The 288,358-nt window shown below is 36.6% G+C and overlaps 11 protein-coding genes across 19 annotated transcripts; 5 read left to right on the top strand and 6 right to left on the bottom strand.

Annotated features, from left to right (window-relative positions):
- The first annotated feature begins 33,306 nt into the window (after positions 1-33,306).
- On the top strand, positions 33,307-37,237 carry trh (thyrotropin-releasing hormone). Its single transcript, XM_015347319.2, has 3 exons — positions 33,307-33,537; positions 33,961-34,172; positions 35,165-37,237. The coding sequence occupies exons 2-3, from the start codon at positions 33,983-33,985 to the stop codon at positions 35,815-35,817; spliced, it is 843 nt and encodes a 280-aa protein (XP_015202805.1). The 5' UTR covers positions 33,307-33,537; positions 33,961-33,982; the 3' UTR covers positions 35,818-37,237.
- Positions 37,238-50,250: 13,013 nt separating this feature from the next.
- On the top strand, positions 50,251-62,801 carry LOC102683585 (rabenosyn-5). The gene is made up of 12 exons (XM_006630721.3): positions 50,251-50,356; positions 52,616-52,941; positions 54,164-54,298; positions 55,602-55,702; positions 56,289-56,334; positions 56,421-56,582; positions 57,707-57,951; positions 58,421-58,491; positions 58,643-58,729; positions 59,119-59,221; positions 59,632-59,736; positions 59,981-62,801. The coding sequence occupies exons 2-12, from the start codon at positions 52,779-52,781 to the stop codon at positions 61,109-61,111; spliced, it is 2,349 nt and encodes a 782-aa protein (XP_006630784.2). The 5' UTR covers positions 50,251-50,356; positions 52,616-52,778; the 3' UTR covers positions 61,112-62,801.
- A 140-nt stretch (positions 62,802-62,941) lies between these two features.
- mrps25 (mitochondrial ribosomal protein S25) lies at positions 62,942-67,011 on the bottom strand. Its single transcript, XM_006630695.3, has 4 exons — positions 66,778-67,011; positions 66,464-66,570; positions 65,457-65,544; positions 62,942-63,528 (listed from the first exon to the last, which is right to left on the bottom strand). Exons 1-4 carry the CDS (start codon positions 66,909-66,911, stop codon positions 63,339-63,341), a joined length of 519 nt encoding a protein of 172 aa, XP_006630758.1. The 5' UTR covers positions 66,912-67,011; the 3' UTR covers positions 62,942-63,338.
- A 2,087-nt stretch (positions 67,012-69,098) lies between these two features.
- Positions 69,099-92,745, bottom strand: nr2c2 (nuclear receptor subfamily 2, group C, member 2). Of its 5 annotated transcripts, none has more exons than XM_015347372.2 (15): positions 92,541-92,745; positions 89,696-89,780; positions 81,468-81,578; positions 80,872-81,072; positions 79,799-79,901; positions 79,357-79,536; positions 76,745-76,892; positions 76,293-76,383; positions 75,846-75,979; positions 74,740-74,905; positions 73,700-73,821; positions 73,370-73,509; positions 72,861-72,998; positions 71,872-71,977; positions 69,099-71,659 (listed from the first exon to the last, which is right to left on the bottom strand). In XM_015347372.2, exons 2-15 carry the CDS (start codon positions 89,753-89,755, stop codon positions 71,485-71,487), a joined length of 1,875 nt encoding a protein of 624 aa, XP_015202858.1. In that variant the 5' UTR covers positions 89,756-89,780; positions 92,541-92,745; the 3' UTR covers positions 69,099-71,484. The 5 variants fall into 5 exon arrangements, with proteins under 5 accessions (XP_015202858.1, XP_006630783.1, XP_015202856.1 ...); XM_006630720.3 differs by having other exon boundaries at positions 74,728-74,905; positions 92,541-92,743; XM_015347370.2 differs by lacking the exon at positions 92,541-92,745 and adding an exon at positions 91,407-92,419 and having other exon boundaries at positions 74,728-74,905.
- A 7,699-nt stretch (positions 92,746-100,444) lies between these two features.
- On the bottom strand, positions 100,445-171,239 carry fgd5b (FYVE, RhoGEF and PH domain containing 5b). Its single transcript, XM_015347376.2, has 21 exons — positions 170,836-171,239; positions 162,926-165,845; positions 141,496-141,625; positions 139,587-139,645; positions 138,469-138,499; positions 126,009-126,160; positions 125,133-125,289; positions 118,582-118,669; positions 117,800-117,850; positions 117,402-117,460; positions 116,747-116,818; positions 115,649-115,717; positions 110,950-111,033; positions 110,072-110,151; positions 108,982-109,081; positions 108,675-108,812; positions 106,338-106,440; positions 105,424-105,563; positions 103,810-103,938; positions 102,596-102,750; positions 100,445-102,210 (listed from the first exon to the last, which is right to left on the bottom strand). Exons 1-21 carry the CDS (start codon positions 170,843-170,845, stop codon positions 102,174-102,176), a joined length of 4,764 nt encoding a protein of 1,587 aa, XP_015202862.1. The 5' UTR covers positions 170,846-171,239; the 3' UTR covers positions 100,445-102,173.
- Positions 171,240-232,561: 61,322 nt separating this feature from the next.
- ccdc174 (coiled-coil domain containing 174) lies at positions 232,562-241,113 on the bottom strand. Its single transcript, XM_006630718.3, has 11 exons — positions 240,994-241,113; positions 240,455-240,559; positions 239,831-239,931; positions 239,371-239,429; positions 239,075-239,252; positions 238,621-238,716; positions 237,748-237,884; positions 236,557-236,651; positions 235,818-235,965; positions 234,988-235,143; positions 232,562-234,639 (listed from the first exon to the last, which is right to left on the bottom strand). The coding sequence occupies exons 1-11, from the start codon at positions 241,033-241,035 to the stop codon at positions 234,359-234,361; spliced, it is 1,398 nt and encodes a 465-aa protein (XP_006630781.2). The 5' UTR covers positions 241,036-241,113; the 3' UTR covers positions 232,562-234,358.
- Positions 241,114-241,217: 104 nt separating this feature from the next.
- ghrl (ghrelin/obestatin prepropeptide) lies at positions 241,218-249,442 on the top strand. Of its 2 annotated transcripts, none has more exons than XM_015347380.2 (5): positions 241,218-241,384; positions 245,021-245,153; positions 246,294-246,407; positions 246,966-247,074; positions 249,309-249,442. In XM_015347380.2, the coding sequence occupies exons 2-5, from the start codon at positions 245,043-245,045 to the stop codon at positions 249,311-249,313; spliced, it is 339 nt and encodes a 112-aa protein (XP_015202866.1). In that variant the 5' UTR covers positions 241,218-241,384; positions 245,021-245,042; the 3' UTR covers positions 249,314-249,442. The 2 variants fall into 2 exon arrangements, with proteins under 2 accessions (XP_015202866.1, XP_015202865.1); XM_015347379.2 differs by having other exon boundaries at positions 241,218-241,843.
- Positions 249,443-251,499: 2,057 nt separating this feature from the next.
- tatdn2 (TatD DNase domain containing 2) lies at positions 251,500-262,649 on the bottom strand. Of its 4 annotated transcripts, XR_001478424.2 has the most exons (9): positions 261,177-261,393; positions 260,588-260,698; positions 258,812-259,167; positions 257,850-258,245; positions 255,882-256,763; positions 255,306-255,433; positions 254,131-254,314; positions 253,343-253,567; positions 251,500-252,201 (listed from the first exon to the last, which is right to left on the bottom strand). XR_001478424.2 is itself a non-coding variant. In XM_015347309.2 (8 exons), exons 2-8 carry the CDS (start codon positions 260,631-260,633, stop codon positions 253,427-253,429), a joined length of 2,133 nt encoding a protein of 710 aa, XP_015202795.2. In that variant the 5' UTR covers positions 260,634-260,698; positions 261,411-262,649; the 3' UTR covers positions 252,816-253,426. The 4 variants fall into 4 exon arrangements, 3 of the variants coding, with proteins under 3 accessions (XP_015202795.2, XP_015202794.2, XP_015202799.2); XM_015347309.2 differs by lacking the exons at positions 251,500-252,201; positions 261,177-261,393 and adding an exon at positions 261,411-262,649 and having other exon boundaries at positions 252,816-253,567; XM_015347308.2 differs by lacking the exon at positions 251,500-252,201 and having other exon boundaries at positions 252,816-253,567.
- A 9,156-nt stretch (positions 262,650-271,805) lies between these two features.
- Positions 271,806-274,898, bottom strand: vhl (von Hippel-Lindau tumor suppressor). Its single transcript, XM_006630715.3, has 3 exons — positions 274,315-274,898; positions 273,846-273,968; positions 271,806-273,575 (listed from the first exon to the last, which is right to left on the bottom strand). The coding sequence occupies exons 1-3, from the start codon at positions 274,511-274,513 to the stop codon at positions 273,382-273,384; spliced, it is 516 nt and encodes a 171-aa protein (XP_006630778.1). The 5' UTR covers positions 274,514-274,898; the 3' UTR covers positions 271,806-273,381.
- Positions 274,899-275,035: 137 nt separating this feature from the next.
- trnt1 (tRNA nucleotidyl transferase, CCA-adding, 1) lies at positions 275,036-282,617 on the top strand. The gene is made up of 8 exons (XM_006630694.3): positions 275,036-275,120; positions 276,641-276,779; positions 277,291-277,484; positions 278,154-278,292; positions 279,325-279,451; positions 279,733-279,926; positions 280,991-281,235; positions 281,922-282,617. The coding sequence occupies exons 2-8, from the start codon at positions 276,641-276,643 to the stop codon at positions 282,168-282,170; spliced, it is 1,287 nt and encodes a 428-aa protein (XP_006630757.2). The 5' UTR covers positions 275,036-275,120; the 3' UTR covers positions 282,171-282,617.
- A 2,227-nt stretch (positions 282,618-284,844) lies between these two features.
- avpr2b.1 (arginine vasopressin receptor 2b, tandem duplicate, 1) lies at positions 284,845-287,539 on the top strand. The gene is made up of 3 exons (XM_006630714.3): positions 284,845-284,941; positions 285,352-286,250; positions 286,654-287,539. Exons 2-3 carry the CDS (start codon positions 285,383-285,385, stop codon positions 286,860-286,862), a joined length of 1,077 nt encoding a protein of 358 aa, XP_006630777.1. The 5' UTR covers positions 284,845-284,941; positions 285,352-285,382; the 3' UTR covers positions 286,863-287,539.
- Positions 287,540-288,358: the final 819 nt, after the last annotated feature.

The raw sequence follows: 288,358 nt of genomic DNA, 5'->3' as shown, positions 1-288,358 counted from the left end.
TAGTTGATTATGTTTTCACAATATACTAGTCTGTGACAATGACAATGTTTTTTTGTTTCAAGTAAGTGTTAGATCTGAGATGCACTGCAAGAGTTTTCTTCTGATGAAACTGAGAATAGAATGGATTAACATTGCTGAATGTGTGACCTCCTTCTCTGACTGTTTATTATACGGTTAGGAAGCAGCCTGGATTTCTATTATGTACTCCTGTTTGCCTGGGTATCTTTGTGTGCCTGTTGCTTTCTCAGGCTTATTATACCACAGAAATCTTAGGGGTGAAGGAAAATGTCACCTCCCTTTTACGTCAGCCAGTTTCAAAAGCAATGAGGCAGTTTCTTTTGCTAATAGTACCAATATGCTAAAGGTGAATTTAACATTTTCAAAGGGGCACTTCAACCATGAATTTGCGAGCAAATATTGTATCCAAACATTTTGTCCATTTTCACCTCCAAGAAATTCAGTTTGCTTTTGATGAAAGATACTTCAGTTAGACATGCTCGTGGAAAATATTTGCCGTATTCCATGAGAACAGAATTATGGGTTTGCTATTGCACACATTGAACTAGCACTGCTATCATCATTTTATAAGTGGGACAGCATTAAATGTGTAATAAGAAAAGTATTAGGTGTTTATGTACACACATTGTTCTTGTGGTGTGTTTCAGTGAAGTATCAGGCAAACACTACAGACTAAAGACATACACTATGAATACACCAAGGCTTCTAAACAAGAGATTAATAATGGGAGATAAAACAACTCCTGACTATGACCGGACTCAGTTTTCAACATGATTAACTGCTCATTTCAACTTACTGTATAACAATGTAGTTATCGGGACTGTCTCAACTATGTATATATTTAAGCATACAATTGAGCCTGGGAACATTTATCCATTTCTTTCTATTCTTGATTTTGTTCTCCAAACTGAGAAAGGGCAGAAAGAACTGGTGAGAGCTAGAGAATCATTGTATTGATTTTGGTAATTGGGAAGCAAACACAGTTCTAACTACACAGGAGTAATTCCTAGAAAACTCACTCTGGGAAAGTAATTTAGCATCTGTGTCTCCTTCTTGGGAAACAGATCTCAGTAACATGTTCCTTTTTCCCTTGTTGTAAAAAAGAAATTAATAAACAAGTTTGATGTCATGTAAAAAACAACTTTAAGACAAACCGAGTAACAGCCTTGGATTCTGTATTTTTTGTTCTGCATCTATACTGATCACATTTATGCTTACATTATTTAAGATACTGTATATTTATTATTTTAAAAGGCTCAGCTATTGGAAATAAATGAGAAGGTATTGTTTTGTGACAGGACATATATTCTTTTGTGCTGTGATGCAGGGTTTGAAGATATAGTGACTTTATATAATTGTTCCAGATATTATTTTACTCACTTAGTCTATTTTTAAAAAATTGGCTTGTATTAAGTATTTAAGATTTCAAAGAGCTTCTTAAAACTTCTTAAAAATATATATTAGGAACTTTAAAAGCACTAATGATTCCCTTTAACTGTTTACGTGGTTACCCAACTACTTGAAATGTATTCTTGGACTAGAACTGGTCAGAGAAAATTAAAAGAAAAAAGTACATATTTTTAATTATAAAACAGGTTACTTTCTATATGCAAACACAAACATGTCCTCATATTATTAGCCTTCTTTGCATTTCATTAAGGCTATTTTTTTCTTCTTTGAGAGAGGACCAATTTTGAAAATCACAAAGTTCCAATGGCTTGAGAAATTATATGACATTTATGTACTTGCAGAAAACCCACTAATTAAGCAGGTCAGAAATCCACACAGATTTAAAACCTGTAGATGACAGGTCAAGTATAATTATGAATAATAAATCCCAGTCAAATACCTACAGTAACAAGGCAACTGTCTTTTGCTATGTTATGAAAGCACCACTGTCAGAATATCCAAAAGAGATTTACACAAAGTTAAGAACAAATCAAAATAAAACAATGAGTGAAAATCTAAAATCTATAAAAAATATACAATCGAGAGTAAGATAAATAGCATGTAGAAAATGACTAATAAAAATGAAAGAATAAAGGCAATAATTACAAAAAACAGAAACAATTAAAAACCAAAGTTATGAAAACATAAAAGTCACGGAAGGAGAGCTTGACTTCCAAAGAAGTGAGGTCTGCATGCTAAATCCACTTCTCCCTTTCTCTTTGATACTCACTTGATACCTGATACACCCGGAATTAGGAGTCGCGCATCACTGGCTGATATTAAGGAACACGGTGGCTCATATCGGAACATCATCTCTGTATTAAAACTGAAGTTATCACATTAAGTGCTTCGTGTGAAATCAATAAAATATTAAAATCAATGGTGTATTTTACTGGCAGCCATTGCACAGATGTCAGCACTGGAGTAATATGCAACTTTTTTTTGTAATAATAAGCACTCTGAAAGCTGCATTCTACTCCAGCTGTAACATGGACCAATAAAAAGACCAGTATGAATCCAGTCAGGAAGAGATGAACGAAGTATTTGCTCAGCATTAACCAGAAGAAAGAAATATTTAAGCAACAGTGATGATAGAATATTTTGAATTATTCTTAATGTGCAAGACAAAACTTTCCAAGTTTAAATTTCAAATTGAGAGTCAAGGTCACTAAACCTACTCTTAACAAGTCAGTCTTGGTTTGAACTAGAACTCAGAAGACTACAAATTACTTTTTTGAAGCTGTATTTTCCAGCTATTGGATATGAAGTTGTAGAGACCTGCATATTAATAGATTACTAAGCAAACACTGAACAAGCAGGGGGATATACTGTAGTAATTAATTTATATTGGAAGCTTGTGACCAGGTTTCATTACTTGTTAGTCCTGCCTAAACCCTGAGTTTCAAGACTTTCCCTCAGTACTCAGCGAGCAACATTTGAACTTCAAACTCAACACAACAAAACTACAATATCAACAGCATGCCTGCATTTGGGTTGACCTTACTGAATATCAAACCTGGTCTTTTGTTTGTATGGTGGAAATACATCCAAAGTAAGGTGATTGTTTGGGTTTTTTTTCATGGAAAGAGCAGTTGTACAAATATTTAAGGGTTTAAGGGTTTCATTAAATCATAAGGTGTATCATTAAATGAGTTGCTGTACTGTATATAAAATAGAGATCATTGTAGGTATTCTAACTTTAATACATTTTGCTTTAGAGCAAAATGTTTCATAAGAACTGAGAGCTAAAAACAGCATTAAACTAAAAACTTTATTCATTGCTGAAATCTAATCCACTTAACTTCAAACCGAGGAGTACATCAGAGTCTGTCTGCTTTTAATGTGCAGTTGATGACTTTTATACTATAGACTGTAGTGCCACTGCTGACTCTTATATCAATGAGATCATTTCAAGGCAACATTAAATGTAATCAACTCATTAAACATAGGTATACTATTTTGTCTTCAGTATGTCTGTCACAACATTGCCAACCCATTCAACTTTAAAAGAAAATCCCAGTCATCCAAAGTAGTGAGAAATAGTCTTGAAGCTTTCCTATAGATGCTTTGCCATTTCTACTATGTGGTTAAGCAAAACACAGTTAGAAATAGTGTACAAAGTCTGCTATAAGCATGAAGATATGTTTATCCCATGTGGTCTCCAACTCCCTTGAGAGCCCAGCTGCATGAATAGATGCATTTGGCATCCTCAGTACTGTGAACTCTGGGGCAGATGAATGAACAAGAATGGCAGCCCATTGCTATAGTAACAAAAGGAGATCAAATTAAAAATGCTTGCTCAATCGGCTCCAAGCTCAAATTGGGTAAATAAATGAGAGGTTGGAAAATTTTAAAAAATACTGATGTTGTGCTGCATGAAATCAAAAGTTAATTGCAGATGATTGCTAAATGGTTCTTTTAATGATGTGTTACTAATTAACCACCAACCGACCTTGCTTATTTATAAGACCAGTTTGGTTATTACTGTCAGCATGTAACACCTGAATTGTGGATATGTGGATTATATTTTCCCTAATAAAGACATGTCATGTTGAGCTACTGTAGTTGATCTGAGTTAGGGCTCTGTATAGTGTTCTTTTCTTGGATTTTATATAAACGTAATTTAATAAAGACAAGAGAAGGGCACCAATCATCTTAGCACAAGAATCTATAAAGAACTCCAGAAACATTTAAAAAAGTATAGAAGAGGGAAAAAGCCAAAGAAAATGTAAAAGGAGGATAAAAACTAAAGTCAGAGAGAAAATAAAGAAAAGGCCAGGTAATTAAATTCTTATCAAAAAGAGTATTCAGGATCAAGAATTAAGCCTAGAGAAATCATGGGTCTAAGAATCTCATTGGGTCAGACTCATAGAAAAACATTCTTAAGCCAGAATGTCATGACTATGCTATAGTCATGTTAATGCAGGTATTAAGTATAATTCATAACTTTAAAATTAAATTAAGAATGTGTGTGCAAAAGAAGTGGGCTTTATGGAGCACATCAATTTTCCACTTAGCATGGCAAAAACCTAAAAGAAATTCAGCAGCAAAATATATTGATACACTTGAAGCTGTATTAACACAAAAAAAATCTTTGGCCAGTACCACCACCTGAAAGTTTGATCCAGTGATTCCTAATCATCCCAGTGAGCCCCGTATCTACTATTTTTTGTTCCAACTGAGGTGTAAAATCAGTTTAAAAAACAGATAACTTAATCTGAACAACAGGGGTTGGTTAGACTTGTACTTACTTGTTTCTGCACTCAGTTCTTGGTTTTCAAAGTACCCTATTTGGTTGTATTTTTTCAGCAGCATTACTGTCTATCCTCAACTTTCTTAAGAGATTGTTCACTTCCGTTTGTCTAAAGACCTCATAATAGGTCATTTAAGTCAGCAAACAAGCAGGAAAGAATGCAGCAAACACACCAGCAATGAGAGATTTTTTTTTTACCTTTTAAGATATTTGATCTGAATGAGAAAAGTTATTGAAGCCTGAAAATGATGCTAGGGTGATACCAATTACAAATCCCAATCAACGTGTAAACCAGCATTCTCCCAAATGTGAAGTCCTTCCTTTTAGCAACCAGAAATGTAAAGGTCACGAATCAAGAAATAGCCAGCAGCTACTGTATAGTACATCACCCTGCTGACATACACACAACTCACAACTGGCAACCCACTGCTAAGCACGTTTGAGCCTGAAACAGTACTTAGATGGGAGACCTACAGGGAAAAGCTAAAGTTGCTGTTGGAAGAGGTGTTAGTAAAACCAGTAGGAGTTGCTCACCCTGAGGTCTGTGTGGGTCCTAATGCCAAGGTATGGGACACTATACTATAAAAAAAGGCAGCATCCTTCTAATGAAATGTAAAACAGAGGTCCTGACTCTCCGTGATCACTACAAATTAACTGGGTGTTCCCCAGAAAGAGTAGGGTGTCCTGGCCAAATTTCCCTCTGGACTTTACCAATCAGGGCCTCCTAATAATCTCCACATATGAATTGGCTTTATTAGTCTGTTCTCCTCCCCACTGATAGTATATGTATGTTGAGCATACCGGCACACTTTGGCTGCAGTCACAAGGTGCTACACATTTTTAGTGGTGAAGGGGAGTTCGCATTACCTGAAAAATATTTTGAATGAAGTGTCCAGAAAAGCACTACAAAAATATTATTATAAATAATATGAGAGAACACTTGCACAGGTTTAGCACCTAACCCATCAGAAAGGGGAGATCTCTGTCAGTGTATCGAATGACAGATCATCACTGAACCTCCACTGAAACCTCTCAAAGCTTTATTAAACACACATTTGATGTGACTCACAGATCGCGTTCAGCTCCCGTCTGGTAATATGAATAAGAAGTGTTTCTTTGATTACATTTTAATGCAGCAGGCTTCCATGCAACTACTGAGGAGCTTGCAGAATGGAAACTTAATAACTTCTCAGTGTGAATAAAGATGAGCACATCTTTGTGTTGGAGAAGCAGCTGTTCAGAGGCAGATGGAGAAACATTAGACCTGGTTCAATTGTATGTGTGCCAGTACATGAATATTTAGTTGTAACCTTTATGGCTATTTCTTGCTTTTCAGTGGTCACATTTACAGTACAAAAAAAACTTTTTTTGCTGTAGTTCTGCAAGACAGAACAACAGAAAAAAAACTTGTGAATCCCAAGTTTTACAATTATTACTGTGACATTAACTACAGTAATAATAAAATTTTAGATTTAAAGTCGGGTGGCATGTTGGTGCTGTGGTTAGCATTACCGCCTCACAGCACTAGAGCCCTGGATTCATTCTGCACCTGGGGCATTAGCTTCATAGAGTTTTATTGGTCTCCTGGTGTTTGTATGGGTTTCCTCTGGGTGCTCCAGTTTCCTCCCACAGTCCAATGACATACTGGAATGTTAATGCAAGGAAAATTGGCCCTGGTGTAAATGTGTGTTTGTTTGTGTCTGTCTTCCCTGAAATGGACTAGCATCCTATCCAGGGTGTGTCTTGCCTTGCATCTGTTGCTTGCCAGGATAGGCTCCTCCACAACCCTGAACTGGATGAAGCAGTTAGAAAATGGTATGGTTCTGTATAAAAGTATAATTTCCGAAAATGCAGCATAATTAGAACAGTATGGTCCTATAAATGAATTGTGAATGCATGTTTAAGGTCCTTTAATCACATTTTTTTAAGTAAAAGTCAATTTTTCTTAAAGTTAAGAAAACCACAAGTGCTTACATTGCTGTATCTGTAATCTCATTGGGCTTTTGGGTTGCTCAAATGGTACAAACACTTTATAAGTGAAGGTTAAGATATGTGATCTGGAGATTCTAGCACATTGTTAGGCACCTTCAGGACTGTGGTCTTGCCAGCGATGGGCACACAGTACCAGTACCTCCTAAATGTGAATCTGTCTCCTTATACCCATCTGCCTGCCCTTCCTCATTCTCCCAGTATGGGTGCAGGGGTCTCAAATGTCAGTTGAAATGTAACAAATTACTATTTGGATGGATATACAGTATAATAAAAAAGTAACTTATGGTTCCACATAAACAATCCTCTCTTTAAACAAAAATCTGAAACTGCAGAGTAAAGGGCTGTTGAGGAGACCTGTTTCAAGATCCAAGGCCAATTCCACCTGCTATATATTTCCTGTGGGCTTTACAGAATGCAGATGTGACAAAAGGAAGGGTACATAAAGGAATTTGGGCACAATTATTGTTCTTCCATTCACTTCACTAACTTGGCAATCAAAAATGTTTTGTTTTTCTTCCTGCCTACACAGAATAGTGGAGAGGTAGGTTGCAAATCTCTCTACAGTTTGTTTGATTCTCACATTAATAAAGGTTCTCAGGGGTATATCCCCTTCTTCTTTATTACCTGCTTGTGAAGCTTCCATTGTACAGTCTGTGACAGCTTTACATTGTATGTTCACTTCTATCATGCACTGGTAGGTTTCTAGAATCATCTTTGAAAATAATTCAATTGTGTGACTTTCATGGTTACTGGTCACAGTAGGGCTGTTTTAAGCTAATACATTGTGTGAAACGGACTTTTCACACAATGAGTAGGCTTTTAACCCTGGTGCAGGGGAGGTTAATGCACTGATGTGATTTGATCCTTTTTTTGTAGGTAGAACACACTCATGAGTAAAGAAAGCGAAACGGGGAAAAAAAACATGTATTGAACTTTACCCGTCTCTGTTGTGTACAGTATGTTCACTCGCTGTGGGCAGTTCAGGCTTCGCCTTCCTGAGGAAAAACACTTTCTGCTCTCTAAATTTCTTGTCTCTTTCTTGCTTACTGTCTCTTTCAGTGGCAGAGGTTTGGAAGAACTTCCTCCACTGAACCTCGGACTGAACCTTTTTTACCATTCAGCTGCTAAGGGCCATCTCCAACATTTTAATACTTACATTTTATTTATTATTTTTACTCTTTCCATGACCTTTCTCTCCTGGGGTGACTGATTATAATTCAAGAAGATGCAGTATTCTCACTTTTCACTAAACTGTAAACAATAAAGGAGCTGCCACCAGCTCTTGCTATACATGTAGTATAACATATACAGTAGTTGTTTTTGGAATACTGCACATCCACATACACACAAAAGTAAATTGCATTATGTTGAAATTCTACCTTGTTTCTCCCATGCCATGTTGAATAACTACTCTCTGTCCACATTTGCAGACTTATAAATATGCCATAATGGAGAACACTGAAAAAGGCTAAAAACAAAAGTGCTCAAACACCTAAACTACCTGAAAGTCTGCATGCTTCAGGCAGTTTTACTTAGTTAAAACGTGTGTACTTCTGAAATATTGTTGAAATGATGACCAACACATGATGCATTCTTGGATTTGGACGTAAAAAAAAACATTTGTCACAACCTTTTAGTATGTAGAAGACACCAAGTCTCTTAATAGAAAAGGCTCAATTTGCCTCCACGGTTCGATTACCTGAGAATTCTGTGAGCTAGTTTTATGGATATGCTACAGTATATTAACAATGAAAAACAACAATCTTGCAAACTGTAGATGGATATGTTATATTTGCAATGAACAACAATCTTTTACAGTATTAAAATTAAGCAATTTTAAATGTTCTGTGACTGAGCTATTTCTGTAACAAACCTAGCAATACAATCATGTAACATTTTACATGATTATGCATTATTTCTCTGGTCACATACTGTATACAATCTAATATGTCTTTAATAACCTTAATACTGTCTTATCATTAAAAGCAGGTAGTGCACAGCCGGATGTGTAAATGTGTTTTATGTTGACGGGTTTGTATTGCCCACAGACATGAAAAAGGGGCTCATAATATATATTCCCTTAAGAGATTATGCATTTCCTAATTTCTTGTAAGGCAGTTTTCATCATGAACTCAATCATAGTGTTTTTATGGAGCTAGAAGAATCTCAAATCTTCATTAGTATAAGTAAAATCTTTTTATTAAAGTGTTTGAAATATTGAAGTTATTACATATTATGTGAACATGAAAATACAAATTACATTTACTGAACATGACAGTCTTATATAGCATTTTCTGTGACTGTTTATAATTACAAAGAATTATCAGGTAAGCTTTAGCATTTTTTTTTTACTTAGCCGTGTTTGAGTAAATTACTTCACATACTTTCACAAACTTTCCATGCACTAGCCTTCTGGGCTATTACAAATTACAAATGAGAAAAACAGTGAAGGCACATCCCTGTCATTATTAACACTGATTTAATCTGAAAGATTTGTCAGGAAACTCTAGCACATTGGGAAATGAATTTTGACAGATCAGTGCCATAATCATAAGAGGAAATTAAATTACTGGCTTTCCAGTAAGTTATGTGTATATAATCAAAACACAGACAATTTTGTTCAAGTAAAGAGTCAAACATTCAGAGTACTACTGTATTTTCTATCACTTCATTCTGGCTTTGCCCGAGTTCAGCCTTTAGAAGAACAAGTAGATGAAAAACTTTATCATCCTAAGCGAAATGAGCATGTTATGAGAATATCAGCAAACATCCACTTTTGTTATTCAATTAACCAAAACATCTTTAGCTGTCAGTAGTTAGAATATTGTGCAAGAAAGGACGTTCTCTACAAAAAGTGCTTCTCAACATCATTTGGTTTGGTGCTCTATCAATGTGTTTTCATTTCTGAAGCTCCTCAGTGTTAAAGAGAAACATCTAGGAAACATCAAACAGGTCTTTACTATGTTCACTATGGCATTTTTATTTCTCCACACGGTCAAAGCATCCTATTTTCCAAGAAAGGGTCACATCAGACAGGTTTCATAACTTTCACAATGAAAAGCATGTGAAGTGAAGGACGATACACTTGGTGCTCTGAAAGGTGAGACTGTCTGTAATTAATTCCCAAGGCAACCACCTGGCCACACTTCCAAGGAACATATGACTTTCAACAATGGTCATTTTCAATGGAAGAACATTTCTTTTCACTTGTAGAAAATGGCAAAGAAAGCCAAAGTAAAAAGCAAATAAATTTAACATCACTCTATCCTGAAAAAGTCTGTTGTTTGGCCTTTTATATCAGAAGACTGAATCAGTTTCATGCTGTGCATCACAGACAGTTGTGAAGAATCCAAAAGATTAACTTCACTGATTTAATATCAATTTTTACATGTTGAATATTATACAGAAAAGGGCCAGAAAAGCTGTGTAACTTCAACAAAGAAGGCTAACAGTCCAGCATGACTCATCTCAACCCAATTACTTTCTGCATATTATTGCTGTGATTATTGGAATAATTTAACAATCACTACGCCACAGGACATTAGACTTTGTCAGTTAACACCACAAGAGCTAAATTTACATTCGATTGAAACCAAATGAAGAACAGCATGTTTACTTGAAAATGATTATCCCATCATTCACATTTTTACTTCTTGTGGCTTAAATTGTCATGTATGTACCCAAGGACGTTTCTCTGAAGTTTCAGAATAATACCTAATAATGACAATAATTATTGATGACAACAAATATTGTGCACTGCTTTTATCCTGAGTGGAAGGAGATTGCAATCAGAAAGAGGTCACAAACAAACATTATGTGATAATAGATGAAGATCACTGACCAGTGGTTAAACTTTAAAATGGAAACTGAAGGTTTGGTTCTTGAATTCTCAATCCTGGTGACACACACTTGGGTTTTGTTCCAGGCAAGATCTCAGTTAAACAATCAAATCAATCTTCATTTATTTAAATAATATGAAAGCTTCATTTGAGCTGCTTGTTCTTAAACATGTTGGAGCTTTAAACATTTAAAACATTGTATTCTGTAAGTGTAAGTAAATCAGTTAACAAAAAATTAAGGAAACTGTGCACTTACCTGTTAGAATTATTGTATTGTTTATAGCAGGAAAGGAAAAGAAACTTGCAAAAAAATTGTTAATATGTTTGGCTGTGTTTGGTGGCAGTAATTAGTCTTACTCACCTGTATTCAAAGGCCAAACCACACCCAGAGTCAGGGCAGAAGATCAAGTCTGGAAAAGACTTACCAGATGGTGACCAGCATGATTCCACAGCGCCCTCTTGTGAATTGGAGGGGAGCTGGTCTCCCCATACACTTCACACACTGATGTGTAATGGTGACTGCTATAAAAACATGTGAACACACAGAAGCCACTTGAGATTGGAATCAAGGTCACTAGATTAAAGAAAAGTGACTTACAAAGAATTGTAAGTTTGTTTGGTTATTTGTGTTTTCTAGCAGAAAATAGTCTTAATTACCTTTATTCAGAGGCCATACAATGGAAGTTGTACTAATCTCCAGCACAAACATTACCTGAAACACATTCTGTAAAGTTGTATAAGTGGGATCAATAAGATATGGAAAACAGTCAATCTAAAATACTGGAGCAACATGTAATATTAATAATAATAATTCCTTACACTTATGCAGTGCTTTTCTGAACATCCCACTCAAGGAACACACCTAAATACGCTCACCACACACCAGCTGTCAGTAGGGAGGAGAACAGAGTGATGAAGCCAATTCATAGATGTGGATGATTAGGGGGCCATGATTTGTAGAGGCCAATGGGAAATTTGCCCAGGCTGCCAGGGTAACACCCCTTCTCTTTTCAAGAAACGCTGTGGGAATTTTAAGGACCACAGTTTAGAACTCGGTTTTACACCTCCTTTGAAGGCCGGTGCCTTTTTACAGTAAAGTGATCCTGTCACTATAGTGGGGCTTTAGGAAACACACAGACCCCACTAACACCTCTTCCAGCAGCAACCTTAATATGACAATTTACAGTATATTATGATCCATTGGTAACCAGGGCTTGGTAACAAGCACTACCTTTTTTTACCGCAGGTTGTTTATTATTAAACCCATTGCGAGGCAGTAATATTAACCACTGCACCATCGTGCTACCCTCTTGTTTTTTTCAAATCCAAAACTTCTTGGATAAAACAACAAGTAGAACTTAATTAATTTCCGATTTACTAAGTGCTTTCTTCTCATATGTTACCTTCTTGTCAATGAATATTTTGACAAAATCAACTATTTAATGAAAATCAGAAATGGAAGACAACTATAGCTACAATAATTATTATTGTTAACGTTCTTTGCAGAACGTTTATCCAGGTTAACATACCATATATTTACTATACTGTATATGATATTTTCATTATGATAAGAAAGAGATTGCCTTCCATGGTACCACTTACTGTACATATTGCTCACATTCTTTTGAAAGCAATAGATTACTTACTTGCAGCACCGTGTATAAGCTGAGTTGCGTCACTTCAATTCTCACTTCTTACACATCCTGTTCTCTGCCTTTTGATTGATTCTCTGTTGCTGCTTCCTTTCAGATGGCAAACTACATTGTCACTTATTCCCACAGAAAAAGAAAGCAAGAGGACCTTCTGAGAAGACGTCTCTAAATGGAATGAGAGAGATTGGGCTTTGTCCAAACGAAGCGCCCTCTTCAGAACTGCTGTTTGAGAAATCCTTAAAGAAAAATTATAATGTAATGATTTGATTTATGCAATTATTAAGGTAAATGACTCTTTTTTATATGTGTGCACAAATCAGAGTGTTTTACTACAAACAAATCAGAATCAATACAAATTGTATTTATTAGTATGGACTGAAGAACAACACGTAGAAAATGTACTGGATACATTTAGCATCTCATTCCCCATAGGCAGCATATTACCCCAGTTTATTCCCACTGCAGTAGGATGAGTTTGTGGAGTCCAGAGCTTTGCAGTCCCTCTGCTGTCCTGGTACAGTGTCTCCCTTATTCCGAACAACAGGTAGGTGGTCTCTCTTGACCTGAGCAATAGTGTTATTTACATATAAAATGTAGGAACAAGAGTGTCTTCATGTGTCTATATCTACATCACAGTCTTGCCAAATTTAGTGAGAAGATGAAATCAAGTTAACCATATGCAGAACTGTGTCCATGAACACAGACCTACCGAAAATGGGGACATTGCCTGACCAAAACCATTCAAAAAGAATTCAGTATATGTAAAGTTACATAACACCCCTGGGTGTCCATGTGTGACAGATATCATATGGCAACCGATATTACATAATGTCAGAAAATTCCTTATTAATTCCTCATTAATCCACCCAACACTTTTCTAACCATTTCTTTCAATTCAGAGTCTAGGAGAGCCAGAGCCTATCAAGTCAAGCAACAGACACAAGGCAGAGTACACCCTGAACTGGACACCCGTCCATCGCATGATTTATACTGTGTATGATTAATATACAAGTATGAATTGGAATGTACAGTAATACAAGCTAAAGATAACATTGTAAAGAAAGAAAACAAATGTAGAAGCATTGACCTGTAAATTCTGGAAGACACAACACTGGTACAAGACTGCACTGTATGTGAATATGTACACTTTCAGCAAAGGATAGGTTCAGATTGAAACAGTCCGAATGAGAGACAGACAGATACTCTAATAAGGCTAAAATACCAGGTGCTATTAAATCTAACAGATGTAATCTGGGTGGATTCCTATTGAATGAGGAGGAATATAGGCAAAACTTTGTTATAAAAATGCTATAATCCTATTAGTTAAAAATACAAAGAAGTATTAAAGTGCCAAATATTGCAAAATAGAAAAAAATACCAACAATGCTTGATGTGTTTTTAATGCCTTGCAGTATACAGTATGTCTTAGAGTAGCACAACAGTTCACAGTGTTTTGAATACTGCAATTAGGCAATTATGAGCAATTATAATGAGGTACCAGAGCGCAGAACCTAAGATACGCAATGTGATCATGTATTTTATTAACAAAAATGCAGTTATAATATAAAAACACAGAAATTAATCCAGAACACAGAATTGCTTTTATAAATATGACCTAATTTAACTAAAGTTTAATTTCATACAGTGCTGAAAATCTATCCGATCATCCTTTTTATATCAACTAAATATGAAGTACAAGCACCAAGATTTAAATAAAATAACTTAAGTCATAAAAATGTTAAATGAGGTCTTAAAATCCCCAATTCAGCCTGAATTACTATCTTATTCAGAAGCCTAAGAAAGGATTTAGTACTAGATGCTCCTTCATTTGAAACTGACGAACTTCGTCAGAGCAGTGCGTCAATTTCATTTCTCGATGGTCCCGAAACACCACTGGCTGATTGAGTTGGTGAGCCTTAGTGCACTCTTCATTCAAACAGCAGAAGCTGATGAAAAACCTATTATCTTCCGTCGTCTAGCAAAAACTTTTATTTTCCAATACAAGTGACTCTGTGAGACACCAGGAAAAATTGATTTGGGGTCTTTAAAGAGATTGATTTGCGCTGGTGAGTAAACTATATTGTCTACACATTTATAAAATGGACTAAGTCCATTTAATGTGTTATGGTCTTTGCCTTTCTCATCTCTTGAAACAAAGACAAAGAGGCCTTTGATAGGTGGTTTGAAATTGACCCTGTTTTCATCTTTTTAGTACAATTTTGAAAAGGTGGGACTGTTTATGTCATTCTGTTTTACCTGTTATGCTCCTTAAAAAGTCTCATTTCATTTTCCCCACAAACAAGACTGCTCTATTCTTTATAAAGTTAAATGCTAATATCTTGGGTCAACAAGATTCTTTTATGTAATAAAACTACATCTTTATTTAATATGTGTCCTTTATGCTGGAGACAGGAACACATATCATCATATCCACTAAAGCATTAGAAGCATAAGGGATCTAAGAGACATAATGAAGAAGGAAACAAAGCAAGATGAAAGGAATTACTTGCAGACCTCTGCTTGCAACTTAATACTGAACATGGTGCTTATTAGTCCTTGACATGAGACAAATTGTGATCTTCACCTCATGGGAAACAGATTAGTAATTTTACATGAAAAAACAGGCCTGGCAGGTAAATTCAGAAGCGTTACAAACAGAACAGCTGAATAAAATACACCATACGTTGTTTTTTTTTCAACCACATGATCAACAAGAACTACGTGCTTTTTCAGGCTAATTTCCTTTACTACATTATACCACATTTTCACAATTTTATTTCATGTTCTTATGAAATCTGAAATGTCTTCACTTTTCTTTTACTCATTCACTGGATATGTGCTTTCTCTAATCTTATTTTTTCATTAAATATGTATTGCAGTTTCAGCAAAGACTGAAAGGTTTTGACTTGCACAACCAAGAGCATGATGAAACTCACAGTAACTGAGGCTTGTTCAGTAGCAGCCTATCTGAATAGGCTATCTTAGAGGATAAGCAGCCAAAACCCCTTTTTACTATGTTGAGGACTGAGCTAGGGAGCTGCTGCAGGGGTGTAGATGGGGAGGCAGAGAGGATGCAGAAGAGGTTCTTGAAAGGAAGGAAGACCTGACTGTGAGACTTCCCCCCTGCATGCAGGTCCCCACTTATACATCTTGTTTGATGAGCAACTGGGGGTTAAATACAGTATGTCACTAAACTGCAACTGGGGTGCAACTACTGTACCCATAATCTGTCATTCACAAGCCCAAAGACTTTCCCACTATACCTCGCCTACTGTAAGTAGGGCACTCACACACATATGAGAGACAAGTCAGTAGATGCCAGTCAACCTCGATACATGATAGAAAATGTGATGGAACTTAACTGATAGAAATATCAATGAGCCTGAATTAATCTTTTGAAATTCAGTGAATCAGTGTGCAACACTGATCTCAGGATAACAACTAATGATACACAAAGCAAACTGTCCATGTACATTCAATTTAAGAAAGTAAAAAATACACTAACACCCCAAATTATCGAGTGTTTTCTAAACACAAATGTGAAGAATATACTTTTTTTAAACCTATGTATAAACATGTGCTCATTCATTTGACATTCCACTAAAATATATACAGTATACAGATATTTCAATATACTGTAGTGTCAATTTTAATAGACTGAAAAATTAGATTTCTATATGATGTACTATAAGTAATCCAACAAACAATTATAAACAATCACAAACTAAGATTCTTCAGAATTTTTAAGTTCCTTCTTGCATTGGAAATGAATGGACAATAAAAGAAAAGATGCAGCTAAGAGTTTTATCAAAAAAGGTGACAAACACTAAAAACAACAATGGTCATAATTTAGTCCTTTGGTAATAGTTGATTACCTTATGCACTTCATTGGCTTAATTTTAGATAATTCTCTTTGCCTTTTCGAGCACTCAAAAGATGCAACTAACATACTGTACAGTACATGCAAACCACTTTAATTGCACGATTTAGTCAAAACACCTTGAAGAACACAGTCTAATGTGTTAGCATCTGTTCAACTTTTCTTTTTCCTAAACAACAATAAAAAAAAAAACATTTAGTTTCACCACTTTCAAAAAAGTATGTCATTCTGCCTTATTTTCATGTAAGGTTGTAATTTCCAGATACAAAATTTACTTCAGGTCGAGCCTCAATAATGACACCAATTTGTGTCAAATTAACTGTCTTCAGCAGAGGAAACGGTAGCTGAATCACCATTGGAAGCACACCGACTTTGTGTGAATAGGAAAGTCCCATGCTTGATTGGGCAGTGTATTTTAATTGGAGCCTGGTATCAGGCGATAATGACTGTCATTGTAAATGAATCTGAACATGCAGATGTCTGCTGTGTTTTTCAGACTTTACAAAACTTTATGACCATAAACTGAAAAACTGCATCCTCCAGCCTTTCATTCTTACACAACAAAAGATAAACGGAATAGCATACCCAGTGACTCTAGAATGTGCTTGAGCCCTAGGAGTTCAGGAACGGTGATAGAGTAAGGGTTCTTAGATGTTTGTTCGAGTAAGGGATCTGATGCTCTTCTTTTGTATGACTCTGACTCTTCTCCAGAACAACCAATAAAAAAAATAACATTAAGGTAAAAATGTTAAATGTTAAGGCGTAGATTATCATTGTCCACATCCCTTAACAAAGCACATTACATAATTTTAAAGCATTTTTCTTAGTAGCTTCAAAGGGCAACTCAGAAGTGAGCATCACACCTCTTTACAGACAACACATTAGGTATTATGAAACAGGGGCTGCACGTCAAAGGTTCTCTATAAAACAGTGATTATAGGATGTTAAGTAGAGAAATAATAAAACAGGTATAAGGTTTAAAAAGGAAAAAAGGCTTCAGAGCCATGCATCAGGAGAATCTCTGTAACACAGAAGTACCTTTATAAACCTTCAGTACAGCATACGAAAAAATAGGCAGTGCCTCCACATAAAATCTCATTTCTCAACATGGCTTTAACCTAGACATTTCCAAATTACTAAAAACTTCAAAGTTAAAAAAAAACGAAACACTCCACAGCAGAGACAATATATGAGTTATATGTATGCCAAAGTCTATGTAAAGGATCACATGCCTCTGTACAATAATTAAAAACCATCTTATTAATCCACTTCACTCTGGTTGACATTTTGGCATGGGAGTCAATGCATTATAAATGGAGTTCTTAATCAGAGGGGCAAAAGGGCGCAAGGCTTGCTCTTGGCTCAATAAGATGCACTGAGATAAAGGGAATAAAGAAGACAAATCAGGACCCTTTGAGCAAATGATTTCGGATTCAAGGCATCACTAGAAATATTTTAAAAAGAAGAAATCTAAATAAGTGAAAACATTTGTTTAGGCAAACATTTTGGCCATTACAGAATTTCAAAGGTGTAGCTTGTTCTTCACATGCAGCTAATAAAATTTTGCCACCTACCTATAGTCAGTGATTTCAAAATAATTGTACTCATTCTGACCATGGTTACTAGCTTAATAGCTACAGTAGAGATGTTTTAGAAGTTTTACAAATACAAAAAAAAATTATAGTACCAGATATATACATTTTACATATACTGTACACTATACAGTACAAGCATACTGTATGATGATTTGAATGAATGTTGATCACAATAGGTTTTCCATTTAACCTTTCAACATGACATTTAAAATAAAATATGAAATAAAAACAAAAGCAAGACTTTGCCATCCATTTTCATTTCATTCTTTCCAAAATCAGTTTTAGTTGATAAAAAATGCAATTTTGATCTGTTAACTATGACTAATGGTAATTGGAGTAGATGTGTTTTTTAGGGTAGAAAGGGCAAGCAGGCTGGTTTCTTTGGAACAATACGAATCAGGATGGTTAATTGTTTCAGGGAGGTCTCATTAGGATGTAAATAATGGAAATCAATCATTGCACAGGTACTTGGGACATTACAGGGCTAAAGAAAATGTATTAAAGCTGATTATGCCAGCAGCTAATTTAATTAAAACTATCCTTGTCCTTGTCTGAAAACCTGAGTTTAAGGAATTACAATGAAAGGACTGTGACCTCTCAGGATACAAAGCCATAGAGAAGCAATCTGGTCTACAGGGAATGGAGGTTTTCAAGGAGAATCAGCAGCTTGCTTTTAAATACAGCCTGCAATCTTGGCTTAATTGATCCAATGAAAAGGCTAAGTGGTTACTTTCAAAGCAAAAGGTCCTACAGGTTACTGGTTAATTATTATCGTTGTATTACACTGCAGTTTGGTTCAACATATGACAAGATTATAACTGAAAAGCGAGCAGTATTTGCCAGGTGGATTTCTCTCACCATCCAACCCTCAGTCAGTGTGCCACATCCCCCTTCTGTTCACAGCACAAAAACCTCATCACCTTTCAAACAAAGGTGTTGCTAAATGACAAGAAGCTTTTTTTTCCCTAAAGTTAGACTGGGTTTGCTCTTGTGCAAAATGTGTTCTACTAAGACAAAACAAACCCCCACTCATTTGCATACCATCTCATCAGCGTACCTGCAACTGAAGAAATATGTTACATTATTTCTTGTGAGATGGAAAAGCTATTTACACATCTGTGCTGAAAAAGACTTCACCTGATCTGTTGTAGAACACTGGCAATGCACTGCCTACCCACAGTTCCTATGGTCCTTAATAAGGCGCTCCATGATTGGACCATGCTTTTCATTCCTGTACTGCAATACTGTACCACTTTTATCAAAAAGCACGTGTGACTGGGAGATAACATACTGTAATATGTCACATTTGGTTAGGTCAGTGGTGTCCAGTCCTGGTGCTGGTGACCCACAAACCTGTTAATTTTTCTTCCAGCTTAGCCAACAGTTAAACAATCAAACCTTTTAATCTAATGAATAATAAAATTTATTTGAACTGCTTGTTCCCAGCTCTTCAATCATTGTTTTTTTTTGTAAATGGAATAATATCCCAAACTTGTGACTAAGTAAGACTTCAATTATCTAGTGAAGGTGGGATGGAATGAAAACCAGCAGACGTGTGGGTCACCAGGACCAGGATTGGGAACCACTGGGTTAGGTAAAGGAGACCAGAAAGCGAGCCCTAGGATGAGTCAAGCACAGACACTCAAGCCTAGCTTGCAATGGGGACACAAGGAGAACACAAAGACTCCATGCAGACTTATGCCTGAGGCTGGGAACCCAGTATCCTGGGGCTGCAAGGCAGCAGTGCCAACCACTACCCCACCCCTGAAAACCACAGAGAAAAGCTAACCATGATATTAGCCCAGGTTTTAAGTGATTGTGTCACATTAATAAATCAAAACTCCCATAGGTGGGCTAAAACATATTTTTTCTTGGCACAAAAATTAATTGTGTGACTAAAGGTTTAGATGGTTGTTAGTTCTTGTTCTTATCTTCTATAGATGCAGCATTAAATAAAAATATAACATGGGGCACAACTGACCAATTAATGATGACTAATGCTCATTAAGTCTATTGTAAATAAGGTTGCGAGGTCACTGCCTGAGACTGCACTGATGCTTGCTGTATTGCACTACTTGTAGTAGTGAGCTTCAGGGACAGACAAAACACATTGGAATTCTATCTTTGGGTATGAGTCTATGATTCACCTACAGTATACATCACCCAAGCCCTTTGGGCAAGAACATGTTATCACAAAACTTAATTCTTTCACTTTTCAAGCAGGAGTGGGTGATAAAAAAGATATTCCTAAATATATGACACATGAGAAACAGATGGATTTTCCCCCCTGGCTACCTTTGATGGTCATATGATTGGGCAGTTTTTGGTCTGAATTGTAAATTCAGGTCTTCTTTTCTAATGCCACATTAAAAAACTCAGCAAGAAATGAAAAACATTTCACCCATCACTTGTGTTTCTGTCAGTTTCCCTTTAATACTCAAGCTACAGCAGCAGCTCCAAATGAAAACCCTTACTGTTGTGCATTTTGGAATTTGTTGATAAATTTGTATTAATTTGTATTCTTTCTACATTATTACTATTATTTATGATCTGCCAAATTCAATTAAACCTTGTTCTGAAAACAGCACAGTAAAACGTTTTGGACCTTCTTCTATATGTACATCATGTAAAAATAAATGTTATTTTTTAACAGTATTTTAACAAAGGGGAATGAAATGTCCAGTTTTGCCCAGTGCATTATTTTTGTTTGCAAGATTCCTGTCAAAACAGCAGTGTCTTCTTCTTCTACTGTCATACATTATTCTGCTTCATCTCGTAAACTAATTTCCCCCCAAAAAATAGATACAGTTGTGATGTAAAGTTAAAAACACAATTTTTCCACAGTTCCCCTTCCTTTGACATTTCTAGTTCTAATCAAATTCTGGCACAAACCAGACGAGTCTTGACTCACCGAATTGATGTGCTGTTTTACCAATGAAATCTAAACTTTTCCTCCTTTGAAAGACGTTACAGACCACAGAAGTCCAGGGAGGCAGGTTGGGGTTGGGGAGGTGCAGCCTGTTTGAAGCAAAGATTATTTTTTTGTATCTACAGAACGAAAAATGACAAGATGAACAAGATGGTTTCTGAGGGAACAGTCAAGATGCCAGAGTCGTCCCCAGGAGGGTCATCTCCATTGACAAGATGCTACCTATATTTGTGTGTGTCAGCTTCCCTGACAGGCCAGTAAAAATGATTAACCCACAGGCTTTTCCCGACTCTGTGGAAGTAAAGGAACACTGTTTTTTCATTTGAGGATGTCACTTGTGTCATTTCCTAAGATATGTTACATGCCAGTATGGCAAAAAAATAAACAAGGATTTTCAGTATCATTGGTTTGTGAAGTTAATTTAATTTGGCACTGTGCTACAGTCCTCCTAACCAAATGGGGCTCCTCTTTAGACCGTTTTTGCACTTTAGCTCCTTTGCTTTAAATCTACTGCCCGATATACTGTTCTGCATTACCTTGCTTCCATTTTGACAAGCTCATTGCCATTGGTGCACCACTGACTCTTTGCCATCTCTTAAACTGCACAATGTTATTAGTGTACATTGCAAGGATCGACAATATTTACTCCATAACATAAATGGATCATTTAAAAAATGTAAGCCACATTCGATAAAGACATCAGGTAAATGAAAAGGAAATTAATGAAAGGACTGATAGACTATTAACTAAATCCTTTTTCAATTCAATCACAAATACTGTTCGAAGAATGAGAACACACTGTGGAGAGTTGTCCAGCTGCATTTGAAGTTCTGGAGGATAGATGACGCCTCAGTCATACTGTACCACTGCTTTATGTTAAAGAATGGAAAGTCTAAAAAGCATTATATCTTATGCAGCCAAGGGTTATATAAACTGTTCTTTGGTGTCATCCTGTTCTACTGGGGCAGGGTGTGCCTGAGTCTCATGGCCTCATTTAATATTTATTAATCAAAAAGCACTGTTTCAAAACAGTCCTGATCGGAACACTAACTTTCAGGCTCCTCTGATACCACATGATCAAAGAAATGAACCCATCTTTTACGACCCATGGCTAAACTCATTTGTTTTGCTTGAATAAAAAAACGTAAATCCTTTTCAGAATTAATTGAAACAAATTATTTTTTTTTCCAGGAATTCATCAATCACTAGGAGAAGGAAAGTCTTTTCTTTCACAGGTTTCTCATGCTGGTTATCTTTACACGCTCACATCTGAGAAAGAAAGGTTTAATTTTGATGGCTTATGCACAAAGAAGACAAAGACATAGTAACTCTAAAATTAAATTCATTTTTCTTCACTGCAGTTCGCCCATAAAATCAAAGACTTATCTTTGCTGATTTGATGACTGAAATGTTTTGTGGGAAACCTATGCTTGAGTCACAGCAATTTTCACATTAATAAAAATATTCATAGCCTCACATCATGAGGACTTGAAAAGCATTAAACCCTAATTCCATTTGAAGGAAGACAGCCATCTCTTAAGTTATTAGAAGATAATGGGTTTTACAGATTATAAATTTGAACATAGCCACACGTCTGATGTGAAGCTTGCAGAATGTCCAACGTGCCACACCATTCTATTAGCATTGAACTAAAGCTAAACCCCAGCAAACGGCTCCACTTATTTCAGCTCCACATAGCTTTCCAATAGAGTACAAAACTAGGGTGGTCAGTATGCCTTCAGCAGTATAAGATTATCTTCTTCGTTATCAGAATACTCCTGGAACCTGGAAGAAAACTGCAGTTTTTCTTGCAGTGACACATCAGGGCCTAATGACTCTAACCTCAGTTGTGCCAGGAAATTAGCAGGTGGTTTACAGTGTGTAAATCCTTGACACAAACCCACTTGAATCATATATGGAAAAGTCCTCTGGGTAACACAGAGCAAGAGTCACTCTCCTTCATCTTATGGATGTTCAGTAAAGAATGAGCAGTGTCAGCCCCATTTGTTTTTCATTAATGTGACAAAAGGATGCTAGGTTCAGTGCAGTGGGAATGCTTTCAAACCGGTGGACCCTTACTGACATCTTGTCATATCTTTTAGTAGCTGACTTCACATAGTCTTGCTTTTCCAAAAATGCTAAGAGTGTCTAAAAAAGTCTTATCTTAGTCCAAAGACTAAAGACTCCAGCTGCCACATGGAGAACAATGATTGCTGTTCATCGGGTTCCTTTAAAAATGGAGTTTGTAATGGTTCTATGTGTGTTGTGTGTACAGAAAAAAACAATTGCATCTCTAACAACAAAAATCTATACAGCAGGTGTTAGCCTAATATAATGTAAATTATATGAGTTACAGCTCTCAACTTCAGCATTATTCAAATAATTTCTTTCAGCACTAAAAGTGCTTATTTCTTTATTAGTTAAAGCAATATTTTAGTTTCTTGTTAATGAAGAATTTGTATTCTACAAAATGCATTACAAAACTGTAAATAATAGGTTATACTATAGTTTTTCATACTTTAACAGGCAGTGTAAGTGAATTTGGACATGGTAAATGTCGGTTTTACATTTTCTGTTCTCAGTTTTCAGCTGTTGAATGCTGCAGTACTCTGAGGTTTTTTTCCTTCCAAAGTCAACCCTAAAAGATGATATATAACAATGTGTACTTCTTCAATCATTTGGGAACTTATTACGAATTCATAATTGGATTATCTATTATGAATATGTTCAGTTTTAATTGTAGAACAACAATGCCCTATTAATTCTTAAACTTGTGTACATTCTTCTGTACAGAACTAGCAGTCCTACTTATCCACTGAATTAAGACTGATTCTACCTTAGTATCCACAAGATTAAAAAACAAATTGATTTTTATCTACTGTGGAGAGACTGCAAGTACCTTGCTAATCAGAATCAATACAAACAAATCATTGAGCACAATGGAAGTTGTCTGCACTACACAATTTTGATAATTTGTGCATCTAGAAAGTAATGCAAAAGTAATAAATCTGATAAACTTATTTTAAAACAAAAGAACATTATTTTTTAGTAGCAAATTAAAAAGTACCAGAGTGTAATTCATCCTCTCTAGCTTAACAATAATGAGATAAGCATGCCTTATATAAAGAGACTTTATTAAAACTGTTTGTTTGTGTCCAGTTATTATCTTAAAATGTATTATTTTCTTTCCAAAAGCTGTGAATTTATATCTTTAATCTCTGATCAAGAATGAATCACCAAAATCCTATAAGGATCTGGAAATATACCACAGCAGTGGAAAACCACACAACATATGGTGCAAAATGTTAAAGACTTTAAGCAGTGACAGTTTTATTTGCACACCAGTTATCTGATGGATAAATAAAAAGGATAAACATCTAAAAAAAAAGTTTTGTTTTTGCTAAGGGTGCAGGAAACATGAATATTAACACCAGAATCTTTCAGGTATTTGATGCTAATTTCTTAATTTCATACTCTGCATGATGCTAACCTATAGTGGTGGAACAAAAGACAAACAACTCTCCCTCAGCCATATTGATCACTTTGCTCAAATGTCCTCCCTGGAATTAACTCAGATTGTTTCTGAGTCCATAGAGTTCTAGCTCACAGTGTGGAGTTTGATTACACAAGCTTTGCAGGTTCCTCCACATATTGATACCCCAGATGTGCTCCCAGATGAGCTCCAGGGGTTGCTGCTGTGAATGTATCCAAACTTGGAAACTTGTCTGGAGATGCAGGGCACTCTGCTCAATCGGAGCAGTCAAAAATGCTTCTGATCTTTCTGAAGCTAGCAGATCAATATACTATAACTGGCATAGGTTTTGGAGCTGCAGGGGGATTGAAGGGTATTTATTTCAATCTGTTTTAACACATCCTCCTCCTGCATTTGCTATTGAGTGTGTTAAAGTTGGTTTAAAGGTAAAACAAATACCAGAAGGGGAAAAATAGTTATGAACTGTTTATGTATTTAATCATTTCTTTGGCATCACCAATTGTGTCTTTACAACTTAGCTCACAGCTGAACCCACACATAGAGAATTAGGCAAACAGGTTACTTGTATCACAAGCAAGTGAATCAAGTATTGAGTTCCCATACTTAGGCTGAAGTTTCCTGAAATATGCATTTTAATGCTGATAGTCTAACTGTGAAGGAGACAGAATAAAGTGTCACCAAATGCAATCGCTCTTTTAAAAGAGCCTACTGGAGAAAAAGCTGCACAACCATACAGAGATAAGATATTGTAGTGGATTATCACTTAGTACAGTATCTTGGTGTTCAAGGTTCTTCGATTAAACATCATTCTGTAAATCACACAATTCTTTTATTACAAAACCTGCAGAGGTTGGAACACAGACAATAAGACTAAACACAAAAACAAATTGATGATGCAGCTACATAAAGAATGGTGACAAAAATTATTTCCCAACATTTGCAAATTAAAATATAGTGATTTTTTAATATTCTGTTTTGACTTCATATATGAAAAAACAAAGGTTTTTAGGAATCTGGAACAACTGGCAAATAATCAGAGCCAATATTCTGGCTTCTGTCAAAAAATGTCTGATGAATTAACCACTAATTACCAGCAGACAAGAGGGAGCGAATGGCCTCCTCTCATTGGTGACTGTTCTTATGTTTAAAATGTTTTTTTTTAATACTGTAACTAAAGACTTCAAGAATTGACAATTAGAGTCACAATATCTTAACCGTGTTCCTCACAGGCGGATGTAGGCTTTTTGTTTTCAATTTTTTCACAGACAACACTTAAAAGAGGGTTATAAGAGGGTTATAAGCCTTATAGACAGTGCAATGGGAAAGTGAGTGATGTCTCTCTGGGCAAACCCAGTGTCCTATCTAGAGTGTTCTAGTTTGAGTGCTGAACATATTATCAGATTAAACCTCTTTCTTTTAAGCTTATTCATCATGTCAACTCAGAATCACTCAGAACAATATTTCCATTATCTATATTTGGGTTTGCTGTGACTCATAGTGGTGTAGTGGCATGGGGTTGGAACAGCTTCTGCACCAGAATAAAACAAACTTATAGAGAGAAAGATGAAACTTAATAGAAATCACTCCAGACGTAAGAGCTCTCTGGAGTGTGGATCCAGGATATCACACCGAGGAAAGACAGAGCTGAAAATTGCCAATGGCTGCACTGCAACATACCTGTGCAGCCAAGCTGCACAGCCAAGCTGAAATATTACAGCCAAGGTGAAATATTACAATTATGCTGTTAATTTAGTAGGTAATTAAGTAAAAACCAAGGATTGCGTTTGACACTCTTGATATAGTGGATCCCAGGTCTATAATCTTTAAAAGGATAACAAATCCTAGTCACTGATATCAGGTGATGAGAATGATTTGGATTAGCTTCAACTGGAAAAATCCATCAATCTAATGAATATTTGGAAGGGCTCTTCATGGCACTCTTAATAATTGCAGTGAAATGTCTTATTTTCTGTCTGTTTTATCTCTTTATCTTTTGTTGGTCTGATATGAAATGCCATTTAAGACTAAAACACTGGGAGTAATAAAGAACATGAATTGATCTGTTTTCAAAATCTTTGTTAGTACAATAAGAAAGTTTGACTTTAGATCAATCTTATATTGTTATACCACCCTGGCTTTTTTACATAATGGCCCACTAGAGAAATATTTTGTTCATGAAGCATTTTAACTTTTCAGTGCATCTGTTGCACGTTGAATGATTCATAATGCATAAATCAGTCTTTTCTGGAACAAAGATAAGGTTTTGGATGTCATCCTTATCCCCCGAGCAAGCTTCAAAAAGGGAAACCTACACACTAATTCCGTTTTTTTTAAAAAACATTGTGGCCTTTTTAATATTTCTGTATAGCCTCCTAACCTTTTCTTTGTGAAGTGTCTTGTGGTAAAAAATAAAGAAACAAAAAAAAGAGCAAACTAAAGCTTAGAGAAAATGACAAATTGCTGTCTGCTTGATAAGGTTAAATTTAAATTATCCTTTTTATGAACATGGTAACCCTCTAATTGTTTTAATTGTCATTGTTAAAAAGACCTGTTTATCGTTATGTGATTTCTGTTTTGTTTTTTCTTTTCATTGGTGGTGTTCAATGATTAACAGTAAGCTATTTAATTACACCTCTTCTGTCAGAACCCACGATGAACAATTGACTTTAAACTGCAAGAACTTTTCTACATGCCTGGAAAATAATGTGGGTGCAGTTTAAAAGGCATGTTATCCTTGAACATCTTCAAAGATTTCCTAGAGAAATCAAATCTTCCTTTTAAGAAATAGTTATTCACTAGATTTGTATTTAAATATTTAACTTTTATTCTTGCATAACATATTTAACATACTGTATTAGAAATTTATCATATTTCTTGCTCCATGTCCCTTTATTGTTTTTATGGCTGTTTGAAGTACTAATCACCATTTAAAAAAACACATACTGTAATTAGATAGCTCACAAATCAAATCCTGCACCTTTTACTCTATTTCTTACAGTTTTCCCTCTTCCTTTCTTTCTACCCAAAATGAACCAGAAGTGTTCTTGAACAGTACTTCAATATCAAATGTTAAATTCTGTAACTATAAGGAAGAGTTTGATACCAAGATAATTCATACTATTCATACTATTTAAGTGTCTGCTACACTTCTGCCTCACACTGGGGGGTTCAAACCATTAGGCGCAAACTCGGAAATGGCATAAGCAGCACACATTTTTTTGACTGGTCCATTCACCACCAAACCACTACCTGCTACTCACAGTGAGCTAGTATGAATCATTTAAAAGACTGTTTTGGAGAATAATATGGATAACAAATAACGCTTTAAGCCTAAACACAAAAAAAACAGAACACATGCTAAGAATTGTGATGAGGACTGCAATGAAATGCGTTGTCAACCACTCTGTTTCATGACTTCCCACGTGTGACTCAAAGAAAATGTTTTATCAACACAAGCAACTGCTCTTGGTGTACATCAAGAGTGAAGCCAGATCTCAAGCAGGAAGAGTAGTCAATTCTATTTTTTTTAAAAAGAGTTCTTTCTGTTCCACATGCAATTCTTTGTCATGCATTTAAATATGTGCCAATAGAAATGACCTCTGCAGCTTCACAAGTGAGAGCTGGTCATCTTCCTCTAGAAGTTCCATCTGCAGCTTCCAGTGCCACATAACAGAATTTATTTATTGTGCCTGACCTTTTGTCTGTGTCGTGATGCCTCAGCAATCATGCAGCTCACCACAACATCTACTACATTTCTGTCACTATCATTAAATTGTGGGGGGAAAAATCCACCTTTGAGTCAACATATTCTATAGTGCAGAATGAGACCATAGTAATTGTTAATTCATTAACAAGGGCATTTTCCTGGTCCCCCTAAAACACAAATATTCAAAGGATCTGTGGTTATTATGGGGAAAAAATCACTATATAGCCTTCCTGTGTAACAACATTTTCAGAAAGATTTTGTCTGCAACAAAGTGTCAAAAAACACTGCAAATGAAGTTGAGTTGCAGCTTTCACCATCTAAGTTTATTAGCTTGTATAACCTCTAATATTCTGTAAAAACCAATCAGAAATGAGTAATAATAGTACAGATAAGTACAGTAATGTAAGACAGTGTGGTATATCTCGTTTTGCAACAAATATCTTACCATCACAACTGGCAAGCCAAACTCTGGCAATGGGTAATAATTTAATTGGTCCCTTAGAGTTCCTCTTAAAGTGGGTTAATTATCATTTTTTTAACATTGACCTTGGCTTTTAACAGGCCAGCCACATCTCTCTTCCAGGCTGTTTACAACATTAACAAGGTTAATTGTATCTCTGGCTTCTGAAATAACTTTTTTATTTGTGAAGTCTTCAGTAAGCTGCTCAGTACAAACTGTGTGGTCCCACTCTAAGAGTCCGTGACAGTATCTAGATCACATTTATTCCCACATTTATTAAAGCTAACACTAACCTTGCTGGCAGGAAGTGTGATTAAAAAAGTCAACTTGTAAAAATAGTCAGTTCATTTATATGTGAAACTGAAATCACTTTAAAGTGTTTTATAGTGTGTATTGGGCAACGAATAGTTTAATATCAATGTCACTGTAGGAGAAATTCAGGAAACAGTTCCAAAATATTTGTTTTTATTCTTCTCTTGACAACAAATATTAAAGTTTTTACAGCTAAATGAGCACCACATTAAGCATACCCACATTTAAGGCACTGAAAGCCCTGTATTACTTCAGACATTTCAAGTGGAGATTGGTCACTGGTCGGACCGCAATCCAGTATATTGGTAACACATCTGCCCGGTTTAGAGTAAGAGGAGAGGTCTTCACAGTGAGACATTTCCAAATACAGTATTCAGGCTTGTGAACCTCTGTGTCATCTGTAGATTGCCTTTCAGGGAGCTGTCATGATCTGACCCCCCCCAATAAAAAACCTATATGAAGAAATAAAAAAATGCGCCTCACAGAATGTTATGAGTAATGCATGACACGGACTCTGCAGGAGAAGATTTGTCAGGCGGGCCAACACAAATCAAGGCAACTCCAGAAGAGGAGCTGAATTCCTAATATCTTAATGCAATTCTAGACTTTGATGTTTTGGCACTTTTCCTCTGGAGGGAATATTTAGAGAGATGACTATTTTTCAGGTGGTGCCTACCCGAGTGACCATTGAATCATGCTGTGAAGATTATGTTGTCTCCGTTTATACAAAATGGTAATGTTGCCGCATCATGAGATTTAAGCAAATAACAAAAAGTTACATGTAATCCTTTATAAAAACCTGAAACAGAGCTTGTGAGTGACCTCTCTACTCATCTTGTAGATTTTAATGTCTTTTTGGGAGAAAATTGTGTTACTTAACTGCAGAATGTTCAAAAGGCTATAGTTAGGCTTCCTTTTCACTTGTGTTGCTTATGTCAAATGTTTTGTTTTCAATTTTGATAGTCGTAAAAGTTTGTCATCTTCTACACATTCTTCACAATTATATTTCTAAGTACTAATTTCTAGCTAATGTGTAATATTTCTAAGGTCTCTGATCCTTAATTTGGTCTTAAAAACCTCATTGAATCAAAATCTCAGGAAACTAAGTCAGAAACCTTTTATTTGCTTTCAGGAAATATGTATTAAAACATTTATTATTTACATTTTAATGAAAATTGACAGTAGATTTGGACCAATCCTGTGTGGAATGTGTTATTGTTTAAAGTGGATCTGAAACATTAATTTACACCTAGTCTGTGACTGGCCCCAAGGATAATGTTTCATCCTCTTAAATGTGGTTAATATCGTCCAATAAAAAAATAACAGAAACACTGGAGATTTCTGAAACATTGTTTCTCCTGTGTTTGTGCTATAATAAATCAAACCGTTTATCAGTCATTTATTAGATATAAATAGCCTAATTTCCAGAAAGTGATTTTAGGTCAATGCATCTTTATTTTTTATCATTGTTTTAAAAATGTAATTTAAATGTATCAGTTGCATTTTCACAGTGTTAAAAGTTGGGTAAACTATATGAGAAATAGCATTCCATTAGTAATTGCACAGTATGTCTGATTAGATAGACTGGTGTTTTTCCTTAAATTCGCTTTTTATTCTGACATTACACCAAAATCCATACCCATTTTTAAAAAAATGCATTAATTCCTTATTTTTTGCAGTTCTCCATGGCATCCTACAATTTAGTTTGCAAATAAGGATTTGTTTGGAATTATTTGTCAATGATATAATTAAATAGAGGATTTAAATTTTCAAACCCATTACACCACAAAAGAGGTCAAGTTTGCAATAGAATGGAAGGACAAGCTAGCGTTCCCTGCTTTTGTGTTATATTAATGTAAAATTAACCTGCATTGCTTGGTTCATCATTGAATTATAATACAAACTGTAATCACACATCTTAATTTGTTACACATTAACAATGTGTGAAAGCTTCCTGTGGCAATTTGTTTTTATCAAATTAAAATTGAATGTCTATTAACTCCTCTATATTATCGCTTGTGAGCCAATATAATAATTACAATTATAGTTATATAAAAGTTTGCTCTGCCAGTACTGCTATATGACATTTATGTCGCTAATGTTTTCTTTTTAAATTAGCTACAGCTAAACAAAGGAGGGAAAGGGTTAAATTGGTTGTAATTTTAACCCTTCTTTCACATTGCCTGATGCCCATATTAGTCAAAAAGATGATCATTTAAAGAGTCAAAAATAATGTTAAATTGTGGTTTATTCAATCACCAAACTTAGGCACACCTCTTTTATAATCTGTAGACAGCCGTAACAATGAAGGCGATTCAGTGAATTCAAGGTTCTTTTTTTTTCATCTCCAAGATTTCTTTTTTCCAGCAGCAATTACTGCATCTAATAAATACTTCTTTTGGAATCATTATACATTTTTGTGGAATATAATATTAATCTGTTTGAAGTTAATTTTTATCTTGAATACTTTACAGTTACTACTGTTAAAGACTACAAAATATGCCAAACCAAACCTAAGTACTAAGTACTAAGCAAATCAGTGCTAAGCCTTATATTTGGTGCTAATTTGCAACTCTAGAATATTGTGTAAAAATACTTTAATATATATAATTAACATAATTTCCTATAGTTAATATCACATCACACAGTTCTATTATGAGCAATATGTTCATTAATTAAAAAAAATCTTTAAAAAGGGTTAAGAGATTTCAGTCATAAAATGCACTTAATTGGTTAAATATACAGTAGTCATAAATATACAGTAGTTGATTTGTGTAATACTGGCAAAACACACACCACAGTTTAAACTCTTAAAGTTCAACTTTATTGTGTCATATACAGTAGAGAACTACAGTATGTGCTAACCTTCTCCATTCAGACCCTAATAGAATAAAGTGAGGCGGTCCACAGCAACAGAATTTTCAAAAGAAAACGTATTTTGCTCAAATCAATGTAAAAGACAAAGTCAAGGGTGACAACACCCAATAGAAACATAAAATAATAAAACCTGTTTAAACTTCACAAAAATGTACCATTTAAAACTAAACTTCCATGGATAAATGGAGATAAATCTCTTGCCTTCCAAAGTCCAGTGGAGTTTCTGTTCTTGAGCATTTAAACACAGTGACTCCAGGAATTTAAGAGGTACATGTAGGTGTTTTACATGAATCGAGATGAGTATTGGCAGCTTACTGTATTAGATATGACAGCACATTTATAAAGCTATGAATTATTTCATTACACGTCTATGAGAAGGGGACTTCAAATGGCTGAATGAAATGTAAAAGGGTATCTCACTGAAATGAAATGATCTGCACTTACCAATGAAAGAAGCTTCAAAATGTGTTTAAAATGTGATCTGCAAACGTTACACTTAAGAATCAATAAACTATTTTTATAGCTTAAGATTTCTGTAACTTAAACCTTTTCTTCATTTACGACAACTGTACTTTGACCCTTGTTCAACATTTTCAATAGTAATTCAAATGTACAAACTTGGTATGTACATAGATCTTATAAATTAAAATTAGGATTAAAAATACAAAAAATCCATTATTTATGACCAGAGATTAGATATTAATATAAACAAAGTAATTAAGGTAGAAGAGCAAAATTATCCTCTGCACTGTAAGCATAAAGAAATAGGCAACAGTATGTTAAAACATTGAATGGCAGTTTAGAAGATTTTCAAGGAAAAGCGTGTCTTTCAATTATATTTGTGTGATATTTACTATGTATGAATATCAAGAAGTTACATAAAACAAAAATGACATTTTCATGTATCTTTTACGCAAATTAATTTAAAGTACTCTTGCCATTCACAAACTCACTCATCTACTTTGGCAGATTTATTTATAGGTTGTTGATGTTAGAAACGTACTTTATATAGCCGGAACAATGAATCCCTGTTTAAATATTTTCATGAATAAGAAATGTATTTGAAAAGGACTTTAGAAAGTGTGTGCTACGTTGCTTGTCTATTATACTATGCTTTCTTCATGCTTTGATTAATAAATGTTACAATTCTTTAAAAACATATTTTTAATTTTGGGGTTGCTATGACAATTAACAAAGTTATTTTGAGCGCCCAATTTTGCTAAATGAAGTCTTTTAGCGATACATGGGTTTCAGAACCTCGGACAGCGCCTCCTGCATATACAGTACCTCCTGTATACTGTAGCTTTACCCTTACCTCCAATGGTTGTTTCTTAGTATTAGTGGATATAGCATTTGACCAGCACTCACTTTATGTATTTCGTTTTCTTAAAACTTTTTTCCAACAATCATTTTAATCCTGCATGAAAGGTAGTGAATCATCATTTTAAACTTTTTGTTTAACTTATCTTCAAATGTATTCTGCATTTATCGCTGTGCACGTATGCAGACAGATCAAACTAAAACGGGAAAAAACTCGTAAAAACTTTTAATTAGGCACATATAAGGACAATTTTGAGTTTACATGATATATTATCACTGAGGGCAACTCCACTTTGGGTATTAATTTTGTTGACTTAATTTACACTTCAGATCCAATTCTACTGTTTTCTTTTTTTGCGGATACTTGTAAGTAGGATTTGACCGAAGTTGGTGAATAGCCTGACATTTGAAACCAAGGTAGAACAGCGACCTCTACAGTTAAACATAAAACTGTGCCTGCTGACAGGCACGCTTAGAAATCATTACTGGTGACATCAATGAAACAACCGATACCACCCAAATTACTACAAAATCGTTAGCATGTTGGGGGTGTACGAGAACTATAAATGAGGAGCCTCAACATATCGGACACACAACTTCGAAAGCTGCGTGGATACGTTAGTGTGCCTCTCCAATCAAACCTCTGTAAGAACGTCCTCAGCACTATTGTCATGTATTAAAAGTACGTGCAGAGGAAGTGCATAGGAAGAACAGAAAGACTTTCTTGTAAAGAAAAGTTAGCCTGCAATATTTTAACAGCAGGTAAGTTATGGTGGTTTTTTTTTTTCCAGGCATTTGGTTTGACGCTGTTGTGCCCACATCTTTGTCTTCAAGTTTCGATATGTAATGGTGATTACAATCAACAAACTAAGAGTGTTAAACTTTTAATATTATCGACGAGATTTTACATGTGCATGTCTGCTTATGAGTTTTTACGTCTTTAGATGTCAGTAGGTTTCTTTACAGTCGGGAAACAGAAGTATGTACAGTAGTACAAACGGGACCTCCTTACATTAGTTTCGCGTTCTCTGAACCTGCAGTTCTCATGCAACTCTGATTTCTTTATTTCGTGCAATTTTGAACTTTATTTAGCAATATTATTAATTTATTATTTAATAAACAGCGGCACGTCTTTCCATCTGCTTAGTGAGTTCTGCTTTAATAAAATCTTAATCTTTGTTTTAGGTCCAAGGAAACCAGCATCACTATGAGGTCTGCCTGCTTGATTCTTCTAGTGTCTCTCACTGTTTGCAATCTCACTGTCAATCTGGGACAAAATATCCCTGATGAAAGCGACAAGGAAGAACGAGTGCCCTTAGATGATATACTACAGAGAGCACAGAACATCATCTTCAGATCTCTACTGAAAAAGATCGAAGATGAGGACAAACTTAATGGTATGTAGCTCGTTATTTCGCAGCTCTATTCACAAACTTCATCGAAAGCTAAAGCCACAAGCAGATAATTGTGCCATTGTACAGCACGCTTTCATTTCGTAGAAAAGGAAACTTTTTAATGACTCTTTTCATTTACTTTGTTGCAGTTTTCATTGCTTTACACATAACCATTTCAATTTATGGCAGATTAAATATCTGGGATTCACGATACGGTTGTCATGTATTTATTCCGCGATACTTATGCGTTTTGTTACGCATTTTGACCATACACAGATATGGTATACATACACAGTATATTAAATAAATAAATAATACAACATACACCGACAGCTGTGAACACGAACACATTCTATTTATATAATGAATACAGGTCATTCATCTGGTTGTCCTGTTCTATTAACTCAATTCTGTTTCACTTAAGCCGTTCTAAGATTGTTTTAAACAAGTCTTATATTAATTTATTAAAAGTCGAGGCACACACGTTTCTATATCAAATGCCATATTATACTTCAGCTCCTGTAAACTATTTTCGACCAGAAATAGAAATCGACACAAAGCAGGCCAGTTTTTCAACAGAACGAAAATAAAACGCAATTCAATCAAATTCTTTCACTACATGTAGTATACGAGATTTGCTTTTGAAACGTGGTTTATTTAATTCGATTGCACAACGGAGAGTCGAGTCGTTGAACTATGTTAGATATAATGGCCCAAAACGCACAAATGATAATCGCTGATTTATGCCACCATGAGTATAATGTTCAGATAATAGCTCTAAAAATTAAAAACCTCAAGATGTGTCATCTTTTAGAAGTTCGCGCTTACTGTGGTTGGTAAAGTAATTGGGTTACAATTATACTGTTGAAAACTAATTTCAGGTTCCACTCGGTGTATTGCACAAACTCTAATGCTGTCTGTAGGTTTTTTTTAAAAAAAAATAACTCTTATCTTCTTTTTCTTTTCTTTTTTTCTCGTACTTCTTTCACTTACAGATCAGGTCTCTTCGCAACAGGAGTGGCTTTCTAAGAGGCAGCATCCTGGCAAAAGGTACCAAGAAGACATTGAGAAAAGGCAACACCCGGGCAGGCGCGAGGAGGACGAAGATTTAAGATACCCCGACTTCGAGAAAAGGCAGCATCCCGGCAGACGGGAGGAGGACGATGACTACTTCGAGGAGCAAAAGCGACAGCATCCTGGAAAACGAGAGGACGAAACAGACGATTATGTGGAACTGCAAAGGCGTCAACATCCGGGTAAGCGGTCCCTGATGGACCAGTATTCCGACGCCACAGATTCTCAGATGGGTTACCAAAGTGACATGTCCAAAAGACAGCACCCAGGTAAACGCTACCTGTCGTACAATAAACGACAGCACCCGGGCAGGAGAGAACTGGAGAATGAACTCGATGCTGGGGACCTACAGGACTTGGAGAAACGGCAGCATCCCGGGAAGAGATATTGGGACATCAAAAGCCCAGATTATATCAACAACCTTCCCTGCGATATCAAAGACCCCGTAAAGTGCAACAAGGCTAGTCTGTTGCTAGAGCTGCTTGATAACGTCAACAAGAGCAGAGCTGAAGAGAAGAGACAACACCCAGGCAGGAGGTTCGCTTTTGACGACGATTTGACGGATCAAGAGTAAAAAGGCAGAGGCAAAAGAGGGAGAGTACTGTAATGTAAAGAAAATACATGCATTCCTATAATAAAGATTATTTGGTATTTGTTTAATTTAATGATTGATTTACCCTTTTTCTCAGACCACCTGATTCAGTTTCTCTGGCAATCCGATTAATCACTAGAAAGTACAGTAATTAGGGTGAGCGGTAAGAAGCTTTAAAAAGTTAAATTGAAAGATTAGTTTTTGTAACCATATTGCCATGAATTGAGACTATTACAGATAACCACTCAGACATACCCTGTAAATGACAGAAAATGTAGTTCTGCACAGACGTTTTTTCAGTGAGTATAGAACAAATATTTTACAACACAGCTTTCGTACAGAGCAGTTCTCATACATAGTACGTATTCTCGCGTCAAACATCATAATAATATAAACGGAAGTTAAAGGATATTGCGACGACAGGAGGGCGTTTGTGCAAAAACCTGGTCAGTAATACGGAATTTATGCCATCCATTGGTTAACTGGATTGATTACGCAGATCAGAAATTTTGGATTTGAATATTTGAATTGAGTAGGGTGTTGCGCAACACAATACTGCTGCCATTTCTTTTTCACTTTGATTTCAATTGCCAGTAAAACTTTATCATCACATGTGGCCTACCTATGAAATAAAGTGTTTCGGAAAGTAATACATAGACCTAGTTTTCGTATCTGTGTATCTGATTTTCTCACTTAGCTTTGACCGGTGTTAAATGAAATTTCAACCGCATAAAATACAAATTTGCAATGTTCCTGGCAAAACAAAATGGGTCCCCAAATTATTTTTCTACACAAAAGCTCCTGTATGATTTGAGACAAATGTTTATTCTGTAAAGAATTATTTTAGTAAAGCTAGAGCTTGCTTTGTAAATGACTGAACTATAGTGACATTATGTACAATAAAATGAAATGCACACATACTGTACTGACAGATGTGACATTCAAAGGATTGAATAACCAGCCTCATGTGTTTCATTGTTTGCTTTACCCATTTTAGTTAGAAATTACAGAGAATTAATTTATTCTTAAAATACACTGAAAGTGTAAAAAAAGCACAGTCAAATTGATCAGCTGTCCATGAGGTGACACAATGATTTTACGAGATAATTATCATTCTGTTAATCTGATGACCTTTCTCAAAAGCATTAAAGCAAAACAAAGAGACATGCATACTGGGATTTGGTGAATCCACCCCTCTGTGCTGGTATGGTGATATTAGAATCTTTCTCTATTGCTTCACATCAGCAAATCACCAGTAATATGTTGTAAGCATTCATCCAAGCTTCACCAACAGGGTACCTACAATGTTATAACTTGCTTCTACCTCTGTGAGATGTGTTCCTTAATTGTCTGCATCTTTTAATCTCTGTATCTTTCTGATTAAATAATAAGCACATCTGCATCAAGCCTTAAATTTATATGGAGCTCCTTCAGTTCAATTAAAGAGAGACCAAATCAGAAAAAAAAGGATTTCAGGGCAAAACCAATGAATTTGAAGAAAACCAAAGTAAACATTTCTAAAAGTCATTACAGCATCAACAAGCAGTAGAGGAAGACTGAACTGCTTGTATAGGATGCTGAGGCTTTATTTTCAGGCATAATTCCTGTGATTAATACTTTTCTGCAATAGTTTAGCTATTACATCTGCACTTTAACACAATAAATAACAGCAACAACACTAGAACTACAAAAACATGTGTCTGCTAATATGGTTTAATCTGCGTAATTCTCACAGTTCCATAGAACTTTTTTGTGACCAAGATAATATGATGCATTTTTCTCTGCAGTCCAAGATCTACTGTATATAGCAGAGTGAAAATTAGAGGAAGCTAGACTGAACACTTCTTATAACTCTTATTACTATATGCCAACACAGCAAATGTAAAACTCAGTCATCATGAAAATCTGGAATTGTGCTTGAGACACTGGGCACTAGGGAATAGTCAGGAACCATAAATACTTCTAGCGGCAATGCAAGCTGCTGGTGGGAGCATCCTATTTTTACCTAGTGTAGAACCCAGAAAATACTTCAATCATTTAGTACTGTAGTAGTAATTCAGCACCCTTTTGTACAAAAAGAAAAACAAGCTATTAGTTCATTAAACTAGCAAGAAACATATCAGTGTCAACTGGGCCGTTGCTATCAAGAATGTATTAAGCATAACCATGCTGGTGCCTTTACTCTCTACGAAATACACAAACTACTTAATTATTAATAGCATCAGAAGTTACAAATAGGTGTCTACTTAATGGCTGATCTACACTTTGTTTTCAATGAGTAGTCAAATACACACTCACCTATTCAACATATATCTTCCAAATCATCCAAAATTAAGAAGGGTGACAAAAATCTTTTGTAATACTAAGTTCTCACAGCATCTATAGCAAGATTAATGAAAAATAAATGAGAACAAGGACAGGTACAAAAAGAAGAGTTTAAAAAATGACAAATCCAGTTCAAGAGGTCCATGACTAAACCACAGGAAAGACTGACTTTGCATGTGGGATGATTCCCTGTTCAGAAATGCAAAGGCTATTGATTGTTGCTCCTTAGCAAAGGCAATTGGGCTGTAATCAGGCTTAGCATGCTAATGGAAATGTATGCTGTTTAGCTGTCCATTCTTTAATAGAGCTCAATAAATTAATGGTTCCATGCAGATCCACTGGAGCTCTATTTTGCATCAAAGCAGATAACTGAATTTATAAATAGGTGTGAACCTTAACACTTCCCCAGGTCTTCAGAGAAAACAAATTGTTCACTCAATTAAACCTGACAGTCAATCACTTAGTTAGAACACATCAACATTAATCTAGTGGGTTCCTGATAAGTGTGTGCATATATACATACATAATTTGTACATTTGCAATTCCAAAAAGTTATATATTGACACACCAATATCAATACTACAACTAATCAAAGTGAGCAATATTGGACCTAGGATATATGTGATATAGCACAGCTATAATTATGTCAGTAAACAGGATGAAAAATACCTTACAATTGCTTATCACCTTCAGGAAGAGACCAAATTGTTTTACCTTTTGTTTCAGGTAAAACCAGGCATCAACACATCCAGGATTAACACCAATGCATTATTACAAGACATTAGCTTTGTGGCATTACCAAGATAGAAACACTACAGTATAATGAGAACATTTTTTTAAATGTCCAAGTTGTCCAGTCATATCAATAGCAGGATCAAGCAAACTCAATATTTCATATATAGTAACTCATTATTCAAGGAAGGCATCCTTCATACTGTAGCACACTGTAGTGCAGTGTTACAAAACATTGTATATATGTATTAATCAAGTATTCACCTTGTACATATATTGAGTATATAACCAGCATGTATCCAGTGAAATATATAAATATAATTTATATATAAAATAAGTTAAATATTCTGAAACTATGTTTATTTACCTCTTTTTACCTTTTAAGGTGACACACATCACATCTATAAAATTCTTCTTTTTTGTAGGGGTTTGTTATTTTACAGTTATTTTACATTTTACCTTCTGAACAGTAAAGTAAAACAAAATTGTCTTCATTTAGTTACCTTGAGTAATAGATCAAAAGGAATAATCTCAGTCTTTTACAAGGGAGGTAAAATACTAAAGAAATGAAACATACAACTAAAGCCAGTATTTGGTACACAAAAACTACAGAAATAATAATAATAATAATAATAATAATAATAATAATTATAATAATTGCTTACACTTATATAGCGCTTTTCTGAACACTCCACTCAAAGCACTTTACAGGTAATTGGGACTCCCCTCCACCACCACCAATGTGCAGCATCCACCTGGATGATGCGACGGCAGCCATAATGCGCCAGAACGCTTACCACACATCAGCTATCAGTGGGGAGGAGAGCAGAGTAATGAAGCCAATTCATAGTTGGGGATTATTAGGAGGCCATGATTGATAAGGGCCAATGGGAAATTTGGCCATGACGCCGGGGTTACACCCCTACTCTTTTCGAGAAACACCCTGGGATTTTAAATGACCACAGAGAGTCAGGACCTCAGTTTTATGTCTCATCCGAAGGACGGCGCCTGTTTACAGTATAGTTTCCCCGTCACTATACTGGGGCATTAGGACCCACATGGACTGCAGGGTGAGCGCCCCCTGCTGGCCCCACTAACACCACTTCCAGCAGCAACCTTAGTTTTTCCCAGGAGGTCTCTCATCCAGGTACTGACCAGGCTCACACCTGCTTAGCTTCAGTGGGTTGCCAGAATTGCCAGGATTGTAAATAGATCATTACAATCATATATTTGTATGCAAATATTAAAAAAATGTCGTCTAGACAAGATATGGGAAGGAATAACAGGAGTGGTGGAATTTCCAATAGTTTTAAATAAGATCTTATATTTGGTCATAGAACAGGTTATGTTGAACAGAATATAATCATATTTTCATATAACATTCAATAGATTCAATAGATTTATTTGAGTGCATATAGCAATAAGTTGTTGTTAAGTTATGTTAACATTAAAAATGTAAGTGCTTAGTAAATGGGACAGTACCACCATTAAATTTTATTAACATAATCAGATTTTGCTTTTTCCTTATTACTTTCTCTAACAGTCACAGGCTTAAATTCTTTTTGAAGTTTACTGTAAAAAGGACACATAGGTCTTGGCGTTTCTACAGTATGTCTTATACTATGTGAGCACTATCAAAGAGTGGCTGGTGCTTTGATGAGTTTACCGTACCTCTCTAATTACTCTGTCAGCGAACAAGGTGTTCTGTATGTAAAGAAAAAACAAATTCAGGTCAGCCCAACTGAATAAGTTCATTCATTCATTTGTACAAAAGCTGGAGTTAATGGATGTTTCTTTGTGGCTGTAAAAGCAGTACCTGCGAATGCTGAAGAGCTTCTGAACGGAACAAAATGCTTAGAAACAGAACTGGTGCACTCCATCTGTTTTTTTAACAAGGAGGAAGGGGGCAGAGGTTGTGACCAATGTCATATATAAAATCACTTTACTGATAGTGCTTAGTGTGGATTAGCCCAGCACAGGCTCATATGAATGTAATATCCAGCTGCAAAAGGGCACAAATGAAGTTTTCTACCATGGACTTCAAATAAGAGCATTATCTCTTAAGATCTTAATTTATACATATTGGTCAGGTGCATAAAACACACAGGTGTTTTTCTTCGTCTAATACATCCTGCCTCTGCGAACAGGATATGATGCTCTAGGTTGATCTATAAGCCCAGCAGAAATGGTACTGTACCTGCTGAGTATGCTTTTGAAGTCCAAAATGATGGTTGAAGATTATCCCCCAATGCTCAGTTTTCAGTCAAAAAGATACATAAACAAGGCTGAAAATGAGACCTTCAAAACTACTCCTGTTCCACAATGATTTGGAAGAAAAAAATGCATTTTTCTAAATCTGGGTGTCATAAATCCAAACTGATTTCTACTACAGAAATCTACTACTACTTCTACTACAGTGCACACACATACAGTTCTTAAGCAATTGAGAAACATTTAATGAAGATTCTTAGTATTTTATGAATAACTGGTATTTTAAAAAGACGACTTTTTCCTCACTCTATCACACCAACACATTTTCTTTCTTGTTCCTGTGTCATCACTTCATTCATTCAAAACAAATAAAATATCATTCAGATGTTTTTTTTTGTATGGCCAATTCTGTATAGTCACATTTTCAAAGGGTTTATTTTAAATTATCTTTCAATTTTCCCTCTATTAAACACCTAAATCAAGGTATAAAGGCTTGTTACGTTGCTAACAATCTGAAAATTGAGGTGTATTGTACTTATTTTAAATTGCTTTATTTTATAGACAGGTTTATTACAAGATCCTGCACAATTGTCTAGAATTCCATGTAATGCTCAAAGTACAGTATAAGGATTAATGTGGCACATTAACAAGAGACAGAGACTGGAAGGATTAGTGGGGGGAAAAGTCACAACCTTTACTTAGCATGGCTCAAATATTGCCAAGTTTGACCTCAAGTCAAGGTATAGATCAGCTGCACTAAGAGAAGAGTGATGGTGGTACTAAGGCAAATGTGAGGCCAAGGAATCAATTTTAAAAGCTTCTAGCAGCCCTTATTATTCTACTAAGCACATGTCCAGTAGAATAATAAGACAGTCTCAAAGGTTTATGTGCAGCATGTGGAGTAGTGAAATCACAAGTCCCTCTACGACAGGAAGACCACTCCAGAAACACACTCCCCCGGAAGGGAAGGTACTTCAGGGACTGAAATAAGACTTCTGTCCTACCGAATCTTGATTTATTTCTGAACATATAAGCCATTCAAAATAATTGATATGGAGGAGGCAAAAAAGCAAAGATGGAACTTGAATTTCTCCAGTGTCTTTGTAAATGTAATCAAAATGTAATGCTAAGAACTATAGGATTTCCAAGTGTGGCGAGTGGTGCTGCGTTATTTACAGGATCTTAAATGTAAGGCGAGTCAATTGCACCAAACAAAGCGAGTATCATTCTATTCATTCAAACATGTTTTAATGTAACTTAATGATGGACAGTGTAAATAATAATGTACTGTGCTGTTTCACAGAGTTCTGCAAAATGAACGTTTGGATTCCAGCTGGTCTATCCTACTATTTGTTCTGGTAACAATACTTAATACATAAAGAATGAGCTTGAAAGGGGTTGTAGTCAATCTTTAATTACAATTAAATGGTGGTGCAAAATATAATTCAGATGAATTAGTATGCTTGGGATTGTACAATAGCACCAACGGGCAAGGATTGTACTTAAAATATTTAACACAAGCAGTTTGCGTATCCCACAATTTCTAGTAAGGTAGTAGGAGGCAGGGTGCTAGTAAGATGTTAACTGTGATGTGCTGTCAGTGCATAGGAGATCTCTTATCTGCCACCCAAGCTCTTTACAATGATTGTCAGGTAAGGTAAGCAAACAGTGAGGTTTGCAAAACATTGTAAATAATTATTAGTAAATAATATCCTATTGCTTTTTGTAGTTTACAAACCACTGAACCATTAAATATACAAATTCAGTGTCAAGCACTTAATTCATCTACCAAACCACAGACTAATCAAGCTGCAGATCAGTTTCCACGCCAACAGAAAAAGAAACAACACCGCACTTCTCATCTACAGTCTGTTTCTCTTACCTGCTTCTAACTTAGCTATTGAGATACACTTATTTGTTCTTTTGTACTTGTGTTTTGCCACAAAATTGCACCAGAAATGGAAGTCTTTAGTCTTTTATTTCTGTCATGTTAGCGTTCTCAGCTGTGTATGAGAAGCATCAAAGGCAGACAGCTGACAACTTATTAAGCAAGTCTGCAGAATATAAGCAAGTCAATTACAGGATATGAGGATAACATGTAATAACCAAATAGACTTAGGGATTTTCACTGTACTGTATTTATCGATTGAGTCCTGGTTTCAGGGAACAATTTCTCTCATACTAAAATAATGTTCTGGAACTGGAGATTTCTAGTGTTCAATGTACTTTTAATTAGCTACAGTATTGTATCCCAGTATTCCAAAATATTAGAATTAGGGGTCACCCATCCTGTCCAAATAAGTGGGAATGGCCCACCATATAGTACATCCCACGAATCTTACAAAAGTAGCAGAAGACCATGCCTTTACTTCAGTGGGATAAGGAAAGAAGGCTGATGTATGTCACTTCACAACAGGCATATCTGCTGGTACAGATACTGTATCTCTGATGTAGTGCTAAAGATAGCAGCAGACCTGGCTAACATGTCAATCTATACGTCCTCAAGGGCTCTTGGGTAGTGGTGGGCAAATCTAAGAAAACATTAACAGTACGGACACTTTAGGCTCCCTGAAGGTACTGAACTACTACCCTCATCTCTTTCAAAGCTGTGTGATCTGCTGCTGGTTGAAGGGTCCTACAGTATATCTCCACATACAGCTCAGTGAATTAGGCAGTGCATTGCTTCTCAGACATTGTTCCTGGAGTACCTCTGTGACTTCTGGACCAGTTCTACTAGATCAGATGTTCTTAGAATTGATGCTATTACATGTTGCAGCTGTAACACTGCTAGAGATGGACCAACCCCTTATAAGGCATTTTTTTCTATTTTTCATAGGATACTATAAATACTGTACATGTCTTTATGGAATTGACAAAGAACTTGAACGGACTTGCAGATTATGTAGAGATGAAAACCTGACATTTCAAAAGGTGACATTTCAGGGAAAAATAAAAGATGGTAAATCTATTAAAACGATTAGGAAGTCTAATATGGACATTAATTCAAAGTATTTACAGCAGAAAGTCCTACAACTTCCAGTTCATATCCCTGGAACACCTCACCATATGGGTCCATACATGATTTATTTATATGTATATAAGAGCACTTCCATAAAGGAAGGCTGGAACATTAGAGCCAGCTTTTGCAAATACGATTTCTCCAGGAAGGTTGCTAAGATATCAACATTTATGAAAGTACATTATTCCTTCTATTTGTTATGATACACAGTAAAAACCTACTACCCGATTGAGCCTATCATTATCCCTTCACAAGAGCACACAACCACAAAGATTTAAACACAATGAACTGTTCTGGATTTTGAATTCATAAACCATGCTTTACAATGGGACAGAAAAATTCAAAGTAACTTATCTGAGACAATCCTTGAGTACCTTATAAATAAACTACTCCTGAAGCCTACCTTACGCAGTACTTTGGAGTTTAACTTATTTTCCGGATCTCTTTTCAAGATCCAGAGACCAAGAATACTATACTTCTTTCCTTGGAGCATACAGTATGTCTGTGCTGGACATAAAGCAGCTTTCTAATGAACAACAGGCAATTTTGACAGACTCTATATACTATGAAGGAACTCTTAGAGTCCACCAAAGAGTAAACTGTAAATCTCCTAGACACAATTTCAGTATTCCGAATGGATATTTTGTCATTTTGCTTTCTTAGTGAATTTCTTAAATGGATATTTAAAAGCAACAAAATAAATAATAAACTGAACTACAAACTCACTCACATTGTGGTGGAAGGCTGAAAATTACCACCTCCCAATATTATATGAAAGGTCTGCAGCTAAATCAGATGAGCAACTACTGCACCTCTCTGTCTATGTAAATCAAAACTAATTGCATGTTATTAGGCATACAGTGCTCTCCTTCCAATTTAATACTGCAAAGCAGTGTATAGAAAACACGAAGCATCTGTACTAGACACACCAATCAGGACATTGTAGTCTCCACTCCTGACATACTGAAGGATTATAATTAAAGCAAAGGTACTGGTTAAACAGGAGGTAATTTTCTTGTCTTATAGCCTGAAGGTGGACAATGTATTGAAGGTGGTTATTAACCATTCACTGCCAGCATCTTTATTCCATTCCAAGTTTTGGACTTTTGGAAAATGACGTTTGATTAACTTAAAACTAATCCATAGCCTTAGGCAATCGCAGTACTTGTTAGATGTTAACCAAAACATGATATATTACAAATTGTTTGGAATATCAGTCTTTATTCTACTCTCATGTATATACATAAGCTTTGTACTGTAGGTAAGCCTTTAGCAAACTGGATAAAGTTTTCCTCAGCCTATGCCTCATCCACTGAAAATTTAGAGTATCATACCTTCCACAATATCTCTGAGGAGAGAATGAAAGACAAACCACTTAGAATTTATCATTTCTTCAGGGAGATGCCTGAAGTGTGGGCAGGTGCATACATTTACAAGCTACTCACCCCTGCCTCCAAATCCTCAGGAGAGAGAGACTTTTCTATGCTAATTTCCAACTACCCTTTTCTAAATGAGCATTGCAAATAGCATCCAATTAATTTTAATTTCACATTTACTTGTTGGCGTTTTTTTAATCGCACCTTCCAGAATATGGAAACCATGCTCTGAAGATACTTAAACAATCAGGATCAAAGATTAAAGTAAAAAACATTCCATTAACTTCAGAAAATAAAATCTGAAAATTGAATGAGAACCATGTGAAAAAACAGATAGTAAAACGTATATTGCACTATTAATAATTATGTTCCATATCTATGGAATTAATTCAATTTTGCTACCATTCACCTTTTGCATACTATTTGTTTTTTACTACTATTCATTTTGCTAATCTAGGTACAACTAAGGACTAGACAGTTGTTAATGCACAATGTTCAAGCTCCCAAACAAACATTCTATTCCCCCTAAAATTCATAGAACACTATTTCATATAAACATAGTAGCAACAAAGATGTTGTATTGAAAGCACTTTAACAGAATTCAACTCAATGCAAGCTTCAATCAGGATCATATATGAAAGCACTAAATAGGAGATTTACAAATATTGTCTAGTTACTGTGTATTCGAAGATGTTGCAGATAAATCATATCTCTGTTCTTGTCTTTCTAACCATTTCATCAAAGACAAATAACATGACTGAGTGTTGAAAATATTTATTGCCATTCTGAATGTACAGAACAAATGTTTCTCCTAACAAAACCAGTCAGCGTTTATCCATCCACCCATTTTCTAACTGCTTCATCCAATTCAGGGTTGCCTATCCTGTAAGCAATGGGCACAAGGCAGGATACACCCTGGATGGGACACCAGCCCATTGCTGGGCACACGCAGACATGCACATACTCACACTAAGAGCAATATTCCCAGAAGCCAATTAACCTACCAGTATGTCTTTGGACACTGGGAGGAAACATGCAAACACTGGGAGAACATACAAACTTGACACAGATAGCACCCCAGGTCATTAATCAAACCAGCACTGTGAGGCAGCAATGCTAATGACTGTACTACTATGCTTCCTGGCAGCAATTATTATGATATGATATTTAAGACAAAAAGAATGATGACATCTTGTACATCAGATACATGGTATCTGAAAAGCTCTATCTTCAGTTAACAAAAGTTCCAACAGTTTCTTCTTAGTACAAAGCCACAAATGATAGCATTCAGTAGTTTAACATTATTCCTTACAAGCTCAATGCAATTTCAGAAGCATAGTTTTGAATTCTGTTGCTTTGCTGTCTTATCCTAAGCACGCAGATCAAATACCATGAAAACTCTAAAAATGCCAAGTATCATTTGCCTTGCCAAACAAAAATTATATTATTACCACCTATTGCTGGTCTTCAGGACAGAAAAGCGGAAATTGGTCTGGGGTCTAAAATGATTGATGGGGCTTTTTAAATTCCACCAGCTCACGTATATACACCTCAGTGGTGCTTCACAGTGGCAGCCTTTTGCAACTTGAACCAATGCTGCCACCCAGTGGTTGAAGAAGAGTTTATATAGGTTATATAGACAGAGATCAAGTTCAAGTTTGTCATTCCAGCCATATATAAGTATACAGTGTATACAGTATACAAAATATCATTCCTCCTGGTCCACGGTGCAATTACAGATAAGACACTGACATGGACAATGTAGACAGGACTAGCAATGCTAATATTAATACATACGATTGTGCAAACTAAGACAGTGGCCATGTACACAGGTTATATACATGGTGTAATTTAACTGTTGCAGAATAGTATAAAACAATACATCACACAATATACACTAAACACTGGGGGGATTTTAAACCTTGTTTCTGGAATTGGAGTGGGTGCAAGTAAGTACCCAGGTGTTGAGAAGCCTAACAGCCTGTGGGAAAAAGCTGTTACAGAATCTGGTGGAGCGAGCCCGTATACTGCAATATCTTCTTCCAGATGGTAGGAGAGCAAAGAATTTATGGGAGGGGTGGGGGTGGGGGGGGTCATCTACTATACTGGAAGCCTTGTGCATACAGTGTTTGTGAAAGATGACATGAATGGAAGAAAGGGATGCTCCAATAATGTTTCCAGCTGCTCATATTTTCTCAGCCACAGACCATTTCAACAAGTCTCCTTTGGATTTCCAGTTTTTAAAAGGCGCATTTATAAAGTGTAAACTAGTTAAAGTGTATCTCCTCAAGAAGCCTTTGGAAAGCAGCCATTTTCAGTTAAGACCAAAATGTATCGTTCCTTTCTAACCATAATTGTATTTCCAAATCCAAACAATGAGTGCAGGTTAGATAGAGGATTTATTCTTAGATTACAACTCTAAACTTTTCAGGACAAACCCAGTCAAATTCAGAATCTTGGGTCTGTGTAAGTGTATAAAAATAAATGGAGAAAGTATCATGCAGAACCCACAAGATCAGCACGTACTGTATGACGGAATACTGTTCAATTCATCAGGAGTTTTATTGATTTGTTCCAGCTCGGCTAACACAGTGGTTAGTACCACTGCCACAGCTCCAGGATCCTTAACTTCATTCCATTTGAAATCCAGTTGGAGGCTCTTGCCTGCGTGAAGTTTGTTTTGTTCTCCCCACCTTCACAGAGGGTTTCATCAACAACCTCTTACCCTCCCAACCACATATAGAGTAAACCCAGCATTATCCATTTCATTAACAAAACGCTCTCTTCATTACTCTGCCCTGTCAGAATTGCTGTGGACTTGTTCCGTGGAAAACTTAGGTTCTGAGTGTCAGTGAGACATGACGCCTCTCTTGGTTGTACTTCTGTGGAAAGAAATTTCCACAATGCATCATGCTGCACAAAGCGATAAGTTTGCTTAATACGAACAGTGCAAAATACAAATCCTTTTATATTCCGTGAAGAACTCACATTGTTATGATTTTGCACTCCTCATTAGTAGAGATTTGCAGGCTGACTTCAGCAGGAACCGTCTTCGACAAGAAGGCAGTGTTTCAGGTGTGAGACGAGAAAACAACACTCACAATAGAAAATCAATTTTAATGCTCAATAAACACAAAATTTCATTTAAAGAAGAAATAAAGGGTTTTTAATTGGAATAAGACTTCCAATTAAATTGGACAGACAGAGACGCAGTTGTCAAGTCAACCTTCATTATGAGTATAACAAAATGTGTATAATGCAAGGTTGTATAAGACCAGCTGCAATCAACACTTAACAAAAACTATAACACAGGCCAACTTTTGATTTCCCATATTATCGGTGGCACTCTGGCTAAGGATCTGCACCTGTGGCTGGAAGGTTGCTGGTTTAAATTCCTAAAGAGGGAGACTCCAGATGGCAGCACTGATGAGCACAAAGGAGGAAGAAGTTTTTAACCTGGACCAAATGAAGCATCTCCCAGAAGCCTTAGCTGGAAAAAACAGGAAAGGATGACTCAGCATGAGATGAGCCAAGGTTCCAACTAAATAAAGTACAAAACAAGATTTAAAGACACTGGATTAAGCAGGACTTTCATTTAAAAAAAAGGAAGAGTAGCAGCTTCTGGTCCACAGTCTCCACATTTTAGCATAATCTTAAACAACTCAAGTCCCTGCCCTTAGCTGCTTGCAAGAAATGGCTAGATGAGATTCTCAAACAACCAGACAAAGCTAGATGTACTGAATAGTCTCCTCTTGGTTGCAACCTTTCTTATGCTCTTAAAGTGGAAAAGAAAAAAAACAATAAAAAAGGCTAACAGGGGTTTTTAAAAAATTGAAAAAAGTCAAAAGACAAAACACACACTGGTGAGTTCTATCTGCAGTGATAAATTTTAGGATAACCAAAATAACAATAATACAAGAAAAAAGGAGGAGTGATAACAAACAATAATAACAAATGTGATATCTGTTCAGGCACGTGTTGTGTAGTAGATTTTTTGTTTCCCTCTAGTTTTGCCAATGTGTCTAGACCAGGGTTCTTTAATCCTGGTTCTGCAGGCTGACAAATGAAGAGCTGGGACAAGCTGGTAATGAATGAACTGGTCACATCAAATATTCATCCATCAATTGTCTCACTGCTGTATCCAATACAGGGTTTCTGGACACTATCTGGAAAACAAGGGGTGTAAGTCAGGATGCCCCCTGAGCGGGATGCAAGTCCATCTCAAGGTACACACAGACCCATGTGCACGTTCACACTCACACCAGGGCCAGTTTTCCCAGAATCCGGTTAGTCTATCAGTATGTCTTTGGTCTGTGGGAGGAAAATGGAGCACCCCAGAGGAAATTCACATGAACCTGGCGAGAACATACAGTACAAATTCCACACAGATAGCTCCCCAAGTCTGGAATTGAACCCAGGGTCCCAACACTGTGAGGCAGCAATACAAACCACTGTGCCACTGAGCCACACAGCAATTGATGATGAATTTTTCAGACTAAAATAAAAAATAAATATATAAAAAAAATGCCATGTATAATTTGCTTACCAACAAGAATTGTTGGTAAGCAGATGTATTCTAATGCAAACATTCCTTCTGAAAGAAGTCATACATGATATGTAGATCAACTGTTAATCCACATGCAACAGAAGACCCCAGAAAATATGTTTTAGTGCTGTATGTCCTCTTTGCCTTCCTATCCGCTACACTGCGCTGCACTGTAATCACGTGGCACGTCATGTGACTGGCAGGGCCGTGGGTAACCTTTCACCTGTGGAGAGTGTATTCTATGTAGCCAGCGATCGGCACCTGTCAAAATATACTGTACTATCAGTAAAAAAGATCTACACAGCGTGATTTGTGAGTATTAGCGCCTCGATTACTTGATCCGTTTTGTATGTACGACGGATGATTGCTTTTCTCGCCTGGATCGGGTTATTTTCTGTTGTGTGATTTCTGCATTGTGTAGTAACAGATCCAGTTCAGCGAAAGAACACTAAGGTTTTCCTTATCGGTTTGATTAATTTTTCAGGTATTCTGATGCTGAAACTAGACCGATTATGTCTCTTTAATTACTGCGTTTGCAACACAGTGTTTGTTTCTGTTACACGATTAACCAATAACATTTTGTAAATGAAACTTGATTAAATCCCATCAAGAGTTTGTCTTTGTCATATATATTTAATGTTACTATAGACCCAAAACATTAATGATTATATGCTTTTAAACATGCCACGCGAAATGCTTCGTGAGGGTTGATAATAGATCTTTAGATTGTTTTTGTGGTTTTAGTGAGTGAGTATAAAATCATCTAAAAGTATAGTGATTAAAACAAAACGCTTAAGAAACAGCGGATCCCAAGACATCCGTGAACACGTCCTTATTGTAATCGACAGTCAAGGACTACTTACTTGTCTTGTTCGTCTCCATTTTTTAAGCCTTCAAGCCTTATTTCACACAGAGAATAACCATGTTGTGTTGAGGGTTACAGAAGATTTGCACGACTCTTTAAGGAGGCGATATTGTGAAGTATTCACCAAGTGAAACAAATCCAATCGGCCACCCCATGCCTCTCGGTAACTGACCGAAGAGTACGAATCAAGCCTCCTGCTACCTCCTTCAAATTGTGCTCGTTTGGAGCAGCCGTCCTGGCCTTTCGTGATTATAACGGTTTTGTGTAGCGCTTTTCGCTAAATGGTTTTTCTTTTTGCATTTTCAAATTTTAAAACAGTATTGACATGCTGTTTTGAGTTAAAACACTGAACACTTCAGCTGATAGAATAAACATTAAATTGTTTTAATTTCTTTGGGTGTGCCTACACGCCTGCGTTTCCCGTCAAAAGAAGGCCATTAAGAAGCCATTGAGAGGTGTGGACCTTACAAGCGTTTCATTATGAGAAACTCAGCTGAGGCTTTTAACATCTGTACGACCTTTTCTGTTCTAGTATACTGTTCCCCGCTGCTGTTAGTGAATTTAGTATATTGCACCCTTTTAATATGTGCTGAAGCCTGCAGCTCTGATTTCTGATTGCAGGCCCAAGGGATTAAATATAACAGGGACAATGTTAAATTAAGAGCAGCTGTCTCTTTTTTCTAGTCTGTGATGAAGATAAGGAAGACTTTATAGTGCTATTAAATCAAGCAGATTAGGAGAAAACAGACCAAGAGTTGTGTGGTGTATTTCTAAACCATTGCCTTGATTTGTTTTTAATCTGGAATTGCCAATTAGTGTTTATAATACAACATCCCAATTTTTAATTACCAATTAAAAAAAAACTTGGCTATTGGCAACAAATCCTTTACCAATCCTTACTCATTAATTGAGTGAACTTCAGGCTCCACAGTGCCTGACACAGTCAGAATTAGTTTTTTTCAGGTATCCATAGAACTTCTCAAACTTCTGTGTCCTGTATGTTTAAACTATTTTAATACTCTATATTAAAGAGTTCTTGTTGTCATTTATTTTCATGGTAAACAGCTCAGTGAAATGTTACTTTTGTGTATAAACCATTTCTGTATCATGTTTTAAGAGTTTCACATTTTTGCTAAAACAATTATTTACTTCGATCTCATTATTTACTTTTAGTTGGATACAGCAGTACTGAAAAAATATTAATACTGAATTATTGCAGTGGTAGTGAAATGTCTGTGATTCTAGTTACATCATAGTCACAAGCTGAAAACTAACTATTTGTATTTACTGTTAAAAACATGCTTTCTTGACTGGTTTATCCATTTAAGGTTTCCTGATATAATTCCATAATGGAAGTGCAATGCAGGAAGTAAATGACTCACACTCCCACTTGGAGAACAATTGGAAAACTCCCAATTGGAAAATGTAATGCATAGAAGCATTTGTTTCTGTTTTAATACTTAATGTTGCAAAAATGAAACTGCTGTCTAAGCAGGACAGTGCTGTCTGATTGTTGAATGCCTTATTGAATTCTGATTTTAAAGCATTTTTACACTGTCCCAACACAAGTTCTTCATTCGACCTGTCCTGTGCTTATCACCCACACTGTAAAATATTGAATATTTTAAAAGTAAGAAAATCATGAATGCAGTAGCTCATAAAGAAAATGTAGGTTATTTTTACTGAATGTTTTGATGTTTTTTTAGGTTCTATGTGGGTGGCTTATGGCCATGGAAGACCTAAAGGCTAAAGTTTTCCTCCGGCTTGGAGCACTATGAGGCAGCCATATTGCTCTGGGAGAGCCTCTCTCTGGCACCAGCAGTTCCGTTTCTCCACAGCTTTTGTCTACCAGCAGCCCGCATTTCAAAAATGGCATCCAGCTACCCACCTCCGTTCGAGGAACAGGGGGAGGTGAGGGAAGGCTTTCTCTGTCCGCTGTGCCTGAAGGACCTGCAGTCCTTCTACCAGCTCCAGGCACACTATGAGGACGAGCACTCTGGGGAAGACAGGGACGTCAAGGGACAGATAAAAAGTAAGAGCTAGCTTTAAAACCTTATGTTAGGTTAGGCTAGGAGCTCTATCACCCTGCAACTCATAACTGACAACTCACTGAAGCTGAGCAGGTGTAAGTCTGGCCAGTACCTGGATGGGAGACCTCCTGGGAAAAACTAAGGTTGCTGCTGGAAGTGGTGTAAGTGGGACCAGTAAGGGGTGCTTACCCTACAGTGTGTGTGGCTCCTAATTCCCCATTATAGTGATGGGGACACTGTAAAAAAATAAATAAAAAAGGCACTGTCCTTTGGATGAGATGTAAAACCATGTTCCCGACACTCTGTGTGATTAAAAATCTCAGGATGTACACTTGTGTCTTGGGCAAATATCCTTGGTCTTTACCATTCATGGCCTCATAATCCCCATCTATGGGGCTTCATCACTCTATTCTCCTCCCCACTGATAGCTGATGTGTGGTGAGTGTACCAGCACACTTTGGCTGCTGTTGCATCATCCAGGTGGGGGCTACATATTGGTGGTAATGGAGTCCCTATTATCTGTCAAGCACTATGTAAGTGTAAGGAATTTTTATTAATTAATCCTCAACATTTGTTTTTTCTTCTCCAGCTGAGGTTGCAGTTGATCTTTTTTCTTTTTGTGAGAGAGGAGCTAATGTCAAACTTTTATAAGCAGGTGTCCTGCTCAAACAAGCTAATGCCAGACTTTTTTTAGCGTGTGTCCTGATCAAACATTACTTATTACTTTTTTGGGTCTGTTGTGCGTTCAGACAGAAGAAAATAATTTGCAGTAGTTTGGGCTGTTTAAAGACTAGTCGATCCATTTCATTTCGGATCTGGTTTAAGCCCTGCCTTCTGGTTCTTCAGCATATGCAAGTTCAGGGTTTCTGGAAGCAGGACGTAGGTCTGGATGTTGCCATGTTGAGACAGGGGTGAAGTGAAGGCGTGGCTTCATGACTATTTTAAACATAATAAGAGAGACATCCTTGGATGACAACAGCCTCCATGCATTTCAGGCTTATTTGCTGCCTGGGTTTCCCTATTTTATTCAATTCTCACACTGTTTTCTCACTCAGCCATTTATACCTTCATTCATGGCATTTCTGCTACTTTCTCTTATCTAATGAAGGACTCCTGACTGAAATGTCGATTGAACAAAGCTCAGTAAAATCAGCTGGGGTCAGCCATCTCGTCAAGGTGTGTAACAACAAAGCAATCCTCCGGGTGTCTCTCCTCTCCTGTAAGGTCTGGTGCAGAAAGCCAAGAAAGCCAAAGACAAGCTCCTGAAGCGGGATGGGGAAGACCGAGCTGAATCTGGGAGCTATGAGTCTTTCTACTATGGAGGAGTTGATCCATATATGTGGGAACCCCAAGAACTGGGTAAGACTGAAACACTGGTAACTAAGGCCCTGCGGTCAGTATCTGTATAGCTGACCTGTTCAAAATATGTATTAAAACGGGAAAATATACAAATCATATGAAGCACTTGCCAGTGCAACTAAAATGCATGCCTCCATATAGCACTAATAGTGGGTGAGGAATTTTGCAAAAAGAAATATCGCTGCAAAAAGGAGAGTGACGGTTTGAATCGATTAACTCAGTTTGATGATGCTTCAAAATAAGTCAATGAGGTTGTTAGTCGAAATGAATTTTTAAAAGGAAAAATGCTTGAACCATTCGATCACTGTATTTAATGACTATTTAACCACCGGGCACAGGTGGACTACAGAGATAAATTCAGTATTTTTACTTGTAGAATTTAGGTTCTTTTATAAACACTTTATGTGTTTTAATACTTGTGGGTGATGGTTACATTACATATAGTTTAATAAAAAATTAGGCTGCAAATACAGATTTCACTATTGTGTTTGCGGTTGTTGTGAATTACTTGCCAAGCAGATAACCTTATGATGGTTCACAAGTGTAAAAGTAGAAGTCTTTCATTTGCTGGAGCCCTGCACATTTCGTTGTTACTTTTTCATTAGTAATTCATACAAAACAAGCTGTTTTTATCTAAATAATCAGATAGTTGTGTAGGTAAGACCAGAGAACCCTGTAGCCCTAGATCAGTGGTTCTCAGTGGTCCTGGAGGAACACTGTGTCATTTTTTGCTCTGTTTTAATTGTCCTTAAAACACTAGCTAATGGAGTTCAGTTTTCTATTTGCGGCATGTTTATAACTTTGCTTTCGGATCATTAAAGATCAAATGGGATCTACAATTGGTGTCAACCCTCTACCTGTATTTTCCCACTGAATATAACCAATTGGACTTCACTCCTGATACAGAGTATGTCTTATACATTGTCATTCCCACCTGTGTCTTTTCATCATCAAGTGACGAACAAGTAAAAGAGCTGTTTAGTCAGAAATAACAGCAAGCCCGTTGAGGAGGGACTCTAAACTCTGCATGCTGAAGTTGGAAACAGCACCCTTTGCAGTAGAGAATTCTTGACACTCAGGATTGACAGGAGAAACAAATCTGATAAAAGTCTAAACAAGCAAGCTGATCAATTAAGTCATTACCTGGCAGTGAAAACCAGCTGAGAGGTCAACTGGCATGGAAACCAGCAGACTGTGTTTCCTCAGTACCAGGGTTAGGGTTATCCTAGAGGAATGGATCTGTCCATTTATACCATATAAAGTGCATTATAATTCAGCCAACATACTTTTTCCCCATGTCTAGGTGCAACCAGATGTCACCTAGAAAGCTTCAAGAAACACAGAGCTGCACGAATTGACCACTACGTTATTGAAGTAAATAAATTAATAATCAGATTGGAAAAGGTGAGTGGTATTTCACTCATTGTAAAGGGGTTTGCTGACATTCCTGAGATAAAATACTGAAAGTTGTTGTAGAGATTCTCTGATGTGTAGCTCAAACGAAAACAAGTTCTGTACTTAATTTGTTTCATGCCTATTGTTAGACTAACAAACTTTCAATTTCATGGGTCATCAGATAAACTAGGTAGATAAAATACAACATTTCATCAACACACTTTTATAGCACAGAGACATTTTTAACTTTCAATCTCTGTGTTGTGAATAATGAATTATATCTAGATGCTACAAATTAAAATATTTTAAAAAGTATGTTTATACTGTATGTAAACCATTATGTCTTTGACGGCTCATCCAGGTGTAGATTTTAATTCTTGGTGTTTCAGTGTAGCCGATACAGTACACTATGTGATACAATACACTAAAGGATGAACTATCACAGTCACAGTTTTACATGTACTTATCTAGTTTGTACAGATCTGCTTTCTTCCCTAAGAATTACATTTATGATATCAATATAATGAGAAGTGACAAATGTGAAAATGTGTTCGTTAAGCAATACATAAGTCTTGTATTTCCTTCTCACTATTAGTTAACATCATTCGATAGGACCAATGCAGATGCTGCCACAATTAGAGGTGAGTAGAAGACTCGTCAGTCTTTTAAATTATATATTCAGTCGCCCTGTTTTTTAACTGTTGGTTATTATAATTCTCTTCTTTAGCAATTGAAAAGTCTGTTGTTTCGTGGGTAAATGATCAAGATGTGCCATTCTGCCCTGACTGTGGCAACAAGTTCAACATTCGAAACAGACGCCACCACTGCCGTCTCTGTGGATCCATCATGTGCAAGAAGTGCATGGAGTTTGTAACCCTACCCCTGGCACGTGAGTGACCACCTTTTCTGGAAGCCCCTACCTGTGGCCTGGCTGTGGGCATCTGCTCACATTGTATGCTGTGTTGTCTGCACATAGCAAAGAGAGATATGAGAAGAGATATGCTGGTCCATTGAGGTTGCTTAGATTGTATTTAATTCTGCTTTTGAAAATCCTTACAGGATATTTTAGGATCAGACTGCACAAAATGTGTGGATCTGTACTAAACCCCCACAGTTCTTTGAAGAAAGATATTGTACTGTTTGTTCTAACTAATATTAAGTATCAGGTATATTTTGGATGTGTACGCCACTTTTCCCTCATCTTGGGTGACTGCATTGATTATTTAAGTGCTCTGATGGTGGGTTAAATCAGAATTGCTGGATAGAGCAGGAAAATATCTGTCAGAGCGCTTTTGCAGAAATGAAGTAGTATAATCCCATTTGAGTGGAGAGCACAAGGATGTTTTGTAGAGCTGGCCTGCCAGATCATACAACAAAGACCGTACTTACAAGACCAGTACAACTAAGAACAAAAGACTTTAAAAGAAAGAAAAAGTAGGAGAAAGAGATATTGGAATAAGTTTATTCTTCAATGATGAACTGAAATCTGTAATGTATTAGGAACTGATGGAACTCAGAATTAATGATCAGAGAATTCAAGGAAAATAAATATTTAATGAATCTATAAACCCCCAATTTGCTACTGTTTTTGTATTGGAGCACATGCATGTAGTTATCTCCTTTTTGCTTTGGTTTAGAATGCCGGCTCATCAGGGGAGGATTATTTAATGAAAATAGGTATGCATACTGTATATAAAAGGTCCATTTCTGAGTACATTAGGGTTTGTTAGTGTTAGTATTTAAGTGTGCACAGGCTTTGGAACCACCTGGATACAATCATATAAACATTAGTTTGTGTCTCATTTTAGTTCTTTTTTTTAAACAAATACTTTGCTTAATTATTTCTCAACCACCAAACAGATCAGAGAAAATTAGAGAAGGCACATGCTGTTTGGTTTTCTCTGAATGATGGGGGGGGTTATTATTTTACCAGATGCTTGTATTCAAGCTGATGAAGGCTGAGGTGGAAGTTGTTGGTTGTTGGTTAGAGCTGTGGTGCTTTTCCCATGTCAGACAAGCTAACAAGCGGCACCAGGGAGGCCCTGTGTGCCCCAGGTAGCCCCGGCCAGTCATCCAGTGTCAGCGTGCAGAGCTCCCGCCGTGGAAGCATCAGCAGCCTGAGTAGCGTGAGCTCGGTGCTGGAGGAGAAGGACGAAGACCGTATCCGTTGCTGTCGCCACTGCATGGACGTGCTTCTGAAGCGCCAGCAGAAGCTGGAAGAGAAGGACCACGTGCCCGATATCGTCAAGCTCTATGAGGTACAATAGCGGTCTGGTCTCTCTTTGTTCTGTGACGTACTGTACACAAGTGGTCTGGTCTTTTTTTTGGAGGCATGGGTTCAAATCCCACTGATAACACCATATGACGTCTGTGACCACCCCTGAATTTGCTTCCGGGTGGTTTTGCGGGTCACACTGTGAGCCTTTTCTCAGTGATCGCACTTCCAAGGTTTGAATGCAGAACAAACAGAAGACTTAGCTCGTGCTGTGCTTCCAGCTTCCATTTCCTGTCACTGTGAAAGATCTGTGAAGACTGAAATAACTTTAGCTTGAGCTAATATCACTCCTTATCCAGTTATTACGAGTGGTATTATTTGTTAACCATATCATTATTCACTGCCAGATGCATTTCTGAAATCAATGTAATGAGAAGTGACAGCATATTTTCAGAACGATCGTGAGAATGATTTCTATCTACTGCTAAATTTTTTCCTCCTCTTTTTTCTAGAAACTGAGAATTTGCATTGAGAAAGTGGATCAGAAGGCTCCTGAGTATATAAAAATGGCAGAATCATTAAAGTAAGTAATATCTGGATGATTTATAACACAATCCAAAGTATAGTAGCCGGTGCTTTGAAGAACAATATTGGTTTTCAAGCACTTAAGCCACAATAATCATTTTTACTAATGATTTTTCTTTTTGCCAATTTATCCCTTTATTTACTTTCAGTGCTGGGGAGACAACCTACAATTTAGAGCATGCCAATGGCCTCAGGCTGGAGGTCCAGAAGTACTATGAGCTGATAGATGCACTAAGGTATAACCCACAAGAAAATACTTTTCGGATGACTGGATATTAACTAACTTTATTATTCAGGCATTATGATTGAAGTGCAGCAACACGGGTAGCAATGTTTTTTTCACCTGTAAATATATAGTCCTGTTATTGTTAATCTGTTGAAGGGAGCCGTTAAGAAGAGAATGGTTGTGTACTTTTTTCTGTTTAATAAAATCAATACAGTTGTGCTCTCTGTTGAATACTTTGCAGTTTTAAAAAATAACAACTTTATAGCCTGCTGGTCCCTGATACTGTCAGGAGATTCTACATTTATAAAATGCAACAGCAAGCGCAACAACCATTATTTTTTCCTTGTATGAATTTGTCATAATGTCAGTAATTTAGATATACTACTTTTCTTAATGCAGTAAGAAAATTCTCACACTAGGCATGAATGAGGAGCCAAAGCCACATCCGAAGACCCAGCAGCTACAGCGGATGATTAGATACTCAGCCACACTCTTTGTACAGGTAGGACTGGAATGGGGTTGAGAAGGGAAGGTTGTATGCATTTTTAATTATTGTTTTACTCTCTACTCCAGATACTCCCTTTTTATAAAACCTTCTGTTTGTTATCTGAAGGACATTTGACACGGAGAGTGCAAACTGTAATGTAAAATCTTTGTTTTTTTGTCTTTTTAAAAGTAGCAAAGACAACTAAAATGAGAGAAAGGCGGGTCAGAAATATTGTTTATCTCAATACCCAATACACAGATCCAGATGATGCAAATGTATAAATTAAGGGATTTCAGACCCTGTTTTGAATTTCTGTACTGGTTGTTTTCAAGTGTTTTCTTAAGATTTCTTCTTTCTGAATCTGCAGGGCCAAAAAAAAAGCCTCTTTCAATACCATCTCTGAAAACTGCTGCTGTATTTTTTAGGAAAAATTGCTGGGGCTGATGTCCCTGCCTACAAAAGAAAAATACGACGAGCTGAAGGAGAAACGGAAACTGGAGATGGAGAGGAAGTTGCAGCTGGAGAGACAGGTGAGAAGGTTTCACCAAACTGTAACTCATATATTTCTGTTATCCCTTTCAGATCTGTTTCTACATCTTTTTATAAGTGGAAAAATATTGAAAAATTGCATAAATCATGCTTTGAAAGCATTTCCTTATTATTGAAACAGATGGTCATCTGAGATATGAGACACTGTACACTGGCTCTGCTGTTAAGAGTGAATTTTAGGATAGCACATCTAGCTACGTAAAACCACATTTGTTTTTGTTCTAGGCTGCGCTCGAGACACAAAAAAGGAGAGCCGAAGAAAAGCCCCGAGATCAGTTCCGTCTGGCTGCCAGCACCAACGGAGAAGCCACGCCATTGCCCAAGCCCTCCATGACCAAAGCGAGTGGATGGCTGCCCAACTCCAGCATGCTGCACACCCAGGAGATCAAGGATCCTCTCCTCCAGCAAATAGACAACATCAAATCCTTCATCCGCCAGGCCAAAGCGGCTAATAAGGTAGACGAAGTCAACATGCTGGAGGAGAACCTCCGTCAGCTGCAGGACGAGTACGACCAGCAGCAGACCATGCTGGCGATCAGGCTGTCTAAGCAGATGGCCGAAGAGGAGGCCCTGCAGCAGAAGCAGCTCCAGGTCCTGGAAGAGAAGGAATGGGAGCGAGAGCACTGTAAGGCATCGCAACACATGCGAACACGCTCTTTAGATTTTCGGGAGGCCTCGCCCTTTCAGGGAGAGGATTCTGGGAAACATGCCACAGACAGTGAAGGCTTAGGTGCCGCCACGACAAAGATCAGCCCCTTATCCAAAACGCAGTCCATGAAAGCTTTCCATCACCTTCCTAGCCGGGAAAAGACTCCTCCTCTGCCGCAGCAGGATGAACTGAGATACCGTTCAAAACCAGAACAGAACAAGGCTGCTACCTCTTTAAACCCGTTCGAAGATGAAGACTCCACGCCCATTGAAGATGACCCCTCGAACCCTTTCGCCGAAGAAATTTCAAAAGAACAGTCCGCCTCAGTAAGGAAGCTTCCGAACGGTGAAAAGGAATACAACCCATTTGAAGACGAGGAGGAGGAGGTGGGACCCAGTGGCCACAGTGAGATCAAGGGGTACCTGAACCCATTCGACGAGGAGGACAACGGCAATCCTTTCAGCGAAGCAAGAAACAGTGCGCCCGCACCAGTCGCCGAGAGCGCATCCACCAATCCCTTTGACACCGATGAAGCTATTGATGAAAACGTCATTGAGGAAGAGCTGCTGATCCAGCAGATTGATAATATCAGAGCGTACATTTTTGATGCCAAGCAGAGTGGCCGGGCCGACGAAGTGGAATTGCTGTCGGAGAACCTACGAGAACTACAGCGCACTCTGCAAGAGCAGAAAAGAAAAACGCACTGATTTGTTTTGTGTGTGTATACGTCTGGAAGGGTGGGGGATCAGTCCTATACTGTTTTTTGTCTCATACACCGATGTACTTGAGTGTATTATCATCTGCAGACCTTTCTGTTGACGTTTGCCACAAAAAGCACAATATTGGAAAAAGTACTCCAAATTCTTTCTTCAATTAGTAAAATTAGTTAAATTTGAACACTGATTATTATTCTGTTTACGGCTTTATACTTTGATTTCCTTCACATTCAGTGACTTAAATTTCATTCTTGAGAAGTGGGCACACACCATAAGAATGGTCATTTAGGCAGGGGAGTGTTTTATACTAAATATCGCATTTCAGAACTGAAAAACGACTATGTGAATGATTGTTTTATAATTTTAGGAATGTCTTAATAGCATACACAGAAAATGTCTTGCGGAATACTTGGAAACTCCATTTAAAAAAATCAAATCAAGCCAGAAGCTAGCCAAAACTATTGTATATTTAAAGATGTAAATGTTGCCGGATGATTGGCAAAATATTAAAAACTCTGTACCACTGCTTCTATTGCTGTGAAGTATTAGCTACCTTTTATTTACAATGATGCCATCAGTAATATTTTGGTTTCACTACCTATAGGTTTAGCTCCATCTTAAAACAATCTGTTTCACTTTAGCGAAGCATTTATTTTCTTCTAGTGCCGTCTATTCTGCTTTGTCCCTTTTCATTAATCTACATTAGGTTAGCTGTATGGATGAAATTCAAGAAGGCAACTGTCCAGTCTGCCACAATCTGTATGTAGTGAAAACTGAATTATTAAGATGGTTCTCTGTAATCAGGTGCCTTGACTGTTACCTGCTAGCAGTGTGACGGCCCTCTGAGTGATGTTTTGTCAGTTTTTGTCAAAATCATTTTAAACCAAACATGGCCCAGTATGGCTCCCTTCATTCACCTCAATAAATCAGTAATTTGTCCATAAAAATACATAATTTCTCTGGCTTCTTTAGCTTTGTCCTTTAGTTTTTAATTACAAAGAATTCACTCATTCATGGGTAGATTCCTTAATCTGTAGAGACAAATTCCATTAAAAAAAGGGAGTACTTTTCCCAGGACTTCATATTGCCACCTGCTTTGTCATTTCCATTGTATTGGAATCAGATTAGCTCACCTTCTGTACTAAAATTTCCCAATACCTCCACTGGAAGCACAAGTTTGTGTTATAGAAGAAGTGTTGGAAAAATGGAGCCGCAGAATTATGGAACTAGTAAACGGTTAATTTTTTTTAATATATATAAGATCTTTCTCTTCAGCCTAACTTTTTAAAACATATGTAGTAAAACTGACTTTTTTCTTGTTTTAAAACTGTAACACTAACCAAAAAAGTATTATGGATATCAGTGATACATCTTGAAAACATTCTTTAGACATTAGAATTTGTTAATAAGGCTTTGTTTTTAGACCGCTATTATGCAGTTTAGCTTTTTGAGACCTTGTTTAAACCAAGCTGACATGAATCATATCCAGTACAGTACTGTATGTACACTATCAACAATTACCACTAAAGAAAAGCTATAGACTATAAACAGTACACATTGTAAACGCTTGTGTTAAATGTTGAAGATTAATAATGTAGCTTTGAATATATTGCCTGTGCTCCTTTCATGATTGGGAGTTGATGTCATTCTGCACTAATAAAACTGGCTTCTGCTCAAGAAAGTGTAAAACTTATTTTTTCCTTAAGTGATGTTATCATCTGTTATCACCACCAGTATTGGCATTACAGCCATTAAATTGGTTGATCATCGAAAGATCAATGATGAAATTTGTTATCTTATTAAGGTACACAAATAAAATAATTTAGAACTTTCAGTGCTTTTTATTTTTTGACAAAAAGATTTTTTAAGTTATGCTTTTTGTAATGTTTACCGAATATGATCTTCTCCTTTTCTAGAAATGTAAAGGCTTTCTAGACATATCACATATCACGATAAACCCATGTGACAGTAAGACTTCTTTCAGGGACCCAAAAGGCTCAGGAGATGGCTTTGTGCTCCCTCAACATGTCAGATGGTACAAAAAATACTCGGGGATCAGCACTGCCAGTGGTAGTAAATGAACTAAAGCAGCTTAAACTTATTTGTAGAAAAAAAAATCAGCAGTTTCAGATCTCCTTTAAACAGACACAAAATTCCAGATAAATCTCCATCAACTGAAGAGCCACAACATATATACAAGAGTCCCAGGCATCTGTGATCAGTCCTCAGCTGACTTCATCTGTGCCTTATATTTGCCCGTCATTTCCTTGGGCAGGGGTACCAGGCCAGGACAGGGCACCTGGCCCTCCATCTCACACATGCACTCCTTCAGACAGTACTTCTTGGGACCGAAATGGGCAGGGTTGGACGCCACCATCCGAGCCATTTCCTCAGCCTGCAAAACCTCCCTGCGTGAGGGGAGGAGAGGGAGAAGGAGGTGACGAGAAGAACAGGAGAAAAAAACCTTTCTGTCCAGTGCAGCAGGTACTGAGAATAGATGCAATTTTGAACGTCAATAAAGCTTTAAATTAAAAAAGTAATTTTAAGCTGTACCAAGGGTGTTTTTGTATATCTCCCATGACTAACAAACATACAGCAAACTGTTTAAGAATGTTAGGATTTAAAATATATAAATATAAATGGGCAAAAAATAAAAAGCAGAATGTGTACAACATTCAGTGCTGAGATCTATTAAATATTTTTAAAAAAATGCAGCTACTGACACTGTAGTTGCTTAGTAAACAAGCAAATGCAGTTGTTTTTCTTTTATGTACAGCAATTGAAGAAGGTGTGAATTTTAGCAGCAAAACTTCTCATTGGGAAGATGTAAGCTGTGGTGTAGAATAGGGATCTTTTTCAGGCACATTGCTGTTCCTGATCTCTCTAATTTGCAAAAACAGGGGGATTGGTTTCTGAAACATTGTAATTTCTTTGCTGCTAAGACTTAAAACAAAATCACAGATTGGACAGACACTAGACAAATGAAGTTTAACACTTGTGAGTCCAACTCAATCCAGCCAGAAACTGGGAACATATACAGCACAAGTGCAAATGTGACTGAACTTCACAAAACCATAAAAGGATGTGACTCACAAAACTAGCACTCACACCACCTTAAATCTATTAAAGCATTTATTTAGACTCAATCTCTTCCACCCAGTCTGAATCTACATTCAATAACAAACTCAACTCTTTGCTCTTGTTCTTTAGCAAAGATCAGGTCTTCACTAATTAGCACTAACTTTTCTTCTCATTAACTATCCCAGCTGATCCTGTTCGTCCAGTGAAGCTTTTTGTAACAATGCTTGCTTCCCTGACACAGCAGGAGCTAGTTTGATCATTTTCCCTCTCTTGCTTCAGCCCCATTGAATCTGGCAGACAACTATGGAGTCTGCCTGTCTCACAACTGTATTTCCCTCAAGCACCTCTAACTCATTGAGTCCCTCATGCCTGTAAGCCAACTCAACTCAACTCATTACTAATGAGGACTTTCCCCCTTTGGGGCTCTCACTCTCTATCATTCCACACCAGAGCTTAGGTACGAAATGAAACATTTTCCCTCCTGGCTGTTCTTATAAAGATTCTTCTTTAACCCAGAGGAGTGGCTAATTCCACAATGAGCCTATCCTGACACCTCTCTCTCCCTCGTGAGGAATTTCACTCCTCCTGAATGCTAGTTGGTCAATTGGACCAGGTATGCCTCATTATACAGGTTTTTCCAATTAACAGATGGCTCACAAAGCCACTCTCTCAAACTCACTAAGGGATGCTGGCATTTATTATTCATGGTGGTAGGAATAAAAAAAGTAAAAAAAAATGCTTGAGGATATTGATAAATGTGTGAATTTAAGTTGTGGCAAGTTATACTTAAGCTTTACAATGCACTAGCAAGACCCCACTTAGAATTTTTGAGTTCAGTTTTGGTCACCTGACCACAAAAAGATGACAGCCTTAAGAGTAAAATCAGGAATTTCCAACAAGTACCAACAATGATTACAGATCTCAGGGGCCAGGTGTATAAACCAAAAGGGAATTCATCTGGGAGAACAGGAAACACTTCTTTAAAAGAAATCTTGGTGTTGTCTAAAATAGGTTTCACTATCGGGAGGTTGAGTCCCAGTATCTGACTTATTATTAACAAACATCTAAATGAAATTTTAGATTCACTTGGCTACGTAACTATCAAAAAGTAAAATGGGTCAAATAGCCTCCTCTCACCTGCAACCTTTCTTATATTTTTAAACATTTGTGAGGGATAAACTTATTTCTTGACAAAGTGTAGACTTCACTGGCATAAACCTTGTTTGAGAAACTCTTCAAGTTTGCCGTTACTCACTGAGATTTGCCCATAATCTTCTTGACATGATGTGTTATCTGTATGTGATCCTTTCCTTCTACATCCACCAAAACCTGTTCGCCGTCATCTGCACAGGCAGGAAAAACAGTGAGGAAAGCAGAGAGCACCATGTCTAAACACATTCCGTTGCGTCTTACAATTGTATTGATTTTTTCTCTTTATTACAATGTTTTAACTAATCCTGTATGGTTATTTTCCATATTGTGTATTCTATATTTATTTACCATTCATAACTGTTAAGCTTTGTATCCAGATGTGGACCTAAATGCATTTTAAATCCCGTTTAATTAAAAGCTAGAAATAAACACGAATTACAGTGCTGTCTTCCCTTCACATGACTTTATTGAGATTGACACAGCAGAACTGCATCAGCATTTTAGGAGGACTAACTTAAGAAAGAGAGCAGGTCCAAGGGCTTTTAAATGGATCGATAGCAATTTACAACAGAATAAAATATACACATTTAAAAAAGACTGGAAAAAATATGAAAATCTGTCAAATTTGAAGATTTTGAAGTTCTTCTCTCTATAGAAGAAATCTACTGTATTACACCACCACCCAAAAAAAGCCAGTCCAAGGAAACTTAACTATAAGCCAGCGGTTCTTATACATTTCTCTTGAAAAAGTCTTGAGAGAATAGGTTGCATATAGGGAAACAGGCAGGTTTTGTTAAACATGGTCTATAAACATCCTCACCAAGCAAAGTCATGTGCTAGACTTTTGTCGATAAGATTCTCATTGAACAGCACCTCAACACCTTTGAGAGTGCTTTTGCCGTTTTTTAATATTATATATGTCCTATATACAACATCGTTTTTATTGTATATTTATTGCTGTGACCACTTTGGATAAATGTAATGATTTTCAGCAGCTAGTGCTTACAAAAAAACGCCCGTTATATAACAGAATAGTAAGTTAAATGCAGCTTATGCAGTTCAAAACCATGCCGAATCCAGACTAATTTCATTCTGAAGAAAAATACTTACCAAGATAAAACTTCACAAATGGGGACGGAGTTAGATTTTTATACATCACGATCTGGACCCAAGGATTTTTATACTGGATTTGAGGAATTTTAAAAAATACAAACTTTCTGGAAGAAGAAATAAAATATGTTTAGTGACACAAAACTTATTTTAATTCATTATAGTGGCACACTTTCTAAAAGCTTTAAGACAACGATTAATAAATGGACATTAAATTAATTCTTATCCGACTGAAAAACACCCTTAATAACGTACAGATACTTTTTGTGTTTTGTACAGAATCTCATTATAGATGCAGTCTTCTCCGCACTGACCTTGCGCCATCGCTCAGCTCTCCATGCGTGTTGTAATTCACAGTCATTATTTTCACAGAGTTTTTAAATACTACATCTCCTTTCTGAAGATATTCCAGTGTTCTCCTAATGGGAAACCTTCCTTTCATAGGCATTGTTAATAGCTAATTTTACATGCAGAAACACAAAACAAAAAAACACACTCCCTACTTACAATACATGTCTCACTACCTTTGACCCTGCGGGTAAAACATCAATCAAACTGCATTATTGTCATTGTAGTTCAATGGCTTTCGGGACATCTTTCGGGATATCACAAATTTGTATCTTGATGAAAATCCTTTTTCGCTTAAACGTTTTTTCCATCTTATGTTATAAAAATTAAAATAGATCGTAAACAAGCAGCATTATATTTTCATTTCACGAATCATTATGCTTTCACTGAACTACATTAACCACAATGCCTGAATTTCACCAGTTTCCGGTTTCCGAATGTGTGCATTAAAATAATGTTGCGTGTATTTTCTTTGGCAAAAGGCTGGATAAGAAGGTGTGCCTGACGGTGGTTCTATTCTTCGTTCTTTTAAATTACATATTCAATTAATATCAAATTTCAAGAAAGATGTAGATATTCTCTCGTATGGTAACCCAGTAACTCAGAACCAGGAATTTACTAAGAGGCATTTAAAACACAATGAATGGAACCAATATCATTTGTTGCATTTTAAATGTCTCAGTATATATATATACCTGCATACATAAATTTGAAAGCCAGACAGGTTTTGTAATTCAGTGGCTTTACTGCAGAATGTATTTGATCAAGATTTAGTTATTTAAAACTAAAGACTCAATAGCAATGAAGAAAAACTTTTATTAGCCAGGCCTGCCTGACACCAGTTAACTCTTCAAACATTTTTTTAGTCCTGAAAGCCTTGACTGAGGTTTTCTGGGAACTCCCGGGCTCTGTACTCCTGTTGGTGTTGGCTATTAAGAAGGTTTCCATGTTAACCATCATCTCTGCCTACAATAGAGATGAGTTTCAGATGTTGGTGTGTTATTGGTCAGGGCCAAACTTCAATTGCTCTAGATCTGACCCAAACGAGTCTCCCTGCCCAAGATTGACTCTGCCTTCCTCTTAACAGGCCAGAATGCATAGTTTTACTGTTTGTGGTGTTTTATTAACTACCTACATAAGAACATACAAATCTTCAAAATTAAATCTAAACACATTCTACACCTCGACCTATTCTACATTAGTATAGTAGTTTTTTATCTAAAAAATACATTGTAAAAACAAAACTTGGCATAATTACAACATATTATTTAATATTATCTCAAACTTCAAAGATCAAGACAGAATCACGCACTTACTTGTCAGATTTGCATTCCATATTTGGTTAGATCTGCACAATAAAAAATATATTGTTATAATATTGGTGTGTAATATTGTGAATACTGGTATTCCCAAAAGTATCTTAAAAGCGAAAGCATTTTAAGCTAAATGAAATGAAAATTTCGAGCAAAGGCTGGCCTCCTTGAGCAGGACAGAGATCTCCTTGTCTAGGACATGGTCCTGGAAAACCAAAATCCAGATGCTTTTATTGGTCACCTTTATATCACTAGTATCTGTACACTTGGAACGATTTCATTTTTGACCTCTGAAGTGGCTGAATAATGCTTTAAGTAGCTGAGACTTGAAATTAGTATACCAACACCAAGTAGCACTCACGGGCTATAATTGGTCATTCCCAATTTTCTCAGTAAACAAAATAACTTTCAAAAAATATCACAACAGACAGATGCCTTTAGAAATTGTTTTGACAGTGACTCATAAGACATACAGTACTGAACTGCATGGACCACAGTTGGCTAGCCTTGTCTATTATACTTTTTCAAACAGCAGGTGATTAAGATCTAAAAAACAACAGGTTACCTGACTTCTAAGCAAACAGCTTTTTCAATTCAGTAATTAGTACCTAAAGTTAAATGAAAAACAATGGACCGTACAGCCCTTGAGAACTGGAATTGCCTACTCTTGCTCTGTAGACTGAATATCCAGGTGTTGTGCACAAAAGGTGAGACGAGTGTGACTTCTATGTTGTGCATGCATTAGCCTTGGACACACAGCAGGGGGCCATAGTTAACAACAGATCATGTGGGTAACATTAGCATACCATATGTTAGATATATGATACATAGATCATGTTTTTAAGATTCTTGCAACTACCTTTGCATATAAATTAAACCACACACTTAGGGCAATGTAGATTGAAGAACACAATTATGTATCCAAGTCATACAAAACCAATTAAAACCACACAGGAAACAAGGCATCACAAAACTGCATTAAGTACTTTTAATTGTATAAACTGCTCTTTCAGGTAGTAGTATCTTTTTAGCCACAATGTTGTAACTCCACATTTTTACAGCATTTAATAAAATGCATAAGCTAATCCATGCACTGCAATGCTCTATATACAAAAACAACAATGCAACTTTTCTTCAGGATTGAAGACACAGATCAGATTATAAAAGATTCTGATTAAAAAAGAACATGCACTCATTTTCAATGAAATTACATGTACAGTACAAAGCCAAATTCACATAAAAGAAAAGAGATAAACAACAGTCTTGGCAGGTTTTAAAAACCTAAAGATCAGATTATTAACATACATACACTTCAGGTTAAATTCAGTTATACATCAATTCTGCTGTACCAAATACTGTGGATTTTATGGATGGACATGGCTTTATGGGCATCATTACATGTTGATTTGCAGTTACACATTTCTATGCACAGATTTACTTTGGAAAGGCAAAACAAGTTACCATTTCTTCATATACAGCGTGCATCTTTAACATCAGATTTGCAACCAATAACAATTTTGAAGGTAACAGCTACTAATTGTTAATATGAAATCATTTGCTATGCAAAAAAAAACATCAGAAAGCTGACAAATACCAACATACAACACTATAATTTAGAGACTATCTTTGAGATCTTGTTTGCAATATATAGGAATATAGGATTATAAAAAAAAGCATGTCTTCACATAAGACCCACAGTGTTTGTCACTCTTATAGAGCCTTGAAACACTGCACCTAGCTGTTGTAGAAAGGCTTACTAGTGTGCAAATCCTTTACTTTTATATTGTTTCTTCTGTGAAGAAACTAGCCTTTAACTGTCTAAAAATGAAACAAAAATAACAAACGAGAAACTGCAAATCTTTCACAAAATAGCGAGCATCTCATACAGCATTTGATTGTCATGGCAGCAAATGAAAAGTTAGCTGTGAACATGTCATGCAAACAAAAAGGCCATTGTATAAAATTAGGATACTTACATTTCCCATCTGGGAAATAAGGTGATCATTTGATGGACATGTGAATCAAAACGTATATGGAACAAACGTACAGTTGGCAATTAAAAATTCCACATCCAATTATGTAATTGTCTACATTTATTCTTAAATGTGTACTTATAGGTGAATATATTCATAGAAACACACTACTTATGTGTCTTTGTTGAGCCTTATAATGAAGTATACATCAACTAAGTTATTCACCTTTTTTGATAATTACCTATAGAAATGCAATGTTTTTTTTCAGTATTTAAATGGAACTCCACGTATATTTCTGTGGTTACTTCCAGAGAAAGCTGTTGATGTTATCTGTTAAAAACATGAAATAAATGACCCTGTATTGGACAAACGGTTAGAAAATGAATGGCTGTTAGGAAAATACAAAGATCACTAGACAATCTCATAATGAACAAGAACAGATTCATTTCAAGGCTGTTGTCAATTTTAACATTCTTACTTTAAACAAGAACTCACTGTATTGTATACCAAGGCTGAGGTGAATTTCAACACAAATCTACTCCACACATAATTTCCAACACTAGTCAGCCTGCTAGTTGCTGCATAGGCCGTGCCCTGCATATGATTAACCTAACGGAAAACAGCAATAAAATCACACAAAAGGGCTTAAATGATTAGAATATTCCTATACAGTATATTGAATATAGTTCAATATTCCTTTTTTTTATTATTTTAGAGTAAACAATCCTTATTTTAGAGTAAACAATCCTTATTTGGATCTCTGTTTACAAAGTTCAATACTAAAACATTTACATCTTGTCATTTTGTCACTTTTCATTGAGTTTGGTAAATGGCATTGAAATGTTTATCTACTCTATGGCTGCTATATGTGTTTGCATTTTGTTGCTATTGTTAGCAGAATTAAAATGTGGACTGTTAGTATTATTTATAAAAAAAGTTAAGAAAAACTTTTAAAAAGGCTTAACAAACTGAAGTTTCATTATTAATTTTGTTGCTGCCAATAGTCGCTATAGAATTATTAAAAAATGAACAAAAAGGCAATAGCATCACTTGATGAGATTAATTCCTTTTTTGATACAAAGTATAAACTCAAAATCTGGTCCATCCATGGAATTTTAAGTAAAGGTGCAGAAAGAATCTTCTATCTCCATTATTTTATCTTATTTTATAACATATTTTATAACATAGTATTCACAACAGGAAAACATGTTTCCACTTTACAATAGTTTGGACACTGTAAGAGTGTACATGTCGAAAAAATGACTTGTTGATTCTAGCCCTGATACATATTTTTCTCCTTTGCCTCAAGCAAAAAGAACCGAAGACATTTTAAAAAATAAATAGAAATGCCATCTTTAAACAGTGGCTAATTGTTAAAAGTTACAGATTATGCAGATGTCCCTGTGATCTGGCTGTTGTATTCTGCAGTTTCCATTTTCAGAATGTAGGGGATTATACTGTCAATAGGAACATTTCCTATGAGACCGGTGAAGAACAACTCTTCTGTTATGCCAGAGCTCATGAGCCGCAGTGCTGGGAGGCGCATCAGTATACGTGCTAATCTAGAAATGAAGAAATAAGAATTAGAACGATCAAAAATCCAGGTTGTAGTTTTTCTACATTTTTCTAATTTTACTTGTAAATTTATGGTAAACCCACTATATTCTGCCAACTACCCTAGAAGAACTAGAGCCTTGATTATACTCATATACTGTATATCTTGGGAAAAGTGTATGATCCTCACAGTACTTTAAAATATTGCATATGGCCATACCTGTATGTGTCATCTGGATATGTCTTCTGCACATAATCCTGTAACTCCATCTGTGCCTTTTCTTGAAATTTTTCAATCTGGCTTGTACTGCTTAGACCTGGGTGATCTGAAGAAATGCAATTATTTACCATGATTAAAGAACCATTCCACAGTCTTTAAGATTTTTATTTTTGCTGTTATTTTTAGAAGCAGATGGAAACAATTCAGTTTAATTCTCACTGATGTTGCTCACGTGAAGTTGAAAATCTAAAATGATTTTCATAGAGAGAATACAAGTAGAAAGCTGATTTGGAAGGTAATAGAGAAGTGAAGCAATGATACTCAGATTTCCTTCAGGGAAAAAAAAGTATTTTATACAGTTGATTATAAAAAAGACTATAGACACTGTACCACATCTAAGAGGACACCACAACAGGGTCAAAACAAGGCAAGCGCAAAACAAGAACAAATTATCAATTTTGCCCATGGATGTACTCAAGAGAAAACTTTGAAACTGAATTACAGTTTACTTTTTGTATTCAAAAACATGTTCAGAATGACATTATTAACCTTTACTATTTAATTTTGTACACAATATAAGTGATTTATAAAAGAGCAGGGGTGTAACCCTGGCGTCCTGGCCAAATTTCCCATTGGCCCTTACCAATCATGGCCTCCTAATAATCCCCATCTAGGAATTGAATTAATTGCTCTTCTCTCCTCCCCATTGATAGCTGATGTGCAGTGAGCGTTCTGGCACACTACGGCTGCCGTCACATCATCCAGTTGGATGCTGCACATTGGTGGTGGTGGAGGCTAGTCCCCATTACCTGTAAAGCGCTTTGAGTGGAGTGTCCAGAAAAGCGCTATACAAGTGTAAGCAATTATTATTATAATTATGTTTTATTATAAGACATAAAATAGAAACAAATAGTTGGAAATAAGATTAAAACATTTAAACAAAATTAGAAATATTTATCTAGGTTCATATTTGGAAGTGAATTACTTACCAGGACTGAACAATACAATAGCCTTAAGATATGCATACTCATATCCATCTATTTCCAATTTAGCCATGCTGTTACAAAACTCTTGTAGCTTCCAGATATGCTCCATCACCAGTTTTATCCTATCCCCTGACAACTTATCTAGAATAAAACAAAATATAGCACATAAACATACCCAGGTCAAAAGGTTTAAGCTATTGAGTAAGCACCCCAGGGTGTACAGTGAAGTGTGGAAAAATGTACATTTAAAAGAAGCTGTGCATGAACAAGAGAGTATGTGTACATATTTACACAAAATCTTTAGTCTTTTCCAATATTCTAATGCAATGTCTCGCTATAATGCTATGTGTAGTAGCTCATTTGCTCAAGCATCCACAAAATCATTCTTAAACAGATTTCAGAGCTACTACATACAACATTGTGTTAAATTGTAATGAAAACAGGTTTACAGCTGTTATAAAGGGTAAAACAATTTTCAGCTCTGTGCTTACGAAGTAAAAACTGCAACATACCATCTTGAATGCTATTTTGTAGGTGGTTGACAATAGCTGCAAGGATTGTAGAAAGACTCATAACCTGTGCACACTGTGCCAAGCCTAGTGTAAACAGTTCATTCCAGCAGGCACGGACAAGACTGGTATTGCAATCCTGGCTGTTGAGAAAACATTTGGAGAGTCACATCTCTCAATTTCTGCAGATTCATAATGTATAATGTCACAACTACATCAAAAGTACTCCAAAAACCAAAGTGCAGAGTGCAGTTAAAATAACTCCATTAGAACAAACAGGAACTATTTAGTACTACTTTGCTTCATTTACTATTGTAACCATACAATTCCTACCCCAGGGCTTGGAATGCAGGAATGGACCTGGCCCAGTGCATGGAAAGAAACAGCAATCGCGAGGCAGATTCACAGATATAATGTACATTCAGATATTCTGGCATGGGACTTGGCATTGTCAGCTACAACAGAAAAAAAAAACTTACGTTAGTCTGACAAGTCATTAAATTATTATACATAATTATAGATAATCATAAGACGCTATTAGAGCTACAATTAAAACCCTATCAATTTTGCAGCTGTGTAAAATGTGGCATTTGCCGTGAAATCTCGTCTCCACGGTGGAATCTGTTCTCTACTGTTTACAACACTGACATCCGGTGAAATAACTTGTTTGTTGAAGGCAAGGCTTTATGTTTTAATGCAGAAATCCATTTGAATTGAAAAATGCTTATTGTGAACATTGCTAAAGGGTCTTTTACCACTTGACTACAATGAATCCCCACACAAACCTCTACTCAGTAATTGGTAAATACTGGCATATTTTGGTGTGTTTCTTCCAATAACGTGTGGGGATCTGAACCAGTGTGAGAGTGAGCGAAACTGATTTAAAAGTGTGGATCCAAAAGAAAAAGATATATCAATAACTGCATTGGACTACACAGAAGAATATATGTGTTTCATTACAACACTTTGAAATTAAAGATTTAAATGTTAGAAAATGTAAAATTCAGACATTTCACAAAGAACAATATTCACTCATTTCTTCCTTTGAGGTTAATGTGACAGGGGATTTCTAGTGATTTGAACCATTCCCCTTTGAACCAAACTTCCCCTTTAAACAAGATAGTTAAACTCAATGGTCTTTTGTCAGTGTAACTTCACCAGAAGAAGACTTCACAAAAATCTGAAATATAACCATAATTTTGAAAAAGTGAAATAACTGCTTTAACTAGAAATCTGACACCTTAATGTGTTTGAAGACAGTATTAAAAAGGTGTCCAATTCAAGCAGTTTAACAATCTATTTCCTGTTGTTGCACACAGTTACAAAACACAGCACAATGCTCTCATCATAGGAATACAAACCTTAAAACTAACATGAGTGTCAGTGAGGAGAGGTCCTTCCACTTCAATGATGGGAGTGGACTGGTCTCTGCTGATCACCTGGATGCTGGCGCCCCCTCCTGTGTCAGTCCCCTCTGTGAGGTTCTGCACCGCAGTGGTGTCTGTGGGATTCAGTGCTTTTGCCAAAGTGTCAAAGGCACTGCAAATAGGGAGAAAAAAAAATCACAACATAAACGAGAAACGGGCCTCTTCCTCTTCATTTCCACAGCCGAAGCCCAGGTGGTGCAAAGTTAGTGACAATCAATTTACTACATAGACACAAACACACACAAATACTCACACCAGGTCCGGTTTTACACAAGCCAGTTAACCTACCACTGAGGGTGGAAACTGGAGCACCTGGAGTAAACACATATGAACATGGAGAGAACGTACAAACTCCACGCATATAGCTCCCCAAGTTTACAGACCCAATGTTACCCCCCAATCAGAAATCTAGACCCTGCAGAATTCTGTGGCAGCAGGGGACTGGTCTTTTGGTGTAGTGCAGTTATCTGCTGCCTATTGTGTGTGCTCAGAGCTCGCAAGTAACTGGGATAGAATTCTGGCAAGCACAGGCAGAGCTACATTTGTCATACTGGGACCATGACTCAGGTTGTCTATCAGTCTATGAGGAGAAGGACATTTTGATGGGAAGAGTCCAACTCAGGGCAGAGTGCAGGGTTCCATACAATGGGTGACATTACCCCTCTCTGAAATGTACAGTTGAGTACTCTGTCCGGGCAGAGACTTTTGGCATGGTGGAGATGTTCACTGTCTGGGAAGCAGAGCTGTGCATGCTTGGAGCCCCATGACTGACTGGGATTCTATCCACGCAGGAGAAGGGAGAGCCACACTCAGCACAAGCACATCTATGAGTTTGAATTTTCACAAAATTTTGCAGAGCCTTCTAAGTATCTACAAACATTGGTATATTATCTTACTTTGTTTAAGCAACTTATATTTTCACTCATTCATACAGCTGGGCGCTTTACAAGGGTAATCTTGATGCAGTACCCTGCGTTAGGGCATAACAGCAGTGTCCCACCCAGAATGTGAACCCCATGGAAAATGTCAAACATATTTAGGATAGTAAATACCGTGTTATCTCACTGGCAGATTGGTCCTCCTGCTGCATTTCTGAGGCATCTCCATTGTTAAGCGATTCGTTAAGGTTGGCAAGTGAAGTGACCACATTTGCTAAAGTACCCAAATCCCCTTGACTCGATTCAGCCTTAGACAAAAACAAATTATTTAGATTTCTATGTACAATACAACTGTAACAACATTATAATGGAAATTATACTATAGAAATTAAATTATATATAAATTATGATAAAAAAGTTACTAGAAAACATGCACTTTAAAATTGCAAGATTACAAAAGAGTATGGATGTTTGCCCATTATGCCTTCCGGCATGTAGGGACAGCAACATCCGGTTGCTATTTCTGCAACATTAATTTTTTACGGGACAGGGTTGTTAGCCGTGTTCAAAAGAGGGATCCGGAATAAATTAAACAAGAGTGGCTTAAGATATTTTGCTTACCTTTGAGTCTGTAGCTAAAAGCAATGTTCCATCTGCTTGTATTAATGGCTGTTGAATGTTCACCAACATACCAGGATCCAAGAGGCTGGACCTAAAATGAATTAAAACAAGATTCCTTTCAGTCAACAATACAACAATGAGAATCTCCTTAAGGATCGCTTTTGCAAGTTTAAGATCACAAATACTGAATTACCAGCAAAAACAATATGCCTTGTTATAACATTTAAATTGACACTGCAATATACATCTACAGTATATTGGCATCAATGCAGATAACATCTGAAATTCAAACTCTTATTTCCTGAAGGCATAGCTGTAAGTGGCTCTGGGACAGTGCCGACAGTCCTGTACAAGGGCTGAAAAGGTAAGTTTGAACTGCTTTGACAGGAACACCCCCAAAGCTTTCATATTAAAACAAATATATGTGAAACAATACACCAGGACTTTATTACCTTGAACCATCTTTCTCTGTGATGAATGTAGGGGTTGCAATGAGGGGACTCCGCAGGTCCTTCCTTATGTAGATTTTCTCCGTTGAGGCTGCACAGTTAGCTGGCTTTTCTCTTGGCAAGTCTATTGGCTTTCTCTCACTTTGCACAGCTACAAAAAAGGAGAAAAAAATACTGTCAATGGGACCTTATCAAACACTAACATGTATGTTAACATGTAGATGTATGATAAAGGAATAACTGAACATTGATCCAGTTACTTCTTTTCATTCATCACATAATCTGATTAGACTAATGTTAATTTTCTACGTAATGCTTCAGAAAAAAGGAATGTGAAAACTATATGCTACTGTAGATGTTATATACTGTACTGTAATATTCAAATCTTCTCTCCTGGTTTGGTTGCATTGGTGTTTATGATGTTTTCCTTAATAGCTAGTCAAATAAATAAGTTCAACTTTACACTTGATGACTCAATAATTATTTCTCCCATTAGCTATGTGTTTCTGCAAGGGGATGCATTGTCTGCATTTTTACCTGGTTGAGCATGGGTCAGGTAACAGTATCATACTTTAAAAACCTGCAAGGAACATAAATTCAACACCACCAGCAGTTTTTAATTTGGTGCTCATAAAAAGGTTCTTATTTTCTGTTACCTAATTTTAGGGATTACATTTAAAAAGGTTAAGGCAAATATGTTTGCATTCAGTTGTGTTGTTATACAGAGAAATGCTGAACACAATTTACAAATAGTCTACTAAATACTATATGTAGCAAGGAGCATGGCTTAATTTTTTATAGTAATTAACAGATAAAAGATTAATCTGCTAATTGCCTTTCACGTGAAATCTTTCAAATCCAGCAACAAGGGCAGTCAGAATAGAGGTTCATAATGACAAGCTCACCACCAGCTTCACCCAACTTTACAGCATATCCATGGAAAAGAAGCATATTTGTACACTTTTGTATATGGCTCTAGCATGCCACCTGACAGCATAAGAAAATAAATTGTTCTAATAAAAAACCTGATACTAAAACACAAACTCCACTCAGATTTGTTTCAGCAGCTCCAATTCCACCCTTCTGGTTGTCATTCTCTCCCTGTACCTAAATCCACATAATTTCTTATATGTCAGGTGGGTAGCTGCGTCAGCATGCGTAGGCTGCAAAGGAACAAGTAATAGGTTTATTCCATGCTGAAAAAAAGAAGAAAGAGAACACAACGTTTCGGCCGTGGAGCCTTCTTCAGGTGTGAGAGAGACAGGGCAGTAGGCAAAGGTAAAGTAGCGGGAGAACAAAGGTTGGGAGGGAAGTCATATAATTTCTTATATGACTTCATTCTCCTTTCTCCTTATAATAATCTGTGTGGTGTCCTATGTAAATCCCTAAAATTCACCTTAACTCTTCATTGTTTCAGTGGGGTTCCAGTGGGTCACCACAACAGCCTTGAACACCAATGTGATTCTGCCCTGAACTACAAAAATCAGTGGTATGAAATCGTATCAAATGATTTCTACATAATCTAATTGGGTATATGCCTCTCTGCACCTTTTATAACGTGATCTGAGCATCATATTTTGCTGCTAAAACCTAATTTCAGATAGTTTAGAGGAGTAGGATGGCATGCTTGTGAGTGCATCTGGGCACTTTTTTTAAGCAGTAATTAGTATTTACCACTGCAAAGCTCATGTTACGCGTAGGCTGATAAGATCCCTATGACTCTGACTGGTTTTAAGTAGTCAATGAGAATTAGTACTTGCAAGTATGTTGTACATAAGTCAGGTAAAAATGCACATATAAGCGCAGTACAACACTTAATCATGTAACTGCAGAACCTAAAGAAATCTTACATTCATATATTCAGTTAATATGACTTTTATCCTTTTTATAATTTTAAGAAGATTCTTTTAATTAATTGTGAAGATGTGCAATTTCCTGATGGCCACTCACCAGGACGTGTCTACAAAGTCCCATACAGTGCTTCATAATACAGTTCTATCATTGTCTACTAAATTATTGTGCAATTGTTAATTTGAAACTATTTTACATTACGTTAATGTACACTCACAATAAAGCCATAATTATTTAAACTATTTAACACTGACATTAGTGCTAAAACATTAACAGGGTGACAGTGAGTGTCAAGTAAAACATTAAGTTAAAGAAGGAAGCTGTAACTATACTGCAAACTAAACATCAAAAATACCAAACTTAAGCATCAGAAATACTAATACAAATAGTAACAGATAGTATTGTTATGACCTAAGTTCATCTATATAACACCATTATATAATTATACATCAATAACCTTCATAATCCCATAACTGCCTCTGTTTAATGGAAAAAAATGAATTTATTACAAAAATAAGTTAAGCCAACTTTCAGAAGGGAACAGCTGGTGGATGTCAGTCTTCATAGCCCTCAAGATGATATAATTAAATGGATTGACAAAATAAAAATAACACTTTGATATATATATATTCAAATGTCCTTCTTAAACAATGATCAAATAGAAATGAGCCACGGGTCTGATTAGTCTGCTTGGTGTCTTCATGAAACTTCATGAACACTGTTTGTTATTAGATGCCAGCTTGTAGTGCCGCGACAGAACTCACATTCCATTTTCATGCCCATTTCTAAGCACTTTTTCAGCCTACAGAACTGGCAGCGGTTGCGGTGGTGCTTATTGACAATGCAGTCTTGGTTGCTACGGCAACTGTAGGTTAGGTTCTTCCTCACGCTTCTCTTAAAGAAGCCCTTGCACCCCTCACAGCTCACTGCACCGTAATGGCGACCTATCAACAAAAGAGACAACAACAAAAAAAAAATCAGCTGTATGCCTCTTCACTACAAGATGACACCGCCATACAGATTTTATAACGCCCCAAGGGAACCAGGATTCTTGCACTGCGTTTCTGGAAAGCAAGCTCCTCCACAAAACAAAATGCCATCCATCCTGCTTACCTGTCACTGCCCTTAACTGACTGTGAATTAAACTGCGGTAAGCAAGGTGCTTCTGTCGTGCCCATCCTGGCGTGGACAGGGCTGCCTTCTTACCTGACGCCTTGTCTCCACAGACGACGCAGTACTCCACAGGCTGTGACCGGCCCACATCTGCTTTCCCCAGCAAACGCTCCACTGAAGCCGCATCGGTCACAATCTGAAACAACACAACTTCCTATCAACTGGGAGAAAAACGCTAATCTAGCATCTCTAAAATACAAACATCCTGCTACAGTATCTATTAATCTGTTTGTAAGTGATACACACATTCATATACACTGTTAAATATTATTCTTGTAAAGCAGGGAATTCTGTGAAAGCTGTTATCCTTGAAGCTTATTTTGCATCTTAAATAGTGTCAAAAATACAATTTATGGACTTTCAACCAAAATCAAAAGAGAACTTGTCAGGTTTTTTTCACGACAATTACTGGCGGCTGACACTTACAAGATGAACTTCAACTATTTTTATATTTCGGGATTAGAAAGAATTAGCATTGATTGAGTGTATTTCAAACCACAATAAAAGTAAAATGTATAAGCACAGCACCATATTCTGTGGTTCAGAATGAGGCAACCAATCTTATGCATGGTGAGGTGAAGCAGCCCTATTACTTTGTAAAGAAGCAGTCTTGTGAATAATGCCCTTTTAATCCAACAGAAATATTGCTGTTGACTTCAAGACGGTTTTCCCGATAAATAGAACTTCCTTGTTAACTCTGCGTGCAGATTACTTTGGAAACTTTCTGCAATTAAATATCTGCTGCACAACCTGTACTTAATTTGCTCGTATATCACGTTACATTATTACAGTGACTAGCGAGCAGGAAGGGCTACATAATGTCCCACTAAATGGGAACTCATGCTCTCGCCCACGGCAAGACCAGGGGTTTGAGACAACATGGCGACTTACAGTCCTTTCACAAAGCTCACAATATTGTGCTTAATTCAAAAATTGTTTTTTTTCCTATACCATCAATGAACTTTTGTAACCGAGATTCGATAACTGGTCTGAGAAATTGGGACTGCAGTTCCCCTTAAGACAAGTGCTTTTCTTTAGTTGTTTTGATTAGCGTGGCAGTCAAATCCTTCATGTTGTTTTTTAAATGAAGCTGGAGTTTGACTTACCTGTATTCTACCTGGCACAATGTTATCGGTGGTAGTGAAAATGAGCTGTTTTGTGTTTGAGGTCTCTGGGGAGGCCAGGATCACCTTTCCCGCACCAGCTCCATCTGGAGTGGCCAATATAAACTGCTGTTTGGAAGTGCTTGACGGATCCACTGCTGTGACGATCTGTATCTTCTGGCCTGTTTGCTGGTCAGTTACAATCTGGAAGGCAAAACAATTAAACTATTTGTCACTCATAAGACAGTGTGGAGTAGTGGTTAGGACTCTCAACTGGAATGTTGCAGGCAGGTTCAAATACTAGATAGAGTACTGTACCACTGTTGTAACTTTGAGCAATATACATTACTCACATTGCTTCAGTAAAATGCATAGGATTTCATATACATGGGTAGAAATGTAGGTCTCTGTGAATAAAAACATCAATCAAATTAATCTTAATAGGCTTTTAAAAAAAATAAGATGGAACAGTGAATGTAAATAATACCAATAAGCAAAGAAAAAAACTGATTTTTGTTCATTTAGAACATATATTATACATTTTATACATGTTGTCCAAAAATTGATTAATGGGTCTTCGGCCAGTAGCCCTGTCACACCTGTATCCGCTGTGGAGAGGTGACTGCAGAGTCAGCTGAAATGATCTGAATTCTCTGAGGGGAGCTGCTCATCACTGAGGAGTCTGGAGTGGAGGTCTGCACAGTCTGGACCTGCACATGAGCACACAAGAGAGACAGGTCAATCTCACATTATTTAAACTCTTTTTTTTTTCCCAGTAAGGGCCATGTGTTCCTTTTAAAGACACAAACGTAAAACTTTATATATGTAACAAGTGACAATATACACATTGCAATTCTGTAATTTTATGTCTCGTCTATGATGTCTTCATCTCTCAACAAGAAGTTCACTCTTCCTTTCCTGGTAAGATCTGTGACAAACAGGGAGCGGTGTTCAGTAATCTACCCCACTGCTAGCACTGACCCAAACAACTGGAATTGAGCATGAACTGCAGGAAAAAACAACACTGGTAAAGGAGCTTGCCCAAAAGCAAGCTAGGCACTATAATCACAGGACTGAGCCTGGGTCATGTCACTAGCCAAATGTCATCCAGTAACCTCCTGATGTTGCCAGGGTCATGGCTCTCGTCCAGACAGTGCTGAGCCTCCACTATGGGGCTGTGTTGCCTCTGACACATTAAAAGCTGACTTTGTCAAAGGTAGGCGGGTCAGAGGAATTCTCCCCATTTGGTCGAATCATGTCTTCCACTTCAGGATTTAATTTATACGAGATATCCCATTTGATGCTGTAGATTTTGTCTTGGTCCTCTCATTAACTTAATTCCAATTTTAGTGTTTAGTAGAAAGATTCACAAAATTCACAAAATGTGGCTTATTTCTTTAGACCTTATAGGCTTCCCTGATCAGACTGGAGAAACAAAGGGATTCAAATTCTAGCGAATATGTTAATTGGCATAGGCTCTTTCCTGAACTTGCAAATTTCAGCAGGACCTTCCCAGCTCTTCCTTCTTTTTTCACTTACAGTACCCTTAGGTCAGCAGCTATATCACAACTGGTAACCTACTGAAGCGCAGCAGGTGTGAGCCTGCCCAGTACCTGGATGGGAGATCTCCTGGGAAAACTAAGGCTGCTGTTGGAAGAGGTTTTAGTGGGGGCAGCAGGGGGAGTTCAACCTGTGGTCTGTGTGAGTCCTAATCCCCCAGTATAGTGATGTGGACACTAAATTGTAAAAGAAATGGCACAGTCCTCAGGTGAGGTGTAAAACTGTGATCATGACTCTCTCTTGCATTAAAAACCTTAGTTTATTTCTTAAAAACAGTAGATGTGTTATCCCCAGTGTCCTGTCCAAACCTCCCCTTGGCCTTTACCAGTCACAGACTCCTAATAATACCCATGTACTAACTGGCTTTATTACTCTGTTCTTCTGTCGACTGATACCTGACGTGTAATAAACGTCACTTTGGCTGTGATGATCGCATCAATATACTACACATAGGTGGTGGTGGAGAGGAGTCCCTATATTAACTGCAAAATAAGCTTTGAGTGCCCCATGCATAATCTGCATACCTTAAGGACTGCAAGAGTTTAACTTCCTTCATGGTTATTTAGACTGTTTTGCTAAAGGTTCCAGACAAAAAAAAAGATAAGTTGGAAATGAACGGTTGCTGGGGAGTTTTAGAAAGGACAATAGTTCTGTCAAAGTTGTAAAATCAAAAAGTACAAAAAGTTGCTCTTCTGCTGGAACAGCTAACTGGACTGGACTGAGATGTATTACAGGTCAAACACCTTAACAACAGCGTACCAGCTATGAATTAGCGAACAATTTATGACTTCAGTTTTTGGAGACTATTTTAATTTACTTTAAAACATAACTTCCTTAATATACCACTTCCATCCTGCTGTGGTTCTCAAACTAATTTTTTCAATTTAATGAAAAGCATTCTTCAACTTCTGCTGATATTAACAATGCAAAAAAAGCCTTAAAACACATATCACCAATTACCAAGCTGCCAAACCCAGATGTCTCAATCTTTTATATCAGGTTTATCCTATGGTGGTGTTAATTACAGTTTTTTTCAAAAGCAACAGGTTTTCATGTGGCAAACAATAGTTATCAAGAATGCATTTTCCATTACTGCTTTATACGTAACATGCGTTATTGAGTATTACTCTCTGAAGGTCTTCTTCTTTTATTTGCAAAGAAACACATGGAAATTACTAAAAGTGCTGGCACGTTTTAGCACTTATGTTCAGTAGAAGAATATGATCATCACTGCAAAGGTGTACATTGTTTGCATTAAAAACTGTGAGGTTCTTATTCTGGCAAAGATACCTCTTTAAAATCCTCTCCATCATTGGAAAGACATGACATTTCCCTGTTCATAAAAGCTAATGTATTCATTTTGCAACAAAACCACATAATTGTTTTTTTTTTAATCAATCCTCCCCACTCTACCACTTTTAATAAAAAATGGATGAATGGAGCTACCGTTACCTTTTTTGAGACATCATTTTCATCAATGTCTTAGTGTACTTTCAAAGCAAAGGCAGTTGTGTATTCAGGGCTGCCAATATATAAGCCTGTCAAGCATTATGGTAAATAAGAGAAGGCAATATTACCCTTCCCACAGCCCCTCTATGACTCACCAGTTATTTCTAAACTTTTCCCCAGTAGTGTGTGAGAGTATGCCTCGTTTTGTGTGACGTAGGTAAGAAAAGTATTTTATTACCATGTAAGCCTGCAGTACCAAGAGAAAAAAGAATATTAATTGGACACAGCTGTGGGAGTGGAACCAGCCAAAGATGCAAGATGTTCTCAGGGGGACAAGCACAGCAGCAGGCTGTAGCACACTGAAGAGCGTAGCAGTGCTAAGAGCTTCAAAAGTTTTCCTTGGTTGATTGGGTCCGTGGTGTTGCCTTAATCCCAAATGGAAGTATAGGATTAGATCATGTGCAGAATGGTTCTAACAGTGGTGGGATGTTAGCATCCATTTTAGCTGAGTGACTCAGGTAAGAACCGGGACTGAATCTGGTGAAGTTAGAGGAAATCCTGTTAACTTAAATTTGACTCTTTTCAAATTTGACTCTTTTATTGCTAATGTCATTATTATTTTTTAAGTAAAAGTTGAAGAACTGCTCTTACTTTTTAAAAGGCAGAGAATTTGTTTTTATTGACTCAACAGACGGTACTCTACTTCAATTCTATGTAACTTAAATAATGTTGCTAATATGCTGGTGAAGAAAGTAAAAAACGCCAGGGTCCCAGAACTTATCTAGGAATGCACTTATGCTTTCGTACCAACTTTATGATACAAAACTAACAGCTGGTGTATACACGGACCACACTGGGACGATAAAAAAAAATCATTGTTTGGAGATGGATACAAGATTGGTAAATAAATATAGACAAATCTCATGTAAAGTGCTAAGCATGTTAATATGGAATATCTACATCTATTGCCAGATTGTATACAGTATATACATCTGAACACAGGTCAACCGTTACAAATTACAAATCATTACGAATTGTTCAGGTCCAGAAAAGCAGCAATCATATACATATACAATGTCTATTTTTGAGAGCTCTTATAGGTTTCATCAAAGCTAAATGGCAAGTATCATTAACACTTGTGTGGTACAAACTCCAAACTAAAATGATAATGCAAACATCTCAATTTTAAAATTGAACAACAATTAATCAAAAGATGGATGTGGTCAAGTACATGTACGTTTGCTGAATTCTAACCAAACCTGCTTAGTGTCAAAAGTGCCTTCCTAACCCATTGACTGTTTTTTAGAATTTCAGTAATGGTTACTGTACCCCAAATGACAAATTTTAAATACCTTGAAATAAGGACACCTGCATGTGATTTTCAAAAAACACCAGTTACATCAAAGTGTGCAAAAAAAGTAACATAAAAAGACACTTCCCTTCTGTACACGATTTACTATAAACATGAATATATTTCTCTATTCTTAAATAAAACGTCTAAGCCAGGTAAAAAGCAATTGGCAGTGAAATATTTAGAAAGTGCTGCCGTCAGCCCAGAAGATAGTTGTGTCTGAACAAATAAGCCTCAGAGTTATGCAGAGGTCTTCCGAGAATTCTGATCTCTGTTCAGATGTGTCACAATCTCTCAATACGTGCTTCTTAATTAAACTGTTGTTATTACCAAATTTTTTCTCCATGGTAACATTATGCATACTGTATATCTGTTGACACTGCTATACGAAAACATGGAAAGAATCTTTTGTTTAACCCACTGACAGAAAATTCTAATACCAAGGAGACAGCAGATATTTTATGCATTACCCTGTATGAGCAGTGCACACACAAAAATACAATATCTACAGGGATATTATGTATCCCTATTACAATCTTTAAGCTGAAATTACAAACTCTACCTAAAATATTTTTGTTCTATCATAAAGATTGATTTTTTTTCTTGAAATGTCTTATACTAGTGGTAATACATTCTCAAATTCATTATTGCCTACATACTACAGAATCCTTCTATTGTTGTTCTGTTCACTTACAATAAAAAACAATTTTGCCCACAAAACTAAGCTACAATGACCATACTAGTCATGTCATCGTATGTGCCCCTTAATTAAGCATGTACTAAATAGCTTGCCTTGTGCAGGGTTTGCACTGCAGAATGAACAGTTAAGCTTCCTACAGACTCCTCTATTGTGCTTCCAGGAACTGAAAGGCTGCGTAGAGGTTACAGTACTTACAGCGTCAGAAGCCTTCTGCAGGACGGCATATATTTCTCAGTGAAATGTTTCAAGATGAAAAAGCCAGATGTCCAAATAAATGCTTTATCAGCTGGGTTGCAATAATAATCCTTGTTTTGGCTGTCCATATGCTTAAAGTACAGAGCCCAGAAAAGCAGACAGAATTGTTCAAATATGCCCTCTCTGTGACCCTGTTCCTCTGAAGGTCAAGTGCACTATCAGTCCCTGGTAACCAAGGAAGCAGAATCGACGTGTTCCTCCTATTTTGCCAGCTGCTGAGGCAATTTGTCTAATAATGTGATTAATTTCATCTGGGGAGATTCAGCTCAGGTCACCGTGGCTCTGGATATTTTCACCTGCAGGATTTCCAGGGGAGGTTATTCATACAGTGGGGTCTTTTACAGGGAACAAAAAGGGTTCGATTTTCTGTTCCATCTTAAACTCATACGGCAATCAACGTTATTTTAATAAGGTAAAGAAATAATGCAATGAAAGCAAGAAACATGGCATATTTACCTATAAATTCCCAGCTGAATTTAGCTCATTTTATTTTCCCTTTTGGACTTATTTGCTAATGGAAACTGTAAATAGTCAAAATTAACTCCTGACAGGTTTCCTGGTAATAAATCCATTAAAACAGCATTCAAATTACAAGTCCATTGAAACTGTGAAAATTAAAACAGGCTAAGGAATTGATTTTGAAGGGAAATTTCATGCAGCAGGAGAGCAAAATCATGCTGCTGTTCCTGCTCAAAGACAAATCATAGCATCTCTGCTGCTCATAGCTGCTCCCCAGAGACAGGTATTAAATGCAAGCTTATTATACCAGACAAAGAATGGCTAATCCATGGCTGATAACTCATTTGTATACATGGAAATATTCCAATTTTCATGAAGTAGTAGCGTCATTTATTGCATACATCATTATAATTATCTGGAATAGCACTGTCCAGAAGCACATACTTCAAAAATACTAACTTCTAGACACCGAAAACTTACATAATGAATCTAATTTCAAAGACCTGAAGCCTTGACTTTAAAATGCTTATAAATATATATGTAACAGAAATCCGAAGTCACATTCCCTACATGCAGGCAAAAGTCTATTATTCAAATTCAGTTTATTCAAGCATTTTAAATTCAATCCTCTTTGCTTGTTTTGAAACTAATTCCACTAACACACAGCCTTTGAGTATTGAACACTGATACAAAAAACAAAAACAGCTGAAGAAAAGTAACAAAACATTTAGGCATTCTCTGCTACAATCCATTCCAGACTAAGACAAATAAATGAACATCTTCTGCACCTGCTTGCTATAGCAAAGGCAAAGCACTACTATTTCTCCACATTCTACTTCCATGAGTCTTAACTCATTATTGTCACACCACACACCACATTACACACATCTGTTAAACCCGTATACTTAGGATAAATGCTCCATGATGCATTACCTTGATCATATGCAGATCCTTGGGAGTACAAAGCAACATTAGACAAGAAACAAATATAATTCATCAAATATAAAAAACGAAATTATGTTCTCAGCCATGCTGGAATTCATTTCAAAGCAAATCTATCAGGCTTGATTAATTCAGAATATTTAATACATAGCACATCTCAGGACTATTCACAGAAATGAACAGGGTGCCTTCTCTATGGGGTCACAATATAAATGTTAACATTCAAAGACAAACAAAACATTTACAATTTACTATAAACCATTTCGCTATCAAAAATAAAACAACCATGTGGTCAAGCAGTAATCACATAATATATGGCAGGCTTCATTCTGTTGTTTTTTTTCCTAAACAAAACCTTTTGTTTTCTTAATATATATGTTCAGAAAAATGGAAACAACACAGGTCAATGTAATTACTCTTACAAACCCAATCATAATCAGAAAGCTACTAATTTCATATGAGGATAATATTCCAGATGCTTTAAAGAGCAAAACAGAACCTTGAACCTTGAACCTTGGGCAGGGAGTCGATCCATCAAAGGCACACACATGTACCTCTTACACACAGAGGAGAAACAAAAGTGTTTCTGCTCAATTAGACCTTAACGGAAGTTATCAGCTTATTGTTTCCAATTGAAACACATTTAATTTCTTCACTAAGCGAAATTGTATTAGCAATCTGAAAAATATTTTTTTCTCTGTAGCGCAGCACTGCATCAAATAAAATTATGTATTTACATGCAAGGTCTTCCATCCAGCTTTGGGTACTGGATCGAGAAAGTGTATCCCGTGTCTGTCTTATGAGTCAAACATATATGATCTGTAGGTTAATTTAATCATCAGGCTCCTCCGTAAGACAGAAACGTGATCTTTCCAAACCACCCCTCTTTTTTTTCTATTCCTTGTTAAGTTGATGAGACAGCACAAAAGCAACAGGAAGCAAAACAAAACAGCATGGTGACAGTTAGGAAGTCACTATGTCCTACAAAGCTAATGAAGCCTATAATAGTCTTGTCAGATGAGTCTCACCTTGTTGGTAATAATAGAAAGCACTGCAGTAAAATTACTGTCTAACAAAATGGTACCTCAAACAAGGCAGGGCATTAAAGGCCATTAAAGTTCCATGTTATTCTGCATATACTCTATACTGAGCAGTTAATTCCCATTTAACTGTAGCTTGCTTGGAATCAGATTAATGTAAGACTGCACTCTTCCCATCGGCACGTTTCCTTCTTTTAAGTAGCAATTTCCTTATAGGAAACCTAAAAGAATTATAATCCTACACATGAAAGTTTCGAGAGCTAAGTAAGCTTTCAAACACCACACAGCATTTGCAGTTAACAATCCTCTCGGAGGGACAACCAAATGCATGCAGAACCTCCCCTAAGAAATTCACGCTTAATTTCATATCGTTACTGACTTTTTTTTGTTCTACATTATCTGTCTCTTCTGGCTTGCCCCCTTCATGAATTCCCCTATTTTATTCTGGAGACAAAAAATAAAGGTTTGTATGGAATGATGCTGCCAGTCTTAGGATTGCATGCCAAGGTCTATTTGGTTCACGTTTCAAGTCGGAAGAAAAGTTTCACCAGACCCCATCAACAAGTTGTATTCAAACACCAGATTCAAGATAAGAAACACGGGTTTGCTGTCACTGTCACTCCTGATGCAGCATGTAGATCAGCGCATTCCTAATCTACCATCACAATATGACTTAGACGTCTGGGCAAATTTAAAATTTCACAACCTGGACAACATGGAAGAGACAATGCAACAGTATCTAATTCAAGTGATGTGCTTAAAATATATGTATTGCTTGTGAAATCTGGTAACTAAACATTAACTGATGCGTTAATGTTGTGCTTTGCGTGACTCCACAAAACAACTTTGCAGGAGCCGTAATATCTAGCTTAACTGTAGTAAGCTCATCTGCCCACATAGATCATACCAAGACATGATTCAGATTTGGCAGCGGTGTTGTATTGGTAGACAGTTTTTAATAAGATGTATGGGAGACCTAAACAAAATGCCACAGCACCACTATGCATTGTGAATATCCATCCTAATGAAGCCCAAGGTGTTTCAACTTGTACTGTATCATCTGTCACTCACCTCAGCCACCTGCTCTGTGTCCACTATCTGCTGAGCTAGCACCTCCATATTGGTTGCCATGGCGATGCAAGATCATTAGCGAAACCTGTTTGGAAAGAAGCCAGCAGCTTCTATCAGCCAAAGCAAAATTATGCTGGTATGGTTCTTCTTTACAGTATCCTACAACACTTTCATTGGTCAAAAGTAAGAATTAACCACAGTATTTAGAAACCCTAGATGGAAGATCTAAATGCAGGAATTAAAGTCTACGGACCTTCTTTAAACTCTCTAATCGATTCCTCCACTGTGCTACACTGAAGAACTTTAAAGTTATTTTTATTATTAATTTGGCTGATTCTTGTATCAGTTTTTAACCAAATTTTGGTACCATGTATACAGATGAGTGGTTTTGTTGAAATCATGTGGGTAAAGCTCAAGGATTAAGTGGCAGTGCCCTCCCCACCTGTTATTTGAATTCATGGCTTGACCACAAAACGTTGTTCATTTCACTGTATAGTCACTAGCATTCACAACAGCAAGAAATCATTGCAATGCATTTTAATAATGAATGCAATGATGTATTATGCATATGAGGCCTTGGATTATGCAAAGTCATTTTCATTTGGCTGCTTTCTGTATGGTATTCCTCCATCACAGCCTTCTATCCAGCTTTGTACTTCTGCTGCCAAAGCTTAGTGTCTGTACCCAGTTCTGCAACTGTCTACTAGTTGTCTATAGTATTTTCCATTACTTCTCGCACTACTTCAGTAATTCCTGTGGATCGACCTTGTCCTTCCGTTTGTCAGCTCTGATTTCTTTTCACAACGTCGTATAGTATTCCCCCATCTGTACTATTCTGCACACTGCTAATTTCATTAACATCTCTTCTGACGGCTGTCTTCTTCACAGAATCCTCTTATAGAGGGTTCAGTCAATAAAATGTAATTTGCATATGAAATTCGGATCTGACCTCACGCAAGGCTGACAGATTTCTTGATTAGTGGTTAAAAAAAAAAGACCAGAGGAAAAAATTAATTATCAGCTCCTCTCACGAATAAAACATCTTTAGTATCACTAAAGGCATTAGATCTGTCAGGAGGTGTGGCAGCTTATTATGCCATATCCACAATTTGACACAAGCTTGTTCTGGTTAAGCTCATGATACTTTTGCATAGTTTTTATCTTAAAAATAGGATTCAGTCCTGTTTTTTTTGCTCCCTCACTATAGCTGTGTGATTGTACTGTCTGTATAGCTCTAAATCAATAGCAGATGAGTGTATGTTAATTCACAGATACAGACCTATATATTTACAGTGAACAATAGTATAGTGATGTGTTATATGACTTATCATAGACTGCAGGGTCAAAAGAACCATAAACCAGTCTCTGCTCTGCTTTGATATTACACATTTTACAATGAAAATATATGAAGTGTTTAAACATATATAACGGGCTATATCCTGTTAGACTGCAAAGAAAACAGAAAGTCTTGATATAACGAAGTGCAAAACGAATTATATCATAGGGCAAGAGTTTCACACTTCAGTGCTGCAAATAAACCAAGCAGCCTCTCACCTTACAGTTGATCAAGATGGCAACATATGTAAGATGCCACAGCTTTCATTAATACATTATTCTAGGGGGAAACTGAAAAAGAAATAGGCCAAATGGTTCTCGTGGGTCTTAAACATCAAGTTCTTTTGCTCATCAAAATAAAAATACATCTACTCACCGAGATGCGTGACAATAAATTACTGTAAATTGTTTTCTCGTTCTCTTTAATGCACACTCATTTGTAACAGACTGGACATAGTACATGTAATAGAAAAGAGCATCGGCAGTCAAACGGGTCGATTTCTTTTGTTTCCCAAAAGAGGGATGATTTTACTTCATCACACACAATTGTGTTGTTTCTAATTCAAGAGCATTTTTTTTTTATCTGTACACATCAAACCTAACGATTTCGCTAACGGGGATCAGAATCATAATTCAAACTTGGCGTACAACTTTGCCCTGTCAGATTACTCCACCGATTCACTTAATAACTGCTCGAGTCTCTCTTCTGAAAAACAAAATGCGGTTTCAATTGCAGCACAAGTGACATGCAATAGAATCTGATAAATTATTCGTCAAAACGAATTCTTCTGCACGGGAGCAGCAAAATACATATTTTCGAAAATTGGGAGGGGTCAATACAGCCACACTCGGTCCTACACTGCGTTATTACGGCCTCTGTCATTGGTGTTTTAAGCTTTCATAGCCACCATACAAGCGTTATGCGATTGGTGGGATGCATGGACTGCTTCAACAATCTGTCCCTGCCGAGTTTAAATCGCATGCAAAGACAAAAAAAAAAAAGAACAAAATGGAGAATCTGGCACAACGCCAAGTCGCGCCGAGCAGCCATTGAAGTGTGCATTTTAAAAATGCGTGTAAAAATCACAAGACGCCCGTGGTCCTACGTGTCGTTTTTCGTGAGAAAAGCCTGGCAGACAGTGGCTTGCGTCCGCCTCTGTTTATGCATACAACCTCTGCAAACCAGCCCCCCTGTCCCCGGGATGGCAAAGGTAAAAGGGTCGGGTTCAGATGCGTCTTAAACCAAACGCAGCCCGACTCTCCCGCCTGCCTTCGTTTCGCGTACTAAAACGCGTTTTCGTGGGTTTGTCCCATGAACTCCTTCCCAAATCTCCAATTTAAGTGTTTCAACTAAAATCTGACCGGACAGCAGTTTATAAAACCTTAACGACCGGACCTGGCGCAGAGCTTCCCGGAGCTGGGGGACTACTAAAAGTGAAATTAACCACCTTTCGCCGCGACGCGTTTCAATATACCATTAAACGGGCATGAAAGTGATGAGAAGTCTTACCTCCTGGGGGGAAACAGCGTTGTTTTTAGTTCTCAGGTTTTTAAAAAATTATTTGTTATTGTTTTTCTTCTGTGAAAGGTCATAGTTCGTGACCCCGTTCCGCCAGCGTGCCGGGAGTTTTTTCTTCTTCCTCCTCCAGCGCTCTTCTCCTTCCTCGCTCACCGAGCAGCGAGAGCCAGACAGCGCTGACGTCAGCCTGTCTGCCACGGGTGGGCCGCCTCTGATTGGCCGCGACCTATTCGTCTATGTCTTTCTTTTCATTCTTTATGATGCAAGTTTTTTTTTTTCCTATGTGTGTGTGGAAGGACGCGAGAGTCAGTGGATATTGTCTTTGCGTTTGGGAGTTCTAGAAGGACCTAGTGAGAGTAAAAAAAAAAACAGGCGTTGACTAGCAAAAATATCAAGGTCAAGAGAGAGCCCACAACGAGAAGGAGGATCTGGAAAAGCGGTTGTGTGATGTGCATAGAGGACACATCTATTTTTCGCAGTACTTCTCCATGACAGAACTGATGACAAAACGGGGGGAAAAAGCAGAAGCATCCCAAGGCAAAGAATTCCCCAAATCCCACAGCCTCGTGGTATTTTTTTTTACCATGTCAGATTAAAACTCACTTAACCATGAAGGAATTTTACATTTCTTTTTTAGAGATCATTTTTATAAAATAAATTGTCACACTTCACGATGTAATTAAATGAGATTTTAAGATCTCAATAAGATGTCTTATTATTTCAGTAGTTTTTGCTGTTTGTGATTGTAAACTATTTTGATCTTACCCTGGTGCCCCCCAAAAATAACTATGCACAACAAATGAACATCACTATTAAAATAATTTAATTTGCTAGTGGTAGCTAGAAAAGTGGAAAGGTTAACACACACATGAGCATGTTAGCAACCCTTTTTGATTAACTCCTAAATACTGTACATTACACCGATAGAAAATGTCACTGAAAGTGGAGAGAATGTGATACAAACATTAACTTGGAGTGAAACATGTAACAGCTTGAATTAAAAATAAGTTTAGAGGGAACATTAAATGGAACAGCAATTAAATGTTCAATAATTGCTCAGTCACATAGTGGGTTGCAGTAACCCAGAGCCTACTCCATCAAATGTGGGCTCAAGGCAGGATACACCCTAGACAGTGTGCCAATCCATTGAAGGCAACAGCCACAGATGGGCACAATTTAGAGATGTCAGTTAACCTAGCCACTAAATCTCTGAATTGTGGGAGGAAACCAGAAATAAATCCACACAGCCATGAGGAGAATGTGCAAATGCCATACAGAAAGGGACAGAATCGAACCCGGGGCTTAACATATGTGAGGTAGGTTTGCGACTGTACCTGTATTGCAGCTTGTCCAGGGATGACCCTCCCAGACAAAAGATAATGAGCTCTGCCCTTAGCAAGGAGTGGGTCATATCAATTTCAGGGAGGAAATGGTTAAGGAGGATGATTCTTTTTACTTAGCACAAAAGTGTGAAAGTGAATATACAGAGGAAGTAAATGCACAGCAAAAACATCTATTGAAGACATCACTGGGAGGTTTAATTTAATAACTTACAAAAAGTAATTATGTTCCTGGGAAGTGAGGAATCAGTGTGTTATTTTCTCAGTCAGAAATAAATGTCTTGTTTTTAGCCCTGAGCATTAAAACTTAGTTTTCAGTTTCTTTCTTTCCTCTTGTGAAGCTGGGTGTTAATGAAGCAAGATCTGTGTGTTACAAAGAGCAGTTTCATACAGTACCTTCATAATTGCCTCATTGCAAAATGGATTGTAGGATCCTACCAGAGAAATATGCTAGGAATATCTCAGATAAGAGACATAGAAAGATTCATTAGTTACAGAATAATAATAATAACAATAATAATAATAATAATAATAATAATAAGGATTGCAAGAAAAAAAAAGTAACGGCCTTTAATAGTGTAGTACTTCAGTCAACCAACCATTTAATTAGTGATTTCTGTTCAAAAGCCAGAAAGTGCATCGCAGTATATTTTGAGTCCAAGTAATACATGTGCCCTTTTCATTACACAGACACCAAATTATAAAGAAAGGAGGTGTAACATTGATAGAAAAATCCTCTGCTGTTCCATTTAAGTGTATTTTCCTATTAATGCTGCAGTAAAATCCTGGGTAGGCCAATTAGCGTCTCAATATTGTCCCTGTGTTCTTGGGAGTCTGTGTCCTTTGATGGACTGGCATCCCGTCAAGGATGTAGTCCCGCCCAGTACTCTGTGCTTCTGGGATAGGCTCCAGGTTGCCATGACACTTACCAGCAATAAGCGGCTTTATGATAATGGATGGGTGGATGAGTAGATGAAGCTATTCATCCATCACAATGTATACTATGGAAATACAAAATGAGATCTAGATAAGATTTTAATGTATGTTATGTTGGAGTGAAATGGATACCCCTTTTCAACTGCACTAAAGTGACCTAAGCAAAAAAGATGTTGGGCTCTCATTTTTATCTGCAAGGATTTATCTGGACATGAAAAAAATGGTGGACATCAATCATTCACGTGCTATTGCATCATTCTGCTATTCACAACTGAGAGTTGTTTTTCTGAAAAAAAAAGACAGTATACATTATTTTATTTTCTTTTACTTTACTACCCCCCCCCCCCCCCCACACACACAGACAATTTTAGACAAAACTCCATTATTTAATTATTTTTACAACAAAATATTTTCATGTTTCTCTGTAATACTCATTGATTCTTTACCAGATCTCAGTACATTAGCATTGACTGAAACAAGGGTTCAGAAAATCTGCACAAAATTAATAATTACATTCCTTGTTTTCATATCTGTCTTTGTCAATGCAAATAAAGCAAAATTATTATTTTTTTTAGTTTAAAACTCAATATATGCAAGGCCATTTTAAAAGTTAAGTACATAACACTAAAGAGACAACATCACAAATACAGAAAAACTGCATTTGTCTGTATTCTCCAAGCATACATCCTGTGCTTTATCATTTCTTAAATAAACATTCCCATACTGGCTGAGATCAGAGATTTACATGCCTGACCTGTTTTGGCACTTGGTTTATATCATAAAAATATAAATCTTAATATAGTCTTCAAATCTGCTTATGCTAAATGGTGCACTTGTCTTCAAAAGGAATCATGATAGCATTACAAAGTCACCAACAGAATTCCTTCAGAGCGAATTGAATATATTAGTTGGAGAAAACTCTTCTGTTAACAACAGAATTCAATGGCTTCCTATATTTCTGTACTACAGCTTTGCTTTTAGGTGGCTAAAGATGGTTTTTCCTAGCTATTTCTAAAATAAGTTTCTATTAATAAAAAAATCAACTGTGGAAGGTAGGTCAGTTATCTCTTTTCTATTTAGAACACACATTTTGAAAAAAGCTTTTGAGGGTATGGAATTTTGTACAAGCACAGGACAGCATTATGATGAGAAGAACAAAAAATGTACAGCGTTCTGCTTCACTTTTTGTGAATTTGTAACACCCCTTGTAATCAGATGAAATCAATATTTAAAAAAGCCTTAAACCTAGTACAAGATAGTGGGACTGAGGGTTGCCAATAAATGAAAGGAAGAAGCCTCTAGCAAACTAAACCCAAGATGAATAGAATACATTTGATTTAATATGACCCTTAGTCTGAATTAACACTTTATCACCTTACATCTTTCTTTTAGCCATTTTCCAAGAGAGAAACATTAGTCCATTGCTTTAATATCATGTTAACAAGTAAATGTGATAACAATGAATGGGCAACACTTCACTTCTCAGACTTATTTACTCCCCACTTCAGCTAATATACTATACATTCCAGCATCAGGCAGGCAAGTAGCAGTGAGGTCTTATAAGGTAACCAAATCAAATCACTTCTGCGCAACAGCTATTGCACTTCTTTTTGAAAATAGGTAGATTTACTGAATGACAGCAACACACGGAGTGAGCAAATTAAATTTACATTTGTAAGGCATTTTCTCCACTTGCTAAGTAATACATGGCAAATTTTGCACAGTGAGTCTCCTTGGCAACCAGTCTTATGGAGTCGCATTTATGTTGGATGTGACGGCTCTTTTGTGCCAATAAATGAAACTGTCTTGATTGGCAGGCTGGTAAATGTTTTTTATTGTCCAACGCCTCCAGCAGGTGTAGCCTACTGTTAGTGAATGTACACTAGATACAGACATCAGCCTTTACATTTTTTTTTCATATATATCAAGAATCAGCTCTGTTGTCTTCAAAGTGCATGGCACAAAACTACATGGCATGCAAAGATATAGAAGTATTTTATAACTCTGTGTATCGAGTCTTGCCCACAGATTAAGCTTAAAAGGGTACTTTTCATTACACTATCCAAATGCTTTCTCTGTTGTGTGAGCTTCTTTCCCTCATTGGGATAATGCATCTTTATATGTGGAAAACACGGTTTAAGAAGGATGTTGAGATTTGGGGAAAAAAAAGATATTATAATATGGAATTTGGGGATTTTTTTCTTACTAAACAAAATAGTAGCACTCACACCTCTTCTTGTTACACCAGCAAAAGACAAAAAAACTACAACTAATTTCATCAGAGGTTGGATTGTGCCTAATATTCATTTAATCCACCTATGACCTGTTAGAAATATCATCTTAACTATCAGGAATAGGGGTTTAAATAAGCAATAATTATCAATAAATGATTTAGTTTTATTTTAGTTTAATATATTGTCTTGCATGTTTGTTTGCAGGTGTGGGACAAGAATGCAGTTTCACCATCATGAAATGAAGTCAAAATTACATGCTGCTTGAAAATAAATATGGTAATAAAACAATGCTTTTGAAATGAGCAAACTGGGCAAAATAGCTCTTTGCAAGAACAGTCTGCTTCCTATCACTCTTTTTATGTACTAAATTCAATCATCAGTTCCTTCTTCAAAAACAAAATACAAGAGTTCTGTTTTGGAATATAACATGATAGTAGCATGTGGACATCAAAATGGAAAAACATCTTTAGGAAAATAAGGATTTTGCTTCTGACAGATTAATAAAGGAAAGTACAATGTATTTTCACAGCAGTTACAATTATTCACTCTAACTTCACCATGTATATTAAAATGTTGTTATTTTACCTAGTAAGGACTTAAACTGACAGAACAATTTCCAAAGTATTCCACTCCTGAGCAAAATGTGTGCCAGTTTCTTTCACCAAACTCTTTTTCTCCCTCCACCTTGACAGGCATCTCGTTGACCTTTTGCAAATTAAGATCAAGTTTATCTTTGTAATGAAAAGTTCTGAAAGTAGGCAGTATCCAAATACATTGAGCGCAAAATTACTTTTGTAATTGCACAGCTATCTGACCTCACAAAGCATATTTCAAATAATCATGAGCTGGAACATCTACAGCTCCAGATGTAGAAGGATATTTCTGTTACACATATGTGTGAGAATAGACAGAGTACATAATTAATAAGTAATAGATGAAGTATATACAAAAAGAACAGTACCTAACAGCAATACTGCATGGAAATATAGGGACAAAAATATTTTTTATGGCAAAACAGAGGGGGAAAATAAGAGAATAGAGAGCAAGGTGGGTGGAGACAATATTGTAAGAGTTGTGCTCAGTTAAAAATAGGAGAGGAAGTGAGAGCCCTGAGTCAGGCTTTTTTGTTTTGATATGATGAAGAAGAACACAGTCTCTTTGCATGAAAATGCAAAAGTTCAATTTAAATGAGCACTTGTGGTGGCTGAAGAAACTAGAACATTCTTGGGTTGATTTGTTGTTGTTATTTATTTTACAGAAATATGGAAACTTTAATCTGTCATAAAAATCAAAACATACAGTATATACAATACATTAAGTTGGAGAAAATTAAAATATATATACCGTATATTTTTCACCACAATGACAAAATGGAACAGACAGAACAAAAGAAATTGAGAAAAAAAGATGTTCACTTTAACAATAAAAATAAGGGGACGTTTTTCAAAGTGTTTTACAAAATGCCTTTCAATTACTAAAGAACTCACTAAAATTCTTAGTGTTATGACACAAAAAATATTTTTCATTAATGGGAAAAATAATATAAACATTGATTTAAATGTTTTAGAAATAATTCTAATTATTGTCTTTCTTGTGTTATTATAAGAAGACCTGAACAACACACCTGAAAGATTTATTAAATAAGGCAACTGGTTGTATTACTTCAAAACTATATATGATAATGTCTGTTTTTTAAGTTTGTACCTATAACAACTATAGAATATATTCAGTATACTGTACAACCAAGAGTTAATTGGTTAAGAAGTACTGATCTTTCACGTGATATTTATACACATTGAAAGGCCACAATATATTGGCTCAAATAGCTAAGCTTGTGATTATATAAAAACAACCCAGAAGACTCCATATTGATTGTACTCAATGGAGAGGAAAAATATATTATCTGAGCATCTCAGGGGAAACTGTTCTTAATACTGACAAGTGTAGTTTGACCTTTTATCACAGAGATCTTGAGAATTTTCTAAAAAAGTTCTTCCTGATAAAGACAGAATTAGAACTTAAGCTCTGTAACTAACGGCCCAAGCTGAGGCCTTAAATGCTCTTTTAATAATAAAAATCACATATTAATATCATATATCATTTATATTAATACAACCATGCTTTAATTTGTTAACGTTCTAAGGAAAGATTAATTTGAATGTGTTGCATTAAAGTCTTGCATAGTAAAACATAGTAAAATAAAGAACTGGCCCAGCTAAAAGTGTGATTAAGGTAGTGGCACTTCTTTAATACCTATTAATAAACCTTTAAGCTTTGAATGTAGCTGCTGATAAAATGAAAATAAAATGGATAATCCGGAGCACAGATGCATCTGACGATAAAAAGGTTTTTGTTCATGAGGCAAAACAAAGGAAGGCACTGATCGTAAAGCTCAAAGAGAGCCATTGTTGATTTTTGCTTCTGAAATGAAAGTCCACAGGTCTCCAGCCTGACAATACCATTTCCTGCTTTTACCACTTCACTGCAGTGCAGTTTATTCATTGCTAAAGGCATCAGAAACACTAACGTGCGATTCATAATGTGTCATATAAGCTCTGTAAGGTCTATTTCATTCAAAATTAAAGCTTTGTGTTACGTCACTCACTTGCTAAAACAGACATCCTGCAACATAAAAAAAAGCTTAAAACGAGACGAAAATAAGATGTACTGTATGATGAATAAGCAAAGGAGAAATTGAAAAAGATGGGACATGCATGGATGAAAGGACAAAATCTACAGATATGACCAGTGGAAAATAAATGACATAATGTGAATATAAAGCCTGAGGTGGGAAGAAAATCTGTAAGCAAGCAAATATTGTGATCCTGTAGGGTAAAAAGATGGGGGGATGGACTGAAAATGTTGCAATAAAAAAGATGGAGCTTGTGATGAAAAACAACTAAGTGGAGATGGGTGGAGATATGGATCAGGGCTGTGCTCGAATGCATTTAAATCGCAAGACATATCTCCAGATCATACAAATGCAAATGTGTTTGCTTTAGAAATACAATGGTGCTTGCAACTGAAGCTTAAAGTGTAAAGACAAATGCATTTGAGGACTTTCACACATTTCTGATTTAGCTCGAGCCCTGGTTTGCATTCCTGTATAAACCTTAAAGGACTTGAGTCAGCCCTGATGTATTGTACCGGGACTGCCAAAATGCATTGGTCAAGATTTTAAGACCACTCAACAGCATCCTGTTTAAGACAATTATACACAACCAATTGCCAATTCAAATTCTTATTTGCCATATATCTTCTTATCACATGCATTCAAACCCAACTCTGAACAGATAGTTTTGAACCAACACCTAAAATATCATAGGACGTATTTTAAATATAGAATACATGAATGAAACGAATGAATGAATGAATGTGATACATACAGTATCACATCCCAGAGAACACCAAATGCCTTATGGGACTGAAAAAGCAGAATATTTTAAATGATGTATTCCTATATATTTTAGAAACACAAATTTAATGGACATGTGAGGCTTGATCTTTGATATGGGGGACTGTAGGTAATTAACAACGTAGAAGCAGCAGAATTGGAAGTGTTTACAAGAAGTTATTGTGAAACATCTGTAGCTTTAGAACTCTAACTCTACATAAATGATACGTATTAGGTAAATATCAATTGGTCAATCAAACCATTTAACCCATAGGAAGCCATGGAATTTAAATTGTGCTCTTTTCTAAAACACATTTTCCTTTTGGTGCTTATTCATGTTTGTGTTTGAACCTTAGATTAGGATGAAAACAATTCACTTACAGTACATAAAGAGTGTTATACTCAGATAACTGAAAAAAGCAGTCACAGATACATCAGAAGCATCACTCACTAATATTTGTTCACATGTGTGGATGTGTACTGTACTGTATGTGTGTATCACATATTAATAAGTATGCTCATAAGAAATATATTAATTTTGTGTTGCATATTTATATTGTCCATTCCTTTACTTTCTTTTGCTTAAAAAATGTACCCTTTTACATTTGTGCAAGAGCCTGGGAACTGAAACAGTAAATTTGTTTGTGTACATAAATAGAATGTGCCCTACATTATCTCCCAATTTGTTCGTGCAGTGCAGCTGGGAGTGTTTTTAGATCGAAGCGAGAAAAAACTGTATAAATTTTTCCAGAAATAATGTAAAGGTTTTGAAAGGAATAGAAAATGATCTTCTAGCCATTTTGAACAGATGCCTGCAGTCTTGTTTAAAGATCTTTCAGATTCCAGTCAGAATCCTTACTCTCTGAAGTTAAAGCAGGCAGTGCACAGACTTCTTTTTTTAGCAGACAAGTTGATTATAAAAAAAGAACTTAATTACATCTATACTTAGAATTAAGATTGACTTATTGACATTTCTTTCTGTATATTTCTAGATATATTTACAATCCAATATAGCATTTATCATAAAACTGTTCATGAAAATGTGTACGACAACCCCAAGTTCAAAATACACTCTCTTAGAAAATGACATGGAGGGGAGATGTAAGTATTAAGATGTGAAATAAGGCATGTTGATTAAGTCTAAAAGATCCCAAAATGTTGAAGGCAGTGACTTTTCTATACAGTATAATGTCTACTTCTCTGTACTGAATATGCCTTATTTGCAGAGGACATTAGAAGAAGGCTCAACAGCAGAAACGTTTATTCTTTCTACTTTTAAGCATGGGATTGACTTTTACTTGTTCCTTATTTGTGGTGCCAGCATGGTTTACTTAAGCTTCTTGAGTCCGGATCAGAGCCATCGTAAGTCATCATTTAGGCCATTTTGCCTCCTGGGACAAAGACACATACTGTAACGTACTGGCTGAGCCACTGAACACAGAATGGGCTCTGCATAACACAGAGAATGGACAAGTCAGTTGAGTGTTTTCACTGACAATAAAACCAAATACAGTTATACTCCATTTGAGTCAGGCTTCTTTAAGTGAGTAGTGATTCAAGGCAAATGAAACTTTGTTTTCTTCACATTCATTGTTGGGGTGCTGGTTTTCTTACAAATGTTAAATAACAGCCCAAGGTTGTACAACCACATTTGCACCATGAGGAATGTATAATGAAGAATAACATTAACCATGAACCAAGGCTGTTTAGATACCCAGTGCTATAATACAGTAGCTTCCTCCATTGCGTTAATCCATCTGCAAGACATGTTTAAAATAAAACATTTTAGTTGACGTATGTAATACAGAGTGAACAGGGAATATTTTCTTACGTAGTTATATTTGCAGTTAAGAATACATAAGACAGCCATGCAATCTGTTTCGGGAACTAAGTTATAACCACACTAAGAGATAAGATGTAAAGACACAAATTGCTCCCATTCTTACTAGGAGAAATATGTTCATATTCCAAGAAAAAAAAGTGTTACATTTAGAATCCTATTTTTATAATACGACATGAACACAACTTGCTGTTCAAAAAGACTTGTATTAAAAGGCATTTAGAATTTATATTTAATTAAAGAAAAGATTAAGGGAGCTAGATAAAATAATAAATAATAAAATAAACAAATGCTGAGCTGACCTCTGTGCTGTGTATGAGTCCTCTGCTTTAAATGTGTAATACAAGGTTTTCTTGTGGTACAGCTGAAACATCATGGTTGCCTCAGCTCCTTCAGCTTTCTCTGGCTGTTTCACTGTGAAGCCCAGAAGAGGCAGACTTTCAGATGCCACTTTATCCTGTAGAGTAGAGAGAGGTGTTAATCTCTGAACACCTTCCCCACCTTTTGACCTGGAAGGGAAATTGTAAGTCTCTGTGGAAAATATCCTTGGAGGGTCCAGAACTAATCAACACTTTCACCCACCTGACCCACCTCACTTGGCTGACAAATCATGACTGGAAGGTGGGTCAAAATTTGAGGTTCATTCAGGCCTACCTCTTGGAGGCTGTAGCAACCACAATGACTGCTTATTTCAATTCCAGTCCAGTGGGACCACTCTTGTTTTTTTTTCAATAATAAAAAGAAATCAGAGATGAAGTGACTGATATTCGGTTTTACAAAATGAAAGTTAAAGGGAACTGCAATGCTATTCTTATATTTCGGTTAGAAAGAATCAGCATTGATGACTGATTTTCAAATCGCTAAAAGTAAAATGTACATGGTAAATTGTAAAACATCAAATTTACATTACAAAATAGACAGTGTATGTACAGAGCCATGTTCTGTGATTCACAGCAAGGCAACATCCGGTGATGTACTGTATTGTGGCCTAATTACATTGTAAAGAAGCAAGCTTGTGCATACATACAGTATATTTTAATCCAATAGAAATATTGCTTTAGATTTTGAGACAGTTTTGCCGACAAATACATCTTACTTGTTAACTCTGCACACAGATCACGTTGGAACAGGTGAAATGTCTGCTGCACAATGTGCACTAATTCACTCGTACATTGCATTACATTAGACATTACGGTGACTACTGAACAGGAAAGGCCGCATCATGTTGCAATTCTTCATGGGAACTCTAATGCCAAGTTTGCAACAGCATGGCAACTTAACAGTACTTTCACAAAATTTATGATTTTATTTTAAATAATTTATTTTGATACCGAGATTTGATAACCGGTCTGAGAACCTGGGACTGCAGTTCCCCCCTAATGAATTGCTCTTCTGTTAATCTCTTAGAACATAGTGGGCAAATGCATTTCCTTCAACAATCATCAGGATTGTGACTTCCAGGGTCAGATTGTTGATCGAACTCCATGTGAGGAAAGATGAGAGACCGCCCCCTCACCTCACTGGCTGAGAATGTGTAGAGCACTTTATCTTTGATGAGGAAAAACAGCTTCTTCCAGGTCCGCCTGCTTCTCTTGCAGCGATGCAGAGAGCCACTCATCGATGATCCCTCTGCTGAAGCTGCCACCTGCAAACACAGAGGAGACCCCACATGTGAAACACAATCTTATGAAGGTAAGTGCAAACATAAGAAGAAACTAGAAATAACTAAACACAGAAGTACAAAGCATACACAGAACATAAGACAGAACATAGGTGTGAACATAAGGAGGAGCACTAGAAATAACATGAGAAAGAACATAAGATGATAGCTGGAAGGAACAAAAGTGTGGATATAAGAAGAAGCATTAGAAATCATGTTAAAATATAAGAAGAACATAGAAAAGCCCTCTAGAAAGAATTGCAAATGAAAGACATTTGAAAGATATGGTTTTGCTAACTAATTGAGCTGAAGATCCCATTTTGTGAAAGATGTGATCCAACTGGCTGCGATACATGGCTGGGAAGCTAGATCCAGATTCCCACAATTTGTTATGTAAAGGGAAAAAAACAGTATTGTACTCCATCCCTCTCCTTCCAGCTAAGGGAAATCTTTCAAAACTCATCTTAACTGCTATAAATTACATGTACAAGAAATGTAATATAGGACAGGGATATACAGTATTATTCTGGTATCAGCAAAGGCTCCATGTCCATTGTAACTTATCTGAATAAAAGTATTTAAAGCTGAAGACGTGTGTATATACAGTATATGATGTACAGAACAAACAAAAGCTTATTTGATGGCTGTAAAATTGCCAGTAAAGCAACATCTGAAATAAGCCTTTGAATTTGTCACCCTCTTGTGATGGAAGGCAGCATGGCCATAATTATTCATGTTAATGTTTTTTTGGTCTTAGTATTTGGAATGATGGAGTCATATTATTCACCATTTTAAAATCAGTAAAAACAGGGCTGTTTAAAAAATCCAAGAAACATAACTTAAGAAAGAAAATAATGAATGAAAACATGCTAACTGCTAACATCAATCATTGGGTCTAATGAATATAACATATGAAAAGGAAAAAAAGACAGCATTTAACCATCTAACTCATTTAGTAATTAGTAGCAAATCGATCCTAAGATCTAATTTTTCCGTTTCTTTAAAGAAACCAGAGTATCGTCTTTAATCGGGTCCATGGATAGCATAGTGATACTATTATTCAAACTGGGCTTTGAATCGGTGTGAAAGGTAGAGGTTATTTTGTGACTTCTACAATGTATCACCATTTAATTAACCCTTATATGGCATTTCACCTGAGTGATAGCAGAGATGCTATTATTCGATCAATTTACAGCTTTGAGGGGGCTGACTAAAAGCCCAAACTCCTTTGCAAAATGGATGGATGATGTTTTAGGATTTTGTAGCTTCTAAAAGAGCCAATGCGAGCAAGGTAGGTTGGAGGAATGGATGAATACACAAAGATGATGTACAAGAACAATACTGTATATTATTTCCCTCTTGTAGACTCCGCTGTACTATTGTTTTATCTGGAGGGGAACAGTGTGGCTTGCATCTGTACTTCTAAAACTCAGAGGGAGTTTATCCACTTGATAACGGTGTGGTTTTTACCTGAGTAAGGGCAGAGGAAGATTTTCTGTTCTTCCACAGAATCGGGGGGTGGATATTTTGAAAGACAGCTGAGAGCGGTCGTCCAGACAATCTGTTTGACTGGTGACTGGAGTTCTCTCCTGCTCCGGGACAGACTCCACCTGTCAATGGGAGAAGCTGTTTTACAGCCTGCACACAATCTAACAGTTTCACTCTGCTTTCAGCCAATTCATAAAACTGGCAGATTTTCTTGACTGAACAAGTCCTTTGAAGCAGATGATTCAGAACTATTTCAGGTTAAATTATTATTTTGAAAAAAAGCTTAGAAAATATGACCTGGATTTCTAACAGTTTTGCTTGACATTGCACCTCTTAAAAACTTTAAAAGAGATTCTCACAGAATATTGGCAGAAGTCCGCAATTTGAGTTTGAGTTAAATACATATTTAGAAATACAATTACTATTTCTGAATTAGATGTAATTAAAAGAAACCTGTATTAGAAAAATTCAAAGGCAAACTGGTATCGATTGCTTTTAAGTTTTATGGTGTGATATACTATGTATAGGAAAACAAGATAACAAGTACTGTACGTACTGTATATAGGAAAACAAGATCCAAAAACTGAAAGGTCTTCTTTGAGAAAGAAGATCAGAGTTAAACAACATTGTTCTTGAGCTACAATCTTCAGTGGGTATCTTCAAAGGTCAACTTTATTCTGAGCAAATTCAGTGCATAAATCATTTGGAACCAAAATAAAATACAGTACATGCTTGATGACAAGTTGGTTCATATTTATATGTGCAAATTCACAAGATCAGAGGTAAGGAGGAAGCAGTCCTATGGCATCCCTTTTATATTTTTTGTGTATAGATCACATTGAGTGCATTCAGGTTCTCGTGCTGATGAATATCAAGTTGAATGGGTGACACTGTACCTCGTTTCTTCAGCTCAGCATAGCAGCGGTCACACACTTTGGCAACTCTGTCTTTGAGGTACTTGAGAGGGTACTTGTTTCTGGAGCAGGCTCGACACACAATCTGCACCAACCAGCCAGGGCGCCACAGCAGAAAAAGACAGGGGAAAAAAAGATAAAACGAAATAGGAGAATGTAAACATACTTTAATTTTGCAGGCAAAATCACAGTTTCTGGTCTACTGCAGTCATTCTAAATTTGATCTATTCTTTCTTGGTTACCAAGCAACAGGAATGTGTAAATCTGTAAAAACAGGAATGGACAAATGAAAAAGATATGAAAAGTTTAGCCTAAATCATATAGGGGAAAAACACATTTTTTTCAGAACTAATTGAAGATCTGAGCTATTTCCCTAATCAGACTTAGCAAATGAAATGTACTCCAATGCTTTTGATACTATTATTATTTAAATTTATGTTTTCAAACCCATAATTTCATTCTGAATATGGAATTGAAGGGTGTCACACTGATGTATTGATACACTGTTACATCAGTTACATTGACACTGAGAACCAATTTAATTAGCATATTTTTTTCCCTCCTGATATAATAATGCTCTTTTTGTTTCTACATCAGTAAAGTCTTCCTATCATTATCAACATCATCCCTTTCAATAATCGCTTATCCAGTTTAGGGTCATGGTGGCCTGGAGCCTAACTGAGGAATACATAGATGACTTCCTATCATTTTCATGTGGAAAATCTCTTTAGAGTGGACATGATGCTTTCCTTGAGGAGTGATAATTAAAGGTGATTTCTGTGCAGAAGATAGCGTCCTGAAAATTTCTTTCCTTATCTTTCCATGCAGCATGCCAGCCTGCCTCCTCCCTCTGCAGTCCTGCAGCTGTAGGACTTGCTCACAGGTTTCAAACCCATGTTTCAAATCCATGTCTCACACCACAGGTCTGCGGTGTCATTTAAATGCTATGCAGGAACTGAGATGGATTTCCCATACTGCCACATAAGCCTGCTTTATAAAAAGTCCATGAGTCAACAACATCTATGTCATTTTCTCCCATTCCGGCCACCTGAACTCAGGATGGCATTCCTAATCAGCTGCCTGGCTCAGTGTAGAGGGACGATCTGATCTAGGTAGTGTCTAGAAAGGGCCTGGAGTTTCTGGGTTTTGTTCCAGCAATTAACCAATTAGATATACATTAAACATATACATTATGGAATGTATATATACTGTATATAAAACATTTTTTATAGTAGAATTCCTATAATGATTTAAGAATGAATAATTTAATTATCTGATTTATATAATTAATATAAATCAGATAATTAAATTATCATATATAACATAACATAACATATATATACTGTATAAGGATTTAAAGTTTTTAAATAATTGATTATACTAGACATTCACTAGACATTCATTAAAGTTACTGTTACCTATAATTCTCCTCAGTGCCTGATTAGAAGTATAACAATTATGCAGCTGATAAAAATATTTAGACTAACTATGTAACTCTGAACAGGGGTGAAATCAAATCCAGAAAACACTAGGCTGTTCAGGAATTGAGACTGAGACTCTTGCACAAGCAGCTTTTGGCCTTTCATGCCTTTTATTTAGTGCTGGGCTCAATGTTATTTAACCAAGGACTGGATGCAGGAGAGCCCCAGATGTACTGTCCTGTTTGGAGACTGAATTTAGTTTTATTGTTTAGTGCCAGTCAGCTCTTACTAATTTCTTCTGAACTAGAGAATCTCAAACAAATAACAAACAATCAGAAATATTTGAAATGCCTTGTTTTAATAGATGATATTATCAGCTAGCAAAACATTTTATCCAATTGCTCACTGAAGCCATTAAATTTCAAAGTTTGCAAGGTACTGTGTAAATCCAAAACACTTCTCCAGTTTTCAACACTGTATCAACTCTACCACCCAAGGAGGGAATAGCGATGCTTTTGATCCTGTAAAATCTAGGTACGTCAACGCCATGAGGTATGATGGAAAATGTACAGCAGATGGGTAATCTCTGTGTTGACTTTGAGAACAACTCCTAATGCTAATCCTTTGTTATAGCATGCCAGTAGATCATACCCAAAGAAGGAGACTTAACAAACACTGCAGGAGTAGTACAGAGTAGCACAAAAAAAAACTTAGACAAAAGTTCACATCTAGGCTAACACCTGGCACATGACACTTAGTGTAGATCATGGCAGAGTGCTAAATGCTCAAAGCAAATGTGAGATGAAAAACTGAGGTATGAAAAAGCCTGAGGATATAGGTTTTGTTTCTCTGAAGTTACAATGGCACCAGGCTCCCCATGTCTGAGGTGGACACTGACCTTTCCACAGGCATGGCAGTGATGTCGCCGCAGTGTGAGGGAGAAATCAGAGGCACAATTCATGCACATCATCACATGCGACACAGGCACCAGGGTGGGAGCTTTCTCACCTAAAGACATCCATAGCTTCTCTCTGGCCTGGAAAGAAATCTTGTCTCAGAGGGACAATGACACTGAACACCATGCAACACTGTATGCTTTTAACTCAAGTCAAATCAATGTGCTGACACTACGAGCAAATGTAAGACTAAATGTCACAGATTTAACAGGCAGGTTATCTCTTGAGTGCATAAGAACACATACTCACCTCGCAGCTGTTTGAGCTTGAGAAAGTGCCCTGACCTTTGGAGTGGTCTGAAATCGCTCGGCTCAAAGCATGGTACCAGTCTTCTCTTTCACCACAAGAACTGTAATGCAGCATACACAGACATCGGAATTAAAGGACTTTAAATATGATGACTGTTTTTCCTGCTAAATTGGGATTATATAAGATTAAATAAGTACAAAACTAAGACTCAAATTAGCATGAGAAAGGCCAAAATGTTAAACATTAGGAGTATGACTTTTCATGGTTATAACATCATTTTAGATAGACGTATTTTAGCATGGGAAAAATATGGTAGCAGTCATACAAATAATCTATTGGAGCCTGCCGGCCTGAGTCTACAGTCTCGGAAAAAAAACTGTTTGTAGCTTTCAGGCATAAAAGGTAATGATCCCCTAAATTGTAAAAAGAATCAGCAAATGCACAAGCATTTAGAAGCATTTAAACTCAGTCTTGTGTGCGTATTGAAGTGAGGCAAAGACTAACGGATTTTACTATTAACACATCACTCCATAGCCAAATTTTCTTCTGTGCTGTTTCTTCTAAAAGCAGTCCCTGTTTTGGGATTGAGGATGGAGGCATTTTCATAATGCTTGAACCCAGTTTTGCTCATACATATTCATACTGCTGGGTGGACTGGCGCTAGAACAGTATGGCACCTTGCTCAAGGGTACATACAGTACATCAGCATAAACAGAAGGGACTCAATCACATGGCTATCCCATTAGGATTATGAATCCTCATGTCACTACTATGCTGTGCCTTCATTAGCTCTGCTGGCATTGCTTGTTTTAGGACAAACAATATTCCGTAGAATATACATAAATATCATTTGAAAATCAAAATTTTAATAATGGAAGTGAAGCTGATATACAGTATATAAGCTACACCTGAAAATAGCTCTTTTCTTTTCAAGCCTAGATACAGTATAAAGTATTTCAGTTGGAAACCAAAGTACAGTAGGCCCAGAGCTTTAAATCCCTTTAGATTTGTGAATTTCTCAGATCTGTACCAGAGGAAATCATTTCCATTGACCATGTAGTGTCTCAGAGAAAGTATTGTGAGAACCTACCTTGCTGACAATGTGATAGAACAATTGTTGTTTTCAATCTTCAGGGCGTTGTGCACATTCTCTATTATGGGTTTGCTGACCTGAAACGCAAAATGGCATTCTGAGTCCACAGCTCTTTTGTAGGTCCAGGTTTTACATACAGTATGTTTTAATTAAAGACAATAAACACTAATCACTTGTCTGAAACAAAATGTCCACCAAAACTCTTCCATTGAAATATTGGTTAAATATTGTGATGCAATTACAGTATAAAAGAACAATTTAGTCATAGAGAGAGATATATTAGAGAGGTCATTTTGCTCAGTGATACAGGAAACCGCTCATAAAACAGCACAAGGAGCTGAGTGAGACGTGAGATACATAAAATAGTAAAATCCATGCACCAAAATCCAAAGTCCCATGCACAGCTTGTTGTCATCACATATAAGTATATGAACATTACTTGTAGACAAGGGTAGAAAGGTAAAGGGGCAGAAAACCCAACAGTTAGAAAAAAAGTATTAGAAATACATGGAAGCTTGTGAATTCTTGGTTGAATGCTAAACAAGTTGTTGACTTTCTTAGTCCAGCGAGTTTGGAATGACTGGACAGTACTGAACCTGAGAGACAGTCCTACCCTTTGCAGCAGAAAATAAATGATCCTAGAGTTTAAATGGTCTTAATAAAGTCTACTCAATTGGCAGCTATGAAGCCTAAGCCCCTGGATTCAAATATATTGTAAAAGACCTCTATGGAAAAGCTTGATAATATAAAAATAATATTACAGTTAGGTACAGCAAAACTACCAAATAAAAGCTATAAGTTTTATACTCTCCTATCATAAATTTTTCTATATCTCTGATTGAAAGCTCATTTTGCTTTATATTTTATCAGCTCACCTTCATTTCAGTCAAAGAAAGGGTGTTTTTCAGCCTGTACTTCCCATCCTGCTGTGGGTAGGTATACAGCATAACATCATTCATCTATTAAAACAAAAAATACAAAAAGCAATTTTTTTTACAAACACGCTTGCAAGAATAAAGTACAGGAGAGGAAAAGAATCTTACCTAAGTAAAGAATCGGTTTGTGATTAATGAAGGTATTCTGCCACTAGATGTCAGTAAAAGTTTGGAAAACACACCGAGGGGGGGAAACATTTTCCAATTTCAATTATAAAGTACAGTAAGCATCAGTAATTTCCATCTGAACAGGCAGACTAAGAAATGGGTTAAAGAAATAATGGGCTCTGTCATTGCTGGTTCTTCACAAAGTTCGAAAGTCTATTTCTCTACAATAACACCCCCAATATTTGTTTACATTTTATTGTTAAAGTGGGAGTGAATACATTTTAACTTTGTGTTTGTTTGGGAGATTGCCATTGAATTTTGCTTACACAATGCGAACTAATAATAACTATTATGTCTTGCCTTGGACTCAGTAGCCAACATATCTGACAGCTTATTATAATTATGTTGTTTTATCACTTAATGACTTATCAGTGGATCAGAAGTAACTTACATATGGTCTATATATTTCCAAAGGGGATAAATGTATATCTTGGAGTACTAGAACACTTTCTTTTTAACAAGTTCTTACTCTTAATGAAGCCTTCATTAATAGTAAGAAATACTTTATTTTTATTTCAAGGGACAGAGGGATAGATACATGCATTTGTTAAAATCAAACTTCAAGGAAAAGTAGGGTAAAATCGCTGAAAAGGTGGAAAATGGCATGATAAATCCATTAGGGTAAACCTCCACAAGGCAAGTAAATCAATTGTGTGATGATGAAATCTTTAGCAAGGGAAAGGGAACATGTATTGAATATATGACCCAGATATTTGTCAAGAAGCAAATTCTCGTGAAGGCCTATTTTTTTCCTAACATTTAAAATACTGTACTTTATATTTTCTTTCTGTAAAATGTTATTGGAAAAGGCTCTGTTGTCTACAGACTTAGGGGTAAAATGTCCACCCAAACGTACCTAATTGAGTCTTTATTCAATCTAAGAGAGGTACCTCCCAATTCCTCAATATCTCTCAATTCCAAGAAAGGCACGAGAGTCAAACTTGAAAGGATGGAATAATGAGATGACAGTAGGGATGGTGTGCCTAGCTCCTTTCCTTATGAGGAAAAGGTTTTGATCCCTGAGATGGACATTTTAAAAGATGGCACACCTGCCCTGCATGTCTATGGGAAATAGGAAGAAACCAGATAATGAAAACTCAAGCAAATAAAGGGGAAAACGCTCTTTTGTAAACTCCAAACAGATAGGTGGCTGGACTTGAACCCCAAGTGAATGGTCTCACAGTGAGAGCAGTGCTAACCTCTTCAGCACCATGTTTCTCATAGAGGAGTGAAGGATTGATAAAACTTGCTATCACAGAAAACAGAGATAAAAATAAAATTGTTATTCTCTGCCTCTTTCCCTACTCCCTTTTTCAGGTTATCCTTTCCGTTCTCAAACAAGACAGATTGTTAAAAGGTATGTTGAAAACAGCAAAGAAAGGACTTTCAATGCCAGCAAATGACAAACGACTTGTCAAGTGTCTTTACTCAGTTTACTTATTGCTTCATAAATTACCCTGCCCTCTAATGCATTAATCTGAAAAGAACACTGGCCATCCTGCCACCCCTATAACATTAGAATTCACAACTCCATCACATCACTCATATCTTTGCCGATGGGTACATCCATCAAAGCCCATTTAGACACCCAAGAAATACAGACGAATCTATCACAGACATTTTTAGGGAAGGTTTTAAGGCAGGTTAGTGCGCCATCTTTATTTGTTTTGCAGTGTGATAAATGCAAACTCTGCAGCTCCCTGCTGTTCACATCATGTAGACAACACAGCAGGGCGAATCTTGGAGACAAAATGCTAACCAGTATAGTATGTTCATGGACTGTGGCACTATTAGATATTAGAGTATTTAAGTCTGGTTATCGATTTGCAGTTCACATCATTTGGAGGCCGCACTGACAGTTGACAGTATACCTTAATGTCTACATAATTGCACTGCTAAACCGTCACATCTTCCTGATGTCACAACAGAAATTCAGTTTTGTTGGTGTGATACCATGGTGTTGAATAGTAATGTCACCATCTGGTAGTATGAAAGTCTTGTCAGAATTAATTTATATAAATTTCGTAGGAATGATGTACTACAAAATGTTTAGTGACAACACTGCAAAACTTCATATATTATATTTTTACAACATTTCATCACAAATGTTGTCACAAGTTAAATTGTGAGGACAAGATTGTCAGCTTTGGATGTAGTTAAATTATTTAAACACTGAGGTACTGAAAATGCCTACAAACATTCTCAGATCATATTTTCCAGCACCATGTAGAAATTTAAATAAAACAAAAAAAGAATTCTTAAACAGGCTTTAGAAATGTTAGTATGTTATGTCAAACTACTTTTTCCGGCAACAATGTTGAAAACTGTGTTGAAAACTTTCTTACATGCTATGTCTACAATAACCAAAACACAACCTCCCAGCAACACCAGGAAATGTAAAAAAAAAAGACAAAGTCATCCTCTTCTTTCCTAAACTGATTTTCCATGCATTTATGAGCTGTCATGGGCAGTCATGTGATGCCAGCTAAGTAAAAGATTTACCCTGGCATAATTAACAGAACATCTTACCTTCTAACGCTTGAGTCTAGACAACTTCAGAACAGGTGTCAGTGGGCAAAATATGGTATGCAATACACTGATTAATATACAGCAATAAAAAACATACACAAATAAATTACTTTTTTAAATCTTAGATGGGGAATTTCAACCATTTGTGATCAAGAATGAAAAATAACAAGCTATTTGGCCTCTGACATAAACTGTTCTACGAAATATCTTAAGAGAATTAAAAAGGTAGGATTTGTTTTGAAAATATTCCCTCTTTTTTTGGCTGGGACTTATTGTCTATATTTCTGTCCATTACACTGCTTTATACATGCATGTAATAATAAATATTAGCAACATTAACAAAATGAGGTTAATAATTTTGAACTAGTAACAGTTTGAATCTTAATATTTAACTTAGTTAAACCTATCTCAATTTGAGATTTATTAATTGTGAGGAGGAAAAAAAAATGTTGTCTTTAATAATAGGTACTGTATATAAGTTTGGAAAAACAGAAATACACATCACCTTCAAGTGGTATTTCCCCACCCCCCAAACAGGGTTTGCTGCTTTTCCAGGCCTTTAAACACTATTCTAGAAAGTCTGGCTCTCACATTCTTGTCAATAAGGTCCCTGGACAGGAAACCGGCATTCAGTAACCCACACCAAACATCCTGTCAGGAAACGCAGCTCTCAATAACACCATTGGTCAGAAGAGCCCTGTTTGGGGTGGAGAGACCTGATGTCCTTGCTTTCCTTTAAAGATAATGACACAGTTTCTATCCCTGTTATTTCACTCCATTTATTGTTGCAGAGTTCCAGGGAACAGACTTGTAAAGGAAATAATATGCTCCACCTTCAGCAGTACTGTAGATGTTAAGAGTTGGAACCCAAGGAACACTTACAATTAATACAGAATTAACATAACTGTATAGTTAGGGTGGGGGTGGTGTATAAAGGTAGTGTGGTATTGTATAAAAGATGTGTTTTGATGGATGACAACAGCACCAGCTCTATTTACTTAGCTTACCTACCATTAAACTGGCTATATTGCAGTTCTTTTTATATTCTTTACGCCCAATGTGTTATGTGCATCCTAAATGCATGCCAGAAAAACCCAGAGGGAAAACAGGCCAGCCTGCCTCATTATATCAGCTCAAGCTATAATATAACAACATTAGCCAGAAGAGAAGATGAAATTTAATTCAGTGGTTTAGACATTTATATGTGAAGGCATGTGTTAGAGTGATAGTCACAGCTTTCCAGATTTAGGAAAGTGAGGAAGGAGTTTTTGGAGAACAGCAAATAATTAAGGTGTAGGCTTACTTAATTTTTTTACTGCACAGTTTTGGTATGTGAGGAACAAATATTCCTTTAAGCAACACTAAGAAAGAAATTCAGAATTCTCCCAAGATATTCAATTCTCTTCTCCCCAACCCAACTAAATCAGATGCACTACTGTTGTTGTCATAAACATTCATATTATCATTATGAGTCATAATAATATCATTCCATTTTCTAACAGCATTATCCAATTCAGGGTAATGGGGAGCCCAGAGCTTATCTTGGCAAGCTCCAAGCGCAAGGCTGGGAACGCTCTGGAGAGGACACCAGTCAATCGCCGGGCAAACACACAGACAAACAAACACTTAAACCAGGGCCTATTAACCTACAAGTATGGACTGTGGGAGAAAACCAGAGCAACCAAAGGAAACCCATGACAATATGGGAAAAACACACAAACTCCACAGGAGAACAGACAGCACCCCAGGAACTGATCCCACGGCCCCAGGACCGTACCACCCCTCGGATCCAACAATTTCTACTACTGTTGCCATCGTTATCCATATTAGCAATATGATTCCTTATAATAATATAACAATACACATTCATTGAATAGCATAGTTAACACCTTTCACCAATCTGTTGCGTACAGTAATTTCAGTTCCAATGAAAACAACTTACCAAGAACAGGTGACGAGGCTGTCTGTTTCTTCTGGAAACCTTCATCAAGGTCCCTTCTTTGACAAAAACCTAAAGATCCCATCAACAAATGTACATGAGGATATGAGAGAATATGTGAACATACAAGCAATTACACCTAACAGAGTCTAAATGCAGGGATACAACCAACTGGTTTCGAAATGTTTGTGATATGTATTTGGTGGTAACTGTTGATAATTATTAGAATATGTTATTTGTCACTCTAGGTGTTTCACACATATTTTCTGGGAAAAGAACTCCATAAAAGTTCCATTGTTCCATAAAATTATTTTTATTTCATTTATTTCTATCAAGCATGTATTGTGTAACTGTTACTTATATACTAATGAAAAACATGGAACTGAATTTCTGAAATGACTTCCCCAGTAGCTCAACAGAACCCTTCATTCTCAAACAAGCCTTCCTAAGCTTGTGCTACATTTTGCTGAGCTTGTTTTGAAAAAAACGAAAGAGAGAGCAGGGTAAACCAAGATTAGGTACACATTCATGTGTTGTTCTTCATTGATTTACATGATGGATTTTTAATTGGAACATCTTGTTAGTCACATTTTCTAATTATGTTCACCTCTAAAATCACTACTCTAAAAAGGTAATCAGGGCTTTGAAGATCTGCTTAAAAACGCTCTCCAAGATTCATGAGGAAAAGTATTTGTTTTAAAAAGAAGTTTTGATTGCTTCCTGATCATTATTTATAGAGTATTCTGTGAGCTTACCACCTGAAGAAGCCAACAAAGTGTGTTAACTGTATTTTCTCAAAACACATCGAACTCTCAGAAAACCTCTGTGTAGGATTTCTGTGAGATAATGTGTTGGACAGCAATATTGGATTGATGAAACTGTGAGCACAGTACATTCTTGTCAGCAATTTCCAATATTAGCACCTGCAGGCAGTCGACGAACTGAGGATTCCAGGTGGTCTTTCTGCCTCTTTAAAAGAAAGTCTGTTGATACCCAGGAGGGGCATGGAGTATTTTAATTACATAAAATGTGACGGCCCTGGAATGTTTACAGCAAAAACTGCTCAAAAACAATGTCCTTATCAGTTAGTGCAGTGCTCACCCTTCCCGGTTGAAGCAAGTCCTTTTGGCCTCTAACACTGTATTCAATGTGGACCAGGCGTAGCAAGTTCTCCTGAGAGAGAGAAAAGAGAGCAACATTATTTGTGTGAGTAAGAGACCAGGAAAGAAAGGGAAAGCTTCTGGGAATTGAGTGCAAATTTGTGTGAGAAAGACAGAGGGAGTTGGTGTGCATGTGGGAGTAAGAGATAGTAAGGGGAATGAGGGGGGATGTGGGAGACTGTGGAAAAATATTGTCTCCTCACACTACAGTCTTTGTTATTAAGCACCTGGGGATTCTTAATTACATCATTCCGTTCTGCCTACGGCACTTATCAACATGTGGCATGTTAAAGAAGTGAAGCTTATTATAGGCCACATACACAACAGTAAAGCAATTATAAACCCAGGAAAGATATTCTCTCCAAGAGACTTCTTAATTCTATTTTTTTAGATACGCTGTGTTAAAAGACAATAACTGTCTAAAATCATTAAATCTAGAAGACAGCTGGGAAATTTAATTACATAGTAGCCACTTCCATCACACTTTGACAACCACTCCGAGCTTAGCAGGACACTGATTGTTGAACGGGGAACAATCGCTAGTTTCTTCACTGCAGGGTAACATGGAAACAAATGACAGAACAGTGGAGACTCACCCCTTTCCTCATGCTGTCATTGGCTCTGTCTGCAACTTCTGAGACAATAACCAAGGCAGCTGGTAAAGAAAACGGGGGATAAAAGCAGGGCATGTTAATAATATACATGTATCCAAGAGGATCTTCGAAATAACAGAGACACGCCCTCACTGTATTGGGACCTATTCCTAATACACGCACAAAGATGGGTTTAAATGTTGACAAACTTCATGTAACAAATCTAATATTACTTCTTAAAAAAAGTACCCATGTCTGTTTATTACCTAAACAATTGAACAGTCAGTGATTGAAAACAGTCAGCTGGCACCAATGGCAAAAGAAGACACTGGTGCTGTGCCTGTGGGGAGAAAACTGAAAGATTTCATGCAGGCCCTTTAGTGATAAGGAGGCACAAGTACCTTGTGTGTCTTCGTACTCGGCCGAATCTGGAGACAGGTTGTTTAAGTAATCTGAAAAAAAAAGACATGGGTTAAAACCTCAACTCCAGAAGACAATGAGAAATTCAGGGTTACAGGGGAGCCAGAGCCTATCCTGGCAAGCAATGGATGCAAGGGAGACAATACACCCTGGTTGGGATGTCAGTAATTCACGGGGAAGACGCACAGACACAAACATGCACACACTCACAGCAGGGCCAATTTTTCCAGAGCCAATTCATTTACCAGCGTGTCTTTGGACTGTGTGGGGAAACCGGAGCACATGAAGGAAACCCATGGGAACACTGAGAGAACATACAGACTCCAGATAGCAGATAGCACCCCAGGTCCCAGATGAACCCAGGGCCCCGGTGCTGAAAGGCAGCACTGCTAAACACTGTGCCTTCATGTTGCCTTCTCCATAAACGAACAATGGTAAATACTAAATATTTGCCAATTCATCCACCTTTTTCCACAGCACCCTCTCACTGCAGGCACAGAGGCCACTGCTGCTCAGAGAACGATGTGCACCCTAGCCCATTCAAACCCATCCCAAGTCTGGTGTCACTGACTTTTCGTGATCCCTGGTCTAGTTAATCCTTTTCAAAGCTGGCTACTGACACAGCCCAATTCTCTGCTCTGTGATGCCGGACATGTAGCCACATCTATTCAAACCAAATCTGGATTTTTTACAGCTGCAGTAGGAACACAACATTTCCATAAGTCTCACTGCACAGGACACAAGAGAACAACCGCATACTGACCCGTGAGGAGCATCCGATACTGCAGGATCCGTACGATGACTTTCAACAGCTGGTGTTGCAGGCTGACATTGCCACATGCTGGGCTTTGCTGCTCCGGAGCAGAGAGGAATGAAGGGAATAAGTCATTTCACTGCTGTATTACAAAAAAACAACTAAATCCTAAGGGCAGAAAATCACTTTTGTGAGATTTGTTTCAAATGCTGTGATGCAAAGCAAGACAATTAACCAAATTAAAGGAGAACGATGTTTCATAGCACTACACAATCCACCTTCACACAGAACAAAATCAGAACATATAAATAATCACACTCCTTTTTATTCTATGTATTGAACACCCATTTTGTAATGCATTCAGCATGAATGAGTGCTGTTACCAAGATATTCCAATTTTGTCCAGCATGTGATTTTTTTGTGCTCAGGTATCCACCTTAGATGAACAGTTTTAAAATGTTGTGGAATCTTGCTTATAGTTCTTCTTTTTTATTAAATCAAACTCAAGAAACCTCTCTAGCAGTGTTGTACTGTAAAATGCAATCAAAACCTAAATTGATTCTGACATGCCTTCATAAATATTGTCATCCCCGAGCCCACAGCAATAATTTCTGCGCCAATCTGCAATTGTGATTAAAAGATTATTGAATTAACACATGAAGCAGTTTCCCACAATCTAGCCAGTCTCACAATCCAATTAGGCTGCTCCTCACAGTAACCACAAGTTTATAAAGTAAAAATTGCTACCTCTAGAAACACTCTTTTTATACTTCAAAAAGACATTGATCTCAATTTAATGCTTGGGGGGGTCTGAAGATCTGACACTAATGTAGAAGAATGTATAGATAACAAGAAAATTGTAAAAAGGACATTTACATGTGTCAAAACAAGTATAAGCAGACATTTGGATATCTTTATGATAATGTATTTTATTACTAAATGAACGAAATAGTGCTTTGGTTGTCACCAGCAGAAGCAGATTAAAAATGGAGGGAAGGATGACTGCAAAATAGTGTAAAAATGATTTACAGTTTATGTTTTAGTGGGCATACATCATAAGATAGTTTCACAAAGTGGACTATATATTTAAAAAACACACAGTAACAGTCTTATTGTTACAAACATTAATATGACTAACGACGCATGAGAAATCTATGGACAAGACCAAACATAAATGAGCTGTGGACAATAGTGAATTCCACCAATCCATCATTCTTCATTCCACAATTGTCTCTGCTGCCTCCTGTTTACATTTGATATCCCTGATACACCCTGTATTGACAGTATGATTCGTCATCCAGAATAATCTTATTGACGCATCCCTATTTATTGATACAACAGCTTTCTTGTGTGTACAGTGCGAAGTGCAATACAAGTGACATTTATATCAATACATGTGCCAGATATTTCAAAAGCAGACTAAGTAGTATTATAAGTATGTACGTAGCATGTAGCAGTATTGTATGTACTGGAGTATATAGCATTATTATGCAGTATATATGTAGTAGTACTGTATAAACCGGGGAATGTAGTGTTATTATTATGTAGTATATATGTGTATGTGCTAAAGTATGTAACATTATTAATATGCAGTATATACAGTATGCAGTATTGTACATACTGGAGTATGTAGTATAGCAGTGTTGTGGGGAGTCCAGGATAAGGTGAAAGATAAGTGTTAGTGTATAAGAAGAAACAAGCTGGTGGTGACTAAAGCGTTGCAAATCAATGCAACATTGAGCAAGAAGTTAAACACAAGCATATGCAATATTTTGATTAAATGAATCATAAGGCCGCAACATCTCTAACCAGGAGAGCAGAGGCTCTCCTTCGCTGTCCTCAGGACGACACTTGCAATATGTGGTCAGATGTGTTCCCAGCTAATCATATTGCAGGCGCTTCCCTATTGCCTTTTCTACAGCTCTGTCACCCTGGCAGGGCCACGACAACTGCTCTTAACACAATCAGAGGCAGCCGGGGTGCACAAATAGAAAATGCAATGTAAACACAACTGTACATAAACCGGCTTTAATTCCATCAAGGGCTTCTGGTGATAAGATAAATCAAACTGAAGGTGTATCAATGTCACCAGCTCCTCCAAAATAGAATTAGAGTCCATTACCATCCTGCTTTATTCTTCCTGTTATAAAGAAATAACAATGGGGAGCACAGATGGATTTCCAAATGAATTGATGGCAGTTTTTCTTTCACAGTGACCTTGCTTTGAAAGAAGCACATTTCATGTCATTCTTACACATCTTTTCTCTTCTGGTCCTGGTTTCAATAACAAATGTTCAATATCGTCTGTTTGGTCACTTGGTTTTCACAGATAAATGCTAAAATACACTGCAGGAATTATTTTATTGGTTAATTGCAATTGTTTGTTTTTTTTTCCTGTGTCACTGGCTATGTTAGATTTTCCTAAAAGAGACAAATGTGGTGGCCGGGAAACATTAAAACTTACATAATAAAACTTGTCTTTAAGGTGTATGCTTCAGTGCATTGACAAACAGAGTTATAATGAGCTCCCATGATTAGCACAGACCTTTTGCTTCAAATGGCTTCCATAGACTAATCTATTCTTTCCATGTCTTCTAGATAGCTGGAAGTACTACAGTATAACAAGTACAAATGGCACTGCTGTACATACAGCACTGATTACATAAATCACAGGCCTCATCTGACAGTGATATATAGAAATCCCTTGCTTCCTGTATCTTATCAGGGCCTACTACTGTTCTACACAGCAAAGCCTAATGCCAGAATTACTAAGGAATATTTTTTCTAGCAAAAATACAACTCTGTATTTGTGTGTCTGTTTTATATTTGTGTCTGTTTTATATTTACTGTATAATGAGTCTAACATGAAAACACATGTAAGTAATTAAATTAAAATCCACTTGTTTTATAGAAGAGTATGGTACTGTACAGTATGTAGTGCTTTGGATAAATATTTTATTATTCATGCTCGAATTATACACTTTATACACTAAAATCTAAAATATCAAAACTATAATTTTTTTTTAAATTCTCCTCAAATACCTTTGATCAGGAGCTGTTTTCATGCCATGTTTTTCAAAATGTTTTTTGATCAACTGAAAGTTTAAAAATAAACATAGCTATATTTTAGAAGCATACTTTACAAATCATAGGTTGTTGAAGAAGCCTGCCAAGGTTCAATTCAACTTGTACAGCAGTAAACAAAAAGAAGATTTTGAAATAGCTCTCAAATACAGTGCCTTGCGAAAGTATTCGGCCCCCTTGAACTTTTCAACCTTTTGCCACATTTCAGGCTTCAAACATAAAGATATAAATTTTTTATTTTATGTGAAGAATCACCAACAAGTGGGACACAATTGTGAAGTGGAACGAAATCTATTGGATTTTTGAAACTTTTTTAACTAATAAAAAAATGAAAAGTGGGGCGTGCAAAATTATTCGGCCCCCTTGCGTTAATACTTTGTAGAGCCACCTTTTGCTGCGATTACAGCTGCAAGTCGCTTGGGGTATGTCTCTATCAGTTTTGCACATCGAGAGACTGAAATTCTTGCCCATTCTTCCTTGCAAAACAGCTCGAGCTCAGTGAGGTTGGATGGAGAGCGTTTGTGAACAGCAGTTTTCAGCTCTTTCCACAGATTCTCGATTGGATTCAGGTCTGGACTTTGACTTGGCCATTCAAACACCTGGATACGTTTATTTGTGAACCATTCCTTTGTAGATTTTGCTGTATGTTTGGGATCATTGTCTTGTTGGAAGATAAATCTCCGTCCCAGTTTCAGGTCTTTTGCAGACTCCAACAGGTTTTCATCCAGAATGGTCCTGTATTTGGCTGCATCCATCTTCCCCTCAATTTTAACCATCTTCCCTGTCCCTGCTGAAGAAAAGCAGGCCCAAACCATGATGCTGCCACCACCATGTTTGACAGTGGGGATGGTGTGTTGAGGGTGATGAACTGTGTTGCTTTTACGCCAAACATATCGTTTTGCATTGTGGCCAAAAAGTTCGATTTTGGTTTCATCTGACCAGAGCACCTTCTTCCACATGTTTGGGGTGTCTCCCAGGTGGCTTGTGGCAAACTTTAGACGAGACTTTTTATGGATATCTTTGAGAAATGGCTTTCTTCTTGCCACTCTTCCATAAAGGCCAGATTTGTGCAGTGTAAGACTGATTGTTGTCCTATGGACAGACTCTCCCACCTCAGCTGTAGTTCTCTGCAGTTCATCCAGAGTGATCATGGGCCTCTTGGCTGCATCTCTGATCAGTCTTCTCCTTGTCTGAGCTGAAAGTTTAGAGGGACGGCCAGGTCTTGGTAGATTTGCAGTGGTCTGATACTCCTTCCATTTCAAGATGATCGCTTGCACAGTGCTCCTTGGGATGTTTGAAGCTTGGGAAATCTTTTTGTATCCAAATCCGGCTTTAAACTTCTCCACAACAGTATTACGGACCTGCCTGGTGTGTTCCTTGGTCTTCATGATGCTCTCTGCGCTTTCAACAGAACCTTGAGACTATCACAGAGCAGGTGCATTTATACAGAGACTTGATTACACACAGGTGGATTCTATTTATCACCATCAGTCATTTAGGACAACATTGGATCATTCAGAGATCCTCGCTGAACTTCTGGAGTGAGTTTGCTGCACTGAAAGTAAAGGGGCCGAATAATTTTGCACGCCCCACTTTTCATTTTTTATTAGTTAAAAAAGTTTCAAAAATCCAATAGATTTCGTTCCACTTCAAAATTGTGTCCCACTTGTTGGTGATTCTTCACCTAAAATAAAAAATTTATATCTTTATGTTTGAAGCCTGAAATGTGGCAAAAGGTTGAAAAGTTCAAGGGGGCCGAATACTTTCGCAAGGCACTGTAATTCAGTCAGACCACCATCTAAGGTAATACAGGGCCTGAATTTTTATCACAAAGATCGTAGGTTATCTGTCCCCATTAAATCTTCAAGTAAGAAGGTTAAAGTCTTTGAATATAAGCAAAAGAAAAATGAAGAATGCTCCCAAATTTCTTAGATATCTCATCAAAGTTATCAAATTTCAACTAGGACCAGTAAAGAACTCATAAGCAATGCCAGCGAAATTGAGGCAGGCAGGCTGGCCAAAGAAAAATCACCAGTTTCCTTACACTAAGGATCCAGACTGACTGGATTTTGTGCTTCCAATGACACTCAGAGAGTGAAACATACTGTAGTTGTTTTCAGAAACCTGCATTCTTGCATTCTACCATGAACCATGTTCTGCAATTCTCTCAGCTTTCACTTTCGAATGCTGAACTGCCATTCAATGTATTAAGAACAAGCCTGTCACCTAGTTTACTGAATGAGCACAAGGAAATATACAAACTCCTCAGTCCATTGATCAAATAATGAGTGGAAGGTCAGCCATGCCCTACAATGCATGAAGAGGAGTGCTATCAGTTACTGTTGCTGGGCTGGAGGAAGCCTGCATAAAACAGGACAGATTGAAGGCACTAAATGATGTCCAGGACTGCTGTTGTCAAGCTGACCACAAACAAGAAAACGACACAGAAAGCAAAGAGAATGTGTGGTCCTCAGGGACCTGAGTCTGACACCAACCAGTGATGGGAAGACTGAGAAAAGGAATCAGATACTGAGCAACATAGGAAAAGAAAGGGACACCAGTGAAGACTGTTCTGCACCTGAACTTTTACTTTAAAAAAATAATGTTTGTTTAGCTCAAAGCTAGGGCAAAGAAGCAGGATCGCTGCTCAGGTTCTGTCACTAAAAGGTAAATTCATTTGAAAAAGTACTGGTGATATTCTGTAAATGTTCGAAAGAGAACCGCTTGTTTCAGTTTACTCCTGTTTCTGAGTGTACCTAGCCTCAGCCTGTACGAACCATAGTACCACAATCCCCAGTGATGCTACAACACTTACATCCTAATCAATCAGAGCTTCTAGAGTTTCACCAGACCATGGTGCAGCATGGGGTCATGAAACCAACCCAAACCACCACAAAACAGCATTTACTGGGAAATGGCAAGAATCAGATAATGCCTGTGGGAAAAGTTCTTAAATGTCTCCTTTTTTTAGAAGTTAACACTTTTTGATTCTTTCTTTAGCTAACAGAAGCACTGCATCCACCTTTGGGAAATAACCATTGTTCGGTGGCCTTTTTCGATCTTTTTATTCTTGAAGTTCAAGTTCTGCAGTCTGACCTTTCAGACTTGAATCAAGCCAGTCTCGATTCACCTCAATAATCAATACAAGCACAATACACTCTGAAGATATGGATCTTTTCTTCTTTGCATACATAAGCTTAAAATGTCAGTCTTTATTAAGGCGCATCATCATAGCGTGTCGCAATACGGTGGATTTAGACCTCTCATTTTGCCTGTTTATCTTGCAATTGAGCTGGGTTGCTATATATTCCTCAGTCTAAATTGATCTTTTACAATATGTGAAGTGATCAACAAAGGTTTAAATGATCAAGTTAATAAACCCAGGCTTTACAACTCTTCATTCAAGTAGTTCATACTGTATGTTACTTTTCCACCTCATTTATTTAAAAGCCTACATTCCAGCCTGACAAACGTACCTCAAATTGTTTGACAACAAGAGAGAAAGCCAGAGATTTCTGACAGCACTCCTCCAGCAGGGCCATGTTCCTGTCATACTGGGTGATGTATGGGGTGAAGATGTTGAACTGCAGCCTCCGGGAAAGCAGGACATCAGCAATCCTCTGATATTCCTCCCTGAAGGGAGATAAACCAAATGATGGCAACTGAATAGAGCACCAATGACAAGGTATTCACAAAAGATTGCTTTCTAACTGTGTCATACATAGTGGGATGTCAATAATCGTCATGAAAATATGACATTTTCCAATATTTAAGCCTTTAAAGTTTAATTTAATCTCTTATCACTCTTGTTCAACATTAGGGCCATTTCCATCATTGTCAAAGGATGCTACTTTTTACAATTTAAGATATTGTCTTTATAGAATCGAACAATTATACATATAAATCATTTTACATTCATTAATATTACATTCATATAATTGATTTCATTTTTCACAGTTGAAATGGCATAGGCATGTCCTGGAAATTTAAAAAACAAACCTTTCTATATAGTTGAAGAAGACTCTGAAGAATAAGACTCCCATGTAGCATAGAATTAATATTTAAATCTGACAACCTTAAATTATTAATTAAAGTTTTTACACCGCAGAACTGTGGTAGAGATAGTCATGAAGGCTTTGGCACTTCAAGCTACAGAACGTTTTCACTACGAGTGACGAAAGACCCAGTTCTGTGGGATCTCCAACGAAAAGAACTAAAACTAAACTAAAACTAAAAGATGTATCTGAAATATAGATTTGGGGGCAAAACGGCATATTACACATGCACAACCTACAACTAGATGCTACTAGATGCTACTAGAAAAGACTGGGTGGGAGTGGGGCCTCACTGACCAGTTTGCGATTCGGGACTCCAGATCTGAGAGGATGTCCTGATGGAACTGGTAGATCTGTGGCAGTTCGCTGAGGATCTCGCACAGCTTGTCCTCCTCCAGCACCGGGTCTCCAGCCTCAGTCACTGCGCTCATGACTGCATTTCTGAAATCCTGTGAAAACAACCAACCCAAGCTGATGTTCCCATGTGTCCAGGGCCATCGAAAGAACTATATTCCAATGTATGCAATACATTTGTGAAGGTTTTGGTGAGCAAAAACAAAACTAGTTCATTTTAACAGACCTTTTTTTTATGAACCTTCTCAAGTTTATTTCCAGTCCCACCATGGATTAAGAAAGGAATGTCTATATCAGAAACTTTTCTTATGAGTTGTCTAAAGAATGTTTATTTTTCTAATTAAGATATATTCATAAGAGTATTGACATCTTCAAGAATAAATGGGTTGCTTACTAAAAAATAAATTAAAAAAAACAATTCTCAAAAAAAAGACTGGACAGACATTTCCAAAGTGTTATTTTGAAGAAATCAGTGTAACTTAAAAGCTTCAAAATCCATATAAATTGAAAGTAACTTCACTTCCTGTAATCTTTATTGTCAACACATAAAGGATATTTTCAACACTTTGGAAACCTCTTAACATGAATAGAGCTGCAGAATAATTGAAGATGCTGGCATTCAGTTATAGGAGGCCGTGATCATCAAATATTATCCTCAAAGGCATTAACCAATTTAGTCCCACAGATTTATTCAGAGTAAACCATGAAACAAAAAAAACAGACAGCACAAAGAGAGACTGTGTGGAAGTGAGTTTAAAAATGTGGCATTTTTTATGTACAGAGATATGAGATTATGAAACAAACTATACAGCCATATTGTAGAAACCTACTGTATACCCTGGTTTCTTTCAAGAATTAATTGGATAAGATCCTTGGATCAAATGCAGTAATAACTACTAAATAGCTTACATGCAGTAGGTCGAATGGTCTCCTCTCGTTTGTAACTGGTCATGTACACTTATTTATTATGTAGGTAGGACTGATCTTTCAATGAGTAACATTAACCTACCCTTAAATTCAGTTTTTGGTTTAAAGTTTAAAATCCCTTAAAAATGAACACTTTAACCATTAGGAAACTACAACAGAGAAATCCACAACCAATACATAATATATAAGAATATATATATTTGAAAATTAATGAGGAAAAACTCTGTTCTGTTTAGTGACTAGTCAGTACAATTTACAACCAGTATGGTCCACTATCACACTGCAGTTGAGGTGTAGACACACAAAACAGAAACTACAAACATGTCCTACAACATCAAGGAAGAGAAAGGTAGTGTAACGTTTGCTCTTCAGATAAAAAACAATATAACTTTGTATTGGCCGAAAGCGGGAAAGTGATTGACCAATTTAGATTGAAATATTAAACCAGTGATGGTAGAAACCCCTCTAACATAGTGCTTTATCTTTTTTATCCTCTGTGGCGGAATGGTGATCCTCCAATGACATTCTTCCAAATTACCTTTTGACCCCTATGAAATCAGTCATAGAGGAAACTGGTCTCACATTCTCATATCGTGTGGTGAACTATCAGGATGCACAAACTCAAATACTATGGAGGGAAAGGCAGACATAACCGGCCCAAGCTGTGATGAAAACCTCACCCACAGCCCCTTATCTCTCTGCCCCAGCCCCCGTCAGAGTGCCTGTCCTGCTCAGAGAGAGGTATGAAGAGACTACAGCACTTCAGAAGAAAAGGGTCTTGTGCAGATCTTCCAAATTTAAGATTAAATAAAGTATTCCTAATGTTACACTGAATTAATTTGAGTATTTATATGTTAATAATTTGTAAAATGACAAATATAATAAAACATACATTTAAGAAAAATAATAATTGTAATAGTTGTTCTAATCTTGACATTTAAATGAAAAATGTTGGGTAGTTTCTGTCAAAATTATAACCTACATAATATAATGCAACACATTTGCAGTTGATATTGTATTTACATTTCAAATTCTGGGACAAAATGGATGGTCTTGTTATAACCTTTCAACAAACGTCTTTGTCTTAAACTGTCAATAAACAATCTATTAACATATTATTAACAAAGTTACAAAGAACTCTAACAAACACAAATGGAACTGCACAGAAGCCTGATGGTTAGAAGACATTAAACACTACTAGAATTCAGAAAATACCAAAATGTAAGGACATAATTTATTCAAATAATCCTAATACGTTGTTATATTATCGAGAGGGTACACTTAATAATTAACACCTACAGTACTTCACTGTACTTGTCTCCACATTCTGTAAACATCAGATCTCTATTCAGTGTGTTTTTGAGAAACACCCACTCAAAACCAGAACTTCACTTCCCAATTGGGAATGGGTGGAAAGTCTTTGTATTTTGTTATTTCATATTAAACAATAGAACAATGGCAAGCATGTTTGCTTCAAAATATCTCCAATGGTGGTCTTTTGCTGCCATGTGAGAGTAATGTTTTAAATTATCGACGGTCTGTTTCCCTTGAATCAAGTATACCCTTAAGATGTCTATTTGTGAGAGCTCCACATGATGGACAATTTACTCTGAATCAGGAAGTGCTACATGTGGTTGTTTAATTTGCTACAGAGTGAGTGAAAGTGGAGCAACTCAGAAGAAGGATGGTGAGACAAAATTGTATGCGACATTGGACATGCTTGACTCTGAAATGGAGACATCTTCACCCCTGAAAATGTTATAGAGTGCTTAGGCAGGCCAAGGTTCACCGTGTGAGTCGAATGGAACTGAGTAAGGGATTCTCCCTGTGTGAGGGCCAGCCTTCCTCAATGTTAGAATCCTTCCTGCGTGGTTCCTGCCCAAGAGGCAGCCAGTGTTTGCACAGCAGTGGAGCTGATGTGAAAGTCAGCAATAACCAACAGGTTTAATCAGCCCAGATGAGCAGCGGGAATGATTGCATCATGTCTTTCAGCAGATGTGCACTTTCTTTGACTTCCTTTTGTTTTCATTCTCTCACAGATGGTCTCTCCTGACCTGTGCCTAGCCTTGCTACAAAGCCCTCCCAGACACAGCCAGATGCATATAATGTAGAACACAGTTCCAAAAGCATCATCTGATTTTACAGCTTTCCTCAAAGTCTCTTCCACAATGAAGAACTGTACAGATATTTATGACATTAAAGACATTTATGAATCAAGGTCTTTTCCTTCTTTCTTGTTCTGTGAATCCTTTGCTGTGATTGCTCAGATTGCTCTGTGTTTTGCCTAGTGGATTTCATTCAAAGATCTTCATAATCCACACTATAATATTGTCATGTTTCTAAACATTAAATTCACTGTTCCTGTGAACTCTGTACTACTGTCAGCTATAATAATAATCATAATAATAATAATTGCTTACACTTATATAGCCCTTTTCTGGACACTCCACTCAAAGCGCTTTACAGGTAATTGAGACTCCCCTCCACCGCCACCAATGTGCAGCATCCACCTGGATGATGCAACGCCAGCCATACTGCGCCAGAACGCTCACCACACATCAGCTATCGGTGGGGAGGAGAGCAGAGTAATGGAGCCAATACATAGAGGGGGATTATTAGGAGGCCATGATTGGTAAGGGCCAATGGGAAATTTGGCCAGGATGCCGGGGTTACACCCCTACTCTTTTCTTTTAATGACCACAAAGAGTCAGGACCTCGGTTTTACGTCTCATCCGAAGAACGGCACCTGTTTACAGTAAAGTGTCCCCGTCACTATACTGGGTCATTATGACCCTCATTGACCACAGGGTGAGCGCCCCCTGCTGGCCCCACTAACACCTCTTCCAGCAGCAACCTTAGTTTTTCCCAGGAGGTCTCCCATCCAGGTACTGACCAGGCTCACACCTGCCTAGCTTCAGTGGGTTGCCAGTTGTGAGTTGCAGGGTGATATGGCTGCTGACAATCAGATAATCAGATTTACTACATTTAAACAGAAGTTTCTGGCAGAAAACGTTGCATTGGCTTAATGCTAGAGATTCTCTAAACTAGGTACAGAAACTGTGATGGAACAGCTAATTTATTTTCTTAGTAGTTAGTTTTCTTAGTACTTTTTTTAAGGATGGGATTCCACCTATCAAAAACATTATTCGTTGTAATCACTTGCCATTCCATGCCAATTAAAATTAAAATGTGAAGAAGTTGTGATACAGAAGAGAATGTTAAAAGAAATGTCAGTAAAATGATTTTCAATGTTTTTGTGACTGAACGTGTCCTAAAAATGGTTAAATCATACTACTTCTAAACAATTATAAAAAGAGAACTTTAGTATTTTTTCTCAGTGTGAGGATCACACAGTAGTTAAATATGATCTATTGGCAAGAATACTATCAATGTTTTGATACCAATGAAATTAGCATCTACTTCCCAAATTTCCTATAAGAAATGGCATAATCTGTAAACTGTTTTGTATTGTCTGATTGTTTTGTTGTCTCAGTCGCTATGACATTTTTCCTTTGTCCTTCATTTCCTTCTCTTGTCTTTTCTGTAACATCTGGGTGTTACCTATGTCAGCTACTGTATGTGAATCTAAAAGACAAACAGCCATCAAACTACATAAACATTTACCACATCTTTATATTGTTTATAAAGTTTATATTTCACTTTGCTCTTGTGGGAAGAGATGTGGGTAAACATCAAGGTTCACTAGGATAAAAGGATTTTAGTTCTCTAGTTACAAGCCATTTTTATAACCTTAATTTTAAGTCCAGTCATTATGAGAATAAAATTTTGGTGTTATGTGAATACTTTTTGACATACATACTATACAGAATACTGTAAAATAAGACTGGAATTGGCTTTGAGCTTTGTTTTAAAAAAGGGCTACTTTAGTGCAATGGAAATTATGTAGGTGTTGAAATGTGTTAGCAATATTTGGATTTAAAAATATTTGTCACCACAGTAGTTTTAAATGAAGGTATGATTTACAGACATGTGGAATGTCGTTACTATAAACATGAACAGGGTGGATAAGGGCTTTATTGAATTTGATGTCCATGTGTTCATTTGGGGTCATTATTTAGACAGGGTTAGAAAAAATGCCTAATTTTAAATTTAGGGATTTTTTTTAACAAAAAGAAAGTGTATAAAACATTTGATATACTGTAATATCAAGAATTTCTTTTGAAATTTCAACATTTGATATTTGAATATGTTTTCTGAGACATTAAAAGACATATTGTGACTACATGATAATTAAAACATATGGTACCTTACGTTGCTGTTCAAACTGTGCTTGTGTTTTGTATATCTGTATAACCTGTCTTTTTCCCAGTCGAGTATTAGACGTATAACACTATAAAATGCATGTGAAAACACGTACTGTGTCTTATGATAACACTGTTTGCCACTGCTTTATTAGTGAGTGAGAAAAACGCAAAACAGTTAATGTTTCCAAAAACAGAGTTAAAGCTTCAATAGGAAATGTTGTTGAGCTCAAAATCCAGATTTTTGTATAAAGACAAAAGGTGCTACTGCAGGTCTATGTACGCATACATACAGTACAGACTTGTAGATTCAATTCAATACAATTAATAGCCTTCAATTCTCTCGTGATAAGAAACTGTCCTTCTGACATTGCAGAATTGACTGTTGTCTGGTTTGCAGCTAGGATGTTCCTAAACAGGGGTTCTCCAGACTAGTCCTGGAGGGACACAGTTTTGCAGGTTTTCATCTCAGCAAAATGCTAATTATTGACCTAAAGGGATAATTTCCATTCTTTACTTTCTGCATTTTTTTGCTCTAACACAGATAGTAATGCCACACATTCATACATACTACAAACGTCATGCTACTACAAACCAAATGTTATCTATGTGACCGACCTGACTGACACGTTATTAATATCATTAAATTGTGAGTTGACTTGACCGTGTAAATAATGCCTACTAAATGGTACTGTAAAGGTTTCTTTCATTTTAGAATTCTAGCATGTTATTTCTGTTCGCAGACATCATCTTTTGGAGTTGATGAACTAGTAATTGAGAATGTGAATGGAACATTTAACATCTAGAGATTTAAAAGCCTAAGACAGTGAAAGGACTAATGCAACCAGACAATTCTTTTCGTATCTATAACAAGCTGAATGAGATCCACAGATCACTCACATACTAGTAACCAGTTATGATCCAGATGGTCTCTTCTCACTTATATCCTTTTTTGAATTCTTAAATTCCTATGAAATGAATATTATTATTCCAATTCCCTAATTAAGTGTAATTATACTGTTCAGCAAGTATACCAAGTAGCACCAAGGCATTTTTCATGAAAGCTGTTGTTGATAAAAACAGGCTAATCCATTTCAAGTAATTATTAATTCAAAGTACACCACAGTATCTAGACACAATGCAAAAATGTAAAACTTAAAAACAATACACAAGAAAGTAGACATATGAAAACATTTGATATTATAATTCATTTCCATTAAGTAAGTAAAAGGACTAAATACTACAATCCTTAAATCAAGCAATATGCTTTAAAAAAAATTAAGCATCCCAGCATAATAAATGTAAGACCTTATGCATTATAAAATACATAATCCTGCAAAAAGCAATCAAATTCAAGCATATTTATGACCTCTGTAACCAGAATAACGATGCTCAAGGTTAATTCTCAATGTTACATTTTTTATCTTATGTACAAGATATTAAAAAGAGCTTTAAAGAGGACAAAGCACATGGTTTAATCCTCATCAGATTTACAAATGTTGCCTTGTAAATTCAGGACACTTGAAAGAAAAAAGTCAATTCTAAAAGTAACAACTAGAAAGACACCAACTTCCTTTCACTAGGATTAGCCTTTCACAGGGTGATGTTACTCTGTGTACTTCTAGGTTTGCAAATAATATTGATGAGAATTAAGATTTAAACAGCTAAAAAGAAACAATTCAACATTATTTAACCTTTGCAAAACCATTCATTAAGTAATTTATAAAATGTTGCACCTTCATTTGTGTAATTAAAATAATAATCAGGATTAAAAGTAATAAGTTAGACATCTTAAAAAACGTGAAACTTCAAAATGAGAAAAATCAAGTCAGGCTGATGCAGAGATGATATGTGTCTTTATTAGTGCTTGGACTAGATAAATCGGAGGTTATTGAACAAGATCTTTTGACATCTTATCGGTCTGCCTGATACATTTACAGACCATGTTTGGAGCCCCTGTCTTATTGAGCAGAAACACAGTATATTAAACTATCACTCTGGGTATAGCTTATCTTTCATCCTGTCAGCCACTAGGTTGAGATACATAGACCTTTTGGCACTCATCTAATGAAAACTAATATGGGTCTCTTTCTGTCATGAAGGGTCATCCCAGGCTAAGGCTAACACCTCACAGCCAGACAACAAGCATTTCAGACCATATGACTCTTGTACCAATGTCCTTCCTGGCAGACTTTTTTCTTGCATTTCAACTAAATGATCCTGTATTCTTTGGAATATTCTCACTTCCTAACATGTTCACGACACCTCATATGGTCTTGAACAAATTAAAATAATGTTTCCCTTACAAATGCTTATGCTTACTGTATATAAAGTAACTATTAAAATTTCAACTTGCAAGTTTGTAATGTTCGATTGTTCAACCACATGCTGATTGCAAAGGTGTCACAAAAGTAATTATTCTGCACTGTCCAGCTACCCAACTGGGAAGATTTAAACAATACAGAAAGAGTGAATTTCATAATATGAAATTCAAAATCTGACTTCAAAACTAAGCATTAACGTTACATATATGCGAACACAAAGTGTTTGAAGCACAAGCTCACAGAATCACAGATCCTCAGAGCCTTTCAGTTGTATCACTAATGATTTTGAAAAGCAAGCCTTTTTCTTTTCATCAGACATGTAGAAAAAAAACATTTAAATAAATGAGCCTCAACATGTTTATACCATAGATCATGATTGAATTAGGAATAATTACTAAATGAAAGAAAAAAAAACATTTTAGAATGTTCTTTGGTGAGACTACATACCAATACATGGAAAAAAGCTTTCCTATATTCTACAATCCTATATTATGTTCTGATAAAAAAAGCCTCAATGTGTCTATTTGTTGTAACACATTTTATACTGTAAAGTATCTTGTTTCATTCAAATTCACACTTACACCCAATTTATTGGTAATTCATTTATGAAAATTATCTTGAGAAAACACAGGCTGTTTGTATTTTACCTGGGCTAGATAGCTCAACTCTTGTCTCATTGGTTTTCTGTGAAGAATGACTTGACCTTTTCTTTATACAATTGCTAGGCGTCATAATCAGATCTGTGGGCATACCAGTCATCACACTACAAGGAACTTTGACGCGGACTCATAAAGGTTAAACAAACATAAGGCATTACATATGTTGTATACGACTAACTCACTGCTTACAGCCCACTTCATCACAGCAAGGAAATTCGTTCTGCTGAAAAAACACTGATAAAGCTCACTCGTACCATGGGCTGGCCTCTACAGGCTAGGAGAGAAACATTTCTTGAAAGAATCTCCAGATCTACTAGGGGCTAAATAATTCTGCACGGTACATTACACTACTGGTAACACTGCACAGCTCAAGTTGACTATTTTTGTGTCACTGAGTTTTCGACAATACTGCCTGTAATTTTAACTTCATTCAATGGCTATGTGGGAGTTCAAGCATATCTGATGGCCCACCTTTGAAGGTTATACAGTAATTCAGGAAATCATTATACTTGCTTTTATTTTGCAAGTTGTGTTTTCATGATGAGAACCATTTCAGAGGCATTTCACAATCTGAAGAAATTGCAACCAGAACAATTAAGAGGTATAGAATTTTAGGAAAATACATTATTATTAAAAATTATACAAAGAAAGTAAAATCAAGTAATGAATGAATTTTTTTAAGTAAATATCTATAGGTCCAGAGCTAAATATGTCTCTATTTGAAGTTCAAGCAAATAATGGGAAGTGTATGTATTTACAACTGGCTTATGAGAATGGTTGCAATTAAAGAAAAAACTACAATGGGAAAGTTTCATGGTATTTTCCTCAGTCATACCTGGTAGGGGAACACAGATCTGTATTCACTGAAAACAAATACTTCTATATCATGCTTGAGTTTCTGGATAAGAATAACATCAATGAAGAAATTTTACCCCATCAACAGAAATTTTGTACAAACCCAACTTTTGTACTGAGATCATTCTGTCTTACAGAATAAAAAAAGAGACCAAGACTATTAGGAATATGAGATGATTGGTTTTGGATCGTGAACAGTACAAACTAAGATTTGTAATACAATTATCTGTTTGAAAGATCCAAAATACCCCAGCAAACAAATTTAGGCATTGGTGCTCTTAGATACATGAGTACAGTACTGTACGTACAGTATGCTGATTCTAAAAACAGTAAGATCTCCTAACAAATGGAGTTTGTAAGTAAAATGTGACAGCAGATACCTAACATTGACCAAACTAAGAAAAATGTGGGGAACAAACATCGTTTTTCCAGTTACTAATTTGTATCTCTCCCTCCACCCTGTTATTGTCCATTGTTCCCTCAGTCAGGCAGGTTCATGCCAGTTGTCTCTCAGATCGTTATGGCTTTCAGTCATTCAATATTACACTTAGTTCTAAGTTGTTTAAATACTTTCATTAACCCTTTATTAACCCACACATGAGATAAGTAGATCTTAAAAAATAGATAATAAAATATTTAAAAAACAATGTGATAATATTTCTAAGGTGTACTGATCAGTTTATTTTCAAATCAAGCTGTGTTTACAAGCTGTCCTTTTCACAAAATATATGCTGTAAAAAGTTATCATTAATGTATTCCAATGTTATCTTAAAACATGCAGCTTTAAAATAAAGTACACATCCTGTACACATTGGCCACAAGGACTCTAGCTCATAAGCTCAAGTTTCATTTGAGAATTATGACGTGTGTGTTTCAGCCATTTCTTTACCTTTAAGAACCTTTACCTTTAAGAAATCTAGATAGTGTGTCATTGTAGTTATTGCACAAACATGTTTAAAATGTGTTTGGTTGTAATATGTGTGGAATAATACTGGAAGTGAAGAAGGATTTCTGTCTATAGATAAGACAAATGTTTGCCAGCTTTCCCTGCACCTGAGGATGTATGCCTGTGAACAGCATTAGTAGGAGAAAGTCACCTGACAGTACATCAGATGCCTCTCTGTGTGCAGGTCATGACCTTTTCTGTCCTGCATGGACCCAGTCCCTCCTGACACACAGCAGAAGGAATAAGAGACAATGGAGGATTTGTCACCCAGCAGAGCAGAAAACCCCTAAAGACTTGTCACACAGCTCTTAGATGACAGTCGTATAATTGCTTTAAATTGTGCCCTGTGGTTGTTTTTAATGCTATGGCTCAGACGAAATAGAATATAACAATTACTTTGCAGGTTAAAAAGAGCGCAATGATGGCTATAATTGCCAGAGATATCGCTTTAGAAAGCTCCTATCAATCAATATAATTAAACTCTCCATTGCTGAATGACCTGTTAGACAGGTGAGTCTATTACACTGCTACGTATTGGCTCTTTTACCAATCCTATTAACCTCGTGGTACAATAACTTAGCAAATATATTCCATCCATCTATCTGTTTTATAACGGCCTCTATCAATTCAGGGTCATGGGGGAGCTGGAGCCCATCCCGGCAAGTAATAACAGATGCAAGGCAGTGTACACCTTGGATGGAATGCCAGTCTACTGCAGGGCAGACAGCCCGAAATTCACACATTCACACCTAAACCCAATATTCCTGGAAGTCAATTAACCTAACGGTATGTTTTTGGACTGTGGAAGGAGCCCGGAGTGCCAGGAGGAAATCCATACAAAGAAAGGGAGAACATACAAACTCCACCCAGATAGCTTCCCAGGCCCATAATTTAACTCAGAGCCCAGCACTGAGTGGCAGTAATGCCAACCACTGTGCCATGGTGCTGCCCAGCAAATTTACTGAAAAAACGAAATCAAACAAGATCACATTGACATCAGTCAACATCAGTGGCATCAGCCTGGAGTGAAGCTGTTAGATTCAGTTACTTCTCTCAACAGATAGTAGTTGATATTGCTTTACCTTAAAACTAGGGTACAGTGATTATTGTACTCTTGTGGCATCCCTTCAAACATGTCTTTGGCTGATTCAGTTTCCCAGTTAAAAACAATAAAATTCTGCTAAAGACTGTACAACACAAGCCCTGGACTGCTTTTCACATCACACCCACTTCTGCCTCATCAATCCCTCAAGCAGAATTTACATTACAACAAGGAGGTGTTATTGATCACTAACCCCAGAGCCTATTTACTGTACTGTATATTTCAGTCCTGCAGTTTAGCCATTAGTATACGCTAAATTTGCACATTTACTTTCACCAGTTGCTGGATAACATGTCTTGACAATATTATTTTCCAAAGAACGGAGATGTATATTGGGTGCAACCATGAATTTAAAATAATTATGGTTAATAAACATCATGATCAAGCATCATGTTTTACTAAACTGGGATCATGTGAAGAATAACTCCTAGGAGATTTGTCACTGTAAAATAAACACAGAAAACGTGGAACACCAATTTTAACATTCTCTTATTTTTTCTTCAAATATGACTCCCTAAAGACTACTAAAGAAATTTATGAAAACTGCCCACAGATTTCAGGGGCAAAATAAGGGTGTTTTAGGAGGATAACACACATGCATTGAAACACCTCCCTTCTAATACAGCAGGTGACCCAATATGTATTATTAACTATATCATCATCCACTATGAATGCTTATCCAAATTGAAGCTTGCACATTTCTCCCCTTAAATGGGAAACGTGTCTGCTATTATTTCAAAACTAGACAAGGAGGTCAGCAGGCCATATTAAACATTCGAAGCACAAAAGACTCTCAATCATCTAACCCAGTATTACACGACAGACACTGCACTCTGCTGACCTCAGTGCTCTTGGGAATTCTAAGCCATTTCTTTATTATTTCTTTGAAATTGTTAATGTTTAAGACCTAAGAAGAGAAAATATCAGTTGTGTTGTAAACGAACACAAAATCTGTTGAGGCAAATACTCTCCTGGGATTTAAAGATTATATGATTATATGACCCAGTTTTGACTGACAAGTGAAAAGAATGAATTGAATTACAGTAAAATATCTTCAAGCTTTTGCAGGCTGTATATTATTGCTCTCGTCTTAGTGTGACTATAGTGCTGTATGGCACAATCAGTGTAAGTCTACCCTTGACATCCTTCAAGGCTGATATCAAAGGATACTTAAACATAAGTTGCTTTAGTTGCTTTTTTCTATGTTTCTGTTGGGAAAATAAATTTGGTGCTATTGAAAGTTGAAATGAAACATACTGTAGCTGTCATCCACAAATTATGGGAACAGGTTAAAAACTGCAAAGTACTGTAAGTGAATATGTTCTTACCTCATGCAGTAACTTCAGAGCCTTTACATGTCTGAATAAAAAGCAGAAATGAAAAAAAATGTCAAGGCCAAAATGAATTCACAGAGGCATGAATGCATACAAGCACCAGCCCTGTGCAACTGATGTCCTTAAGATATAACAATTGTGTGTGAAATTAGAAATGAAGATCTCAGAAGCCATGTCCTACACTGTCAACACTACAATGGATATGGTGCTAGAAGGCGTTAAGAATAATAACACAAGATCAATTGTTTTTTTTATTCAATTCTATATGTATATATATCCCTGTATTTTCATTTTTGCGATATGAAGAAATTATCTGGGAAAGTGGCTCCCAAAAATCTGGATGAACACCTGCAAGTGATATCATATTAAACAAACAGTTACATATAAAAAGTTTGCTCTTAGGCTTGTTTTAGTGGCAGTTTGAAAAGACATACTGTATGTTCACTCCACTTCCTCAAGTGAAGAGATTAGGCCTCCAATTTCACTGCTATGCCTAAACGTGATTGTCGTTACCTCACTTTAATGGGATTTGTTCAGCAAGTGCCTTGCATACAAGCAGATGTTTCCATTTAAAGACTGCTTATTGACTCTGTTTTGTTTTTACTGTGGGTTTATGATTTGCCAAAATGTTTGCATTATATATTATTTCTTTGAAAAGTAAGAATTAGCTTCTTGCATAGCATTTTTGTGGTTTTATTAAATGAAGTGAAAAGGTGATTGTGATGTCAAATTTGTTTTTAAAGACAAAGGATCATTCCAACACTGTCATTCTTTTCTCAGATACAGGTCCAACAGAAGCACAAGAATGAACAGTTGTATTACACGTGGGAATTTGAGAAATATAATCTGTGGATTCAAGGTATGGATAATCACAGACAATCACAGAAAAATAAGAGATAAAGTTCTTTCCCAAATAAGGGATGAGAGTTCTGCAAGGATTGCAAAATACTCCTATCCTTATGCGTTTTTGTGCAGAATATCTGGACTAGAGCTAATTTGTCTTTAAACAGACACTTTTACACATTATGATGCTCACATTTTATGATGCAGCTATAAATCACTTGGGCTCTAGAGATTATCTGGAAATATCTGAATTGAGTGGGATAACTCACGTGTTCTCTGAATCCATAAGATCTTTTGCAATGTAGAAAGCTCTTGATTGCCCATCAATCTGTAAAAAACATTTTATCACAACGTATAAAGGCAATACATTATTTTCCATCATTTGAATATTCTGGTATTGTTATTTCTGCGACAAACGTAACTCTATTGAGCAAGTGCTGCATATGTAAATTTCTTTTATCATAAGACGGAGTCGAGATCATAGAAAATAAGAAAGTCACAATCACAAAGGTAAAATTGTTTGTGAGTTAGGATGTTTTAAATTTAGAAACATTGAACTATGCAACTTCCTCAGAATTCAAAGGCATTGAACAAATGGGCAGCCATTGTTTTCTCAAAGAAAAGGCATGTACATAAATCAACTGCGCATACATACTTCTGTGAAATGTATGAAATTTAAATAAAAGAAAATGTAATACAATAATCATTAGCAACAGTATTTAGTCCTGTTGTTAACATATATATAAAATATATTATTTCAGAACTCTTATACAAAAGGGTTTTTGTGATGGCTTCAGGAATTTATACTCTTTTCTATTTTCTCATAAACAAAAGAGAGAGCTCCTGTCACATGACTTGAGTCTGTCTGCCTGATATTCTTGAGACACTATGCTGGGCGTTGGTCCCTCTGTTATTAAACAGCTGTTTGTATAACCAGAGAATGAACCCAGAGTCTGACAACAATATGCAGAGACCACAAACTTGGAAAATAAAGTTATTTGGCTATACGTATTCTAAGACAGCAGGAGCTCTGGAATTGTCAGTTCAACATTGTCATTTACTATTCCACATAACATGGCCAAAAAACAGTTCTGATGATTAGGGCATTAACCTACATTGTCAATTTATTTTTCTTGGACATCTTCACATCAAAACCAGTAATCATAGGAAATCAAATACTTCCCTGTACATTACACTATTGGTTTGATCCGTTAAAAGTCGTGTATTACTACTGTTCTTTAAATGTTAGCATTTAAAGTTGACATTTCAAGTTGACATGTTGACATTTCAATACCATGACTTTGTGAGACTAGTCAAATTTGTTTCATATTCCGTTACTTCAAATTTCATGTTCAGTCTGCACCTGCAGTGCATATCCATAGTTTTTTTTTAAAGGGACTTTAAAACGCTTTGGTATTTTGGTAAGCGTTTATTTGGTGTTACTTACATTAAATTAAATACGCAAATGCATATTAAATTTACAGTAGTCATTCCATGTTACTTTCAGTTAGCATTTAACCAATAAGATCTACAGTATATGATCACAATGAACAGTGAAAAGAAAATACCGTACTATACTAATTATCCTATAATTTTGTGTCAGAGAAAATCTGTTAAGCTTTTAAACTGCATGTACTATAATTAAATACTGTAAATACAACTACGTGGTTTAAGATATTGTTTACATGTTCTTATTGAGAATTAAGTTTATTCCAGTTAAACATTAACTATCATTAGGTATTATTTAATATAAATTTAATATGCACCTCCATATGAATATAATAGTAATATATGCCATGAATAATACACTGTTACTTTTTTTTCTTTTAGAAACAACAGACACCAATAGCACAAATGCACATAATGAGATGCATACAGTACTCTGCTCTTACCATAAGGTGCACCTTAAGTAGCACATTATGTAACTTTGATGCAAGCCGGTTATAAGCTGTGATCCTTAAATAAAGTGCCAACAGAGGAAGGCATTATTACCAAAGCAGAGGTGTCCTGATAAGAGGCATTCATAGTGGCAATGCCGCCTTACTTATTGTTCTAAGATGTATATCTTGGGGTAGTGTTAACACACATCTTACACTTGAGATACTGTTTGAGATACTGACTTGGTCATTAAAACCAGAATTCACCATCCTCTAAAAATGGCTTTTTGAATGGACTCACCTGTCTCTCTTGGCTGGACTCTACTAGGCTGTCCTCTTCTCCAGAGCTCTTGCCTTGGTCTTCCTCTGATGCCAGGCCACTAACTGGCACTGTAGACACTGGGCACACATTATAAGGCTCTGTATAGGCACTGCAACAGAAGAAGACATGAAACTCAAAATCACAGTAAATCATTCAGGTTTAATGATCTCCATCACTGGTGTGAGTCATTGCAGAATTTTCACCATGTTAGAAATAGTCCTATTAAGGAGAAAATGCTCTGTGTGTGACTACTTCAAAAAGATGAAAGATGTCTAGCATCGCAAAGTGTTAGGACAATGAAGTAGAGACATTAAAAATCGTGTCAATCACTATAATGATAATTATTGTCACTGTTCTAGTACATCATGTGTGCTAATTCTCCCATGTTGGGAATGTCAAGTGCCATAGTTAACATAGTATGTCTTTCTACTATAGTATGTTTTAGTACTAAACATAGTATGTTTTTCTTTTACTTAAACAAATAAAAGTAGAATGCGTGTAAGTTTTAGTAAAAATATTTTTCTTTTTTGAATCACAACTCAGTCAAGAATACTGTAAGAATAAGTCAAGAATAAGTAACATTCTGATAATGGATGCCAATTTGGTTAAAGTGATCTATATGTTAGAGTATATGTATCTAACATGGAAATATAATACCACTTAAATATATTTTTCCTTGACACTGCATGTGATTACTGTATATGTAAAGCACTGCAACATTAAATCTAACACTCTGAACACATGGATGTGTGTTCAATGTCTTTAGCACAAATACAGTATCAGCCTTACATGACACATTATATATATATTTTTCTTCTCTGTGTTGTATTGTTCATACACTGCATAAGAATGACCATTTTCATAACTGTTCTCCATATACTGAAGAAAAACTCTATGCTTTAGCTGAAAAGTACTGAAGCTTTCCTTGAATTTGACAATAGCAAATCATTCTCCACAAACACCAGAGAAAAGGCAGAGCATTAAAGAGATGGAGTATTAACAACTCGATCTGTCTGGATCACTGGAAAAGAATCCACCAATTACCGTGAACAGAAGTACCCCAGTAAAGCTAGCAGATATTGTGTAATCCCTGAGCATTTGCTAAAAAACAGAGCTAAATAAACACCACAAAGCCTTCAAAGGTCCAAGCAACCTCAGCGTGTTTCCTATAATCCAAGCCTCATTTTCTTTTATTCTCCTGCAGCGGTAATACGGATGACTGAGACCAGATTGTGGAGACATTAGGAGCACAAGCACAAGCGCCAGTTCTGCAGCCACACAGCGAGCCACTTCAGAGCAGTAAAAGAAGAGCCCACAGAGACTGACTCACTTTTAATTGACTGAATCCACAGCCATACAAACTACACATACAACAAAGAAGACAGTAGCTTACTGCAACAAAAGCAGCTCTGTTTGAAATAACTGACATCCTGATGGCTTTAGCAGATTTCTTTAGCCAAGACATATGAGTGAAGTAGTGTAACCCTCTACTCTTGTAGCTGCTACATACAAAATGCAGGAAGCATATTTAAACAAACTAAGTTCAGCATACAAGACAATCCTTCACACAGGCATCTTCCAGCAAGTGGTGTCCCACTGGGGAGAGCTGAATAGTTTTAACATTTCATTTGACACACTGGGATGGTGGATGGCACAGTTTTACAGTAATGAGCAATTGCTGCTTTGCAGGGCTCGGGCCCCGAGTTCAATTCCTGGAGTGCTAGAGCTTGTACGGTATGTTCCCCCGGTTTTCATGTGGGGTTTCCTCCAGGTGCTCCAGTTTCCTCCCACAGTCCGAAGACAGACTGGTTAGTTAATTGGCTTCTGGGAAGACTGCCCTTCATGTGAGTGTGAGCGTGTTTGTGCCTGTGTGTGCCCTGAGATGGACTTGTGTCCCATCCAGGGTGTTACCTGCCTTGAGCCCCTTGCTTGCCAGGTTAGGCTCCAGCTCTCTTGCAACTGTGCACTGGATAAAGCCATTAGAAAATGGATGCATGGACATTGGGATAGGGTGCCGCCTTATTGAGCTGTAAATATTACAGAAACAGGTTCAAACAAACAAATAAACTCAAGTGTAGCCATATCTTTTTAGTCTATGTAAAATTTGACCTGCAATGCTTCCTAAAACAAAAGGATGCATTTTCAAAACTAGAATCTTGAACAATGGAGTCTTTGATCAATGTCTGGCTAAAATATAAAATATAAAGTTTTTACCTCACGATAGCTCTGCCTTGATTGCAAAGGCTAACAAGCTACTCTATTGCGAAATCTTTGAGAGGTACATTGGCATCCCTAAAACGATAAATGAACAACTCTGTTTGTTTCCTGATTCCAAATTGTTCCATAGGGCTTTAATACTTTAAATTTAGCAATAATATGTACATACACAAAAACATTTGAGGGCAGAATGTATACTTTTATTGGAAGCTATCCAAATGTTTAAAGACAGAGCATGCACTCGTGCTGCCATTTTAAATTTGGGAGATTTCAATCCGTCACATCTCTGAAATACAATAAGAAGTACATTACTGTTATCAGTGTTATCTATCCCTTGGTGCTGAATCTCATTATAGGTACAATTTTAAACAGGATCCATAAATTACACAGCTTTCTGCTAACACCTTTGCAAAGAGTCCACATATTAATCAAACACAAGATAATTTCTCAGCTCTGAATCTGAAGTCAGTCAGGTACTGAGATGATAAATGTATAATAAAATCTCAGCCCTTTTGAAAATAAAAGAAAATATCTCTTGTAAGACCTGTGACAGTTAAAGTATAATTTTTCAATACCGAATGTAAATATTTGAGCATTGCTTGAAAAATTACAACCCTCCCTTCAGTACTTATTTTGTTTCTTACATATAGTATTTTTCAGAAACAAATCTTAAAATGTACGGTAAATCTGTTTTACTTTTTTATATACAGTACACCCTCGGTTTAACAGACTAATTGGGTGTCCATTATTACTGAATGTCCATTAAAATAAGAATTACATTTTTTCAGGTCCAAAATATATTACATGAGAAAAAAAAACACATACTGTATATACAGTATGCTTTCTGGATCTTCTAACAAATTTTGACAACTGTAATAAACACAGTCAATGTAATTTCTTTCTATGCCTTTTTTTACAATATACTGTACAATATCATACATAATATCAAATATACAAGCTCTTTTTAGAAATTTAGAATATAAAATTCAGTGAAGCATATGAAATAAACAACACTCGTTTTTAGCAATTGATCTACCCCTACTGGATATCACTGATATTCCTGAATTTAAACCTAAGCAGCATTTATTTTTATTATATGTTAATAAATAATTAACTTTAATAATGAAGTCCCAAGTCTGTTAAAGTAAAGTCTGAGAAACTGAGGGTTTACTGTATTGCTAGCTTATATGGTTATGAGAAACACAAAAGGAACATACTGGACTTGAAGAACCAAGCATAGCCTAAGATAGACACCTGTAGTGTATTTAAATTGTACCTCAGGGTATATATGTGATTGTGGTGGAGTGAAGCAAGGTCTCTGTGGCTGGGGAAATCATTTTGAGAGGTGGAGCCCTGATTACAGTATGTTAAACACCTGTGATGAGTTTGGGAGAGACCATTCTCAATGTAGATGACAAGCTTAACGGAGCCCAGCTATGGTGACTTTTGGGTGACTCAGCTTCCCTGACTGTCACAAGACTGTCTTTGATTAAGTACTGTACTAACTTCAGACATCAAACTAAAGGACTGTAGTAACACAAGCAGTAATTAAGTAATGGTGTTACCATGAAAAACATGTTGCTATGTATTTATTAATGAGGTTAGTACTTAAACCAAATACATAGATCATCTTCTGTTTGCTGGAATTGGTCTGAAAATGTGGATGGACTTGAAGGTTAAAATTAAATGGGCTATTATTGCAATAATTAATCACAGTTTAAGGCGGGACAACTGACAAAAATTTGAGAATGGGCATGGAATATCACTGGGCTGTAATTGAAAATCATTACATGGGAGACATCTGACTGCAACAAGCTGCTCCTCTTTATAAAGAGCACTTGCTGTTTATTTTGATATTGTGAGCACACAAATTCAAAGTAGTTCAGTTACCACAAGAGCTTTAAAAGCAAGGCGAGTACTGTCTTGTTGAAAAATATCCAGGTGGTATTGTCCAGCTTTGTAAGAGCATTGCTTTCTTCTATTTTTGTCTACTTTTAAAAACTTTTTTTTTAATTGGCTGCCGTTTCTGGCTGCCTCTCAGGAAAAGACACATTAATTGTGCTAGCAAGAATGGCTCATGACTGCTGCAGTCTAATCTGTTCAACCATCATACACATTCTGAATATTGTTATACCTTCGGCATACAGTATACAGTAAAACGTCTTTTGTTTCAATGCATCATTTTGAGCATGGTTGCTCAAATACAGTTGCTCATACAAACAACTATATATATTTCTAAGTTCTAAGTTAAGTATGATCAACTTTTTCATTTAATATAAATTTGCATCTTCATTGTTTGAAATGAATATTTAACAGTGATGATGTTTCCTTGTGACAGCTTCATAGAACATTTTAAAACATGCAAACATGTTTAAAATGAATGATTAATGTTTAAAATTAACATGGATCAGCAAAATAGATGAATAGTTATCATTTTCAAACATTAAGAGCTTAGGCTTTGTACTAACTGTAGTCCTTAGCTTTATAAGTCTACAGCTGGGGCCTAACAAAGAACACAACTACAGACGATCAGATGGGCAGATAGTGCTATACTAAACAGTTTAATGTGCAGTTTTTTTAATCCAAAACTAAATAAATGGGATGTCATTTTTTTAATGATCTTAAATATTAACATTGAATCCTACATGTACTTCAAGCTGTAACTCTTTGTATAATGGTCAAAAATCAGCACAGTCCATAGCTAGTTTTTTTGTAAATTTCTAATATGTTTTCATTCATCTTGGATGTAAAGAGTTCTGATCAATGTTCTGAGCTTGTTTGGATTCAAGGGCCAACATTTCTTTACTACAGAATTGTCCACAGAAATAGTTGGAAACAAGGAATTTGAAATACAAGACTTTCTTTCTAATATTGTGAAGAAGTGTGAAAAATTGTATATCAATCACTTCATCGTAACTATTAAAAACACCATAATCCTAAATAGTGGTTCTTCAAATATTGGCTTTTGAAGCTGTTCCTAAGTGAGGTTTTATGCATGTTGTTAGCATGTCGGTACATTATAAATTCCCTAGTGACAACTGCACATTCCAGCAGCATTGTGTTAACGCTATACTGTGGCTATGACAAATTGTGAAGAATATTTCATCCCCTGGAGTCTACAAACTTGCATTTCCACAAGGTTTTTCTAGAAAATTGCATACATCTTTATTTGGCTAACTAAGCGAATTGGAGTTCCTTGATTTAGGAAGCCAATACCACTTCTTATACTGCACCACAGAAATCTGGAGCATAAATTAAAGATGCTTGGCCTTGTCTCCTACTGTTATTTGAAGAAGGAAACAAAATGTTTTGAGTTTGGAATACGTTGCCAGTGGCAAAGATGTCTAAGCTGGAGCAACAGCATTAAATATACTCATAACAACAATCTATATACTTCTTTCTGAGAGTAGAGAGGACACAGTCACCAAAATGACATTATGATTAGTAACACATTCGTTTGTGCAATAGATTCCATTGTCGTCACATTTTTCCTCAAATAATAGTGCTTAACTTTGAAATAATTAGACAAAAAATCATTTTCTCTTTATAATGATTAGGCTGAAGCTTGCTGTTCATTTTTATTGTCTTAATAAATTGATTAATGAAGGTGGGGTTGGACCTGCTGAAATCATTTCCCCTCATATTTTCACTGTTGCCTGAGTTTGCTTCTGTCTCTATTAAATTACAGCTATACCTGATTGAAGAATATGGCAATTCTGTTTGGGGTCGTCAGTGAAATTGAAATATTGTCAGACTTTATCTCACAAAATCTAATATAACAATAGGAAATCTACAGTTCCCTCTCCAGTTCTCCGAAATTGTAGTGCTTTTTGATCACATTACATCTTCTATTAGCCCAAGGCCTTTCACACACACATATTTCCCAGCGTAAAATTTCATTCAGTATGTTAATGTGGAGAAGAGAGATACTCAAGTACTATAATGTCCCATCATTCTGCTCTACTGTTTTATATCATTTTGGAGGTTACAAAAAGTTCGCCTTAAGTCAAGCCTTGCAGCTGCACTGGGTACTTGCTAAAGTCTGTCTGTGAATGAGCAAAACACTATGTTAGTCAGATTTTTGCAAACATCATGGAACTGTTGATTAATTCCTTTTGAAAATCCCTAGATTCAAAAGCTGTCCTGTCTATATCATGGTTGTACTTTTATAATACTGGTCTTGAAGTCCAGACCTGTACTCTATTTCCACTAATATTGCTATCTTTTCAATAAAGTTCTAGGGCAAATAAAAAAAAAACGAAAGCTTAAAGATCTTGCTACAAGTTCTTTAACTTTAACAATACTTCATATGATCCCACAGTAAATAGTTTTGAATTTAACTGATGTAGTAAACACTACTAATGGAGTAATAAACTTCAATAAAGAGTTACCAGATACAGTAATTTATTCCCAGTGCTAAAATTTTACCAAAATGCAACAGACTCCAACAAAAGGCTGCTGCCACCTACTGTAGATGCTCCTGGTTTAGGAGACAAAATTAAACCATCAAATGCTTTCGACTGAGAGTTACAAATACAAACTGCAGATGTGATCTCAACATGTCATTTTAGTACTACTCTGTATATATATAACTCATTGATTGCCAGTACATCGTGTAATTCTGATAATCTAATGTGATGGAAATTGTTTGCTTAAATACTATAAAGTCTTTTTCATAATATTTTAATAAACTCAGTTGACTCCCAAATTAATTGCAATTGGAATTAATTTCAAGCGGTTAGCTGCGTCAACATGCGTAGGATGCAAAGGAACGCGTAAAAGTTTATTCCATGCTGAAAACGGAAGAACATTGTTTAATTCATTATCCAAACAAATATTAGACTTTTTATCTCTTAAGTTGCACAGAATTCTGCCAATAGAATTCTTCTCCTATCAAGAAATCACAAAACATGGGAACCACAGAAAACTGTAGTAGAATATCATACCCCCAAATTATTTTTAGGTATCTGACCTATGTCCAAAATATTTATGACTATCCACAGCGATTTACAGGTATAAATAAACTTTTAAAACCTTAAGTTAGAAATATGGCTTCTGGGTCTCTCCGCAATGTGTCTTTTTTCTTTCTTAAAAGAAATTGCAGATTGCAGTTCTACACTGATAAAGTTAAGGTGGAAGCAATCGAACTAAGTGACTTTCACCAGGAGAAATGTGGCTCTCAGACAGATTGTATCACAGATCAGATAAAAAGCACACAATCTTACAGGTTTTTCAAAACATCCAGACTGTTTTAAATTGGCTCCTCAACCAAAGTGTAAGTTATCCCAAATGTGTTCAAGCTCAAAGGCTGCTTATTTGATGCCTGGTTAAAAAATGAGAAATTATGTTTTTCTTCACTCTTTCAGCCCCTGCTATCCAATAGCTCTCAGGGAAAACAATACTGAATTATTTCCTGACATAACATCACAGGAAAAATAATATAATTTTGTAAGTCCACAGAACTCCAGGCTAACTACTGATTCCTTTTGTTTGCCTGACTCTTGTCTCTTACAAATAGTCACAGAGAAAACAGAAACCCTTAACACTGAACTTCCAACATTATAGAGCATTAGCAAGGCTTTCAGGGGGAAAAAAAGAGACTTAACCAAAAATGTTCATGTGTTTCAAATTAAATTGTGCAACCTATGTCAGCCTAATGCGATCATAATATTTATTACATTCTTTAGCTAAACCACTGGGTTTACAGCTTCAACATTTTATACTATATTCACAAAGGTTAGCATTTCATTTGCAGGAAATGTGCAACACTAAATGCTGGAGTAAAATTTGGGGAAATTATCTTGTCTTCATTTCATTAACACTCATCAGATCAATATTTTTAATTTCCAATTCTCTGTCCTTCTGTCAAGATAATATATTTCTACATGGCAACACTGTATTATGATTCTTCAGATACTGGACATGTACAAACAATTGAACAGGACTGAAAACAAACTGTAGTACAGTATTCCAGTGTTTTACCCTAGTTTGAAGTGTTTCCCTGTATAAGGCTGCTATTTGCACTGTTTCCAAATGGAGGACAGATCCCTTTTTTCAGATTAGGGGTAAGATGTACTACAAACCACAGTGTTCTGACCCTCCTTGTTTGCCAGTGCATTTTGTAATCTGCTAATCAAGGTGCTTTTTCAGCCTGGAAGTTGCTCCCCACCCACCCCACTCCATCCTGCATCAGGATGTTGCACTAGGCTCCCCACCCAATCAAAGGCCTGTATCTAGCGCCCAGCCTAGGTCACCATGTGGTCTGTGCTCCTTTGCTTACTGCACTGTCACCAGCAAAGGGTATATTCATCAGCGTTCACAAATGCACTGGAAAAAATATTTTTTTTACACCTACTGCCTAGAGAGTTCTCTGCTTTCAGAATAAAGGGGGTTCATTTTAATGTCTTTTTATGTGTTTCATGCTGACTAGTTTCATCTGTAATCTTTTTTCATCTAAGACTTTTACTGGAAATCTTTCTTATATGGTACAGTATATAATGTATTCGATATTGTGAAAATGTCTTAAGACATTTTGCATTGTTCCGGTATTTGCAGTTTTTCTTTCTTTATGTTGAAACACATTCTCTAGGAATATTCTATTGAAACTGTAGCCATTGTATTTTAACATTTTCAGATCTGTGTTTCATAGTGATGTGGTCTTTAATGACGAATGTTTAAGGTACACCTGACAGTAAGCCTATTTGATATTCATATTGGTCACAGGCAGTTTGCCCTAATTTCCTGTAATCAGGCTTTTGTAGATTCTGATCAATGTGAATTTGATATTTCTAATATGTTCTGCTTCTTAATAAGTTCACACAACGTACCCAAACCAAGCTATAGTAATAACAGCCAGCTACAAGTTGATAGACTACCAGAAAAGAATGTGGATGCTCTGAGTAAATGGTTGTTTTTTGTAACATACTGTACCTTACAAATCTGATAACACCTGATTGTGCCTAAGATTGCGAAGACTTCTGGACAAAAGTGTATACATATATGAATTTGTTTCTCACTGAAAAGGTTTACTTCTCTTTAGACAGACTTAAACAAATTACTTTAAACACATCTCAGATCACAATTGTTTTTAAGTCTTTAGAAGACATTTACTGTATATGGTATTCAGTAATTTGTTCAGTGATTAAGAGATAAATTGTATATATATATAACTCACATTTAAAAAAGAAAGTCCATTTTAAGTTGTGCTGGTCATAAAAAATACAGCTTCTTAGCTGCCAGCTTTAAAAAACGGAGACTAAAACAGCTTGAGTTTTTAGTCTGGTATTTTATGACAATGTTTCAGGGTTTCAGCACCACACCTTAGATTGTTTTTTCACCAGACGTCTGAGAACTTCACACCCTCCAGCACTATGGCCCATTGCAGAGGCCCTTGTCTCGCATTTCCTGTAAACAGCAAGGTGGAAGAACATAGGCAGAGCACTTCCTCCCAAGAGATGACCTGGCAATGACCTCAGAGCAGTTGACGTTAGGATGCCCCACACCCAGGCCTTCTCAAGCCAAAACCTACAGTGTAGACCTGCTGACACACAGGAATGGCTCCACTGACTGAATACAATTCCAAGCAGACAACTACACAGTAATGTACTGGGTGGGCTTCCTTTAGTCTCATCAATACTCACGACAAAGAGAAAACAGGCCCCTTCCATCAGCTCCAAAACACATAAATGCATGTGCTGTGCTTGGTTCTGTTGTTATGTACTTTGCATATGGAGTACAAACCTGGCCTTTCATGTTCTTTGTCTATAGTAATATCTCTGCACCAAAAATTCCACTTAGGAAGTGAGGCCATTGAAAGTTGTTTATACTTATGAAGTATGACTCCATAACTTGACTTATAAATGCCTTTTAAATGCTATTTAAGACACTAAACTCACTTTTGCTTACAGGTAGTGGTAACCACTTGTTACCTCTGAACTAAAACAGCGGTGAGAGGAAAAGAAAGAAAAAAAAACTCAACCCACACAAATCTTTAGAATACGTAAACCCCTTTCCCTGGAATTTTTAATTTTAGAGCCACAAGGGGGGGCGCGGGGGACTCGGAGTCTATCCCAGCAAGCAACGGGAACAAAGCGTGATACACTCTAGATGGGACACCAGTCAATCTTAGGACACATACACATCAACACACACTCAGTACAGGACCAATTTTCCCAGAAGCCAATTAACCTATCTGTATGTTTTTGGACTGTAGGAGGAAACCAGAGCACACAGAGGATACCTACACTAACATGTGGAGAACCTATCTTTTTATACAGTATAATCTATGAAACTATATTAGATTGAAACATGGATTACAAACATGATACAGAACACCTACGTGTACACCTAACAACTGTGATGCCAGTTAATTGGTCTTAAAGTTGAAAAGCTTCAAGGATATACTCATAGGTGGTTGTACCGCAAATAGAAGTAGTGGTTAGAGCTCTACTCAAATCTCCGGATAGCCGTAGATCCAAACCCTAGCTGGGGTTGTGGGTAGAAAGTCTCATTGGATACAAGTGTCAACCTAATGCATTGTAATCAATACTAAGATAAGTCTACTTAAGGTGTTTATTACTTAAGGTATTTATGGTATAGAATGTCAGATGAATACATTTTTTTTAAAGTGCTTATTGCCTATATACCTTACTCTTTAAAACCATAGCACTGAGACATTCATATGTACAGTACATGTAGACATACTGGATAAACTGGCTGCTTCAAACTAAAGTTTGTTGAGCATATAGTGTACTTATGGACCATGTCTCATCATTAAATGAAAATATTATTGTTGTCTTTTTTTTTACTTCATCATTATTTACTGATTGTTTTTTTTCATTCAGGAAATTTTATGAAGGTTTATTTCAAAAATCCATTCTAGAATATGCATGACTCATGTGAATCTTGAATGTAATATAACACTACAGTATAATATAATTTTACTTCAATTTTAAGCATTACGTTCTTACCCTAGCTGACAGTCATTTGGAAATGATTGTTGTTCATGTTAGAAACTGAATGGTGAAAGCAGCTGGAAACATAATTATGGGAAATTCTGCCTTTTCCATCCCAAGCCTTTGAAACCACTGCTCCATAGGCCTTCAGAGAGACTGGATTATAATACATTCCAGAAACAGACCCATCCATAGAACTTCAGTCATTCTTAATTGGACTTTACCCATAGTGCTGCAGTCTCTTTCTCTGGTGTTGCACTAAAGCCAAATCCACTGACCTAAAATGGTACAGTTCTAACACCTTTTTCACTATTTTAAAGCCGCATTCAAGGACAAGTCTGAGATTTATCTGTCTGTTTCTGTTTTCAGTGAGAAAATTACTACGAAAACGTTTTTATATTATACGACTACAATGTAGCAGCTATTCAACTTAAATGTGCACTTCAATATTATGGTTTACATCATCTCTGTTTCCCATTAATTTAATTTATTCTAGTTTCATATCCTAGGAAATACACAGTTCTACATAGCTTTCCGCTGTCTTTGCTTTACAATAGGGGAAAAGAAACTGGAGTCTGACAATATGTTGTGACATTGGCACAATTTTCCATATAATGTTCTATTGTTCAGATCTTTTCAGAGATTACTTAAACTGGAAAAGACAGCCAACGTACACAATAAACATAGCAGTAGGAAACACAAAAAATATCAACTAGCACACAACAGGATGTGTACCAACCAAGAAATAAAGTTACAGGGAAATGTAAATATGGATTGTGCTTCTAAATAACATGTAGTCACTTGAATTTGCAGTTATATATACTGTATATAGCAGTTATATACAGTATATATAACATAAACCTATTACTTGTTCCTATATAGCAGTTTTCTGGCTCTCTCTTTGCAAAATCAAACAAGTTCAAATGTAAAATCAGATTATATATAATAGAAACGGCAAACCTCTAAGAACATACATGATTACTGTATCCGCAAAACACAAGAATCCTCTATTCAAATATTCGCCATTAATCCTTGCTTAGTCCTCAGCAGCGTACTGGAAAAGTGACTTCACAGCAATATTGATTATTATTCCAAGAATAACATTTTAATTTAACAAATTTTCAGTTTTTTCCCATCTCAAATTAAATGCAGCTACACAAGCCATCAGTATTTAAATTCCATTATGAACAAGCCATCAGTGTTTAAATTCCATTATGAACATTATCTGCACTGCATGGTTTACCACACAGGATTTAAAACACTCTTTCTGATGCTAACCACACAAAGCACATTTCATAGCTTTCTTTCACCTCATTTCACAAAGCTTTGTGTGAGTCTTCATCACAGATATATAAAACTGGTCAAAGAATCACATCATGATTTAGATTTAGATTAGGAATTTAGAGTCAAGATCTAACAATATCTCAACAGACCTTTACTTCAGCGAACTTTCTGATAAGATAAGTAAGACACAACAGAGGCTAAGAATGGCTAACAGTAGGATATTGGAAGTTCATTCCACAACACAACTTGTCCTAATTGTATTTGAACAGCAATACAATACAGAGTTGAAATCCAAAATGGGAGGGTGTATACAACTTTTTTTTTATCTGACTGATTATATCAATACAGACTACTGTATGTCTGCAAAATATTTCCCTGGTAAAAAACCAAAATCACCAATTTGTAATATTTTTGTCAAAACACCAACTACAGAACAAACTGGATATCTTTTGACAATACTTTGAGGGTCTTCTGATTAATCCAAGATCACTGAATTCAAGGAAACATTGTTATGCCCTGTTGAGCCAGAGGTTACAGCTCCTGGTCTCCATGAAAACCAGCCAGGAGGAGTTGAACGCCTTCTGGGGACATGAAGACTCATGCTAAGTGCCACACAGGTAATTAGCCCATTAGTCCAGAATATTAAAAACCCTGATCTGCCACTCTGTCACTGAGCTACTTTCTGGCAAGGGTAGTGCTCATAGTACAACAGGCCCACTTTCAAGAAGGACACTCAGTCTGAATTCAGAATTCAGTTATTACTCAGTCCGTCTCAAACCAGCTCTGCTTCTTGGCACCCCGTCTGTCCAGCTGAGCACTTGACCACAGACTAGTGCCGTACCTCCAGCCAGAGGAGGGCTCCACCGTCGTTCTGCCCCAACAGCTGTGCCCTCCCTCAGTCTTGTGCTGGCTATCATCTGTCCTCTTCCACTATTTCTGCCTGCCTTCATAACTCCGATCTGGTTTGGCTATCTCTGTCAGCTCTAGTTACTCCGTGAGCCTTCGCTGGGAATAAGTATTTGGATTCCTCAGCCTGTCAGCAAGACGCGGCTCTATCCAGCCATTTGCCACACCATCCACTCGCCACATCGTAACAAATAAAATGAGTTTTTTTGTCCATTCTCAGTGAACTTCACTTCAATGTCTTCCTTTAAATGGAGAGTGCCTAATTTGGTCTACTTAAGAGGTACTGTGTAATTTAACAATAGCTCTCTTTTTTAAAAAGGCCATTTTCCATTTTCTATAAACTAAAAGAATCATATATGATTTTGCTCTACGAAAAACCATAACCAACAATAACAGCAAATAGGGGGAAAGTTCCAAATAGGGGAAAAACTGACCAAATACTATTGTAAAAACATATAGTACTTGGGTAGAAAATTATGTCCTTTATACTAGTATACAGTATAAACCTGTGTGAAAAGTTATTTTTTTCCAAACTTTGTGTGGGAAGGGATTGACTTCAGAGCACAATATAAAAAAGAAAAGAGCTAGTTTTCCATCGAAAGACACATCTTCTTAAAAGATGGATGACAAAGTGCATGGTCTTTGCTTGTTTCTTTAGTTCCCCATGGTTTGCGCAACTTAGTAATTGAAGCAGGATTCTTCTCAATTTTTTTAAGCAGAAAACAAATGACCCACTGGCAACCACTAGCTTAAAGCTGTATGACAGATACTGTATATCACTAATGGGTGCCACATTCCTCTATGGTTGTCAGTGGGCTGCATTTATGAACATTCAGAAATAGTTCATGACTTCTATGTGCTTTTGATGTACCAGTGGTATGTGAATTCTACCCAAGATGGCTTAGAAACAAATGGCCCCTTGTGTGTGGCCTTTCCTGCTTATTATTTTAAGAAGCCACAGTTCACCCAGGGTTTTAAAACATAGTTTTCAAAGTTTCCGAAGTAATATTTGAATACACTGTAAGAAGATGACTTTTAAAGCTTTGTGCTTGCTGTCCTGAATTAAGTTAAATTTTGTAATCTTCAAAACGTATACTCATCGGTCTTTCCATGTTCTGACCACAAAACATCAACATTTACTTCACTGAAAACAGTGCCATATGCTACTCCAGAATTAAAACGCTAAAAAATCACCCAGCAAATTTGCACTTGATGGTTACATCTGTACATTTTGCAATAAATGTGTTCCCTTATTTATGTCACTCCTGCTCCTTAAGCCACTAGGTTGAAAACTTAGTACATCTTTAGGAAGTTTGGAAGATAAAGTCCAGAAGTATAATATATTGCAGCCTGGTTCTGAGTTATCAATTAATTATGGATCAGCTACAGGTCAATTCCACACTGAAAAGCATACATAAAATAACACAAGTTGTTTCTTTCTTGCTTTTCAGCATGGAAGTATCCTCTACATGTTCTTTTGCAGCTGACGCAGCTCCTCACTCCTACCAATTAATTATCTCCTAATGAAGCAATTAGACTAAATGGTTGAGTGCTTCAGCTTGAAAAGCACTCTTTTGTTTTACCGGTATTGCTGCTTAAATAGCTAATAAAGTGCATTCTTGCAGTCAAATAATTGGTGACATTAATTAAAGAATGAGGTCAAAATGGCTATGCAAAGCACGGATCAAATTGTTCAAAGAAACCGTCAAAGACATATCTTCTATCTGTGCCTTTTAAGTCACACACCTTGTTTATACCCTTCCTAACTATCAAAAAGTTATTTATATAGGTAACCAGTGTAGTGCAATTAATCTTTTTCTCCAGCTTTAATGAGTAAGAATTAAAAATGAAGCTTTTCATTTAGGAATCTATGGTAAACTAAGAGTAAGAGCAAACTGAGGTATGAGGTGTAAACTAAACAAAAGCCTCCAATATGAAGTGAGGTTTAGCTAATTCATCACAAATCCCACTGACTCATTGTCAAGTGGTCCTCATCATTAATATCTTTTGTTCTTGTTGACACATCCAAGAATCTAATCCTATAATCAGTGTATATATACATATTCCTATTAAGAAACAGATCTAAAAAAATGCTTAAATGATACTGCAATTATATGTATGGATATAAAACCAAAATGATATTTTACCTCATTATGTCATATTAATAATTGTTCTAATGATCTGTATGTTACAATCATGTAGTTTAAATGAAAATCTTCCCACTACAGCAACTTAATATTTTGATTTGATGTGTATGGTGATAATATTTTTTTATTTTTTCACAAATTACATTACACAAAGGGAACTGAATTCCTCTTCTGTATGAAGAGAGATTTTACCACCAATATATTAACCTACAGTTTGTAACCTCCAGGTGTTATACTGTCTGGTGAGCAGAAAATAGCTCATGCATTTAAGAAGGCTCTTGAAGCACAAGGGCCCTGTGCAGGAAAGGAGTCATTGATCAGAGCTATCACCAAGAGGCAGGCTATCATTAGGCAAAGCTTAATCAGAAGTACTCTACCTTTAACACATCAGTGAGTTAAATAGTGAAAATTGTCTACATGGTTTCGTCTTATTCATACCTTTTATAATGAAAGGGCACTTTAACTATATGGGGTTTAGTAATGTATATATTTTTTTCTCTTTCACAACACATTCTTTCTGGAGGATTTAGAAAGGACTTCTGAATAACTGTTACATGGTTTTTCGTCACTGGCATCTTTTGTTGGAATGATATTTTAAAGGTGACAGACTTTCTGTATTAGCAACATAACCTACATCATGACCTTTTGGGGGATTTCAGAAAATTCATAATTTCCTCCCTAGCAAGAATCCTGTAACCTACTTCTCAGTATTTCATATCACATTCGTATAATATTTAGATATATAAAAAGTAACAATAATCAATTAGAAAATATAATTATATCGAAATTACAGCAAATACAAGTGCATCGTTTATCTCTTTGATTTTAGTAGCACCCAGTTTTCCTAGTTAGCAACCTGGTAACTGTGTAAAATCCTGCTCAGATAATGAATCAAACAGAGCTGTACAGTCTTTGTCCTGAAAGGCCAGTGTGTCTGCAGAATTTCATTCTAACCTAGCTCTTAAAGTTAATAGCTTCTCCCAACTCTTGAGGTACTAATGCTTTATAGACACCTAGAAAACCTGTGGACATACCACTCCTCCAACAACACACCTGTCTTTGAAGACTGCATTATTTGTGATCTTAAATTTTAAAACTGTGTTCCACTCTTGGGAGTAATTAGTTGACCGGAACGTCAATCTGAATTGAAGTGATGTTAAGAGACCAGCATGAACCCTTTTAATTTTGAAAAGGTTCTACTCTTATTCCATTAATTGAGGTAGACTGTATTACGGTGGTAAAGTGCGTGTTTAAAGGGTGTTACGCCTTTCTCAAACACATTATTTCCAACTGCAAAAAAAATTGTGAAATGGATAGATGTGACCTGAAGTACTGTCTGGGACAGCACAGCAGTAAGGAAGCTGAAAGAGTTCTATTAATAGACCACATGAAGTCATGGCGGCTGTAGTCAATAGACACTGTAAACCCTTGGAACAAAGACGCGCATAAGACGCAAAAGGCACAGAGCCTTCATTATAAATGGCCAGCAGCAGAAATCCCGTAAATTTGCACTGAACTTCTTAGGTCTGCGAAAAACTTTAATTTTTAAGTTTATCAAAACAAAACTCTCCTTTGACCAAATTATTCTGTAACTAACACATAAGCTTGCACATCCTTCCTTAACCCTCTCTCTGTTTTTAATGCACTTGCATACACAGAAGCTATATTAAAATATGCTTCAAAGAAATTCAAACCTGACCTAACCTAGAGGAATTCTCGACAAGTGGGTTAGGGTCAGAATTCTATCCTTCAGATAAGGATAGAAATGGAAATGGGTGGTTTTTAATATGTCAACATCAAACTGCAGTTCAAGTACGTTCTCATGAACACTGCACTAAAAATATATTTAGAAGCTATTTATAATGCCCAAACTATGAGACTGCGACCGCACGGCTCTGATCAAGATGAGCCTTAATTATGACAGGCAGTAACTTAAAATCAGCTACTTGTGGGCAATTTGTTTCATGGTGGAGAGTATCTTCACATGTTATATCGTCATAACTTCCAAGGCTAAATAACTACTGTTCATCCCCTTTGGGTCCCTTAAAAAAAAGGGAATCTTAAGTGTAGAATTTACAATTTCGTGTGTGCGATTGGGAAACAGTTTTCGGAGCACATATATAAGTGTGGAGACACAAATGTGCTCCCAAACTTTTCTCTGTGCACTCAACAGCACCCCGCCCCTTCAACTCCACCCAAAAAAAAAAAAGAAAAATTCAAATGCAAGGAGGCGTTAATGTTTATTTTAAGACTGATGCAAGGAGGCTTTTTTGCATTAGTGGGAAAATGATTATATATAATTGGGAGAGATTAACATATAATAACGCAACATCAATCTGATTTTTTAAAGGTTTTGCAAAAAGGGAAAATACAAACTTCAATATATACATATCATTTATATGTTAAAATGAACTATGGAACAATTTTTTCCAAACTAAGTACTTCTGATTTTGAATACAATATAGTGAAGTTGCACTTAACGTTAGATGAGTAAAACTAATGAATATTAAGCAAACCAAAATTTATTGAAACATTGTTTCAATTTTGAAACCATTTGTTTTGAGTACATTTTTCGCATGCAACACTTTAGAGGCAGTTTTCTGCAATAATTAGTGATTTAGAGACATCAAGATGAGTTTAAGAAGAACAAGAAAAAAAACATTTGGAAGACATTCAGATACTAAAGCTTTATGAAAATTTGTTGTTTGGACAATTTCTGGGTAGAAAGAATAATGGAAAATTAGTGCCTTACTGTTTACACTGCAAGTTTTATTTTTCCTATTTTATTACAACAGACAATCAAATCCTTGAAACCCAGCAACAGGAGGAAATGTGTGGACACACCCCTGTGAATGACAAAGCTGAGTTCTTACACCAGACTACTTCATCTTCTCCACAGAACACTACACCCAGGGAACCTGCTTGCTGGTTATCTTTTACAGCACAATTGCAAATGTTTAGATATTTTCTATCAGTTTTAACCTAGGTCATTCACCATCTGCTAGATTGTACCAAAGCAGTTATAGTGCTACACCACAGGAAAGAATATTTACAAAGCTCATGCATATCTGTCAAAAACTGCCTATTTATGTGCATGTAACAGAAAACACCCAACAGACAAAGGGGTACTTGAATTCTCACAGACGAACATAGATACTGTACAATACATTGATTCTTATGGGAAAACAGCTCACTGGGTTTTTGTAGAACACAGCTAATGACTGACAACATGAGAGAGTGTTAGCAGAAAGTATAGTGAAAGTATAGTGTCCTTCCTTCTGATACATTATTATAAAATGTTTTATTGTATATTTCTTTTAGTTTTTTTTTTTACAAGTAAAGCACAATGAAAAACAATTCTCTTTCAGTTAACTCCACACCAAATCACCTTATAGAAATGGAAGAGAAGGGAGAGAGGTCGGAGTTATATAAAAAACTTCAGATGCTTATCAACTCTTGAGACATCAATGGAAAACATAATGACTAATCTACTTCAGATCTAATCTGAAATCTGATACAATTAATTTAATCTAATACAAAGAAGCAGACAAATCTAGGTACAGAACCTGCACAAGCTTCTCAAACCCACCCAAAACAAGCAGTTAGAATATCCTCCTGGGGTGTGTGTGAAAGTTCCTTTCAAATCTTCCTGTGCTATACCATTCAGTGACCACACCACAGATTTCAGTACATAGTGTTGTCAATGCAACACGTTGAATCAAAGAAATTGTCATATCTGAAAATGCTAAATTTATTAATTATTAACATGACATAAATATTTCAACATTTACCTGGAAGCTCATTGGTTATCCCATACAGAAGTTCTTGTTATTTTCTGTGTGACTAATGCACAGCTTTTGGGTACTAAAATATTGTAGATGGGTTCAAACTTCATGGAAATTAAAAATATGTCTTCTTGAATAACACAGAATATGTAGGATATGGTTTCATGCATAAAAAACACTTTACATTATCGGATGTTTACCTTTTAACTGCTAGCACTTTAACCACTACTTAGAAAACATTGTTATTTGTGAATTCTTAGATTTTATTGAAAACCGCAAAATATTCATTTATACTGTTGAAAGACATGATACCCATAAGAGTCAAGGCCATTTGTGCACTAGGGCCTATTCTGACAATTCAAGTACGTAAAGTTTTAGGCAGTGCAGTTTATTTTTATATAATAACTTTGGAAAATTTAATTTTATGTAAACTGTTCTTTCAGAAAATTAACTGCAATATTTGTAATTATTGAAATTCTAGTTTAGTGAGACATTCAATAAACATCAGAGACTAGAAGACAATTCATTGGAAAGTACACCGGTAGCAAAGTGAAGAAAATGTCTCCTAGCTGTTTACCCCCAGGTTTTCCAATATTTGATAGGATATCCCTCATATAAGTGTCTCCCTCTTCAGAGAAAGTGCTTTTCACCACCTGCTATTTAAAAGTCACAGAGAACAACGTAAGAATCAAATTGCAACTTCACCACCAATGAAAGCCACATTGAAACAGACCTATTTCAGAATGCATTTTGCTTTTAAACATAAGACATGCCTTATAGCAAATGAAGAGCATCCATATTTTTCCTTCTTTTCTTATTTTAGCTCAGTTCATTGTCTTTAAAACAAAGTGAAGACAACATGCTAATACAAAGTACATGTGTAAGAAAACAAGCTGCTACAATTAAGCAATGTATTATACTATACTGTACATAACTTTGCAGGTATTTAAATTATTCTACTAAATGCACAATTTAGTAAAAGTACAGAAGGTAAGCATAGGTTCGTTATTTGGATATCAGTTTCTTCTGGCTCAGTGTTATATGATATTTTGCATCCTTAAAATTAGGATTTTATGCTCATTCTACCTGGACATGTTTCCTTCTAGAAGTCTTATTTCAGTCAATCATGTGGGGCCATTGACTTTAGCATGAAGATACAATATAGGTCATGTCAGGGAGAACAATCGGACAGTCTTTCTAATTGGCAGGTCTTTAGTTATGAAGCACAGTATTAAAGCAGTGACTACATATTTGCATTACAGATATATAGGGTGAAGATTTTATATGTTTTTGTAGAAGATTAGTTACAGTCCTTCAACAAAGATGCATAGTATTACGTAATTTTAAAAAGAATAGGTTGTCATTTACAAGCTAATATAACATTTATTATGCTGGTATGTAAAATAAATAATTTTTCCATTGTATCAAAAACTATTTTCAAATAGTTTATTTAATATATAAACATTTAAAAACATTTATTGTCAAAATCACACTTGTATTGCATTCAGCTATCCAGGTTGCTTTTATTTTCAGTTTTTGCAAATTCTTACTGAAGTTCACAAGTTCCTTGAGCTAAATCTCAAGATCTTTTCAGGAAGATTGTCAACATACCCTCAAGATCTGCTCTGCCTTTAATAAATCACATAAGATTCAAGTGGGAAAGGAAAAAAAAGGGCTGTCTAATAAGGAATAGTCACATAACAGCACATAGGAAGGATTTATATGGTTAGAAAGCAGGAGAAACTGGGATCTAAGAGCTGAAACATTAATTGTTTAAATTAAATTGTAAAGGTTATATAATCATAAAGGAAAAACGTTTTTTGAAGAACACTAAGAAAGCGGTTAGCGCCAAATGGTAGTCTGATGTCAAAAAATATTTTTTACATAAAAGTGAACTTGACATGGGGATAATTATGTTTCTTACAATGTTCATTGTGACACTTTGCTTTCACCATAAGTTACCTTTGTTTTTCTCTGATTATATTAAAAGCACTTCCTCTGGGAGACAGCAATTCAACAAGGTGGCTTCAAGTCAAGACCGAAAGCAAATGTAACACTTTTTCCATCTCCACTGCAGAAGCAAAGTTAACAGGTCTTACATAACAGTTTACAGTACCTTTCGGATTCCTGGTCGGGTGTTTGAGGTTTGCTTTCAAACCCGGTAAAGCTGCTCATGTCCACATAGCCATCGTTCTCATTGGCAGAAGAAAGCGCCCTGCTAGGATCCTCGAAAAACTCTGTAAACGTTCCTGTTCGGGTGGGTCTCCTTGGAGGGATCTGGATATTTTCATAATCGGAGTTCATGGCAGGAATGTTCTCATAATCTGACGTATCTGCGTTGGGGAAAGATATGGATCTGGGCTTGGTCAAGGGAAGGGGCATAAATGGAGGCCTTGATCGGTCCTCAAACGATTCCACTCTCGATACACTCCTGCTGAATGTCTTTGGGGTTCCTTTCCTCTTGCTGTCCTTGTAGAAGAGAAAGGTAGATGGCGAGTCTAATGCCCATGGCTTCCCTGACCGCGATTTTAGCTGTGGTGAACTGCCAAGGCTCCTTCTGTCAAGTTCTAGGACTCTTAAGGGCCCATGGTGGCTTGACTCAGAAGAAGACCTAGAAGAAGAGACGTTTACATCTACGTGCACCTTGTTTTCCGTTTTCTTCTTAAACTTTAGAGTTAGGAAACGTTTGAATGAAGATTTTTTCTTTTTTTGTTTGTCTGCAGAGTCACTCTCAATTAAAAGCGACGGGGAGCTTTTAGTGATTGGTTTCTTGGTGATGTATGCTAATTCAAAGGGAGGAGGGATGTCGACAACTGAGGTTGGAGTGGACATACCGCTGGATGGAAGGTGACTTCTCTGAGAGAAGCTACCAGATGATCCAATAAAGCAGGGCAAGGAAAGGTTGTCATCCTTTCTCTTCATTCTGCCATCCTCCCCTGTCGAACTATCATTCTCTCTAAAAACAGACATAGGCATATCCCGACCTTCAACAGAGTATGACCGAGGATATAAAATAAAACGCCTTGGCTTGGAAGGAATCATTCGGTTTATCTCTAGCTGTTCATGATCACTGAGTGGGTTACCACTTTTATCTAAGGCCACTGTGCAATATTCATTGGATTGGAGCATATCGGATTCAGGGCCAGTTTCCTCAGGCACAGTCTCAGGCACATAACCAGGCACTTTCCCAGAAAGAGACCTAGTTCTCGTTACAATACTCTTTCGGTCCAGAGAAATAAAGTTCAGGTTTTCTCCTTCAGTGTCAAGTCCAGCCTCTTCATAGACGTGCTCATCACTGATGGTATCTTCTGCTCTGTCCGTGTCTGTTTCCTCCAAGTAAGGCACAATAAGGCCTTCAAAGTCTATGTCATCCCCAAAAATATCTGAAGTGTCTGTTAATACCTGCCTATTGATCAGTTCATCTATCCTTATCACATCTATGTCTCCTGGAACTGTCATAGCGCATGGTTCATTCTGAGCTTGGTTAGTGCTCTGACTACTAAGACCTTCACCCTCTCTTTCGGTACAGTCAGCATCCACTTCTGTTTTGTCTTGGTCAGATTCCATGAGGTTGTCTGCCTCAGGTACTTCAATAAGGTCCTCAGATGGAATACATTCAACTGCTTCTAAATCCTCTGTTTCCTGAGAGACAGATCCATCTAATTCACTAGCATCTTCAACAGGCTCACTGACTTCAATTTCAGGCATTAATTCTATCATAGCAGATTGGATCTCAGAACTAAACTGTAAAGAGTCAATGGTTTCTTCAGTTGTGTCCCCTACCATGTTAGCCTGGATTTCCTCAACATCAGCTATAGCCTCTAATGAAACATTATCGGTGGTGTTCATAGGTCCCTGTTCTTCAGAGCTCAAGACTTTAAAGGTTTCGTTAACATAATATTCCTCCTCAGGTTTTGCCTCAGTTTCCAAATTATTTTCCACATCTGCAATGGGCTCATTGCCTATGATACTATCCTCAGCTGCTTCTGAGACACTAGAATCATTTATTTGGTCTGCAAGAATTTCTTGTTCACCAACTGAAGAAAAATCTACAGAGATCTCATTCTCCTGCTTCTCTGAAAATGAAGTTTCAAAAGACACAGCACACTGATTGTCCTGACGTTCTTCACTTTCTAAAAGATCCTCACAATTGTTGTTCATTAAATCATCCTCTTTTTCTTTGGGATCTTGTGTTTCTTCATAAAAAGTCATAGACTCTTGTGAAACTGCAGCAGGTGCATCATCCTCTTCAGCAATTCCACACCGAGTGTCGATAGCTGGGGTATTATCACTGAGGCATTCCTCAACAGCCTCTCTCTTGGCATCATTTCCTGCATCTTGACTTAATTCTTCATCAACCTCAGCACCCTGCTGGGTGTCTACTAATTCATAATCTTCATTTGCCTGATGAGGTTGATGTTCAGAGGATTTGTTCACTTCCTCATTATCACAAGCTTCAGCAATTTCTGAAAGTTCATCATCAGCCTCAAGCGCTTCATGTGAACCACAGCATGCTGGTTCAGTTAGGTCCGCATATTCAGCGTTACTAATTTCAGCACATTCCATTCTATCAGTGCCTTCAGTGTCAACGGGGTCCATTAAATTTCCCTCACCCCCCTCTTCATCCTCTTCAAGTTCCTCTCCGTTGTCACTAGAACCAAGGGCCACAGCATCAGAACACAGCTCCAGCAGGTGTCCCTCCTCATTGTCACATTCTTCTCCGTCATCAGTAAGCTGCTCATTGTCAGACAACAGAATATAGCCATCACCTGTTATCTGGAAACTGTCGGACTCATTCTCTTGATTGAAGTCCTCTTCAGAGCACAGTAACGTGCCATTGGAGCATCTGTTGAGGCTATTGTTCGTATACAAGCAACACTTTTCATCTGAGTCCTGCAGAAGCTTTGGTTTGGGAGCAATAGGAGGCTTGGGACCCCGGGCTGAGGAGCAAGGTTTTGACATCAGTGACGAAGGCAACTTAGAAGTCAGGTGACTAAGAATCTTTGGTTTTGGTGCTAGGGGTGGCTTCTTATAATCTGAAAAGAGAGGAAAAAACATTAGCTCCCTAAATGTCTGCTGATCATAATGACACTTCCATTATCAATTATCATTTTCCAATCCTTTAAAAACTACATCATTGTAAGAGAGCAAATTAATAAGGGCACATTGAAGGACTGAAAAACTCTTTTTTTTTTACTGAACTCATAAATATTTTAAATAATGAACTGAAGTTTATTTAATAATTACTGCATAAAAAAGGCATCTAAAGGTTAGTTGATGTAAAACTACTTTAATAAAAATAGGTAATTAATACTCAATAAGGCTGTGTTCTGTCAAATCATTCTTAAAATACTTGTATAATGCAAACTGTAATAGTATTGGCTACAGCCAGGCATGATGCCAGCAGACACCAGATTCCTGCACAGCTCTGTAAACACGCCTCGGTCCTGACCTACACCACCCCAGACATTAGTCCAGGACCTCTCCCATGTATGACTGACGCATAGTAAACAATTCTGAATGTTTTTGTCAAACAAACATGGCCTGTGGCCTACTGAGGCCTAAAAGTAGACAACCCTTTATACAAATTACCTCTATAGATTTCTCTACCCTGCTCTGAATTTATCTCTAATTTCTATACCACTACTTCTTCTAACGTCTAATTGCAGTATAATAAATGTTAAATTTCAGCTTTATTGTAAAGCACTGTAGAAACATCTTTCTATATTTAGTATATAACATTCATCATTGTAACACTTAACACGTACTCAGTCTTTTATAATCATTAAAACATGAAGGTTTAGTATGAAAGATTTCCTAAAGTGAATTTTGATATTACGTTGATATCATTTTAACATTTTCTATATAGAAATCAGTTTCATAATTATCCTGAAGTCTGCCGTAAAAGGATAATTCCTATACCACTTAAATTAAGAAACAAAAATATATGGTAAAAAAATACATAATTCAACCTAATGTATCAGTATTACTTAGCCTCTGGACAGTAGTTTGAATTGTGAAACTACTGCAAGAACATTTAAAGAGTGTGTGCTGTAACTATGGATATTTCGAACTTTAAGACAATGTAAACCTGAATTCCCTAAACAGCAGAAACTGAATATTAAAAATATAAACTCAGCAACAAATAGTTGTGAAAAACATACTGTACCTTGCATTTTTTTTATAGAAAACTTACTTTGACTTTGTGGAAAAAGACCTCACTTGTAAATAATAGCTACTGTAATATTTTTCTAGATGACAGAATCTTGATTTAGACAGCCAAAAAGCTGACAGCTCATATAACAAATACCCCCATAACTGTCAATAGTAGCTAATAGCTGGGGTTGTGAGTTTGGGTTGTGACCTGCCCTATAAAAAAGGTACACAAAGGTTGGTTACTGACTGAGTCTGCTCTTCTCAAGAAAGAGCTGTTAATGTGACCCATGCCCCAATCAAAATAAATATCAGAGGACCTTAGAAGAAGAATTGTAGAGATGCATAAAGCTGGAAAAGGCTACAAAAGCATTTCTAAAGGCCTGGGTGTTCATCCATCCACAGTAAGACCAATTCTCTACAAATGGAAGAAATTCAGTACTGTTGTTACTCTCCCTAGGAGCAGGTGCCCTGCAAAGATCATGGCAAGAGTGCAGTGTGCAATGCTGAAGGAGGTGAAAAAGAACCCTAGGGTAATGGCAAAGGACCTGCAGAAATCTCTTGAACTTGCCAAAGTTTCATGTGTCCACTATAAGAAAAACACTGAACAAGAATGGGACAATGTTTTGTGGACGGATGAGACAAAAGTTGAACTCTTTGGCAGAAAAGCGCAATGCTATGTTTGGAAGAAAAAAAGCACTGCACACCAATACCAAAACCTCATCCCACTCGTGAAGTATGGTGGAGGGAGGATCATGGTTTGGGGCTGCTTTGCTGCCTCAGGGCCTGGGCAGCCTGCTATCATAGAGGGAACAATGAATTCAAAATTGTATCCAGAAATTTTGCAGAATGTCAGGGTAGCGGTCCGTCACCTGAAGCTTAATAGAAGTTGGGTGATGGAACAGGATAATGACCCAAAACACAGGAGTAAATGAACAACAAAACGGTTTAAACAGAAGAAAATTTGTGTTCTGGAATGGCCAAGTCAGAGTCCAGACCTCATCCCAATTGAGATGCTATGCCATGACCTGACGAAAACTGTTCACGCAAGGAATCCCAGAAATATCAATGAACTGAAACAGTTTTGTAAGGAGGAATGGTCTAAAATTCTCACGTCTCATCAGCAGCTACAAGAAATGTTTGGTGGAGGTTACTGCTGCTAAAGGACAGAAAACAACTTACAAAACATGGTAATAATGAGACAATGGCAACAAGAGCAGAGTCACTGCATTGTAGCCGGACCAGAATTTTGAAACCAATCTTCTAGTATGGTGACACTGTGATGTAGGGGGATATTGCTTTGAATGAGAAGTTAAACAGAGGTCTTTACTACAGTATATGACCACTAAAGATACTTTGTCATAGAAGACCACGGCTATTGTCCCTTAGCTAAGCAAAACATTATAAGATCAATGTACTTCCAGCTGTCACTTCCTCTGATTCTCTGTTACAATTCTCTACTCAGAATGTGTTTTTGCTGGAAGGGTTAGTCAGCATAGAGAAAGAACAATGAAAGCAGAAACAACAACAGAAAATCACACGAAAGGCAATACAAGATAAACAGCAAGAATGCAAATGAAGAGAATAAAACTGGCATTGAAACCAACTAGACCTTGGAGATGAAGTCCACAGGATATGATCTCAGGTACACATTGTGATAAACAACACCTTTATAACTACCACCTCTACAGATTGACATACAGTAGGAGCACAGATTGCCATAATTACTATACAGTCTACAGGAAGACTGAATTGTGAGAGAGGATGTTTCTCACCAGTTCTGTGGTGATTCAGAGGAATGGCAAGACACTTTTATGTTTCTCTTCATCGCCGGTTAATTTCTGAATCCCAGTTCCAGAGGTTAAGATTTTCTTTTTCTCCGTTCTGCTTTTATTATTGTAAATGTTAAGACAATTATTACTAAAATAGATTGCTAAGCCAACAAAAGGCAGGATCACCATTCCAATAAAGGGAATATCGTACAGTATATCAGCCTTATCTGAAATGCAACTTGCTTCTTTTTTATTTATGGCAGGGAACAGCCATACCACTATGAATACAAAATAATCTTTTTGTAATCTTTTGCAGATTCTTAACCTCATACACATTTTTATTTTTACCTTTTTGGGACCTTTCCATTGACTCTCATTCAAATTACTGCTCCAATTCTCACTAAGATTAAACTCCAGGCAGGATGGAAATAGTCAGAACTAATATGCTTGTCACTTTTAGATGTAAAAGAAGACGGTTATCTGGATCATAAAAAGTAATTTGAATGGACATCACCACATCATTGTTTGGCGGGACTGTATACAAACAAATGCACCTAAATTTCTACTTCCTTTTCTAATGCTATCTTTAACTATTTTTTCTTCTCCTTCACTAAAGGTGTATTTCACTCATAATGCTGTAGCTATGGAATAACAATATAACACACAACATTTTAGGTTTCTAAATATTTTATGGGCCTGTAATATTGGAAACAGTTTTTGGACAGTTTTAATATTCTCAGTCATAATTATTACTACTGGAAGATTAGGGTTGGCTGGATGTTGCAATCATAAAAAACTTTTCAACAAGATTTTTGGAAATAATATTTAAGTCAAATGTGCATAATATATAATTTTATTAAACCTTTTGCTCACATTGAATAACTGGTTGAGTTTAGACTATCAAAGAGTGTATATATGAAATAAGAATTATAAAACAAGTGATTGTTAAAGATTAATAAGACATCATAATGTTCATAACATTCATAATATGATGTGTGGTTTGGGCTGGGAGGTTGTGGGACAGCAAACGTTGCATATGGAGAATACGATATGTTACATAATACATAATATGTACATGTACCTGTACATACAGATGCAAGTTATTGACATATACTGTAGCACTAAGCCTCCTCAAAACAAAGGTAAAACTACCACCCAACGGCAAAATCAATGAACTTAAGTATTTGCATCAGCAGCACTTTGGATTAGTTGATCGGTAGTTCTGCTTTAAATGTAATGCAATTAATAGGCGCTTTAGTGCATGATAAATGCATTTGTAAATATTTAATTTGGTGCTATTTTGAAAAGGGGCTCCTTAGTGACTTCGTGTTTTTCAGAAGGGTGACTCGAAGAGAAACAATAGAAACACTAGTTTAGTGCTACTGTCCAGCTACTGTACAGTAGGTGTTTAGTACAGGTCTCCCTGAAATAGTTACTGGAAGCGCAGTATTTCATTGTGGTACATTTACAGGAATCATTTAATTCATGAAAGAGCCTCAGGAACTCAGTGTTTATATAGCACGAACCACAAAATTGTACTTCTACAAGAAATATAGCGGCAGATCATCATAATAACGCTTTTACTACAGGAGTTCTTGTTTTTGTTTGTTTTTCCTCAGTTATATAAAGAACAAATAACCTTACTTTCATAACACAACAGCTTGATGTATTTTCCTTCCCATAGATTAAGGAACTCACAATTTCAAGAAAAGGTGTATATTTGATTGTCCTCTTATTTTTCTTTTCATGTAAATTCCAAGTGTGGTTACTGGTTACTGTAAATCGGCATGAAATCACCTAATTATGCCCCGTTCTGATACTCCAAGAAGAGACAGAGATTTTATTTAACTTAAATGCGGGTATTTGTTCAGAACTATTCGTTACAGATAAAACTTCAAAATTACACAAAACCCAAAACCAAACATTATGTTACTCTCATTCAGAGAAAAATTCATTCATTAAATTTCGTTCTCTGAATTTGTATTCAGCTTAATTTTTCTGAGGTCAACAATTTATACAATTGTATAAATATGCAATAGCTTAATTTCGCGATATTCTTTTTGGTAAGTAAATGACCAATCGTCTTTGGAAAAGTACTTACCTGTATTCATATTGGGACACCATCCAAATCTGCTGTAGTCTCTTCACAACATTACACCTCCCGATGCTTTGCGCGCAGGGTTACATCCAAAAGACTCAAGAAACTTATCCTAGAAAATTCCGACAGAAGTAAAAGAAGTTGTATGGTCAAAAGTCACTGAAATTATCATCTTTTCCAACCCTTTTATCTCTCCGTCATTTTGGTTTCTCCTAAACTGTTAAGGTCCTCAGCTCTCCAAGTGCACATCGCATTTGCTGAAGTGGTGCTGAGTGCGCTAGCGTTCGGAGCTCTGGCTGCGGGAGGCATTTCCCTTCGTTTCCTGAAGAGGAAGCTCTTTTGCTCAGTCAGGGATTGTAAACCAAAGTAAATTGCTCAGATTCAGGCAAAACCAATTCTGGTTTAAAGAGACAGAACCCACACCTCTTGCAAATGCGAAGAGTGCCGAGAGATGTCTCAGTGACTTACTGTACATGTATAACACAACGCGGTATTCCCCGGTTCAGAATGAGAATTTGCACTTGTGGCGCTTGAGTCTCAGCGAGAGGAGTTGTCATGCCTTCCAATCAAGTAATAGGTAGTAAAGTTCTAACACCATTTTACAAACCTCTTAAAACGTATTTGAGACTCCGTAGTGACGGGCATTTTCTTAATGTGTTAATTCATTCTTAATTTGACAACTAAAATCAACATTTGCATATGGCTTTAAAAACTGTCGATAAGAGTTTATAACGAGGTTAGACCGCTTAATTTTGCCAACTTGCATTGCTACTGCAAAAAATCGACGCCAAATAGACAATATGAAATAAAATAAAATAGTAACCGTTTTTATTAAGGATTTAATAGGCTTGAATAACTCACCTGGAACGCATTTCATCCTAGTTGATTCTCTTCCATATTTTCAGACTATAATTAACTGACTTTGTCTCCTGGCTTATTTTCCGTTTATCTCACAGAAGTTAGTAGGGAATATTGGAATGAAGAAATGTTTAATAGCTTCAGTGCAATGATGTGAAATTTAGATTTGCCAAAACTATTATGCAACATATGTCATCTGCATGTTAATTACAAATATCTGTAACACAAATGGTGTTTAGAATACATCTAAAATGAGAAACTACCGCCTTCTGGAATATATTTATCTTTGTGACTAGGGTTATGCAATATAAAATAATTTTTAATGTTTTGGTAACCACTACTAAAGGAACCCACATAACATAAGAAGAGGATAATTTGACGGATTACAACACTTTGTATTTAAATGGTGATGCTTTGATTAAGTAATATTTACATTTTATAAACTGCAGGGAATGTGTACAGTATACAGTATATAAATATCAGGAATATTTTCTAAGGCTTAAAGAAAATATTCATTTGGACTCAAAAGATTGTCTAAAGTGGTAAATCTGCTTTTGAGTCAGCATCCTGTAGTTTAAAATGAAACAACAGTGTAATTCAAGCAAACCAATAACTTGGTTTCTACCAGTAATCACTATCAGTGATAAAATGTAAGTGTGATAAATCACTTTATCATATAAACCATAAGTGATTTCATAAAAATGAAACTGATGCTGCCAATGGGTGTTTGGGATTTTAATCCTGGTCAACGAAATTTTTCATTGAAATCTTTCCTAAATGCTTGGAGTTCCAACATACTTTGCTAAAAACAGTTTCTCTAGGATACCAGTAGTCTTTGTCATTATAAGCCTGGGTTTCCTGTCCATACATCTGTTGTCTGATTGGAGGAAAACAGTCCTTTAAAACCTTGCTTCATAACAGGAAACTGTTCTCTCTGTTTCCTGCACTACAGGCACCACTTCCTTAGCAACAGATGGACAGACCTGGCATGGTTTAACCCCTTAGGGTACTATAATGTACCATAACGAGAACTGCGCATTGACATTTTGTGGTTCTGAATGTCACAGTGACAAACAACTTCTACACCTGGATCAACATTTTCCTAAAAATACATTCAGTTCCCACAGACTTAGATAATAAATTCAAATGCCATGTATTTTACAGTTATTTTACAATTATTCAATCAGCTTTACACATACTGTACAATTACTCTAGGTAAAGATAAAGTTACTTTTTGACGGTCCTGGATCTTCCATATATTGTTTATTTTGCACATTTTGCATTTTGTGTCACATCTTACTAGAAAACTGTAAATGAATATACAATTTACTGTACATAAACATAGGGCCAAGTATGTTCTTGTCACATAAGAAAAATGAAGCAGATAACACTCTGGTTTGTCTTTCAAATCACATACAGTATAGAAAATATACGCTTGGATGTTGATAATGTACCAAGTGCTACATGTGACATCCACATTTTTACTTCAGCATTACTGCAACATACCACACATTGCCACAGCATTAAAATAAAACTATTGTTATATCACCCTTCCCAAAACATTTGTGAAAAACATAAATGTCTGGAAAGCCTCATTATTCAAATCAACTAGAGCAAGCCCTGCACCTTTGGGGAATTCAGTATTGCTCTGAATATTAAAGGATGAACTATTGAACATCAGGAAGATCTGGAACTGAACCAGGACAAGGGAGAGTTCTTCGTTTTTGAGAAGGGACACAATCCAAGCATTCCATTTCACATTAGATGGTGAAGTTCTGCATGGCACTTTTGATTTTTTTTAATGAATAAAAAAACTATCCAAGAAGACCTATAAAAAAACCCATAGGTTGCCAGGAACGTTGCATGACTGGACGGCTCATTTTTCCTTCCACCATTCCCTGACTAGATCATTTGGTTTTAATTTCTCCAGGCAGCAGACATTCCAAAAAGCTGCTGGAGGAGATTGGAGGAGAAAGTAACTGTAGAAATGACATCTGCAGCTTTAAAGACATTGTAATGAAACTTCAACTCAAATAATGGAGGAGAGTTTAAATGGATTGGACTGGACAATGCAAAAACAGAAGTGTAAATAGGTATGATTATTATAATACTGACAGAACAAGTAGTTTTTAAGCTATCATATTTGAAATGAATACTTCGTTGTCTTACTGCACCAAATGTGAGATTAAAGAACAGTGGTTTGGCAATGGGGTAGCGCAGTGGAACAGTAGTTAGCATTAGTGCCTTTCAGCACTGAGGCCCTGGGTTTAATTCCTGGGGTGCTATGTTTGTGGTGTTTTTCATGTTCTTCCTGTGTGTGTAGGTTTCCTCCCACAATCCAAAGAATGGTAGCTTCACTGGCTTCTAGGATAAATGGCACCGCTGGGCATGTGTGTGTTTGGATCTTTGTGCTCTGCGATGTACTGGTGTCCCATGCAGGGTGTATCCTGCCTTGTGCCTGTTGCTTGCCATGTCCCTGTTTTAGATGAAGGGATTAGAAAATAGATGAATGGTTTGGCCATTCGACATCAGGCTGGGTGAAAGACTGCATGTGATCAGAAAATCAGAAAATAAATGAAACATTTTATAGTCTTCCAGCAATCTATTATCAGAAAGCTGCTTATGTTTGTTGAGCATCACGCCAATCCAATGCCTATGCTGGAAGCACTGGAAGTAAGGCGAAACCACTCAATTTCCAAACCCACTGTCTCGTTTCTTATGCATCCTCCTGGAGATAGGCAAAAACGTCACATCAAAGACAGTTTTGGAGTTTAAATATTCAAAGTCTAGACTGTCTTGCAAAAAAGAGAACTTTCCTGATTAACTTTGAATCTTTAACAACCTAGATAAAACAAGGTAGAACCCAGGCTGTGTTATTTTCTGGTTCTGACTATGAGTGGCAGTTTGAGCAGGAATATGTAGCCTCATGCAACAAAAAATTAAACAGCATCATCTGACGGGTGATGAGCTTTGTATACTGTAGGGACTCTTTCAAGGCAGCTCAGCTTCACTTTTTACTGGAACCTAAATGTTGCTATGAAGTTACTGGTCACACATAAGATCTCTGAATGTACAAGTGAGTGCCTTTGATACAACGGGTCAGTGTGGCTACAAAGCAGTAACACCTTTGTCACATTTAAACAAAACGGTTTTACTATTTACCTGGAAAGATACACAAATGACAGATAATATTTTTAAGTTTATTTATACATTTATTTCTCTCACCTCTGAATTCTAATTATTTAAAAATGTTTTTGGTCTTTCCCTACACCAAGCCACAAATTCTGCAATGTGCCTACAACGGAATTAGAAATGAACACATCTAGCCCATATAAACTGTCACAAAACTGAAATGTGGAACATATGAACATATTGAAATAAAGCAAGACTGTGCTCCAATCTTTGAAAAGCTCCCATTTACAGAAGGCGTTGTGGGTTTCAGATTGCTGGGGTTATTTTATCATCATTTTCATTATTATCAGTTTTTTATTATTACAGTCATTTATTACCTCTATGTGAATGTGAATTTCTAGAATTGATTACTGATCTGTGTAGTTAAAAAAATAATCACTTTGAAACAAATATTAAAATATTTTTAAAACATTTTTCTTTAACAGCCTTAAACTGAATGCTGAAATAAGAAAATGAATGTATTAACCTGGTTGCTAAGTATTTTCTTTTTACCATAGTGTATGTCAAGTTTAAAAAAAATATTTTGCAGAGTGATTTTTTTAATAATGCACATAATCATAACAAGAGTTCATAACAATAAGCAAGTCTCACGATGACAGAGCAAAACATTTGGTGCTGCTAAACATGACCTTTGGGGTGTTTGGCAAAAAATATGTTTTCTTTTCAGGCCCTTTTGGGGGGAAAATAAATGCACAATGGCACAATGAATTGTGCTAGACAAAATGTGTTTTTTTTCGTGGTAAATAGTGCTCCAGATGTGCCACAGATGAAAACATGTTTTCAGATCAGGACTTGAGCTTCCTTATTGTTAGTGCAGTTTAGCTTTGTAAAGTGCGGTGGTGTCATTCTGTCTGTTGGGTACCTCTGATATTGTGTCAGTAACGTCATGAGGAAAACAAGTTGTTGGAACGCATCAGCCACAGGAAGTTCCCTTGAAAGGGTCACTGACACGCAAAACAAAGATTCAAATCGCAACTCCAAAGAAACAAACGTCCAACCCTCACTTTCTTAATACCAAAATAAGCCTGTGAATGCCAAGTCAGCTCCATTAGATCGACGCTGCGTAGGAAGCATATACTGTAGCTAAAAAAAGCGCAGAGTGAAATAACAAATTTTAGTTGTATTTTTTCCTAAGGATATAAAAATAGATCCGCCGGACAAACCGTTAGGAGTCCTATAAAATGAGCTAATGTTCTCAGCAGCAGGGCGAATGTGGTTGATTTTAGCTGCGGACAAACCTCTAGCCTTGAAAGCAATCCTGACCAATTTCGACTGACACCTGTACCCAAAGTGACTTAGTCTTGCACTTATTTATGCAGCTGGGTATTTTACTGCAACAGTGCAGGTGAAGTACCTTGCTCTAGGGTACAACAGCAGTGTCAAACCTGGGATATTAATCCACAACCTTCCAGTTACGAGTCCAGAATCCCAAGCACTGCTCCTCTACAAGATTGTTAAAACTGTTATTGCTGCTTGCCGAGTTGTTATTTTTTGAAGGGTTTTCATATTTTTGCCATGGAGTATAATTTGGGAATTTGACTTCCTTTTACAATAGATACACCAAATATGTGTGCTTTTGTTTCATTTCCCTCACAAGATAGCATTTAAGTGTTGTGAGTTATTCGGAGTAAAAATACAACTTTCTGAGGATCCATATTGGCTGGGATTTTCATTTCTTTCTGAGAATAGACAGGATCGCACATTTTAAATCTTCCGTAAAGCCTTAGAAAACATAAAGGGAATAACGTAAAATAACATAACATAATAATAAGAGTTTGCCCATCCATCAATGCTCAGCAGCTGAAACTGTACTATATATCCCTTGAGGTTCATGCTGAGCAAGAATATGACCCAGCAGCAGAGCAGAAAGGCACAAATCCCTGGATGGGACAACAGCCTATCACAAAGATCATACATACTGTACAAGTTGTCACTCACACACCCATATAGTGACCAGTTCCAGTTTAGAACTACCAATTAACCTGGGCAATATGTCATTAAGCTGTGGGAAAGGATGTGGAGTACCTGGAGAAAATCCAGGCGGAAACTAGGGGAAGATAGAAGCACTTCACCAAATGAGCCACAGTCCACAATCAAACCCAGAACCCAAGAGCCGGGAGCCAGAGTCACTATGTTAACTAACAAGTCCATAATAAAGGGTAGTTTACTTATAACACCAACCCATCCATTTTCTAACCACTTTATCCAATAAAGAATCATAGGGAGCCTGGCACATAACTGGTACCAGACAGGATACACCTAGTTTGAACACCAGTCCACAGGTCTTTTCCCAGAAGCCCATTAACCTACCAATATGTCTTTAGACTGTGAGAGGAAACACATGCAAACATGGGCATGTAAAAAAAAACTCCTATTTTTTTTTTACAAATATGCAAAGGAGTTACAGTTATTGAATTATTAGCCATTTGAATAAACAAACAGGACTGTGAATAGAGGGTGGGAACAATATGGTATATTGGGGTTAAATATGGTAGTGTGCCTATGGAAAAAAAACAAAAGAAACAGGCTTTGTTTTTTTATCTAAATATTACTTCAAAGTACTTTGTGGTGATAGTGGTACCACTCTATAATAAATAGGCAGACCTGAAAGTCAGCATTTTTAAGTGGGAAAAAAGAGAATTCCCCCTGGAGTACAGCTCCTGTAGCCAATCAATAACGGTACCCTTTATTAAAATGTAACGGATGCAGCTTTATTCTCCTTCTGCTTGGCTTTGCTACTAACATATGAAGCAATTACTGTATATCCCTTCTCTCCCACACTGAGATATTTAGAAGGCTTATAGTTTTAAGTCAATTTCTTCAGTAATAGGGCACAACATAAATATCATACCCCACCAAGAGTCCTCCAAGACTGTTTTTCAGGCGGCCATGGCTTTTTTTTTACCATGACAATGTTCATGGCATTGATGCTAATTAGAGAGATTCAAAAATCCATTGTGTTTGCTCATGTGGCTGGAATAAAACACACAGTTCTGCATGTTCCATTACAAAAAGGGCATGTTATTGTTTTTTTTACAAGGCAGTTCAGCTGTTCAGTTTTTTGTTTCATTTTTCCAAAACTGAAGAATTTTAGTAGTTCTTAAAAATAACAATGACATTTTGTGTTGACTTTGAGAAAACATCCTAATATGAATAAGGATTAAATTTAGCCTTGGATCTGAATGGACAAAAATAAAAAACAGTAGCACTTGCAAATGCATGTTGATTGTTGCAACAGTACAGTTTATTGAAAACTGGAATATGCATTGTTTGAAACTCAACTGCAGAAGCGTATGCACTAATATTAATTCCTAAGGATAATTCAATCTTGAAGGGATTGTGTGGTCTAATTTAAAAATGTACAATGAATTTGCTAAATGAGATGCACTCTGAATCTTTACACCCTACCTTCACAATAATACATTTATGTGCCAGAGTTAATTAATGTACAATTAGGTACAATACCTACTTTTGTCACCGCACTGAGGAGTACCCTAAGTTATACTGTGTTATAGACTGTTCTGAACCATTACTAAAAATTGTAACATAAATTAAAAGACTGATTAAATAATTGCCTATTATTTTGCTGTGAATAAAAAAGTAGGTTCACTTTATTGTCAGGTCGCTTCATTCGTAAGCTAGTCGCAGAAAGAAAACCCACCACAACGCAAAATCTTTCGGGATCGAGAAGACGTGCAAACAAAAAATAGCAAAAAAGCTAAATGATTTGACTTGAGGATGTGCATAAATATTCTATTTGGTGACTTTATAAAGTTGGAACATGAAACTTGAAAGGTGAAAAACAATCATTTTTGTGTCAGTGAGCACGATGTCACAGCAATAGTCACTGGTAAGTTAGTCTTTGACCTATGAAAAGGCTTAAGAAGATTTCAGCAAATCCTACTTCTTCAGAGAAATAACCGGGAAATGGGCAGTTGTACAACAGGTCTTTTGAATGGCAATCCTTTAATATTCCAATAAATTTGCTGAGCTGTTACGTCAAACCTCATCTTCATACAGCTCATACGATACAAACGGTCACTGTTCCACCTGGATTTGCCAGCTGCCTATGCTTTCTTGTCAAAGACCTTGCAGAACTCTGCATTTCAGAAGTGCCGACCTACAAAGTACAGTAGCTGTGATCAAAATCAAACTGCCTTAAAAATAAATCTCTCCTGATTTACTGTTTCCTCTGACTGTTTGCAGATTTTTAGCAGGGAGGGAGAGGGTTGGATTTCAGGCTTAGAAATGTAAATTTTCTTTGTTTATATAAATTATCTTGGTGTTGTCCTACTATTTCTTCCAGCAAGAAAGATGGTGAACCACCGGGCAAAAATTAAACTGTTAAATGATTTATGAGCCTGGATAATGTATCTTGTGGAAGTATTAATAGTCTTAATGTTTTTATTGAATGTGGCAAATCTTGCATTTAAAACAGGAGATAAATTTGTTCAAATGCGCCATTCTGTCTGATGTGTTAGTAGCCCCAAACCAGTTATCACACTGCCCTGATTATTGTGACTATTAACTGTTGGAGGGATTTAATCTAATGCAGACAGTGCCTGTCCTCTGCTACTGTACTTAAATGCACCACAGTGTCTTATTAATTCAAAAAATAACATAAAAAGGTAAAGCCGTACATTTTTCATTCCAAAAAAACAAAAAACAAAAGCCTGAATTCTGAAATGAGAACAGCTTCTGTTTTCCTGTATATCTGTCGGGGTACCTGGCTTTCTTATTAGTTTCCTGTGTGCCAGAGCATTCGAGCCCCTGGGAGTGTGAAAGTAGCATTGACTCCATTAGAATTTGCCACGGCACTGTGTTCACTTGAACAAGATCCCGGTTAATGTCCAGAACATTTTATTAGGATTAATAATATTTTCAGTGCTGCTGTTTTTTTTCTTAAACACAAAACCTCCACCAGCTGAGTATATAAACACAAAAACATTAGCTACTGTACAGTACATAGCATGTTTATAAACGCATCTAGTGTGAGCGTGCAAACATACTCATTTCTGTCATCACGATCTATTGTGTGAAACGGAGCCCATTCATGTTGCAGTGGAGCAAATAAACTGGAAAGGCCCAAATATGTTTTCACTGCCTTGAAAGTACAATAAATATTTATGTTTCGCACAAAGAAAAAAAAAACATTTGTTCTAGGAGCACTGTGACAGGAAATACAGCTGAATGTCAAGGTATATCATTCCCCAATGTAGATATTAGCAAATACTAAAAGATCCAAAAATTAACTGTTATTATGACATGTGCTGAATATAATAGCTTACTTGATCCTAAGGTTGTGCTGAGGAGGAAAACACAGATGGTAATTGTTTTTGTTCTTCTCTGAGACCTACCTGACCTTTCACAATAGTTATGGGGACTTTTTTTTTCTCAGTCTCCGGTTCTTGGCAGCTTTGACTGAAGGCTTCCTTACAGTTTGTCTGTCAAATACCATAATAAGGGAGCCTTCAGGACCGTTCTTCTAGTACGCTTTTTTATTCCGTAAGAATCTGTTAATGGCCAAGAAATGGGACGCTATAAAAAAACAATAAACACAAATAACATTTTACATAACATGTTTGCAGTATGGATGGTTTTTAATAATGCATGAAAAGTCAATGGGAGACGCTCTGCATTGCCTTAATGTTAAATGCTTCCAGGTATTTACTAAATTTCACAATTTATTTCACTATGCTTTATTAAGTCTATTGCTTTATTATGCTTTATTTTTTCACTAATAGTTTATTATCATTAGGCTCTATAAATTGCTAATCCTTCCAGCACTTGACAAGCTGTGCAATACAAATCTGAATAAACCAGCAAATAAGGCTAAATTATAGGAACTAAAGGTTTATCAGCTCTATTTTTTTAAAACTACATAAGCACAGATCTTCGGCAATGGTGATGGTAATAAAAAGAACCATCTTAATATGCCCTAGCATATTGAAATGACCAGTCCTACTTTTGAGATAGTGTGCTTGGTAATCATGTTAACAGCCTTCCCTTTTCAGATCTCAGAAACTCAGGAAAAAAGGAAAAAAAAAAACAGGTGGCTTTTGTAAGCAGTGTTGAAGGACCAATAAATGACACTCTGTTCATTCTGGATAAGACTTGTGCTGTATGGAGCAATGCGATGTCCTTTAGATGAAACATTTAAGTGAGGCCTTACTTATTTTATCATTAAAGATCCCATGGCTCTCCTCATAAAAAGGGTATTAACCCCTGTGTCCTGGCCATATAAACCCTGGCTTTTCACAATTTAGCCACCATTAAGTTGCTCTTAATTCAAACAGTAAAGTCATTTCTTAGTTATTTATCTGATCTGCTGTGTAGCATGGCAGCGGGTGGACAGTAACTGTCATCATACAGGTGGGAAATGCACTTCAGTGGTGAATGAATCTGGTTAATATGTAAAGGGTGCTTTGGGATTCTCTGGGATGTAAAATGCTGTTCAAATGCATGAAATGTGTATTAATATCATGATATCATGTATTTGACACAATATCAGGCACAGCACAGAGCAGACACAATAACACCAGTGTCCTATACCGTACATGGCCTAACAGGTCATTCTGGCACTCCTTGGGCACAGAAGATGGATTAACAAAATCCTTTTTAACATGGCAGGGCTCTGTCTGTTGAAACCAGTCTACACCAGATACAGTAAGTGAGACCAGTAGGAAATAAGTAAAACCTAAAAAGAGCACACTTTAATAATATCTTTGCCGTACATTCCAGGCTTTAAAAGCTACTTGACATGAATATTTTTTCTCCCGGTTATGGGGAAATAATTGCCTTTTCAGGGATCAAATACATTTTAACCACAAACAATATTGCATTCAGCATTTCTTCTTTCATAACCCTCATACCTAAATCTGAATGCTGTCTGTTCCATTCCCTAAGTGCTTTACGAGCAATTTGTCAGGCGGTTTGTAAACAGTAATATAATCAAACTTGCATCACTGTACTCCATCACTCCACCCTATGAATTATAATCCACCAGCCTAGTGATGGACTTTCTTCAAAAGATAAATACCTCACACAGACAGAAATATTAATCCTGGCAGGAACCGACAGTACTTGATAAGGATGACTATTATTAATTTCATCTCTCCTGAATACACAATTACAATAGTAATACACTGAGTGTGTTTTTCATGCTTTTTACATCTTCTTTTTTAATAATGTGAACAAAAGCTCAGACTGTGTGTTTGTACGGGAGCGTGGGTGTGCATCAGGAGAAATACATATAAAATGATGATGATTAATTCATGAGGTGGTTGGATATGATGGGACTGTAGATATCCAGCGTACCGGTGGGAGGTATCTGGCCTGCAGCCTAGAGATAGCTCATCAATCCTTTCAATCTTGTTAAAAACTAATTCTGTAATCTCTCTTTCATAGCTGTCAGGGGACCAAGCTTTTATGTGCGTGGATGGTTTCCTTGAGGTAAGAAGGGACACTCTTTTCTTAAAACCCATTGTGCTGTAAGACAATGAGCTATTCAACTCCTTCGACCTATCAGATAGAAAATCGAGTTTGGTTGGCCAGTTGCTCCATAGGTTGGTGTATTGTTTCTCACACTTGACTGTTTTAATGATTAAAGTACTTTGTTTGTTTGTTTTTTTTACTTTTCTTGAACGTTATTTTCTCATGCACCTACTGTGAAATGTATCCAGTGTTGGTCACGACATTCTGTGTTATATTTATTTGAAACCAAAAATAAACTATCGAATTTTATCAAACTTAGCAAATACAATAACAACATTTAGATATTGGAAAGTTAGGAGGATTTCCCCCAGTTGAGTTTTCACACATTATTATTATTATTATTAAAAATCATGCATAATGCAGACCTGTTTTGTAAAATATTATTTGCTTGTTTGTTATAGTGTCCTATTTTTTGACTGTTTTAATGATTAAAGTACTTTGATTGTTTTTGAACACTATTTTTCTTTAATAGTATTTTCTCATTCACCTGCTGTGAAATGTATCTAGTGTTGGTCATGACATTATGAGTTATATTTACTTGAAACCAAAAATAAACTATCATGTTCTATAAAATGTAGCATATCACAATAACAACACTGGGCAGTTAGTTGGTTGATTTGATTTATTGTGCTGTACTTGTGTTGTAAGTCTTACACACAAGTCTGTTGGAATGTTTTGCAGCAAAGGTATTTTCATGAGCTTCAGTATATGATCTATATTTAGTCTTATGTATGTAAACAGATTATTGATATGGTGGGAACTGCACAGCACAAACACTACTTTCCTTTTTGAAAGGATCAGCAAAAAATCAATTAAACTTGCAACCATATACAGTAGTAAATAAAACAGGATTCCAGAAAAGAACACAACAGCATTGTTAGTAGTCAGAGAAAATAAGAGGTAAAAATGTTTAGTGGAAAATGAGCACATTTGTTGCAAGCACACTAAAGCAATACACTTTTTAAAATAATCTAAACAGTGGGATTCTTCTTGGCTCTAACCTACAGTATCTGATTAGTTCAAATCCAAGGGCTTGTTACTTAAGTATTAAATGGAAAACTATCATATACTTCAGTGTACTAATTGAAAGAGGCGTTTAAAATTAAATCCAAACTACATATGGAAAAGAAATATGCTTCTTAATGAACACTTCATTAGCTTACAGATAAAAAAAATATTTAGCTAAACATGAACCAGAAACCCAATAATAAATATGAACATAACATTAAGACCACAAATAAAAATGTATCTTGACTATTAAAAGAAGGGGAAGCAGAAAAAAATGCATTAAGACAAATGTAATTCCCAGTGAAAGGCCACTGATAATTAGCATCAGGGTTCAGACTCAATCATTATCAAGTTACTGCATTAAATTAAAAGCAATCTGAGTAGATTATTCACACAGAACAATTAATCATACGATCATAATGAACAATTTCTACATACATAAACAATATGTTCATTGTTACAAATGCATTATTTGCATTTAGCCCTAATATTTGTTAGAAAATATTGTTTATTATAAATATGATTAATATAATGATCATTTTAACACTGACTGTGACCTTAAATGGTCCCCCAGCTCCACTCTAACAATATTATTAATAATTATTTTTACTAGTAGCAGTATTAAATATAGACATCAAAATCACACCTTTCTTATGGGTATTTATTACAGATCTATCGGTAATAAATAATTTGAATGGCTTTAGTTTTGTTGAATCTGTTCTTTATGGATAGGAAGGTACACCACATTTAAACATATTCTTCATTTTACAGAGCTTCTCTAATGTGTTAATTTAATTATGTTTCTGATAAAGTAAAAAGAGTGATGTGTAGAATTTGGTGTTGAAAAGTAGAAAAGAAAACCACACTGTGCTGTGTTTTTCATTCTGCTTTTCAGCATGGAATTAATCACTACTTGTACTTTGTAACTTATGCATGCTTTTCCCAATTGAACATTAAGAACAGAAAAAAAATGGAAAACTTTCTTATAAAAAAAAAGACGTTTCATGTTTTGGTTCCCTTTCCCAGAATCAAATGTCTTTAATTTCTCAAAGGCACCTTTTCTATTCTGCAGAAAAGCTGGCTTAATTAAGACGCAAATAGGTCAAGTGGTCTGCCCAGGGTTCACACCAAGTCGATAGTATCTCTGTATCCTCACAGCCCCTGGACTGTAACCACTGTGTTACTGCATAGACCACTTTCATCTCACCAAACCAAGAAGAATAGCCACCCTCTTTTTAAAATTATATTTTAATATTTCATCAAGCACACTTGGTAGTTGTTAACATTTGTGTTTAAAAACTCTCCTTAGTTATTAATCATACAGTATGTCTTACTTGAGTGACACCTTTAAATAAATCCACTGAGTCACTAACATTGCTTTATCTCTACCTTTTGCAGTCCATCAGGACCATTGTATGCATTGCGAAGAATGCTACATTCTTGCTTGACTGTCTTGGCATGTATCATATCAGTCCTTGTCACCTATTAGATACCCTTGGTCACTCTTGTTTTACTTTGGCTGCACAATCGGTGATGGATCTACAATAAATGTTCAACTGACTTCTTTTCATTGCACGGCTATCATTGTCTGACAGACTCCCATCACCTGTGTCTCATTGAATCAGAAAAGCAAGTCTTAGTATATACTTAATTATTTATCTCCATTTTATTTAAGGATACACTTAATCATTTATCTACATTTTATTTAAACCCAGTAGAAAAAGGTTGACTTAATGAATTTTTATTTTGCTCAAGATACAAATATCAGGGCCCCATTTAGATCACTGGGCTGAAAAAGCATTTGACTCATATTGATATGACAAAGCAAAAACGTGAGTCCTCTATTTCACTAAACTAATTTAGAAAGCCATGTTCCACCTGAAGAATGGAAGAGTGTCTTTGTCATCACTATTACTACTGTTTTATTTTTTGTATTGCAAAATTAATAAAAACACTAACCCAAAAATGTACAAGTGGTAGAAGGCCTAGTAACTGATCTTGCTTGGTTGGTTGCCAGTAGCTTATTGATAAATGGAAGAGACAGCTGTCTCAGTACTAAACTCCTACCTCTGCCTTCTAACCTTTGTTTCAGGTTGAATATTTGGAGCAAGTCCTCTCACTGAATGATTATGTCGCTATCAGAGCATGACATTCCATTTAGAACCTGAACTCCTTCCTAGTTATCCCAAAGTGAGCAATGGTGTCGATTACTTAATACAAAGCTTAAAGGCAGTAAATCCTGAAATTGAACATTATTAGGTGTTACGACCCCAAGTGTCTAGGGGTAAAGGGGAGTAACATTTAGGATAACTCTTTTGGAAGCAGGTGGGTTTGGGGGAGGGACAGGAAGCGTGATAACAAGGGTAAGGAACAAGAGTGGTGCCAAAGAAAAGAAAATAACAAACAAAATGGAGCTGGCTAGGAAAGTGAGGGAAAGCTAACCTAACTACAAAAGAAAACCCGAAACACACGGTCTTCGGCATCTTCAACACCCTAACTAACCTCCACTGACTACCCAAAACCATACAAGACAAATGGCACTCACCCGTACTAAACTAGTGTTACTAATACAAAGTCAACTAAGTGTTTAAAGTGTACCCAACAACCTAAACTAACCTTATATACAAAAGTTCACACAAAAACACAAGTGAACCAAGAATACAAATAAGGGAAAACAAGAGTAATCAACAGAAACAGGGTACAAAAGAACACAAAGGTTGAACATGTAACACATTAGGGCAAGGTAATGGAAAAACAAGGATAAACACACAAACAAACGAAAGTACAAAGAAACTAACAGAAAACCAACAAAACAACAAAGCTGAAGCTATACGAAAATACACACACACTAAGCAAAACAAAACAAACCAACAAAGTCGAAGCAATAACCAAAAGCGAAGCAAAGCGATAACCAAAACCAAATGGGACCGAAGTCAAACGAAAGGCCTCTCCTTGCTGAAAACCTCAATGTTATATGCTGAATAAGATGTGTTGATGATGACGTCATACTGAAAGTGTGGTGTAATGGTGGGCCAATGGGGAAGGGAGAACAATCAAGGGTCAGCAGTGTGGACATAACAGAAAACAAAACACACACAGGACACACACTGGGGCGTAACATTAGGTTATTAGAACAGTGAGTCCACCCACTTCCCACTTTGTCTTTTGGATGAAGTGGGTTTTCAGTTTGGGGACCACAGGTGTGGCATGAAGGCTGTTACTGCTGCCTCATAGCACTTGGATTAAACTGCATTTAATTCCAGTCTGGGGTATGTAGAAACAGCATGTTTCTATATTTTGAAATAGAACTAAAACTAAAACTAGAATTAAAATGTTCAGACTCGACTTATGGAATCCATGTTGTTGTAGTTCAAGAAGAAAATTCCATAAACAGTAATAAACATAACACTTTCTATATGATACCATCAGTCTTGATAAAACCCACAGAAAGACCTTTATTTATATTAGATCCAGCTCCACGCTGAGATTCACTCCTGTAAAAACCCCTGAGGGAAAAAAAATGGGTCTTGATAGATGTCCTACAGTGGTGAAAATAAACTGAGCTCAATAAGCAAAATAAATAGCTATTAAAATACTGGACCACAATTAAAGCTTCATAGAATTGATCCTGGCATATTTGCAAAGTGAAGTCTTCACCATTGACAGAATAATGGATATAAATAGTTTAACAGAAGTGGAGAATTGAGAGAGATTTGACCTTATGCTCTGCAGAAAGTAATGTGATGAAAATGCAAAGCACATTTTCAATGGCTATGTATTATTCAACATAATAAAGCAACATACCCAAATCTGACTGTTCCATGCAGCTGTATATTTTCTTATCAAGTCATTATATCTTAATGTGCTTTTCCTTTAATTTAATCAGTTCTGACCTCACAGTGCTTTTATTGTGTGCATATCAGCTTTACATCTCCCTGCACTTGATCTGTACTACCTTATTTAATAAAGAAATCACAGCATTCCACAAGATAGAAGTCCAATTGAACCTTAAATACTTAATCGGTAATTTGCTATAGTAAGTGTTTTTTTTTCATAATTATCTAATTCTGCTTGGGGGCTTAATAAAAATGATTGTGGATTTTTTTTGTGCACAGACAATTCAATTCCATTAATTCAAAGGGAATTCATAAACAAAATGTCTTCATTCTGTTATACAATGTCATTTCTAATGCAATACCCCACCCCCACCCCCCGCAAAAAAGTGCTTTTCTCTTCATCACAATATTTGAGATTTGGGATGTGAGGCCATGTAGCTGCAGCATCCCCAATAAGCTAGAAGGAATAAACTGAAATACAAATGATTTACACTTACTAAAGAGTGTACATTTATGGTCAGCTTAGCTTTAAGGGAATGGCACTCATTGCTTAAGTTTAAATTGTAATTTCCTAGGTCTTCCTTATCTTTCCACTCAGACATTGTGGTGAGAAAATTGCATTAGTGCATTTTAAAGAAGCTGAGAATACATAACAACAAATCAATACTTAAAAGGTTAACAAGCTATCTGCACCTGAGTGGGGGCTGAACATAGCAGTGTCAGTTATGCTTAGTTTTGCTTCAATAACACCCAGCAAACCTAACAATTTTTCTTGTCTAATGATATTGGAGTTTAAATATAGAGATTGAGAACATGAATATGAGGGGTTTGTAGACCTCATTATTTTTCTCTACAACACACCTGTGTATGATTACACAGGGCATATGAAAAGAACTAAATATGCTACCAAGGCTAAATAGATGTTGAAAGTACAGCAGACGACTGTACAGCTGCTGGCATTAGTAATAAAAAAATTCAGTCTTGGTGACTTTCGAATGGAGAAAGAGTGAAATGACAAAGTCACTTCATCTTTTAGAATGACCTTGGCATTTGGATTCTCCAAGACGGATACAGTGAAAGTCACAGGGCCATAAGGTGTAATAGTGGTTCAAATCCCAGATCAAATGAGGTATTGGTTTGTGCTGAAGAAGAGTAGCAACAAGAGAGCAATTGTGTTTCCAGGCAGACATCACAATGGGGCATGTGTCTGATCTACTGTATAGCTGTGACACTTACTCAAAAAAGCTTAATAAAACAAGGTCCTGTCATACTTAATATCAGATATTTCTCCTTGTGAGCAAATAAACTAGGAAGGGGATTTGAATTTGAACTGAATCGAATTATTGAATTAACCTTTATTGTCCCTAAGGGAATTTTTCTTGCATGTCAAGAGCACATAACGTACGGTAATATATATGACAATAATACAGCAACAGGACAATATCATAATACAAGACATTTAACAATATTGCTCAGTTAGAATTCAATTCAGTATCATAAGATTAAAAATGGGCAATTGGCTGGAAAAGCATCTAAAACAACAACAAGAATAATAAGATTGCTACCTCCAAACAATCTTTTCCATGTTTAACAATTGAATGCTCTCTTAGTCTTTACACAGGGGATCTAGTACCTAGTCAAGAGGGTACTACCAGAGGGTAGGAGAGTAAAGTCTAAAAAGAGTGAATGAGAGGGGTCATCTAAAAATGTTTGTGCAAGATTAATAACACTTTACTCAGTTAGACATGTTATTGCTTCCAAGGATGTGCTGGTAATCTTACCATCAGTCCTGATCACCTTGTTCAACTTGCTCTGTATATACTGTAACTCTAATAAAATATTGCCAGCATTGTGCTTTCTACATTAATACTCCTTAATTTCCTTAAGAAAATCAACTTTTGTTGCTCCTTGAAATACAGTACCTAGCCTCTGTATTGGCAGCCCGAGTAAATTTACATTCAATAATAATACTTAGGTATTTATACTCAATATACATTGCATTCACAATTTCCCTGCAGTTTTCACAAGCTGAACATTGGATCCAATATACTGTATATCTGCCACAATGTTGGACACAAAACAGAGCAGAAACAAATACAGCAGTATACAGTATAGCCTTTTGCATCCAAGATGCTCTGATGGGGATGACCATGCAAAAGTTTGGTAGAAATGGGATGAATAGTTCCACTGTATTTGGTGCACTCACTACTAGAAGTTTGATAAGGTGTAACGTAGAATATATTTTACTTATATTTTAGTAGAATACTTCAGAAGAGTGGAGAAGATTATGTTACTGTAACAATAGGAAGTATTGCAATAGAAATGCTGGATTCAAAATTTTAAAACAAAAAAAGAGTACGCTGTTTAATCATTTCTGATTTGTACCAGTTAGTTTTAATATGGATCTTTTTATGAAATAATTCAAATGAATAATAATAATAATAATAACAACAATAATAATAATAATAATAATAATAACAATAATAATTGCTTACACTTATATAGCACTTTTCTGGACACTCCACTCAAAGCGCTTTACTGGTAATGGGGACTCCCCTCCACCACCACCTGGATGATGCGACGGCCGCCATAGTGCGCCAGAACGCTCACCACACATCAGCTATCAGTGGGGAGGAGAGTAGAGTAATGAAGCCAATTCCTAGATTAAATAAACAAATCTGTACCAAATCATATAAGAATATTAAACAAAAATTTAACTCTAAGCTAATACTAACATGCTGCAAATTGTTATCTTATTTAGCAATTAAAAAGACTGAGTGGGTTTGAGCTATCATGACACCACAAGCTGACACAGATTTTCACTCCTGGGGTTGTTTTTTATTGCTCTAAAATTTATTACCCCATTATCACTGTTTGCAAACAGACAATACTCAGCATTACACTAATCTCCTTATCATGCAGGCTCTAACACTGCAGTGACTTAAAGAGAGTAAAGAATAGGCCATAAAAGTTGATGCATTGTCCTTGAGACACTTTGCTCAGGCAAACTCTTATTGAATCCCTGTTTTGTTACACATGCATTAATTTAGCAACCCAAACCTTCTACTGTTGCAGTATCATTCTGGATGTTTGTCTTTGTGCAATATGAAATTACTTTGACACCACGAGACATGAAGGCTTCTTTGAGAAGACCGAAATTAACTTAAATTTTAATTCTGGATTAAAAGGTCTGTACCGAAAGAAAGGAAAGGGGGTTTCATCTATAAAAGCTAAATGGCGGACTGTTTTACTACAAGGGGAAATTAAAACTTCAAAACTGACACTGTACTAGATATTAAAAGAAGATAGTTTAATTGATTCTTCAGCAGTGCATTCACAGCATGTTCCACTGTGCTACTGCTGTTTAATATTGGGAAGAAATAGTAACACAAATCATGTTTACATATTCCCTACATAATGATTAATTACACCCCCAGCTGAATACAAGAATACATATTAAATATATACCTGCCTGGTTATGGACATGGGTGATTTTCCTCAACATTAAAATAAGGGATATTTCTCTATTTTTTTGTGAATATCAACTTCCACAACTTACTTCAGTGACAGCAGCTGAAGACTAATGATAAATCAGTTCAAACCTGGTCTTCCTATGATGTCAGCACAACAAATGGAATGAAATAAACAAGAACACTTAACAGGAGTTATCAAGTGGGCACATTCTGCTTGTCTGCCTCCCTAGTGTTTTGTCATCCAGCCAATAAGGTCAGAAATGTGTTGCTGAGCTTTTTCTGTCTGTGCACCTAAACCCCAGAATTATTGGTCTCTGTCCCTAAGAAATGTGAATATTGGCTACATAAATTTACACACAATGTTTTAACTAATTACTGGCTTTTAGATTTGACTTTTTTTGTTTTTAATGATTGTTTTTATGTAGTCTTATACAGTGCTTGAGATGAAATAGTGCTTCAAAGAAATGTGATTGATTAATTGATTCATCGACAGCCCATTCCACCCCCAGAAGGCTCTCAGCATCACTACCCACTGTCCCTCACTGACTACTCATTGGATATAGCAGATTGGTCCAGTCCCATTGTTTTATCTTAGTAGCTAAAACAGTACAGTATTTTTCTCTGACTCTTCCAAAGTCTTTCCACGGCACTGTTTACTATGTTGCCCAAGTGTGTCATCAACCTAGTCAGACATCACCACATTACCTCCTACCTCATTGACCACAGAAACAACTTTAAAGAGGTGTAATATATTGCAGTTCAAAAGAAGGCTCAGTTTACCATTGAAGATACCTCCCACCCTCTTCATTCCCATTTCCAAATGCTACATCCAGGAAGGTGTTTTAGAATGCCTGGGGCCAAGAAAAATGTATACAATAAATCCTTTGTTCCCAGTGCAATCAGTTTATTTAACAGTGACGGTTTCCTGTGTGGACCTATAGGATTATGTATATTGTGTGTGTACTGTATATAGTGTAATATGGACAGAATGAGATGTGTGTGTGTATGTATTGTTGTATGTTTAGAACTATTGTTTGTTTTTCTTGGCATTTATTTCATGTTGAGTGTTATTTGTTTTTTGCAGTTTTGTACCATTATAAAACAAATATCAGCCCTTTTGGATGGACAATAACATTTTATTATCTACCAATCTAGCTAATTCCTGTGCTCCAAGACAAGTTTAGGTTCTTATATCTTTTCTTGATGGGTGCTCTCCATGACAGACATATAATCTCCTTTTTACATGCAATGCTTCTGGTACTGGAGCAGAGCTATTAAGTTCACTATGCCTCTCTTTTATTATAAAGATAAGCACTGCAGAGGCTGGTTATGACAACAAGTGTTATGTCCCTGACAGAGTGCCACCTTGCAGTCTGTGAAAACAAGGCAGCCGGAGATGAGCACAACAACAAACATGCAGCCCTATCCTTTATCAAGATGTTTAAATGGTGATGAACAAATATATGTAATTTTTAAGAGAAAGCTGATCCTTCTTTGCTCCAGTCTTGTGCTGTTCTATATTTTTCTGCTTCTTCCATTCTCAACTTGTTTTTGCGACTCCTACACTTTTCACCACTCAGCCGGGGTAACTTCTCTAAAACCCTGGAGTAGCTGGATCCTAAGCCTCTTCCCCCTTGCTGCATGTCTGCTCCATAATGTCCCCAAGATAGAGGGCAGCTTTTGCAACTTTCACAGCTGTCTTTGGTGACCGTCTTCTCCCAGCTGTCATGAATGGCACTGCCTCTCTGACACATTCATCCTGTGATTCAAATATTGTTGGTTTCAGATGAACTTTGAAATACTTACTGTACATGCCTTAGTCAGAGATAGGACATTCAGCTGTATCCCTTTTCCACAGGGTTCCACAGTACTAAGGAACCTGAAACACCAAATCATTTCCTGTTATAGGAACCAACCACTGTTGTCATTTTCACTACAGCCAATAGAGGAACATACAGAGTTAGGTGCCATTTTCAGCCTTGACGGAAGAACAGATTTGATTTGCCTGGCTCTACCTGCTGTCACATCTCTCCCACCTGGACTGTATGTTTTAGATTCCTGTCATGCCCATTCTCTAGACTCTCTTCAGGCTTCTCTGACACTGTTTGCATATCCTTATCATTAATATCATTAACATTTTCCTTAACTTCTGGACATACAGTACAGTAACGGATATGTACTGTATCCCTAACCAAAGATTGTATTAAAAAAACAGTTATTTTTCTTTGTGACCTCTTAATTCTTTCTCTGTATGAGTGCAGATGAGGTTTTTGACTGTATTGAGCTGATGTGTATAACATATAATAAATAAGCCCTACAGGGGTGTAAATATTTCACAGTTGTTAAGAATGACAGTTTACATGATATTCAGTTTAAAGTTTAACTGTGTATTGATTCCTGTGCTTTCTGTGGATCATTTTCTCCTATGAACCTTAAGAGATGCTTCTTTTTATACAATGCCAGTAAAACACTAGCAGGAGAACAGAAAATACTGTAACGTGCAAGATCATGTTAATGAAACACAATTTTTTTCATAGTTTCTGCCCATGACATATTTCATGAAACAGTACTCACATAAAAATAACTGTGAGATTGTCTCCTGGGCATCTTTTCACTGTTGTAATATATCAAAGAGATATTTTGAAAGTTTTTCAAGTTGAAAATTCTTTGTACCCTAGTCACAAAATTCTATCATAAATCCCACAGAAAAGCAATAACATTTTAGAATAAAAATCTGCATGTAAGATCACATGTAATATAAGGTCACATGAGGTAATACTCAATTTCCTATGAAGTTAATATGAAATGTGCTTTAAATGATAATGGTATTATTAATGGGCAATTATAATGGGGGCATCTAGTCATAGAATTCCTAATTCCTCATTAACTAAGGAAAACCACATATTATAAAGTTACCACAAAATCCATATCAGTTTTGTAAATTTTATAATATAATAGGAACTCTTATTGAAGAATAAGAATATGATAAGATTATCAAATGGAATCCAACAGGGAATACTACATAAAATGCCAAGTTTTGATTTGTAGATGATGACAAATTTCAATGTAAAGTAATTTATCATTTTTACATGTATTTGTCTGAAGTTTGCAAATTGTAGATAAATGTTCCTTTGTATATATCTTTGTATGTACAGTATACACATATTCTTATACATAATTGAAAGTGTACCAGATTTATTTTGTCTTCTGATAATTCCTGTTGAATATCTCAAAAGAGGTTGTAGATACAGCAGTTCACACTGGCCTAATTCCTTTGTAATTCTTACAGAAACAATACTGAGTATTTGAGATTCAGTTTAGTTCTGTCTTCTATGTTAAAATAAATATATATATTTTTACTTTTAACGTGTCAGTCTATTATATTCTAAGAGGATAATCCAATTGGAAACCAAAAAAAGTAGAAAATAGTATTGTTGCATGAAATATTAAACCCATTACAAAGCATAATCATGTAATGTAAGTCTTAGATAATGTTTTGATGGTCTAATAACTGAATTTCATTTAATAACTGTAATGGATATTAAGATCTTAAAACAAACTCTTAGAATAAATACGATAAGATTTAAAAAGAAATCTTATAATCCTATAGGACTGCATTTAAAAAAAATTGCAGATCACTCAAAGACAGACATACACCTAATGACTTGTTTTGGGACTGTGAGAGGAAACCCGCGCAAATGTGAGGAAAACATGCAAACTTCACGCAGATAGCACCCCAGGCCCAGAATTAAACCCAGGACCCCAGTGCAAACTGTGCCACCAAGCTATACATCACCATCATTCTCATTAGAAGTAGTAATAGTAGCAGCAGTTGTACTATACTGTACATGAGGACCTATTGAAAGAATAAGCAAAAGCATTAAAATACATATTTAAAAAACAGACAGACATATCCACATACATTAAACTTTCTTTCAAAAACCTAAGCTTAACAGCAAGGTCACAAATCCTTAATCATCAAAGTGATTACAAGACATAAAAACACTGACAAAAAAAATAGGTCATTTTAGCTAGTTTGGTAATTCGAGAAAACCTGATCTCTTCAAAAACACAAAGCATTCAGTGTATTCAATATACAGCAGGTATGTCAGACAGTCTATAATTTATTTTAAATTACACGGGGTTGATGAGTCTGAAAATTGTTTTCCCCAAATCCTGCAAACCCCTTGCATGCAGTAAGTGTGCATGCTTTGAGTTGGCAGCATCTATTACCTTTTTTCACAAGGTCAATCAATAAACATGGATCACAGAGCATCCAGAATAATGTGTATGTGCTGCGTTATAAAGTCCCTGGTGTAATTGTTAATTCCCCTATGAACTGCTGTGATAAGGTCATTTTTTGCATTAGAGCGTGTTTCTCTCACTCTTGTCAGGTTTTTAATGTCGTTTTAACACACGCTGTGTGGCACCTAAATCTTACATGGGCATGTTATTAACCATTTCACTCAAAGAGTGCAGTATTGACTGATGTTTTCAGTGGGCCATAGCCAAAACTGCTCCTGGGCTGCTTGCCCAGCGTCCTGAAGAAAGGTGAAGAAAATGTTCAAAACAGGACAGAAACATTCCCATAAATCAGTAAAACCCAATCCAATAACAGTGGGTGGTTTCTGGTCCATCCCATCTTAATTCGATAATTGGCCTCAGAAGTTGCAGCAATGTAATATTTGCATCTTGTCTCTTTTCAGGTTTCAAGTTTCAGGTTTAATGTCACTTACAAAATATAATTTTTAAAGCTCCAAAATGTTTAAGAGCTAGGGACAGACTGTTCATATTAGTCTCACTAAGTTCAATTAGGGTTTGTGTAACTGATGGATCGGCTGGGTGGTAACAAAAGCCAACAGGTGTGCGAGTCACCAGCACCAGGACTGGGAACCATCTCCATAGGCCAGATTTATAAACAGGGTTAAAGAGCAGCAAGGAGGTACTTGTTAGAGTATGTGGCCAAAGTGGAAAATACATGTCTGAGCTACTTTCCACTCAAACCCCAGTAGCAGTTCAGACTAATCAATTTTATGGTTGGTGAATAACTTCAATATTGAAACTGCTGCAGGCTTTTTAAAATATGATTTTAAAGGTTTCCTCCCATAAGGTAGCCTTGTGACACGTCCAGCTTCGTTTCTGAATTGAATTTCTGGATTGCCACCTTTTAGAATGTATTGCTTTCTATTGCTACAAAGGTACAATAACTTCAGTGGAATTCAGGCAGTGATTTCTAATAAAGTAACCTTTGCCTGGAGTGGAAATTGAGAACACTCTGTATGCAAGCTGTGTTCTTATTCCTCAGAAGAGTCTTACCTCCTCAATGAACAGGAACGTTAGAAACTGGAAGCAATACACAGCTCAGTAAACCCAGGACTCACCAGATGTTCACAAACACAAACTCTCCTACGAGGAGCACAAAGACAATTAAACAAAAGGATTGTAAGCCCAGCCCATTTTGCAGGTCTTCTGGACTTTTCCTTCATACTAATGAACTCGGTTGATGAATTAATTACTGAGCAACCAGTATTGACAAAAGAGAAATGCATTTCAAAAGCCAAAAAGGAAGAGAGAAGTCTTACCCTTAAAATAAGGGTAAAGATAAAGGAACTTGAATAAAAACTGAAAAGAATAGAGTAAAATCAAGGAAGATGTAGGGAATGGAAAAGATAAAAAGCTTTCGGGGTATAATCACATTTCCGAAAAGACCCCCTTCCTCAAATGTTAAAATAAAGGCCTAAATCTGATGTTTAGCATAACACATTCTTCCAACCACTTTTTACACAACTCAAAACACTAGCTTACAAGCAGTATTGTTGCTTTGACCTTCTCCGCCCAACTGCAGTATTTTGCAAGTCTTCTAAATGTTACAGATCAGCAGCAAAACAGCATTTTGTCCATGTTTTTTAAATAAGCGAAGCAGTTACATTTTCCAGTCAGTGCACACAACGAGAGCACTCAGATCCCAGGGAAATGCCCTGTCTTGCTGTGCTGCTGTTGTTCAAATTCCCAGCGCTAGACCTCAAGTCAGATGAAGCGATCAGCAGAAGACAGGAAAACCTGCTGATGCTACAGTTGCTCAAAGCGTGACAGTGAGCAGTAGCACACAGCTGAGGGTATGCAAGGCCTGACAGAATGGAGGATGCATATTAACCCTAACAGAATTCACTGACTCACTGCAAGAAAAGTTTGCTTCACATTATTATTTTGAAGAAAAAAAGTCTTATTTCATTTATGTCTTCATAATATGAGTTTTCTTAATCAGAAAGGACTTAATTTCTTATTTCATTAACTCTTCATTGCTTATAGAAAGAGAGTCATTTTCCACCTGGTATCATGTCCCTTCATACACTTGCTAATATCTTTGGAAGTTTATAAAGTAAAGCCTGGTTTAAATTCAAGTCAACTTTGAATTGTATTTGAAGATTCTTCATGCACAGATCGCTACCTCAATTTTTCTAGGTTGCTATGCTTCTGATTTAAAAAATGCAAATGCCCATTTTTTCATGTCATATCACTGAAGTTTTTCCTGAGCATTTCTTAGAGCGCCTGTTGTTAACATTCTGCTACCGAACATATGCAATTTAAGAAGTTTTCTATGACCGACAATGTGAGATGGAGTGGCCCCTGCAGTACTGGATATAACTTAACTAAAGCAGCTCAGAAGTAATCATGTCTTTCCTGCCAAGAAATTACAGCAGACTTGCAGACAGCTTTGTTTGTTATCATTGATTAAAATCCTTTAAGCTAAATTAGGCCTGTGAATGAGTGAGACAATTAAGACTCCGTTCCTCCAATCTGTCATTATTAACATTTATTTGACCACTGAGTAAGCAGCAAGGGAACTCTCATCCGATTAAATATTTTTTTTCCCATTCCACAAAAAATGTTATAAGCAAGGTTTCATGAAACGCATATTAAAGACAGCTTACTATGCAATATACTCATTCAAGTCATTCAAGTGACAAATACCCAAAGAGTCCTGGAATGGACAGTTAGAGTGTTTCAATGATTCAGTGATCTAATGGCAACACATATATATGAAGCTACAGTTATAGCCAGTATGAAGGCCATTATACAGATACTGTACTGGTATTCCCCTATAGTCCCTAAAACTGCTTATGGATCTCACTGTTCAAATATGATGTAACACAAATTGGTACCATGGACAATGTTGGAAGGGAGAGTTTGTTTTCAACGAAAGATATTATAATACTAATAGTAATAATTGCTTACACTTATATAGCGCTTTTCTGGACACTCCACTCAAAGCACTTTACAGGTAATGGGGACTCCCACCAATGTGCAGCATCTACCCGGATGATGCGACGGCAGCCACAGTGCACCAGAACACTCACCACACATCAGCTATCAGTGGGGAGGAGAGCGGAGTAATGAAGTCAATTCATAGATGGGGATTATTAGGAGGCCATGATTGGTAAAGGCCAATGGGAAATTTGGCCAGGATGCCGGGGTTACACCCCTACTCTTTTCGAGAAACGAAATAGAATGATACAATTCTTTTTTCCATAAGTATACTGTACTTAAAATGATCACCAACCTCCATTGAGGAGACTCCTGGACCCCAAAATTGCTTCTGGTTTTGAACATCTATTATCAAAGATACTGCACCAAACTCACACATGTGGCTGTGACATACTGTAAAATAGGGTCTGTCCACTTCCAGGTGGTGGCAATGAATTTCAGCTGGTTTGGTCATCTTTTTCAGGTAAATTCAATTATACTCTACACCTGAGAGCGTGACTATGTTTGTACAATGCCTGTAATATTTAAACTAATACTGGTGGTCATAAGAAACAAATGGTGCATTCCCATACTGTAGGTTCATGACAAAGCAGATTAAAGCAGGTGTTACAATATTTAAACCCCTTAGGACAATCTTGACAGTGGTGTTCTTCCTTATTTATTGAAATTTGCTTATACAAAAAAATTGCAATTTGCAGTTTGCTTATAACAAGTTATAATCAGGAAGGAAAAATAAAAAAGTGCAAATTTAAATACAAATTGTTAATCCAAAGTTACATGGAAAGCTGTTGTGCTTTGGTGCAGGCTCTTCCTTTGCATGAATAAATTATAAAGCTTGCTAGCTCAGCCAATTTTGTCTTCATGCAGTTTTATATTCCTTTTTAAAACCTCACAAGGACTGTAAAACTGCATTCATGGGGTTTCAAACATTGGCTTTCATTCGCCACAAGTTTTTTTGCCATAATAAAAATGGAAATTTATTGGTATTTCCTTGCAGTGCTTGCAGAGAGAGGAAAAGGATTATTGAAATGAATGTGTTGGATCTATCACTCCTACACCAGCCATAAAATCTCCATTAGATTCAGCAGTTATCCATGACAAGAGCGATTTGAAGGTAAACTTTATGTTATGCCTCCTCATACAGGCCTTGGATACAGCTTGACAGTGCAGGAGGTCTGTGCATTTTTCAGAAATGAGAAGTGGGCTACACTGCATATTCTGTACTCCAAGATAAAAATACCTAAAATGATGCATCCTTCAAACTGAATACATCTAATGATAGGAACTACCGCGCTTTTTGATCAAGTAATCTCAGAGTCAATTACATGTGTCTTTATTTGTTGTGGTTTTGTGCCTACAATATCACCAGTGAATCCTACAAATACACTGAAACAAAAGTAATTACAATGCATGTTTCGAACATTCTTGAACAAAGCAAACAGCTTAAGGCATGCCATTCAAATTCAAATTAAGTAGAAGTCACATTTTTCAAAACCGTCTCTACAATTAAAGTTGCACATCCAACAAACTCTTCCATGTGGCTCAAAAATCTCTTTTAGGATCCGAACTCATGTTGATTTGACACTGCATGCACAGTCGAAATTTTAAATTCACATAGGTAGCCTATATGGAGCCTGTTGAAGGTTTATTCTTGTTTTTGTGAAGAGATCATCAATGAAGTACTGTACATCTCGACTCTCGTGAGATTATTACCTAGGATGTTCCAGTGCTCACACAGCAATCTCGATTCCTACTTGTGTTGTCTCCTGAGCTGCATTTAATAGTTCCCATCATATCATACTGTTCTTTTATCGGTTATAATATATCTTCCGGGAAAGGCTTCTATTTATGGCTTTTTATTGCCTTCCAGCAAGTAGTCATTTTGTTGTACAAAACAATAATTAAGTACTGCTACAACTTGCTGCAGCCGTTTAAAAGACAACAAATAATAGCGAATAATTTTACAGCAGAGTACTTTTTTATCAGCACTAAAAAAGAATTTGAAGGGTTAGGACATTCCTGAAGTATGAAAAAGTGCCCAATCACTTTTCTTTCTAGAGCTGAAGTACATTTTTTGTAATATGGTGACTGAATTTGTAAAAACTATATTCTAAATGCTGACTCGTTTGAGCAGTATCCCTTGATGGACAGTAAATTCTATGCATTTAACCATGTATTTGCATTATGTTTGACTTATCATTGATTCCTTACAGTATTTAGGAAATGTAGATAATGAACCTTCTAATTAATGCACTTGGTGATTAAATCACTATAAGAACCATTGGTCTAATGTGTTGTTAGCCTGGTACCTTTGCCACCACTGTCGCATTTCTTTTTACTGTGTTTTTTGCTGGCAGGGTTAATGGTTCACATGATTTTCTAATAAATGTACTGTACCCATCTCTGTAAGGTCCCTCAGTCAAGTTTGAATTTCAGGCAAGGAGCTTTCCAAACAATTCAGCGATAAAACTGCCAAAAAATATAGATTAAATTAAATTTAAAAAACAACATTTTTGATTGCACTAAGAGTAAGAAGTATAATATAGCAGTAGAGCAATATAGTGGAACAACAACTGCAGATCACTGTGCTAAATCCACTTCAGTCTTCCGTTGCTATAATTTGTATTTATTGTTACAGGTTAGTTCACATTGGTGAAATGTAAAACACTTCATTAAAAATGATGTTGTTTTTGCAACATGAAATACAGCACATTTGTCAGCAATATTAAAATTTATTTCATATAATAGACTTCAATATCCCTCTCCCGGTAACACTCAGATTGCCATGACAAACACAGTGTCGTAAAGAACCAAAGCGTGTTTCCAGTGACTGCAATGGAAATTCAAATTAATTAATCTTTAATATGTGTAACAGTATAATGTTAGTGTAGCTTTTATAGACTGCTAAATGTTTCTGTAGTGGTCTTTTCTCAGATTTACAGCTTATCATACACCACTTACTGGTCTCATTATCCTGACCACAAATGCCTTTTAGAAATGTATTTTAGTGAATTACATACTTGTCAAGCATACTTCACACAGTGTATTTTCACTGTCTGCATTTCTTGGGATCCAATCTTTTTCTATACAGCAACATTTAATGGTACTTTGTTTAAGAATAGAAATCAGAATATAAGAACAATTAATACTTTAACTGAAGGCTTCTAAGGGTAATACATTACAGTACATGTCAGCAAAAACATTAAAGATGTTGATTGTATAAGTATTAAGAACTGTGATTTCAATATTTAATAGAAGTAACATTAGCAGCAATTACAACTGCTAGTCTTTTTGTATAAGTCTCTACCAACTTTACACAATGGCTTAGTGCAATTTGTGCCCATTCTTGAGCAGGTTTGCTCGAGTTCCCTCAAATTATTTGGGGATTAATCATGGACAGCAGTTTTCAAGTCCTTTGCACACATTCTCAATAGGATTCAAGTCACATGTTTGATTGGGCCAGTTCAAGGACATTCACACTTATTCACTATTATTCTCAAGTGACTCCAGTGTTTCTTTGTTCTTGTGCTTTGGAGTATTGTCCTGCTGAAAAAGTGCAAAGATCTTAATATTTTTGCAAGACACTGCATATTTAAAAAATGCTGTATTAACTTATACAGTAACTTCTAAACAGTGGGTTAAACATTCTGACTGAATGATAGGACATACAGTAATCCTGAGCTGAACTAATTCAGTTTTCAGTGTCAGAACAAACATTGGTCAGCCCTTACATTTCTTGGAGAGAAGAGGTTTAGAAATGGTAGCTGTTGCTAGCATCCTTAAATGAGATTTTAAATGTCACGCAGGTATCTCTAATCTTGCTGTGATCTCTAATGCATTCTACAGATTTCATACATTTTTGTTTCCAGTCAGGGACCTTCAGCGTCTAATTGCTGTCATGTTTTATGTAAGTCTTATTCAAATTAATTTTTCTATTCAATAAGAATTGCACAGATCTCAATCTATAGGTTTCTGACATTTTTTTTTTGTAAGAGTCAAGATCAGTTTGAATCCCTGTATGTGTCCATATATTCACTTCAAATAAGAGAGAAGTGTTTGCTACTGTATATGGAGATTCCAGAGTACTGGACAGATAAACCTACACATAATACTGTATGAAACATATCTAATGTTTCAGCTTTGGTCAGAGACAACTGATCTAACGTGGCTGTGTAGATGAGCGGGCAATACAGAGTGTGTGATGCATGTCCCAGTTTAATGTGTACCTCCTTAGAACAAATGAGCACACACAAGTAAAAAAAGAAGAAAAAAGAAAACATAATTACATCTTTATTGTAAATGTTCTCATAACATGGCGGACAGCCCTTCTGCTCTAAGCGCTCTCCATGGCTAAAATACAATCTCGGTCTGACAAGCTTCTCAGAATGAAATCCAGAGCAGAACCACCCCTCTGCCTGCAGAAAGGAGTAACAGGAGATAAGCTCTACCACTAGATAATATTATTGTTCTTGTAAATGCAGCTCTTATACAACTTATACTCGATATTATAGCATTGTGGCACCCACTCACTTACCTTGCAATTAGCCTGGCTTTAGTGTTTAAAAAGAAGCAAATGCCTGCAAACATATATTCTCAGTCACACCTAGAAGCTACTCTTTTTAGGTCATCAAGATGGCTATATTTCATTCACAACATTGTGGTGCTGCAATGTTAAGCTTCTACCGCCATACCTAGCAGTGAAACAGGAATGTGAGTTTAACTAGCATATACAGGCATACTTTTTGCTGGATCACACTGAATCCTGAATCTTGGACTGGTACCCTGATGTGAAAAATCCACTTAGAAGATTGGATCTGTATCAGTTCACTGTTTCAGTAATTATCCAACACTGTAAATATGATTAAGCATGGCTTTCTGGTGATTTAACACCACAGTCACTGCACCCTTCTGACAAGCTCCTTCAACGGCTAAAGCAGCAATAAACACATAAATGCTAAGTCACAGTGGTAAAACTGACATAATAAAAGTGCTACAAAGATATTTTACAAAGAGACAAGCACTGATGTAAGAATTAAAGGAAAAATCTGGCGCAAAACAAGACTATATGATGCTGTATTTCAAAATGTATTCCAAGTCATTGGATGATATTACTATGCTCTAAAATATCTCCTTAAAATATCACCCTTTTGTTTTCAGCATAGTCTGAAGCATTATGAAGCACACTATTTGGCAAGATATGCCGTTTCTTATACTGCTTCCTCTCATTTGCATTAATTTTTATGTTCTTTCTAATGCTTATTTTATAATAATATATATTCTGAACATTTTATGTTCAGCATAGTTTATGATTAATATTGATTTTACTCTGAATTTCCCTTTTACACAAAAGGTTCTGTTGCTGAATCAACTGTACCCACTAGTAAGAAGTAATAAAACCTGTATAATAGCCTTACTGTGAATGTTACAGTCTTTTTTTAGTGATAATCTGAGATCATATAGGCTTCAACTCCATTAAAAACAGCATTACAATAATTTTTAGAAACCAATTATAAATGCTCACCATCCTTTAGTTTCTTGCCAAGATTTAAATTGAAATTGAAGACAAGAGTAGCTAAATGTGAAACCCTGTGAAAAAAAACACTAAAAGCGAAAGCAAATGGGTAGAGCTTTAAATGTAAGATGCCCTTTAGGCAGCAAAGCTTGGGAGAACTGAAAATGAAGAAAATGGATTTCCAATCTCGGTTCACAAAATGCTAAACTGTGAGATGAAACTTCATCAGCAGGGAGTAACCCCAGGCTTGATCAATAGGAAAAACAAAAGAGTTCCACAAAGTATGTAATTGAAGCAAAGGGAATAGGGTCCCAGTACACTGTTTCTTCAAGTATGAACCCATCAATTTTTGTAAGTCATTTCTAAAAAGAGCCCTGCACTGATGCCAGAAGCCCACAGTTGCTCTAAAACCAAATGTCCATCATTACAAATTAAATAAAAAATGAAAACTCAAAAACCGTGGGCTACTAGGAAAATGCCTTCCTTGACATTGACTACTATAGAAACTTTCTTGACTGTATCCTCTTCATCATTTAATTTCCAATAATAACTACACATGATATGTTTTAGAAAACTTAAAGAAGTACTCGTGCTAGCATTAACCCAACAAGATAGTTTCATATACTATTTACTGTATCTACTATCAGAAACATTACTTTAACTAGATCATCTTGGCGTCTGCAAAAGCAATATAGTTTGTAATAGGCACCCCAGACAACCCCTTTACCACTTTCGTGATCCCCAGTTTCTAGTGCCTAATTGTCATTCAACTGAATGAGTTGCAATTCAGTTCAACAGAGATAGAGAAGCTTTGCATGTGTCTCCATTAGTACACAACTAATAATTCACTACCTGCATTGACTACAGTTAGTATAAAAATTAAATGTTATGAAATTCATTTGGTAACTTAAAAATTGTCAGCAGATATTACTGAGTGTAGTCCAGCACTGACACCTACCTTTTATGAATTCCAGGAGGAGTAAGATTTTCTTTCTGTAAGAAGGACTCTGGACTTCCTTTCCCAGCTGTATCTGTAAGATGGAACTCATCTCTATTATTTGTTCTGGTACTGTAGGCAAGCATCCTTGCAGCTGGGCTTCTGAAATTGAAGGCAAACATAGAGTCACTTTACTCGTTTTGAATCTGAAAAACAAACATTTAGGACATAATTTTAGAAAAGGGAAACCCCCTCCTAGTAGTAGCACTAACAACAACAGCAAAAACAACAACAATATAATAATAAAAATTATAATAGCATTATTTTTAACAACAACTACAATAATAACAATATGGTCGTTGTTGTAATTATTAATATCTTGCATGTACTTGTAGAACTTTTGTGATTAAGTGCCACATTGCCTATGTAAAAGAATAGGCAGTGATGGCTGGATTGAGAGAAACATGTGGGGACGTACTGTACTGTATATGGCACCTGGAAAGGAAATCTCGTACGACAGGAGCATAACAGTCTTTAGCAAATTAAATCAACTCCAGGTAGCAACAGGTCGTAACCCATCGTCATGTTTCACCCAGTCAGTACGTAAGACTCGGAGGCTGCATATTGTTAACAGGTGTAGTCTTCGTAGGTATAGTACAATTTCTGTTCTTTCCAGACTGGCACAGTAGAGTCCAGCCACACTGAGACCTCATGGTACTGGTGCAGCTTGAATCATATTGTCTCTTTTACTGGGCCAAGTTTGAGCCCAGGGATGAGACTTTCAAAATAGTACCATAAGATGCCTTGGAGCTATTGTAGATTGTGTTTTTCTGGATGGGGATGTTTGTGGACTAATTATTGCAGGTGCAAAACAACTTTACTTTTTAAGATGTCTGGGTACCCAAGGGAAGCAGTCACAGAGGAAGGTATGCAGACTGCTCAGGAGCTGCATTTATAGAGACTGCAGCAGTGCCCAGTCGCTTCCAGGCCTTTCTGGACAGGAGCTGGACACTGAAACTTTGGAGTGAAAGGAGAGGACTAACATACCCCAGAGAGCCCAGCAGCCCACTCCCCCTAGTAAAAAGGCACTATTGACTCAGTTATTGCAGTACAGACAGTGTGGGGCAATAGGAAATCTCATATGATGCCTGCCTAGTGCCCAGGTTGCAGACCTCCCTGAGAGAGTGGACAGGTTCCTGGACTGAGCTTGGGTTGATCCAGTTGCTATGGTCCACGCTGCAACAGATGACAATAGGAAAAGGCAGTCTGACTATTCCGTAGGACAAATGTAAAGATTAAGCTCGTTAACTGAGGAGCAAAAAATAAATCCACAGTACAGTATTCTTCTTAGGAAGCGGAATGAGCAAATCAAGGGAAATGAGAGGAAATATGGAGATTTAACTTGTGACTGAATGGTGAGAACAAGAAGTGGGATGTACAGGAGGTCTGCGGGACATCAGTATCCTTCTGCAGCAAATGGGACTCATACACGTAGGAGGGATTATACCGGGACCACATGGAGAATTACATGTAAAGAGGAGCTAAGGAGGACTGTACTGCATGTAACTAGGAACCTGGGGAAGGGGACTCCTAGCAGGCCAGGTCAGGTGGGATCAGGAAATCCCATCTAAGGAGGGACTTAAAATAAACAGCATCACTTTTTAAGTCTAGAAGCATAAGGATTAAAATGCAAGAACTAAAGATTACCATATTAACATGGAACATTACATGATTAACAGAAACGTAGCCAAAATGGAAATATATATAGTAGTTCACAACTGTGCAATGTAGACCTTCTAATGCAGATATGGGCAAGAAAGCAGCCTACCATATAATGCGATCAGGAAGGTAGTATAGTACCAAAGCTGGAGTTTGTCATTGGAAGGCCTCAATTTTCCACACATAAATGGGGATCTTTTGATGTTTGATAAAAAAAAAAACAATTTTTGCGATTGAAATGGTTAATGATTGCTTCTTAACTTGGTATGTAAAAACACCAACTAGGGAAAATACTTTTATTGATTTGATCTTTTCAAACAGGATATAATTAAGGGAACAGATGTGACAGAACCACTGGGTAATTGCAACCGTAACATAGTAAATTTTGATGTATAGCTTGAATCTCTAACGAATGTGTGTAAAAAGGGTGATTATAGAAAAAGAAAATGATGGAGGAATGAGACTGAGATTATAAGCAGCGAGCTGGGGAGAAAATAATTAAGAATCAGTTTTTTTTAATAACTAATTATGGGGAAGTCTGAGAGAGGAAAAGTTTAATCTACTTGCTCTGCAGAAATAGCATGGATTCCACATTTCTTTTCTTTTCATTTTTCTTTACTGAATTTAGAACTACAGGCAAACTACCACAGTGTTTAGAATGGGGTATAGTTTTACTGCTGGGTAATACGTTGTAGGCATTTGTCGTGGTCTATATCAATGGATATCAATGGAGACCAAAGGAAGGCAAAAATTGTATTTTTGAAGTGTCTGTAGGATCAGGAAAATTCCAATATTCCACAGATGCAATTTAAAAATTCCAGATTCATAGCATACATTTTTGAATAAATGTTTCATGGACAGTAGATGTTTTTGGAATACATTTCTTCTTCAGGATCATAAAATACCTAATGCAGAAAATGATTGATGTGATCTGATAATATAAAAACAGAAAAAACTGGAAAGCAATTGCAAATTAGAGAAAAAGACAAATACACAGATTTCAATTTCCTCATGATTGTGACGAATAACCAGTATTGTATTGTAATACATTGAAACATGGCAAGCATATTTTATAGAAGACCATAATAACAGCCCTTTATTATTATATATTATTGAATATCTCAATTAATAATGAGGAAGTCTGCTTATGTTTCCTGTCAGCCTGGCGTTTACTAACCACATCCTTCATGTGACATGCCCTTATAACCATAAAGCCATAAACTTTACTTTTGTACATATCTAAAACTCCACAATGGCCTGTACATTTACAGGCCTTGGGACAGTGTGGTACTTTTAATGGGTTGCAAGACAACCATTGACTTTGTTGCATTTCAGTTGAATACTGTATAAGGTGGTGTTTCATTTTTACATAATACTACAGGATAAATGTATGTTGCATAGTTTGTAATGCATCATTTGTCCTAGAATTCTAAAGTTATTTAGTTCTGTGAAAATCTAGAACACGTGGGACAAACTCATTAACACATTATGCAATGGCTATATTTTTTTCTTTAAAATGAGCTACCGTTCTTCATTGCCATCTGATCCTTTATACATAGATTCACGCAGAAATTATGCAATAAAATATCTTAAAGAAGTAACAATGTAATTGATTCTTTGTACTTATGCAATGTGGTGACACAGAGCGCAGAATGGCATTGTTGCAGTGTAATTATGTTTCGTGGTTTTTTTCCTGAGTCAGCTATATATACCCGTGGACCAAATTAATACAACAAAAATGACAAACAAAGGAATCACTGTGACAGAAATTTAAGCAAGAGACTGTAGACTGAGGAAATGAAGAGGAATATAAAAAGGCAAAGGAACATAAAGCATTAAAGAAACACAGCATCTGGATGCAAATACCAAACCGCATAAATGCTTTTGTGTCACTTTCTTGCTTTTTTGAAAATTCATAAGAAACTGCTGAGAAAGTAAAACACTAATTATGCTTATGGCAGACAATCCAATCTATAGTCTCTTGATTCCATTATTGAATAGTGCTGAAAACTACAGGAGTACTTAAAATTTCATAACAACCCTAAAAAAAACACAGGTGGCATTAATCAGCAGTTCCTTTACTTGCAACTGACAAAGTACTGCACATACAGAAATAAAATAAACACAAAGAAGAGCTGGAATCTGAAGACTGTTATTTCACGTTCAGGTGACAGGTCTTTCTCCTCCACTACAGGAAGACTTTTAAAAATGCTTGCACCTGCTCCAGGTACTATAAAATTTACAAACCCACTGACATGATTTACTCTCAGCTTCTTTATTTTCCTGCTAATCCCTTTCATCCCGGACATTTAAACACTTAGTGTTGCAGTGTGCCTGTGTCACCACTGGCAATCACTCAAAGCAATGAGCAGAGACATTGACAGACTGCACGGGCATTAATGCAGTCAGGGATCTTGTACCATGTTAATTTATTAGCCCCTGTTATGCAGACTAGGGGGAAATGGAAGGTCTTTTTGTACACTAAATGCACTAAGGAGTGTCATCCATCAAGGCATTGATTTGTACCAGCAAACTCTTCAACGCAAGTATTTTGTGTTTGGTGAGTTTTCAAATAAAGTTATGGTGGAGGGAGGGGGATCAGTAGGGAGTTCCTTTTCTGACTGCCTCTAGTCGTAAAAAGTAAAAAAAAAAGTTTATCACTACATAATAAAAGCCAAAAAGTAATATAGGGTACGGTATAAAATCTTTAATACTGATCAGATAGTGAAAAAGACCAGCATTCAGTTTCCTTTTACAATTGGTTGTACTATTCCAAGGGTGTGACGCTCCACCACAAGACTTTTGGGGTTTTTCTCAGGAGTGTAAACTAATTAGAGCATTTTTATTTCTAGATCTTGACTCCATCACAGCTGTATGTCTTCATGCTTTTGGAGATATTGTAATTTCAATGTAGTGCTCAGTTAGAAACTGTTATCCTGGGAACTCAGCTAGGATGAAAGTACATTCAATTCAATCACAAGCAGCTTACAGCAGAATGATTTCCTTGAATCCAAAGACTTCAAGGAAAGGAAGTTTGGGGGGAAAATGCCTGTATTATTAATAATGTAATGTTTATTTTCTTAAAAATCATTTGTTAAGATAAGTTAAGACCTGTTAAAAAACAACTTGCGTAAAATCTATTTCTTGTTTCCAACTATATTTAAAACAGGAGTAGGAGAACTAATAAACTCATATATTAACAGTTTTCTTTTCCTGCAGCTTTTAATTACTTATTCCTGGTGATTAGTGAATGATAATGTCTTTTGAGGCTTTTTCTTAAAGAATGATTGAAATGCTTTTAATAACAGAGTCCTCTTAAGTGCGTCAGCCTGATTGCTATATTAATAGTATTATAAGCAAAGCTTTCCAACCTTTGATAATACTGTTTTTTTATTCTTTAATGCAAAAGCTATGGTTTCAGCTCCTCTGTATTTGCTGAAGTAAGAAAGCAATAAAAATCCAATTTACAGAATTCCCTAATGACCACAGTACTGTATGTTAACATTGTAGTGTGTGCTGGAAATAAAAAAATGTACAGTATGTAATTGTTAGCCCATTTAAAACAGTAAGTATTCTTCGTGTTTGTCAGATCTGTTTTTGTAAGCTCACGAAAATGACAGTTTATTAAAGAACTGGTTATCACTTCTAGAAGACCTTCAAAGGAGCGCCCAATGCATACAATCATCTTGCTTAGATTCAAAATACAGAGAAAGAAGAAAGCAAGAATGCTGACAGGAATTTTGAAGATTTGACACTCACAAGAACAATTGTGGGGGGGGGGGGACTTGAAAGGTTTGTGTTTCAAGAAATGACTGAGCACGATCTTTCTTTCGGTCTTTCTTCAAAGGTTTTTGTTTTCCTACAGTATCACATGTGGTTGGTGACAGCTCATTGAAATCTATCAAAAACTAATTCTTCCATGGTCTGGCGTTGTCATTTTTCTTTAAAGAGAAAAAGAGTGACTTGGGGAGTATTTGAAACAAGACAGCTGGCAAGAGAAACTAGCTCCACACATCATTCTGAGTCCTGATATCTTATCTTTAACCTTATCTGCAGCTCCCATCCTCTCGGCACATCTGGGATAGCAAACAAGGCCTACACTTCCCGATTTACCCTAGCTTGTAGTCATCGGGCAGGAAGTGACCCATCTCGTAATCTCTGCGTGTTTTGGCGATCTGCTTCAGTAGGTTTGTCTTGCTGAAGCCGTATCCGTTCAAAACAGTGCCTCCGAAAACGAGCTTCCCTCCAGCATACATCTGTTGACAAACAGACAGGAAAAAGGCCTTACAGTAGAAAAAATAGGCCTGGACAACACCATAGTTTCCTTTTTCCTGTTTTTGGTCATGGGACATCTTGGCTGCTATGTGTTTTGTCACAATGCTTAAAAAAAGCCCCAAGAAAAGCTGTAGGCTTACAGTATTTTATGGGATCTGCTTTGTCAGAGCCCCTACCTCTCTTTTGTGCTCTCGTACATGTTTGATCAAAACAAGAGCTCTTTTCATGAGAACAATAACCTTTTAAACACACAGCCTCAACCTTTACCTTAATCATTTGCCAATTTAATAATAGGTGCAAGATATCAGGAGACAGGGAGAAAAAAATTCTTGGACCTGGGAATGTTTTGAGGTTGGGTCAATTTTATGTTAAATATATGCAAAGGAAGAGTACTTGAAAATGGCAACTGTGCGTAAAAGCAAAACAATAGCAAAACTAGGTGTTCAACTGTATAGCATTTACTGTAGTATATCAAATACGTTCATTGTGAAAGAGCTGAAAAGAACAGAAATTGTTTGCTACATGGCTGACAATATCACTAACTTCTCAGTAATGTTCCAGTCACTGCTAGTCTACTGGTCCACTGCTGAACATGTCTTGGAAGATTTTAAGGTTTCAGTCTGCTATACAGTACAATTCTTGTGCAAACCAATTGCTGTTTCATTACTGGAACAAATACATATGTTTTTTCTGAAAAAATATAACAAGCAAAATATGATTGCTTAAAACTACAACAGTGCCAGTGTAATATAGCAAGAAATTGTGGTTGGAATGTCTGATGACGTGTGTAAAGTAGCACACGTGTAGCACAAGTACAGAAATACACACACATGGACTTCAGTTAAGTATAATTACGGTAGTCACCTACATTGAAAAATTCCCAGCTGAGGCTTTTCCAATTTACCTGGGTTTCCCACTTTCTTGTTCCTTTCCTCTGAAGTGACTAACTGTCACAGACAGTTAAATGTCATGTACAGTATATACAAGTACAGAAAACACCTTGTCATGAATTTTGATTGAGACTTCTGGAGATTTTGAGCCCACTGCTATTTGTGAAGCCAGAGGACTTTAAATGGCAGAGTGGTCTTTTTTTCCCTTGTACTATTTCACTAAATAATGTTGCATGTTGCACAGTTAGCTCCAGAAGTGAGATATTGACACAGTATGATAAAAAAAATTACCACTCCCTTTGTAGAAGTTCAGTAACCTGCAAGACGCAGTAATCTCAAAATTAAAACAACTACAGTATGTTACCCAAGTAATTCAGGTGAAATGTTGGCATTAGTTAAGGAAGATTTAACTTTTCTGAAAACATCCTGTGACTCCCATGCTGATGAAACATTTATTATTTGAAAGGCATAGCAAATATTTTTCCTTTTCTTATATGAAAGCATGAGCACAATGGTTCCAACACTGACAGTGCTTGAAATTGGACAACCTCAAAAGGAAATTCTTTTATTGATGAGGAACCCACATTTTGCTCTGTGAATAGCACTGTGGCACATTTTAGTTCACAGAAAATTTTCTTAAGAAACACAACGTCAAAGAACTGAGTTGTCATGCCCAACACTAAGAAATCATAGATCAAATAGACCAAAGAAATATGGAAATTCAATAAGTGAATAACTAAGAAATGTATTGTACTTAACAACCGCCAATCATGCTTTATATAAGCCAGTGATTTTTACACAGATTTGTTATTTATACATTGTACTCTATGAAAATACCTGGTTATAAAATGCTAATTAAGATCTACAAATCATGTGTTTGTATGAAATTAAACTTATTACAACCTTCTTTGCCCAGTGAGTACTTACTAAGTGTAACTATACACTCTGCCAAAACCCTTCCTTCTAAAAATGTTTTAGTTTAATATTATCTAGATTAGTAGTTTGAAATATTTTTAAAATAAATCTGAGTTTGAATCTTGTCCAAACCATTCTATTCATGTGGTCTATTATCTGACATTTTCGTCTATTATACAAACAGCCCACAATTCAAAATTTAGCAGAAAAATGCAAAGGACATAAATGATAGATGTTGGCCACTTGGGGGTGAAGAAAGCTGTACAATCGGTTACTTTTAGCCATAAGAAAAAAATGTCATACTGTATGTACATTAATAGCTGCTGTTGATGGGACCACAAATGTAATGCATTGTCTTCTATCTATTCCTGATGCCATGGAAAGTTGTAAGTTGCTGTACTAGCAATCCTCCCTGAATCAGGCTACAGAAAGCAGAGCCAGCTTGTCCAGAAAGAAGCCAAACTCAAGGAAGGATACACTCCACCTCCCTCAGCTCCACCCTGCTGCCTGTCCCGAAGGAAAGAGGTGAAAACGAAAACAAAAACCGAGCTGAACCAGCTAAAAACACCCACAGTGCTTTGCTGACTGTCACAGCACAAATAAGTGACATATGGTGCAGTTTTCACTCTGGTACCTACCAATCAGTAGATGTTGATCAATGAAACATTTGTGCCTTGGAGCGAGATCCTGAGCACCTTTGACTGATATTTTTTAAATGCTAAGTAGTGTTTTTTTTAATTTTCTTGTTACCTTTTGATCCTTGTGCAGCAAAAATTGAATTACTGTCCTTCTGCAATATGGGATATTGGCATGCTCCATAGATGTGACCCACCCTGTCCATAGTCATGGAAATGGCTCATCTAATGTCTCCTGAGTCTGGAGGACTTAAAGTGGTAGCAGACGTGGCCAGAGCGTGGGAAAGCAAGCTGATGTAGGTGACTTCACAGGAGACCTAATTGTTGGTGCACGTGCCTCTGGTGCATTGCCAAAGGCAGTGGTAGAGCTGGCCAATGTTTCAATTCAAACAGAACGAAAAATGTACACACAACAGCTGAAGGTAAACAAGGCCTCAAGACACCACTGACAGCCCCTTCATGTCAAGCAGCACAGTTTCAGCTGCTGCTCAGTGAGTGGACCCACATATCTGTGGACATAGAGCAATCAATGCCATGACAATCTGCGGCTGTACTCGCCACTGTAGGGGGACTGTTCTGCTAGTAGGGCAGTTCTCTAATTCTTTAGCAGGGCAAAATGCTTTACAAAGAATACGTTTAGAAATAAGTTCAGAAATATTATCTTCCTAAGATGATGGCATATCTACTTCTTTGGGAAAATGAGAGGGTGTTTTTGGAACTGTACTGTAACAAATTCCTAAACGTCTAATGTCCTAAACAGAATAAACAGCAAATCACGAAACACTGGACACCACTGCATACTGTAAATGGACATTGTAAATTGAGAACAGGATGCACATCTTTACACAACAGGTTGCATGAGTATGGAACAAGCTACCCTGCCATATTGCTGAAGCTGACACCCTTGTTTCTTTCACAAAATACCTGGGTGAGATACGTGGCTCAAGCTACTAACTACATAACACTATCATTTGGGATGGGGAATGTTCTCCTCTTGTTTGTAACCATTCTTACATTCTGAATTGCAATTACAATACACACAGGAATAGAATCCTTTGGAGGTGTACCTTTCTTTTCTATAAAAAAATTGCAGTGAGTCAGGCACTGATGAGGGAGGCGGAGAGACAGAGAGTGGGGGACAGGAAACAGGAAGTTCTGGCTCAGGAATAAATACGGCTGAACTAATCAGAAAGGAAAATTCCATTCTTCTGCCCGAGCTAGAACTGGATGTGGAATAAAGGGTTTTGTTCACAAGTCTGATAGAAATAATTCTGGTCTGTCCTTGAAAGTCATGGGGCCCCATCTTTGACCTTTTCTGGAAGGGGAACTCAAATAAATGGTACTGAACAGCAGCAATAAAACTCTTGGGCCAAATTTCTTATTTTATTTCCTTACCCTCAAGCTCCCCACTGAGCAAAATAGCGACTGTCTGGCACATTTTAAATTTAGAATCCTCAGACATCCACTAAGACTAATGTCTTTTTCCTCCTTTAATTTATTGTAATAAATGTCTTAAGTAAAGCTTCCATGTTTTTCAGTCCATCTACTGTAACCACAAAGGCTGCTGAAAAGGCTCAGTAAGTTTATGTCACAGCAAAATAGCACTATACAGCATGTATACATTTTCAGCACTAATTAAAAATACCTTATATACACAAACCCCGAAATTCCATTCGGAAGACGTTCACCTATGTTTTACATGTTTTCCTCCTTGAAAGGTTCATGTCAAAGAAATACATTTTATTGCTTTAAATGTAATTTATTTTAATTCCAATTTAATTTTTATTCCAATTAAAAGTCACATACAGAATATTAGGAAGCCTATTCTGACCCAAACTATCTCAAATATATGAAAAATATCTGATGTAACATCTATAAAACTAACATTATCTTATATCAGTATACATGTATTTATCTGAATTGTGGCTGTTTTATTGCACGTTTTATACAGTGTGAAATATTTTAGTAGTATTGGAGTAATTAATTATACCAATGTTTATCCACTATGCTAATTATATGGAGTGTATATACTGCACAACATATATAATAAATTATTTCCCGTATAAACATTACAGTATACACAGTCGAATTGTAATATGTTAATATTACACAGTATACTGTAATTAAACCCATGTTGTTTATGACAAATTGATACTGATACAAAACTTTTGAAAACAAAAATAAAAGTTTCTACAGAGAATGCATAACACTGAAGGAAATATGATAAAACTGTATCCCGACTAAATTATTTTTAACTAATTTGTGTGAAGCTGCTATCTAAGAGACTTACAGTGTGTTTCTATCCGTTTATACAGTGGGGCATTCGACTGCAGCCATCTGAGCGAATATCCTTGCTAATGTGTAAAATGACAGTGCCCTGCTTGAGATCTAAACTCAGAAACATCCCATTATGAGGTTTGAGCCCCTAGCCACACTTCTGTCTCACACGCTAAAATGTTACTACGAATCAGTGGTGTCAAAATGAAGAAAATCGCTTTTTTTTCTGAAAAACAGAAAAAAAAATCCATTCAAAGTAGCATCGCACATATTCAATTAAATTTTACATTCTAACTAATGACTCAAGTTATTGTATTTCGATGTGAACATCAGCAAGGTAATGTCACCTCTCAGCTGCTTATAGCAGAACACGTCATGTTTGATTGAGCTTTCCCAGTTGGCCAACACACATTAGCTCAACCTGCACTGCTCTGAACCAGGCCTGTATTTTTTAAAAGGCATTTCACACAAAGGAGGGAAAAAACATACGAATCAAGGTCATAGCGGGCCCCTCCACCCTTACACAGGAAGAGAACGCCGAGCACAGAAGGGTTCCTCCAGCCTGCCAGTACGCAGCCTTGCCCTTTATTGCTCACAGGAATTTCCCATCGAACACAACAGACACCAAGGGAGGACCCTGCTTCACACAGGAGAGCTGCAAATCCTCAGCCTAAACATTTGGTGTCCTGAACTATGCAAGCAACAAAAACAGAGGAACAGCAGACTTTGTAATAGCTGCTCTCTGATGTCAAAATTCCAGCATTCGCCTGCACTTCTCACACACCAAACATTTTTACACACGTGTGACATTGGACAGTGCAGGGCACACCAAGCATTTTCTACCATCTGTACTTTTTAGGGTGCCTCGATTTGTTCTATCAGGAATTGTATCTTATTATTTCCTGGCTATTTTTCTGTTGAATAACCAGGAAATCTCAATAGTTTTACGCATAGTGACTCTGTTTTGATCCTTTATAGTGGGTTTACAGCTACTGAGAGCTTACTAAAAATGACTGCTACCGTCTCTCCAACATGACCGATCCACAAATTAAATTGAAACTTGAACTTTGTCATGCAATATCAGCACAATTCCCAACAAAGAGAAGTATCACCATTTACAGACAGTCATCATTTGAAAAGATGGGTTCCAGATCACAATGAAAAAAGATTGACATAAAAACATACGGGAAATATGAGTAATATATAGATAATCCAAGAATCAATGGTACATATTGTGTACATGTTGATAAATGCTTTCATAACATCATCATTTGCCACCTGTAAAATCGGAGGTTCAGACTCAACACACTTTAGATACCTCCAGCAGCAGAACAAGATTAATAATCATAAGATAACAGAATGTTTGAATTTACAGCTGCAATAAAGTGTGATAAAACTGTCATCAGTCTGATACAAATGCATCCAATACAATTGGATCAAAAATCGATTAGATTTCTTTTATATTTCCCTTTTTGTTATGTATTGCTGTTGTAATAAGAAAGTGAACACTTTCTGCTGCACTGCACCTAAACAAGTAGCTTTGCTTTTTAATTGCACTTTGAAAAAGGAGGGATGAATGCTGCAATACAGCAAAGGCTCCCTAAAGACACATTTCACAAAGTAAAGGGCGATCATGGCATTTAAAATAGCACAATAAAAAATACCAATAATTAAATCTGGGGCAGGGTCAGCTTTAAAAACCCTCTCCACTACTCAAGTTTACAAATCTTGACTTAAGGTAGAAAATACCCGAGAACAAATTATTACATATAAATACCATATTCTCTTTTACCAGATGGATCAAATCAAATTTAACAGAGTTGCCGAATTCAATAATAACAGTATTATGAGGAACGCAGAGTAAGAAACATTGTGTGCGATTGAGAAAGAGGAGACAAGAGCATGTTTCATCAAACAGCATGAGACTAACAGTTTCACCTTGCTGAGCACTGAACAGCAGGTATTTGCCTTACACAGCTGTGTACATGAAGACAAGTGCCCCCAAAGTGTGATGGATGCAGGCGGATTGTTGAAATTATCTAGGGCTCTTGCTGGACACAGATGCATAGGAAACTTCCAAACTAACAACTGAAGCAAGCTTTGCCATAATTGAGTAGGGACTACACAACATTTTCAGTCTAAGATCTCATCTTCCAGAAATTAATCTGATGACAAAGCTTGACTTCTTACCAGCAAAGTTCCCTGGCTGACATTGTGTCTCTCTACCAGGAGAGGAGTCGATGTTCCTGTCGAACGTGATGCTGTGTTGATGTCATACTTGATCAGCCTACAGGGATCCTGGCTACACTGGGAAACAAAGACAAAAAAGTCAAACCTCAGTAACATTGCTTCTGCTTGGCCAGGAATAAACTGATGCAAACTCTCACAGACCCGTCTGCTGTCCTGTGACTAACCACTGAGCAGGGAGAGGAGAAGGCACGGACTCGATCGTGATGCATCCTCTGCAGGACACGTTCAGGAGCCTGGGAGCCACAGGGTTTGAGTGAGGAGGAGACACAGATGACTATTACATGACCCTGAGGAGACTCTGAAGCTCGAGTGAACACATCAAACTCCAGATCGGTGACCAGGGGGATTTTGTCAGAGCAGCAGCAGACCAAACCTTCATAATCCTTAGACAGGAGTCGGCGAAGTATTGCAGGACAGGCGGTAAGGTGAGAGGCCCAGGAAGGCAGAGCACAGAGGGAGGTGGCCTGGGGCTGAACTGCTAACTTCACCCTGGGAAAAATGATCCTTTGATAAGGACACTTTTTCTTTGTTTTCCCAAAGATTCACATGTAACTCACCAACTGAAAAAAAATATTGAGCTGAGAGGCATTTGAGAACGTCTTTAAAACACTGAGATTAAACCTTATCCATTTTTCTTTAAAGGAACCAAGGAGACTTCTTTAATAGCCAGATAAGAGTTTCACTCATCTGGAAATAAAATATGGAAAACAACCTTCTCACATCCATTCAGATAATGTTATTGCTTCCATTTGTTCTGTTCTGTAGGCCGATACTGGCCAGCTGCTTTAACAAGCATGTGAGGAAGGAGAACTAGAGGCTAGTTAAGGTCAAAGTCAAGTCAGTTCCACATTAAACATATTCAGCAAGTCAACAGAGAGCACCATCTATAGCAAATGCTTGATCACACAGAAGGCCTGGCCAAGAAGAGCTTACTACAGAGCACAGAGTTCAACAAGCTAAACCACAGATGAGTGCATCCAATTCAGAGGACAGATCTTTCACACTACAGGAAGTAGCACAAGCCACTGGGGAACCCTAATGAGCAGCTAAAGCACAGAAGACCTGTGGGTGAAGACAGGGTCAGAGCGGGGAATGCAGCTTGTGGCTGGCCAACAGAAAGCCTGTTTCCTCTTCAGGGGTACAGGTCTGAGCACTCCCTTGTGCACCGCCTCTCTGCCAGTGTCTTTCCTGGGGCTAGTCCAAGCAGCCTTACGCCTCCATATCGGTGGGGCAGATTTCACATCAGGGGTGACTTCTGTACCACCAAGTCCTGAGGGAAGGACAATAACACAGCCCCTGCTGAGTCTGATTGTTAGGGGGCAAAGTACATCATTTAGCAACAAGACAGCAGGACAGCTTTATTCAAAATCAGAACCATAGAACACCTAGGAATCCGTTTGGGTTGGAATTATGCTATTCCATGATTTTTATCATTTTCAAAATGGCATTATCATTCACCCAAAATACCATCTTAGCTACCACAAAGAGCCTTTGAAAATAATCTTAAAATCTTTTCTTGCATCAGAACATAAATGAGCATCCATTGCTTCTCCAGATTTTTCTACAAATGCTTCAAATGTTATGGCAAATGTGTCCAGTCCTAAATGCACAAATGCACAAAGTTATATATGATACAATTCACTCTAAAAAAACATTTATATACTGTATGTATATTATTATATAATTATAAAATGTAGGATCTGCTACTGCAATTATATATAACTACAGTACCTAGTTTTTTTCTTCCTTTTGTGCATAATCCATTTCAGATTCTTTCTTTATTAAACGTAAATGAGATGCAATAATCTCTGGTTCTAAAATATTTCTTTAAAAAGGCAAAGGCATAAAACAGAGGAGGGTAATCTTTAAAGTTTCTAAATTAAATTCGAGATGTCTCTTCATATCTAGCTCAATCGGAAGCAACTGGATTGTCAGGTGAGCATTTGACAGCTCATGCTGAATCCTTATTCATGGAAAAGAACTTAAAATCAAAAGAAAAACTAATAGTTTGAGAATCAGATTAAACATTCCTGAACTACTGAATAAAATAAAGTGCCAACTGTACAAATCCAAACAAAACCTTTCGCTTGCCTTAAGACTTTATAATGGATTACCTTACACAATAGCAAACACCACTTGTCTAAAGCTTTAGTTCTCTAAATATCAACTGACTCCATTAACTTGTCTTTATAGTATTAAACTACCAATTTATAGTTTTGCTCTCCCATATTTAATGCCAATCTTAACTATAACTAATTTCAGTGACAGACTGCCACTATCTGCTGCTCTCTTCTAATAGATATTTGCATACACAGTATTGTGTTATTTTGCCTAGCTGTGACCTCATACACAAACACCCCTATCTCTGTCTTAAAGAACATTATGATCCACGTAATACCTGTGGCAACAAGATAATATTCCATCCATCTCATGGATATTTCTTGGATTTTCTTTTTGAGGACTGGCAACTCAGCACAAATATCCACTTTCTTGTACTGTGCTGTGGGAGAATTTGATGCATTCCCCCTGTGTGCAGGGGATTTTACCTAGCACAAACAGAAGATATTAAACATGGCAACAAAACTGAAAGGCTTCAAGCTATCTCTGGGAAGAAAACAAATGTGTTGGATCAATCATATATATATATACTATCACGTGCTACCTATAGGTATCTTAAAAGATCTTAGAATATTTTATTTTTTTAAAATCACATGAATTTACACATACATGCATGCATATTACATCAAAAATGTAACAATATGTGATAGAATAGTGGACTTCTACAGTGTGTAAAATAATTTCATTAGAAAGGCATTCATTACAAATATGGCTGTAATATCAACTGAAGCATCATTATTATTCCCAATTTCGCCCATTAATCATTTACCTTATTGTGACAAATGGAAATATGTTTTTGTGCAGTAAAGGATGTGAGGAATATAACATTAAAGGCATTGTTTTTGTTGAGCTCTCCAGTTACACAGCTGGAGAAATAAAAGTTGACCATATTGAATCCCACTGGCTCCGAGGTCCCCTTGCTAGTCCTGTTAAATGAGTGCTATAAATCTGAGAGAAGCAAACCTGGTTATTACTTACTGTGTCTTGCTCCCTCAGGTGCAAGGTCACAGCCTCATTGTGCCAGGTAAAAGTCAGAGACATGGAGGGGTAGCTCCCAATCTTGAGAGTTATATGGTCATTTATCTGGAAATAGACAACACCAGAATTAGGGCAGGCCTGTATTGTTTTGTATAGGCATTCATTGTCAACTTTTATGTACTGTAAAACTAAGAAGTCAAAACTACATAAAGCCGGAAAGTCTGACATGCATATCAAGTGGTACGAATTTATTAGACTAAGAAATCAAAAGGCCTATGAAACAACTTTCAAAATGTTCAGCTCTCTTATGTTTTCTGCCAGAGGCAACATTTTATTAATATAATTCCATTCTACAGCTGACATTTTTCTTCACATTTTTAAGGGTTTTTCTACCTGGTGCTATCTAATTGCTTGTCAAGATATAAAGAATATATATACACTGCGATATTCACTGAAATATAATAGTAGACATGGAAAATCAAAGACATTTTTGTTATTTTTATTTGAACAAAAATAAATTTGTGTGCGCTGAGAGATTCCCTTAGTGTCGCACATTTTGTGTACAGACATCCAAATCAGGCAGTGTACTCCAATATAAGGTACAAAGTGATGGCATAGTAAATTTGGGCTTAATGTGATCTTTTGAAAAAAAGACTTTATTAGGCTTGAGGTCCCCAACCCTGATACTATAGTAGCCCTGTGCTTTTTTTCATTCCAGATAAGCACTTAATTACTGAGGCCAACTGAGCCTTTAAATGGGCTGTTTGCTTGATTAGACATTTTTAACTTAGTTTCAAAAAAACCTGGCTAATGGTACTTTGTTGCCAAGATGTCTGGCTCAAAGGACTCTATAGTGAAGAAGACATCTGTAAGCCATGTATTAGGTATATATTTTTAATATTCTAGCAGTTAACTCTTTTATGAATTAAACAATAACTTATGAATCTTTTGTCAGTAACAAATAAATATACAGCCTTCATGTTTCACAAATTGTCTGTGTTATATTTACTAACACTTAGCAAGCACATCATCTGTGTTTTGCTTATAAAGTAGCAATAGATGCCTTGTAAATGTCTGGTCTTTCATAAAACTGAGTTTTGTTCTTCCCTAACCTGCGCTCTAAAGAGTACTAAATACTATAGGTTACCAATTAATGATATTCAGACACAGGTGGGACTGACACTTTATCTAAAAGGCAATCATTCTGTGTTTGGCATGGAATGAAGAAAGGTCTGAAATGCATCCTCTAATACAGGTTGATGTTAATTACCAACCCCAATATGAGCTGATTTTCTTTAAAAATGCCTAATCAAGAAAAAAAACATTTAAAAGTGTGGGTTGATTAGCTTGAGTAATTAGGACTCAGTATGAAAACTAATGGCTAGTCCTTCAGTCTCAAGGTTAAGAACCAGTAATCTCAGGGGTCACTTCAGCTGAAGGACTATCTCTGTTCCTCTATTACTCACACACTTGATAGTTGTGAAGAGCTTCAGGCACTTGTTTTGTCTTGAAAAGCCAGCTTTGTATTGTGTTGCCCTCTTTATCCAGTAGAACTCCTTCTTTTTCATTAAGAATCAGTGCTAAGTTACTGGACCTGTAAGAACAGAGCTGGTAAAAGTTATATGTGTATTTTTCTACATCATCATAATTTTAATCATCACAATAGAAAACTGTTAGATACTTACTGGCACCTTTTTATAGTTTTAGGTTTTGTAGTGTCACTGACTACTATTAAGACCTAAACTAATGGTCAAAAGTTATCAAATGTTCCTATCTAAATCTTTTTTTCCTTCTTAGCAAATTCTAGAAACTTGTATAGTTTAGTAACCTACTGCATCACAGAATACTTGTTTCCACAATAAGTCTTTTCACCTCTGGCTATTTTTGTTTTCACTCTTAAATTACTCAGAGAAGCTTTCAGAGACATTTATGATAATACTGAAGTCCTGGTTAAGATCACACCTGGAACCAGGCCAGATACTTCACTGTCCAGAAAATTCTCCCCTTTAAGGAAACAAGAAAACAACTTTCTGTACTACTACAGGGAATACAATACCTGTACTTGCGTGGGTGGTATACAAACCCCAAACCCTTTGGAGTAAATGAAACCAGCAAAGTATCATAGGGGTGGTCACTGAAGAGGTTTGTGTAAGTGCCACTTCTTGTTACTGGACAGGGCACCTGGCAAATAGCCACATGGCCAGAAGGATAGCAGTCAAGAATAAGACACCATGTACAATGAGAGCTTCAGGACTTCTACAGTAGATTGCCGAGGAAACTGTGTAGGCAGGAAGCCTGTATGAGTAAACCTGTTCTTTTATACTATATAGAGTATATAGACAACAGTAAGATGTAAAAAGCTGTACTGTATATAATGAGATCCCATTAGCTCACACGAAAAACAAAACTCTTTCACTAGACATTCAGACTATTTCTTTCAACAAAGCTTAACAGGTAAACCATTTCAAATCTTCAGCAGCTGCGATGTAATAAATTACTGTGCTTTTTTAAATAGACAAAACACCACTTGTTAATGAATTTTCTTTTATGTTTTGGAAAATTGACAAAAAGAAACATTTACAAACTATAAAAAAGAAATTAATAATGTATGTGGCTAGGACTGAAAGTTGAAAAATGTGTACAGAGAAATCATCTGTGTAAGGCTTAAAATTAATGTATTAATTGTTGTTTTCTTGTTTGGTGAAACAGGTTAGATTTGCCAAACACGTTTAATGAATTACTATTCCCCCTTAACAGCATCAGAGCTGGCAGTGAGCATAAACCTATGTTAGCTGAAGCAGAAAATATATTGCACAGACTTTTTATTCTCTCTACTGTAAGTGGTCATTGCATTGAGAAATCAGAACAACTCCTTTGGGTGGACAATGAAAAACTCTAAACACTATAAGCCAGGCTATAAAACTGCAATGCTAGGTGACTATCTCAGGATGTCAGTTGAGTACACATTCAAGATTTACAAGTGTTTTTTAAATGTATTCTTATGTATCTGAATACTGTATGTACTGTAGCAATCAAAAACTAAATCATTGCATTTTAAACCAAGCTGAAAATGTGCATTCTCCTGGGTTAAGAAAAACAAAAGCTTGCAATCAAGATTCTTCTGGTCCTGTGTTCAGGTGTTTCTGATATCAATGAAAGCCCCCATTAATTCATAAACATGCCCGGCAAAACACTCAGTTTGGCTAACTGAGCCAGTCAATCCTGAACTACAAACAGGTTGCACCATTAAGAGGTTACTTAACACAATCTAGGATTTGGTGATATAAACCTCAGGAGACTGATATGATACACCCAAAGACTATTTGTGACTGGTTTGAATGTGTGTTTTTTTTTAGGTCAGTTCTGAAAAGGAAAACCTTGGCTTTTTTATTCCATTGTAAATATGAACAGTAATTCATCCTTATCTGTGTGACTGTTTGAAGCAGGGTAGATGTAAAAATTACAGCTTTGATGGATCATAAATCCTACTGTACTACAGAAGAGGAAGAGCTCTTGGTCCTGGTATAGGTAATGTGACATAGACAGGAAAGGATACTAAATGAAATTGGTGCCATCGGGCAGGGCGTAGTGCAGCTTGTGCAGTAAAATGCCCCCAAGGAGCCTGGTGCTAGGAATCACAGGCTGCAGTCTGTCTATGGTGGAGCTGGGGGTCTGAGTTCTGTTCTTATCCCCGTAAAACAGGAGAATCAGGGGTCTATCATGGCCCTTTTCTTTGTCCTCATCTTTCTGCTCCTTACTGGGGAACACAGGACAGAAATCCCTCAATCCTGGTAAACTTGCATTTTTCAGATTTCATACATTCTTCACCTCGCAACTCATCAAGAACAACTATTTGTTGTTCAAATTTAAAATTATTACAATCATTCACTTTGCTTTTTCACTGCTAGTGACAATGTTTTACTTGACTAGTAGACATCAAATGCGACTTCTGTGAAGAAGTGTCACCTATGATCAGTGCTGAATTTATTTCAATGTTAGCCCCATCAAAAATCAAAATGTTTGTATATCAAGAAAAAAAGAAAACATCACCTTTTATCATCTCAACATAACCTTGGAACAGTGTGTGAATTATTTTCTGTCTGAAGACTTTCAGGAGTGTCTTTAATTGTGGGTTAGAGCCAGATATTCTGAGCTGAGAGGTAACTGGTAGGAAATGCATTGTGACTACATTCTAGGGCTTGACATTCATTATGAAATGCACTGGCTAATGGAATTTAAAAATGACTCGCTCTTCTGAACTTTGGTTTACTATGTGCATGTAAAATAGCTAATGGAAGGAATTCTAAAAATAGATTACTGTTGTCTAAATGTACCAAACACTAGCACAAATGTTTAAAGATTCAGGGTATCTGTCCTTTTGTCATTTATGCTACACTGGCTCACAGTATCTTGTGTTTGTTTTTTATGAGTTTATTTGTTTCATTTTGATATGGTTTTATTGCTTTAAACCTACTTTTAAGTATATACATATCAAGAAATGCCATAAAATCAGAAGATCAAATGCAAAAATAAAACACATGGCGCTCAGCAGAAAGCCTAGAATTAAGGTAAACAGGAGACAGGACCTACATCTCTGACAGAATAGGTTGCAGCTTGTTTATGGCCCACTGGTACACTTCAAGAGTCTTTGGATTCATGTACACGAGAGGTGGGATATCACCGTTTTCTGGGAGGGAAGGAGAAAAACTGAGAATCACTTTACTTACCATACCATTTCTCATCACATTGGAGCCAAGTCAGTCACCAATTATTATTTAATTACACGCTGAAGAATACATTTTCCTGATTGGTAACAGCACTTCTTTTGCCCTGCACCTGCTTTGCGCTGTGCGCTGTGCGCATTTATCTCAGAGATTGATGGTGTGACTGGGAAAATATGCCTCTCTCCTGTGGTTTCAGCCTGCTGTACTTCATGCGTGCCTTCTTTCAAAAGCAATAGATGTTACTGGTAGGAATCCTTTCTTGTAATGGCTTTGTGCAGTAAATGTGAAGATAAAACCAGTGAAAAAACTAATAGCTTTTTGGAGAAAAAAAAAGAGAACTTTTACCTTTGTAGGCTAATGAAAAAGACAGGTTAGTAAGGTGTTCTTCCATGTACAGTCAAAGAGTGGAAGAAATAGTGAAGCAAGAACCTTGATCTGCCAAAATAAAACAAGGCAATAAATGGCTACACAGTGCCAAACCAGAAATTGTATGTACTGTAGATGTGAATGTAATAGGGTGGCATGGTAGTGGATAGCATTGCTGTCTCGTAGTGCTAGGTTACATTCCTGGGGTGCTGGCTGCATGATATTTGGATGTTCACCCAGTGTTAGTGTGGGTTTTCTCTTGGCACTCTGGTTTCTTCCCACAGTTCAAAGACTGGTAGATAAATTGGCTACTGGGAAAACTGGACTTTGTGTGAGTGTGTGCATGTTTGTGTCTGTGTGTGTGTGTGCCCCGTGATGGACTGGCGTCTAGGGTGTTTCCTACCTTGCACCCTCTGTTAGCCCTCTCCCCAATGACAGTATATGGGATAAAGCAGTTAGAAGAAGGGATACATGAAAGGATGTATACATTATATCATGTATTTTCTACATCATCTGTAAAGACGGGATTCTGTATTAGGTGACTCTTGCACAATACTAGCTGTGCATTTCATCCTGTAGGTTCTAGATAAATAGAAGGTCTAGAGACAGAAGCATCTGCCCATTTTTATAATTAAAGTTTTAGAATAGTAATATAAACTAAAAATAGAACAGTAAATATTAACCAAAATATAACTACTTTTTATAGATAATATTTTACATTCACAGATATCATATGATAGCTCATTTTGACTTGTGCCCACTGTCTGCTGGGACAGGCTCTGGATCAGTACAACCCTATACTGGACTAAGCAGCTTTTGAAAATGGATGGGTGCATATTGTGGATCTTGGTGGGAAGACCTGCTTTTCACATTATGATTCTATCTTGTTAAACATGTTTCTGTAGGTCACTTGAACTTCTGTTATGCTGTATGACAGTCTCTGAAGATTATTATACATTAATAATCAATTAAAAATATTATGTATTAGTTTAGAAATGTAGTCACAGTAGACAAAAACACAAAAATCTCCTTACTAGCAAAAACCTGCTTGTGATTACCATCCTAGGTCTTGGGAATCCCTGTTTCATTTCAGAGGTTCTTGTTAAATGGATTCATACATTTGTTCATCTTTCATTCAGCTTTAAGTGTTGTATATAATTGTAGCAAATTGTAGCTCTTTGAAGAAAGGAGGATAATTAATTCAGAACAAATTAAGATTTGTCACACAACGTGACGTATTAACGTGACCTCCATTTTATAATTTAATGTAAACAATGTCTGTTAAAAACTTGTCAAACAACAATAATAAAAATAAACTCTAAACTGCTCATGGCATCCTTGATCCTCAAAGACAGAATCACGAAACAGAAATGTTGGTGTGAATTTCTAAATTAAATGCAAGAGTCACTTTCATCACCACCATCATTATTATGTGCAGTATACTTTTATCCAAGACAGATTACATACCGATAATCGTTGTTTGGATAATTAAGAGAAAATTAAATCCTGTAATGAGATCATAATAGACACTACTAATGGTTTTGTGGGGTTTTAGTATTTCTAGCCAAAGAATTGATTGTAATCAGTTAAGTTTCCTGCTAATAATTCTTTGGAGGCCTACTGTCTGGGGAAACTGGGGAGATGGTTTTTGTTTCTGAATTAGTTTTAAATGCCTATGGCAATCCTACAGAGATATGGAATAGTCTTGCTCACAAAGGACATGACAAAAACGTAAGCCTGACATCAACCAAAATTTTAGAGAGGCAACAGAGGTGTATTTCTACTGTATACCAGTATGTTGGAACACAAAATTTAACATTTAAAATAATCCAATGTTTCTTAACATGAAGGAAAAGAACGCACCCAAGGCTTGATTCTCCACTGCTGACCTCTTTTTTACCCCCATTGAGCTGAGTTTCAGTCGTGCTGCTCTCAAAGATGTGGCTGATTCATTGCTTATGAGAACCTTGCTGCTTTGTGCTGGCACTCTGCTTTTGGGGACTGGCACCACACTGGTCTGTTTGCTTGAGCTCTTGGGGGCTTTAGTTGGGCTCTTCAGCAGCAAGTAGGGCCTGGTGCCAGGTGGTACAGTGCTCAGCTCCTCCCAGGTATAATGACACAGGTTTTTAATACCAGCAGGTAGCCACAGGTTCATCTCCTGGCAAACCTTTAGCAACTTCTCAATTTCTGCAAAGAAATGTGGAGCTCTTGCAATATACAGCTCAAAGAGGCTCTCTAGGTCCATGACTTTTCAGCTTTAACACCTACTCATGTACGATTGAAGGAGCTCACATATTCAGATCAGTCTAATCCTGTGAATTTGGCCTATAAATAGTTGCAGAATGGGAGGACATTATTTCCTAGAAGAAAGAAAATATGGTTATTTATACTGTACATAAAAAAGCCAACTTCAACACCACCCAATCAAAACTGAATTGTGTTAAATTGTCAAAGTTTTGGCATTGAGCAAGCAGAGGGAAATCCTTGTTTGCAGTGGTGAATCATTGAAATGAAATGCCATGACTAGTCAGATACTGAAAATGTACTTCAGGGTCAAGTTCTCCAAAGAGAATTAATGACAAGGATAATACTTGGATCTACATTGTCCACAAATCAGGCATTTCCTATTAGGCTATTTCAGCTTCAGGTAAGTGCTTTATAGTGGGAGAGTTCGTTGTAATACTGCCTACTTCTGAGCCAGTTATACAGCATCCTGTAAATTCTAAGATTGCTTAATGCTCTCCTATCAGAGTCAGCCTCCCTAGAAAACATTTGCTTAGCTCATACAATTTAATGATATCAGGCTCGAATGCAATATAAATTAACAAGATAATATATTCAATATAATACAGTACCTTCAATTTTACTCCTAACTGTTCCTCCCATTTTTATAAAAAATGTATTTGTGGACCAGGAAAATGTGAAAAAATACCAAATCTCTTCACCTCACAAGAGTTTTTCTGTAAACATATGGTACTTACTTTGTCATGTTATTCTAAGTTACATCAGAATAAATGCCTAGAGAAATTAATTTGTTGCCTTTTGCATTTCAACTGCAATAACTATGTCAGAGTTTTAGAACCCTTATTTGTCAAAAGAGTCATATTCTGAATTCTAGTACTTGTATAGAAGGTTCTACTTTCTATGAGCAGCTTTGTCCTAGTCTTCTCTTAACAATCAATAACTCAGTAAATATCTCAGCACTATCACGCAGCACACATTCAAAACAGTTTTTGTTTTATTTGGCCATTTTAAAATCCTGATGTATTCATTTGCTATGACAAGATATAACGATTATTATAAGATTATAAATTATTTTCACATTTTAAAATGCTTTTTTCTAACTATACAGATTCAAGACTTCCCTTAAAAATAAATCCAGCTTTGCATTTTATTAATCTGTAGTTTTTGATATATTACCTATATTGTAGATTCTGAAGTGGTTGTAGCTGTATAACATTAAGCATCTTATACTCATTCCAGAAAGATTATAATGCAATTATAATAATAATGGTTATAAAGAGAAACAAAAACTCTCCAAAAATGATGAATTAACAGGTATGATGCCACCTTTGCCAAAACAAAGGCATTAGTATTTCCTTTTATACTTACTGGTAGCATGATTTGAGAATTCCTTTCAGTTATTTAAGTTTTTGAAAAAGGTAATGTAAGGAGGCATAACACAATCTAAGACACACTTTCAAAATCATGCAAAATATATACAAGACAAAATGCAAGGAACAAAAAAGATAAAAATTACTAGACATTTACTGCTATTCCAGTCCTATAAATGGTATAAAGGTCAGTTTGCTAGCTCTCTCCCTAAATACCTCATCAGACCTAAGCATTGCTACTTTCCATATTTTGCGGTGGTCTTGTTTTACTTGTATACCAGGGCTTGCCCCTAAAGAAATCTCACATTGTTGTGCCCAGACAACACTGTCATCTCACTTTTAAGACACTTCACAGCTTGGTGCCTGTTGGCCCTCCTGTAGGAGAATGTTAAGTGGCTTGTGACCTGAGCAATCCTCAACCTACAGGATGCTCACATGACTGGTGCAGGAGACTGCTGTTGAATGCACAGTCCAGAACTGAGAGAAAGAAAGTCCTGCTCCACTGAACAGCGAAGATGGGAGGATTAATTCCAGTCCTAAGCGAATTACTGCTAATCTTGAAATGCATTTTTTAAAAGGACTGCTAAAAATGATATTCCTCACTAACTCCACCTTAATATGTCAAAATATCAGGCCAAATAATCAAACAGCAATTTTCCACTAATTACTTTAAAGGAAAATAGTACCACACTTTGCCCTATTTCCGTTTAAGATGGATAGTCTGTTTTTTAGCAACTTATAGAGAGGATCAGCATGTCGTTAGCTTGTTAATGGGGTTATGCCCGCAGAGAAGCTCCAAGATCAATTTTATGATTCTGGTAATATTGCAAAAGGCATTTGTTAAGAGATAAGACGTGTGTAGTACACATGGGTTTTGGAATCATTTATTTTACCTTAGTTTTATTTAAAGTATTTCTTTACTGCTGCTTCCTACAAAGAGATTAAATTCACTTTCCCCCCTTATAATTAACATGCTGTTTGTAACTGGACTTAGTGCGATATACAGTAGGTGTCTGTTGTACATAGAATTACATACACATATTTTCCTTTTTGTGAGAAAAAAGGACCCAGTTTTTAATATATGAATACGAATCTTAACTTTTCACTTATTTGATTTTTGTCTGAGAATTATTATAAAACGGAACATAAAAAACTGGATAGATCAATTTCCAACTGTTTTGTACACAGACTAGAGAAGCTACTGAAGAGAAACACATTTTGCGTTTAAACACTTTACATTTCTTATAGGGTTTTTTTTGCCAGAAAGATACTTCAGTTTTGGTCACTAAAAAATGTAAGAAAACACTTTCATTTATAGAAGTCAGTTGTTTTAAGGGAAAATAAAGCAAACTGTAATGTGTCGTATTTTTAAAGAACTTAAAGTGTCTATTTCCTTGATATTCCCGGAAACCATGAGTAAGCATTTTCCATAGATGAAATACAACTTAGTTTTTTTAATCAGGGCTGATAATTGAAAGTAATATGTTATTGATCAGTAGGATACCTACAAGTAAGTCAAAGTAATTCCCGCTTCTTCTTCTGTAAAAACGCTGGCAGAAATCTCTTGTTAATAGCTACTCAAATTAATACTAGAAAACATTTTCTGAAACACATCTGCCAAAATCGTTTGTTTCACACAATGATATATTAAACATATAAGACACAACATAGCTCCAATAGTTGATGGCTCATCAATTGAGAAGGCATTCGATTTTTTTAAGAATACATTTTAGTCAGTGAGCTCTAATCAGATGGACTTGTTAATGAGCATTCTGCCATCTACTGGATTTGTATTGTTAACGCATTTTCAAAACTGTGCTTATAAGTCAGGAAAAAGGATAAACCGTTTATAACATACCGACGCTTCCAGACAACATCGCTTAAACATAAAAGCAAATCAGTTTAAAAACGACTTAAAACTTTGTACAATTCTATACGAGTAAATACATAAATATAAAATTTAAATAATTAATCTGATAATGGGCAGCACAGTGACACAGCAGTTAGCATTGTAGCCTTGCAGTGCTGGGGCTGTGTTCAGTTCCTTACCTGGAGAGCTTTCTGCGTGGAGTTTGCACGAGGGGTTTCCTACAACACTCCAAAGATTTACTGGCAGCTTAACTGGCTTCTGGGAAAATTGGCCCTGGTGTGAGTGTGTGCGTTGGTGTCTGAAGTCTCTGCCCTGTAATGGACTGGTGTCCTGTCCAGGGTGTAGCCTGCCGTCTGCCCCTTGCTAGCTGGGATAGGCTCTGGTCCCCCCACGACCCTGAATTAGAAGAAGCGGTTAGAAATGGATGAATAATCCAATAATTTTCCAAATCTTTATAACTGATATTTAAATAAAAAATTAGATGTTTGACATACATAAGTTTTTTTCTTCCTAAGCCAGACAATTAATATATTGTGTGTTAATACAGTATGTAGAATGAAATTGTTGCAGTGATTGCAGCTCAGCAGAGAAAAAAATATCCCCAATCATCTCTTCACTTGCTGTGACTGCTGAGATGAAGACCTTAACATTTGCTGTTACCCTGGAGATAAAAAGGAAAAGGAAAAAGGAGAAGGAATCAAAAAGGAAAGTCACCTCACTGCTGAATTTCACAACTAATATTGGGAAGACCAGCAGGAACATATGACTTAAAAAAGTGATGACAGCTATTTATATACAACAAAGAAATCAAAGAAAAGCTACACAATATTTTGACAGAGTAGCTTTTCCTGTGTTAAAGGTGTTGATAATATTCCTGTCCTTACCATGAATTTAAAGCGACTTAAAAAACGTACCAACTGCTTCCCACAGTTTCACTTTAAGATGTTTCCTTAGAAAGCCTAACTAAAATGGTCTGAAATTTGTTACAAATATACTCCAACTGCTATGACTGCATAGACATATTCATAGCAACAAATGTGTTGCTTAGTGTTCCAGACTACTCCTGGATTGACTCTGGATTTGAGCGATTGAGACAGGGAGCTTTACGTAGTCTATGTGTTAGGTTGGTTTGATTGGCTACTCTAAATCGTTCCCAGCATGACCTGTACCCGTTATGCAACAAAGCCTAAAATTACAGTGTTTAGGGGTTTTAAATCCCACTGTCAGCATTGCGTGAAAACAGCATCCATGATAGCGTAAAGCCCTGAATTCCAAATTATGCAGCCTTGAGACAGTAAAAAAATGTCTCTGTATACTAAGCAGCAGTACTGAGAACATGCCTTCAATATTGTGTTAGTTTCAAATTTGAATTGGAAGTAAACATGCAATCATACTAAAGTATAATAAACCTGTCGATCACCAGACCAATACCTCACTTTTCCAAGTTATGCACACTTCTCTTACCCATGTGAAGTGCTGCCCTCTGATGGTGGTTAATATTAAATATTAGGATTTCTCTCACTTTAAGCAAATGGACTGCATTTATTTTCTGTGTACAGGATCACACAGTACAGTATTCCAAACATTATGAATACATAACACAGATCACTTATTACTGTAACCAAGAGGGGGCAGGGAGATAAAACGCAAAATTTAAACTGCCCACTAGTTTATGTCACAATGCATAACTGCATCCAAGGCACCTTTCCAGTTAACCTGTATCTTCCGAGAACACATTTAGGAGGTCTGACACCATAAAATCATTTAATTTGGTAACTGAGCACCAATAACTTAAAAAATTGTACTTTTGAGACATTTCGCAAGACTGAAATCACTGAGATTAATGGCTATTTATAAAAGAATTGCATGTCACAGCATACAGATTTTTTTCCCTTTCATTTAAAGCAGTTTAAGAGAAGCATATGCTTTTTACAGACAAAAATACATTGCCCTGCGGGTCCATAACCATGTAAAAGAATAGAACATCCAACAGGATGGCTGTCTCCAATGGTGAACTATATATTCATCTTGAGCAGAGAGGAGAAGGAAACAGCAGCTTACGTTTTGATGCAAGCTGACTTTAACAACTCATAGTGCTGCAGCCCTGAATCCCAGACACAGGAACATGATTGCCAAATAAACTGTACAACCAGGTTTCCAATACACCAGCATGCGTCAATGGAGCAAATTCTGAACATCGATTTGCTTTTCTGTGACAGTTCAGGTCTTGCAGTGAAGAATGGGATTATAGCCAAATTAAAAAAGGTTTCCAATTGACTGACATTACTCTGCATTCTAAACTAAAGTGCAGGTTTAAAAAGAAAAAGTCCTTATTAGAGCTTCAGAGTATTTTGGCATTACTTTTCAAAAACACAATGTTAATTAAAAAAAAATACTGGATTACTCTTAAATGATTAACTGAATATGAATTCCAAGATGCACTCTAGTCAGCAGTTTCATTTGGACATTAAATCACTTCCAATCATTTGAAAAATAGCACCAATTTCTTGTCTTCACTGCCTGCACCTTCAAATTTAATATCTTTGAACAGCAATATAACAAACTTTGAATCCTTTTTTTACCAAACTTGTCCTGATTCCTTTTGAGACACACTGTAATAATGTATTAATACAACCTATCTAAACCTGAAACCTGTAAAAAGGTGCACTAAATAAAACATCCATCTTCAACCTAAATATTAAGTTACAGATTTTCCAAATAAGTAACATTAGATCTTAAAATATTGAAATAAAAAGTATATACAAGGAAAAACAAAATGAGGCTAAATCCACATAGTTCCACGTTGATTCACTTGTAGATCGGGATAAACAGTTGGTGTGGTTTTTGAAGCAACAAGGCGTGAACATGTATCATATCCAGGCACTTTTGAGTTGGTGCAGTAGCAATTTTATTATGAATTTATGTGATAAAGATATTTCAAATTTTTTCAAAAGGAAATAAAGTGGTGTTCTGTCCCATGGACCCATGACAGAGAGGGCTCTGCTCCTATGCAGCTAAGTTAAAAACGCAAACTGAGAAAAACACAAGATCTCCCTTGAATAATGCAATGTGACTGCAAAATAATGCCATCAGCTTTCTCTGTGGTGCTGATGCGCTTCCTTATAGTACTTTATAAAGGACACAAAAACATTTCCCAACTCAAAAGTGCTTGAAAACCCAACGACAGAACTGAAAGCTATAGTTTGCCTCGTGTTCTCACAACAGCCGGACAACTCCACAGAACCGTACGAGTCTGTGCCAGGCTGCTGCAGAGAGTCTGTGGCTCCTGCCCGATACTCTGCAGGGAGGACCAGTGTGTTCAGGTTGAGTGTTTATAATAAGACAACAGTTCATCCAGACTCTGCTGTGGGGCTGACGTTTGCGATTGTGACTCTGACTGGGACGAGGCCATCGGCCCGATGTTGTCTCTGCTCTCTGAATTCTGGGCGTGTCTTCCTTGGAAAGGATATGTCTGCTTGCTTCTGTTCCAGTTCATCCCCTGGCTGGGTTTCGTGTAGTCACTGAAATACTCCGTGGGAGGTGCAAACTCTGCATCACGCTCCTCTCTACGCTTGCTTGACCAGTGGCCAAAGGAAAAGGCTGCAGGAACAATGAAACAAAACTGAATTAAACCCATTAAATGCGATCATCCAGAGCATCTCTTTACCATGTTGAATACAGTTTAATTCCTTTCTTCATTGTGACTGTTTGTACTTTCTCCTCATGCAGCACTTGGGGACAAATACTGTAATGGTTAAAGATATGCACTGAAAACTCATATAGAATTATTCAGGATTGAAAATTGTGCAAGATTGCTCTGTTACATAAGATGGTTATTGCCACTACTGTATCTTCTCTGTCATGGCTACAACTGCTACATGCATTCCAGTGAAAGGACTTTGACACTGTATGAGATAAACTAAACTAGAAAGTGTTTAAATGGGTTACCTTTCCCTCTATCCCACTCTCGCACATGGGGCACACCAGTCTTGGTGTCCTTCCTCTCCTGTATCTCAACTTCAGTCTTCTTGTGTGTGGAAACAGAAGATGGCTCCTCAGAGTCTTGTTTGGGCTCTGCGATGGGCCCAATGAGCTCTTCCTCTCCTAGCAAGGTATAAGTACAGAACACAGGCTCAGTTTTCAGTTACTTACAATTAATATATGCAACACCACGGAGAAACAAATCTATTCCTTCCACATTTTTCAAAATGACAGATTATAAATGCGTTCATATTATTATGAAGATTTAGGAGACTACATTCTCTAATAAGTAAAAAAAATAATGACGTTTTAATCTTCTAACACAAGCAATTATAAGGATGTAATGAGTGGGGCAACAAACGTTTTAATGTGTACTCAAATGTTCATTGACAAAAGCAGCTGCTCACTAAAAACTGCTTTTCCCAAAAAGCTGTCGGTCACAACTGGCATGGGAGGGTGACTATTGTATCATCTGTCTCCCATGTCACCACCCATCTTTTCCTCCCATGGGCTCACAAAAGCAAATTTCTCTGGGAAGTAGGGATCATGTATCCACTATGTGTGTGTTGTCCTTCATCACAAGTGTGTTCTGTTCATCACAAATAACAGTTGACACATCGTTGACACAATGTTTTTGCATTTGGACTGACCTATATATGTCGGGCCAGACAGTTAAAAATTTTTGTCAGCACTAACTGTAAATGTTTTATTACAAACTCATACAGGGTGCCAAAAATAACTAAATATACTGCTCGCAAAAGAAATGCAGGATAAATTACATGCAAAAATGCCCTTACCTTCTTTATCCTCTACCGCCAACTCTTCTTCTGTTCCATCAAGGTTTATTTTCTTCATTTTTCGCTGTCGGACCTTTGCTAGTCTAGCATCTAACAAGGCCTTCCTTTTCTGCTTTAACTTTTCCCGCTTAGTTCTCTGATCCATAGTCTGCAAGACAAAACGATCTTTTGCTCTTGCTACAACAGCAGTACATTGTCATTCTCAGAATTACTAAAGTGGAAGTAAGGTTCACAGGAAAAAGTCTTTACAGAGATGGAATGTATTCAGTATGTTTCGATACACAAGTAGAATTTAAACATGTGGCAGAAAAAGTCACTATGGTATTTCAAGATTGCTAAATTCCATCCATCAGGGATCTCCAATCCTTCTCCTGGAGAGCTCCAGTCAAGCAAAGATTTGTAGATCATAATTAAATCATCAGCATTTCCTTTGTGATTAACTAACCAGATGGCTAGTTATATTAATCATAATTAGCACTCGCATATCAAGAGTCTTCTTTATTGTACAAAGTACTTGCTCAGTTCAACAGCTAACTGATGCTGCCCATCTTTAGAAGCAGGTGACCCATAACGAGACTGAGGCTCTACAGGACCAGGGTTGAGGACCCCTGACACAGATTATAAGCTTCAAACATATGAAAATGATAATGGTACAGAGAATCACTGCATTCTGGAGTTTGTAGAGCTTTGTATATGACAAAAGTAAAAAAAAGGATTTAAACCTGTTAAGGTTACACACCTGGTCTCTCAGCATGTCCAAAGTTTCCCTTTGCTTTGTTCGTAGAGCTTGATCTTGAGCAAAGGCAAAATAACCCACACCAAGCTCACGGGCCTCTGCGCAAAACACAGTAAACAAACATATCCATTAAAAAGAAAGCCTTTCTACACAAACATAAGTTCTTCCTTCAACACGGAAAACACACATTTTAGATAAGCACCTCTCTACAAACCTCTTGCTCATTCATTTCATGTCTTCAAGATAACATAAACCAGATGATGTTTCTCCAAGTTACCAAATTCAAGAGACAGAACAGGTTTGTATGCTTTTTGCCCAGTAAATAACGTCCCTGCAGCTAAAACCAAACAATACAAACACGCAATGTCAAATGTTAAAAAAAAAAATGCAAAGGCACCAAGAATGTAAGGATGCAATAAAAAGGACAAAAACAAAAGTATTTTTGCACAGCAGTTCATTAAATGCATCCACATCAAAGACAACTGTGATCATACCAAACAGCCTGATGTTTTAGTCACAGTAAATTGACACAGTTCACAGTTATGTTCATTTTTACAGATCCTCATTAAAACAATATTTTCATTGACACTTTTCCAAAACTTAAACTGACTAGATTTTCACTTTGAACTTTTCAAAATTACTTTACAGGAATCAGTGAAATCTTTGCCGGTGGACCCTGAAGAGATAAGAGAGATGCCCGGGAAGTGAGATAATAATATCATTGCTTGTTTTTGTATTTTTTTTGCAAACTATGCAGTCTAGTGGCTTGAAGTAGGCCTTGTGCTCAAATATATTTAAAGATGCTGCCTGTCCTTGGTCAGGAAGATAAAGGGCATGTATTTGGTAAGCTGGCTGTATGCCCAGAACATGAAAAGAACTAACTGTTGTTTAGTCTGCAACTTACTGTAGATATAATTAATTGGCATGTGTTGCAGTCTTATCATTTGTTTAGAATGTGTCATAGTAACTCTTTTTGTTTTAAGGTATAAAGGACCATCTTCAGCTACTTATATTTTATGTCTGGTGGTTGCAAGCCGGACTTCCATATGCATATGTAATAAAGGGACTTCTGCTTCACAGACACCTGAACTTTGTCATTTGTATGACACAACAACACTCCTCCGCAACTGACGTGGAAATTCACTGTAAGCAGTCTGCTCCTTTCGAGCCCAGTTCGGTGATGTTGGTTGTTACCTTTCTCCCGGATGTCTTCATAGTGCACTGGGCCCACGGGTCTTTTCATGGCTTCCTCTTCCTCTCTTTCCCACTCCCTGCGCTGCAGCTCCCGGCGCATGTCCTCCGACAGCAAGGTCTTCTCTTCAGGCCCGCTTCTGTGGGGGCAAGGAGGCACTGTCATCAGTGTGAGAGATCGCTGGAGTTAAGAGTCAGGCTCAGCCCAGATTAACCTTAGCTGTCCTTCCACCTATTTTTCCCCACTGTTTGCTCCTGATGAGGGTCGCAGTGGAGGGCAGACCAGGCTTCCCTTCCCTAGCAACGGTCTCCAGCACCTCTTTGGGGACTTCCAGGTGTTCCCAGGCCAGCTGAGAGATAGGATTCCTCCAGTGTGTCCAGGGCTGGCCGGGGGTTCTCTTCCCAGTGGGCTGTGCCTAGTATACGTCCAGCAGGAAACACCTGGGGAACATCCTCACCAGATACCTAAACCTTTCAATCCAGAGGAGCAGTGACTCTACTCCAAGGAAAAGAGCAGGATAAAAATATCTAAATGTAATGGAAGCTTTTTTTAAATTTATGCTGCTAACATGCATAAAATATTCTGAGTGATTTGTCTCCATAAGTACAGACGGTTTTAAAATGCCTTCTGTATTTAGATGTTGCCATTGTATTTTTTCCTTGTTGGCAAAACTTTTCTTGAAAGACCTGAATCTTCATAAACACATTTTTCAGTGTAAACCTATAACTTCAATATAGACTAAGGGCAATCTTCCCTTAAAATGATAGAATAAGGTATTCTATAAAACAACCTCTGCCCCAATAACTTATTTTAGGCAGGACTAAACTAAGAAGGGGGCAAAACATTGCTCAAACACAACTTCACTCTTTCTCTACCTTTTTCCCTGTAGATCTCTGTCCATTTGCATAAATCCAGGCAAGTCCTTCTTCATGCATCTTCTTGATCGTCCCAGACCATCAACATAGTCCACCCTGGAAAAACAAGACAAAAGTACATTATTAGAAGCCAGACACAAAAGTTACGTATTGACCGTCTTCATTAGGTGTTGAACCTTTCAGAAAGAAAACATTTGCAGTGATAATGGACACAACTGTGACAGGAACTTAAAAAAAACAGTAGATACAAGCCTTCTCCTTCTCAATGAAGTTGGTTGAGGTTCACAATTAGAACGTTATTTGTTTTCTTGATGCGATTAGAGATTGGAGAAATTCTCCATTTACAGTTTGCTTTGTTGCTTAAAAGAAATGTTGTTGCTTTTCCCCCCCCATATGAATCTTAGACTTAAAGCTGCTTCAAACCACTTCATTTAATTGCAGCGGCACGCTCTACCATTCTTCATCTGGGTTTCCAGGAGGTGGAAGTGGAGTGTCGGCTTCAGAGCTCTCTTCTCCATTCATATCCCTGGACCTCTCTGCTGCCTCTTTCACACACTGGGCTTGCACCTCCTTCTTCTGGTCAATGATCTTCTGGGTGAAATCCACCAGGAACAAGCTTTCTGTTTCTTCATCTGATGGAATGAAAAATGAGGCCAAAGCCAATAGAGGTAAAACACAAAATTCAGATATAAAGGAAAATCATATGTATAACTTTAATCAAGGGGATAACCCCTGGCTTGTGTTTCTCACCTGGAAAGTCTCCTTTAGTCATCTGCTCGTACAGCTTAGCTTTCTCTTCAAGTTTGCGTCTGTTAGAAGTAAACCAAAAAAAAACTGTGATAAAGTAAATATGAAAAGAAAAAAACAGGTCCTTCCAATTAAAGGTATTTTCTTTCACTCTTTAACCCTACCAGGAACAACTGCGGGGCCATGCTTATGAATTCTTTAGAGTCTTAACAGATGAATTTGGAAGAAATGTAAAAAACAATAGTACTTTTTTCTGAATGAAGCCAGAATTTTTATTACATTGATAAATGTTAAGAAAGTTACAAAGTGCCATTTAAACATTTCAAACCATCTTAATGGAAACCATTTGCGAATGTCATGCTCCAGTTTAAACATTTGATCAGGTATGTGTTCACAAGAAGAGGAAGATCCATTCAACCACATTACACGGCAGTTCTCATGACTCAACAGGGGATGCCCATACTTTGCCTCGTCCAGAGTTTTCTTCTCTTCACTCATTTGCTCCACATCTTTCTGTGCTCTGGCTGCAACCCCTTCATTCGGTTTACTCCAAATACCAGGTTTCTACAATACATATCACACAGAATAACTTCACAACAAAAACTGAGAACTTACTTAACCACACAATGAAAATTCTTGAGAAAGATATTTAAACATATTTAAATGAACAGAGCCTAAAGTAGGCATTATCCCAGCTGTAAATTGAAACTAGAAACTTGCTTTTTGTATTTTTCCTCAAAAAAACCTAAATAATCTAGAGACTTGTATATGACAATTCCTATATATGTTGGTCTACAACATATTTATTGCTCTGGTTGTTATTATTTATTATCTTGGTAATGTACTGCCTACATTGTGTGTTGTTGTCTGTTGTACTGTGTCATCTGCTGTACTGTCTACGATCCGAGAGATAAGCGTGAATAAGAATTTAAATCAACATGTAGATAAGGCATTAAACTCCTACCTTTGCTTTAGATAGTCTATACCAAAGGCATAAATCTTAGAAGTTACTACACTGTAGTACTTTGGCAAATGAAAATTGAAAAATTGTTGTTAGGCCTAGCTGGAAGTTACAACAAGCATGTACCTTATTAATAGGTTTTGGTTTCAATGGGACACCTGCATCTTTTACTAATTTTTCCTGTTTAAATTCCTCTTGCTTTCTGTAGAGCTCAGCTTTTAGGTCAACCAACTGGAATGGGGAGAAGAAAAGAACAGTGGTTAGTATCAGAACCTTTCAAAAGAGCAGTTATAATATACACTTTAAGTACTCAACTATTTATTATCTAAACAGAAGACGAGAGAGCAAAAAACGTAAATACTAGAACTCCTTGTTTTAATCTAATATTATAAATCCCACAAAAACACGGTGTCATAGTAGTTAAAGCATCGGTAATACAATTACCTTTAAATACAATACAATACTTTTTTCAAACACACCAAAGCCTTACCAATACCGGAGGGGTGATTTATCACAAACATTAATTCACTGAACCCAGTGTTGTCAAACACAAGATGCTCTACAAGTGCAACTGAATCCGTTCCAGATACAATACTAAAACAATCCGTTTTAATAAGAGCTTAGTTGCAAATACCATACAAATACTTTTTAAGGAAGGAACATACCGAGGAAGCTGTCACGTCAAATGGCTTCTTCTTCTTATCCATTTTGAACAAATAAAATAAAATCAGCAGGAAACTAGACTGTAGTTCCTACTGCTTATCCACGATGTTGTTAGTGTTAAAGCGGTGCATCATGGGAAGCCAAATACTTCCGGTGGCGTGTATCTCACTCATTTCAAAACAGATTGATTTTCTCATTTCAACATATCTCGTTTTATAATGATTTAGTAAAGTTCACAATGCTTTATCACACCGTCCTTAAATAAATATATTATAATAATTTATTTTATGGATGTTTTCGTCTGAGCGGATTAGAGGTTGATCTTAAAAACTGAATTGCGGTCTGAAATTGCTATTCGTGATTTGGGGAATCTGGGCGTGTTTTGGATTGTCCGTAAGACATTCAAGAAAATATGCTAAAATATTCGTTTCGGTCGTTTCGTGTTTTGAATATTTTGAATTAATATTTTGAACATGTTTATTATTGTTTCTTCTACAGCCTTGGATGACGTCTTTCTATTCCCTTTCTTATTGCTGACTCAATTAATATGTATAAACTTTCTACAGTATTTCAAACCGTCCTTCGGCTATAAAGAGCCCTCGTCAGGTTGGGTGAGGTGAAATATCCGTAGTAAATAATATTTTGATAGCAGCATCAGAAACATTGAGAAGCATAGTCATTAGGGATCCACAACAAAAGGAATGAGGGAGTGAGGGAGGAAGATCTCTTTGCGTCTACTGTCCTTTTTGCACATACTTTTTGTCCTGGTTTGCACATACTGCATCCTCCTTTAAGCAAAATCCAGCACTGCTCTCCTTATAAATGGACATTGTTTCTTCACCTGCAAAAACGGTTTTGTACTTCATTTCACATTTTTAGATTACGGTGTTTAAGAGTTGCTGGATACGTGCGGTGATGTGTAGCAGTGTCCTTGTATTAATAACACCCACCGTATGTTTGTTTCTGTATTCTGATGGTTTTGTGATCAATGCAAGTAATTATGTTGATGACAATGTGCTAAAACACGGATAAATGAATTTTCCGAGAAAAAAATGTTCTTTTATACATTATCTGCAACATTTTCAGAAGAATGTTTTATAAAGATTGAGATGCTCTTCAGTATTTTTGTATTATATGCACTTCTTTAAATATAAAGAACTGAATATTCGATTTTAAGGAGTTATTTTAAAAAGTCATTCGTTCTCACTTTCCCTTAAATACATTACTTGATTAAAGTATTTTTTAACAAACTAGGTAAAAGGTACGAATTCAAGTTTATGGGCATTGCGTTCTATTGTAGATTAAATATCTAAAACGATAACTGCGGTTTGGCAAACGAAAAGGAGGTGTTAAATTCCCCTTTTAAACAGTGACTGAAGAATTCTTTAGCGGGACAAATGCACACGTAGTGTTGTGGTGACCGTTATCTGTAGATAAAGGACGCGTCTGTCGTGAATGCATGTTTTTTTTTAAATATATATAATGGACTTTTAATGTGGACTCACCAGGTGACAATGAAATGCAATATGCACATTTGTTACTGTGCGCTCAGCTATTTTATTAGGTGTGACATATTTGCATTGGTACATTTACTGTATAGTGAATTAAAGATTTTCTGGTACCATAAATACAATACATACTGTAGAATTGTTTACTTAATAAGAAGAAGAACAAGATGAAGAGGAAGAACGCTATATACAGTAGCTCTTTACTGGACACTTCACTCAAAGCGCTTTACAGGTAACAGCGATTCCCCTCCACCACCAACAATGTGTAGCCCACCTGAATTATGCACTCACACTCGCCATACACCAGCTATTGGTGGGGGAGAACAGAGTAATGAAGCCCTTTCTTAGATGGGGCTTATTAAGATGCATTGTCTGATAAAAGAGGGGAATTTGGCTAGGACACCAGGGTACCACCCCAGGAGTTTTAATGACCAAACAGTCTGCAATTTAGTTTTGTATCTCATGTGAAGGATGGCACCTTTTTGTCCGGATACTGCTCCCATCACTATACTGGGACATTAGGACCCACATAGACTGCAGGGGAGCACCCCCTTACCGGTGGCTCCACTAACACCTCTTCCAGCAGCAACCTTAGGGTTTCCCAGGAGGTCTCCCATGCATTTACTGGCAAGACTCACACTTGCTTAGTTTAAGTAGGTTGCTAGTAGGGAGTTGCAGGGTGAAATAGCTGCCTTACATCTGTGATATTTTCAGAAAAAAAAGTTAGTTTCTGCACAAATTGTCGATAACTGATTAACAGGAGTCATTAAAAGAGCCCCAGGATCCTCTCCAGTTTGATTAGATCCAAAGGGGCCACTGTATTGAGTCATTGTTAGATTCATAGAGTCCAGAATTCATCTGTTTTTAATGGAGATCGATTTGCTCCTGTACTGTTAATAAAGAGGCCCCCTGAGACCACCTGACAAAAAAGAAAATCAAGGATGTTTATTCCTTCAAATACTGAAAAAAATATGAGAAGTGTTTAATTTATTTTGATATGTAAACACATGTACTAGACATTTTTTAATAACTAATAATTTAGGTTACCTTTGGCCTACTGGTTCTTTGTGGTGCTTTAGGAATGCAATATCCATGATAACATGTAAACAATCCCCACATATACATAATATTATTTTACCACTATTCACATTTAAAGTAACCTTTATTTGCTTGGACAATAATGCTATCACTACAGGGTTCCTGGATATTTCACAATGGCACCACTTTGATGTGTTCCAAACATTTGCTATGGTTTTTGAAATGCACAAAGCAAATAAGCAAAAGTATAAAACAGCTTTCTATAAAGAAATGTTAAATCAGGAAAAAAGACAAGGACCAGAGGATATCAAGGTAGGCAATATGGACTATGATTTCTATCCAAATGTGAAATGGCAATGACAAGAAAATGATGCACATTGATTATTTAAAGTTTGTATTTCAGAAGATTTGAGTCATTAGATTACAGGGCAGATTAATAAAACACTTATCCTCTATCTATTTTGAAGTTATAAATATGTGAAATGGTACGTTAAGGAAGTTGCTTTAAAATTCAATGAACTTTTTTATTGTTCTTTGCTGTTCTAAAGAAATCCAGACTTGTTTTGGATTTCATTTTTGTTTTGTAATCTCTCTCCTGCATACTACAAAATAATGGTATTAATTAGAAGCTGCCAGTATTAAAGGCTAAAATGCATTATCTATTAACCTTGAATAGTTTTCCACTTCATAATGTACTGTATCCCACATAAACTCCTTGAGTCTGTCTTATTGGAGCCATTTTAAATTAGGAAATTTGGTTATGTACAATATGCAGAAAAGAAAAATAAATACATGTAGAATTGTAATACAAGGTGGCATAGTGGTAATCATTGCTGCCATGCAGTGCAGGGGCCCTAGGTTAATTTCCAAACCTGAGTGCTATCTACAGTATGTGGAGTTTGTATGTCTGTGTACACATGGATTTCATCTGGGTGCTCCAGTTTCCTCCCATGGTCCAAAAACATAAAAGTAGGTTAACTGGCTTCTGGGAAAATTGGCTCTAGGTGTGAGTGTGTGTCGCTGTGGTTGTGTCTGTGCGTCTGTTCTGCGATGGACTAGCGTCCTGTCCAGGTTTGTGTTATTGCTTGTTGGGACAGGCTCTGGCTCCCCAGTGACCCTCAACTGGAAGAAGTGGTTAGAAAATGGGTGGTTTGAAGGATGGAGGTATACAGTAACTACCACATAAACATTCAGTGCAACTGAACATACTTTAGGACATCAGTTTTCAGCTTCTGATTTAATGTTATAATACAAAAACAGTGTTTATAGAGTATCAATTAACGGCAGCTTTGAATCATTATATCACAATGGATAAAGATTTTGAATTTATTGTCGGAAAGGGTCAATGAAATTATACATTTTTTTAGATACCAGCAAAAGGAAAATGTAGACTGAAGAATGTTGTTTCTTTTTAAAATATAAATTGTATTTTTATTTGGTATGGTCCCCGTTAATTATTCTTTTTTATTTTACCTTTGTAAAGGCGAGATCTCCAAACTTTCACAATGCTGCTTAAAATGTCAGTCTCCGTATTCCTCCTGATCTGCATCTTGGTATCCGCAGTGGAAGATGTAGGAGCTGGGTCCAGCTTCCTCAGCCCTTCTCAAAAACCCCAGGTAGGGATAACATTGACCAACCCCATCCCACACTCAGGCTCTGTCTCAAGACGTGTTAAAGCATACTCTAATGAAATACCTGTTTGCTGTCCTACACTTCAGAGTTGGCTCTGTTTTTGCTCATGACCAGCAGAGTGCTTTGCTTCTCTAACTTTCACATTATGTATTCAATTTTTCAACAACACCAAAATTGTTAAAAACCTGATATAGATGCCTCAGCCTAAACAAAAAGTGCAGGAAAAAGCAAAATCTGTTTTTTTAAACAACATAATATAACACTTCTTATCCACTGGCACTATTAAATTTAAACTAGTCAAGTTCACAGATAATACCAAATAGGGTTAGCAAATACTTAAAAAGTGGACAAAAATGTTCAAAAGGTAAAAAATCCGGACTGGGCGAACACCTGGAAACCAACATATAATTAACTACAAAGTACTGCATTTTGGAAGATAAACCGAAATGTTACAAAAATATAAATATGAAGTGGGAAACACCTAACTTAAAGAGCATAAAAAGGTTTGTCTTGTTGATGTTGACATACTGTACAATATCATTTTCATTTTCTAAACATTTTGGGGAAACTATTAAAAAAACGTTAACAGAATTCTAGGATATGGTTAAATGTGTAGTAATGCAATAGTACATTCAATTATACTACATTTATATTATACTACAATACTGCATTCATAATACGGCATTCAATTTTGGTCAGCGCGTGGCGAAATAAATATTCTTGCAAGTGACCAGATACAGTACATTACCAGGCTTAAAAGATTAACCCAGATTGAAAGGCTGAAAGAACTACATATTTTTTCATCTTGAACAGTGAAGACTACAAAGGGACCAAATTAAAATATTTAAAATCCTCAACGTCAAACCAACAGATTTCTTCAGTGAAACAAACCAGAGAACAAAAGTGAAAGGGGGGGAGAATTTCAATAACATTGAAAACTTGAGGACCTTTTCGACCAAGGCTTGTGTGAGTCTGCAACAAGCTACCTAAACTGTGTTGTCACAGCTGAACCCCAGGATACTTTCAAGAAACGGCTGGATGAGATCAACAGATCAATTACTGGGCCAAGTGGCCACCTCTTGACTGTAAACTTTCTTATGTGTAAGATATTTGGATCCCCACAGGCAAAGCCAGTAAGGAAGCCTATTAACAACAAAGTGGGCCGTCGCGATTCAGAGGCTGCTATGGATATTCTGGAAAGCCAGCTATATGAAGAGGAAGACAGCAAGGAAATAATGGTCAGTATTCCTTTGACTTTTCCTACTTTTTATTGCTGTAAAAATAATTCAATTGAAAATTCTTGTAAGACCACTTAATAATTACTATGGATGAGAATTACATACAGTGGGTGCATCATATGGGTTAGAATAATCTGTAGATGATACAGTTTGTCAGAAACAGCATTTGGTTGACTGGGTTAGAATTAAGGTCAAACTCTCAAGTAAGTTTATTATGTGTGTGCGCACTATATCATTATTTTGTTCAGTTGCAATCTGAGAGGTATGACCTAATGTGATATAAAAGATAGGCAAAAAATTAAAGCATTTGACAACAAGAAAAAGAGGACTGCATTTTAATATACAGTACAGTATAACTTCAAATGCATTTTGTAAAAGTAGACAGTGCGCTATTTTTCTATAACACTACAAACTAGTTTTATCTAGTGATTAATTTACTAGAGTAAGCTGAAAAATATTGTATAGAATTCTCCAAAGTAATTTGAAATAAATTAAAATTGCACCTGAACATGATACAAGTCGCCCAAATGTGAAGGTACGTGTTCTTACACATTATAGTTCCACACACCTTTCCAAATTGGAATTGCAATGTCAGAAGCTGAATACCAGGAGTATGGACATGTATTGCAAAGAATCATGGAGGGCATACTTGCAGATAATGCAACAGGTGAGCAAGCTTTGAGATAAGTGGGAAGCCAAAGTTAACTGGTTAAAATGACATTATCTTTGTAATGCTCATGGCTGCATTAGAAAGGAGGAAATCTTTATAGCGGAGACCCTGTGCAGTAATCTGGAGAAAAAAAATGAATATTTTCACTTCACTTACCCCACTCAAAGGAGTATGTTAACATATCCCTTCTGTTTTGTTTCTTGTTAATTTTTCCTTCTTCTCTAATCTTGTTCCTCCTGAAATTATTTTTCATGCAAATAAAATATTTATAGAGAAAACATTTTGGGAAAAGACATAAGGAGGTTTAGTGCACACCAGCAGCATTCTGTAACTGATATTAATTTACTTTCCACTTTACATTGTTAGAAATGTCTAATTTTGTTTTGCTGGATTAGATTATGCGGGAGGTGTATCTTAATAAATAAGAAAGTTCAACCACATACACAGAATATCTACAGTGCCTTGCGAAAGTATTCGGCCCCCTTGAACTTTTCAACCTTTTGCCACATTTCAGGCTTCAAACATAAAGATATAAATTTTTTATTTTATGTGAAGAATCACCAACAAGTGGGACACAATTGTGAAGTGGAACGAAATCTATTGGATTTTTGAAACTTTTTTAACTAATAAAAAAATGAAAAGTGGGGCGTGCAAAATTATTCGGCCCCCTTGCGTTAATACTTTGTAGAGCCACCTTTTGCTGCGATTACAGCTGCAAGTCGCTTGGGGTATGTCTCTATCAGTTTTGCACATCGAGAGACTGAAATTCTTGCCCATTCTTCCTTGCAAAACAGCTCGAGCTCAGTGAGGTTGGATGGAGAGCGTTTGTGAACAGCAGTTTTCAGCTCTTTCCACAGATTCTCGATTGGATTCAGGTCTGGACTTTGACTTGGCCATTCAAACACCTGGATACGTTTATTTGTGAACCATTCCTTTGTAGATTTTGCTGTATGTTTGGGATCATTGTCTTGTTGGAAGATAAATCTCCGTCCCAGTTTCAGGTCTTTTGCAGACTCCAACAGGTTTTCATCCAGAATGGTCCTGTATTTGGCTGCATCCATCTTCCCCTCAATTTTAACCATCTTCCCTGTCCCTGCTGAAGAAAAGCAGGCCCAAACCATGATGCTGCCACCACCATGTTTGACAGTGGGGATGGTGTGTTGAGGGTGATGAGCTGTGTTGCTTTTACGCCAAACATATCGTTTTGCATTGTGGCCAAAAAGTTCGATTTTGGTTTCATCTGACCAGAGCACCTTCTTCCACATGTTTGGGGTGTCTCCCAGGTGGCTTGTGGCAAACTTTAGACGAGACTTTTTATGGATATCTTTGAGAAATGGCTTTCTTCTTGCCACTCTTCCATAAAGGCCAGATTTGTGCAGTGTAAGACTGATTGTTGTCCTATGGACAGACTCTCCCACCTCAGCTGTAGTTCTCTGCAGTTCATCCAGAGTGATCATGGGCCTCTTGGCTGCATCTCTGATCAGTCTTCTCCTTGTCTGAGCTGAAAGTTTAGAGGGACGGCCAGGTCTTGGTAGATTTGCAGTGGTCTGATACTCCTTCCATTTCAAGATGATCGCTTGCACAGTGCTCCTTGGGATGTTTGAAGCTTGGGAAATCTTTTTGTATCCAAATCCGGCTTTAAACTTCTCCACAACAGTATTACGGACCTGCCTGGTGTGTTCCTTGGTCTTCATGATGCTCTCTGCGCTTTCAACAGAACCTTGAGACTATCACAGAGCAGGTGCATTTATACAGAGACTTGATTACACACAGGTGGATTCTATTTATCACCATCAGTCATTTAGGACAACATTGGATCATTCAGAGATCCTCGCTGAACTTCTGGAGTGAGTTTGCTGCACTGAAAGTAAAGGGGCCGAATAATTTTGCACGCCCCACTTTTCATTTTTTTATTAGTTAAAAAAGTTTCAAAACTCCAATAGATTTTGTTCCACTTCACAATTGTGTCCCACTTGTTGGTGATTCTTCACATAAAATAAAAAATTTATATCTTTATGTTTGAAGCCTGAAATGTGGCAAAAGGTTGAAAAGTTCAAAGGGGCCGAATACTTTCGCAAGGCACTGTACAGTGTAAGAATATGGGTTCAGAGGGTCTATGTAAAACCTGTTTTTTACAGTATCTTTCTAAAACATTAATTTCCCTCCTGTTAAAACCGAGTCAATTTTTTTTATCTTTATGTAAATAATGCATTTCTTTCTATATATTTCAGAATAACTGCTTTTGAGGACTTTGCCACAACTGGATTTCCATTCCTCATACTTTTCTGAGCAGATAATATGGAATTGCTATTTTGTGTTTATATGTCATTCAGCTAAAAAAATGAATAAAAATGCTTAATCAATATTTGGCATCTCAATTTCTTAATAACTGAAGTTCGAGATTTTAATAAGAGCACCAGCTGCAAGCAATCAAGATAAATTCAAACTTGCCCCCCTGAGGAACTGAATTAAGCATTAATTTTAGGTTAAGGATGAAATAGCTTTGGAGTTTCCAGATGGGTTTCAGTGGACTCTTATCTGTATTCATCAGCATCCAATATGATAATGGAAAACTACAGATGAGAAACAAAATAACAACAATATTATACTGTACTGTTTACACGGTACACAGTATATCAGAAGACTGGACCCTTAGGAAGTACTTTATACAGTATACTTCTATTGTCTACGGTTGTCCTAAGTGCCTTACAGTATATTTTCATTCATTTATGTGGCTGGCTATTTTATTGGAGCAATTCAAGTGAAATACCTTGCTCAAGATTACAATAGCAGTGTATCACTTGGGATTTAAACCTTTAACCTTCCTGTTACAAATCCAGAACCCTAACCTACTGTATACACTGCTGCCCTATCACATCTGAGGTGAACAGGAAATCAAAGTGCAGTGGAAAAGTAACCACATTATCCAGATCTACAGTAACACTACTAGACTTTTTCCCTACTGGGATCCCTGAAAGCTGTGGTTAATAGCCCAAAACCAAACAGTATTAGATCACCAAAGGAAAACATTTTATATGCATGTTCTTGGACCAATGTGTACATCTTAAGAAACATTAAAGATGCCTACAGTCCAAAAACATTAAGGTTAATTGGCTTCTGGAAAATTGGCACTGGTGTGAGAGTGAGTGGATCTGTGTCTGCCTCCTCACAACCCTGTATTGGATAAAGTGGTTAGAAAATGGATGGAAGAATGAATATTCCTGATGGACCAGACTTTTGATACATCTTATACATGTCTGTTAATCAATTCTGGAAACATTTTGTGATTTTCACCACGAGAGGTAGAGGTAGCTCATACTGTAAGTCAACAATGGCACAGGATATTTGCTGATGCCAAGAAAAAACCAGAAGACAATGTCCAGTAGTGTTTTACAATACTATGTCAAAACAAATTCCATGCAACTTAATTACGAATAGCAAACTGCAGCTGTAATAACTTTTTGGCTTCACAACTTGAGGAATAAGGGTTAATTACCGCAGTACTATACCTCTGAGCTGGGTTGGCACCCTCTGATGATCCTACAGTACATGAGGAGTTCTGAAACATCTCACACAAGTTTTTAAAAAAATCCACGTTTTTAATGGACTCACGTTGAATGGAAGCCTTATGTTTTTTTTTTTTCCATTCACACAGCTCTTTGCTATTGAATACATTTTAAAAATCCATTCTTGTTACATCCAATATGGCTTTTTGAATCCCCTCGCTAATGATGTTAGATATGTGTCTGTCGATATACTGTACTTCCTGAGCTTCTCTGCAAATGCACTGATAACAACACAATTTGGATGGATGAACTCTTCATTCAGATTGCCAATACGTGTGAAAAGCTGCCTGCTCTTTCATCTCAACAAAACAACTCTTAATAAAGAGTGATATAAAAATAACATTATGTGGATACATGGCAGATGTTTGAAGCTATAAAACCCAGGCTGATAGGAGAAAAGATTGATGGGAAGAAATAAAGCATCGATGAGTCAGCTTTATGGAGAAATGATTAAATGCACCCTAAAAAACAGAGCATCAAAATGAAAATAAAATCAAAGTTTTCTTGGCATCTACAATAAAACAAGAAACTTTATTTCACTAAATGTCAGATGGAATATAATGGTAGCATTTAAGAGTGTTTTTCTACTTGTTTACAGGTGCTGTGATAGCAATAAATCTAAATATGAAGTTAGATGTTTTGTGGTTTTTAAACAATTATGGAAAAAATAGTGTTTACAAAGGCTTGCATAAGTGCTCAGTTTACTCTAAAAAGGTATCACTGATAAGTACACTTAATATTCATTAAACTAAATGAACTAGTGTTGAGTAATTTTGTATAACATTGTTATACTGTACAGTCGGATGCATGTGAAGTTACAGACAATGCTATTGCCTGTAACTTCACATGCATCCAACTGTACAGTGTCAGAATTGAATTGCATTACTTTAATCTTTATAAAGCGGAAGATTATAAATTAACAACAAGGTAAATGTCACTAAACATGTTAAATACAATACATAGAATGGACATTAAAGAACAAATGAACCATAAGTCTTAAGAGAAAATAAATGAGAAGCTAACCTTTTTAATAGCATACAGTCACAAGGCTAAGTTAAAAAAGCCCACCATACATCTTCCCATACTGATATCCTAAACACTATATTTGGCAAGAACATTGAAAACCAAAAGCAAATGCTATTCCATCTACTTAATGAGGTAAGAGTTTTGTGGATAAAAGGGGAAAACAATATACACCACCCAATCAATATCATAGTATAAGCATACATTTTCACCCTGATACTTCCCCGTATATGGAATCTATACAAACTGTTTGGGATCTCATCGCACTAGTTCAATGCATAGGAGAACAAGGGCCTGAAAACATGTACGTAGAAATCAGGAGGTAATGTATTACGATAGAATTGATCTTCCCACCTTGGACTTTCAAGCCTGGCAATTGAAGCAGACTCAGTGTTTATTAGAATATGAGAAAAAAAAAAATTATGACTTGGAATGATTAGCTCCTCTCAGTCAAGTGAGTAGGATGCCAATTCCAGTACAGGGAAGCGACGCACTCCCAGTTCCCACAGTGCCTGGTGCTCCAGTTGTTCCCAATCTACCAAAAACAAGCAAAATCTCTATATAAACCTCTACATTCCAGTGACTCCATTATATTGTTTATCATATAATGGCTCCATAAGGGTGTTTTAACAGCCCATTATGGATGCTGAAAATCAAATAATTACACTCTCATCAAAGTTTGGTCACTACAGAATTCTTTCAATATGCCTACAAATATGTAGTATGGTTTGGGTTCCTTACGTCAAAAAACTGGATGAAAGCATAGTGTGTTTTGAATTTGGTATGGAGAATTGCTGGCAACAGTTTCTAAAATGTTATTGTAATAAAACAAAACCTTTCTTTTAGAAGGCTACGTCAAGATGCATGTGTAATTCTGATTTTTTTTCTCACAAATTAAATCCAAATTTGAAATCCAAATTGCAATTTCTATAAACACTCTCTTATATTATGATACAAAGCACTTCCAACACAGTTTAAGACGAATTAAAGATATTTTGTGTAGTTTTCACTCAATGTGCATTTTCCTCATTTCTTATTTACCAAGTGCAGTTTCATGCAAATCACCTACAGTAATTATAAATAATGGACAAACAATTTGGATTTGGCAAATCTCAGAAATAAAAGAACAATAATCAACAATTCAAGAAATGAAAGAAATACTTCTTTATCACAGCACAGACAAAACCACAAAAGACAGGACATAAATACAGATGTCAAATCCACCGATTTACATGTACAGTACCTGCACCTATAACTCTTCACACTATCTTATAAAGTCAGAAATCTTAATCTCCATTAACAAAAGATGAAACAGTGTTTCTTAAACATAGAAGACATACTGTTCTCAAACTGTATATGCTAAAAAAACGTATTGAATTAGTGAATCCACCTGTTGTCAATTTTCAAATCTTTAACTATTAAATAAACTGCCTTTATTTTTAAGTGTGTTTTTTTTTTGCTTTAATGACATGTGTACAAAGTAAAAATAGTAAAAATGCTCAATCATCCAAACATTAAAAAAAATGTAAAGGATTACCTTATAGATCACATACCGTACTGTATAAACCATTCTAATTATAATAATGTATATTAAAAAAAAAACCTCTTCCAACAGTTTATAGATAGACATTGAAAAGGAACATTTGCATTGGATGTTTTATAAAAATAGATCTTACCACAGTTGTTTTGCACAGTTGTAAAAGGATATAGAAAAATACAGTTTGATGTTTGTCTAGCAACTCAGTGATTAGCTTGAAGCTCTACAAGCCATATAGGTTGTCTGTGTTCTGCCTCAGGGTGTACAGTACTTCAGACAGCCGCTGTGCCTTCAAGATGCTGATTTCCTTCACCGTATATATGGCAAGGCCTGGGTGAGAAAACTTGCACACACTTTTTAGCACCTGAAAAGATACAGAACATATGAATAAGGAATGGCAATTATTTTTGGATCTATTTAACTGATCTACACAAGTTCATTAACAGAGTTAATTGTTCCATTGAATGCATTTATTATTAACAGTAATAAATTAAGCAATCACAAGAGGAAAAAACGCAGGCTATAATTTGTTATGAAACTATTCTGGTCTGATTCATAACCAAGTCTTTGGCTTTGTCTTACTGTGTTAATAAAAAAAGTGTAGGGTCTGTCACCAGCGTAAAAATCTAGGTTACAGTATGTCTACTAATCCAATTTTACAGCTCTACTAAAAATGAAATAAAAATAAATGACAATGACATCCAGTTCATTCATTGGAAAACACAATACGGTAGCTTACGTTTGTGATGGAAGTGAATCTACAGTAATTCCAATCTTTCCAATCAATTAGCAAACTAATGCTTTTTGAAGAAAAATAAACACATGGTGAAGTGCCAAAAGGAAAGGCAATAAAGAATTCCATAAACCTACAGAAAATTACAATAAAACTCTTTCTTGGAAAGTCATGACAGTTGCTGAATGAAATACCTGTTGAGGACGGAAATAAGGGGCATCTGTCTCCACCACGATTCTGTCCAGAGGAATTTTTCTCACAGCTTCCTTTGGCTTGACAGCGGTTGGATAGGTGAGGACAGCAGTAAAGCCCACAGACATATTTGGAAATTCTTTGAGAAAGGGCTCAATCACCTCATAGCTGTCCGTAAAGCAGTGCCTGGCTCAGGGGGAAAAAAATCAGGAGGTCCTACACTTTCTTCAATTGGCATCAGAAAGAAACAGCACCATTTTAAAATAATTGGGTTTTGGTACTGTATGAATACGATTTACTGTAGCTCTTTCTTCAATGCTACAGGAGACAGAACTCTCTTTTCATTTTGCCTTTTTGCTCGTATAAAGTTGAAAGTAACAGACATGACTGCTTCTCGCTTATCAAGACTGATGAGTCAAAATTAAATTACCTGAGCTCCCCTCATGTGGAAATAATTGATGCATTTCAATTTGTCTTACGAGAATGGGGGTACTCCCTCCTCCGCATAACACATTAATCTTTCCATCTTTAACTCTATTCCACCAAATATTCTGAGATGAATAATTTGATGAGTTTTGCAAGGCAAAGAGCTGACTTTTCCAGTGTGATAACAAATACCTTACCACGACACAAAAATGTTTATGGATTCAAAACCATTGCAGTCTTACCACCGTAAAAATGAGATGAGATATGCGGTGTATGTTTGACATAGCTCACCTAGCTGAGGAAACTTTGGCTGCCTCACCAAAAAAAACAAGTGAGCAGCAGTACAAAGATAGGATCTAACCTTCCTCTCAAATTTCTATTATAACTTTGTTATAATTACATTATGTGTTTCAATACAAAAGGTATTCTCTGTTACAACCTTTGGATATAATTTATATTATATCCCACACAAACTGCTGTACAGAAAGCCTTGGCCTGGTTTTATAGTAAGTGTATACCTGTATAAATGCATTCAATAATGTTTTTTTTTTCCCTACTGCCAGGGCTGGGCTACTTAAGTTTTTGACAATAAGGTACTTTTAACTAAAAGCTGATTAAGATGTAAAACTGGGTATTCTGACTTGTGATAAAAAATCTAGTTCAATTTAAGCAGCTAAGGTTAGAGACCTCCAGAGGACTAAAATTGCCCATTCCTGCCTACTATATGAATATAAATAATTGGTTTTCCTACCTGTGTATTTTATAATCTCGAGGCACCATCTTCTTCATAATGTCAAACAAATCCTCATCAGCACCTCTGCAGTGCACTACAAGTGGCTTCCTTATTGCAACAGCCAAGCGCAACTGTCTCTCAAAAACCTATAAAAAAAAGCATCCTACAGTACATAATGTAATAAAATACCTTATCCTTTTTTACAGTATGTTCCAAAACAAAACTGTTTCAGAAGGTAAAGTGACTTATCACCTAGCATTATATGAAAAGTATGAGTTTTTTTTTCTCAATGACCAGGAACATTTTAATCTGTTTTTCTTTGCTATTAAAACAGATGCGATGGATGTTTTCACAGATGCACAAAAAAATCAGTTGAGGAAGATTTGGACTCCACACAATGGTTTAATAATTACAGTACAAGTTATAAAGTCTTTAAAGTTAAAATAATAAATATTCTATTTTATACATGGATGGAAGCACAATTTGCTTCAGATAAAAATAAGCACAATATTAAGAATATTCTGTCAGCTATGAAGACCATTATACTTTCTGTCGGTGAAATCCTCTACCTGTACCATTTTGCACTCACTGTACCTGTTTCTGTCTGGAGACCTCCGTAGTGCACTTGTAAGAGTAATCCAGCCCTATCTCACCAAACGCAACAGCTTTTGGGTGCCGCATTGCATTCAGAATGATTCTTTCTTGGGCGTCTGTGTAATAACGAGCAAAGTGTGGGTGGCAACCAAACGCCCCCCAGACCTTATCTTCCCCCAGCAGATCCTCCCACAATGGCTGCATGCTCATGATGCCTGGATTGCAGAAGTCAGTGATGCAGCCTTCAAACTCCGCAGGGAAAGAGTTCTCGTGCAGATTCCGAAAACGAGCAAAAGTTCCTTTGAAATTCAACTTTCTGTAGAGCATGTCAAGATGACAGTGAGTATCAATAAAGCCAGACTGCGCAAGCTTTTTATTAGCAAAATCAAAAGAATCCCCTTGTTTGGCGCCCATGGACACTTGTCTACTGCTTTTGTCTGGAAAAACATGTAAGGCTTCAGTACAGTAAACGTCCTCTGTGCCTGAATATTTTATGGGCTTACTGCCAGTGGAATCCAAAGGCTCTGAACAGCTTTTGAAGAATCTCAAGGGGCTTACTTGGGTGTACACTGGTGCAGTAAAGGGCTCAAAGAATCGATCAGGCTTGGCAACTACTCCATTATGGTTCAAATCACTTTCAGGGTTAAACAATGCAGATCCAAAGTGCAACTGATCGATTCTGCAGGAGTCTCTCTCAGTGTGACAGGGTGATGCTATAGGATGGGCTGCATACTCTAGCAGTGATAGTGGATCATGAAAGATAGGTTTCTCCAGCTCATCTGCTGCAGCACTGTCCTCTTCCTGGGAGGTCACTGCCTTGACCACATCCTCTGCATTCGACCAGTCTGCCTCCGTAGGCTCATCTTTTTTCAGAACAATGAACTGGAGAGATGAGGTAAAATTCAAGTTGGAGGTTACAGAACACTATCACAAACACAACTTAATCTATGTGTAGCAGTTTATTTGGAAGGCTGGTCAATATATATAGTACGTTAACCTGATAAATTATGACTTTGTCAACTCATCAATCTAAAACATAAAAAGTAAAATAGCTGTGTGCTAATATATCGAGTACAGGTATAAAATGAGACATTAACTATTTCACTATTTACCAAGTCCCATGAGTAAATGCTATATATAATAAGCATCCTTAGATTTAATGTATATTTCATTAATGAAAACATATGTGAAAAACACAAAAAGCTAGAAATTATGAAAAGAAGATGAGCTGCTCTTAATTTCATCTCTTCATTGAGGCACTGTCTTTTATACACAACGGTGGTGAGTTTCATCTCTGAACCTTTCTTATTTTTAACTGCTCCACTCAGCCAGTTTAACCTCCAGTGCATTTTATTTCTAATATTTTTGCTGTTTTTATCCACCACAGATAGGTTGGAACTCAGCCAAAAAGGTTCACTTCTACAAAAAGGCCACAGATGAGAAGAGGCCTTCGGTGTTTCAACAGACCCACTGCCAGTACTAGAACAAACCCCAATGTATGAATTCCCCTGTAATCCCAATGAAAACTGACAATGTAAAGCAAGCAATTGAAGCTAACCTGACTATCCTAGCGAGGCAGAAGAAAACTGAAGCACCCGTTGAAAATACACATTAACACAGGCAGAACACTTAAAATCCACACAAACACATGCTACAATCTGGAATCAAAACCAGGACCTGGAAAGCTGCAGTTAACCACTCCAGCACTTTGCTGTCTAATTTTATATTTTGGCATAAAACAGCCTAGTGTATAGTGTAGGTCTGTTTACAGGTCTTAATCATTTTAAGCACTGAATACTTAAAAATATGTATTACTATATAAAGGGAGGCATCCAGGTGGTGACGAAATGCTGAAAAACATGAACTTCAATTAGAATGTAGTTAAATAATGTTATCCCAGCAGTGAGATGCACATGGAAGCAAATTAGTAATGTTTTTTATGTACTGCTCACATCACCATATACTTACCCTTCTGTTTCCTCCTTTCACCATGGCCTTATCCTCACAATCTGTCTCGCTGAATGCAATACAAGACAGTGTTTTTTCCTCACTTTCCTCTATTTCCGGTTCAGGAGGCCTTCCTTGAAGAAAAGAATGGCTGCTCCACTCAGAGGACCCTGCATCTCCCAATTTCAAGAGCGGTATCTTCTTCCTGCTGTCTGACAAAATCCTTTGCTTCCCTATCTTCTTATGGATATCTGTCCCAAAGGCAGCAGAAAGAGCTCTAAGGTATATGATCTTTGAAGCCTCCTCTGGAGATCTGTTGGTCTCCTTGCTTCTACGAGGCGGAAGCGTTATGTCTCTCTTCACTGAGAAGGTCAGTGTGGAAGGCTTGTCCTGGCATGCTCTTTCTGGGTTTTCTGTCTGAAAGAAAAGGATATCACATTGAAATGGGTGTTAAAGAGAAGAAAATGTATGGAGGAGAAAATGTAAATAAGCATCCATACTCCAAGGATATGTACAAATATTTGTAGGAGATGGCTTGCCCCCAATTTCTATCATTGTGGCTGGCTGCGATTTGAAAAATAAAACATTCCAAAGATTCTCCTCTCTCATTCTGCATAAATATTCAAACTAGCTGGTTTTTATTTAATGCTGTTTTCAATAGCAGGCTATAGTACGGACGAGTAGCTATATCTTTGAATTCAGTTACATAAACAAGTAAAAATGTAAGTTTCTTTGGTTAAAATAATGATAACAAATACATAAATACCACAATATAGTATAAATACTATAATAAAAATAACAGAAGTATTTAATAAATACTATAATGTAAATACTTAAATATACTGTACAGTAGTTACCAGAAAATATCTGATTCACACTTCCCCAGATTATGTAAAAGTATACATTTCTATAAATAGAATACCAAAGTATACTGATATTTTGAGTAATACCTTAAAAGGTTTTTTAATAAAAAAAAAAATAACCTTTTCAGGATACTGACGCTTCTGGCTATTCTGTCTAAATGGCTTCCACAATTTGGTATGGTTGTTTGTGCTACTCAGAGAAAAGACACAGCTTTCTTCTTTATGAGTAGGTTCTGAGGTTGGTGCCAGTCTTGTGGTTTCCAAGCACATGTGCTCCGGCTGCGTGAAGCAAGCAGACGCTGAGGAGACATTCTGTGGAGAAAGAGGCCCTCCATGGGCAAAGGTCTCATCCTCACTCCAGAGTGCAGGCTGGCCCACACCTGTGTTACCCTTTTTGTATTTTACTGGTGAATGCATGTCTGATTTTAACTCCCAGGATTTCCGTTTCCTTCTGCTGGACTCCATTTTGAAGTTCCCTGAGAGGAATGATAAAAAAAGGAGAAACATAGTTTCTACAAGGTAAAAAAAAAATCTTTCAGGATGACAATAAGCCAGATGGAGTTCTCAGTCACACGCTGGGAGATTTGGTAGATGTTTCTATATGCTTTGAGTCACGAAAAAAGTGCCTTTGAAAAACTGATTTTAAGAGGTGTATTGCACTGAATTAAATAAAGTCTTTGCTAAATAATAAGTCTACAGGTGTACAAATGTTCAGCCTTCTCTAAACTCTCATGAAAAAAGTTATAACCTCACCATAATCTCCCAGACTAAGAAAGATTTATAGTAATAGTGGTGTTTGAATAAGGCTGGACAAAAGCCTGATCTTAAGTGCTGTAAGGGAGCCTAATTAAAGCCTGAATAGTTTTGCTCCACTCTCTTTCCCTAACAACTATTAAAAATTGAATCGAGGGACTAATTTTATTCTGAATTAATTTTATTTTCATAATGTACTTTTAATAGTCTCTATTTTAAAAGGAAACACTTCATTAGCTATCCTGCTATCCCACCTGCTGCTTCTTGATACAGATCCCAGCCTAAAACTAAATAAAGGCTAAAACCTAACTGATGAAGGCAAGTGTATAAGTATTTTAAAATAGACCGCAATCATTTACCCCAAGTTTGTAAACAGTTAACTAAATGATGAGAGGAAATTGTAGTTAAAATGAAACCTGCGTTGAATGTTTTACCAATTTGTGATGAGCTGAGAAACAAAAATGAGAGCTGTAACAGCTCTCAATTAATAATAATGTAGTGTCTTAAACCCCATTATTTTATTTTTAATAGCTTCACTAACCTCTTCACAGTGAGGACTTTAAACTGAACCTACTGTATGATAGGCCTTGTTTTTGCAAACTTGCAAACAAATCTTAACCAACAACCAATGTACGGCCATCTGAGTCTATTGGATTTACGATTGTAAACATACTGTATACCACAAATTCTCAGTTGTTGTCGTAAGAAATTATCTAGCTTGACATTTAGATCGCCAACACATCCGGAATACGGTCACAAGATAAAATGGAAATCTATATACGGAGGAGCCAACATTTTATTTAATTATACGTTGCATTACGAATTCAAAAACGATGTACACCCAGCTACTGTATAATCATTCTATGTACCTAACGTTGTACGTTATGTGTATGCATTAGTGTATTATCATTACGTTTAAAATCAACTGAAAAAAACTTGTCAAAATAGCTGATAATCAGGCCCTCACCGCTCACTTGAAACATTTTAATGTGTTAAATTACTGGCGACACCACAACAAACTACAAAATCTGAGTAATTAGTAATATAAATGGCGATATATATAATATTTTTATAAAAATATTTAGAAATGTATCTCAACGCTTTTTTGAAAGCCAAACACCACCGGTTTTCAGTCTAACTCACCTGCAACTTCACCTGCTGCAGCTAGAACCCCACCTCCTCTTGCCATGAAGTTAATGACTCGGACCGGAACAACGTCAATTACTGGACTTAACCGAACATTTTCTTAAGTTCCTAAACAAACATAAGACATCAAAAACTTATTTACGCCGTAGACATTAATAGGCGCTTAGCTAATATAGCTGAGATTTTTGCCTGAACTTGTTTTACATACTGTATTGTACTGTATATACACAAAACAACACTATAATTATAGGGAACAAATTTGCAAAACATAAAAACTGTCATTAATGTTTGAACTAAATTTATATTTGATAAATGAAAATATAATGTATTACTTAATTGCAAAACTACTGAACGACCCTATGTAAATAACACGGTATAACGGTAATCATTAAAAATGCATCACCAGTATTCCACATTTTGTATATCACAGTTTTTAGTTACTACTTCAATGTATAAAAGCCCAATTTAAAAAAATATATATTTTATATTCTAAAGCTTCAGTTGTTTATATTGCTGTGGTTCCAAAATATATTGCTGCAGAACATGATTTCAGACAAGTTTCTTAAGACATTTAAATGTGTATAACCTGTAGATCTCAAGATTGTCTACTGGTGGAAATAAAACTCTCCCCATCGAAAAAAGGTGATCCAACAAACTCGCATCTGGATTGTTTCTTCCTTGCCAAAAGGCATTTGAAAGCAAATGACATTCTCTTTTATTTAGTGTCCAACATAATGAGCTGCTTGCTGATTTATTTTCCTCTTAACCGTTTAGAATTATATAAATGTCTTTTAATGTATCAGACCAAGAAATACTTAACTGAAAGGGAGAGAAATCCAAACCTTGAGGTTCAGATGTCTGACCTTGAGATAAGGCATTGCTTGCACTCCCTCAGTCTTTTCGTAGTTCGTTTTCAAATAGTTGTAGTCTCCTAGGAAAATGCTGCCATTATATACTTATTGTAACTCTTCAGATACCGCTAATCACTGTGTGAGCCAGTAGTCTGTTGTCAACATCGCTGTTTCTCACAAAGAAACAAGAGGAAAGGTCATGGGAAGGTATTTATCTTGAATTAAAAATATGTTCTATCAACTTAGAATTATAACTAAATTTTACAGTATAGTACAGTACATTATAAGTATACGGTAGAATATGGAAGTTATTGTAACTTTGAATGGAATATCAACACTGTCACACCTACATGCTTGTTTAGGTAGTTTTGAGGAACCTGGGCTGGATATTAAAGTTGCAACAGCTTTAAAGTGGCATTAACAATGAAATTATCTGGGCTTAGTTCTTGCTATTAGTTGTTAAAGTATATGTTTATTAATGCCTAAAAGCTGAAACAATAAGAAACATGCCAAGCTGTCCTCAGAAAAGGTTTTTTATTGCATTTGGCCCAGGACAAGTAATGTGTAAAATTAATTAGCACTTTCTCTTCCCATAATGCAAAGCCAAATCACTCATGCTCCATTGATCTGTATCGTTTAAAAAATATATATATTATTGATTAATGAGCAATAAGAACGACTTAAAAATGACATCTGTAGTCATTTTCTTTTTCTACTTTTTTTAATCTTGTTTTAACAAATACAAGCACATTTTACCCATCAACGTCTGCATTTCTGACACTTTATCTAAGTTATCTAAAACAATTAGAGCCTTTTCAACAGATGGCAATATTGTTCAATAAACTTGACTCCTTGGTTCACACAGCTGTTTAACAAATCCAAAGTGCCCTGTGCTTGTTTTATTGGACACCAAAAACTATAGTTAGAACAAATACATTTCAATTCATTTGTAGGTTCTTGGAGACCAATAGCATCCCTTCACTGAATTCATGCAAAATATTGTGTGATATTATCACCATACAGTCAATACGTTTGCCAGTACTCTTGTTTCATGAAACGAGTACTGTTGCTTTATACAGTTTCAGTATATGCATGCCAGAATACTATTAAGTATTTCAGGTGGGTAGCTGCGTCAGCATGCATAGGCTGCAAAGGAACAAGTAATAGAGAAAACACAACGTTTCAGCTGTGGAGCCTTCTTTGGGTGTCATTCGGTGTTTTCTTCCTTCTCTTTTCAGCATAGAATAAACTTATTACTTATTCCTTTGCAGAATACTATTAGTATACACAGCACAAAATATCAAGTTTGAGGTCACGTGTCACTTGAAGAATTGCAATCTACCATTAATAAAATGAAATTGTCTCATTTTTTAAACACAAACTCATTTTAATGCAAAAAAGGAAAATTGAAAATGATCCAGAAACACTATTATAATTTCCATGTGCTGTTTAATTTATTGTTAATTATGGGATTCACAAAATAGTCTGCAGCCTTATTTTTCACTTTATTTTGTCCAAAATCACAACATTAACCCCTAATTTACTGTGATGGAAAAATATCGGTATATATACATTACAAGTAGGTAGCCGCATCAGCGTGCGTAGGCTGCAAAGGAAAAAGAAAAGGTTTATTCCATGCTGAAAAGAGAAGTTCTTACACCTGAAGAAGGCTCCACAGGTGTAATGTTGTGTTTCCTTTCTTCTATTTTCAGCATGGAATAAACCTTTACTTGTCTGTTTACATACTGTACATTATAGTTCAGAAGAAAAAGAAAGACCTGTTTTTGACCAAAATATAACAAATATGACTCATTTCACAAAACCAACATTGATAACCTGTTATATTTAAGTTTTAATATTTAATGTGCCATCTTCAGATTCTTGGCAATCCAAGTGCAGTCTTGTAGGCCCCAAAACTGTGTCTGTAACCTGAAACCAATGACAGCAGTTACTGACTGTATGGCAATACAAACAAGAGTAATGCAATCCTCTTGATTCTTGTTTTATCATATATATATACTTTTATATATTTTATTAGATCTTTACATTAGCTGGCCAATACATTAGGAACCCCCAGTCAAATAAAAAAATAATTTATTGACGCACAGTGCACAGTTGGCATGAATAGCCTAATATGACAGACTTTTATCATTTTCCCTGACCAGAACGAGTTCCAGATCTTCTATTGACAAAGGACTGAACCAGTGAAATGTATAATTCAGTCCCACACAACATTATTCTCATCACAACCTGAAATGAAGGCCATCTTACAGAGCACAGATGAGTAGGACTGCAGTGAAAATATTATATTGATAGAATGGCACATTCTGATTAGTCGTTCCTGCTGATTGTGGAGGCCCAAAATCAAGCCTAATTCTACTAGAGGTTCATAGGAACACAAAAATATAGGCAAGGTTACAAAATAATAAGAAGCCATCAACCCACTAATGTCTGTCTTTGTTCATTCTTCCTTGACCTGACTGCCACTTCTCGATATTTTGTGATGGATTAGTTTCAACAGCATCTCTGATTTATTCACCTTTAATTAATCCAGCAGGCTTTACTTTTTCCAATAAACCTATTATTTTTAGAATATTGTAAGTCCAATTGTAACAATGTTCCTGATTTCTTGATGAATTTTAAGCAATTACTAAGCCATAAAATGGCAGTTGAAGTGACTGAAAATAAACATATTTTTCTCTAGTTAATTCCCATAACTGAAGTTTATACCTTCAAAATTAGTCAAGAGACAATATATCATTCTGAAGGAGTGAGCCAGGGGAAACATACTGTAAATTGCCTGATACTCTTCACTTTCAAATGTCAGTGTTGTTCCTGAATTTATGAATGAGCTCCAGTGATGGGTACACAGAAAGACACTCAAAGAAGCGTGAAAAAAAGGAATGAATGAGATCTTGAGCTATGTGCCCCAGGGCTACACAAGTTCGAGCTGAGAAAGAGAGAAAATCGATTACATCTTGACAGGTGGAAAGAAAGTTTGATAAATCTGGCCTGATCAATTCTGATTCCCCCAACACAGTGGATTTAAGGAGATACACATGTACATAAGCTGGGGCTAAGAATACAGGCTCAAGACTTCTCCCACAGTGTACCTGTGTCTGCACCTCAAACGACTGGGGCAGTCAATTATATATGACACCAGCAGAGAAGACGTTTAAGTTATATACAGTAGATGAGGTATTGTTCTAGGTTTTAATTTACTGACATGCATTTTTAATTGCTGTACAACTTCAGGAAAAGGTCAAAGCTTAATTTTGCATACTTCTTCTTTGCTACAGTATGTATAAATATCACTCTTGCTTGAGTGCTTTGTTTTTACATCCTTAATCACCCTATCTAGGCCCATACAGCAGCTCCCTCACTCACCGTTCATTAAAGGAGGTGAGGGGGGTTCTGACAGCCCTGTCCTTGTGGATTGGCTGTTGTTGTCCTCAGCCAGGTATTGTTCATGCCATATATCTATGCATAAATACTTGGACACGATTTTAAAATAATATTATCAACTTTTTTATAATTTTAAATGACCCTAGATCAGTATCTGAGGCATCTCTAATTAAATATAGGCTGGTGTGTTGAAAGAAAGGCTCTGATACTCACACTTGGAGGCTTTCTGCTCAATGGGCCAGTAGCAGAACCCTCTTCTTGCCCTGTCATTGTATTCATTCCTGTACTGTGGCAAGTTCTGTGGAGAGACTGATATGCCTGGAATACATTGAGAACACAGGACTGACGTTTTAAATGAGGGGTCCTCAAACACCATCTGTGTTTCAAAATGAAAGAAAAATCTTTTAATTTAGTAAGGCAAAACTTTCAATGTCGAGTTAATTTCCATCATAATGTCCTGAATCAGGTTAAGAGAAAAAAGATGTAAAACACATACAGAGTTTTAATAGAGGAAGACAAATTATATAACATTTAAACTGCCTCCATGACATTTAGTGAATGGTCACACTGGTCCTTTGAAATTGAAATGTGTTTAATGTGTATAAAAATAAATTCATCCATGTAGTGTATGGTCTTTGTCTCCAAGGCCTTTATGATTTTCACATAAGTGTCACTGCTATGTATTTTAGTTATTTGGTGTCACTGCCAGTGAAGCAATACACCATCACTTTCAGAGGCAATAATTTGATAAAATGAAGGAAAATCAGCCAGATTTGCCCTGCACATTGCTGTCAAGTTCTTAGCAACAAGGTGTGAAACACCTGGGGTCAGTACATGAAGCAGCATACTGCTAGAGTCAAGGGTGAAATAGACTAAAGTGTCTCTTAAGCAAGATCCTAGAGAGCAATTTCATATTTCACAAATTAATGCCCAAAATTCTGGTTACAAAAAGAGAGGCTTGTGAGGTATCAAGGCTACAAACAAGTCTGGACGTTTTGAGCTAGAATTTAGCAAAAACATACATTACATCATGAGACAAAACAGGTTATTTTGCTTCTTGACAAAGGAAGGATGTGACCATTCATTTCATTAATACAAAAAGTGTTTCCTTTAACAAGGAATCTTAATTATCACACATTAATTGTACCTATTCCCTGGAGTCCTCCCAAAACATGCAAGAGAAGATGTCAGAAATACTTTGTCAGAATACTTTGTCAGAAAGTATATATGGAAAGCTTTTCTTCCTGTTTATGCTTTTTTCTATAAAGTTTTACGTGCACTTTGTAAATATTATATAAGATTTTAGACAGTAAGCAAAGTGGACATATGAACAACAATCTTTAAAAAAACAGAACAAAAAACTAACTGCAGAATCATTTTCAGAAAAGTTGGAGCCCTTTTGGAAAATTTCTCAGGGAGTTTATCATGACTGCTTTGGACAGACAAATAATTGTGCCAAAAGAAACACTTGACCATTATGAAAATTTGTTACAAAACACAAATTTTGTAAGTTGATTAAGATTCTATACTGCAATTTATATGCAAAGATTACTTAAGGAGATTTTAAATTAATTAATTGTTATTGTAATTACACCATTGTCAAAAGGGTGATCAGTCCTTTAAATTATCTAATGCTCTGTTTGATTTCAGTAAATGTACTTAAGATAGCAAATTTAGCAGGTTTGATTATTTCTGGACAAACTATACAATAGAACAAAAGCTACGTAAATACAGTAAGTGCACATACAGTACGTGTTCCTTTACTGTTCTCGTTTAAAAGTAGAACAATACCTTTCTCCAGAAGCACAGCAATAGGCACAGAAAATGGAAAGGTGTGTATCTGAGAATAAAACAAAATATGTTGGATTGAGACTGAAAATCTAAATTAAACACAAAACCACAACTCTCTTCTCTTTGTACTTAAACACAGAAGGGACAGTCTCTTAGCAAATGGCACGGTGGTTTGTGCTTCCTCAGCATAGCCGTTTCCAGCAATGAATTGGATTAGTTGTGTTTCCTGAAACAAGCTCACATTTAACTTTGAAATGTCCCAAATTGTGTCAAAGTACGATATTTTGTCATTAAAATTGTAGACAAGGCTTCAGTTTGAAATTAGTGTTATATCTTGCAATATTGCTGTTGATTATTTTAATGAAATCAAAACAAAAGTTGTAATAGGAATTCAGGAGGAAGGCTTGATCCTTACCTCTTCTAGCCAGCATAGTATTTAAATCTTGCACCCAGGACTTGAAGACACCCTCCTACTATTTCATCTATGCCCCTGCAGCAACTCCCTGGCTCAATCCTTGCAAGATGAAGGAGGGAGGCTATCAATTCTCCCAGCCAGGAGAGTTCCACCAAATATACTCTGTAAACTCTGTCTCATATGTCTTAGAATCCAGACAAACTAATGAAAAATCACTTGGCATGCCTAGTCCACATTATATGTGTCTGTGCCATCTGATGGCCTGGTGTTCCATCCAAAGTATGATCCTGCCATGGAGCCAAAGCATCTGGATAGGCTATTGATTACCATGGGCCTCAGCAAGAGGAAAAAATGACTTTGTGATTTATCCAATGTGACACACTGCAAATCATAAGCTATACATCTCAAAATGTTTGTTGACTCTAAAAACAACACTCTCTTTTTCCTAGCGTTAATCCCGCACCAGCAGGGTCCGCTTCTAGGCACGCCCATCTCACTTTGGTGGTTTGAACCAAATCTTTGAGCTGACGTTGCCATTAAATGCGACCAAGAATACTTGAACCGGCGCGTTGATCCGCCTGCCGTCGGAGTGGATTCTAAAAACAACACTGATACCTTTAATATAATTATTAAATTATATTACAAATCAAATAAAACAGCAGGCAGAAAACTGAAGGAGCTCTAGTACAATATGATTTAAAACCCATCCATGGTAAGAAATGGAAATTATCAATAGCTTGAGTAAATGTCCTAAAAGAAACAAATGACTTTTTGGTACATCATTCCCGTTTAATAGTGGACCCTTAAAAATATACTGTACCATGTTTATAATCAAACTTTTACAATCAACAGTTGGACTGCATTGCACACAAATGAACATGAACATTCATTACACCGTTTCAATGCGCCAGCAGGTGTCAAATTGTGAGGAAAGCTTGGAGGATGTGTCAACTTCCTCTAAATAACACTGACAAAGCGTCATTGATAAAAGCAACAGTGATAGTCTATTTACTTAATTAAACCTGTCTGGCACAGGTGGACCTGCTATGACGATCAATCAATTCCAAATCATATTTTCAAATGGTACTCTATAAATACGAACTGTACACAAACAGAAAAAAAACTGTTGCAATTATGATGACAACATCATATAAATAATAATAATAATACCACTTCAGATCTCATTTTTGCCCAGTGATCGGTTTTGACACGAGGAAGAACCACTGGATCATTCCTTGGCCAGAATGTCATACTGCAAAAACAGAAAAAAAAACTCAGTATTGGAGAATTCACCTCTTTCTATGCTGCCAATTTTAAAATGTAAAATTCCCTGTGGGGGAAATAAGCAAAAGACAAGACAAAGAGCTGAAGAGCAAACAGCTGCTCTGTATATTTGTAAATGATGGTCACCTGCACATTATGTAACAGCCACAGCTGGCTTTTCTAATATCAATGTGCTGTTGGAATAAGAAAAGAATATCCATTTCAATATGACTTTAACATAATTTCTTAGGGGTGATTACAACATATTTCACTACCAAATTGACTAGAATGTGCTGACAATGATGCTTTGTACTTTTGAGTAACTGAACCTTGTGAGATCTTGTTAGGCCAATGCTGTAAATAACATTCTAGGGAGACTTAACATTTTTTTACTTCTAAACTCTAGACCACACCAAACAGTAACACAGGTCACAGTAACACTTAATGTTACATAGAGAAGGAATGTTGAACGTTTAACACAAGTTCACGCATCATATTCCTGAGAGATGTGCAGTAAAATGACAGTATGACTAGTGCTGACCTGTATGAAATACTTAACATCCCCACACAGAAAAATTTGAAACAAAAGTCTATGAACACATATTGAAGAGCATATGTAAAATAATCTGATGAGTCTTTTATTTGTGACCCCAGTTACTTTGTTCAAATGTTGACAGTGAGTAATTTTTAACAAGCCAAAAAAGAAGCAGCTGTGTAATCTGTATAAAGCAGTATGAATTCAGAAGAAAGGTTTTATTTTAACTTACTTAGGTTGTCTGAAGGGGCTAGGAGCCCTCACATTCCAATGCTTTCTCCCAGCTTGCATATTACTCTGTGTCTTCCTGAAACTAAGAGCAGCTCGTATTTCTTTGTAACCTAGCAACCTGATTACGTCCGAACTCACAGTGCCTTTGGCAGGCATTGTGTGCTTTGCAAAGAGAAAATAGGCCAAGCTTATTTAAGCAATGGTAGTTATGACATTTTTTATGGGAAATTGAAGAGGTGGGCTGTATTATGTAAATGATAACTTTTTGTCATTAACTTCTAATCCTTCAAGTAGAACCAGGTAAATCCAAAACAGAAACGTTTTTCAAATTTGCAATAAACACATTTTCAAGAACTGTATAGATGATTATTTTTAATTTAGACACTTATTGGACATTGGTAGTTCTATTCTAATAGGATTTTATATGAAGTTTAATCTAAAAAAATATTCATTTCACAAAAATGGTGAACCCTAACCACTTCTCTTAATTCTTTAAATTTGCAAAACACCAAATAAGAGTAACATACAGATCAAAATATATTTAATCAACAGTGTTATATAATACAGTACCAGATCACAAGACAGTCTGAACAAATATTTAGCTTAAACCAATTAAATTTGCTATCATTCTCCTTGATTACTTGGAAGTGGGTAAACATGACACTATACTTTTGAGGTAGAGTATATGAAGTATAGCTGAGATTGTTTTGCTGATGCCATTATCCAAAGCATTACATATTTATAACAAATAAAACAGGTGGGAATTGTACTAACGAATTCTGAGCGAAGTATACTTCACTCAGGGGATTAGTTATAATGCCCTGACAGGAAACCGAACCTTCTATTTGAAAGTGGTCAAAAAGGTCAAGAGAAAATCATTGCTAATTATAACAATACGATGGTAAACAAGCAATTATCAAAATGAACAAGCATATGACATTTCATTGCCTTTGAAGTGAATTGACAATATCCAAAAGGATTTCAGGATATTTCTTGTACAGTTCTTCAAGGCAGAAAGTGATCTAGCCAGTTCTGTCTCCAAAAATTGTGTTTGTTATGTCACCATTTCAATGTTATGTAAGGAAAAACACAAGTAAGCATTTCATTGTATGTGGGTACATGCAGGTATGATTAAACTTGAACTTGAAGCTAAAATAATCATACAGCATCGGCACATTTAAGGACAGCAGAATTTTCACATTCCTGGGGAATCATCATAGCTTTAATTTTGTAAGTCTAAAAACAATTTATTAAAAAGAATAAGATACACAATGCACAGCCAGACAATGTTTTGACAATTGAAAATGTAAAGCTGGTTGATTGATACTATTGTTTTGTAAAGAGTAGTTGATTTCACTCAACTGCTGGGTTTCTCCTCTCTTGACTCACTTTTCATTTAGCATTTCTTTTTTTGAAGCACTTATGCTTGATGCCATCACTTTGATCATGTGTGTTTTTGAATCATAGGATGTAATCATTGATTGAAACCTTGCATATCCTTAAAAGCTACATCTATGACTTCTCCACATATGAATGTGAAATAGGGCTTTAAAGTTTTTTAAAAAGCATGAGATTAAAGCTATCTCAAGTCTCACTGCATTTTGTTAATATGTCAGCATGTTTAAAGATTAATAGTCAGGAATAAAGACAGAAACATAAAAGCAGGGTTGCTATCAATTAAGAGGAAAACGAGTAACACTTTGAATTTAAAATCCTCATGAACTTCACATTTCTTAGCTACAGGGAACATACAACAGTCATATTCTATTTCACTCAATTTTTAATTAAGGTCTGGAAATCAAAACTGCTTCTTCTTCTCAATAATGCAGTGATCACGTTTTACTGAATAAAAGTTACTGTGCAGACAGGTTAAACCAAGACTAAGAATATGTAATATTTCTGAATGTGACAAACTATTATATTACATTATTAGAGTACATGGCACTTTCAAAATAAATATTCAAGGAAATTGAACATTTCCATAAAAATATTTGCTACTTTTAGTCATCTTTCACATGACATCATTCTATTTAATTCTGTCATTAAGGCATTTTATTATTTAAAGAAGATATTGGATTAACCAAAGGACTCAGCTATTGAATTAACATTGAAAGGGGCACATGTATTATCCACAATATAACTAAACAGTACTCAGGGCTGTATTGGTTTCTGCCAGACATTAATAATATATTTGTATACAATATGTGGAGGATGTGCAATAGGAAATTAGCCAGGACAACTAGTCACATATTTGTGAAAATACTAACTTTCATCCAATGCAACAATGAGCATGAACTTGTCTTAGGCTCTAGTACAATGCCATAGAGGACTGTGTAACCAACGCACTGAGAAAACACACACAGACGACACAAATTTCACTCAGAAGGTGATCACAGCTATCATAGAACCTAGGACCAAAAAGCTGTGAAGTTATATTCAGAAACTTATATTCAGTTAACTTCAGAAACAACACTGGAGATGCAATCTGGGTGTCCCTAAATTAGCTGCCCCAATTCCCAGCACCAGTACCTGAGACGATTGCACAGTTAATATCTGAATGTGAAAGTAACACTGATTTAACCATTGATTTCGTTTAGTCTGACTTTATAGACAATGGATGCTGACAGGGCACTGGGTAATGAGGATGAGGACCCTGGAACCTTTAATTGAAATGCCTGCTTCTGCAATCACAAACACAGAAAAGAATGAGATCCAGGAGAAAAATTTCCTTTAGCAATTTCACTTTAATGCATTAAACAAAAGGCACAGTGAAATAAGCTGAACTTTTTTTTAACCTGACATACTGACATACTCCTTAAATGCTAGCAGCCAGATAAAAGAAAAAAAAAACATATCTGGACAGAGAAAAAAATAGTTGAGCTTTCATTCACGCAACTGATTTATTGTTGGACCAAAGCAAAAAATGTAGCTCAAACTGGTTACAAAGTTCTTAAATAATTTTGATAGGTTTGTATAAAATAATGGAGGCTTTAAATTGAAAGAGTAATACAGTACATCGTAAGTTGAAACGGGACAAACTACAGCTGGTTCTAGCTGTGCAAGGACTATGTTACAACTGCAGTGTAAGATTTTAGAAGCTACATCACCTTAAAAAGCCTGTCACTCACTTAGATCCATTTAAACATTCATCCTTTTTCTAATTACTTCATCTCATTCAGGGCCGCAGGTAAGCCAGAGGCTATCCCTGCAAGCAGCAGGCACAAGGTAGGAAGCACCCAGGATGGGAAGCCAGTCCATCACAGGGCACAAAAGACACACATACCACACTCACCAGGGCTAATTTTCCCAGGAGCCAGTTAAACTACCAGTATGTCTTTGGACTGTGGAAACTGGAGCACCCTGTGGTAACTCACACAAACTGCACGCAAACAGAACCCCAGGTCTAGTGCTGAACTTTTCACTCACTTCCAAGAGGTTACATTCCTCAGAATCGGCTGCAAGGGATTTCATCCAACAAAACTGCTCTGAAGACAAGTCTAGAAGGTAAATAAAAAGGCACATTGCGTTCCTCTCAGACAATGCTGAGTGCGGTGTCCACAAAATGTGCTCTTCTCTGCCACACTGTGGACCATTCAAGATAATGCTGTATATGCTTTGAGGACATATACTGAACCTCATTTGTTACAGCTGGAATTATATTTCTAAACATCTTGACATGCATAGTTTCAGAATCACAGGGATAAAAGAAGTCATAAGAAATATACAGAAGAAATCATAAATTTTTCCAAATAAAACACTGGGATTTCCAGGTTGTTGAGGATATTTATAACTCATTCTTGAACCAGATATGATTTTATGATGGTTACACTGCAATACACAATATAGTCAGCAAGCACAAATTCAGTATAAATGCTTCACTTTAAATAAAGAAAAGGCGTGCTGTGATTTCTTTGTATCTATATGTGCACAACAGGAAAAACACTAGACTATAACCTTGAGGGGCCAGTTCAGATTCAGTTCCTGAGGATAACTCAAGCAATATATCCAAAGGATTCTTAAACCTTTAAGATACTGATGGATTCAATTGAACAGTTACATATAGAAACCTTCCAAGGTTAAAGCTTAGGAAAAGAGAAACAGAAGATAATAAGCACTGTTAAAAGAACCAAATGCTTCCAAACCCCCTTCCACCAGATGTTTCTTACTTTTGAATACCATCACTTATCTACAGTTCTGACATCTCCTTCCTTCAGAGTGTTCTTTTATGTCACTAAGCATTCTGGTCAAAGCATATACTGTATAAGTACTGGCCAAAAAACATTTTTTCCGAGCCCAGCGTCTAAGGTTGTTGAGCTTCTCTCTCCTCCTGCAATCTCTGTGCCACACGGCAGGCAATCTTCTGAATGTCCTTCTCTACACTGGGCCAATCCTCTAGATCTTCATGGAGACTCCTTGCGATCTCCAGCTTCCTAAAGTCTTCAGGCCTCACAAGACGGCGGATTATCTGTAAGCACCTTTCTTTTAGAGTGAAGACTGCAAGTGTTAAAAAAAAAAACTTGTTAGAAACCACAACTGCACAAAGAACATATGATATTACAACAACACCCAGAAAACTTTTGTGTACTATTTGCTCCTTTATTCGCAATAAATAATATGAACCACTTTAAAAAAAATAGACCCATCAGATCATTAGTACAAGAAAATCTCTCAGCCTGTACTACTCAGAACTGCATATTAGGCTAATTTCTAAAAATTGTCCACCTCATAAACTAAAGTAAAATTAATTAAAATGAACATACGCACCAGGTAGTGTGATATTTACAAAAGACGGCTGGGAATGTTCCTGGGGTTTTGGAAGAAACAACTCTTTTCCGTTCACAATGAGTGGCTCATCTGTTTCTGCGTCTCTGAACATCCAAGGATGCCCTAAAGAGAAATAAACCATATTTAGCTAGCTGCATGTATATGCTGAGCTAATCCAAAATATATATTCACAATATTTAACATCAATACATATCTAATGCAACTGCCCCCATATCTAATTTCGACCGTAAAGCCTCCTTCACGCACAAGGCTCAAAGTTTTATAACACTCCAATAAAAAAGCGTAGACTACTTTCGCAGGTTAAGAAAGAAATGAGAACAACCTTACATTTGCAAATGTTTTTTAATGCGATTCAAAACTCTCATTAGAATCGGAGAGAACTTCAGGATTTAAATTAGAGAACACATCACCCAGATGCTAAAAAGTGAAGCCGTTATGCACCGCTCACCTACATACGTCGTCATTCGTCTCCCTGTTCCTGGTTGTATGTTTTCGTAAGGATGAGCCTTCCCTCTGTAATTGATCCACACGGGTCGGACAACTCGTGGGCTCCGGTTACAAAATACCACATTGGAGCGTATCCGAGTATCCAAAGATCTCACCAAAGGGCGGTGATCAGTGTCTTCTTCGGGGGCGTCTTGGGGCATTATCAATCAATAACGAAGTAAAACCCGAGATAGTCTGACAGTCATTGGCAATGCTAGGTTTCACCTAGCGCGATATTTAACAACAAAGAGAAGTACTGCACAATACTTCAATAACTGGTCAAACAAAACATGGAACGAACACGATTGTCTCCTTCTACACAAAGTTTTATAAAATAAGTTTTTTTTACTTAGTATGCTGCAGCTATGCGCATGCACACACCAATCGCTCCAGAAAAGGGGAACTATTTGTCTATGCGACGTACACAAAATGCTTCGTTGTATTAAAGTTTTGTAAATATTTATCAGTTCAATTCACCAAACCAGCTTGTTTTGCTAAACCAAGAGTAGAACGCCACCCACCCAATCTCTCTTTCTCTAAATGTTATTGTCAACGCAATTTCCTGTAACGTTTCCGGAAGATCCCCCCTAAGGCTGAAGATTCTCTTCAGTAATTGGATAACAGAGCCGTCGCTCATACAGTACTCTCAAGAAAGACTACAATTGCCAAAGTACAGTGCGTGTAATACGTCCATTGCGGGAGGAAGTGAATGAGTCGTGCTATGGATATGACGAGTTGAAATTAGTGCTTTTGAACAGTTTTCAGCAGGTCAGTATTTAAAGACGTTGTGTAGGGGAGATACATTTCCATCTTGAGTAAACGTATTTGTTAAATCGTTAAATACCCGAAGAGTAGTAAAGGGTTGCAAATGCATGCCTTGGATTTGTATTTATGGAAGTACGTCATTTTATTACAATAGGTTTATTATTAGAAATAAAATATTTTTGCTCAGTTTGACGAGAAACTCAATACTGATAAAATTACCAACCTTTAAATAGTGTAGGATCTGAATATCGCATATTTAGTAAGCCAAAATCCTGGCGAAATGTACTTCTGCACGTGTAATTGGTCATTCTTAAATCGTGTCTGTCATGACTTGGATCATGTGATTTTAAAAAAATTAATTAAGTAAATACCAACATTAGGACTAATTCCGTAAGTTACGCGGTATTGGTATTTTAATTTTGCTAGTAAACAATTTAACTGAACAAACCACCTGCTTATATGGTGGAAATGAGATTTTGAAGTTGGTAAAAGGTGAATCATTTAAAGGTAACCTATAAAACGTACTGTGTATCGGCTTACTTTCCAGAAGTACGTTTTGGCCACCCCTATTTAAATATAAGCCTACACTACAACCATGGTTTCCATCCCTGGTCCTGGAGGAACACAGTCTTCCGGTTATGTAGATAGCTGAGCTCTACATCCATCCACCCATTTTCTAACCACATTTTCAAAATCAGGGTTGCTGTGGAGCTGGAGCCAATTTCAGCAAACATCTCCACAGCCATCTGATGACTTAGTTGTTCTGCTTGCTTGCTAGATGTTTATTTAACTTGACTTCTTCGGTTAGTTTTGAGTATCCAAAAATGGTTTCTAGCAACTTCAGCCACTGTACATAACATTTCACAGCCTGTCCTCAACTTGCTTATTCTTAATTTAACTAAATGTTTTTTGCTAGAATTGACAATGAACAATACAGGCAATGAATTACACTACATTAGACACCCACATGGAGTGTTTTATTTATTCCTTCTGAGAGGTCCAGTTGGCTGCATTTCTGGCAACATACTTGAATGATGACAGTTGTGACACTCAGACATTTTTACAGGGTATATACCAATTCCAAATCCTAATTCCAAATTCTAGGTCTCTTTAAAGAACCAGCAGCTCAGGACCTGGGAAAAGCTATTAAACCACTGGATCAATTAATTCAATAATGAGCTCAATTTAGTTGTGAAACCAGCTGGATTAAAAACCTGCCAGAATTAGGGATTAACTATAGGTTTGTCACTCTTCCTCACAAGAACCTCCTGTGCTTTCATTTATTTTATATATATTTTAAACCTTTCTCTCTCTTTTGAATCCATTAAACACCTTAAGGATGTATAGACAACATAGTTGTTTTAAGAAAATGTTGAAGTAGCTGGATTGCATTGTCGCATACATTTTATCTTGAACAGCTAGAATGCCAATATATGATTTGATCATTCTGGAGATTTTCCGTTACTCAGTTTTAAATTTGTGCTGAATACTATTTTTTCTCCCAAATTTCTCCTTTCTTTTAGATGTGGAGGCAAGTAATTCTGAGCACAGCCATAGTTGGTAGAGTTTCTCTGAGTTGGAGTTACAGAAGCCTTTTCACCATGCAGCTGAAAACAAAAGACTTTCAGTCATTATTCACAGATGGGCTGAAAGGCATAGCAGGTATGCTATTCATGTAATGCTGCTAAGTTTTGATTAGTAATTCTAATTTTAAATTTGGGTCAGCAAAGTGGAGTTGTTTTTTAGCATTGCTGGCTTGCAATGCAGTTGCCCTGGTTCCTGGGGTGATATGTGTTTGACGTTTGCGTGTTCTCCCCCACGTTCTCTGGGTGCTCTGGTTTCCACAGTTCTAAAACATACTGTTAGGTTTTTAAGTGGCTTCTGTGTAAATTGGCCCTGTTGTGAGTGTGTGTGTGTTTGTGTCTTTGTGTGCCCTGCAGTGGACTGGCATCCTGTCTGGGGTGCCTCCAGTCTTTCGCCCTTTGCTTGCTGTTGAGCTCTACAGCTCTGGGCTACTGTGACCCTGAACTGGATAAGGGGTTATTAAAAGTGATGTAATAATGTGTTTTTAAAGTTGCCTGTCTTCTTGGTGATTTAATCTGAATTATGTTCCTGTATTTCACATGATGAACTGCTGTCTGCTTTACTATTCTCTATTTTCTTGTTTCTCCAGAGATGTTTGAGAAGAACAAGTATGAGCTGAGAATAGCAGGGGGTGCCGTGCGAGATCTCTTGTCTGGAAAACAGCCCGAGGATGTGGACTTTGCCACCACAGCCACCCCTGATGAGATGAAAAGCATGTTTCAGGCAGCAGGCATCAGAATGATCAACACTAATGGAGAGAAGCATGGTACCATAACAGCAAGGGTCAGCTTTGTTTGATCTTTTAACACAGAAACTGTCAGCTTGAGTCTGTAGACTCAAGAAAGAAGTGAAAGAAAGAATGTCCTTTTTGAGGAGAACTCTTAACTGTGCAGGTTCTTTTGTAAAATCTGTGGAATCATAATTTGACCTGCCGTAAGGTTTGCGTATGGTTTAGATTGCCCAGTAAGTAACTATTTTCAAGTACTGGACTTGATTCAAGCCAAAATAAATAAAGACAAAGTATTAGTGCAAGACTACTTATACTAATAAGATTACTTCATATATTGGTTATATTCCAGCAGAGAGTTGAGCCACATTAATAAACTATAGTACTTGTACATGATGGGCATACATGAGGAGCAGATTTATTTAGGACATAAATCAAAAAGCTCTTCCTTCTGCAAAATGCATGGAGTCAGAAATAGACTGCCTAGCCCACATTTTAAAACTGGCAATCTGGTATCATTCAAAAAGGTGGCTGAGATTTCAGGGGTTGATGTGCTCGTAGGAGCCAAATAAACAAGATGGAATGAATGGATGAATGGCTCCCATATATTTCTGACCCTTTTCTTTAAAGATAGAGCTCTGAAACTAAAGTCGGATCACTCCCAACATGAAGCTTATTGGCACAGCTGTTACAACAGAGTTAAGGTGCGCGTCTATGTTTTCCAGCTGCACAATCAGAATTTTGAAGTAACCACGTTGCGGCTTGATGTTGTGACTGATGGAAGGCATGCAGAGGTGGAGTTTACCACCGACTGGCAGAAAGATGCAGAGCGCAGGGACCTCACCATCAATTCCATGTTTTTAGGTAAAGGCTTTTCCATTTCCTCTTTGCCTAGTTGCCTAACTGATACCTTAATTGAAGAAGCAATGTGCTTAAAATATCTTTTAAGGGCTTTCTGTTGGAAAATGGCTGCAGTGGAGCAAATTAAGCTGTTTAAATAACAGACATCAGTTGGAGAACCCACGATTTATAGTTTGTCATCCTTTTATGTAAAAGCAATCTCTAACCAGTGGCTCTTGCGTTACCCAGCTGAAAGAGTGAAAATATTTAAAGAGGATTAATCTTGTGAGAAATCTAACCTGTGGCCTGATTTTACCACAAGTGTGTTTTCTTGGTGTCTTATTTGGGCTTAGATTTACTTTCTGCTTTTCATGAAATTAGAAGAATCCAATTACAACTGCTTGCCATAGTCAGCATTCTATTTCCCAGTTGACAACACATTCTCTTTCTATTTATTATTTGATTAGTCTGTTAGTTGTATCCATTCAACATGCAAACCTCCCAAAAAGATGTTTTTTTGAGACCAAACATGTTTTTTTTAGACCAAACATTTTTTTGTCCAAAGAAAAACAACAACAACAGAATATTTAATCTGAAGAGTTAATCACTTGAACAGCGTTTTATTCCAAAGCTATTTCTTCATTGTAGTGCCAGATAATGAATAAAATCTGTAATATTTACAATAATTATGTTTGCATGTAGTGTCTATAGCTAGGATTTTTTTCTTTTTTACATCAAAGCCTGCTGCATGGTACTTCTCCTCCTCATTTGTAGCAACCTTGCCTGTAGAGTATCTCTCATTTATCTCTTACTCACCATTTGCCTCATAATCATAGTGATTGAAATCAAGTTTAAATAAAGAAAACCTGATGTTCCAAGTTCATTAGAAATATCTGGAAAGGTCATTAATTTTTTTTTTTTGTTCACTGGTTTCAACTCAGTGTGTACGTTTGTTCTGTCTGATAAATAACACCATTGATTTCCAATAAAAGACACTGAGCCAAGCCAGCTTCAGGTGTCTGCTTTGTTAACTTGGGCTCTGTTGTACTTTGCTAGGATTAGATGGAACCCTGTATGATTACTTTAATGGATACGAAGACCTCAAGAACAGAAAGGTCAAGTTTGTGGGAGATGCATCCCAGAGGATCCAGGAGGATTACTTAAGAATTCTCCGATATTTCAGGTTGGTGCAAAATTACAATTTGTCTCGGAGGCATACACATCTATAGTGTACTGCCAAGCCTCTCAAGATAGAATTATGAGATTTTAAATGTATATACAATACGGATAAGCTATTTAAAAGAAATCTGTGTTAGGAGGCTTTGCTTATTTTATTTTAATGCCTTGCATGCTAAAAAAAGTGAGTGCTGACTTTAATCACATAGAACATTAACCACAGCCAGCTTGCTGAGGATTTTCATGGCCGTCATTCCATGTGACGTCTCTTGATTTATCCGGCTGCAGATTTTATGGGAAAGTGGCAGAGGAGCCTGGAGATCATGACGCGGAGACACTGAAGGCAATAAAAGAGCATGCCAAGGGCCTGGCTGCCATCTCTGGGGAGAGGATTTGGGTCGAATTGAAAAAGACTTTGATGGGCAAACATGCTGCTCATTTACTCTTCCTTATTTATGACCTTGAAGTTGCCCAGTACATTGGTAAGGGGCATCATCCAGTAAAGTAGTGTCTGTGCCACTCAGTGTTCACTCTAGTTCAGTAGTTGCCAACCCTGGTCCTGTAGGAACACACCGAGTCTGCTTGTTAACATTACAGCTGGGCTCTAAATCATCTGCACTAATTGATCATTTAAATCTGCTTTCTTGTTTAGACTTCTTTGGTCAATCCTCAGTGTCAGAAAATACATTTCTTCAAAGCTTCTGTTTCTAGGGACTTCAGCATACAGTCTTAATAGTGGCAGGCTTCTCCTCAGGTTACTGGTAATTATTTTCTGTCTAAACAGCTCTTACTAGTTGATGAATTGATGATGAACATAAATGGAAAAGATACTGAAACATACCCACAGTGAGCGTTTTTTTTTCCTCCTCTAGGTGTCTTAGTGGTTACATTTTAGGCAACACATGTTTAAGGGCAGCTCAGAAATTTGACCTTTTCAAAGCTGAAAGCAAATTTACAGATATAACTCACATATAAATCTGAAATTAAGAACTTGGCTGAATCAGATACTAGAAGACGCAGTGTTTGGAGTCACTGCTAGAGTTTTCACTTCCTTGTTGTCTCTTCACATAATATCTTTGTACATTTGAAAGTTTTCTTGTGGCCACTAAGTGCCAGGAAACATCCAGATGTGAATTTCCCAAAAGAGAGCAAATTATTTAATTTTTTGGTTGTTATTTTTTTACTTTCTCCTTCCCCGTACAAAACTGGCATCTCCAATATTATTCCTTTGAAATGTTAAGGGTTAGATAGTGTCCCCGATGCCATTGTTTAGCGTCCCAGTGTTTTCCAGCCAAAGAAATTGAGTAGACAAGGATATGCTGGATTACGAGAGCATTATACTTTATCATGAGCTCAGCATGTGTTACCAAATCTTGCACTTTACAACAGACTTTTTTTCCCCAACTACATTATAATTAGACCTCAGGCATCTTATTAGCTCATGCTTACTAGTTTAACACTGAGTAAAGAAACCTAGAGTCCAGGCCTCAGTTGTTAAACGACGCACTGCTGCCTATGTGTTGCTTTAGCTGGTTTGCTCTTTCAGGGTTACCCGTGGAAGGCAATTTAGAAGAGCTGGACCGAGTGTGGAATCATGCCCATCGGTGGTCTCCGAAGCCCATGACTGTCCTGTCTGCACTATTCAGGGACACACATGATGTGGACAGGCTTGACCTCAGGTTAAAGATCTCAAAAGAGGAGAAAACCCTGGGATTCTTTCTGGTGAAGTACAGGAGAGATTTGTTGAAGGCATCGGATGAATTGAAGCCTTACACAGACTTCATTATAGATGTAAGTTTCATCTCTTTGTTTGCCTACCCCCTTTTTAATTATATTGACAATTAAAGCCTTCAGTCAGAAGCATATCCTGTTCCAATAAAATGTGGGAAGTAGAGCAAAAAACAAATGTTAGCATTTGTTCCTAGAGGATAAAATTAGAATTTTAACATTTACCATTTAACATTAGCACTTAGCTGTTATGACCTTGTTAATGAAAGAACTGATTCTAATGCAACATTAGCAGTGTCTATACAACAGTAGCAGATGAGTTGCATTGTTTTGACCCAATAGCCCTTTTAATGTAGGTTTGCCCTTTGAGGGCTTACATCTTTTAACAGTTATATGAAAATATTTGGAGAAATTATGATACTTAATGTGTAGATTTTAATATATGATATATTCTAATGATATTCTTTTAAAATAAACACCAACAAGAAAAGTAATTTGTATCCCATCATGTACTTCATTAGTTTTAGTGCTTCAATTAGTGTAATGAAGATGGATAATTAGGAAAAATTATTGCACTTTTCATGCTTTTTTCTTGCATTTACAGTATATATATTTAGATTTTTCAAACAGTTTTCATACAGCGGTGCTAAGTATGTTTGCTAAATCAGAAGGATATACAATATTTCTCAACCACGTGATGTCAGATATGAGTTTTTGTCTCCGTCTATGATGTTGTCTTTAAATCCCAGTCTAGGGAGCCAGATGCACAGAGCAAGGTCTGTGAGCTCCTGAAGTACCAGGGAGAGGGAAAGTTGTTGGCTGAAATGAAAAAATGGTCAATTCCTCGCTTTCCAGTCAGTGGCCATGACCTGAGGAAAATGGGTATATCTTCGGGCAAGGAGATAGGGACAACAATACAGTCACTGAGGGAAATGTGGAAAAAGAGCCACTATCGAATGAACAAGGAAGAGCTACTGAACAGTGTCAAGAAGTTATGAACAGGCAAGCTTTCCTTGTGTGCTCCTCTTCAAACTTAAGACAGCAATTGGAAACTGCTCTTGTCTGACTTGACCTGCCACTGACGCATGTGTGCATATTGGAAGTCAAAGCCTAAAGGAGCTGCTCACGTGACGATACAGGAAAATCATTCACTGTATGATAGTGAGAAATGAAAAAAAGTTGTTAGCAGATTCTAGAGTAAATTTTTTTTTGTGTGTTTAAATGGCTTGCAAGATTTGAGAACTTTTTGGATTGTTCCATGTCATAAACAAATGTATATAGTGAAACCTGGTGAATGGAATGTAAGTCTCTCCATGAAGCACCTGGTTTGTTCATGTGTTACAATAATACAGATTTGTTTTGTTTCCACGAACGTACAAGATCTTTAACCACTGTTGCCTTCCCCCCAAGAGTATTCAAAGGTAATAAAAGCTAAAGCAGTGTCATTTTTCAGTTATTTTTCTGACCTGTCCATTTGCTTAATTTTAAGGTGAGAATAAGCTTTGTTCCTGTTATCGCTCTTATGTTGTAAACTACATTAGTTCATCAGCATTCCTGCAGCACAATCCTGTCAAGCAAATGGGAATTACAAGGGCAGTGTTTCACATAGCTTTCTGTATCAAAGGATCGGTTACTTAGCTTTTTTTTTTCTTTTTTTTTGGCCTGGTGCCCTGTCCTGTCCTGCAGCCAGTCATTGTTATTTTCAGAAAGAGGCATGCTTCAAAAAATGTACAATTGGATCAGGTAAAAGTTGGTAAGACCATTGCAGAATTCACACACATGGGACCAATTGTGAGACTATACTTAATCTAGCCAGCACATCTGTGAAATTTGGGTGGAAGGCAGAGCACCCAGGGAAAACTGATTGTATAATTGGCAAATTTCACCACAGACTCGATTCAAACCCAGGACCAAAAAAATTATGAGGCAGCAGCATAAAATCCCTTAGCACCTCACAGTAACATTCTTGAACTTTCTGAACTTTACTTCTTGATGAAGCATCCATCTAAAGTGTGTCTTCATAACCTGGTGTCTTAACAGAAAAGTGTGAGTTACCATCCTTTTCTTTGCTTTAAAAGTAAACCACAAGTTTAAAACAGAAACTTAGACTTAGATTTCTTAGAGGTTCTCTGTGAATTTTAGAACTAAAAGGTCTAGCCACTAGGCCAGATATTTGTAATTATAATGCTTGAATCTATAAATTTTCTTTAGTTCCTGTGAACAAAACTATTCTAAGATTGAAACATCTGCAGACTTTTACTAAATTGAAGGTGGGAGCACCAAAATATTACTGGGTGTCATCTTCATACTAATGAACTTATACTGGGCCTAGTGTAAAACTGAGTTGTCTTTGTACAGACAGGTAAAATCAACATACTGTATATGCATTGAATTCTGTCCATTAAACACTTTTGAAACTAGTCAACTACCCTATCGCTTAATTCATGGTCTACTCTGGCAACAGCTTTTGAAAGATTAATACAAATAGAAGAACAAAGCTGTGTATTTAGAAGTGAGACAGCAATCATTTAATTAGTAATTTTCAAAACATTTTCCCCCAGAAGATAATCATCTTGCCTAAATATTTTTAGCTGTAGCTTTAGGTTTCTTGTGGTTTGCTTATTATCAGTTAAGGTCTTCTATAGTTTGAATTATATTTTGAAACAATTACATACTTTCATGAAATGGCAGTTAAACAAGTTAAAGTATGCAAGCTTTGTCTGACACAAGTCTGTGTCTATCATAATTTGTAGATGAAGGTTATTGTTCATAACCTTTAAGTGATATACAGTATTAGTACTTTTATCTAGACGTTTTAAACAACTTTCTGCCACCCATTAACATCAGAACCTTTAGAACAAAGTACGAATTGTTATTATTAGAACTAAGACATTGTTATGAACCAGTTCTGACCACAGAGGTTACAGTAGTTCACTGGGACCGATTCATTTAATCTCGATAGTTCCGCAAGTCTTATTTAAGAAAATTCAGATACATTTCCTTTGCATTTTAGTAAGAACTAAATACTTCTATACCAGTATAATCATTAAAAGCCTGCTCTATTCATAAGACTAGTTTTCAAGGAAACCATAGAAAACTTAATACCATTTGAAGAGATGCCCGATATTCAACTGTGAATGTACAGTATGCTTGTTGCACAGGTCATTATTATTATTATTATTTTATTAATTAGTGTTGTTGTTGACAACATCGTTTTATAAACCGAGTGGCGAAGCGCAAATAGCTTCCATACGAATTTTAACACTGAATTTTAACTTGTAACAGTGGTGATATTCACCGCAGCCTGCATCCCCTGGTTCTCAAAATATGTTCTCGCACCCCTTATCGAAAATCGTTCGAGTAATTTGTGTTTACGAACATTAGCCTTCTTAAAACAGCTGACATGTCTCACACAACCAGAAAAGTCATGCGTTCCGCACAAAAATACAGTATCGATATACTTCATTTACAACGAAACGTCTTCGAGTTTCAATCGGCTTCCTTGCATGGGTCTCTTTAAAAATCTTGTCTTGCGTCCTGGTTTTTTGCAACCATCAAATTAAGAATGAATGTTGGACGCTGCAATAAAAGAGTTCTTTGTAACAGCGTGGTGCTGAAGGATAGCTCCTCCCTGCTGAAGCGCTCCTGAAATATAAGCCCACATACAGCTGCAGTAGTCTGTCAAAGGCACCGCTTTTTACAAAGCAATATAATGAAATCCAGTTTCCTTTCCCTCTTTAACCCTTAAAGAAGACAAAAGAAAGTCGTTGTAAGTTGAAATTTTTTTTTACAAATAAAATCATTTAAGAACTTGAAAGAAAAGTTAAATGACTGGGAAATATATACAGTATCTTCTTATAGACAACTTTGTTATAATTGGTTCTGCAGCGAAAGCCTAACTATCTAGTCTGAGCACTGCTAAGGTTTATATTTTGTGTTTTGTAATCTGTATTTTTGTACTTAATTTTAAGAAACGTGAAAAAATGCTTTAATGTTAAGAAATGTTCAAAAATGAAAATGATCCGCGTAGTTTTATAGTTTAAAAGTTTGAGACTCCCAAGCGCGATATTGGAGATAAAAGTCAATGTTGCAAATCGTTGTCAAGTTTGTTGAACATCGCTGGTGAATTTAATCTCAGTATTAACACGTTTTCTTTTTTTACTTTTTGTAATATTACAGAGTTAAAGTTCAAAACTCGTTTTGAAGAAGGATGGCTTTGTTTTTCCCAAATATCAGCAATTTCAGTGTCGACATGGAAGCAACCCAGAGTCTTGGCAGAAATGAGAGCCTGGCAAAAATTGAAATCGCGCTTTTGTCCGTAATATTTTTTAGCGCTTCAGTTTTAAACACCGGGCTTCTCTTGGTTCTTTGGAAGAGACGAAAGCAGGTTTCCAGAATGCGAGTCTTCGTTCTGCACCTTTGCCTGGCAGACTTAGTGGTTGCGTTTTTTCAGATATGCCCTCAACTGATATGGGACATTACTGACAGGTTCATCGGTCCCGACGCGTTATGCAGGGCCATCAAGTACCTACAGATTGTCGGCATGTTTGCGTCCACATACATGATTGTGGCGATGACCATTGACCGCTACCAGGCAATTTGCAACCCCATGGTTACTTTCCAAAGGAAGAGAACGCGCTGGAACGTCCCGGTATGTGTTGCTTGGGCTATCGCGTTGGTTGGCAGTATTCCTCAAATCTTCATTTTTTCCCGGTTTGAAATCGCACCGGGAGTGTTCGACTGCTGGGCTCAGTTCATACAGCCCTGGGGGCTAAAGACGTACGTGACTTGGACAACTCTTGTGATTTTTGTACTACCTATCCTTACCGTGATAGTGTGTCAGGTGAGAATCTGCAGAGCCGTCCAGATTAACCTCTACATAAAGACGCACCAGGGAAGAGAGGCAACAGTTGCTAACCCCCTCCCCTCCAGGGCAAGCAGCGTGACAGGGGTGTCTAAAGCCAGAATCAAGACTGTGAAGATGACAGTGGTCATTGTGGTCGCATATATTGTCTGCTGGGCTCCATTCTTCACTGTCCAACTCTGGTCTGTCTGGGATGTGAACGCACCCATAGAAAGTAAGATCATATTCTAAACACTGCCAGTCGTTCTTTGTAGGTCAGAATTCACAGGATTAGAAACAAATTACATATTTCACAAATGAAAGACGAAATAAATGAACTTCACAGCTCTTCAGCTTTGAGAAAAACAGTCTAAATCACGTGAAAAACAAAGAAAAGTAAAACCAAGAGCTGCCAATAGTTACTAACGCGGTGACATCCCTTTATTCTATTATTCTAATATATTGTCATCATTATACGCTTTTAAATCTGCTGTATACATAGTAAAACTAAGTATTCAAGCGTGTGCGTTATTATTGAAGGGTAGATGGTGGTGTAAAAAAAAAGAAAGGTTATGATTTCTAATACTGTAGCTGTTATATATACTGTACTAACACTGACCCTGTTTCTATCTACACAGCTGCTACATTTACAATACTGATGTTGCTAGCCAGTCTGAACAGCTGCGCCAACCCTTGCATCTACCTGCTATTCAGTGGTCAGCTGCCCAAGAAACTGGTGTCTTTTCTCTGCAGAAGACAGTCTAACATGAAGGACTCAGCGCCTGAAGAGGCTACGGTAGTCAGCACGCTGTACATGAGCTTCAAGAGACTCTCTGACTCCAGATAAAGAGCTCCGTTTTTTTTAAATTCACTCCATCGAAACAACCAAGATAATTAATAGATGGGAATCGTTTTAGGCAAGTTATCATTGACATAAAGGTTGTTTAACTTTAAGGCATTTGAGGAATCTCAATGTGAAGTTATCTGAAGAGTGAATGCTGAGGTGTGGTGGAATACAAGAAAAAACGCGATCAAGAATGTGTGCCAGGAAAAAATGTTAAAGGTACAGTATGTTTTGTCCCAAATGATGGATAAGATGGTTGTTAGAAGATGAGGCAAATTTATAAACGTGAGAAAATTTACAAACGTCATTATAAAGCACCTTATGCATTATATTAGTTATAAAGCACAGTAAGATTAATATTAAATTACTTTAAAAAATGCCAAGATGTATTCAAAGGTACAAATTTAAGCCGCCTTGGAACAATGCTCCAGGCAAACAAATAACAATAGTTTTAGGTTTGTGGCTAAAAACAATTGTCCAGTTTGAAACTTTGAAGAAATTTAACACTTCCTAGAAGATTATCAATTTGAGGCTAAATCTTCGCATAATTACAACTAGCAGGTTCTATACCGAAATCGTTTGACTCCAAAATTCAGCATTGGCATTAAAAAAAAAATACAAACCAGTTTATTTATATATAAAATTATGTATATTATAATATCTATATAATATATGCAGTATAATTTATACATACAATATAATATATTATAATTTATAGACAATTTCTACTATGAATTCCTTTTTCAGTAATTTGACAGCATCTCTGGGCATTTATGACCTTCTGAAAAAAAAAAGAATGATAACCCCGAATTTCCAGGGTTCATTGCAGAGAGGAAGCAAATTTTCAGATCCTTTCTGCTCATTATCTGAATTACCAGTATTCACTTCATGGCATCTCTGTTGCTAGGGATGTTATAATATATTTATGTAGCCTAAACATTTTGCAGTAAAGGCCTTCATTCAATGTGCAATTACCTGATTGATGCAATAATGGACTGCAATCGAGTGTCGTTCCATGTAATCTGACGGGGATTACATCCAGGTTCAAACTATCAAAGAGGGGCTCTGTGGTCTTCCAATAAGATACTGTTGTGTTGTGTACGCAGGCCTGATGTTCAAATCGTGCCTCTCCCGTGGAGTAGCTTCAGCAATGTAATCAAGGTTTAAACAAGTATTAAATGTGGATGTAAGGTTGGGGCTTGGTTTAAAGAAGAACAGGTTTAAAAAGTTTAATTACTTTATGTTTAAAATTGTTCGTTATTAGTTAACGTTAGTCTTAATGCAAGTCTTCGGATGTGGGGAGAAGATGTAAAGTATTTGTTCTGTGTTTTGGTTAAATTGTGTTATGTGGGGGATTGACAGAATATACTGTGGTTTTTTTTCGTAATCTGAATTGTATCCACAGCATCCACTTTGTGGCATCTCTGTTGCTAGGGATGTTGTAATATACTTACTGTATGTAGCCTAAACATTAGAGATGATGGGAGATCCAAGCTTAA

Source organism: Lepisosteus oculatus, chromosome 4, assembly GCF_040954835.1.
Source record: "Lepisosteus oculatus isolate fLepOcu1 chromosome 4, fLepOcu1.hap2, whole genome shotgun sequence".
NCBI lineage: Eukaryota > Metazoa > Chordata > Actinopteri > Semionotiformes > Lepisosteidae > Lepisosteus > Lepisosteus oculatus.
The sequence above is the reverse complement of the archived record's forward strand: the minus strand, read 5'-3'. Positions and strand labels throughout refer to the sequence as shown.

Bases quoted from the DNA above. Each gene is read 5' to 3' on its own strand.
- trh (XM_015347319.2), top strand. From the start codon at position 33,983: ATGAGGTCTGCCTGCTTGATTCTTCTAGTGTCTCTCACTGTTTGCAAT. The intron at 34,173-35,164 runs GTATGTAGCTCG...TTTCACTTACAG, and splicing joins AGATGAGGACAAACTTAATG to ATCAGGTCTCTTCGCAACAG.
- LOC102683585 (XM_006630721.3), top strand. From the start codon at position 52,779: ATGGCATCCAGCTACCCACCTCCGTTCGAGGAACAGGGGGAGGTGAGG. The intron at 56,335-56,420 runs GTGAGTAGAAGA...TCTCTTCTTTAG, and splicing joins AGATGCTGCCACAATTAGAG to CAATTGAAAAGTCTGTTGTT. The intron at 59,737-59,980 runs GTGAGAAGGTTT...TTTTTGTTCTAG, and splicing joins AGTTGCAGCTGGAGAGACAG to GCTGCGCTCGAGACACAAAA.
- mrps25 (XM_006630695.3), bottom strand. From the start codon at position 66,911: ATGCCTATGAAAGGAAGGTTTCCCATTAGGAGAACACTGGAATATCTT. The intron at 66,571-66,777 runs GTCAGTGCGGAG...TTCTTCTTCCAG, and splicing joins GAGCTGAGCGATGGCGCAAG to AAAGTTTGTATTTTTTAAAA. The intron at 65,545-66,463 runs GTAAGTATTTTT...CTGCCTGTGCAG, and splicing joins ATTTGTGAAGTTTTATCTTG to ATGACGGCGAACAGGTTTTG.
- nr2c2 (XM_006630720.3), bottom strand. From the start codon at position 89,755: ATGGCAACCAATATGGAGGTGCTAGCTCAGCAGATAGTGGACACAGAG. The intron at 73,822-74,727 runs GTTTGTATTCCT...TTTCTGTTGTAG, and splicing joins ACACTCATGTTAGTTTTAAG to CTGACAATGCCAAGTCCCAT. The intron at 71,660-71,871 runs GTATGGCCATAT...CTTCATTTCTAG, and splicing joins TATCCAGATGACACATACAG to ATTAGCACGTATACTGATGC.
- fgd5b (XM_015347376.2), bottom strand. The intron at 106,441-108,674 runs GTCAGTGTCCAC...TGGTTGGTGCAG, and splicing joins ACTGCCATGCCTGTGGAAAG to ATTGTGTGTCGAGCCTGCTC. The intron at 102,211-102,595 runs GTCAGCTCAGCA...CATGTCTTGCAG, and splicing joins GACTCATACACAGCACAGAG to ATGGATTAACGCAATGGAGG.
- ccdc174 (XM_006630718.3), bottom strand. From the start codon at position 241,035: ATGGATAAGAAGAAGAAGCCATTTGACGTGACAGCTTCCTCG. The intron at 237,885-238,620 runs GTAGAGAAAGAG...TTGCCCCCACAG, and splicing joins AGAGATCTACAGGGAAAAAG to AAGCGGGCCTGAAGAGAAGA. The intron at 235,144-235,817 runs GTAAGGGCATTT...ATACCTTGCTAG, and splicing joins GGCGGTAGAGGATAAAGAAG to GAGAGGAAGAGCTCATTGGG.
- ghrl (XM_015347380.2), top strand. From the start codon at position 245,043: ATGCTGCTTAAAATGTCAGTCTCCGTATTCCTCCTGATCTGCATCTTG. The intron at 245,154-246,293 runs GTAGGGATAACA...GGATCCCCACAG, and splicing joins GCCCTTCTCAAAAACCCCAG to GCAAAGCCAGTAAGGAAGCC. The intron at 246,408-246,965 runs GTCAGTATTCCT...TACACATTATAG, and splicing joins AAGACAGCAAGGAAATAATG to TTCCACACACCTTTCCAAAT.
- tatdn2 (XM_015347309.2), bottom strand. From the start codon at position 260,633: ATGGCAAGAGGAGGTGGGGTTCTAGCTGCAGCAGGTGAAGTTGCAG. The intron at 259,168-260,587 runs GTGAGTTAGACT...CATTCCTCTCAG, and splicing joins TGCAGCAGGTGAAGTTGCAG to GGAACTTCAAAATGGAGTCC. The intron at 254,315-255,305 runs GTAGGAAAACCA...CCCCTGAGCCAG, and splicing joins CGAGATTATAAAATACACAG to GCACTGCTTTACGGACAGCT.
- vhl (XM_006630715.3), bottom strand. From the start codon at position 274,513: ATGCCCCAAGACGCCCCCGAAGAAGACACTGATCACCGCCCTTTGGTG. The intron at 273,969-274,314 runs GTGAGCGGTGCA...ATTTCTCTTTAG, and splicing joins ACGAATGACGACGTATGTAG to GGCATCCTTGGATGTTCAGA. The intron at 273,576-273,845 runs GTGCGTATGTTC...TAACACTTGCAG, and splicing joins TGTAAATATCACACTACCTG to TCTTCACTCTAAAAGAAAGG.
- trnt1 (XM_006630694.3), top strand. From the start codon at position 276,641: ATGTGGAGGCAAGTAATTCTGAGCACAGCCATAGTTGGTAGAGTTTCT. The intron at 278,293-279,324 runs GTAAAGGCTTTT...GTACTTTGCTAG, and splicing joins CATCAATTCCATGTTTTTAG to GATTAGATGGAACCCTGTAT. The intron at 279,452-279,732 runs GTTGGTGCAAAA...ATCCGGCTGCAG, and splicing joins AGAATTCTCCGATATTTCAG to ATTTTATGGGAAAGTGGCAG.
- avpr2b.1 (XM_006630714.3), top strand. From the start codon at position 285,383: ATGGCTTTGTTTTTCCCAAATATCAGCAATTTCAGTGTCGACATGGAA. The intron at 286,251-286,653 runs GTAAGATCATAT...CTATCTACACAG, and splicing joins TGTGAACGCACCCATAGAAA to CTGCTACATTTACAATACTG.